A 261144-nucleotide genomic window follows, 5' to 3' on the forward strand; every position below is an offset into this window, starting at 1 on the left:
CAATTGGCCCGTAGGAAGCCCTTGCTGGTGAGGACTGGTGATTGGGTGCAGATCAAGAATCCCTGGTTTGTGGCAAAGGGACTCAGCAGGTATATGCAACCACAAGTGGTTGTCAAGTGTGGTCGTAGTTAAGTGAAGCTTGATGATGGGTCCAGATGGAGTCTCAGGTGTGTGGTGGTGGTAGATAAGGACAAAGTGGATTCTGCTGGTGGTGAGTCGGGGGAACCTAGTTGCGGCGTTAATGATGCTGGGGCGGTTGTTTTCCAGACCATAGATGTCCAGGAATCCAGGAAGGTGAGGTGCCTTCCATTCTGGGTTCTGTTGCGGTGGCTTCCATCCCGGGTTCTTTTGAGGGGCCTTCCATTCCGGGTTCTGTTGAGGTGCCTTCCATTCTGCGTTCTGTTCATTACCTCGATACTACCGAGAGTCCGGTGGGTGAATGTGATAAGAGGGTGTCCGCTACAGGGGTGGCTGATGATGTCCAGGGTGATGCCCGTTCTGTTAGGGAGAGGAAGGTTCCCTCCAAATACAAAGATTATGTCTTGGGAGCCATAGTTCATTAGCTGGTCCATTAGCATTGTTCTGCCTTTACCTTTCCATTTTTCCATGTATCTTGTGGTTGAATTTCAGGTTGGTGTGTGTGTGTGTATGCTTGTGTGTGCGTATGTGTGAGCGTGTGTGTATGTTATTGGTGTGGATGGATGGATTTATGTTTGTTGTTGGGTAAAGGGGGGAGAAGTGGTGTAATGTGTGTTTTGCTCCTTAGTGGAATTCTACCTTGTAGAATTCCACCCTTGCTCTGATGTCATGTTTACTTCTGTTCATGGTTCTACGTTCTACTCGGAGCCATTGAGGAGTTCAAGTGAAGAGGTGTTGTGTAGGCTGAGCACTCCTGGGCTCAGGCTGCTTACTAATAAATACTAATAAAGGATCTTCACTTACCTGCAGTGTATGGCTTATTACACTTTACAATATTCCAACAGGTACAAAAGTGAGCGAAGCATATTTACAAACATGAACCGGTCATTAGAACAATAAGTAGAACTATTTATAAGGGGGGAGATGGTAGGGGGAGAGTAGAGGAGGGGGTAGGTGAAGGGAGTTACAGTGTAGGATTTGAGGGAGGGGGGGTGGAGGGGAAGGGAAGGGGGAGTGATCTGGTGTCCTCATTGCCCTTAAGTAGTCTTTGTTACCAATTTAAGGTCAGAGGGGAAGGATGTTTGTAATGTATTTATAAGTTACACTCATAATAAAAAGTCTCATCTCTTGTTGCACTTTTAGGCACATGGGCGACAGGGTGACCTCCTGGCCCGTACTGCAATCTTCTTCCCACGACTTTGCAAACAACGTTTGTTGTCCTTACTTTCTCTGCTTCTTCCTTTCTCATTCTTTGCCTTCTTTCTGGGTGGGTGGGTTCTGGGAAAAGAAATGTAGTCTGCATTTGCAGGATGTCTTATGGTGCTCCGTTCTGAGTACCAAGAAGGACTGGAGTTTCCCTCCAGTTGCCTCTCCTTATATTCGTACTACGTTGCCTGAGCAATGTCATTTCTCGTTTGTTTGGGTGCTTGGATGCACGCCTGACGCTGACGGCCCTTCACACATTGGTGTAAAAGGCCTTTCTTCCTTTGTTGCTGTTGTCCTTTCCTCCCTGCCTCATCCTGCTCTTGGATGTATGTCACCTCAGTGTTATTGGCCCCCTGATGTGTTTTCCTTCCTGTCTGGGGCTGGTGACATTGGGCCATATGGGATGGCTGGAAACTATGGCAGGAAGTGCTGAGCATTGCTGCTGCTTATGGCGTTGACCATATTTCTTATATCCTATGGCCTTGCCGCTATCCCCCCTGATTATTCTACCGTGCCCTGGAGCTCCATGAGTTTGTGGCACTGGCCATAAACTGAGGAGCAGAGATGGCAACCATTTGTACTCCCCCCCCCCCCCGCAAACCCAACCCCCCACCTTTTGGGTTTGCCCTACAGATGACTGAGACATTAAAAAGGCTGAGGATTTTATTTCACATAGTTAAATCATATTTGTAATTTATTTATCAATTGCACTCCTAATAAGTCTCATCTCTTGTACTTTTTGGGCACATGGGCCAGAGGGTGTCTTCCTGGCCCGTGTCGCCACACCTAACTGGGTCACCTGCCATCCAGGCTCCCCCCAAAAGTACTTAATTATCTATCCCCTTTATCTGCTAGCCCACCCTTGGCCTTGTGCCGGGGTTCCGAGCCTGTCCACTGTCGGGCTGTGCCTGCTATGTTTGGGGTCCCTTGCTGCTGAGCAAATTCTCAATTTTTGTTCCTTTTCTCACTCTATCACATCTATAGTTTTATTGGAGGCTGCCCCCTTTATTGGCGGGAGAATTTCAGCATACCTTGCTGGTTTCATTCCGGGTAACCAGGTCCTCTGCTATTGCTGTCTAGATAATCATAGCGCTTTCAGATCCCTTACCACCTTATTCAATTTACCCTGGGTGCGTGGTGCCCCGCAATAGCAGCTTCTTACTCAGGCCGCTAGGTCAAACCTTACAAGGCTTGATCTGTGCCCCCTAGCACCATGTAATACACCCTTTCTGAAATTGCATTCCTAGAAACCCATTCAAATTCTAATAGTGGAAGCAAACTTCATGGTGTAGGGGCCCCACTGCCCAGCGTAAGATTTTGCTGCTTTTGTTTGCCTGTCTTTATTGTCGAGCTCCCTCCAAGCTCCTATGTGTGTGAAGACTGGATTCCTGTTGAATATTCTGTTTACCCCCAGCTTTTCGGCATTGAGTAAATACCGGTTTTTATTTTGAACCTCCCTCCCCCGCCCCCCGCCCTTCGGCGTTGAGTGACTTGCTCTTTTTATATTTTACACCTGGCCGTTCAGCATTGGGTAAAGGGTGACTTTTAGCTCCTCGCCAATTGAGGCCCTTGTTGGAGCCCTTTCTTTCCACCTCTCAGTCTCTTAATGGCTAATCTCGCTGGTCTTATGGGATGTCGTCCTGCCGCTTGCTGATACCCAGTCATCTGCCCTTCTTTCGCGGATTACTACCCACTCATGCTCTACTTATGCAGAATGATTGATGGTGTTCTGTTCAGAGTACCACAGAGAACTGTTTTACTCCTTCCAGTTCTCTCCTTATATTCGCTTTTTCATGCCTGCAGGCATGTCTGCTCCCATGGGTTTCCTACCCCTTTGGCCGGCGCTGGCGCCGAGTCCTACCAGACCGCAATGGTGTTTTCTGACCGGCCATTGTTCCCTTACTTTGCCGACCAAAGAGGGGTTTTCTCGGTTTGTCACCATCATTTTGCTTGTATTAAGGCAGGCCTTATGTTTTTTTTATAAACAGTCTACCCCAACACCTGCTCTGTTTTGACCTTCTGGGATTCTATGGCCCTTTTCCCTGCTGCTGTTGCTGCTCCTGTCCTGTGTGTTCGGTCTACTTCCCTCTGTGATTTCACCAAGGAGGCTGCTGTTGCCCAGACTAACCTGGACTTAACACACTTCTGTGTATAGCTCTATTCTGTCATGCCTTTGGCACCGTCGCAAATGTTTTTTAACATTTTTTTATTGTGCGGCCCAATTGCTCTATGGCGTAATTATGGGGGAGATTTCCTGCAGCTTGTTGCTTCTGCTCTACCCATATCCGTGCCACGCCTTTGGCCACCGCAGCCACTTTCCCCATTGTGTGACCCATAGTTTTAAGGCATCCTCGCGGTCCCTCTTGCACATATGTGAGGATCTTCTCTCGTTTTCTGTTCAATTGGCGTGCGCCATCCCCGTTGCTTTCTTTATATGATCTCTGAACTTTGTTTATCAACTAAGTTGTCCTATGGCGGAAAGGGCTTGTAAGTTTGTAGGTATACTCTTCTTCCCGCTATTAGGAAGCTGTAGTTTTTAACCCAACTCAAAATATCTTGCCTTAAAGCACATGCCACGCTGTGGCCTTGTTTTAATTCACTTAGTTTAAACATGTGGCCGTGCTGTGCGCCCCCTTTTAACATGGCATATGTTGCCCACCACATGGCACTTTGAGACAACTTTACTTTGAGCGGTTACGTTACTGGTGCCTTATGGCATTTGCCTAATGTACCAAATGCATCTTTAAACCTTCTCGCCAGACCTTGTGCTGGCCCCTTTCGCTGTGGTTTTAATTTTACCTACCGCCTGTGACTTATGAGTCCTAGCGCCTTATTAAACCAACTGCACTGCTGTTTAAGTGCCTAAAAGTTAGTGCAGTATGATATGATATGATATGATATGGCATTTGTAACGCGCCTATACACAAGTGTGCAGTATAATCTGCATACAAGATACCCCTATTTCCGCTGTCCGTCTTCAGCTCGCTGGTATTCCTGATGTTGAACATTTGATTAGAGACTTGGTCACTTCTTCTGCATTTAACGTGGCAACAATCCTGTATCTCTTGACTTTTGGAGGCCTTTCCGCAGCTCACCTTAACTATCAGTTATACTGTACGTATAAACATCTCTAGGCAACCTTTGTAGCCCTTTGCCTCCTTCATTCTCCGGACGCTGCTCCCCCACCCTTCATCTCCATGCTGGGGAGCCCAGCCTGCGTCTGGTAATTTGAGCTGTGCTCATTGCTACTGGCTCATTCATTAAGTGGCTGGACTAAGCAAATTTAGTTTTGCCTCCCTGTCATGAAAGATAACCTTTTCTTAACTTTGGTCATCCGAGGCAAAGAAGGCCCTCCATCTTCCATTTATTGTCCCCTGTAATCGCTGAATGAGCCCCTTGGATTGGCAAACGATCTTAGCCATGTGTTGTGTAACTTATCTCTGCGTAATAATTTCGTTATCTACTAGCCTCTCTTCACTGGCCCTGACCCAGTTTGTCACATTTGTGGTGGGTGTGCTCGCAACCACCGTTTGACCACTACTATACTTGGATACTTACCCACTTATCTTGCTAAAGCCTTGTGACTGAGATGCTTTTCGTGTGCCCATGCCGGATGTTCGCAGCACCGTGCAGCTGGGCCCCATGCTACCAAATAATCTCACCTGATCAAGCACTGGTTGAGCCTTCAGCCTAGGGACCCAGGAGCCCAGGGTCAGGACTCGGTCCTTACTATGTGCAGAGAGTCGGCCTTCAGCTGAAGCCTGGCCTGGCTTGGGCTGAGCTAGGCTTGGGGGCCTCAGCTGCTGTTCCTGGGCTTGCTTCTTTCCTGGACGTGTAGGCCACCCACCGGAGAAGGTAAGGCCCTCAACTGACATTGCCCTCTGCCTTCCCGACGCTTGTGTGAGTGCTAGTGTGGTTTGATCCGAATTTACGGGTGGCTTCTTTGCAAACATTTGCCAAACCAACTTGGAGCAGCACTGGGTTAGAGAGTCAGCCTTCAGGTGTTCCCTGCATGGGCTGGGCTGGGCTGGGGGCCTCGGTTGCTGTTACTGGGCCTGCTTCTTTCCTGCACTCGTAGACCACCAGCAGAGAAGGTAAGGAAGGGCCTTAACCCACGTCGACCTCTGCCTTCCAAAGAGTCGAGGAGACCCCAGCAGGAAAATTGTGTGTGTGTGTGTGTGTTTATTTCTTTCTTTTAGAGATTTATTTTTATTTTTGTAAGGAACTGACGCTTGGTAGAGTGAGTGCTAGTGTGGCTTGAGCTGAATTTACAGGCAGTTTCTTTGCAAACATGAATAGGCAAGCGGGTATTTCAAAAGTGGGTGCATGGAGCTGCTCGTTGCTTTTCCAAGCCGGCAGCTGTGGCTCCTGAGCTTGAGGCAAAAAAAGAGCAGCAGCACACTGCAGAGGACAGCGTTCAGCATTGCAAGAGGGGTGTGGACTTCAGAGCCGACACAGCACAAGAGGCTCGGAATCGGCTGACTCTTAGAGCAGAAACACACTGCCGAGGACAGCGTTCAGCATTGCAAGAGGGGTGTGGACGTCAGAGCCGACACAGCACAAGAGGCTCGGAATCGGCTGACTCTTAGTGCAGAAACACACTGCCGAGGACAGCGTTCAGCATTGCAAGAGGGGTGGGGACGTCAGAGCCGACACAGCACAAGAGGCTCGGAATCGGCACACTCTTAGAGCAGAAACACACTGCCGAGGACAGCGTTCAGCATTGCAAGAGGGGGGTGGATGCCGAGCTGACACAGCACAAGAGGCTCGGAATCGGCGCACTCCTCGCCTACGGCCATACCACCCTGAATGCGCCCGATCTCGTCCGATCTCGGAAGCTAAGCAGGGTCGGGCCTGGTTAGTACTTGGATGGGAGACCGCCTGGGAATACCAGGTGCTGTAGGCATTTTGCTACTCTGTCCCCGATAGGTGGCGTTCGTCTTCTCCGCCTTGAGCTATCATTTTCCTCCATTCTCCTTTTAATTTTAACAAACACAGCGCGTGAAAAAGGCAAAGGGGCAGCCAGCAGCCCTTGCTCCAATACAGACCCCCGTCAGTAGCGAACACGTTTTCGCCAAACTAACTTGGAGCAGCACACTCCAGCAGCGGGAGGCTGAATCGACGGCAGCTTGTCGGCTCGGATGGAGCAAAAAAGAGCAGCTCGTGTCCCTGCCAAAGCTCCTTCAGCGTCTTTCTGTTTTCTCTCGAGTGGGCCCTTTCCCTGCCATTGAAACGTGGACACGCAAGGCCCCCTACAGCTAGTGGAGGGAAGTGGATGGGTCTCATCTGCATATGTGGGGTCTAGAGGTAGAGTGCACCTTGGGAGACAGGGGGACACTTGGAGCGGGAACTGCTCACGGGGGGAGAGGGGCCTTCAAGAGGCAGGAAGGGAGGCCACATCATGCCTCTCGTCTCCATAGCCAGGCCTCTGGATGGGGAAGAAGTGGCGGTCACCCTAAGCTTCCTAGAAGTCCCAGCTGGGCCCCATGCTACCTAATAATCTCGCCTGATCGAGCCTGATCGAGCGCTGGTCGAGCCTTCAGCCTAGGGGCCCAGGAGCCCAGGAGCCCAGGGTCTGGCCTCGGTCCTTCCCATGTGCAGGGAGTCGGCCTTCAGCTGATGCCTGACCTGGGCAGGGCTGGGCTGGGCTGGGCTGGGCTGGGCTGGGGGCCTCAGCTGCTGTTCCTGGGCTTGCTTCTTTCCTGGACGTGTAGGCCACCCGCCGGAGAAGGTGAGGCCCTCAGCTGACATTGCCCTCCGCCTTCCCGACGCTTGGGTGAGTGCTAGTGTGGTTTGATCTGAATTTACGGGCGGCTTCTTTGCAAACGTTTGCCAAACCAACTTGGAGCACCAATGGGGTAGAGAATCAGCCTTCAGCTGATGCCTGCCTGCGCTGTGCTGGGTTGGGGGCCTCAGTTGCTGTTACTGGGCCTGCTTCTTTCCTGCACTTGTAGGCCACCAGCCGGAGAAGGTAAGGGCTGCAACCAACATCGCCCTCTGCCTTCCAAGGGGTCGAGGAGACTGGAGCAGGAAAATTGGGTGTGTGTTTATTTCTTATTTTTTAGAGGTGCTTTTTTTTCCTTTTTATAAGGAACCGACGCTTGGGTGAGTGCTAGTGTGGCTTGAGCTGAATTTACAGGCAGCTTCTTTGCAAACATTTGCCAAACCAACTTGGAGCAGCACTGGGTTAGAGAGTCAGCCTTCAGGTGTTCCCTGCATGGGCTAGGCTGGGCTGGGGGCCTCAGTTGCTGTTACTGGGCCTGCTTCTTTCCTGAACTTGTAGGCCACCAGCCGGAGAAGGTAAGGGCCTCAACCAACATCGCCCTTTGCCTTCCAAGGAGTCGAGGAGACCGGAGCAGGAAAATTGTGTGTGTGTTTATTTCTTATTTTTTAGAGGTGCTTTTTTCCCCCTTTTTATAAGGAACCGACGCTTGGGTGAGTGCTAGTGTGGTTTGATCTGAATTTACGGGCGGCTTCTTTGCAAACGTTTGCCAAACCAACTTGGAGCACCACTGGGTTAGAGAATCAGCCTTCAGCTGATGCCTGCCTGGGCTGTGCTGGGTTGGGGGCCTCAGTTGCTGTTACTGGGCCTGCTTCTTTCCTGCACTTGTAGGCCACCAGCCGGAGAAGGTAAGGGCCGCAACCAACATCGCCCTCTGCCTTCCAAGGAGTCGAGGAGACCGGAGCAGGAAAATTGTGTGTGTGTTTATTTCTTATTTTTTAGAGGTGCTTTTTTTCCTTTTTATAAGGACCCGACGCTTGGGTGAGTGCTAGTGTGGCTTGAGCTGAATTTACAGGCAGCTTCTTTGCAAACTTTTGCCAAACCAACTTGGAGCAGCACTGGGTTAGAGAGTCAGCCTTCAGGTGTTCCCTGCATGGGCTGGGCTGGGCTGGGGGCCTCGGTTGCTGTTACTGGGCCTGCTTCTTTCCTGCACTCGTAGACCACCAGCAGAGAAGGTAAGGAAGGGCCTTAACCCACGTCGACCTCTGCCTTCCAAAGAGTCGAGGAGACCCCAGCAGGAAAATTGTGTGTGTGTGTGTGTGTTTATTTCTTTCTTTTAGAGATTTATTTTTATTTTTGTAAGGAACTGACGCTTGGTAGAGTGAGTGCTAGTGTGGCTTGAGCTGAATTTACAGGCAGTTTCTTTGCAAACATGAATAGGCAAGCGGGTATTTCAAAAGTGGGTGCATGGAGCTGCTCGTTGCTTTTCCAAGCCGGCAGCTGTGGCTCCTGAGCTTGAGGCAAAAAAAGAGCAGCAGCACACTGCAGAGGACAGCGTTCAGCATTGCAAGAGGGGTGTGGACTTCAGAGCCGACACAGCACAAGAGGCTCGGAATCGGCTGACTCTTAGAGCAGAAACACACTGCCGAGGACAGCGTTCAGCATTGCAAGAGGGGTGTGGACGTCAGAGCCGACACAGCACAAGAGGCTCGGAATCGGCTGACTCTTAGTGCAGAAACACACTGCCGAGGACAGCGTTCAGCATTGCAAGAGGGGTGGGGACGTCAGAGCCGACACAGCACAAGAGGCTCGGAATCGGCACACTCTTAGAGCAGAAACACACTGCCGAGGACAGCGTTCAGCATTGCAAGAGGGGGGTGGATGCCGAGCTGACACAGCACAAGAGGCTCGGAATCGGCGCACTCCTCGCCTACGGCCATACCACCCTGAATGCGCCCGATCTCGTCCGATCTCGGAAGCTAAGCAGGGTCGGGCCTGGTTAGTACTTGGATGGGAGACCGCCTGGGAATACCAGGTGCTGTAGGCATTTTGCTACTCTGTCCCCGATAGGTGGCGTTCGTCTTCTCCGCCTTGAGCTATCATTTTCCTCCATTCTCCTTTTAATTTTAACAAACACAGCGCGTGAAAAAGGCAAAGGGGCAGCCAGCAGCCCTTGCTCCAATACAGACCCCCGTCAGTAGCGAACACGTTTTCGCCAAACTAACTTGGAGCAGCACACTCCAGCAGCGGGAGGCTGAATCGACGGCAGCTTGTCGGCTCGGATGGAGCAAAAAAGAGCAGCTCGTGTCCCTGCCAAAGCTCCTTCAGCGTCTTTCTGTTTTCTCTCGAGTGGGCCCTTTCCCTGCCATTGAAACGTGGACACGCAAGGCCCCCTACAGCTAGTGGAGGGAAGTGGATGGGTCTCATCTGCATATGTGGGGTCTAGAGGTAGAGTGCACCTTGGGAGACAGGGGGACACTTGGAGCGGGAACTGCTCACGGGGGGAGAGGGGCCTTCAAGAGGCAGGAAGGGAGGCCACATCATGCCTCTCGTCTCCATAGCCAGGCCTCTGGATGGGGAAGAAGTGGCGGTCACCCTAAGCTTCCTAGAAGTCCCAGCTGGGCCCCATGCTACCTAATAATCTCGCCTGATCGAGCCTGATCGAGCGCTGGTCGAGCCTTCAGCCTAGGGGCCCAGGAGCCCAGGAGCCCAGGGTCTGGCCTCGGTCCTTCCCATGTGCAGGGAGTCGGCCTTCAGCTGATGCCTGACCTGGGCAGGGCTGGGCTGGGCTGGGCTGGGCTGGGCTGGGGGCCTCAGCTGCTGTTCCTGGGCTTGCTTCTTTCCTGGACGTGTAGGCCACCCGCCGGAGAAGGTGAGGCCCTCAGCTGACATTGCCCTCCGCCTTCCCGACGCTTGGGTGAGTGCTAGTGTGGTTTGATCTGAATTTACGGGCGGCTTCTTTGCAAACGTTTGCCAAACCAACTTGGAGCACCAATGGGGTAGAGAATCAGCCTTCAGCTGATGCCTGCCTGCGCTGTGCTGGGTTGGGGGCCTCAGTTGCTGTTACTGGGCCTGCTTCTTTCCTGCACTTGTAGGCCACCAGCCGGAGAAGGTAAGGGCTGCAACCAACATCGCCCTCTGCCTTCCAAGGGGTCGAGGAGACTGGAGCAGGAAAATTGGGTGTGTGTTTATTTCTTATTTTTTAGAGGTGCTTTTTTTTCCTTTTTATAAGGAACCGACGCTTGGGTGAGTGCTAGTGTGGCTTGAGCTGAATTTACAGGCAGCTTCTTTGCAAACATTTGCCAAACCAACTTGGAGCAGCACTGGGTTAGAGAGTCAGCCTTCAGGTGTTCCCTGCATGGGCTAGGCTGGGCTGGGGGCCTCAGTTGCTGTTACTGGGCCTGCTTCTTTCCTGAACTTGTAGGCCACCAGCCGGAGAAGGTAAGGGCCTCAACCAACATCGCCCTTTGCCTTCCAAGGAGTCGAGGAGACCGGAGCAGGAAAATTGTGTGTGTGTTTATTTCTTATTTTTTAGAGGTGCTTTTTTCCCCCTTTTTATAAGGAACCGACGCTTGGGTGAGTGCTAGTGTGGTTTGATCTGAATTTACGGGCGGCTTCTTTGCAAACGTTTGCCAAACCAACTTGGAGCACCACTGGGTTAGAGAATCAGCCTTCAGCTGATGCCTGCCTGGGCTGTGCTGGGTTGGGGGCCTCAGTTGCTGTTACTGGGCCTGCTTCTTTCCTGCACTTGTAGGCCACCAGCCGGAGAAGGTAAGGGCCGCAACCAACATCGCCCTCTGCCTTCCAAGGAGTCGAGGAGACCGGAGCAGGAAAATTGTGTGTGTGTTTATTTCTTATTTTTTAGAGGTGCTTTTTTTCCTTTTTATAAGGACCCGACGCTTGGGTGAGTGCTAGTGTGGCTTGAGCTGAATTTACAGGCAGCTTCTTTGCAAACTTTTGCCAAACCAACTTGGAGCAGCACTGGGTTAGAGAGTCAGCCTTCAGGTGTTCCCTGCATGGGCTGGGCTGGGCTGGGGGCCTCGGTTGCTGTTACTGGGCCTGCTTCTTTCCTGCACTCGTAGACCACCAGCAGAGAAGGTAAGGAAGGGCCTTAACCCACGTCGACCTCTGCCTTCCAAAGAGTCGAGGAGACCCCAGCAGGAAAATTGTGTGTGTGTGTGTGTGTTTATTTCTTTCTTTTAGAGATTTATTTTTATTTTTGTAAGGAACTGACGCTTGGTAGAGTGAGTGCTAGTGTGGCTTGAGCTGAATTTACAGGCAGTTTCTTTGCAAACATGAATAGGCAAGCGGGTATTTCAAAAGTGGGTGCATGGAGCTGCTCGTTGCTTTTCCAAGCCGGCAGCTGTGGCTCCTGAGCTTGAGGCAAAAAAAGAGCAGCAGCACACTGCAGAGGACAGCGTTCAGCATTGCAAGAGGGGTGTGGACTTCAGAGCCGACACAGCACAAGAGGCTCGGAATCGGCTGACTCTTAGAGCAGAAACACACTGCCGAGGACAGCGTTCAGCATTGCAAGAGGGGTGTGGACGTCAGAGCCGACACAGCACAAGAGGCTCGGAATCGGCTGACTCTTAGTGCAGAAACACACTGCCGAGGACAGCGTTCAGCATTGCAAGAGGGGTGGGGACGTCAGAGCCGACACAGCACAAGAGGCTCGGAATCGGCACACTCTTAGAGCAGAAACACACTGCCGAGGACAGCGTTCAGCATTGCAAGAGGGGGGTGGATGCCGAGCTGACACAGCACAAGAGGCTCGGAATCGGCGCACTCCTCGCCTACGGCCATACCACCCTGAATGCGCCCGATCTCGTCCGATCTCGGAAGCTAAGCAGGGTCGGGCCTGGTTAGTACTTGGATGGGAGACCGCCTGGGAATACCAGGTGCTGTAGGCATTTTGCTACTCTGTCCCCGATAGGTGGCGTTCGTCTTCTCCGCCTTGAGCTATCATTTTCCTCCATTCTCCTTTTAATTTTAACAAACACAGCGCGTGAAAAAGGCAAAGGGGCAGCCAGCAGCCCTTGCTCCAATACAGACCCCCGTCAGTAGCGAACACGTTTTCGCCAAACTAACTTGGAGCAGCACACTCCAGCAGCGGGAGGCTGAATCGACGGCAGCTTGTCGGCTCGGATGGAGCAAAAAAGAGCAGCTCGTGTCCCTGCCAAAGCTCCTTCAGCGTCTTTCTGTTTTCTCTCGAGTGGGCCCTTTCCCTGCCATTGAAACGTGGACACGCAAGGCCCCCTACAGCTAGTGGAGGGAAGTGGATGGGTCTCATCTGCATATGTGGGGTCTAGAGGTAGAGTGCACCTTGGGAGACAGGGGGACACTTGGAGCGGGAACTGCTCACGGGGGGAGAGGGGCCTTCAAGAGGCAGGAAGGGAGGCCACATCATGCCTCTCGTCTCCATAGCCAGGCCTCTGGATGGGGAAGAAGTGGCGGTCACCCTAAGCTTCCTAGAAGTCCCAGCTGGGCCCCATGCTACCTAATAATCTCGCCTGATCGAGCGCTGGTCGAGCCTTCAGCCTAGGGGCCCAGGAGCCCAGGAGCCCAGGGTCTGGCCTCGGTCCTTCCCATGTGCAGGGAGTCGGCCTTCAGCTGATGCCTGACCTGGGCAGGGCTGGGCTGGGCTGGGCTGGGCTGGGCTGGGGGCCTCAGCTGCTGTTCCTGGGCTTGCTTCTTTCCTGGACGTGTAGGCCACCCGCCGGAGAAGGTGAGGCCCTCAGCTGACATTGCCCTCCGCCTTCCCGACGCTTGGGTGAGTGCTAGTGTGGTTTGATCTGAATTTACGGGCGGCTTCTTTGCAAACGTTTGCCAAACCAACTTGGAGCACCAATGGGGTAGAGAATCAGCCTTCAGCTGATGCCTGCCTGCGCTGTGCTGGGTTGGGGGCCTCAGTTGCTGTTACTGGGCCTGCTTCTTTCCTGCACTTGTAGGCCACCAGCCGGAGAAGGTAAGGGCCGCAACCAACATCGCCCTCTGCCTTCCAAGGAGTCGAGGAGACCGGAGCAGGAAAATTGTGTGTGTGTTTATTTCTTATTTTTTAGAGGTGCTTTTTTTCCTTTTTATAAGGACCCGACGCTTGGGTGAGTGCTAGTGTGGCTTGAGCTGAATTTACAGGCAGCTTCTTTGCAAACTTTTGCCAAACCAACTTGGAGCAGCACTGGGTTAGAGAGTCAGCCTTCAGGTGTTCCCTGCATGGGCTGGGCTGGGCTGGGGGCCTCGGTTGCTGTTACTGGGCCTGCTTCTTTCCTGCACTCGTAGACCACCAGCAGAGAAGGTAAGGAAGGGCCTTAACCCACGTCGACCTCTGCCTTCCAAAGAGTCGAGGAGACCCCAGCAGGAAAATTGTGTGTGTGTGTGTGTGTTTATTTCTTTCTTTTAGAGATTTATTTTTATTTTTGTAAGGAACTGACGCTTGGTAGAGTGAGTGCTAGTGTGGCTTGAGCTGAATTTACAGGCAGTTTCTTTGCAAACATGAATAGGCAAGCGGGTATTTCAAAAGTGGGTGCATGAAGCTGCTCGTTGCTTTTCCAAGCCGGCAGCTGTGGCTCCTGAGCTTGAGGCAAAAAAAGAGCAGCAGCACACTGCAGAGGACAGCGTTCAGCATTGCAAGAGGGGTGTGGACTTCAGAGCCGACACAGCACAAGAGGCTCGGAATCGGCTGACTCTTAGAGCAGAAACACACTGCCGAGGACAGCGTTCAGCATTGCAAGAGGGGTGTGGACGTCAGAGCCGACACAGCACAAGAGGCTCGGAATCGGCTGACTCTTAGTGCAGAAACACACTGCCGAGGACAGCGTTCAGCATTGCAAGAGGGGTGGGGACGTCACAGCCGACACAGCACAAGAGGCTCGGAATCGGCTGACTCTTAGTGCAGAAACACACTGCCGAGGACAGCGTTCAGCATTGCAAGAGGGGTGGGGACGTCAGAGCCGACACAGCACAAGAGGCTCGGAATCGGCACACTCTTAGAGCAGAAACACACTGCCGAGGACAGCGTTCAGCATTGCAAGAGGGGGGTGGATGCCGAGCTGACACAGCACAAGAGGCTCGGAATCGGCGCACTCCTCGCCTACGGCCATACCACCCTGAATGCGCCCGATCTCGTCCGATCTCGGAAGCTAAGCAGGGTCGGGCCTGGTTAGTACTTGGATGGGAGACCGCCTGGGAATACCAGGTGCTGTAGGCATTTTGCTATTCTGTCCCCGATAGGTGGCGTTCGTCTTCTCCGCCTTGAGCTATCATTTTCCTCCATTCTCCTTTTAATTTTAACAAACACAGCGCGTGAAAAAGGCAAAGGGGCAGCCAGCAGCCCTTGCTCCAATACAGACCCCCGTCAGTAGCGAACACGTTTTCGCCAAACTAACTTGGAGCAGCACACTCCAGCAGCGGGAGGCTGAATCGACGGCAGCTTGTCGGCTCGGATGGAGCAAAAAAGAGCAGCTCGTGTCCCTGCCAAAGCTCCTTCAGCGTCTTTCTGTTTTCTCTCGAGTGGGCCCTTTCCCTGCCATTGAAACGTGGACACGCAAGGCCCCCTACAGCTAGTGGAGGGAAGTGGATGGGTCTCATCTGCATATGTGGGGTCTAGAGGTAGAGTGCACCTTGGGAGACAGGGGGACACTTGGAGCGGGAACTGCTCACGGGGGGAGAGGGGCCTTCAAGAGGCAGGAAGGGAGGCCACATCATGCCTCTCGTCTCCATAGCCAGGCCTCTGGATGGGGAAGAAGTGGCGGTCACCCTAAGCTTCCTAGAAGTCCCAGCTGGGCCCCATGCTACCTAATAATCTCGCCTGATCGAGCCTGATCGAGCGCTGGTCGAGCCTTCAGCCTAGGGGCCCAGGAGCCCAGGAGCCCAGGGTCTGGCCTCGGTCCTTCCCATGTGCAGGGAGTCGGCCTTCAGCTGATGCCTGACCTGGGCAGGGCTGGGCTGGGCTGGGCTGGGCTGGGCTGGGGGCCTCAGCTGCTGTTCCTGGGCTTGCTTCTTTCCTGGACGTGTAGGCCACCCGCCGGAGAAGGTGAGGCCCTCAGCTGACATTGCCCTCCGCCTTCCCGACGCTTGGGTGAGTGCTAGTGTGGTTTGATCTGAATTTACGGGCGGCTTCTTTGCAAACGTTTGCCAAACCAACTTGGAGCACCAATGGGGTAGAGAATCAGCCTTCAGCTGATGCCTGCCTGCGCTGTGCTGGGTTGGGGGCCTCAGTTGCTGTTACTGGGCCTGCTTCTTTCCTGCACTTGTAGGCCACCAGCCGGAGAAGGTAAGGGCTGCAACCAACATCGCCCTCTGCCTTCCAAGGGGTCGAGGAGACTGGAGCAGGAAAATTGGGTGTGTGTTTATTTCTTATTTTTTAGAGGTGCTTTTTTTTCCTTTTTATAAGGAACCGACGCTTGGGTGAGTGCTAGTGTGGCTTGAGCTGAATTTACAGGCAGCTTCTTTGCAAACATTTGCCAAACCAACTTGGAGCAGCACTGGGTTAGAGAGTCAGCCTTCAGGTGTTCCCTGCATGGGCTAGGCTGGGCTGGGGGCCTCAGTTGCTGTTACTGGGCCTGCTTCTTTCCTGAACTTGTAGGCCACCAGCCGGAGAAGGTAAGGGCCTCAACCAACATCGCCCTTTGCCTTCCAAGGAGTCGAGGAGACCGGAGCAGGAAAATTGTGTGTGTGTTTATTTCTTATTTTTTAGAGGTGCTTTTTTCCCCCTTTTTATAAGGAACCGACGCTTGGGTGAGTGCTAGTGTGGTTTGATCTGAATTTACGGGCGGCTTCTTTGCAAACGTTTGCCAAACCAACTTGGAGCACCACTGGGTTAGAGAATCAGCCTTCAGCTGATGCCTGCCTGGGCTGTGCTGGGTTGGGGGCCTCAGTTGCTGTTACTGGGCCTGCTTCTTTCCTGCACTTGTAGGCCACCAGCCGGAGAAGGTAAGGGCCGCAACCAACATCGCCCTCTGCCTTCCAAGGAGTCGAGGAGACCGGAGCAGGAAAATTGTGTGTGTGTTTATTTCTTATTTTTTAGAGGTGCTTTTTTTCCTTTTTATAAGGACCCGACGCTTGGGTGAGTGCTAGTGTGGCTTGAGCTGAATTTACAGGCAGCTTCTTTGCAAACTTTTGCCAAACCAACTTGGAGCAGCACTGGGTTAGAGAGTCAGCCTTCAGGTGTTCCCTGCATGGGCTGGGCTGGGCTGGGGGCCTCGGTTGCTGTTACTGGGCCTGCTTCTTTCCTGCACTCGTAGACCACCAGCAGAGAAGGTAAGGAAGGGCCTTAACCCACGTCGACCTCTGCCTTCCAAAGAGTCGAGGAGACCCCAGCAGGAAAATTGTGTGTGTGTGTGTGTGTTTATTTCTTTCTTTTAGAGATTTATTTTTATTTTTGTAAGGAACTGACGCTTGGTAGAGTGAGTGCTAGTGTGGCTTGAGCTGAATTTACAGGCAGTTTCTTTGCAAACATGAATAGGCAAGCGGGTATTTCAAAAGTGGGTGCATGGAGCTGCTCGTTGCTTTTCCAAGCCGGCAGCTGTGGCTCCTGAGCTTGAGGCAAAAAAAGAGCAGCAGCACACTGCAGAGGACAGCGTTCAGCATTGCAAGAGGGGTGTGGACTTCAGAGCCGACACAGCACAAGAGGCTCGGAATCGGCTGACTCTTAGAGCAGAAACACACTGCCGAGGACAGCGTTCAGCATTGCAAGAGGGGTGTGGACGTCAGAGCCGACACAGCACAAGAGGCTCGGAATCGGCTGACTCTTAGTGCAGAAACACACTGCCGAGGACAGCGTTCAGCATTGCAAGAGGGGTGGGGACGTCAGAGCCGACACAGCACAAGAGGCTCGGAATCGGCACACTCTTAGAGCAGAAACACACTGCCGAGGACAGCGTTCAGCATTGCAAGAGGGGGGTGGATGCCGAGCTGACACAGCACAAGAGGCTCGGAATCGGCGCACTCCTCGCCTACGGCCATACCACCCTGAATGCGCCCGATCTCGTCCGATCTCGGAAGCTAAGCAGGGTCGGGCCTGGTTAGTACTTGGATGGGAGACCGCCTGGGAATACCAGGTGCTGTAGGCATTTTGCTACTCTGTCCCCGATAGGTGGCGTTCGTCTTCTCCGCCTTGAGCTATCATTTTCCTCCATTCTCCTTTTAATTTTAACAAACACAGCGCGTGAAAAAGGCAAAGGGGCAGCCAGCAGCCCTTGCTCCAATACAGACCCCCGTCAGTAGCGAACACGTTTTCGCCAAACTAACTTGGAGCAGCACACTCCAGCAGCGGGAGGCTGAATCGACGGCAGCTTGTCGGCTCGGATGGAGCAAAAAAGAGCAGCTCGTGTCCCTGCCAAAGCTCCTTCAGCGTCTTTCTGTTTTCTCTCGAGTGGGCCCTTTCCCTGCCATTGAAACGTGGACACGCAAGGCCCCCTACAGCTAGTGGAGGGAAGTGGATGGGTCTCATCTGCATATGTGGGGTCTAGAGGTAGAGTGCACCTTGGGAGACAGGGGGACACTTGGAGCGGGAACTGCTCACGGGGGGAGAGGGGCCTTCAAGAGGCAGGAAGGGAGGCCACATCATGCCTCTCGTCTCCATAGCCAGGCCTCTGGATGGGGAAGAAGTGGCGGTCACCCTAAGCTTCCTAGAAGTCCCAGCTGGGCCCCATGCTACCTAATAATCTCGCCTGATCGAGCGCTGGTCGAGCCTTCAGCCTAGGGGCCCAGGAGCCCAGGAGCCCAGGGTCTGGCCTCGGTCCTTCCCATGTGCAGGGAGTCGGCCTTCAGCTGATGCCTGACCTGGGCAGGGCTGGGCTGGGCTGGGCTGGGCTGGGCTGGGGGCCTCAGCTGCTGTTCCTGGGCTTGCTTCTTTCCTGGACGTGTAGGCCACCCGCCGGAGAAGGTGAGGCCCTCAGCTGACATTGCCCTCCGCCTTCCCGACGCTTGGGTGAGTGCTAGTGTGGTTTGATCTGAATTTACGGGCGGCTTCTTTGCAAACGTTTGCCAAACCAACTTGGAGCACCAATGGGGTAGAGAATCAGCCTTCAGCTGATGCCTGCCTGCGCTGTGCTGGGTTGGGGGCCTCAGTTGCTGTTACTGGGCCTGCTTCTTTCCTGCACTTGTAGGCCACCAGCCGGAGAAGGTAAGGGCCGCAACCAACATCGCCCTCTGCCTTCCAAGGAGTCGAGGAGACCGGAGCAGGAAAATTGTGTGTGTGTTTATTTCTTATTTTTTAGAGGTGCTTTTTTTCCTTTTTATAAGGACCCGACGCTTGGGTGAGTGCTAGTGTGGCTTGAGCTGAATTTACAGGCAGCTTCTTTGCAAACTTTTGCCAAACCAACTTGGAGCAGCACTGGGTTAGAGAGTCAGCCTTCAGGTGTTCCCTGCATGGGCTGGGCTGGGCTGGGGGCCTCGGTTGCTGTTACTGGGCCTGCTTCTTTCCTGCACTCGTAGACCACCAGCAGAGAAGGTAAGGAAGGGCCTTAACCCACGTCGACCTCTGCCTTCCAAAGAGTCGAGGAGACCCCAGCAGGAAAATTGTGTGTGTGTGTGTGTGTTTATTTCTTTCTTTTAGAGATTTATTTTTATTTTTGTAAGGAACTGACGCTTGGTAGAGTGAGTGCTAGTGTGGCTTGAGCTGAATTTACAGGCAGTTTCTTTGCAAACATGAATAGGCAAGCGGGTATTTCAAAAGTGGGTGCATGAAGCTGCTCGTTGCTTTTCCAAGCCGGCAGCTGTGGCTCCTGAGCTTGAGGCAAAAAAAGAGCAGCAGCACACTGCAGAGGACAGCGTTCAGCATTGCAAGAGGGGTGTGGACTTCAGAGCCGACACAGCACAAGAGGCTCGGAATCGGCTGACTCTTAGAGCAGAAACACACTGCCGAGGACAGCGTTCAGCATTGCAAGAGGGGTGTGGACGTCAGAGCCGACACAGCACAAGAGGCTCGGAATCGGCTGACTCTTAGTGCAGAAACACACTGCCGAGGACAGCGTTCAGCATTGCAAGAGGGGTGGGGACGTCACAGCCGACACAGCACAAGAGGCTCGGAATCGGCTGACTCTTAGTGCAGAAACACACTGCCGAGGACAGCGTTCAGCATTGCAAGAGGGGTGGGGACGTCAGAGCCGACACAGCACAAGAGGCTCGGAATCGGCACACTCTTAGAGCAGAAACACACTGCCGAGGACAGCGTTCAGCATTGCAAGAGGGGGGTGGATGCCGAGCTGACACAGCACAAGAGGCTCGGAATCGGCGCACTCCTCGCCTACGGCCATACCACCCTGAATGCGCCCGATCTCGTCCGATCTCGGAAGCTAAGCAGGGTCGGGCCTGGTTAGTACTTGGATGGGAGACCGCCTGGGAATACCAGGTGCTGTAGGCATTTTGCTACTCTGTCCCCGATAGGTGGCGTTCGTCTTCTCCGCCTTGAGCTATCATTTTCCTCCATTCTCCTTTTAATTTTAACAAACACAGCGCGTGAAAAAGGCAAAGGGGCAGCCAGCAGCCCTTGCTCCAATACAGACCCCCGTCAGTAGCGAACACGTTTTCGCCAAACTAACTTGGAGCAGCACACTCCAGCAGCGGGAGGCTGAATCGACGGCAGCTTGTCGGCTCGGATGGAGCAAAAAAGAGCAGCTCGTGTCCCTGCCAAAGCTCCTTCAGCGTCTTTCTGTTTTCTCTCGAGTGGGCCCTTTCCCTGCCATTGAAACGTGGACACGCAAGGCCCCCTACAGCTAGTGGAGGGAAGTGGATGGGTCTCATCTGCATATGTGGGGTCTAGAGGTAGAGTGCACCTTGGGAGACAGGGGGACACTTGGAGCGGGAACTGCTCACGGGGGGAGAGGGGCCTTCAAGAGGCAGGAAGGGAGGCCACATCATGCCTCTCGTCTCCATAGCCAGGCCTCTGGATGGGGAAGAAGTGGCGGTCACCCTAAGCTTCCTAGAAGTCCCAGCTGGGCCCCATGCTACCTAATAATCTCGCCTGATCGAGCCTGATCGAGCGCTGGTCGAGCCTTCAGCCTAGGGGCCCAGGAGCCCAGGAGCCCAGGGTCTGGCCTCGGTCCTTCCCATGTGCAGGGAGTCGGCCTTCAGCTGATGCCTGACCTGGGCAGGGCTGGGCTGGGCTGGGCTGGGCTGGGCTGGGGGCCTCAGCTGCTGTTCCTGGGCTTGCTTCTTTCCTGGACGTGTAGGCCACCCGCCGGAGAAGGTGAGGCCCTCAGCTGACATTGCCCTCCGCCTTCCCGACGCTTGGGTGAGTGCTAGTGTGGTTTGATCTGAATTTACGGGCGGCTTCTTTGCAAACGTTTGCCAAACCAACTTGGAGCACCAATGGGGTAGAGAATCAGCCTTCAGCTGATGCCTGCCTGCGCTGTGCTGGGTTGGGGGCCTCAGTTGCTGTTACTGGGCCTGCTTCTTTCCTGCACTTGTAGGCCACCAGCCGGAGAAGGTAAGGGCTGCAACCAACATCGCCCTCTGCCTTCCAAGGGGTCGAGGAGACTGGAGCAGGAAAATTGGGTGTGTGTTTATTTCTTATTTTTTAGAGGTGCTTTTTTTTCCTTTTTATAAGGAACCGACGCTTGGGTGAGTGCTAGTGTGGCTTGAGCTGAATTTACAGGCAGCTTCTTTGCAAACATTTGCCAAACCAACTTGGAGCAGCACTGGGTTAGAGAGTCAGCCTTCAGGTGTTCCCTGCATGGGCTAGGCTGTGCTGGGGGCCTCAGTTGCTGTTACTGGGCCTGCTTCTTTCCTGAACTTGTAGGCCACCAGCCGGAGAAGGTAAGGGCCTCAACCAACATCGCCCTTTGCCTTCCAAGGAGTCGAGGAGACCGGAGCAGGAAAATTGTGTGTGTGTTTATTTCTTATTTTTTAGAGGTGCTTTTTTCCCCCTTTTTATAAGGAACCGACGCTTGGGTGAGTGCTAGTGTGGTTTGATCTGAATTTACGGGCGGCTTCTTTGCAAACGTTTGCCAAACCAACTTGGAGCACCACTGGGTTAGAGAATCAGCCTTCAGCTGATGCCTGCCTGGGCTGTGCTGGGTTGGGGGCCTCAGTTGCTGTTACTGGGCCTGCTTCTTTCCTGCACTTGTAGGCCACCAGCCGGAGAAGGTAAGGGCCGCAACCAACATCGCCCTCTGCCTTCCAAGGAGTCGAGGAGACCGGAGCAGGAAAATTGTGTGTGTGTTTATTTCTTATTTTTTAGAGGTGCTTTTTTTCCTTTTTATAAGGACCCGACGCTTGGGTGAGTGCTAGTGTGGCTTGAGCTGAATTTACAGGCAGCTTCTTTGCAAACTTTTGCCAAACCAACTTGGAGCAGCACTGGGTTAGAGAGTCAGCCTTCAGGTGTTCCCTGCATGGGCTGGGCTGGGCTGGGGGCCTCGGTTGCTGTTACTGGGCCTGCTTCTTTCCTGCACTCGTAGACCACCAGCAGAGAAGGTAAGGAAGGGCCTTAACCCACGTCGACCTCTGCCTTCCAAAGAGTCGAGGAGACCCCAGCAGGAAAATTGTGTGTGTGTGTGTGTGTTTATTTCTTTCTTTTAGAGATTTATTTTTATTTTTGTAAGGAACTGACGCTTGGTAGAGTGAGTGCTAGTGTGGCTTGAGCTGAATTTACAGGCAGTTTCTTTGCAAACATGAATAGGCAAGCGGGTATTTCAAAAGTGGGTGCATGGAGCTGCTCGTTGCTTTTCCAAGCCGGCAGCTGTGGCTCCTGAGCTTGAGGCAAAAAAAGAGCAGCAGCACACTGCAGAGGACAGCGTTCAGCATTGCAAGAGGGGTGTGGACTTCAGAGCCGACACAGCACAAGAGGCTCGGAATCGGCTGACTCTTAGAGCAGAAACACACTGCCGAGGACAGCGTTCAGCATTGCAAGAGGGGTGTGGACGTCAGAGCCGACACAGCACAAGAGGCTCGGAATCGGCTGACTCTTAGTGCAGAAACACACTGCCGAGGACAGCGTTCAGCATTGCAAGAGGGGTGGGGACGTCAGAGCCGACACAGCACAAGAGGCTCGGAATCGGCACACTCTTAGAGCAGAAACACACTGCCGAGGACAGCGTTCAGCATTGCAAGAGGGGGGTGGATGCCGAGCTGACACAGCACAAGAGGCTCGGAATCGGCGCACTCCTCGCCTACGGCCATACCACCCTGAATGCGCCCGATCTCGTCCGATCTCGGAAGCTAAGCAGGGTCGGGCCTGGTTAGTACTTGGATGGGAGACCGCCTGGGAATACCAGGTGCTGTAGGCATTTTGCTACTCTGTCCCCGATAGGTGGCGTTCGTCTTCTCCGCCTTGAGCTATCATTTTCCTCCATTCTCCTTTTAATTTTAACAAACACAGCGCGTGAAAAAGGCAAAGGGGCAGCCAGCAGCCCTTGCTCCAATACAGACCCCCGTCAGTAGCGAACACGTTTTCGCCAAACTAACTTGGAGCAGCACACTCCAGCAGCGGGAGGCTGAATCGACGGCAGCTTGTCGGCTCGGATGGAGCAAAAAAGAGCAGCTCGTGTCCCTGCCAAAGCTCCTTCAGCGTCTTTCTGTTTTCTCTCGAGTGGGCCCTTTCCCTGCCATTGAAACGTGGACACGCAAGGCCCCCTACAGCTAGTGGAGGGAAGTGGATGGGTCTCATCTGCATATGTGGGGTCTAGAGGTAGAGTGCACCTTGGGAGACAGGGGGACACTTGGAGCGGGAACTGCTCACGGGGGGAGAGGGGCCTTCAAGAGGCAGGAAGGGAGGCCACATCATGCCTCTCGTCTCCATAGCCAGGCCTCTGGATGGGGAAGAAGTGGCGGTCACCCTAAGCTTCCTAGAAGTCCCAGCTGGGCCCCATGCTACCTAATAATCTCGCCTGATCGAGCCTGATCGAGCGCTGGTCGAGCCTTCAGCCTAGGGGCCCAGGAGCCCAGGAGCCCAGGGTCTGGCCTCGGTCCTTCCCATGTGCAGGGAGTCGGCCTTCAGCTGATGCCTGACCTGGGCAGGGCTGGGCTGGGCTGGGCTGGGCTGGGCTGGGGGCCTCAGCTGCTGTTCCTGGGCTTGCTTCTTTCCTGGACGTGTAGGCCACCCGCCGGAGAAGGTGAGGCCCTCAGCTGACATTGCCCTCCGCCTTCCCGACGCTTGGGTGAGTGCTAGTGTGGTTTGATCTGAATTTACGGGCGGCTTCTTTGCAAACGTTTGCCAAACCAACTTGGAGCACCAATGGGGTAGAGAATCAGCCTTCAGCTGATGCCTGCCTGCGCTGTGCTGGGTTGGGGGCCTCAGTTGCTGTTACTGGGCCTGCTTCTTTCCTGCACTTGTAGGCCACCAGCCGGAGAAGGTAAGGGCTGCAACCAACATCGCCCTCTGCCTTCCAAGGGGTCGAGGAGACCGGAGCAGGAAAATTGGGTGTGTGTTTATTTCTTATTTTTTAGAGGTGCTTTTTTTTCCTTTTTATAAGGAACCGACGCTTGGGTGAGTGCTAGTGTGGCTTGAGCTGAATTTACAGGCAGCTTCTTTGCAAACATTTGCCAAACCAACTTGGAGCAGCACTGGGTTAGAGAGTCAGCCTTCAGGTGTTCCCTGCATGGGCTAGGCTGGGCTGGGGGCCTCAGTTGCTGTTACTGGGCCTGCTTCTTTCCTGAACTTGTAGGCCACCAGCCGGAGAAGGTAAGGGCCTCAACCAACATCGCCCTTTGCCTTCCAAGGAGTCGAGGAGACCGGAGCAGGAAAATTGTGTGTGTGTTTATTTCTTATTTTTTAGAGGTGCTTTTTTCCCCCTTTTTATAAGGAACCGACGCTTGGGTGAGTGCTAGTGTGGTTTGATCTGAATTTACGGGCGGCTTCTTTGCAAACGTTTGCCAAACCAACTTGGAGCACCACTGGGTTAGAGAATCAGCCTTCAGCTGATGCCTGCCTGGGCTGTGCTGGGCTGGGGGCCTCGGTTGCTGTTACTGGGCCTGCTTCTTTCCTGCACTCGTAGACCACCAGCAGAGAAGGTAAGGAAGGGCCTTAACCCACGTCGACCTCTGCCTTCCAAAGAGTCGAGGAGACCCCAGCAGGAAAATTGTGTGTGTGTGTGTGTGTTTATTTCTTTCTTTTAGAGATTTATTTTTATTTTTGTAAGGAACTGACGCTTGGTAGAGTGAGTGCTAGTGTGGCTTGAGCTGAATTTACAGGCAGTTTCTTTGCAAACATGAATAGGCAAGCGGGTATTTCAAAAGTGGGTGCATGAAGCTGCTCGTTGCTTTTCCAAGCCGGCAGCTGTGGCTCCTGAGCTTGAGGCAAAAAAAGAGCAGCAGCACACTGCAGAGGACAGCGTTCAGCATTGCAAGAGGGGTGTGGACTTCAGAGCCGACACAGCACAAGAGGCTCGGAATCGGCTGACTCTTAGAGCAGAAACACACTGCCGAGGACAGCGTTCAGCATTGCAAGAGGGGTGTGGACGTCAGAGCCGACACAGCACAAGAGGCTCGGAATCGGCTGACTCTTAGTGCAGAAACACACTGCCGAGGACAGCGTTCAGCATTGCAAGAGGGGTGGGGACGTCACAGCCGACACAGCACAAGAGGCTCGGAATCGGCTGACTCTTAGTGCAGAAACACACTGTCGAGGACAGCGTTCAGCATTGCAAGAGGGGTGGGGACGTCAGAGCCGACACAGCACAAGAGGCTCGGAATCGGCACACTCTTAGAGCAGAAACACACTGCCGAGGACAGCGTTCAGCATTGCAAGAGGGGGGTGGATGCCGAGCTGACACAGCACAAGAGGCTCGGAATCGGCGCACTCCTCGCCTACGGCCATACCACCCTGAATGCGCCCGATCTCGTCCGATCTCGGAAGCTAAGCAGGGTCGGGCCTGGTTAGTACTTGGATGGGAGACCGCCTGGGAATACCAGGTGCTGTAGGCATTTTGCTACTCTGTCCCCGATAGGTGGCGTTCGTCTTCTCCGCCTTGAGCTATCATTTTCCTCCATTCTCCTTTTAATTTTAACAAACACAGCGCGTGAAAAAGGCAAAGGGGCAGCCAGCAGCCCTTGCTCCAATACAGACCCCCGTCAGTAGCGAACACGTTTTCGCCAAACTAACTTGGAGCAGCACACTCCAGCAGCGGGAGGCTGAATCGACGGCAGCTTGTCGGCTCGGATGGAGCAAAAAAGAGCAGCTCGTGTCCCTGCCAAAGCTCCTTCAGCGTCTTTCTGTTTTCTCTCGAGTGGGCCCTTTCCCTGCCATTGAAACGTGGACACGCAAGGCCCCCTACAGCTAGTGGAGGGAAGTGGATGGGTCTCATCTGCATATGTGGGGTCTAGAGGTAGAGTGCACCTTGGGAGACAGGGGGACACTTGGAGCGGGAACTGCTCACGGGGGGAGAGGGGCCTTCAAGAGGCAGGAAGGGAGGCCACATCATGCCTCTCGTCTCCATAGCCAGGCCTCTGGATGGGGAAGAAGTGGCGGTCACCCTAAGCTTCCTAGAAGTCCCAGCTGGGCCCCATGCTACCTAATAATCTCGCCTGATCGAGCCTGATCGAGCGCTGGTCGAGCCGAGGCGAGCCTTCAGCCTAGGGGCCCAGGAGCCCAGGGTCTGGCCTCGGTCCTTCCCATGTGCAGGGAGTCGGCCTTCAGCTGATGCCTGACCTGGGCAGGGCTGGGCTGGGCTGGGCTGGGCTGGGCTGGGCTGGGGGCCTCAGCTGCTGTTCCTGGGCTTGCTTCTTTCCTGGACGTGTAGGCCACCCGCCGGAGAAGGTGAGGCCCTCAGCTGACATTGCCCTCCGCCTTCCCGACGCTTGGGTGAGTGCTAGTGTGGTTTGATCTGAATTTACGGGCGGCTTCTTTGCAAACGTTTGCCAAACCAACTTGGAGCACCAATGGGGTAGAGAATCAGCCTTCAGCTGATGCCTGCCTGCGCTGTGCTGGGTTGGGGGCCTCAGTTGCTGTTACTGGGCCTGCTTCTTTCCTGCACTTGTAGGCCACCAGCCGGAGAAGGTAAGGGCTGCAACCAACATCGCCCTCTGCCTTCCAAGGGGTCGAGGAGACTGGAGCAGGAAAATTGGGTGTGTGTTTATTTCTTATTTTTTAGAGGTGCTTTTTTTTCCTTTTTATAAGGAACCGACGCTTGGGTGAGTGCTAGTGTGGCTTGAGCTGAATTTACAGGCAGCTTCTTTGCAAACATTTGCCAAACCAACTTGGAGCAGCACTGGGTTAGAGAGTCAGCCTTCAGGTGTTCCCTGCATGGGCTAGGCTGGGCTGGGGGCCTCAGTTGCTGTTACTGGGCCTGCTTCTTTCCTGAACTTGTAGGCCACCAGCCGGAGAAGGTAAGGGCCTCAACCAACATCGCCCTTTGCCTTCCAAGGAGTCGAGGAGACCGGAGCAGGAAAATTGTGTGTGTGTTTATTTCTTATTTTTTAGAGGTGCTTTTTTCCCCCTTTTTATAAGGAACCGACGCTTGGGTGAGTGCTAGTGTGGTTTGATCTGAATTTACGGGCGGCTTCTTTGCAAACGTTTGCCAAACCAACTTGGAGCACCACTGGGTTAGAGAATCAGCCTTCAGCTGATGCCTGCCTGGGCTGTGCTGGGTTGGGGGCCTCAGTTGCTGTTACTGGGCCTGCTTCTTTCCTGCACTTGTAGGCCACCAGCCGGAGAAGGTAAGGGCCGCAACCAACATCGCCCTCTGCCTTCCAAGGAGTCGAGGAGACCGGAGCAGGAAAATTGTGTGTGTGTTTATTTCTTATTTTTTAGAGGTGCTTTTTTTCCTTTTTATAAGGACCCGACGCTTGGGTGAGTGCTAGTGTGGCTTGAGCTGAATTTACAGGCAGCTTCTTTGCAAACTTTTGCCAAACCAACTTGGAGCAGCACTGGGTTAGAGAGTCAGCCTTCAGGTGTTCCCTGCATGGGCTGGGCTGGGCTGGGGGCCTCGGTTGCTGTTACTGGGCCTGCTTCTTTCCTGCACTCGTAGACCACCAGCAGAGAAGGTAAGGAAGGGCCTTAACCCACGTCGACCTCTGCCTTCCAAAGAGTCGAGGAGACCCCAGCAGGAAAATTGTGTGTGTGTGTGTGTGTTTATTTCTTTCTTTTAGAGATTTATTTTTATTTTTGTAAGGAACTGACGCTTGGTAGAGTGAGTGCTAGTGTGGCTTGAGCTGAATTTACAGGCAGTTTCTTTGCAAACATGAATAGGCAAGCGGGTATTTCAAAAGTGGGTGCATGAAGCTGCTCGTTGCTTTTCCAAGCCGGCAGCTGTGGCTCCTGAGCTTGAGGCAAAAAAAGAGCAGCAGCACACTGCAGAGGACAGCGTTCAGCATTGCAAGAGGGGTGTGGACTTCAGAGCCGACACAGCACAAGAGGCTCGGAATCGGCTGACTCTTAGAGCAGAAACACACTGCCGAGGACAGCGTTCAGCATTGCAAGAGGGGTGTGGACGTCAGAGCCGACACAGCACAAGAGGCTCGGAATCGGCTGACTCTTAGTGCAGAAACACACTGCCGAGGACAGCGTTCAGCATTGCAAGAGGGGTGGGGACGTCACAGCCGACACAGCACAAGAGGCTCGGAATCGGCTGACTCTTAGTGCAGAAACACACTGCCGAGGACAGCGTTCAGCATTGCAAGAGGGGTGGGGACGTCACAGCCGACACAGCACAAGAGGCTCGGAATCGGCTGACTCTTAGAGCAGAAACACACTGCCGAGGACAGCGTTCAGCATTGCAAGAGGGGTGTGGACGTCAGAGCCGACACAGCACAAGAGGCTCGGAATCGGCTGACTCTTAGTGCAGAAACACACTGCCGAGGACAGCGTTCAGCATTGCAAGAGGGGTGGGGACGTCAGAGCCGACACAGCACAAGAGGCTCGGAATCGGCACACTCTTAGAGCAGAAACACACTGCCGAGGACAGCGTTCAGCATTGCAAGAGGGGGGTGGATGCCGAGCTGACACAGCACAAGAGGCTCGGAATCGGCGCACTCCTCGCCTACGGCCATACCACCCTGAATGCGCCCGATCTCGTCCGATCTCGGAAGCTAAGCAGGGTCGGGCCTGGTTAGTACTTGGATGGGAGACCGCCTGGGAATACCAGGTGCTGTAGGCATTTTGCTACTCTGTCCCCGATAGGTGGCGTTCGTCTTCTCCGCCTTGAGCTATCATTTTCCTCCATTCTCCTTTTAATTTTAACAAACACAGCGCGTGAAAAAGGCAAAGGGGCAGCCAGCAGCCCTTGCTCCAATACAGACCCCCGTCAGTAGCGAACACGTTTTCGCCAAACTAACTTGGAGCAGCACACTCCAGCAGCGGGAGGCTGAATCGACGGCAGCTTGTCGGCTCGGATGGAGCAAAAAAGAGCAGCTCGTGTCCCTGCCAAAGCTCCTTCAGCGTCTTTCTGTTTTCTCTCGAGTGGGCCCTTTCCCTGCCATTGAAACGTGGACACGCAAGGCCCCCTACAGCTAGTGGAGGGAAGTGGATGGGTCTCATCTGCATATGTGGGGTCTAGAGGTAGAGTGCACCTTGGGAGACAGGGGGACACTTGGAGCGGGAACTGCTCACGGGGGGAGAGGGGCCTTCAAGAGGCAGGAAGGGAGGCCACATCATGCCTCTCGTCTCCATAGCCAGGCCTCTGGATGGGGAAGAAGTGGCGGTCACCCTAAGCTTCCTAGAAGTCCCAGCTGGGCCCCATGCTACCTAATAATCTCGCCTGATCGAGCCTGATCGAGCGCTGGTCGAGCCTTCAGCCTAGGGGCCCAGGAGCCCAGGAGCCCAGGGTCTGGCCTCGGTCCTTCCCATGTGCAGGGAGTCGGCCTTCAGCTGATGCCTGACCTGGGCAGGGCTGGGCTGGGCTGGGCTGGGCTGGGCTGGGCTGGGGGCCTCAGCTGCTGTTCCTGGGCTTGCTTCTTTCCTGGACGTGTAGGCCACCCGCCGGAGAAGGTGAGGCCCTCAGCTGACATTGCCCTCCGCCTTCCCGACGCTTGGGTGAGTGCTAGTGTGGTTTGATCTGAATTTACGGGCGGCTTCTTTGCAAACGTTTGCCAAACCAACTTGGAGCACCAATGGGGTAGAGAATCAGCCTTCAGCTGATGCCTGCCTGCGCTGTGCTGGGTTGGGGGCCTCAGTTGCTGTTACTGGGCCTGCTTCTTTCCTGCACTTGTAGGCCACCAGCCGGAGAAGGTAAGGGCTGCAACCAACATCGCCCTCTGCCTTCCAAGGGGTCGAGGAGACTGGAGCAGGAAAATTGGGTGTGTGTTTATTTCTTATTTTTTAGAGGTGCTTTTTTTTCCTTTTTATAAGGAACCGACGCTTGGGTGAGTGCTAGTGTGGCTTGAGCTGAATTTACAGGCAGCTTCTTTGCAAACATTTGCCAAACCAACTTGGAGCAGCACTGGGTTAGAGAGTCAGCCTTCAGGTGTTCCCTGCATGGGCTAGGCTGGGCTGGGGGCCTCAGTTGCTGTTACTGGGCCTGCTTCTTTCCTGAACTTGTAGGCCACCAGCCGGAGAAGGTAAGGGCCTCAACCAACATCGCCCTTTGCCTTCCAAGGAGTCGAGGAGACCGGAGCAGGAAAATTGTGTGTGTGTTTATTTCTTATTTTTTAGAGGTGCTTTTTTCCCCCTTTTTATAAGGAACCGACGCTTGGGTGAGTGCTAGTGTGGTTTGATCTGAATTTACGGGCGGCTTCTTTGCAAACGTTTGCCAAACCAACTTGGAGCACCACTGGGTTAGAGAATCAGCCTTCAGCTGATGCCTGCCTGGGCTGTGCTGGGTTGGGGGCCTCAGTTGCTGTTACTGGGCCTGCTTCTTTCCTGCACTTGTAGGCCACCAGCCGGAGAAGGTAAGGGCCGCAACCAACATCGCCCTCTGCCTTCCAAGGAGTCGAGGAGACCGGAGCAGGAAAATTGTGTGTGTGTTTATTTCTTATTTTTTAGAGGTGCTTTTTTTCCTTTTTATAAGGACCCGACGCTTGGGTGAGTGCTAGTGTGGCTTGAGCTGAATTTACAGGCAGCTTCTTTGCAAACTTTTGCCAAACCAACTTGGAGCAGCACTGGGTTAGAGAGTCAGCCTTCAGGTGTTCCCTGCATGGGCTGGGCTGGGCTGGGGGCCTCGGTTGCTGTTACTGGGCCTGCTTCTTTCCTGCACTCGTAGACCACCAGCAGAGAAGGTAAGGAAGGGCCTTAACCCACGTCGACCTCTGCCTTCCAAAGAGTCGAGGAGACCCCAGCAGGAAAATTGTGTGTGTGTGTGTGTGTTTATTTCTTTCTTTTAGAGATTTATTTTTATTTTTGTAAGGAACTGACGCTTGGTAGAGTGAGTGCTAGTGTGGCTTGAGCTGAATTTACAGGCAGTTTCTTTGCAAACATGAATAGGCAAGCGGGTATTTCAAAAGTGGGTGCATGAAGCTGCTCGTTGCTTTTCCAAGCCGGCAGCTGTGGCTCCTGAGCTTGAGGCAAAAAAAGAGCAGCAGCACACTGCAGAGGACAGCGTTCAGCATTGCAAGAGGGGTGTGGACTTCAGAGCCGACACAGCACAAGAGGCTCGGAATCGGCTGACTCTTAGAGCAGAAACACACTGCCGAGGACAGCGTTCAGCATTGCAAGAGGGGTGTGGACGTCAGAGCCGACACAGCACAAGAGGCTCGGAATCGGCTGACTCTTAGTGCAGAAACACACTGCCGAGGACAGCGTTCAGCATTGCAAGAGGGGTGGGGACGTCACAGCCGACACAGCACAAGAGGCTCGGAATCGGCTGACTCTTAGTGCAGAAACACACTGCCGAGGACAGCGTTCAGCATTGCAAGAGGGGTGGGGACGTCACAGCCGACACAGCACAAGAGGCTCGGAATCGGCTGACTCTTAGTGCAGAAACACACTGCCGAGGACAGCGTTCAGCATTGCAAGAGGGGTGGGGACGTCAGAGCCGACACAGCACAAGAGGCTCGGAATCGGCACACTCTTAGAGCAGAAACACACTGCCGAGGACAGCGTTCAGCATTGCAAGAGGGGGGTGGATGCCGAGCTGACACAGCACAAGAGGCTCGGAATCGGCGCACTCCTCGCCTACGGCCATACCACCCTGAATGCGCCCGATCTCGTCCGATCTCGGAAGCTAAGCAGGGTCGGGCCTGGTTAGTACTTGGATGGGAGACCGCCTGGGAATACCAGGTGCTGTAGGCATTTTGCTACTCTGTCCCCGATAGGTGGCGTTCGTCTTCTCCGCCTTGAGCTATCATTTTCCTCCATTCTCCTTTTAATTTTAACAAACACAGCGCGTGAAAAAGGCAAAGGGGCAGCCAGCAGCCCTTGCTCCAATACAGACCCCCGTCAGTAGCGAACACGTTTTCGCCAAACTAACTTGGAGCAGCACACTCCAGCAGCGGGAGGCTGAATCGACGGCAGCTTGTCGGCTCGGATGGAGCAAAAAAGAGCAGCTCGTGTCCCTGCCAAAGCTCCTTCAGCGTCTTTCTGTTTTCTCTCGAGTGGGCCCTTTCCCTGCCATTGAAACGTGGACACGCAAGGCCCCCTACAGCTAGTGGAGGGAAGTGGATGGGTCTCATCTGCATATGTGGGGTCTAGAGGTAGAGTGCACCTTGGGAGACAGGGGGACACTTGGAGCGGGAACTGCTCACGGGGGGAGAGGGGCCTTCAAGAGGCAGGAAGGGAGGCCACATCATGCCTCTCGTCTCCATAGCCAGGCCTCTGGATGGGGAAGAAGTGGCGGTCACCCTAAGCTTCCTAGAAGTCCCAGCTGGGCCCCATGCTACCTAATAATCTCGCCTGATCGAGCCTGATCGAGCGCTGGTCGAGCCTTCAGCCTAGGGGCCCAGGAGCCCAGGAGCCCAGGGTCTGGCCTCGGTCCTTCCCATGTGCAGGGAGTCGGCCTTCAGCTGATGCCTGACCTGGGCAGGGCTGGGCTGGGCTGGGCTGGGCTGGGCTGGGGGCCTCAGCTGCTGTTCCTGGGCTTGCTTCTTTCCTGGACGTGTAGGCCACCCGCCGGAGAAGGTGAGGCCCTCAGCTGACATTGCCCTCCGCCTTCCCGACGCTTGGGTGAGTGCTAGTGTGGTTTGATCTGAATTTACGGGCGGCTTCTTTGCAAACGTTTGCCAAACCAACTTGGAGCACCAATGGGGTAGAGAATCAGCCTTCAGCTGATGCCTGCCTGCGCTGTGCTGGGTTGGGGGCCTCAGTTGCTGTTACTGGGCCTGCTTCTTTCCTGCACTTGTAGGCCACCAGCCGGAGAAGGTAAGGGCTGCAACCAACATCGCCCTCTGCCTTCCAAGGGGTCGAGGAGACTGGAGCAGGAAAATTGGGTGTGTGTTTATTTCTTATTTTTTAGAGGTGCTTTTTTTTCCTTTTTATAAGGAACCGACGCTTGGGTGAGTGCTAGTGTGGCTTGAGCTGAATTTACAGGCAGCTTCTTTGCAAACATTTGCCAAACCAACTTGGAGCAGCACTGGGTTAGAGAGTCAGCCTTCAGGTGTTCCCTGCATGGGCTAGGCTGGGCTGGGGGCCTCAGTTGCTGTTACTGGGCCTGCTTCTTTCCTGAACTTGTAGGCCACCAGCCGGAGAAGGTAAGGGCCTCAACCAACATCGCCCTTTGCCTTCCAAGGAGTCGAGGAGACCGGAGCAGGAAAATTGTGTGTGTGTTTATTTCTTATTTTTTAGAGGTGCTTTTTTCCCCCTTTTTATAAGGAACCGACGCTTGGGTGAGTGCTAGTGTGGTTTGATCTGAATTTACGGGCGGCTTCTTTGCAAACGTTTGCCAAACCAACTTGGAGCACCACTGGGTTAGAGAATCAGCCTTCAGCTGATGCCTGCCTGGGCTGTGCTGGGTTGGGGGCCTCAGTTGCTGTTACTGGGCCTGCTTCTTTCCTGCACTTGTAGGCCACCAGCCGGAGAAGGTAAGGGCCGCAACCAACATCGCCCTCTGCCTTCCAAGGAGTCGAGGAGACCGGAGCAGGAAAATTGTGTGTGTGTTTATTTCTTATTTTTTAGAGGTGCTTTTTTTCCTTTTTATAAGGACCCGACGCTTGGGTGAGTGCTAGTGTGGCTTGAGCTGAATTTACAGGCAGCTTCTTTGCAAACTTTTGCCAAACCAACTTGGAGCAGCACTGGGTTAGAGAGTCAGCCTTCAGGTGTTCCCTGCATGGGCTGGGCTGGGCTGGGGGCCTCGGTTGCTGTTACTGGGCCTGCTTCTTTCCTGCACTCGTAGACCACCAGCAGAGAAGGTAAGGAAGGGCCTTAACCCACGTCGACCTCTGCCTTCCAAAGAGTCGAGGAGACCCCAGCAGGAAAATTGTGTGTGTGTGTGTGTGTTTATTTCTTTCTTTTAGAGATTTATTTTTATTTTTGTAAGGAACTGACGCTTGGTAGAGTGAGTGCTAGTGTGGCTTGAGCTGAATTTACAGGCAGTTTCTTTGCAAACATGAATAGGCAAGCGGGTATTTCAAAAGTGGGTGCATGGAGCTGCTCGTTGCTTTTCCAAGCCGGCAGCTGTGGCTCCTGAGCTTGAGGCAAAAAAAGAGCAGCAGCACACTGCAGAGGACAGCGTTCAGCATTGCAAGAGGGGTGTGGACTTCAGAGCCGACACAGCACAAGAGGCTCGGAATCGGCTGACTCTTAGAGCAGAAACACACTGCCGAGGACAGCGTTCAGCATTGCAAGAGGGGTGTGGACGTCAGAGCCGACACAGCACAAGAGGCTCGGAATCGGCTGACTCTTAGTGCAGAAACACACTGCCGAGGACAGCGTTCAGCATTGCAAGAGGGGTGGGGACGTCAGAGCCGACACAGCACAAGAGGCTCGGAATCGGCACACTCTTAGAGCAGAAACACACTGCCGAGGACAGCGTTCAGCATTGCAAGAGGGGGGTGGATGCCGAGCTGACACAGCACAAGAGGCTCGGAATCGGCGCACTCCTCGCCTACGGCCATACCACCCTGAATGCGCCCGATCTCGTCCGATCTCGGAAGCTAAGCAGGGTCGGGCCTGGTTAGTACTTGGATGGGAGACCGCCTGGGAATACCAGGTGCTGTAGGCATTTTGCTACTCTGTCCCCGATAGGTGGCGTTCGTCTTCTCCGCCTTGAGCTATCATTTTCCTCCATTCTCCTTTTAATTTTAACAAACACAGCGCGTGAAAAAGGCAAAGGGGCAGCCAGCAGCCCTTGCTCCAATACAGACCCCCGTCAGTAGCGAACACGTTTTCGCCAAACTAACTTGGAGCAGCACACTCCAGCAGCGGGAGGCTGAATCGACGGCAGCTTGTCGGCTCGGATGGAGCAAAAAAGAGCAGCTCGTGTCCCTGCCAAAGCTCCTTCAGCGTCTTTCTGTTTTCTCTCGAGTGGGCCCTTTCCCTGCCATTGAAACGTGGACACGCAAGGCCCCCTACAGCTAGTGGAGGGAAGTGGATGGGTCTCATCTGCATATGTGGGGTCTAGAGGTAGAGTGCACCTTGGGAGACAGGGGGACACTTGGAGCGGGAACTGCTCACGGGGGGAGAGGGGCCTTCAAGAGGCAGGAAGGGAGGCCACATCATGCCTCTCGTCTCCATAGCCAGGCCTCTGGATGGGGAAGAAGTGGCGGTCACCCTAAGCTTCCTAGAAGTCCCAGCTGGGCCCCATGCTACCTAATAATCTCGCCTGATCGAGCCTGATCGAGCGCTGGTCGAGCCTTCAGCCTAGGGGCCCAGGAGCCCAGGAGCCCAGGGTCTGGCCTCGGTCCTTCCCATGTGCAGGGAGTCGGCCTTCAGCTGATGCCTGACCTGGGCAGGGCTGGGCTGGGCTGGGCTGGGCTGGGGGCCTCAGCTGCTGTTCCTGGGCTTGCTTCTTTCCTGGACGTGTAGGCCACCCGCCGGAGAAGGTGAGGCCCTCAGCTGACATTGCCCTCCGCCTTCCCGACGCTTGGGTGAGTGCTAGTGTGGTTTGATCTGAATTTACGGGCGGCTTCTTTGCAAACGTTTGCCAAACCAACTTGGAGCACCAATGGGGTAGAGAATCAGCCTTCAGCTGATGCCTGCCTGCGCTGTGCTGGGTTGGGGGCCTCAGTTGCTGTTACTGGGCCTGCTTCTTTCCTGCACTTGTAGGCCACCAGCCGGAGAAGGTAAGGGCCGCAACCAACATCGCCCTCTGCCTTCCAAGGAGTCGAGGAGACCGGAGCAGGAAAATTGTGTGTGTGTTTATTTCTTATTTTTTAGAGGTGCTTTTTTTCCTTTTTATAAGGACCCGACGCTTGGGTGAGTGCTAGTGTGGCTTGAGCTGAATTTACAGGCAGCTTCTTTGCAAACTTTTGCCAAACCAACTTGGAGCAGCACTGGGTTAGAGAGTCAGCCTTCAGGTGTTCCCTGCATGGGCTGGGCTGGGCTGGGGGCCTCGGTTGCTGTTACTGGGCCTGCTTCTTTCCTGCACTCGTAGACCACCAGCAGAGAAGGTAAGGAAGGGCCTTAACCCACGTCGACCTCTGCCTTCCAAAGAGTCGAGGAGACCCCAGCAGGAAAATTGTGTGTGTGTGTGTGTGTTTATTTCTTTCTTTTAGAGATTTATTTTTATTTTTGTAAGGAACTGACGCTTGGTAGAGTGAGTGCTAGTGTGGCTTGAGCTGAATTTACAGGCAGTTTCTTTGCAAACATGAATAGGCAAGCGGGTATTTCAAAAGTGGGTGCATGAAGCTACTCGTTGCTTTTCCAAGCCGGCAGCTGTGGCTCCTGAGCTTGAGGCAAAAAAAGAGCAGCAGCACACTGCAGAGGACAGCGTTCAGCATTGCAAGAGGGGTGTGGACTTCAGAGCCGACACAGCACAAGAGGCTCGGAATCGGCTGACTCTTAGAGCAGAAACACACTGCCGAGGACAGCGTTCAGCATTGCAAGAGGGGTGTGGACGTCAGAGCCGACACAGCACAAGAGGCTCGGAATCGGCTGACTCTTAGTGCAGAAACACACTGCCGAGGACAGCGTTCAGCATTGCAAGAGGGGTGGGGACGTCACAGCCGACACAGCACAAGAGGCTCGGAATCGGCTGACTCTTAGTGCAGAAACACACTGCCGAGGACAGCGTTCAGCATTGCAAGAGGGGTGGGGACGTCAGAGCCGACACAGCACAAGAGGCTCGGAATCGGCACACTCTTAGAGCAGAAACACACTGCCGAGGACAGCGTTCAGCATTGCAAGAGGGGGGTGGATGCCGAGCTGACACAGCACAAGAGGCTCGGAATCGGCGCACTCCTCGCCTACGGCCATACCACCCTGAATGCGCCCGATCTCGTCCGATCTCGGAAGCTAAGCAGGGTCGGGCCTGGTTAGTACTTGGATGGGAGACCGCCTGGGAATACCAGGTGCTGTAGGCATTTTGCTACTCTGTCCCCGATAGGTGGCGTTCGTCTTCTCCGCCTTGAGCTATCATTTTCCTCCATTCTCCTTTTAATTTTAACAAACACAGCGCGTGAAAAAGGCAAAGGGGCAGCCAGCAGCCCTTGCTCCAATACAGACCCCCGTCAGTAGCGAACACGTTTTCGCCAAACTAACTTGGAGCAGCACACTCCAGCAGCGGGAGGCTGAATCGACGGCAGCTTGTCGGCTCGGATGGAGCAAAAAAGAGCAGCTCGTGTCCCTGCCAAAGCTCCTTCAGCGTCTTTCTGTTTTCTCTCGAGTGGGCCCTTTCCCTGCCATTGAAACGTGGACACGCAAGGCCCCCTACAGCTAGTGGAGGGAAGTGGATGGGTCTCATCTGCATATGTGGGGTCTAGAGGTAGAGTGCACCTTGGGAGACAGGGGGACACTTGGAGCGGGAACTGCTCACGGGGGGAGAGGGGCCTTCAAGAGGCAGGAAGGGAGGCCACATCATGCCTCTCGTCTCCATAGCCAGGCCTCTGGATGGGGAAGAAGTGGCGGTCACCCTAAGCTTCCTAGAAGTCCCAGCTGGGCCCCATGCTACCTAATAATCTCGCCTGATCGAGCCTGATCGAGCGCTGGTCGAGCCTTCAGCCTAGGGGCCCAGGAGCCCAGGAGCCCAGGGTCTGGCCTCGGTCCTTCCCATGTGCAGGGAGTCGGCCTTCAGCTGATGCCTGACCTGGGCAGGGCTGGGCTGGGCTGGGCTGGGCTGGGCTGGGGGCCTCAGCTGCTGTTCCTGGGCTTGCTTCTTTCCTGGACGTGTAGGCCACCCGCCGGAGAAGGTGAGGCCCTCAGCTGACATTGCCCTCCGCCTTCCCGACGCTTGGGTGAGTGCTAGTGTGGTTTGATCTGAATTTACGGGCGGCTTCTTTGCAAACGTTTGCCAAACCAACTTGGAGCACCAATGGGGTAGAGAATCAGCCTTCAGCTGATGCCTGCCTGCGCTGTGCTGGGTTGGGGGCCTCAGTTGCTGTTACTGGGCCTGCTTCTTTCCTGCACTTGTAGGCCACCAGCCGGAGAAGGTAAGGGCTGCAACCAACATCGCCCTCTGCCTTCCAAGGGGTCGAGGAGACTGGAGCAGGAAAATTGGGTGTGTGTTTATTTCTTATTTTTTAGAGGTGCTTTTTTTTCCTTTTTATAAGGAACCGACGCTTGGGTGAGTGCTAGTGTGGCTTGAGCTGAATTTACAGGCAGCTTCTTTGCAAACATTTGCCAAACCAACTTGGAGCAGCACTGGGTTAGAGAGTCAGCCTTCAGGTGTTCCCTGCATGGGCTAGGCTGGGCTGGGGGCCTCGGTTGCTGTTACTGGGCCTGCTTCTTTCCTGCACTCGTAGACCACCAGCAGAGAAGGTAAGGAAGGGCCTTAACCCACGTCGACCTCTGCCTTCCAAAGAGTCGAGGAGACCCCAGCAGGAAAATTGTGTGTGTGTGTGTGTGTTTATTTCTTTCTTTTAGAGATTTATTTTTATTTTTGTAAGGAACTGACGCTTGGTAGAGTGAGTGCTAGTGTGGCTTGAGCTGAATTTACAGGCAGTTTCTTTGCAAACATGAATAGGCAAGCGGGTATTTCAAAAGTGGGTGCATGGAGCTGCTCGTTGCTTTTCCAAGCCGGCAGCTGTGGCTCCTGAGCTTGAGGCAAAAAAAGAGCAGCAGCACACTGCAGAGGACAGCGTTCAGCATTGCAAGAGGGGTGTGGACTTCAGAGCCGACACAGCACAAGAGGCTCGGAATCGGCTGACTCTTAGAGCAGAAACACACTGCCGAGGACAGCGTTCAGCATTGCAAGAGGGGTGTGGACGTCAGAGCCGACACAGCACAAGAGGCTCGGAATCGGCTGACTCTTAGTGCAGAAACACACTGCCGAGGACAGCGTTCAGCATTGCAAGAGGGGTGGGGACGTCAGAGCCGACACAGCACAAGAGGCTCGGAATCGGCACACTCTTAGAGCAGAAACACACTGCCGAGGACAGCGTTCAGCATTGCAAGAGGGGGGTGGATGCCGAGCTGACACAGCACAAGAGGCTCGGAATCGGCGCACTCCTCGCCTACGGCCATACCACCCTGAATGCGCCCGATCTCGTCCGATCTCGGAAGCTAAGCAGGGTCGGGCCTGGTTAGTACTTGGATGGGAGACCGCCTGGGAATACCAGGTGCTGTAGGCATTTTGCTACTCTGTCCCCGATAGGTGGCGTTCGTCTTCTCCGCCTTGAGCTATCATTTTCCTCCATTCTCCTTTTAATTTTAACAAACACAGCGCGTGAAAAAGGCAAAGGGGCAGCCAGCAGCCCTTGCTCCAATACAGACCCCCGTCAGTAGCGAACACGTTTTCGCCAAACTAACTTGGAGCAGCACACTCCAGCAGCGGGAGGCTGAATCGACGGCAGCTTGTCGGCTCGGATGGAGCAAAAAAGAGCAGCTCGTGTCCCTGCCAAAGCTCCTTCAGCGTCTTTCTGTTTTCTCTCGAGTGGGCCCTTTCCCTGCCATTGAAACGTGGACACGCAAGGCCCCCTACAGCTAGTGGAGGGAAGTGGATGGGTCTCATCTGCATATGTGGGGTCTAGAGGTAGAGTGCACCTTGGGAGACAGGGGGACACTTGGAGCGGGAACTGCTCACGGGGGGAGAGGGGCCTTCAAGAGGCAGGAAGGGAGGCCACATCATGCCTCTCGTCTCCATAGCCAGGCCTCTGGATGGGGAAGAAGTGGCGGTCACCCTAAGCTTCCTAGAAGTCCCAGCTGGGCCCCATGCTACCTAATAATCTCGCCTGATCGAGCCTGATCGAGCGCTGGTCGAGCCTTCAGCCTAGGGGCCCAGGAGCCCAGGAGCCCAGGGTCTGGCCTCGGTCCTTCCCATGTGCAGGGAGTCGGCCTTCAGCTGATGCCTGACCTGGGCAGGGCTGGGCTGGGCTGGGCTGGGCTGGGCTGGGGGCCTCAGCTGCTGTTCCTGGGCTTGCTTCTTTCCTGGACGTGTAGGCCACCCGCCGGAGAAGGTGAGGCCCTCAGCTGACATTGCCCTCCGCCTTCCCGACGCTTGGGTGAGTGCTAGTGTGGTTTGATCTGAATTTACGGGCGGCTTCTTTGCAAACGTTTGCCAAACCAACTTGGAGCACCAATGGGGTAGAGAATCAGCCTTCAGCTGATGCCTGCCTGCGCTGTGCTGGGTTGGGGGCCTCAGTTGCTGTTACTGGGCCTGCTTCTTTCCTGCACTTGTAGGCCACCAGCCGGAGAAGGTAAGGGCTGCAACCAACATCGCCCTCTGCCTTCCAAGGGGTCGAGGAGACTGGAGCAGGAAAATTGGGTGTGTGTTTATTTCTTATTTTTTAGAGGTGCTTTTTTTTCCTTTTTATAAGGAACCGACGCTTGGGTGAGTGCTAGTGTGGCTTGAGCTGAATTTACAGGCAGCTTCTTTGCAAACATTTGCCAAACCAACTTGGAGCAGCACTGGGTTAGAGAGTCAGCCTTCAGGTGTTCCCTGCATGGGCTAGGCTGGGCTGGGGGCCTCAGTTGCTGTTACTGGGCCTGCTTCTTTCCTGAACTTGTAGGCCACCAGCCGGAGAAGGTAAGGGCCTCAACCAACATCGCCCTTTGCCTTCCAAGGAGTCGAGGAGACCGGAGCAGGAAAATTGTGTGTGTGTTTATTTCTTATTTTTTAGAGGTGCTTTTTTCCCCCTTTTTATAAGGAACCGACGCTTGGGTGAGTGCTAGTGTGGTTTGATCTGAATTTACGGGCGGCTTCTTTGCAAACGTTTGCCAAACCAACTTGGAGCACCACTGGGTTAGAGAATCAGCCTTCAGCTGATGCCTGCCTGGGCTGTGCTGGGTTGGGGGCCTCAGTTGCTGTTACTGGGCCTGCTTCTTTCCTGCACTTGTAGGCCACCAGCCGGAGAAGGTAAGGGCCGCAACCAACATCGCCCTCTGCCTTCCAAGGAGTCGAGGAGACCGGAGCAGGAAAATTGTGTGTGTGTTTATTTCTTATTTTTTAGAGGTGCTTTTTTTCCTTTTTATAAGGACCCGACGCTTGGGTGAGTGCTAGTGTGGCTTGAGCTGAATTTACAGGCAGCTTCTTTGCAAACTTTTGCCAAACCAACTTGGAGCAGCACTGGGTTAGAGAGTCAGCCTTCAGGTGTTCCCTGCATGGGCTGGGCTGGGCTGGGGGCCTCGGTTGCTGTTACTGGGCCTGCTTCTTTCCTGCACTCGTAGACCACCAGCAGAGAAGGTAAGGAAGGGCCTTAACCCACGTCGACCTCTGCCTTCCAAAGAGTCGAGGAGACCCCAGCAGGAAAATTGTGTGTGTGTGTGTGTGTTTATTTCTTTCTTTTAGAGATTTATTTTTATTTTTGTAAGGAACTGACGCTTGGTAGAGTGAGTGCTAGTGTGGCTTGAGCTGAATTTACAGGCAGTTTCTTTGCAAACATGAATAGGCAAGCGGGTATTTCAAAAGTGGGTGCATGAAGCTGCTCGTTGCTTTTCCAAGCCGGCAGCTGTGGCTCCTGAGCTTGAGGCAAAAAAAGAGCAGCAGCACACTGCAGAGGACAGCGTTCAGCATTGCAAGAGGGGTGTGGACTTCAGAGCCGACACAGCACAAGAGGCTCGGAATCGGCTGACTCTTAGAGCAGAAACACACTGCCGAGGACAGCGTTCAGCATTGCAAGAGGGGTGTGGACGTCAGAGCCGACACAGCACAAGAGGCTCGGAATCGGCTGACTCTTAGTGCAGAAACACACTGCCGAGGACAGCGTTCAGCATTGCAAGAGGGGTGGGGACGTCACAGCCGACACAGCACAAGAGGCTCGGAATCGGCTGACTCTTAGTGCAGAAACACACTGCCGAGGACAGCGTTCAGCATTGCAAGAGGGGTGGGGACGTCACAGCCGACACAGCACAAGAGGCTCGGAATCGGCTGACTCTTAGTGCAGAAACACACTGCCGAGGACAGCGTTCAGCATTGCAAGAGGGGTGGGGACGTCAGAGCCGACACAGCACAAGAGGCTCGGAATCGGCACACTCTTAGAGCAGAAACACACTGCCGAGGACAGCGTTCAGCATTGCAAGAGGGGGGTGGATGCCAAGCTGACACAGCACAAGAGGCTCGGAATCGGCGCACTCCTCGCCTACGGCCATACCACCCTGAATGCGCCCGATCTCGTCCGATCTCGGAAGCTAAGCAGGGTCGGGCCTGGTTAGTACTTGGATGGGAGACCGCCTGGGAATACCAGGTGCTGTAGGCATTTTGCTACTCTGTCCCCGATAGGTGGCGTTCGTCTTCTCCGCCTTGAGCTATCATTTTCCTCCATTCTCCTTTTAATTTTAACAAACACAGCGCGTGAAAAAGGCAAAGGGGCAGCCAGCAGCCCTTGCTCCAATACAGACCCCCGTCAGTAGCGAACACGTTTTCGCCAAACTAACTTGGAGCAGCACACTCCAGCAGCGGGAGGCTGAATCGACGGCAGCTTGTCGGCTCGGATGGAGCAAAAAAGAGCAGCTCGTGTCCCTGCCAAAGCTCCTTCAGCGTCTTTCTGTTTTCTCTCGAGTGGGCCCTTTCCCTGCCATTGAAACGTGGACACGCAAGGCCCCCTACAGCTAGTGGAGGGAAGTGGATGGGTCTCATCTGCATATGTGGGGTCTAGAGGTAGAGTGCACCTTGGGAGACAGGGGGACACTTGGAGCGGGAACTGCTCACGGGGGGAGAGGGGCCTTCAAGAGGCAGGAAGGGAGGCCACATCATGCCTCTCGTCTCCATAGCCAGGCCTCTGGATGGGGAAGAAGTGGCGGTCACCCTAAGCTTCCTAGAAGTCCCAGCTGGGCCCCATGCTACCTAATAATCTCGCCTGATCGAGCGCTGGTCGAGCCTTCAGCCTAGGGGCCCAGGAGCCCAGGAGCCCAGGGTCTGGCCTCGGTCCTTCCCATGTGCAGGGAGTCGGCCTTCAGCTGATGCCTGACCTGGGCAGGGCTGGGCTGGGCTGGGCTGGGCTGGGCTGGGGGCCTCAGCTGCTGTTCCTGGGCTTGCTTCTTTCCTGGACGTGTAGGCCACCCGCCGGAGAAGGTGAGGCCCTCAGCTGACATTGCCCTCCGCCTTCCCGACGCTTGGGTGAGTGCTAGTGTGGTTTGATCTGAATTTACGGGCGGCTTCTTTGCAAACGTTTGCCAAACCAACTTGGAGCACCAATGGGGTAGAGAATCAGCCTTCAGCTGATGCCTGCCTGCGCTGTGCTGGGTTGGGGGCCTCAGTTGCTGTTACTGGGCCTGCTTCTTTCCTGCACTTGTAGGCCACCAGCCGGAGAAGGTAAGGGCTGCAACCAACATCGCCCTCTGCCTTCCAAGGGGTCGAGGAGACTGGAGCAGGAAAATTGGGTGTGTGTTTATTTCTTATTTTTTAGAGGTGCTTTTTTTTCCTTTTTATAAGGAACCGACGCTTGGGTGAGTGCTAGTGTGGCTTGAGCTGAATTTACAGGCAGCTTCTTTGCAAACATTTGCCAAACCAACTTGGAGCAGCACTGGGTTAGAGAGTCAGCCTTCAGGTGTTCCCTGCATGGGCTAGGCTGGGCTGGGGGCCTCAGTTGCTGTTACTGGGCCTGCTTCTTTCCTGAACTTGTAGGCCACCAGCCGGAGAAGGTAAGGGCCTCAACCAACATCGCCCTTTGCCTTCCAAGGAGTCGAGGAGACCGGAGCAGGAAAATTGTGTGTGTGTTTATTTCTTATTTTTTAGAGGTGCTTTTTTCCCCCTTTTTATAAGGAACCGACGCTTGGGTGAGTGCTAGTGTGGTTTGATCTGAATTTACGGGCGGCTTCTTTGCAAACGTTTGCCAAACCAACTTGGAGCACCACTGGGTTAGAGAATCAGCCTTCAGCTGATGCCTGCCTGGGCTGTGCTGGGTTGGGGGCCTCAGTTGCTGTTACTGGGCCTGCTTCTTTCCTGCACTTGTAGGCCACCAGCCGGAGAAGGTAAGGGCCGCAACCAACATCGCCCTCTGCCTTCCAAGGAGTCGAGGAGACCGGAGCAGGAAAATTGTGTGTGTGTTTATTTCTTATTTTTTAGAGGTGCTTTTTTTCCTTTTTATAAGGACCCGACGCTTGGGTGAGTGCTAGTGTGGCTTGAGCTGAATTTACAGGCAGCTTCTTTGCAAACTTTTGCCAAACCAACTTGGAGCAGCACTGGGTTAGAGAGTCAGCCTTCAGGTGTTCCCTGCATGGGCTGGGCTGGGCTGGGGGCCTCGGTTGCTGTTACTGGGCCTGCTTCTTTCCTGCACTCGTAGACCACCAGCAGAGAAGGTAAGGAAGGGCCTTAACCCACGTCGACCTCTGCCTTCCAAAGAGTCGAGGAGACCCCAGCAGGAAAATTGTGTGTGTGTGTGTGTGTTTATTTCTTTCTTTTAGAGATTTATTTTTATTTTTGTAAGGAACTGACGCTTGGTAGAGTGAGTGCTAGTGTGGCTTGAGCTGAATTTACAGGCAGTTTCTTTGCAAACATGAATAGGCAAGCGGGTATTTCAAAAGTGGGTGCATGGAGCTGCTCGTTGCTTTTCCAAGCCGGCAGCTGTGGCTCCTGAGCTTGAGGCAAAAAAAGAGCAGCAGCACACTGCAGAGGACAGCGTTCAGCATTGCAAGAGGGGTGTGGACTTCAGAGCCGACACAGCACAAGAGGCTCGGAATCGGCTGACTCTTAGAGCAGAAACACACTGCCGAGGACAGCGTTCAGCATTGCAAGAGGGGTGTGGACGTCAGAGCCGACACAGCACAAGAGGCTCGGAATCGGCTGACTCTTAGTGCAGAAACACACTGCCGAGGACAGCGTTCAGCATTGCAAGAGGGGTGGGGACGTCAGAGCCGACACAGCACAAGAGGCTCGGAATCGGCACACTCTTAGAGCAGAAACACACTGCCGAGGACAGCGTTCAGCATTGCAAGAGGGGGGTGGATGCCGAGCTGACACAGCACAAGAGGCTCGGAATCGGCGCACTCCTCGCCTACGGCCATACCACCCTGAATGCGCCCGATCTCGTCCGATCTCGGAAGCTAAGCAGGGTCGGGCCTGGTTAGTACTTGGATGGGAGACCGCCTGGGAATACCAGGTGCTGTAGGCATTTTGCTACTCTGTCCCCGATAGGTGGCGTTCGTCTTCTCCGCCTTGAGCTATCATTTTCCTCCATTCTCCTTTTAATTTTAACAAACACAGCGCGTGAAAAAGGCAAAGGGGCAGCCAGCAGCCCTTGCTCCAATACAGACCCCCGTCAGTAGCGAACACGTTTTCGCCAAACTAACTTGGAGCAGCACACTCCAGCAGCGGGAGGCTGAATCGACGGCAGCTTGTCGGCTCGGATGGAGCAAAAAAGAGCAGCTCGTGTCCCTGCCAAAGCTCCTTCAGCGTCTTTCTGTTTTCTCTCGAGTGGGCCCTTTCCCTGCCATTGAAACGTGGACACGCAAGGCCCCCTACAGCTAGTGGAGGGAAGTGGATGGGTCTCATCTGCATATGTGGGGTCTAGAGGTAGAGTGCACCTTGGGAGACAGGGGGACACTTGGAGCGGGAACTGCTCACGGGGGGAGAGGGGCCTTCAAGAGGCAGGAAGGGAGGCCACATCATGCCTCTCGTCTCCATAGCCAGGCCTCTGGATGGGGAAGAAGTGGCGGTCACCCTAAGCTTCCTAGAAGTCCCAGCTGGGCCCCATGCTACCTAATAATCTCGCCTGATCGAGCCTGATCGAGCGCTGGTCGAGCCTTCAGCCTAGGGGCCCAGGAGCCCAGGAGCCCAGGGTCTGGCCTCGGTCCTTCCCATGTGCAGGGAGTCGGCCTTCAGCTGATGCCTGACCTGGGCAGGGCTGGGCTGGGCTGGGCTGGGCTGGGCTGGGGGCCTCAGCTGCTGTTCCTGGGCTTGCTTCTTTCCTGGACGTGTAGGCCACCCGCCGGAGAAGGTGAGGCCCTCAGCTGACATTGCCCTCCGCCTTCCCGACGCTTGGGTGAGTGCTAGTGTGGTTTGATCTGAATTTACGGGCGGCTTCTTTGCAAACGTTTGCCAAACCAACTTGGAGCACCAATGGGGTAGAGAATCAGCCTTCAGCTGATGCCTGCCTGCGCTGTGCTGGGTTGGGGGCCTCAGTTGCTGTTACTGGGCCTGCTTCTTTCCTGCACTTGTAGGCCACCAGCCGGAGAAGGTAAGGGCCGCAACCAACATCGCCCTCTGCCTTCCAAGGAGTCGAGGAGACCGGAGCAGGAAAATTGTGTGTGTGTTTATTTCTTATTTTTTAGAGGTGCTTTTTTTCCTTTTTATAAGGACCCGACGCTTGGGTGAGTGCTAGTGTGGCTTGAGCTGAATTTACAGGCAGCTTCTTTGCAAACTTTTGCCAAACCAACTTGGAGCAGCACTGGGTTAGAGAGTCAGCCTTCAGGTGTTCCCTGCATGGGCTGGGCTGGGCTGGGGGCCTCGGTTGCTGTTACTGGGCCTGCTTCTTTCCTGCACTCGTAGACCACCAGCAGAGAAGGTAAGGAAGGGCCTTAACCCACGTCGACCTCTGCCTTCCAAAGAGTCGAGGAGACCCCAGCAGGAAAATTGTGTGTGTGTGTGTGTGTTTATTTCTTTCTTTTAGAGATTTATTTTTATTTTTGTAAGGAACTGACGCTTGGTAGAGTGAGTGCTAGTGTGGCTTGAGCTGAATTTACAGGCAGTTTCTTTGCAAACATGAATAGGCAAGCGGGTATTTCAAAAGTGGGTGCATGAAGCTGCTCGTTGCTTTTCCAAGCCGGCAGCTGTGGCTCCTGAGCTTGAGGCAAAAAAAGAGCAGCAGCACACTGCAGAGGACAGCGTTCAGCATTGCAAGAGGGGTGTGGACTTCAGAGCCGACACAGCACAAGAGGCTCGGAATCGGCTGACTCTTAGAGCAGAAACACACTGCCGAGGACAGCGTTCAGCATTGCAAGAGGGGTGTGGACGTCAGAGCCGACACAGCACAAGAGGCTCGGAATCGGCTGACTCTTAGTGCAGAAACACACTGCCGAGGACAGCGTTCAGCATTGCAAGAGGGGTGGGGACGTCACAGCCGACACAGCACAAGAGGCTCGGAATCGGCTGACTCTTAGTGCAGAAACACACTGCCGAGGACAGCGTTCAGCATTGCAAGAGGGGTGGGGACGTCAGAGCCGACACAGCACAAGAGGCACGGAATCGGCACACTCTTAGAGCAGAAACACACTGCCGAGGACAGCGTTCAGCATTGCAAGAGGGGGGTGGATGCCGAGCTGACACAGCACAAGAGGCTCGGAATCGGCGCACTCCTCGCCTACGGCCATACCACCCTGAATGCGCCCGATCTCGTCCGATCTCGGAAGCTAAGCAGGGTCGGGCCTGGTTAGTACTTGGATGGGAGACCGCCTGGGAATACCAGGTGCTGTAGGCATTTTGCTACTCTGTCCCCGATAGGTGGCGTTCGTCTTCTCCGCCTTGAGCTATCATTTTCCTCCATTCTCCTTTTAATTTTAACAAACACAGCGCGTGAAAAAGGCAAAGGGGCAGCCAGCAGCCCTTGCTCCAATACAGACCCCCGTCAGTAGCGAACACGTTTTCGCCAAACTAACTTGGAGCAGCACACTCCAGCAGCGGGAGGCTGAATCGACGGCAGCTTGTCGGCTCGGATGGAGCAAAAAAGAGCAGCTCGTGTCCCTGCCAAAGCTCCTTCAGCGTCTTTCTGTTTTCTCTCGAGTGGGCCCTTTCCCTGCCATTGAAACGTGGACACGCAAGGCCCCCTACAGCTAGTGGAGGGAAGTGGATGGGTCTCATCTGCATATGTGGGGTCTAGAGGTAGAGTGCACCTTGGGAGACAGGGGGACACTTGGAGCGGGAACTGCTCACGGGGGGAGAGGGGCCTTCAAGAGGCAGGAAGGGAGGCCACATCATGCCTCTCGTCTCCATAGCCAGGCCTCTGGATGGGGAAGAAGTGGCGGTCACCCTAAGCTTCCTAGAAGTCCCAGCTGGGCCCCATGCTACCTAATAATCTCGCCTGATCGAGCCTGATCGAGCGCTGGTCGAGCCTTCAGCCTAGGGGCCCAGGAGCCCAGGAGCCCAGGGTCTGGCCTCGGTCCTTCCCATGTGCAGGGAGTCGGCCTTCAGCTGATGCCTGACCTGGGCAGGGCTGGGCTGGGCTGGGCTGGGCTGGGGGCCTCAGCTGCTGTTCCTGGGCTTGCTTCTTTCCTGGACGTGTAGGCCACCCGCCGGAGAAGGTGAGGCCCTCAGCTGACATTGCCCTCCGCCTTCCCGACGCTTGGGTGAGTGCTAGTGTGGTTTGATCTGAATTTACGGGCGGCTTCTTTGCAAACGTTTGCCAAACCAACTTGGAGCACCAATGGGGTAGAGAATCAGCCTTCAGCTGATGCCTGCCTGCGCTGTGCTGGGTTGGGGGCCTCAGTTGCTGTTACTGGGCCTGCTTCTTTCCTGCACTTGTAGGCCACCAGCCGGAGAAGGTAAGGGCCGCAACCAACATCGCCCTCTGCCTTCCAAGGAGTCGAGGAGACCGGAGCAGGAAAATTGTGTGTGTGTTTATTTCTTATTTTTTAGAGGTGCTTTTTTTCCTTTTTATAAGGACCCGACGCTTGGGTGAGTGCTAGTGTGGCTTGAGCTGAATTTACAGGCAGCTTCTTTGCAAACTTTTGCCAAACCAACTTGGAGCAGCACTGGGTTAGAGAGTCAGCCTTCAGGTGTTCCCTGCATGGGCTGGGCTGGGCTGGGGGCCTCGGTTGCTGTTACTGGGCCTGCTTCTTTCCTGCACTCGTAGACCACCAGCAGAGAAGGTAAGGAAGGGCCTTAACCCACGTCGACCTCTGCCTTCCAAAGAGTCGAGGAGACCCCAGCAGGAAAATTGTGTGTGTGTGTGTGTGTTTATTTCTTTCTTTTAGAGATTTATTTTTATTTTTGTAAGGAACTGACGCTTGGTAGAGTGAGTGCTAGTGTGGCTTGAGCTGAATTTACAGGCAGTTTCTTTGCAAACATGAATAGGCAAGCGGGTATTTCAAAAGTGGGTGCATGAAGCTGCTCGTTGCTTTTCCAAGCCGGCAGCTGTGGCTCCTGAGCTTGAGGCAAAAAAAGAGCAGCAGCACACTGCAGAGGACAGCGTTCAGCATTGCAAGAGGGGTGTGGACTTCAGAGCCGACACAGCACAAGAGGCTCGGAATCGGCTGACTCTTAGAGCAGAAACACACTGCCGAGGACAGCGTTCAGCATTGCAAGAGGGGTGTGGACGTCAGAGCCGACACAGCACAAGAGGCTCGGAATCGGCTGACTCTTAGTGCAGAAACACACTGCCGAGGACAGCGTTCAGCATTGCAAGAGGGGTGGGGACGTCACAGCCGACACAGCACAAGAGGCTCGGAATCGGCTGACTCTTAGTGCAGAAACACACTGCCGAGGACAGCGTTCAGCATTGCAAGAGGGGTGGGGACGTCAGAGCCGACACAGCACAAGAGGCACGGAATCGGCACACTCTTAGAGCAGAAACACACTGCCGAGGACAGCGTTCAGCATTGCAAGAGGGGGGTGGATGCCGAGCTGACACAGCACAAGAGGCTCGGAATCGGCGCACTCCTCGCCTACGGCCATACCACCCTGAATGCGCCCGATCTCGTCCGATCTCGGAAGCTAAGCAGGGTCGGGCCTGGTTAGTACTTGGATGGGAGACCGCCTGGGAATACCAGGTGCTGTAGGCATTTTGCTACTCTGTCCCCGATAGGTGGCGTTCGTCTTCTCCGCCTTGAGCTATCATTTTCCTCCATTCTCCTTTTAATTTTAACAAACACAGCGCGTGAAAAAGGCAAAGGGGCAGCCAGCAGCCCTTGCTCCAATACAGACCCCCGTCAGTAGCGAACACGTTTTCGCCAAACTAACTTGGAGCAGCACACTCCAGCAGCGGGAGGCTGAATCGACGGCAGCTTGTCGGCTCGGATGGAGCAAAAAAGAGCAGCTCGTGTCCCTGCCAAAGCTCCTTCAGCGTCTTTCTGTTTTCTCTCGAGTGGGCCCTTTCCCTGCCATTGAAACGTGGACACGCAAGGCCCCCTACAGCTAGTGGAGGGAAGTGGATGGGTCTCATCTGCATATGTGGGGTCTAGAGGTAGAGTGCACCTTGGGAGACAGGGGGACACTTGGAGCGGGAACTGCTCACGGGGGGAGAGGGGCCTTCAAGAGGCAGGAAGGGAGGCCACATCATGCCTCTCGTCTCCATAGCCAGGCCTCTGGATGGGGAAGAAGTGGCGGTCACCCTAAGCTTCCTAGAAGTCCCAGCTGGGCCCCATGCTACCTAATAATCTCGCCTGATCGAGCCTGATCGAGCGCTGGTCGAGCCGAGGCGAGCCTTCAGCCTAGGGGCCCAGGAGCCCAGGAGCCCAGGGTCTGGCCTCGGTCCTTCCCATGTGCAGGGAGTCGGCCTTCAGCTGATGCCTGACCTGGGCAGGGCTGGGCTGGGCTGGGCTGGGCTGGGCTGGGCTGGGGGCCTCAGCTGCTGTTCCTGGGCTTGCTTCTTTCCTGGACGTGTAGGCCACCCGCCGGAGAAGGTGAGGCCCTCAGCTGACATTGCCCTCCGCCTTCCCGACGCTTGGGTGAGTGCTAGTGTGGTTTGATCTGAATTTACGGGCGGCTTCTTTGCAAACGTTTGCCAAACCAACTTGGAGCACCAATGGGGTAGAGAATCAGCCTTCAGCTGATGCCTGCCTGCGCTGTGCTGGGTTGGGGGCCTCAGTTGCTGTTACTGGGCCTGCTTCTTTCCTGCACTTGTAGGCCACCAGCCGGAGAAGGTAAGGGCTGCAACCAACATCGCCCTCTGCCTTCCAAGGGGTCGAGGAGACTGGAGCAGGAAAATTGGGTGTGTGTTTATTTCTTATTTTTTAGAGGTGCTTTTTTTTCCTTTTTATAAGGAACCGACGCTTGGGTGAGTGCTAGTGTGGCTTGAGCTGAATTTACAGGCAGCTTCTTTGCAAACATTTGCCAAACCAACTTGGAGCAGCACTGGGTTAGAGAGTCAGCCTTCAGGTGTTCCCTGCATGGGCTAGGCTGGGCTGGGGGCCTCAGTTGCTGTTACTGGGCCTGCTTCTTTCCTGAACTTGTAGGCCACCAGCCGGAGAAGGTAAGGGCCTCAACCAACATCGCCCTTTGCCTTCCAAGGAGTCGAGGAGACCGGAGCAGGAAAATTGTGTGTGTGTTTATTTCTTATTTTTTAGAGGTGCTTTTTTCCCCCTTTTTATAAGGAACCGACGCTTGGGTGAGTGCTAGTGTGGTTTGATCTGAATTTACGGGCGGCTTCTTTGCAAACGTTTGCCAAACCAACTTGGAGCACCACTGGGTTAGAGAATCAGCCTTCAGCTGATGCCTGCCTGGGCTGTGCTGGGTTGGGGGCCTCAGTTGCTGTTACTGGGCCTGCTTCTTTCCTGCACTTGTAGGCCACCAGCCGGAGAAGGTAAGGGCCGCAACCAACATCGCCCTCTGCCTTCCAAGGAGTCGAGGAGACCGGAGCAGGAAAATTGTGTGTGTGTTTATTTCTTATTTTTTAGAGGTGCTTTTTTTCCTTTTTATAAGGACCCGACGCTTGGGTGAGTGCTAGTGTGGCTTGAGCTGAATTTACAGGCAGCTTCTTTGCAAACTTTTGCCAAACCAACTTGGAGCAGCACTGGGTTAGAGAGTCAGCCTTCAGGTGTTCCCTGCATGGGCTGGGCTGGGCTGGGGGCCTCGGTTGCTGTTACTGGGCCTGCTTCTTTCCTGCACTCGTAGACCACCAGCAGAGAAGGTAAGGAAGGGCCTTAACCCACGTCGACCTCTGCCTTCCAAAGAGTCGAGGAGACCCCAGCAGGAAAATTGTGTGTGTGTGTGTGTGTTTATTTCTTTCTTTTAGAGATTTATTTTTATTTTTGTAAGGAACTGACGCTTGGTAGAGTGAGTGCTAGTGTGGCTTGAGCTGAATTTACAGGCAGTTTCTTTGCAAACATGAATAGGCAAGCGGGTATTTCAAAAGTGGGTGCATGGAGCTGCTCGTTGCTTTTCCAAGCCGGCAGCTGTGGCTCCTGAGCTTGAGGCAAAAAAAGAGCAGCAGCACACTGCAGAGGACAGCGTTCAGCATTGCAAGAGGGGTGTGGACTTCAGAGCCGACACAGCACAAGAGGCTCGGAATCGGCTGACTCTTAGAGCAGAAACACACTGCCGAGGACAGCGTTCAGCATTGCAAGAGGGGTGTGGACGTCAGAGCCGACACAGCACAAGAGGCTCGGAATCGGCTGACTCTTAGTGCAGAAACACACTGCCGAGGACAGCGTTCAGCATTGCAAGAGGGGTGGGGACGTCAGAGCCGACACAGCACAAGAGGCTCGGAATCGGCACACTCTTAGAGCAGAAACACACTGCCGAGGACAGCGTTCAGCATTGCAAGAGGGGGGTGGATGCCGAGCTGACACAGCACAAGAGGCTCGGAATCGGCGCACTCCTCGCCTACGGCCATACCACCCTGAATGCGCCCGATCTCGTCCGATCTCGGAAGCTAAGCAGGGTCGGGCCTGGTTAGTACTTGGATGGGAGACCGCCTGGGAATACCAGGTGCTGTAGGCATTTTGCTACTCTGTCCCCGATAGGTGGCGTTCGTCTTCTCCGCCTTGAGCTATCATTTTCCTCCATTCTCCTTTTAATTTTAACAAACACAGCGCGTGAAAAAGGCAAAGGGGCAGCCAGCAGCCCTTGCTCCAATACAGACCCCCGTCAGTAGCGAACACGTTTTCGCCAAACTAACTTGGAGCAGCACACTCCAGCAGCGGGAGGCTGAATCGACGGCAGCTTGTCGGCTCGGATGGAGCAAAAAAGAGCAGCTCGTGTCCCTGCCAAAGCTCCTTCAGCGTCTTTCTGTTTTCTCTCGAGTGGGCCCTTTCCCTGCCATTGAAACGTGGACACGCAAGGCCCCCTACAGCTAGTGGAGGGAAGTGGATGGGTCTCATCTGCATATGTGGGGTCTAGAGGTAGAGTGCACCTTGGGAGACAGGGGGACACTTGGAGCGGGAACTGCTCACGGGGGGAGAGGGGCCTTCAAGAGGCAGGAAGGGAGGCCACATCATGCCTCTCGTCTCCATAGCCAGGCCTCTGGATGGGGAAGAAGTGGCGGTCACCCTAAGCTTCCTAGAAGTCCCAGCTGGGCCCCATGCTACCTAATAATCTCGCCTGATCGAGCCTGATCGAGCGCTGGTCGAGCCTTCAGCCTAGGGGCCCAGGAGCCCAGGAGCCCAGGGTCTGGCCTCGGTCCTTCCCATGTGCAGGGAGTCGGCCTTCAGCTGATGCCTGACCTGGGCAGGGCTGGGCTGGGCTGGGCTGGGGGCCTCAGCTGCTGTTCCTGGGCTTGCTTCTTTCCTGGACGTGTAGGCCACCCGCCGGAGAAGGTGAGGCCCTCAGCTGACATTGCCCTCCGCCTTCCCGACGCTTGGGTGAGTGCTAGTGTGGTTTGATCTGAATTTACGGGCGGCTTCTTTGCAAACGTTTGCCAAACCAACTTGGAGCACCAATGGGGTAGAGAATCAGCCTTCAGCTGATGCCTGCCTGCGCTGTGCTGGGTTGGGGGCCTCAGTTGCTGTTACTGGGCCTGCTTCTTTCCTGCACTTGTAGGCCACCAGCCGGAGAAGGTAAGGGCTGCAACCAACATCGCCCTCTGCCTTCCAAGGGGTCGAGGAGACTGGAGCAGGAAAATTGGGTGTGTGTTTATTTCTTATTTTTTAGAGGTGCTTTTTTTTCCTTTTTATAAGGAACCGACGCTTGGGTGAGTGCTAGTGTGGCGTGAGCTGAATTTACAGGCAGCTTCTTTGCAAACATTTGCCAAACCAACTTGGAGCAGCACTGGGTTAGAGAGTCAGCCTTCAGGTGTTCCCTGCATGGGCTAGGCTGGGCTGGGGGCCTCAGTTGCTGTTACTGGGCCTGCTTCTTTCCTGAACTTGTAGGCCACCAGCCGGAGAAGGTAAGGGCCTCAACCAACATCGCCCTTTGCCTTCCAAGGAGTCGAGGAGACCGGAGCAGGAAAATTGTGTGTGTGTTTATTTCTTATTTTTTAGAGGTGCTTTTTTCCCCCTTTTTATAAGGAACCGACGCTTGGGTGAGTGCTAGTGTGGTTTGATCTGAATTTACGGGCGGCTTCTTTGCAAACGTTTGCCAAACCAACTTGGAGCACCACTGGGTTAGAGAATCAGCCTTCAGCTGATGCCTGCCTGGGCTGTGCTGGGTTGGGGGCCTCAGTTGCTGTTACTGGGCCTGCTTCTTTCCTGCACTTGTAGGCCACCAGCCGGAGAAGGTAAGGGCCGCAACCAACATCGCCCTCTGCCTTCCAAGGAGTCGAGGAGACCGGAGCAGGAAAATTGTGTGTGTGTTTATTTCTTATTTTTTAGAGGTGCTTTTTTTCCTTTTTATAAGGACCCGACGCTTGGGTGAGTGCTAGTGTGGCTTGAGCTGAATTTACAGGCAGCTTCTTTGCAAACTTTTGCCAAACCAACTTGGAGCAGCACTGGGTTAGAGAGTCAGCCTTCAGGTGTTCCCTGCATGGGCTGGGCTGGGCTGGGGGCCTCGGTTGCTGTTACTGGGCCTGCTTCTTTCCTGCACTCGTAGACCACCAGCAGAGAAGGTAAGGAAGGGCCTTAACCCACGTCGACCTCTGCCTTCCAAAGAGTCGAGGAGACCCCAGCAGGAAAATTGTGTGTGTGTGTGTGTGTTTATTTCTTTCTTTTAGAGATTTATTTTTATTTTTGTAAGGAACTGACGCTTGGTAGAGTGAGTGCTAGTGTGGCTTGAGCTGAATTTACAGGCAGTTTCTTTGCAAACATGAATAGGCAAGCGGGTATTTCAAAAGTGGGTGCATGGAGCTGCTCGTTGCTTTTCCAAGCCGGCAGCTGTGGCTCCTGAGCTTGAGGCAAAAAAAGAGCAGCAGCACACTGCAGAGGACAGCGTTCAGCATTGCAAGAGGGGTGTGGACTTCAGAGCCGACACAGCACAAGAGGCTCGGAATCGGCTGACTCTTAGAGCAGAAACACACTGCCGAGGACAGCGTTCAGCATTGCAAGAGGGGTGTGGACGTCAGAGCCGACACAGCACAAGAGGCTCGGAATCGGCTGACTCTTAGTGCAGAAACACACTGCCGAGGACAGCGTTCAGCATTGCAAGAGGGGTGGGGACGTCAGAGCCGACACAGCACAAGAGGCTCGGAATCGGCACACTCTTAGAGCAGAAACACACTGCCGAGGACAGCGTTCAGCATTGCAAGAGGGGGGTGGATGCCGAGCTGACACAGCACAAGAGGCTCGGAATCGGCGCACTCCTCGCCTACGGCCATACCACCCTGAATGCGCCCGATCTCGTCCGATCTCGGAAGCTAAGCAGGGTCGGGCCTGGTTAGTACTTGGATGGGAGACCGCCTGGGAATACCAGGTGCTGTAGGCATTTTGCTACTCTGTCCCCGATAGGTGGCGTTCGTCTTCTCCGCCTTGAGCTATCATTTTCCTCCATTCTCCTTTTAATTTTAACAAACACAGCGCGTGAAAAAGGCAAAGGGGCAGCCAGCAGCCCTTGCTCCAATACAGACCCCCGTCAGTAGCGAACACGTTTTCGCCAAACTAACTTGGAGCAGCACACTCCAGCAGCGGGAGGCTGAATCGACGGCAGCTTGTCGGCTCGGATGGAGCAAAAAAGAGCAGCTCGTGTCCCTGCCAAAGCTCCTTCAGCGTCTTTCTGTTTTCTCTCGAGTGGGCCCTTTCCCTGCCATTGAAACGTGGACACGCAAGGCCCCCTACAGCTAGTGGAGGGAAGTGGATGGGTCTCATCTGCATATGTGGGGTCTAGAGGTAGAGTGCACCTTGGGAGACAGGGGGACACTTGGAGCGGGAACTGCTCACGGGGGGAGAGGGGCCTTCAAGAGGCAGGAAGGGAGGCCACATCATGCCTCTCGTCTCCATAGCCAGGCCTCTGGATGGGGAAGAAGTGGCGGTCACCCTAAGCTTCCTAGAAGTCCCAGCTGGGCCCCATGCTACCTAATAATCTCGCCTGATCGAGCCTGATCGAGCGCTGGTCGAGCCGAGGCGAGCCTTCAGCCTAGGGGCCCAGGAGCCCAGGAGCCCAGGGTCTGGCCTCGGTCCTTCCCATGTGCAGGGAGTCGGCCTTCAGCTGATGCCTGACCTGGGCAGGGCTGGGCTGGGCTGGGCTGGGCTGGGCTGGGCTGGGGGCCTCAGCTGCTGTTCCTGGGCTTGCTTCTTTCCTGGACGTGTAGGCCACCCGCCGGAGAAGGTGAGGCCCTCAGCTGACATTGCCCTCCGCCTTCCCGACGCTTGGGTGAGTGCTAGTGTGGTTTGATCTGAATTTACGGGCGGCTTCTTTGCAAACGTTTGCCAAACCAACTTGGAGCACCAATGGGGTAGAGAATCAGCCTTCAGCTGATGCCTGCCTGCGCTGTGCTGGGTTGGGGGCCTCAGTTGCTGTTACTGGGCCTGCTTCTTTCCTGCACTTGTAGGCCACCAGCCGGAGAAGGTAAGGGCTGCAACCAACATCGCCCTCTGCCTTCCAAGGGGTCGAGGAGACTGGAGCAGGAAAATTGGGTGTGTGTTTATTTCTTATTTTTTAGAGGTGCTTTTTTTTCCTTTTTATAAGGAACCGACGCTTGGGTGAGTGCTAGTGTGGCTTGAGCTGAATTTACAGGCAGCTTCTTTGCAAACATTTGCCAAACCAACTTGGAGCAGCACTGGGTTAGAGAGTCAGCCTTCAGGTGTTCCCTGCATGGGCTAGGCTGGGCTGGGGGCCTCAGTTGCTGTTACTGGGCCTGCTTCTTTCCTGAACTTGTAGGCCACCAGCCGGAGAAGGTAAGGGCCTCAACCAACATCGCCCTTTGCCTTCCAAGGAGTCGAGGAGACCGGAGCAGGAAAATTGTGTGTGTGTTTATTTCTTATTTTTTAGAGGTGCTTTTTTCCCCCTTTTTATAAGGAACCGACGCTTGGGTGAGTGCTAGTGTGGTTTGATCTGAATTTACGGGCGGCTTCTTTGCAAACGTTTGCCAAACCAACTTGGAGCACCACTGGGTTAGAGAATCAGCCTTCAGCTGATGCCTGCCTGGGCTGTGCTGGGTTGGGGGCCTCAGTTGCTGTTACTGGGCCTGCTTCTTTCCTGCACTTGTAGGCCACCAGCCGGAGAAGGTAAGGGCCGCAACCAACATCGCCCTCTGCCTTCCAAGGAGTCGAGGAGACCGGAGCAGGAAAATTGTGTGTGTGTTTATTTCTTATTTTTTAGAGGTGCTTTTTTTCCTTTTTATAAGGACCCGACGCTTGGGTGAGTGCTAGTGTGGCTTGAGCTGAATTTACAGGCAGCTTCTTTGCAAACTTTTGCCAAACCAACTTGGAGCAGCACTGGGTTAGAGAGTCAGCCTTCAGGTGTTCCCTGCATGGGCTGGGCTGGGCTGGGGGCCTCGGTTGCTGTTACTGGGCCTGCTTCTTTCCTGCACTCGTAGACCACCAGCAGAGAAGGTAAGGAAGGGCCTTAACCCACGTCGACCTCTGCCTTCCAAAGAGTCGAGGAGACCCCAGCAGGAAAATTGTGTGTGTGTGTGTGTGTTTATTTCTTTCTTTTAGAGATTTATTTTTATTTTTGTAAGGAACTGACGCTTGGTAGAGTGAGTGCTAGTGTGGCTTGAGCTGAATTTACAGGCAGTTTCTTTGCAAACATGAATAGGCAAGCGGGTATTTCAAAAGTGGGTGCATGGAGCTGCTCGTTGCTTTTCCAAGCCGGCAGCTGTGGCTCCTGAGCTTGAGGCAAAAAAAGAGCAGCAGCACACTGCAGAGGACAGCGTTCAGCATTGCAAGAGGGGTGTGGACTTCAGAGCCGACACAGCACAAGAGGCTCGGAATCGGCTGACTCTTAGAGCAGAAACACACTGCCGAGGACAGCGTTCAGCATTGCAAGAGGGGTGTGGACGTCAGAGCCGACACAGCACAAGAGGCTCGGAATCGGCTGACTCTTAGTGCAGAAACACACTGCCGAGGACAGCGTTCAGCATTGCAAGAGGGGTGGGGACGTCAGAGCCGACACAGCACAAGAGGCTCGGAATCGGCACACTCTTAGAGCAGAAACACACTGCCGAGGACAGCGTTCAGCATTGCAAGAGGGGGGTGGATGCCGAGCTGACACAGCACAAGAGGCTCGGAATCGGCGCACTCCTCGCCTACGGCCATACCACCCTGAATGCGCCCGATCTCGTCCGATCTCGGAAGCTAAGCAGGGTCGGGCCTGGTTAGTACTTGGATGGGAGACCGCCTGGGAATACCAGGTGCTGTAGGCATTTTGCTACTCTGTCCCCGATAGGTGGCGTTCGTCTTCTCCGCCTTGAGCTATCATTTTCCTCCATTCTCCTTTTAATTTTAACAAACACAGCGCGTGAAAAAGGCAAAGGGGCAGCCAGCAGCCCTTGCTCCAATACAGACCCCCGTCAGTAGCGAACACGTTTTCGCCAAACTAACTTGGAGCAGCACACTCCAGCAGCGGGAGGCTGAATCGACGGCAGCTTGTCGGCTCGGATGGAGCAAAAAAGAGCAGCTCGTGTCCCTGCCAAAGCTCCTTCAGCGTCTTTCTGTTTTCTCTCGAGTGGGCCCTTTCCCTGCCATTGAAACGTGGACACGCAAGGCCCCCTACAGCTAGTGGAGGGAAGTGGATGGGTCTCATCTGCATATGTGGGGTCTAGAGGTAGAGTGCACCTTGGGAGACAGGGGGACACTTGGAGCGGGAACTGCTCACGGGGGGAGAGGGGCCTTCAAGAGGCAGGAAGGGAGGCCACATCATGCCTCTCGTCTCCATAGCCAGGCCTCTGGATGGGGAAGAAGTGGCGGTCACCCTAAGCTTCCTAGAAGTCCCAGCTGGGCCCCATGCTACCTAATAATCTCGCCTGATCGAGCCTGATCGAGCGCTGGTCGAGCCTTCAGCCTAGGGGCCCAGGAGCCCAGGAGCCCAGGGTCTGGCCTCGGTCCTTCCCATGTGCAGGGAGTCGGCCTTCAGCTGATGCCTGACCTGGGCAGGGCTGGGCTGGGCTGGGCTGGGGGCCTCAGCTGCTGTTCCTGGGCTTGCTTCTTTCCTGGACGTGTAGGCCACCCGCCGGAGAAGGTGAGGCCCTCAGCTGACATTGCCCTCCGCCTTCCCGACGCTTGGGTGAGTGCTAGTGTGGTTTGATCTGAATTTACGGGCGGCTTCTTTGCAAACGTTTGCCAAACCAACTTGGAGCACCAATGGGGTAGAGAATCAGCCTTCAGCTGATGCCTGCCTGCGCTGTGCTGGGTTGGGGGCCTCAGTTGCTGTTACTGGGCCTGCTTCTTTCCTGCACTTGTAGGCCACCAGCCGGAGAAGGTAAGGGCTGCAACCAACATCGCCCTCTGCCTTCCAAGGGGTCGAGGAGACTGGAGCAGGAAAATTGGGTGTGTGTTTATTTCTTATTTTTTAGAGGTGCTTTTTTTTCCTTTTTATAAGGAACCGACGCTTGGGTGAGTGCTAGTGTGGCGTGAGCTGAATTTACAGGCAGCTTCTTTGCAAACATTTGCCAAACCAACTTGGAGCAGCACTGGGTTAGAGAGTCAGCCTTCAGGTGTTCCCTGCATGGGCTAGGCTGGGCTGGGGGCCTCAGTTGCTGTTACTGGGCCTGCTTCTTTCCTGAACTTGTAGGCCACCAGCCGGAGAAGGTAAGGGCCTCAACCAACATCGCCCTTTGCCTTCCAAGGAGTCGAGGAGACCGGAGCAGGAAAATTGTGTGTGTGTTTATTTCTTATTTTTTAGAGGTGCTTTTTTCCCCCTTTTTATAAGGAACCGACGCTTGGGTGAGTGCTAGTGTGGTTTGATCTGAATTTACGGGCGGCTTCTTTGCAAACGTTTGCCAAACCAACTTGGAGCACCACTGGGTTAGAGAATCAGCCTTCAGCTGATGCCTGCCTGGGCTGTGCTGGGTTGGGGGCCTCAGTTGCTGTTACTGGGCCTGCTTCTTTCCTGCACTTGTAGGCCACCAGCCGGAGAAGGTAAGGGCCGCAACCAACATCGCCCTCTGCCTTCCAAGGAGTCGAGGAGACCGGAGCAGGAAAATTGTGTGTGTGTTTATTTCTTATTTTTTAGAGGTGCTTTTTTTCCTTTTTATAAGGACCCGACGCTTGGGTGAGTGCTAGTGTGGCTTGAGCTGAATTTACAGGCAGCTTCTTTGCAAACTTTTGCCAAACCAACTTGGAGCAGCACTGGGTTAGAGAGTCAGCCTTCAGGTGTTCCCTGCATGGGCTGGGCTGGGCTGGGGGCCTCGGTTGCTGTTACTGGGCCTGCTTCTTTCCTGCACTCGTAGACCACCAGCAGAGAAGGTAAGGAAGGGCCTTAACCCACGTCGACCTCTGCCTTCCAAAGAGTCGAGGAGACCCCAGCAGGAAAATTGTGTGTGTGTGTGTGTGTTTATTTCTTTCTTTTAGAGATTTATTTTTATTTTTGTAAGGAACTGACGCTTGGTAGAGTGAGTGCTAGTGTGGCTTGAGCTGAATTTACAGGCAGTTTCTTTGCAAACATGAATAGGCAAGCGGGTATTTCAAAAGTGGGTGCATGGAGCTGCTCGTTGCTTTTCCAAGCCGGCAGCTGTGGCTCCTGAGCTTGAGGCAAAAAAAGAGCAGCAGCACACTGCAGAGGACAGCGTTCAGCATTGCAAGAGGGGTGTGGACTTCAGAGCCGACACAGCACAAGAGGCTCGGAATCGGCTGACTCTTAGAGCAGAAACACACTGCCGAGGACAGCGTTCAGCATTGCAAGAGGGGTGTGGACGTCAGAGCCGACACAGCACAAGAGGCTCGGAATCGGCTGACTCTTAGTGCAGAAACACACTGCCGAGGACAGCGTTCAGCATTGCAAGAGGGGTGGGGACGTCAGAGCCGACACAGCACAAGAGGCTCGGAATCGGCACACTCTTAGAGCAGAAACACACTGCCGAGGACAGCGTTCAGCATTGCAAGAGGGGGGTGGATGCCGAGCTGACACAGCACAAGAGGCTCGGAATCGGCGCACTCCTCGCCTACGGCCATACCACCCTGAATGCGCCCGATCTCGTCCGATCTCGGAAGCTAAGCAGGGTCGGGCCTGGTTAGTACTTGGATGGGAGACCGCCTGGGAATACCAGGTGCTGTAGGCATTTTGCTACTCTGTCCCCGATAGGTGGCGTTCGTCTTCTCCGCCTTGAGCTATCATTTTCCTCCATTCTCCTTTTAATTTTAACAAACACAGCGCGTGAAAAAGGCAAAGGGGCAGCCAGCAGCCCTTGCTCCAATACAGACCCCCGTCAGTAGCGAACACGTTTTCGCCAAACTAACTTGGAGCAGCACACTCCAGCAGCGGGAGGCTGAATCGACGGCAGCTTGTCGGCTCGGATGGAGCAAAAAAGAGCAGCTCGTGTCCCTGCCAAAGCTCCTTCAGCGTCTTTCTGTTTTCTCTCGAGTGGGCCCTTTCCCTGCCATTGAAACGTGGACACGCAAGGCCCCCTACAGCTAGTGGAGGGAAGTGGATGGGTCTCATCTGCATATGTGGGGTCTAGAGGTAGAGTGCACCTTGGGAGACAGGGGGACACTTGGAGCGGGAACTGCTCACGGGGGGAGAGGGGCCTTCAAGAGGCAGGAAGGGAGGCCACATCATGCCTCTCGTCTCCATAGCCAGGCCTCTGGATGGGGAAGAAGTGGCGGTCACCCTAAGCTTCCTAGAAGTCCCAGCTGGGCCCCATGCTACCTAATAATCTCGCCTGATCGAGCCTGATCGAGCGCTGGTCGAGCCTTCAGCCTAGGGGCCCAGGAGCCCAGGAGCCCAGGGTCTGGCCTCGGTCCTTCCCATGTGCAGGGAGTCGGCCTTCAGCTGATGCCTGACCTGGGCAGGGCTGGGCTGGGCTGGGCTGGGCTGGGCTGGGGGCCTCAGCTGCTGTTCCTGGGCTTGCTTCTTTCCTGGACGTGTAGGCCACCCGCCGGAGAAGGTGAGGCCCTCAGCTGACATTGCCCTCCGCCTTCCCGACGCTTGGGTGAGTGCTAGTGTGGTTTGATCTGAATTTACGGGCGGCTTCTTTGCAAACGTTTGCCAAACCAACTTGGAGCACCAATGGGGTAGAGAATCAGCCTTCAGCTGATGCCTGCCTGCGCTGTGCTGGGTTGGGGGCCTCAGTTGCTGTTACTGGGCCTGCTTCTTTCCTGCACTTGTAGGCCACCAGCCGGAGAAGGTAAGGGCCGCAACCAACATCGCCCTCTGCCTTCCAAGGAGTCGAGGAGACCGGAGCAGGAAAATTGTGTGTGTGTTTATTTCTTATTTTTTAGAGGTGCTTTTTTTCCTTTTTATAAGGACCCGACGCTTGGGTGAGTGCTAGTGTGGCTTGAGCTGAATTTACAGGCAGCTTCTTTGCAAACTTTTGCCAAACCAACTTGGAGCAGCACTGGGTTAGAGAGTCAGCCTTCAGGTGTTCCCTGCATGGGCTGGGCTGGGCTGGGGGCCTCGGTTGCTGTTACTGGGCCTGCTTCTTTCCTGCACTCGTAGACCACCAGCAGAGAAGGTAAGGAAGGGCCTTAACCCACGTCGACCTCTGCCTTCCAAAGAGTCGAGGAGACCCCAGCAGGAAAATTGTGTGTGTGTGTGTGTGTTTATTTCTTTCTTTTAGAGATTTATTTTTATTTTTGTAAGGAACTGACGCTTGGTAGAGTGAGTGCTAGTGTGGCTTGAGCTGAATTTACAGGCAGTTTCTTTGCAAACATGAATAGGCAAGCGGGTATTTCAAAAGTGGGTGCATGAAGCTGCTCGTTGCTTTTCCAAGCCGGCAGCTGTGGCTCCTGAGCTTGAGGCAAAAAAAGAGCAGCAGCACACTGCAGAGGACAGCGTTCAGCATTGCAAGAGGGGTGTGGACTTCAGAGCCGACACAGCACAAGAGGCTCGGAATCGGCTGACTCTTAGAGCAGAAACACACTGCCGAGGACAGCGTTCAGCATTGCAAGAGGGGTGTGGACGTCAGAGCCGACACAGCACAAGAGGCTCGGAATCGGCTGACTCTTAGTGCAGAAACACACTGCCGAGGACAGCGTTCAGCATTGCAAGAGGGGTGGGGACGTCACAGCCGACACAGCACAAGAGGCTCGGAATCGGCTGACTCTTAGTGCAGAAACACACTGCCGAGGACAGCGTTCAGCATTGCAAGAGGGGTGGGGACGTCAGAGCCGACACAGCACAAGAGGCTCGGAATCGGCACACTCTTAGAGCAGAAACACACTGCCGAGGACAGCGTTCAGCATTGCAAGAGGGGGGTGGATGCCGAGCTGACACAGCACAAGAGGCTCGGAATCGGCGCACTCCTCGCCTACGGCCATACCACCCTGAATGCGCCCGATCTCGTCCGATCTCGGAAGCTAAGCAGGGTCGGGCCTGGTTAGTACTTGGATGGGAGACCGCCTGGGAATACCAGGTGCTGTAGGCATTTTGCTACTCTGTCCCCGATAGGTGGCGTTCGTCTTCTCCGCCTTGAGCTATCATTTTCCTCCATTCTCCTTTTAATTTTAACAAACACAGCGCGTGAAAAAGGCAAAGGGGCAGCCAGCAGCCCTTGCTCCAATACAGACCCCCGTCAGTAGCGAACACGTTTTCGCCAAACTAACTTGGAGCAGCACACTCCAGCAGCGGGAGGCTGAATCGACGGCAGCTTGTCGGCTCGGATGGAGCAAAAAAGAGCAGCTCGTGTCCCTGCCAAAGCTCCTTCAGCGTCTTTCTGTTTTCTCTCGAGTGGGCCCTTTCCCTGCCATTGAAACGTGGACACGCAAGGCCCCCTACAGCTAGTGGAGGGAAGTGGATGGGTCTCATCTGCATATGTGGGGTCTAGAGGTAGAGTGCACCTTGGGAGACAGGGGGACACTTGGAGCGGGAACTGCTCACGGGGGGAGAGGGGCCTTCAAGAGGCAGGAAGGGAGGCCACATCATGCCTCTCGTCTCCATAGCCAGGCCTCTGGATGGGGAAGAAGTGGCGGTCACCCTAAGCTTCCTAGAAGTCCCAGCTGGGCCCCATGCTACCTAATAATCTCGCCTGATCGAGCCTGATCGAGCGCTGGTCGAGCCTTCAGCCTAGGGGCCCAGGAGCCCAGGAGCCCAGGGTCTGGCCTCGGTCCTTCCCATGTGCAGGGAGTCGGCCTTCAGCTGATGCCTGACCTGGGCAGGGCTGGGCTGGGCTGGGCTGGGCTGGGCTGGGGGCCTCAGCTGCTGTTCCTGGGCTTGCTTCTTTCCTGGACGTGTAGGCCACCCGCCGGAGAAGGTGAGGCCCTCAGCTGACATTGCCCTCCGCCTTCCCGACGCTTGGGTGAGTGCTAGTGTGGTTTGATCTGAATTTACGGGCGGCTTCTTTGCAAACGTTTGCCAAACCAACTTGGAGCACCAATGGGGTAGAGAATCAGCCTTCAGCTGATGCCTGCCTGCGCTGTGCTGGGTTGGGGGCCTCAGTTGCTGTTACTGGGCCTGCTTCTTTCCTGCACTTGTAGGCCACCAGCCGGAGAAGGTAAGGGCCGCAACCAACATCGCCCTCTGCCTTCCAAGGAGTCGAGGAGACCGGAGCAGGAAAATTGTGTGTGTGTTTATTTCTTATTTTTTAGAGGTGCTTTTTTTCCTTTTTATAAGGACCCGACGCTTGGGTGAGTGCTAGTGTGGCTTGAGCTGAATTTACAGGCAGCTTCTTTGCAAACTTTTGCCAAACCAACTTGGAGCAGCACTGGGTTAGAGAGTCAGCCTTCAGGTGTTCCCTGCATGGGCTGGGCTGGGCTGGGGGCCTCGGTTGCTGTTACTGGGCCTGCTTCTTTCCTGCACTCGTAGACCACCAGCAGAGAAGGTAAGGAAGGGCCTTAACCCACGTCGACCTCTGCCTTCCAAAGAGTCGAGGAGACCCCAGCAGGAAAATTGTGTGTGTGTGTGTGTGTTTATTTCTTTCTTTTAGAGATTTATTTTTATTTTTGTAAGGAACTGACGCTTGGTAGAGTGAGTGCTAGTGTGGCTTGAGCTGAATTTACAGGCAGTTTCTTTGCAAACATGAATAGGCAAGCGGGTATTTCAAAAGTGGGTGCATGAAGCTGCTCGTTGCTTTTCCAAGCCGGCAGCTGTGGCTCCTGAGCTTGAGGCAAAAAAAGAGCAGCAGCACACTGCAGAGGACAGCGTTCAGCATTGCAAGAGGGGTGTGGACTTCAGAGCCGACACAGCACAAGAGGCTCGGAATCGGCTGACTCTTAGAGCAGAAACACACTGCCGAGGACAGCGTTCAGCATTGCAAGAGGGGTGTGGACGTCAGAGCCGACACAGCACAAGAGGCTCGGAATCGGCTGACTCTTAGTGCAGAAACACACTGCCGAGGACAGCGTTCAGCATTGCAAGAGGGGTGGGGACGTCACAGCCGACACAGCACAAGAGGCTCGGAATCGGCTGACTCTTAGTGCAGAAACACACTGCCGAGGACAGCGTTCAGCATTGCAAGAGGGGTGGGGACGTCAGAGCCGACACAGCACAAGAGGCTCGGAATCGGCACACTCTTAGAGCAGAAACACACTGCCGAGGACAGCGTTCAGCATTGCAAGAGGGGGGTGGATGCCGAGCTGACACAGCACAAGAGGCTCGGAATCGGCGCACTCCTCGCCTACGGCCATACCACCCTGAATGCGCCCGATCTCGTCCGATCTCGGAAGCTAAGCAGGGTCGGGCCTGGTTAGTACTTGGATGGGAGACCGCCTGGGAATACCAGGTGCTGTAGGCATTTTGCTACTCTGTCCCCGATAGGTGGCGTTCGTCTTCTCCGCCTTGAGCTATCATTTTCCTCCATTCTCCTTTTAATTTTAACAAACACAGCGCGTGAAAAAGGCAAAGGGGCAGCCAGCAGCCCTTGCTCCAATACAGACCCCCGTCAGTAGCGAACACGTTTTCGCCAAACTAACTTGGAGCAGCACACTCCAGCAGCGGGAGGCTGAATCGACGGCAGCTTGTCGGCTCGGATGGAGCAAAAAAGAGCAGCTCGTGTCCCTGCCAAAGCTCCTTCAGCGTCTTTCTGTTTTCTCTCGAGTGGGCCCTTTCCCTGCCATTGAAACGTGGACACGCAAGGCCCCCTACAGCTAGTGGAGGGAAGTGGATGGGTCTCATCTGCATATGTGGGGTCTAGAGGTAGAGTGCACCTTGGGAGACAGGGGGACACTTGGAGCGGGAACTGCTCACGGGGGGAGAGGGGCCTTCAAGAGGCAGGAAGGGAGGCCACATCATGCCTCTCGTCTCCATAGCCAGGCCTCTGGATGGGGAAGAAGTGGCGGTCACCCTAAGCTTCCTAGAAGTCCCAGCTGGGCCCCATGCTACCTAATAATCTCGCCTGATCGAGCCTGATCGAGCGCTGGTCGAGCCGAGGCGAGCCTTCAGCCTAGGGGCCCAGGAGCCCAGGAGCCCAGGGTCTGGCCTCGGTCCTTCCCATGTGCAGGGAGTCGGCCTTCAGCTGATGCCTGACCTGGGCAGGGCTGGGCTGGGCTGGGCTGGGCTGGGCTGGGGGCCTCAGCTGCTGTTCCTGGGCTTGCTTCTTTCCTGGACGTGTAGGCCACCCGCCGGAGAAGGTGAGGCCCTCAGCTGACATTGCCCTCCGCCTTCCCGACGCTTGGGTGAGTGCTAGTGTGGTTTGATCTGAATTTACGGGCGGCTTCTTTGCAAACGTTTGCCAAACCAACTTGGAGCACCAATGGGGTAGAGAATCAGCCTTCAGCTGATGCCTGCCTGCGCTGTGCTGGGTTGGGGGCCTCAGTTGCTGTTACTGGGCCTGCTTCTTTCCTGCACTTGTAGGCCACCAGCCGGAGAAGGTAAGGGCTGCAACCAACATCGCCCTCTGCCTTCCAAGGGGTCGAGGAGACTGGAGCAGGAAAATTGGGTGTGTGTTTATTTCTTATTTTTTAGAGGTGCTTTTTTTTCCTTTTTATAAGGAACCGACGCTTGGGTGAGTGCTAGTGTGGCTTGAGCTGAATTTACAGGCAGCTTCTTTGCAAACATTTGCCAAACCAACTTGGAGCAGCACTGGGTTAGAGAGTCAGCCTTCAGGTGTTCCCTGCATGGGCTAGGCTGGGCTGGGGGCCTCAGTTGCTGTTACTGGGCCTGCTTCTTTCCTGAACTTGTAGGCCACCAGCCGGAGAAGGTAAGGGCCTCAACCAACATCGCCCTTTGCCTTCCAAGGAGTCGAGGAGACCGGAGCAGGAAAATTGTGTGTGTGTTTATTTCTTATTTTTTAGAGGTGCTTTTTTCCCCCTTTTTATAAGGAACCGACGCTTGGGTGAGTGCTAGTGTGGTTTGATCTGAATTTACGGGCGGCTTCTTTGCAAACGTTTGCCAAACCAACTTGGAGCACCACTGGGTTAGAGAATCAGCCTTCAGCTGATGCCTGCCTGGGCTGTGCTGGGTTGGGGGCCTCAGTTGCTGTTACTGGGCCTGCTTCTTTCCTGCACTTGTAGGCCACCAGCCGGAGAAGGTAAGGGCCGCAACCAACATCGCCCTCTGCCTTCCAAGGAGTCGAGGAGACCGGAGCAGGAAAATTGTGTGTGTGTTTATTTCTTATTTTTTAGAGGTGCTTTTTTTCCTTTTTATAAGGACCCGACGCTTGGGTGAGTGCTAGTGTGGCTTGAGCTGAATTTACAGGCAGCTTCTTTGCAAACTTTTGCCAAACCAACTTGGAGCAGCACTGGGTTAGAGAGTCAGCCTTCAGGTGTTCCCTGCATGGGCTGGGCTGGGCTGGGGGCCTCGGTTGCTGTTACTGGGCCTGCTTCTTTCCTGCACTCGTAGACCACCAGCAGAGAAGGTAAGGAAGGGCCTTAACCCACGTCGACCTCTGCCTTCCAAAGAGTCGAGGAGACCCCAGCAGGAAAATTGTGTGTGTGTGTGTGTGTTTATTTCTTTCTTTTAGAGATTTATTTTTATTTTTGTAAGGAACTGACGCTTGGTAGAGTGAGTGCTAGTGTGGCTTGAGCTGAATTTACAGGCAGTTTCTTTGCAAACATGAATAGGCAAGCGGGTATTTCAAAAGTGGGTGCATGAAGCTGCTCGTTGCTTTTCCAAGCCGGCAGCTGTGGCTCCTGAGCTTGAGGCAAAAAAAGAGCAGCAGCACACTGCAGAGGACAGCGTTCAGCATTGCAAGAGGGGTGTGGACTTCAGAGCCGACACAGCACAAGAGGCTCGGAATCGGCTGACTCTTAGAGCAGAAACACACTGCCGAGGACAGCGTTCAGCATTGCAAGAGGGGTGTGGACGTCAGAGCCGACACAGCACAAGAGGCTCGGAATCGGCTGACTCTTAGTGCAGAAACACACTGCCGAGGACAGCGTTCAGCATTGCAAGAGGGGTGGGGACGTCACAGCCGACACAGCACAAGAGGCTCGGAATCGGCTGACTCTTAGTGCAGAAACACACTGCCGAGGACAGCGTTCAGCATTGCAAGAGGGGTGGGGACGTCACAGCCGACACAGCACAAGAGGCTCGGAATCGGCTGACTCTTAGTGCAGAAACACACTGCCGAGGACAGCGTTCAGCATTGCAAGAGGGGTGGGGACGTCAGAGCCGACACAGCACAAGAGGCTCGGAATCGGCACACTCTTAGAGCAGAAACACACTGCCGAGGACAGCGTTCAGCATTGCAAGAGGGGGGTGGATGCCGAGCTGACACAGCACAAGAGGCGCGGAATCGGCGCACTCCTCGCCTACGGCCATACCACCCTGAATGCGCCCGATCTCGTCCGATCTCGGAAGCTAAGCAGGGTCGGGCCTGGTTAGTACTTGGATGGGAGACCGCCTGGGAATACCAGGTGCTGTAGGCATTTTGCTACTCTGTCCCCGATAGGTGGCGTTCGTCTTCTCCGCCTTGAGCTATCATTTTCCTCCATTCTCCTTTTAATTTTAACAAACACAGCGCGTGAAAAAGGCAAAGGGGCAGCCAGCAGCCCTTGCTCCAATACAGACCCCCGTCAGTAGCGAACACGTTTTCGCCAAACTAACTTGGAGCAGCACACTCCAGCAGCGGGAGGCTGAATCGACGGCAGCTTGTCGGCTCGGATGGAGCAAAAAAGAGCAGCTCGTGTCCCTGCCAAAGCTCCTTCAGCGTCTTTCTGTTTTCTCTCGAGTGGGCCCTTTCCCTGCCATTGAAACGTGGACACGCAAGGCCCCCTACAGCTAGTGGAGGGAAGTGGATGGGTCTCATCTGCATATGTGGGGTCTAGAGGTAGAGTGCACCTTGGGAGACAGGGGGACACTTGGAGCGGGAACTGCTCACGGGGGGAGAGGGGCCTTCAAGAGGCAGGAAGGGAGGCCACATCATGCCTCTCGTCTCCATAGCCAGGCCTCTGGATGGGGAAGAAGTGGCGGTCACCCTAAGCTTCCTAGAAGTCCCAGCTGGGCCCCATGCTACCTAATAATCTCGCCTGATCGAGCCTGATCGAGCGCTGGTCGAGCCTTCAGCCTAGGGGCCCAGGAGCCCAGGAGCCCAGGGTCTGGCCTCGGTCCTTCCCATGTGCAGGGAGTCGGCCTTCAGCTGATGCCTGACCTGGGCAGGGCTGGGCTGGGCTGGGCTGGGCTGGGCTGGGGGCCTCAGCTGCTGTTCCTGGGCTTGCTTCTTTCCTGGACGTGTAGGCCACCCGCCGGAGAAGGTGAGGCCCTCAGCTGACATTGCCCTCCGCCTTCCCGACGCTTGGGTGAGTGCTAGTGTGGTTTGATCTGAATTTACGGGCGGCTTCTTTGCAAACGTTTGCCAAACCAACTTGGAGCACCAATGGGGTAGAGAATCAGCCTTCAGCTGATGCCTGCCTGCGCTGTGCTGGGTTGGGGGCCTCAGTTGCTGTTACTGGGCCTGCTTCTTTCCTGCACTTGTAGGCCACCAGCCGGAGAAGGTAAGGGCCGCAACCAACATCGCCCTCTGCCTTCCAAGGAGTCGAGGAGACCGGAGCAGGAAAATTGTGTGTGTGTTTATTTCTTATTTTTTAGAGGTGCTTTTTTTCCTTTTTATAAGGACCCGACGCTTGGGTGAGTGCTAGTGTGGCTTGAGCTGAATTTACAGGCAGCTTCTTTGCAAACTTTTGCCAAACCAACTTGGAGCAGCACTGGGTTAGAGAGTCAGCCTTCAGGTGTTCCCTGCATGGGCTGGGCTGGGCTGGGGGCCTCGGTTGCTGTTACTGGGCCTGCTTCTTTCCTGCACTCGTAGACCACCAGCAGAGAAGGTAAGGAAGGGCCTTAACCCACGTCGACCTCTGCCTTCCAAAGAGTCGAGGAGACCCCAGCAGGAAAATTGTGTGTGTGTGTGTGTGTTTATTTCTTTCTTTTAGAGATTTATTTTTATTTTTGTAAGGAACTGACGCTTGGTAGAGTGAGTGCTAGTGTGGCTTGAGCTGAATTTACAGGCAGTTTCTTTGCAAACATGAATAGGCAAGCGGGTATTTCAAAAGTGGGTGCATGAAGCTGCTCGTTGCTTTTCCAAGCCGGCAGCTGTGGCTCCTGAGCTTGAGGCAAAAAAAGAGCAGCAGCACACTGCAGAGGACAGCGTTCAGCATTGCAAGAGGGGTGTGGACTTCAGAGCCGACACAGCACAAGAGGCTCGGAATCGGCTGACTCTTAGAGCAGAAACACACTGCCGAGGACAGCGTTCAGCATTGCAAGAGGGGTGTGGACGTCAGAGCCGACACAGCACAAGAGGCTCGGAATCGGCTGACTCTTAGTGCAGAAACACACTGCCGAGGACAGCGTTCAGCATTGCAAGAGGGGTGGGGACGTCACAGCCGACACAGCACAAGAGACTCGGAATCGGCTGACTCTTAGTGCAGAAACACACTGCCGAGGACAGCGTTCAGCATTGCAAGAGGGGTGGGGACGTCAGAGCCGACACAGCACAAGAGGCTCGGAATCGGCACACTCTTAGAGCAGAAACACACTGCCGAGGACAGCGTTCAGCATTGCAAGAGGGGGGTGGATGCCGAGCTGACACAGCACAAGAGGCTCGGAATCGGCGCACTCCTCGCCTACGGCCATACCACCCTGAATGCGCCCGATCTCGTCCGATCTCGGAAGCTAAGCAGGGTCGGGCCTGGTTAGTACTTGGATGGGAGACCGCCTGGGAATACCAGGTGCTGTAGGCATTTTGCTACTCTGTCCCCGATAGGTGGCGTTCGTCTTCTCCGCCTTGAGCTATCATTTTCCTCCATTCTCCTTTTAATTTTAACAAACACAGCGCGTGAAAAAGGCAAAGGGGCAGCCAGCAGCCCTTGCTCCAATACAGACCCCCGTCAGTAGCGAACACGTTTTCGCCAAACTAACTTGGAGCAGCACACTCCAGCAGCGGGAGGCTGAATCGACGGCAGCTTGTCGGCTCGGATGGAGCAAAAAAGAGCAGCTCGTGTCCCTGCCAAAGCTCCTTCAGCGTCTTTCTGTTTTCTCTCGAGTGGGCCCTTTCCCTGCCATTGAAACGTGGACACGCAAGGCCCCCTACAGCTAGTGGAGGGAAGTGGATGGGTCTCATCTGCATATGTGGGGTCTAGAGGTAGAGTGCACCTTGGGAGACAGGGGGACACTTGGAGCGGGAACTGCTCACGGGGGGAGAGGGGCCTTCAAGAGGCAGGAAGGGAGGCCACATCATGCCTCTCGTCTCCATAGCCAGGCCTCTGGATGGGGAAGAAGTGGCGGTCACCCTAAGCTTCCTAGAAGTCCCAGCTGGGCCCCATGCTACCTAATAATCTCGCCTGATCGAGCCTGATCGAGCGCTGGTCGAGCCGAGGCGAGCCTTCAGCCTAGGGGCCCAGGAGCCCAGGAGCCCAGGGTCTGGCCTCGGTCCTTCCCATGTGCAGGGAGTCGGCCTTCAGCTGATGCCTGACCTGGGCAGGGCTGGGCTGGGCTGGGCTGGGCTGGGCTGGGCTGGGGGCCTCAGCTGCTGTTCCTGGGCTTGCTTCTTTCCTGGACGTGTAGGCCACCCGCCGGAGAAGGTGAGGCCCTCAGCTGACATTGCCCTCCGCCTTCCCGACGCTTGGGTGAGTGCTAGTGTGGTTTGATCTGAATTTACGGGCGGCTTCTTTGCAAACGTTTGCCAAACCAACTTGGAGCACCAATGGGGTAGAGAATCAGCCTTCAGCTGATGCCTGCCTGCGCTGTGCTGGGTTGGGGGCCTCAGTTGCTGTTACTGGGCCTGCTTCTTTCCTGCACTTGTAGGCCACCAGCCGGAGAAGGTAAGGGCTGCAACCAACATCGCCCTCTGCCTTCCAAGGGGTCGAGGAGACTGGAGCAGGAAAATTGGGTGTGTGTTTATTTCTTATTTTTTAGAGGTGCTTTTTTTTCCTTTTTATAAGGAACCGACGCTTGGGTGAGTGCTAGTGTGGCTTGAGCTGAATTTACAGGCAGCTTCTTTGCAAACATTTGCCAAACCAACTTGGAGCAGCACTGGGTTAGAGAGTCAGCCTTCAGGTGTTCCCTGCATGGGCTAGGCTGGGCTGGGGGCCTCAGTTGCTGTTACTGGGCCTGCTTCTTTCCTGAACTTGTAGGCCACCAGCCGGAGAAGGTAAGGGCCTCAACCAACATCGCCCTTTGCCTTCCAAGGAGTCGAGGAGACCGGAGCAGGAAAATTGTGTGTGTGTTTATTTCTTATTTTTTAGAGGTGCTTTTTTCCCCCTTTTTATAAGGAACCGACGCTTGGGTGAGTGCTAGTGTGGTTTGATCTGAATTTACGGGCGGCTTCTTTGCAAACGTTTGCCAAACCAACTTGGAGCACCACTGGGTTAGAGAATCAGCCTTCAGCTGATGCCTGCCTGGGCTGTGCTGGGTTGGGGGCCTCAGTTGCTGTTACTGGGCCTGCTTCTTTCCTGCACTTGTAGGCCACCAGCCGGAGAAGGTAAGGGCCGCAACCAACATCGCCCTCTGCCTTCCAAGGAGTCGAGGAGACCGGAGCAGGAAAATTGTGTGTGTGTTTATTTCTTATTTTTTAGAGGTGCTTTTTTTCCTTTTTATAAGGACCCGACGCTTGGGTGAGTGCTAGTGTGGCTTGAGCTGAATTTACAGGCAGCTTCTTTGCAAACTTTTGCCAAACCAACTTGGAGCAGCACTGGGTTAGAGAGTCAGCCTTCAGGTGTTCCCTGCATGGGCTGGGCTGGGCTGGGGGCCTCGGTTGCTGTTACTGGGCCTGCTTCTTTCCTGCACTCGTAGACCACCAGCAGAGAAGGTAAGGAAGGGCCTTAACCCACGTCGACCTCTGCCTTCCAAAGAGTCGAGGAGACCCCAGCAGGAAAATTGTGTGTGTGTGTGTGTGTTTATTTCTTTCTTTTAGAGATTTATTTTTATTTTTGTAAGGAACTGACGCTTGGTAGAGTGAGTGCTAGTGTGGCTTGAGCTGAATTTACAGGCAGTTTCTTTGCAAACATGAATAGGCAAGCGGGTATTTCAAAAGTGGGTGCATGAAGCTGCTCGTTGCTTTTCCAAGCCGGCAGCTGTGGCTCCTGAGCTTGAGGCAAAAAAAGAGCAGCAGCACACTGCAGAGGACAGCGTTCAGCATTGCAAGAGGGGTGTGGACTTCAGAGCCGACACAGCACAAGAGGCTCGGAATCGGCTGACTCTTAGAGCAGAAACACACTGCCGAGGACAGCGTTCAGCATTGCAAGAGGGGTGTGGACGTCAGAGCCGACACAGCACAAGAGGCTCGGAATCGGCTGACTCTTAGTGCAGAAACACACTGCCGAGGACAGCGTTCAGCATTGCAAGAGGGGTGGGGACGTCAGAGCCGACACAGCACAAGAGGCTCGGAATCGGCACACTCTTAGAGCAGAAACACACTGCCGAGGACAGCGTTCAGCATTGCAAGAGGGGGGTGGATGCCGAGCTGACACAGCACAAGAGGCTCGGAATCGGCGCACTCCTCGCCTACGGCCATACCACCCTGAATGCGCCCGATCTCGTCCGATCTCGGAAGCTAAGCAGGGTCGGGCCTGGTTAGTACTTGGATGGGAGACCGCCTGGGAATACCAGGTGCTGTAGGCATTTTGCTACTCTGTCCCCGATAGGTGGCGTTCGTCTTCTCCGCCTTGAGCTATCATTTTCCTCCATTCTCCTTTTAATTTTAACAAACACAGCGCGTGAAAAAGGCAAAGGGGCAGCCAGCAGCCCTTGCTCCAATACAGACCCCCGTCAGTAGCGAACACGTTTTCGCCAAACTAACTTGGAGCAGCACACTCCAGCAGCGGGAGGCTGAATCGACGGCAGCTTGTCGGCTCGGATGGAGCAAAAAAGAGCAGCTCGTGTCCCTGCCAAAGCTCCTTCAGCGTCTTTCTGTTTTCTCTCGAGTGGGCCCTTTCCCTGCCATTGAAACGTGGACACGCAAGGCCCCCTACAGCTAGTGGAGGGAAGTGGATGGGTCTCATCTGCATATGTGGGGTCTAGAGGTAGAGTGCACCTTGGGAGACAGGGGGACACTTGGAGCGGGAACTGCTCACGGGGGGAGAGGGGCCTTCAAGAGGCAGGAAGGGAGGCCACATCATGCCTCTCGTCTCCATAGCCAGGCCTCTGGATGGGGAAGAAGTGGCGGTCACCCTAAGCTTCCTAGAAGTCCCAGCTGGGCCCCATGCTACCTAATAATCTCGCCTGATCGAGCCTGATCGAGCGCTGGTCGAGCCTTCAGCCTAGGGGCCCAGGAGCCCAGGAGCCCAGGGTCTGGCCTCGGTCCTTCCCATGTGCAGGGAGTCGGCCTTCAGCTGATGCCTGACCTGGGCAGGGCTGGGCTGGGCTGGGCTGGGCTGGGCTGGGGGCCTCAGCTGCTGTTCCTGGGCTTGCTTCTTTCCTGGACGTGTAGGCCACCCGCCGGAGAAGGTGAGGCCCTCAGCTGACATTGCCCTCCGCCTTCCCGACGCTTGGGTGAGTGCTAGTGTGGTTTGATCTGAATTTACGGGCGGCTTCTTTGCAAACGTTTGCCAAACCAACTTGGAGCACCAATGGGGTAGAGAATCAGCCTTCAGCTGATGCCTGCCTGCGCTGTGCTGGGTTGGGGGCCTCAGTTGCTGTTACTGGGCCTGCTTCTTTCCTGCACTTGTAGGCCACCAGCCGGAGAAGGTAAGGGCCGCAACCAACATCGCCCTCTGCCTTCCAAGGAGTCGAGGAGACCGGAGCAGGAAAATTGTGTGTGTGTTTATTTCTTATTTTTTAGAGGTGCTTTTTTTCCTTTTTATAAGGACCCGACGCTTGGGTGAGTGCTAGTGTGGCTTGAGCTGAATTTACAGGCAGCTTCTTTGCAAACTTTTGCCAAACCAACTTGGAGCAGCACTGGGTTAGAGAGTCAGCCTTCAGGTGTTCCCTGCATGGGCTGGGCTGGGCTGGGGGCCTCGGTTGCTGTTACTGGGCCTGCTTCTTTCCTGCACTCGTAGACCACCAGCAGAGAAGGTAAGGAAGGGCCTTAACCCACGTCGACCTCTGCCTTCCAAAGAGTCGAGGAGACCCCAGCAGGAAAATTGTGTGTGTGTGTGTGTGTTTATTTCTTTCTTTTAGAGATTTATTTTTATTTTTGTAAGGAACTGACGCTTGGTAGAGTGAGTGCTAGTGTGGCTTGAGCTGAATTTACAGGCAGTTTCTTTGCAAACATGAATAGGCAAGCGGGTATTTCAAAAGTGGGTGCATGAAGCTGCTCGTTGCTTTTCCAAGCCGGCAGCTGTGGCTCCTGAGCTTGAGGCAAAAAAAGAGCAGCAGCACACTGCAGAGGACAGCGTTCAGCATTGCAAGAGGGGTGTGGACTTCAGAGCCGACACAGCACAAGAGGCTCGGAATCGGCTGACTCTTAGAGCAGAAACACACTGCCGAGGACAGCGTTCAGCATTGCAAGAGGGGTGTGGACGTCAGAGCCGACACAGCACAAGAGGCTCGGAATCGGCTGACTCTTAGTGCAGAAACACACTGCCGAGGACAGCGTTCAGCATTGCAAGAGGGGTGGGGACGTCACAGCCGACACAGCACAAGAGGCTCGGAATCGGCTGACTCTTAGTGCAGAAACACACTGCCGAGGACAGCGTTCAGCATTGCAAGAGGGGTGGGGACGTCAGAGCCGACACAGCACAAGAGGCTCGGAATCGGCACACTCTTAGAGCAGAAACACACTGCCGAGGACAGCGTTCAGCATTGCAAGAGGGGGGTGGATGCCGAGCTGACACAGCACAAGAGGCTCGGAATCGGCGCACTCCTCGCCTACGGCCATACCACCCTGAATGCGCCCGATCTCGTCCGATCTCGGAAGCTAAGCAGGGTCGGGCCTGGTTAGTACTTGGATGGGAGACCGCCTGGGAATACCAGGTGCTGTAGGCATTTTGCTACTCTGTCCCCGATAGGTGGCGTTCGTCTTCTCCGCCTTGAGCTATCATTTTCCTCCATTCTCCTTTTAATTTTAACAAACACAGCGCGTGAAAAAGGCAAAGGGGCAGCCAGCAGCCCTTGCTCCAATACAGACCCCCGTCAGTAGCGAACACGTTTTCGCCAAACTAACTTGGAGCAGCACACTCCAGCAGCGGGAGGCTGAATCGACGGCAGCTTGTCGGCTCGGATGGAGCAAAAAAGAGCAGCTCGTGTCCCTGCCAAAGCTCCTTCAGCGTCTTTCTGTTTTCTCTCGAGTGGGCCCTTTCCCTGCCATTGAAACGTGGACACGCAAGGCCCCCTACAGCTAGTGGAGGGAAGTGGATGGGTCTCATCTGCATATGTGGGGTCTAGAGGTAGAGTGCACCTTGGGAGACAGGGGGACACTTGGAGCGGGAACTGCTCACGGGGGGAGAGGGGCCTTCAAGAGGCAGGAAGGGAGGCCACATCATGCCTCTCGTCTCCATAGCCAGGCCTCTGGATGGGGAAGAAGTGGCGGTCACCCTAAGCTTCCTAGAAGTCCCAGCTGGGCCCCATGCTACCTAATAATCTCGCCTGATCGAGCCTGATCGAGCGCTGGTCGAGCCTTCAGCCTAGGGGCCCAGGAGCCCAGGAGCCCAGGGTCTGGCCTCGGTCCTTCCCATGTGCAGGGAGTCGGCCTTCAGCTGATGCCTGACCTGGGCAGGGCTGGGCTGGGCTGGGCTGGGCTGGGGGCCTCAGCTGCTGTTCCTGGGCTTGCTTCTTTCCTGGACGTGTAGGCCACCCGCCGGAGAAGGTGAGGCCCTCAGCTGACATTGCCCTCCGCCTTCCCGACGCTTGGGTGAGTGCTAGTGTGGTTTGATCTGAATTTACGGGCGGCTTCTTTGCAAACGTTTGCCAAACCAACTTGGAGCACCAATGGGGTAGAGAATCAGCCTTCAGCTGATGCCTGCCTGCGCTGTGCTGGGTTGGGGGCCTCAGTTGCTGTTACTGGGCCTGCTTCTTTCCTGCACTTGTAGGCCACCAGCCGGAGAAGGTAAGGGCCGCAACCAACATCGCCCTCTGCCTTCCAAGGAGTCGAGGAGACCGGAGCAGGAAAATTGTGTGTGTGTTTATTTCTTATTTTTTAGAGGTGCTTTTTTTCCTTTTTATAAGGACCCGACGCTTGGGTGAGTGCTAGTGTGGCTTGAGCTGAATTTACAGGCAGCTTCTTTGCAAACTTTTGCCAAACCAACTTGGAGCAGCACTGGGTTAGAGAGTCAGCCTTCAGGTGTTCCCTGCATGGGCTGGGCTGGGCTGGGGGCCTCGGTTGCTGTTACTGGGCCTGCTTCTTTCCTGCACTCGTAGACCACCAGCAGAGAAGGTAAGGAAGGGCCTTAACCCACGTCGACCTCTGCCTTCCAAAGAGTCGAGGAGACCCCAGCAGGAAAATTGTGTGTGTGTGTGTGTGTTTATTTCTTTCTTTTAGAGATTTATTTTTATTTTTGTAAGGAACTGACGCTTGGTAGAGTGAGTGCTAGTGTGGCTTGAGCTGAATTTACAGGCAGTTTCTTTGCAAACATGAATAGGCAAGCGGGTATTTCAAAAGTGGGTGCATGAAGCTGCTCGTTGCTTTTCCAAGCCGGCAGCTGTGGCTCCTGAGCTTGAGGCAAAAAAAGAGCAGCAGCACACTGCAGAGGACAGCGTTCAGCATTGCAAGAGGGGTGTGGACTTCAGAGCCGACACAGCACAAGAGGCTCGGAATCGGCTGACTCTTAGAGCAGAAACACACTGCCGAGGACAGCGTTCAGCATTGCAAGAGGGGTGTGGACGTCAGAGCCGACACAGCACAAGAGGCTCGGAATCGGCTGACTCTTAGTGCAGAAACACACTGCCGAGGACAGCGTTCAGCATTGCAAGAGGGGTGGGGACGTCACAGCCGACACAGCACAAGAGGCTCGGAATCGGCTGACTCTTAGTGCAGAAACACACTGCCGAGGACAGCGTTCAGCATTGCAAGAGGGGTGGGGACGTCAGAGCCGACACAGCACAAGAGGCTCGGAATCGGCACACTCTTAGAGCAGAAACACACTGCCGAGGACAGCGTTCAGCATTGCAAGAGGGGGGTGGATGCCGAGCTGACACAGCACAAGAGGCTCGGAATCGGCGCACTCCTCGCCTACGGCCATACCACCCTGAATGCGCCCGATCTCGTCCGATCTCGGAAGCTAAGCAGGGTCGGGCCTGGTTAGTACTTGGATGGGAGACCGCCTGGGAATACCAGGTGCTGTAGGCATTTTGCTACTCTGTCCCCGATAGGTGGCGTTCGTCTTCTCCGCCTTGAGCTATCATTTTCCTCCATTCTCCTTTTAATTTTAACAAACACAGCGCGTGAAAAAGGCAAAGGGGCAGCCAGCAGCCCTTGCTCCAATACAGACCCCCGTCAGTAGCGAACACGTTTTCGCCAAACTAACTTGGAGCAGCACACTCCAGCAGCGGGAGGCTGAATCGACGGCAGCTTGTCGGCTCGGATGGAGCAAAAAAGAGCAGCTCGTGTCCCTGCCAAAGCTCCTTCAGCGTCTTTCTGTTTTCTCTCGAGTGGGCCCTTTCCCTGCCATTGAAACGTGGACACGCAAGGCCCCCTACAGCTAGTGGAGGGAAGTGGATGGGTCTCATCTGCATATGTGGGGTCTAGAGGTAGAGTGCACCTTGGGAGACAGGGGGACACTTGGAGCGGGAACTGCTCACGGGGGGAGAGGGGCCTTCAAGAGGCAGGAAGGGAGGCCACATCATGCCTCTCGTCTCCATAGCCAGGCCTCTGGATGGGGAAGAAGTGGCGGTCACCCTAAGCTTCCTAGAAGTCCCAGCTGGGCCCCATGCTACCTAATAATCTCGCCTGATCGAGCCTGATCGAGCGCTGGTCGAGCCTTCAGCCTAGGGGCCCAGGAGCCCAGGAGCCCAGGGTCTGGCCTCGGTCCTTCCCATGTGCAGGGAGTCGGCCTTCAGCTGATGCCTGACCTGGGCAGGGCTGGGCTGGGCTGGGCTGGGCTGGGCTGGGGGCCTCAGCTGCTGTTCCTGGGCTTGCTTCTTTCCTGGACGTGTAGGCCACCCGCCGGAGAAGGTGAGGCCCTCAGCTGACATTGCCCTCCGCCTTCCCGACGCTTGGGTGAGTGCTAGTGTGGTTTGATCTGAATTTACGGGCGGCTTCTTTGCAAACGTTTGCCAAACCAACTTGGAGCACCAATGGGGTAGAGAATCAGCCTTCAGCTGATGCCTGCCTGCGCTGTGCTGGGTTGGGGGCCTCAGTTGCTGTTACTGGGCCTGCTTCTTTCCTGCACTTGTAGGCCACCAGCCGGAGAAGGTAAGGGCCGCAACCAACATCGCCCTCTGCCTTCCAAGGAGTCGAGGAGACCGGAGCAGGAAAATTGTGTGTGTGTTTATTTCTTATTTTTTAGAGGTGCTTTTTTTCCTTTTTATAAGGACCCGACGCTTGGGTGAGTGCTAGTGTGGCTTGAGCTGAATTTACAGGCAGCTTCTTTGCAAACTTTTGCCAAACCAACTTGGAGCAGCACTGGGTTAGAGAGTCAGCCTTCAGGTGTTCCCTGCATGGGCTGGGCTGGGCTGGGGGCCTCGGTTGCTGTTACTGGGCCTGCTTCTTTCCTGCACTCGTAGACCACCAGCAGAGAAGGTAAGGAAGGGCCTTAACCCACGTCGACCTCTGCCTTCCAAAGAGTCGAGGAGACCCCAGCAGGAAAATTGTGTGTGTGTGTGTGTGTTTATTTCTTTCTTTTAGAGATTTATTTTTATTTTTGTAAGGAACTGACGCTTGGTAGAGTGAGTGCTAGTGTGGCTTGAGCTGAATTTACAGGCAGTTTCTTTGCAAACATGAATAGGCAAGCGGGTATTTCAAAAGTGGGTGCATGAAGCTGCTCGTTGCTTTTCCAAGCCGGCAGCTGTGGCTCCTGAGCTTGAGGCAAAAAAAGAGCAGCAGCACACTGCAGAGGACAGCGTTCAGCATTGCAAGAGGGGTGTGGACTTCAGAGCCGACACAGCACAAGAGGCTCGGAATCGGCTGACTCTTAGAGCAGAAACACACTGCCGAGGACAGCGTTCAGCATTGCAAGAGGGGTGTGGACGTCAGAGCCGACACAGCACAAGAGGCTCGGAATCGGCTGACTCTTAGTGCAGAAACACACTGCCGAGGACAGCGTTCAGCATTGCAAGAGGGGTGGGGACGTCACAGCCGACACAGCACAAGAGGCTCGGAATCGGCTGACTCTTAGTGCAGAAACACACTGCCGAGGACAGCGTTCAGCATTGCAAGAGGGGTGGGGACGTCAGAGCCGACACAGCACAAGAGGCTCGGAATCGGCACACTCTTAGAGCAGAAACACACTGCCGAGGACAGCGTTCAGCATTGCAAGAGGGGGGTGGATGCCGAGCTGACACAGCACAAGAGGCTCGGAATCGGCGCACTCCTCGCCTACGGCCATACCACCCTGAATGCGCCCGATCTCGTCCGATCTCGGAAGCTAAGCAGGGTCGGGCCTGGTTAGTACTTGGATGGGAGACCGCCTGGGAATACCAGGTGCTGTAGGCATTTTGCTACTCTGTCCCCGATAGGTGGCGTTCGTCTTCTCCGCCTTGAGCTATCATTTTCCTCCATTCTCCTTTTAATTTTAACAAACACAGCGCGTGAAAAAGGCAAAGGGGCAGCCAGCAGCCCTTGCTCCAATACAGACCCCCGTCAGTAGCGAACACGTTTTCGCCAAACTAACTTGGAGCAGCACACTCCAGCAGCGGGAGGCTGAATCGACGGCAGCTTGTCGGCTCGGATGGAGCAAAAAAGAGCAGCTCGTGTCCCTGCCAAAGCTCCTTCAGCGTCTTTCTGTTTTCTCTCGAGTGGGCCCTTTCCCTGCCATTGAAACGTGGACACGCAAGGCCCCCTACAGCTAGTGGAGGGAAGTGGATGGGTCTCATCTGCATATGTGGGGTCTAGAGGTAGAGTGCACCTTGGGAGACAGGGGGACACTTGGAGCGGGAACTGCTCACGGGGGGAGAGGGGCCTTCAAGAGGCAGGAAGGGAGGCCACATCATGCCTCTCGTCTCCATAGCCAGGCCTCTGGATGGGGAAGAAGTGGCGGTCACCCTAAGCTTCCTAGAAGTCCCAGCTGGGCCCCATGCTACCTAATAATCTCGCCTGATCGAGCCTGATCGAGCGCTGGTCGAGCCTTCAGCCTAGGGGCCCAGGAGCCCAGGAGCCCAGGGTCTGGCCTCGGTCCTTCCCATGTGCAGGGAGTCGGCCTTCAGCTGATGCCTGACCTGGGCAGGGCTGGGCTGGGCTGGGCTGGGCTGGGCTGGGGGCCTCAGCTGCTGTTCCTGGGCTTGCTTCTTTCCTGGACGTGTAGGCCACCCGCCGGAGAAGGTGAGGCCCTCAGCTGACATTGCCCTCCGCCTTCCCGACGCTTGGGTGAGTGCTAGTGTGGTTTGATCTGAATTTACGGGCGGCTTCTTTGCAAACGTTTGCCAAACCAACTTGGAGCACCAATGGGGTAGAGAATCAGCCTTCAGCTGATGCCTGCCTGCGCTGTGCTGGGTTGGGGGCCTCAGTTGCTGTTACTGGGCCTGCTTCTTTCCTGCACTTGTAGGCCACCAGCCGGAGAAGGTAAGGGCCGCAACCAACATCGCCCTCTGCCTTCCAAGGAGTCGAGGAGACCGGAGCAGGAAAATTGTGTGTGTGTTTATTTCTTATTTTTTAGAGGTGCTTTTTTTCCTTTTTATAAGGACCCGACGCTTGGGTGAGTGCTAGTGTGGCTTGAGCTGAATTTACAGGCAGCTTCTTTGCAAACTTTTGCCAAACCAACTTGGAGCAGCACTGGGTTAGAGAGTCAGCCTTCAGGTGTTCCCTGCATGGGCTGGGCTGGGCTGGGGGCCTCGGTTGCTGTTACTGGGCCTGCTTCTTTCCTGCACTCGTAGACCACCAGCAGAGAAGGTAAGGAAGGGCCTTAACCCACGTCGACCTCTGCCTTCCAAAGAGTCGAGGAGACCCCAGCAGGAAAATTGTGTGTGTGTGTGTGTGTTTATTTCTTTCTTTTAGAGATTTATTTTTATTTTTGTAAGGAACTGACGCTTGGTAGAGTGAGTGCTAGTGTGGCTTGAGCTGAATTTACAGGCAGTTTCTTTGCAAACATGAATAGGCAAGCGGGTATTTCAAAAGTGGGTGCATGAAGCTGCTCGTTGCTTTTCCAAGCCGGCAGCTGTGGCTCCTGAGCTTGAGGCAAAAAAAGAGCAGCAGCACACTGCAGAGGACAGCGTTCAGCATTGCAAGAGGGGTGTGGACTTCAGAGCCGACACAGCACAAGAGGCTCGGAATCGGCTGACTCTTAGAGCAGAAACACACTGCCGAGGACAGCGTTCAGCATTGCAAGAGGGGTGTGGACGTCAGAGCCGACACAGCACAAGAGGCTCGGAATCGGCTGACTCTTAGTGCAGAAACACACTGCCGAGGACAGCGTTCAGCATTGCAAGAGGGGTGGGGACGTCACAGCCGACACAGCACAAGAGGCTCGGAATCGGCTGACTCTTAGTGCAGAAACACACTGCCGAGGACAGCGTTCAGCATTGCAAGAGGGGTGGGGACGTCAGAGCCGACACAGCACAAGAGGCTCGGAATCGGCACACTCTTAGAGCAGAAACACACTGCCGAGGACAGCGTTCAGCATTGCAAGAGGGGGGTGGATGCCGAGCTGACACAGCACAAGAGGCTCGGAATCGGCGCACTCCTCGCCTACGGCCATACCACCCTGAATGCGCCCGATCTCGTCCGATCTCGGAAGCTAAGCAGGGTCGGGCCTGGTTAGTACTTGGATGGGAGACCGCCTGGGAATACCAGGTGCTGTAGGCATTTTGCTACTCTGTCCCCGATAGGTGGCGTTCGTCTTCTCCGCCTTGAGCTATCATTTTCCTCCATTCTCCTTTTAATTTTAACAAACACAGCGCGTGAAAAAGGCAAAGGGGCAGCCAGCAGCCCTTGCTCCAATACAGACCCCCGTCAGTAGCGAACACGTTTTCGCCAAACTAACTTGGAGCAGCACACTCCAGCAGCGGGAGGCTGAATCGACGGCAGCTTGTCGGCTCGGATGGAGCAAAAAAGAGCAGCTCGTGTCCCTGCCAAAGCTCCTTCAGCGTCTTTCTGTTTTCTCTCGAGTGGGCCCTTTCCCTGCCATTGAAACGTGGACACGCAAGGCCCCCTACAGCTAGTGGAGGGAAGTGGATGGGTCTCATCTGCATATGTGGGGTCTAGAGGTAGAGTGCACCTTGGGAGACAGGGGGACACTTGGAGCGGGAACTGCTCACGGGGGGAGAGGGGCCTTCAAGAGGCAGGAAGGGAGGCCACATCATGCCTCTCGTCTCCATAGCCAGGCCTCTGGATGGGGAAGAAGTGGCGGTCACCCTAAGCTTCCTAGAAGTCCCAGCTGGGCCCCATGCTACCTAATAATCTCGCCTGATCGAGCCTGATCGAGCGCTGGTCGAGCCGAGGCGAGCCTTCAGCCTAGGGGCCCAGGAGCCCAGGAGCCCAGGGTCTGGCCTCGGTCCTTCCCATGTGCAGGGAGTCGGCCTTCAGCTGATGCCTGACCTGGGCAGGGCTGGGCTGGGCTGGGCTGGGCTGGGCTGGGGGCCTCAGCTGCTGTTCCTGGGCTTGCTTCTTTCCTGGACGTGTAGGCCACCCGCCGGAGAAGGTGAGGCCCTCAGCTGACATTGCCCTCCGCCTTCCCGACGCTTGGGTGAGTGCTAGTGTGGTTTGATCTGAATTTACGGGCGGCTTCTTTGCAAACGTTTGCCAAACCAACTTGGAGCACCAATGGGGTAGAGAATCAGCCTTCAGCTGATGCCTGCCTGCGCTGTGCTGGGTTGGGGGCCTCAGTTGCTGTTACTGGGCCTGCTTCTTTCCTGCACTTGTAGGCCACCAGCCGGAGAAGGTAAGGGCTGCAACCAACATCGCCCTCTGCCTTCCAAGGGGTCGAGGAGACTGGAGCAGGAAAATTGGGTGTGTGTTTATTTCTTATTTTTTAGAGGTGCTTTTTTTTCCTTTTTATAAGGAACCGACGCTTGGGTGAGTGCTAGTGTGGCTTGAGCTGAATTTACAGGCAGCTTCTTTGCAAACATTTGCCAAACCAACTTGGAGCAGCACTGGGTTAGAGAGTCAGCCTTCAGGTGTTCCCTGCATGGGCTAGGCTGGGCTGGGGGCCTCAGTTGCTGTTACTGGGCCTGCTTCTTTCCTGAACTTGTAGGCCACCAGCCGGAGAAGGTAAGGGCCTCAACCAACATCGCCCTTTGCCTTCCAAGGAGTCGAGGAGACCGGAGCAGGAAAATTGTGTGTGTGTTTATTTCTTATTTTTTAGAGGTGCTTTTTTCCCCCTTTTTATAAGGAACCGACGCTTGGGTGAGTGCTAGTGTGGTTTGATCTGAATTTACGGGCGGCTTCTTTGCAAACGTTTGCCAAACCAACTTGGAGCACCACTGGGTTAGAGAATCAGCCTTCAGCTGATGCCTGCCTGGGCTGTGCTGGGTTGGGGGCCTCAGTTGCTGTTACTGGGCCTGCTTCTTTCCTGCACTTGTAGGCCACCAGCCGGAGAAGGTAAGGGCCGCAACCAACATCGCCCTCTGCCTTCCAAGGAGTCGAGGAGACCGGAGCAGGAAAATTGTGTGTGTGTTTATTTCTTATTTTTTAGAGGTGCTTTTTTTCCTTTTTATAAGGACCCGACGCTTGGGTGAGTGCTAGTGTGGCTTGAGCTGAATTTACAGGCAGCTTCTTTGCAAACTTTTGCCAAACCAACTTGGAGCAGCACTGGGTTAGAGAGTCAGCCTTCAGGTGTTCCCTGCATGGGCTGGGCTGGGCTGGGGGCCTCGGTTGCTGTTACTGGGCCTGCTTCTTTCCTGCACTCGTAGACCACCAGCAGAGAAGGTAAGGAAGGGCCTTAACCCACGTCGACCTCTGCCTTCCAAAGAGTCGAGGAGACCCCAGCAGGAAAATTGTGTGTGTGTGTGTGTGTTTATTTCTTTCTTTTAGAGATTTATTTTTATTTTTGTAAGGAACTGACGCTTGGTAGAGTGAGTGCTAGTGTGGCTTGAGCTGAATTTACAGGCAGTTTCTTTGCAAACATGAATAGGCAAGCGGGTATTTCAAAAGTGGGTGCATGAAGCTGCTCGTTGCTTTTCCAAGCCGGCAGCTGTGGCTCCTGAGCTTGAGGCAAAAAAAGAGCAGCAGCACACTGCAGAGGACAGCGTTCAGCATTGCAAGAGGGGTGTGGACTTCAGAGCCGACACAGCACAAGAGGCTCGGAATCGGCTGACTCTTAGAGCAGAAACACACTGCCGAGGACAGCGTTCAGCATTGCAAGAGGGGTGTGGACGTCAGAGCCGACACAGCACAAGAGGCTCGGAATCGGCTGACTCTTAGTGCAGAAACACACTGCCGAGGACAGCGTTCAGCATTGCAAGAGGGGTGGGGACGTCACAGCCGACACAGCACAAGAGGCTCGGAATCGGCTGACTCTTAGTGCAGAAACACACTGCCGAGGACAGCGTTCAGCATTGCAAGAGGGGTGGGGACGTCAGAGCCGACACAGCACAAGAGGCTCGGAATCGGCACACTCTTAGAGCAGAAACACACTGCCGAGGACAGCGTTCAGCATTGCAAGAGGGGGGTGGATGCCGAGCTGACACAGCACAAGAGGCTCGGAATCGGCGCACTCCTCGCCTACGGCCATACCACCCTGAATGCGCCCGATCTCGTCCGATCTCGGAAGCTAAGCAGGGTCGGGCCTGGTTAGTACTTGGATGGGAGACCGCCTGGGAATACCAGGTGCTGTAGGCATTTTGCTACTCTGTCCCCGATAGGTGGCGTTCGTCTTCTCCGCCTTGAGCTATCATTTTCCTCCATTCTCCTTTTAATTTTAACAAACACAGCGCGTGAAAAAGGCAAAGGGGCAGCCAGCAGCCCTTGCTCCAATACAGACCCCCGTCAGTAGCGAACACGTTTTCGCCAAACTAACTTGGAGCAGCACACTCCAGCAGCGGGAGGCTGAATCGACGGCAGCTTGTCGGCTCGGATGGAGCAAAAAAGAGCAGCTCGTGTCCCTGCCAAAGCTCCTTCAGCGTCTTTCTGTTTTCTCTCGAGTGGGCCCTTTCCCTGCCATTGAAACGTGGACACGCAAGGCCCCCTACAGCTAGTGGAGGGAAGTGGATGGGTCTCATCTGCATATGTGGGGTCTAGAGGTAGAGTGCACCTTGGGAGACAGGGGGACACTTGGAGCGGGAACTGCTCACGGGGGGAGAGGGGCCTTCAAGAGGCAGGAAGGGAGGCCACATCATGCCTCTCGTCTCCATAGCCAGGCCTCTGGATGGGGAAGAAGTGGCGGTCACCCTAAGCTTCCTAGAAGTCCCAGCTGGGCCCCATGCTACCTAATAATCTCGCCTGATCGAGCCTGATCGAGCGCTGGTCGAGCCTTCAGCCTAGGGGCCCAGGAGCCCAGGAGCCCAGGGTCTGGCCTCGGTCCTTCCCATGTGCAGGGAGTCGGCCTTCAGCTGATGCCTGACCTGGGCAGGGCTGGGCTGGGCTGGGCTGGGCTGGGCTGGGGGCCTCAGCTGCTGTTCCTGGGCTTGCTTCTTTCCTGGACGTGTAGGCCACCCGCCGGAGAAGGTGAGGCCCTCAGCTGACATTGCCCTCCGCCTTCCCGACGCTTGGGTGAGTGCTAGTGTGGTTTGATCTGAATTTACGGGCGGCTTCTTTGCAAACGTTTGCCAAACCAACTTGGAGCACCAATGGGGTAGAGAATCAGCCTTCAGCTGATGCCTGCCTGCGCTGTGCTGGGTTGGGGGCCTCAGTTGCTGTTACTGGGCCTGCTTCTTTCCTGCACTTGTAGGCCACCAGCCGGAGAAGGTAAGGGCCGCAACCAACATCGCCCTCTGCCTTCCAAGGAGTCGAGGAGACCGGAGCAGGAAAATTGTGTGTGTGTTTATTTCTTATTTTTTAGAGGTGCTTTTTTTCCTTTTTATAAGGACCCGACGCTTGGGTGAGTGCTAGTGTGGCTTGAGCTGAATTTACAGGCAGCTTCTTTGCAAACTTTTGCCAAACCAACTTGGAGCAGCACTGGGTTAGAGAGTCAGCCTTCAGGTGTTCCCTGCATGGGCTGGGCTGGGCTGGGGGCCTCGGTTGCTGTTACTGGGCCTGCTTCTTTCCTGCACTCGTAGACCACCAGCAGAGAAGGTAAGGAAGGGCCTTAACCCACGTCGACCTCTGCCTTCCAAAGAGTCGAGGAGACCCCAGCAGGAAAATTGTGTGTGTGTGTGTGTGTTTATTTCTTTCTTTTAGAGATTTATTTTTATTTTTGTAAGGAACTGACGCTTGGTAGAGTGAGTGCTAGTGTGGCTTGAGCTGAATTTACAGGCAGTTTCTTTGCAAACATGAATAGGCAAGCGGGTATTTCAAAAGTGGGTGCATGAAGCTGCTCGTTGCTTTTCCAAGCCGGCAGCTGTGGCTCCTGAGCTTGAGGCAAAAAAAGAGCAGCAGCACACTGCAGAGGACAGCGTTCAGCATTGCAAGAGGGGTGTGGACTTCAGAGCCGACACAGCACAAGAGGCTCGGAATCGGCTGACTCTTAGAGCAGAAACACACTGCCGAGGACAGCGTTCAGCATTGCAAGAGGGGTGTGGACGTCAGAGCCGACACAGCACAAGAGGCTCGGAATCGGCTGACTCTTAGTGCAGAAACACACTGCCGAGGACAGCGTTCAGCATTGCAAGAGGGGTGGGGACGTCACAGCCGACACAGCACAAGAGGCTCGGAATCGGCTGACTCTTAGTGCAGAAACACACTGCCGAGGACAGCGTTCAGCATTGCAAGAGGGGTGGGGACGTCAGAGCCGACACAGCACAAGAGGCTCGGAATCGGCACACTCTTAGAGCAGAAACACACTGCCGAGGACAGCGTTCAGCATTGCAAGAGGGGGGTGGATGCCGAGCTGACACAGCACAAGAGGCTCGGAATCGGCGCACTCCTCGCCTACGGCCATACCACCCTGAATGCGCCCGATCTCGTCCGATCTCGGAAGCTAAGCAGGGTCGGGCCTGGTTAGTACTTGGATGGGAGACCGCCTGGGAATACCAGGTGCTGTAGGCATTTTGCTACTCTGTCCCCGATAGGTGGCGTTCGTCTTCTCCGCCTTGAGCTATCATTTTCCTCCATTCTCCTTTTAATTTTAACAAACACAGCGCGTGAAAAAGGCAAAGGGGCAGCCAGCAGCCCTTGCTCCAATACAGACCCCCGTCAGTAGCGAACACGTTTTCGCCAAACTAACTTGGAGCAGCACACTCCAGCAGCGGGAGGCTGAATCGACGGCAGCTTGTCGGCTCGGATGGAGCAAAAAAGAGCAGCTCGTGTCCCTGCCAAAGCTCCTTCAGCGTCTTTCTGTTTTCTCTCGAGTGGGCCCTTTCCCTGCCATTGAAACGTGGACACGCAAGGCCCCCTACAGCTAGTGGAGGGAAGTGGATGGGTCTCATCTGCATATGTGGGGTCTAGAGGTAGAGTGCACCTTGGGAGACAGGGGGACACTTGGAGCGGGAACTGCTCACGGGGGGAGAGGGGCCTTCAAGAGGCAGGAAGGGAGGCCACATCATGCCTCTCGTCTCCATAGCCAGGCCTCTGGATGGGGAAGAAGTGGCGGTCACCCTAAGCTTCCTAGAAGTCCCAGCTGGGCCCCATGCTACCTAATAATCTCGCCTGATCGAGCCTGATCGAGCGCTGGTCGAGCCGAGGCGAGCCTTCAGCCTAGGGGCCCAGGAGCCCAGGAGCCCAGGGTCTGGCCTCGGTCCTTCCCATGTGCAGGGAGTCGGCCTTCAGCTGATGCCTGACCTGGGCAGGGCTGGGCTGGGCTGGGCTGGGCTGGGCTGGGGGCCTCAGCTGCTGTTCCTGGGCTTGCTTCTTTCCTGGACGTGTAGGCCACCCGCCGGAGAAGGTGAGGCCCTCAGCTGACATTGCCCTCCGCCTTCCCGACGCTTGGGTGAGTGCTAGTGTGGTTTGATCTGAATTTACGGGCGGCTTCTTTGCAAACGTTTGCCAAACCAACTTGGAGCACCAATGGGGTAGAGAATCAGCCTTCAGCTGATGCCTGCCTGCGCTGTGCTGGGTTGGGGGCCTCAGTTGCTGTTACTGGGCCTGCTTCTTTCCTGCACTTGTAGGCCACCAGCCGGAGAAGGTAAGGGCTGCAACCAACATCGCCCTCTGCCTTCCAAGGGGTCGAGGAGACTGGAGCAGGAAAATTGGGTGTGTGTTTATTTCTTATTTTTTAGAGGTGCTTTTTTTTCCTTTTTATAAGGAACCGACGCTTGGGTGAGTGCTAGTGTGGCTTGAGCTGAATTTACAGGCAGCTTCTTTGCAAACATTTGCCAAACCAACTTGGAGCAGCACTGGGTTAGAGAGTCAGCCTTCAGGTGTTCCCTGCATGGGCTAGGCTGGGCTGGGGGCCTCAGTTGCTGTTACTGGGCCTGCTTCTTTCCTGAACTTGTAGGCCACCAGCCGGAGAAGGTAAGGGCCTCAACCAACATCGCCCTTTGCCTTCCAAGGAGTCGAGGAGACCGGAGCAGGAAAATTGTGTGTGTGTTTATTTCTTATTTTTTAGAGGTGCTTTTTTCCCCCTTTTTATAAGGAACCGACGCTTGGGTGAGTGCTAGTGTGGTTTGATCTGAATTTACGGGCGGCTTCTTTGCAAACGTTTGCCAAACCAACTTGGAGCACCACTGGGTTAGAGAATCAGCCTTCAGCTGATGCCTGCCTGGGCTGTGCTGGGTTGGGGGCCTCAGTTGCTGTTACTGGGCCTGCTTCTTTCCTGCACTTGTAGGCCACCAGCCGGAGAAGGTAAGGGCCGCAACCAACATCGCCCTCTGCCTTCCAAGGAGTCGAGGAGACCGGAGCAGGAAAATTGTGTGTGTGTTTATTTCTTATTTTTTAGAGGTGCTTTTTTTCCTTTTTATAAGGACCCGACGCTTGGGTGAGTGCTAGTGTGGCTTGAGCTGAATTTACAGGCAGCTTCTTTGCAAACTTTTGCCAAACCAACTTGGAGCAGCACTGGGTTAGAGAGTCAGCCTTCAGGTGTTCCCTGCATGGGCTGGGCTGGGCTGGGGGCCTCGGTTGCTGTTACTGGGCCTGCTTCTTTCCTGCACTCGTAGACCACCAGCAGAGAAGGTAAGGAAGGGCCTTAACCCACGTCGACCTCTGCCTTCCAAAGAGTCGAGGAGACCCCAGCAGGAAAATTGTGTGTGTGTGTGTGTGTTTATTTCTTTCTTTTAGAGATTTATTTTTATTTTTGTAAGGAACTGACGCTTGGTAGAGTGAGTGCTAGTGTGGCTTGAGCTGAATTTACAGGCAGTTTCTTTGCAAACATGAATAGGCAAGCGGGTATTTCAAAAGTGGGTGCATGAAGCTGCTCGTTGCTTTTCCAAGCCGGCAGCTGTGGCTCCTGAGCTTGAGGCAAAAAAAGAGCAGCAGCACACTGCAGAGGACAGCGTTCAGCATTGCAAGAGGGGTGTGGACTTCAGAGCCGACACAGCACAAGAGGCTCGGAATCGGCTGACTCTTAGAGCAGAAACACACTGCCGAGGACAGCGTTCAGCATTGCAAGAGGGGTGTGGACGTCAGAGCCGACACAGCACAAGAGGCTCGGAATCGGCTGACTCTTAGTGCAGAAACACACTGCCGAGGACAGCGTTCAGCATTGCAAGAGGGGTGGGGACGTCACAGCCGACACAGCACAAGAGGCTCGGAATCGGCTGACTCTTAGTGCAGAAACACACTGCCGAGGACAGCGTTCAGCATTGCAAGAGGGGTGGGGACGTCACAGCCGACACAGCACAAGAGGCTCGGAATCGGCTGACTCTTAGTGCAGAAACACACTGCCGAGGACAGCGTTCAGCATTGCAAGAGGGGTGGGGACGTCAGAGCCGACACAGCACAAGAGGCTCGGAATCGGCGCACTCCTCGCCTACGGCCATACCACCCTGAATGCGCCCGATCTCGTCCGATCTCGGAAGCTAAGCAGGGTCGGGCCTGGTTAGTACTTGGATGGGAGACCGCCTGGGAATACCAGGTGCTGTAGGCATTTTGCTACTCTGTCCCCGATAGGTGGCGTTCGTCTTCTCCGCCTTGAGCTATCATTTTCCTCCATTCTCCTTTTAATTTTAACAAACACAGCGCGTGAAAAAGGCAAAGGGGCAGCCAGCAGCCCTTGCTCCAATACAGACCCCCGTCAGTAGCGAACACGTTTTCGCCAAACTAACTTGGAGCAGCACACTCCAGCAGCGGGAGGCTGAATCGACGGCAGCTTGTCGGCTCGGATGGAGCAAAAAAGAGCAGCTCGTGTCCCTGCCAAAGCTCCTTCAGCGTCTTTCTGTTTTCTCTCGAGTGGGCCCTTTCCCTGCCATTGAAACGTGGACACGCAAGGCCCCCTACAGCTAGTGGAGGGAAGTGGATGGGTCTCATCTGCATATGTGGGGTCTAGAGGTAGAGTGCACCTTGGGAGACAGGGGGACACTTGGAGCGGGAACTGCTCACGGGGGGAGAGGGGCCTTCAAGAGGCAGGAAGGGAGGCCACATCATGCCTCTCGTCTCCATAGCCAGGCCTCTGGATGGGGAAGAAGTGGCGGTCACCCTAAGCTTCCTAGAAGTCCCAGCTGGGCCCCATGCTACCTAATAATCTCGCCTGATCGAGCCTGATCGAGCGCTGGTCGAGCCTTCAGCCTAGGGGCCCAGGAGCCCAGGAGCCCAGGGTCTGGCCTCGGTCCTTCCCATGTGCAGGGAGTCGGCCTTCAGCTGATGCCTGACCTGGGCAGGGCTGGGCTGGGCTGGGCTGGGCTGGGCTGGGGGCCTCAGCTGCTGTTCCTGGGCTTGCTTCTTTCCTGGACGTGTAGGCCACCCGCCGGAGAAGGTGAGGCCCTCAGCTGACATTGCCCTCCGCCTTCCCGACGCTTGGGTGAGTGCTAGTGTGGTTTGATCTGAATTTACGGGCGGCTTCTTTGCAAACGTTTGCCAAACCAACTTGGAGCACCAATGGGGTAGAGAATCAGCCTTCAGCTGATGCCTGCCTGCGCTGTGCTGGGTTGGGGGCCTCAGTTGCTGTTACTGGGCCTGCTTCTTTCCTGCACTTGTAGGCCACCAGCCGGAGAAGGTAAGGGCCGCAACCAACATCGCCCTCTGCCTTCCAAGGAGTCGAGGAGACCGGAGCAGGAAAATTGTGTGTGTGTTTATTTCTTATTTTTTAGAGGTGCTTTTTTTCCTTTTTATAAGGACCCGACGCTTGGGTGAGTGCTAGTGTGGCTTGAGCTGAATTTACAGGCAGCTTCTTTGCAAACTTTTGCCAAACCAACTTGGAGCAGCACTGGGTTAGAGAGTCAGCCTTCAGGTGTTCCCTGCATGGGCTGGGCTGGGCTGGGGGCCTCGGTTGCTGTTACTGGGCCTGCTTCTTTCCTGCACTCGTAGACCACCAGCAGAGAAGGTAAGGAAGGGCCTTAACCCACGTCGACCTCTGCCTTCCAAAGAGTCGAGGAGACCCCAGCAGGAAAATTGTGTGTGTGTGTGTGTGTTTATTTCTTTCTTTTAGAGATTTATTTTTATTTTTGTAAGGAACTGACGCTTGGTAGAGTGAGTGCTAGTGTGGCTTGAGCTGAATTTACAGGCAGTTTCTTTGCAAACATGAATAGGCAAGCGGGTATTTCAAAAGTGGGTGCATGAAGCTGCTCGTTGCTTTTCCAAGCCGGCAGCTGTGGCTCCTGAGCTTGAGGCAAAAAAAGAGCAGCAGCACACTGCAGAGGACAGCGTTCAGCATTGCAAGAGGGGTGTGGACTTCAGAGCCGACACAGCACAAGAGGCTCGGAATCGGCTGACTCTTAGAGCAGAAACACACTGCCGAGGACAGCGTTCAGCATTGCAAGAGGGGTGTGGACGTCAGAGCCGACACAGCACAAGAGGCTCGGAATCGGCTGACTCTTAGTGCAGAAACACACTGCCGAGGACAGCGTTCAGCATTGCAAGAGGGGTGGGGACGTCACAGCCGACACAGCACAAGAGGCTCGGAATCGGCTGACTCTTAGTGCAGAAACACACTGCCGAGGACAGCGTTCAGCATTGCAAGAGGGGTGGGGACGTCAGAGCCGACACAGCACAAGAGGCTCGGAATCGGCACACTCTTAGAGCAGAAACACACTGCCGAGGACAGCGTTCAGCATTGCAAGAGGGGGGTGGATGCCGAGCTGACACAGCACAAGAGGCTCGGAATCGGCGCACTCCTCGCCTACGGCCATACCACCCTGAATGCGCCCGATCTCGTCCGATCTCGGAAGCTAAGCAGGGTCGGGCCTGGTTAGTACTTGGATGGGAGACCGCCTGGGAATACCAGGTGCTGTAGGCATTTTGCTACTCTGTCCCCGATAGGTGGCGTTCGTCTTCTCCGCCTTGAGCTATCATTTTCCTCCATTCTCCTTTTAATTTTAACAAACACAGCGCGTGAAAAAGGCAAAGGGGCAGCCAGCAGCCCTTGCTCCAATACAGACCCCCGTCAGTAGCGAACACGTTTTCGCCAAACTAACTTGGAGCAGCACACTCCAGCAGCGGGAGGCTGAATCGACGGCAGCTTGTCGGCTCGGATGGAGCAAAAAAGAGCAGCTCGTGTCCCTGCCAAAGCTCCTTCAGCGTCTTTCTGTTTTCTCTCGAGTGGGCCCTTTCCCTGCCATTGAAACGTGGACACGCAAGGCCCCCTACAGCTAGTGGAGGGAAGTGGATGGGTCTCATCTGCATATGTGGGGTCTAGAGGTAGAGTGCACCTTGGGAGACAGGGGGACACTTGGAGCGGGAACTGCTCACGGGGGGAGAGGGGCCTTCAAGAGGCAGGAAGGGAGGCCACATCATGCCTCTCGTCTCCATAGCCAGGCCTCTGGATGGGGAAGAAGTGGCGGTCACCCTAAGCTTCCTAGAAGTCCCAGCTGGGCCCCATGCTACCTAATAATCTCGCCTGATCGAGCCTGATCGAGCGCTGGTCGAGCCGAGGCGAGCCTTCAGCCTAGGGGCCCAGGAGCCCAGGAGCCCAGGGTCTGGCCTCGGTCCTTCCCATGTGCAGGGAGTCGGCCTTCAGCTGATGCCTGACCTGGGCAGGGCTGGGCTGGGCTGGGCTGGGCTGGGCTGGGCTGGGGGCCTCAGCTGCTGTTCCTGGGCTTGCTTCTTTCCTGGACGTGTAGGCCACCCGCCGGAGAAGGTGAGGCCCTCAGCTGACATTGCCCTCCGCCTTCCCGACGCTTGGGTGAGTGCTAGTGTGGTTTGATCTGAATTTACGGGCGGCTTCTTTGCAAACGTTTGCCAAACCAACTTGGAGCACCAATGGGGTAGAGAATCAGCCTTCAGCTGATGCCTGCCTGCGCTGTGCTGGGTTGGGGGCCTCAGTTGCTGTTACTGGGCCTGCTTCTTTCCTGCACTTGTAGGCCACCAGCCGGAGAAGGTAAGGGCTGCAACCAACATCGCCCTCTGCCTTCCAAGGGGTCGAGGAGACTGGAGCAGGAAAATTGGGTGTGTGTTTATTTCTTATTTTTTAGAGGTGCTTTTTTTTCCTTTTTATAAGGAACCGACGCTTGGGTGAGTGCTAGTGTGGCTTGAGCTGAATTTACAGGCAGCTTCTTTGCAAACATTTGCCAAACCAACTTGGAGCAGCACTGGGTTAGAGAGTCAGCCTTCAGGTGTTCCCTGCATGGGCTAGGCTGGGCTGGGGGCCTCAGTTGCTGTTACTGGGCCTGCTTCTTTCCTGAACTTGTAGGCCACCAGCCGGAGAAGGTAAGGGCCTCAACCAACATCGCCCTTTGCCTTCCAAGGAGTCGAGGAGACCGGAGCAGGAAAATTGTGTGTGTGTTTATTTCTTATTTTTTAGAGGTGCTTTTTTCCCCCTTTTTATAAGGAACCGACGCTTGGGTGAGTGCTAGTGTGGTTTGATCTGAATTTACGGGCGGCTTCTTTGCAAACGTTTGCCAAACCAACTTGGAGCACCACTGGGTTAGAGAATCAGCCTTCAGCTGATGCCTGCCTGGGCTGTGCTGGGTTGGGGGCCTCAGTTGCTGTTACTGGGCCTGCTTCTTTCCTGCACTTGTAGGCCACCAGCCGGAGAAGGTAAGGGCCGCAACCAACATCGCCCTCTGCCTTCCAAGGAGTCGAGGAGACCGGAGCAGGAAAATTGTGTGTGTGTTTATTTCTTATTTTTTAGAGGTGCTTTTTTTCCTTTTTATAAGGACCCGACGCTTGGGTGAGTGCTAGTGTGGCTTGAGCTGAATTTACAGGCAGCTTCTTTGCAAACTTTTGCCAAACCAACTTGGAGCAGCACTGGGTTAGAGAGTCAGCCTTCAGGTGTTCCCTGCATGGGCTGGGCTGGGCTGGGGGCCTCGGTTGCTGTTACTGGGCCTGCTTCTTTCCTGCACTCGTAGACCACCAGCAGAGAAGGTAAGGAAGGGCCTTAACCCACGTCGACCTCTGCCTTCCAAAGAGTCGAGGAGACCCCAGCAGGAAAATTGTGTGTGTGTGTGTGTGTTTATTTCTTTCTTTTAGAGATTTATTTTTATTTTTGTAAGGAACTGACGCTTGGTAGAGTGAGTGCTAGTGTGGCTTGAGCTGAATTTACAGGCAGTTTCTTTGCAAACATGAATAGGCAAGCGGGTATTTCAAAAGTGGGTGCATGAAGCTGCTCGTTGCTTTTCCAAGCCGGCAGCTGTGGCTCCTGAGCTTGAGGCAAAAAAAGAGCAGCAGCACACTGCAGAGGACAGCGTTCAGCATTGCAAGAGGGGTGTGGACTTCAGAGCCGACACAGCACAAGAGGCTCGGAATCGGCTGACTCTTAGAGCAGAAACACACTGCCGAGGACAGCGTTCAGCATTGCAAGAGGGGTGTGGACGTCAGAGCCGACACAGCACAAGAGGCTCGGAATCGGCTGACTCTTAGTGCAGAAACACACTGCCGAGGACAGCGTTCAGCATTGCAAGAGGGGTGGGGACGTCACAGCCGACACAGCACAAGAGGCTCGGAATCGGCTGACTCTTAGTGCAGAAACACACTGCCGAGGACAGCGTTCAGCATTGCAAGAGGGGTGGGGACGTCACAGCCGACACAGCACAAGAGGCTCGGAATCGGCTGACTCTTAGTGCAGAAACACACTGCCGAGGACAGCGTTCAGCATTGCAAGAGGGGTGGGGACGTCAGAGCCGACACAGCACAAGAGGCTCGGAATCGGCACACTCTTAGAGCAGAAACACACTGCCGAGGACAGCGTTCAGCATTGCAAGAGGGGGGTGGATGCCGAGCTGACACAGCACAAGAGGCGCGGAATCGGCGCACTCCTCGCCTACGGCCATACCACCCTGAATGCGCCCGATCTCGTCCGATCTCGGAAGCTAAGCAGGGTCGGGCCTGGTTAGTACTTGGATGGGAGACCGCCTGGGAATACCAGGTGCTGTAGGCATTTTGCTACTCTGTCCCCGATAGGTGGCGTTCGTCTTCTCCGCCTTGAGCTATCATTTTCCTCCATTCTCCTTTTAATTTTAACAAACACAGCGCGTGAAAAAGGCAAAGGGGCAGCCAGCAGCCCTTGCTCCAATACAGACCCCCGTCAGTAGCGAACACGTTTTCGCCAAACTAACTTGGAGCAGCACACTCCAGCAGCGGGAGGCTGAATCGACGGCAGCTTGTCGGCTCGGATGGAGCAAAAAAGAGCAGCTCGTGTCCCTGCCAAAGCTCCTTCAGCGTCTTTCTGTTTTCTCTCGAGTGGGCCCTTTCCCTGCCATTGAAACGTGGACACGCAAGGCCCCCTACAGCTAGTGGAGGGAAGTGGATGGGTCTCATCTGCATATGTGGGGTCTAGAGGTAGAGTGCACCTTGGGAGACAGGGGGACACTTGGAGCGGGAACTGCTCACGGGGGGAGAGGGGCCTTCAAGAGGCAGGAAGGGAGGCCACATCATGCCTCTCGTCTCCATAGCCAGGCCTCTGGATGGGGAAGAAGTGGCGGTCACCCTAAGCTTCCTAGAAGTCCCAGCTGGGCCCCATGCTACCTAATAATCTCGCCTGATCGAGCCTGATCGAGCGCTGGTCGAGCCTTCAGCCTAGGGGCCCAGGAGCCCAGGAGCCCAGGGTCTGGCCTCGGTCCTTCCCATGTGCAGGGAGTCGGCCTTCAGCTGATGCCTGACCTGGGCAGGGCTGGGCTGGGCTGGGCTGGGCTGGGCTGGGGGCCTCAGCTGCTGTTCCTGGGCTTGCTTCTTTCCTGGACGTGTAGGCCACCCGCCGGAGAAGGTGAGGCCCTCAGCTGACATTGCCCTCCGCCTTCCCGACGCTTGGGTGAGTGCTAGTGTGGTTTGATCTGAATTTACGGGCGGCTTCTTTGCAAACGTTTGCCAAACCAACTTGGAGCACCAATGGGGTAGAGAATCAGCCTTCAGCTGATGCCTGCCTGCGCTGTGCTGGGTTGGGGGCCTCAGTTGCTGTTACTGGGCCTGCTTCTTTCCTGCACTTGTAGGCCACCAGCCGGAGAAGGTAAGGGCCGCAACCAACATCGCCCTCTGCCTTCCAAGGAGTCGAGGAGACCGGAGCAGGAAAATTGTGTGTGTGTTTATTTCTTATTTTTTAGAGGTGCTTTTTTTCCTTTTTATAAGGACCCGACGCTTGGGTGAGTGCTAGTGTGGCTTGAGCTGAATTTACAGGCAGCTTCTTTGCAAACTTTTGCCAAACCAACTTGGAGCAGCACTGGGTTAGAGAGTCAGCCTTCAGGTGTTCCCTGCATGGGCTGGGCTGGGCTGGGGGCCTCGGTTGCTGTTACTGGGCCTGCTTCTTTCCTGCACTCGTAGACCACCAGCAGAGAAGGTAAGGAAGGGCCTTAACCCACGTCGACCTCTGCCTTCCAAAGAGTCGAGGAGACCCCAGCAGGAAAATTGTGTGTGTGTGTGTGTGTTTATTTCTTTCTTTTAGAGATTTATTTTTATTTTTGTAAGGAACTGACGCTTGGTAGAGTGAGTGCTAGTGTGGCTTGAGCTGAATTTACAGGCAGTTTCTTTGCAAACATGAATAGGCAAGCGGGTATTTCAAAAGTGGGTGCATGAAGCTGCTCGTTGCTTTTCCAAGCCGGCAGCTGTGGCTCCTGAGCTTGAGGCAAAAAAAGAGCAGCAGCACACTGCAGAGGACAGCGTTCAGCATTGCAAGAGGGGTGTGGACTTCAGAGCCGACACAGCACAAGAGGCTCGGAATCGGCTGACTCTTAGAGCAGAAACACACTGCCGAGGACAGCGTTCAGCATTGCAAGAGGGGTGTGGACGTCAGAGCCGACACAGCACAAGAGGCTCGGAATCGGCTGACTCTTAGTGCAGAAACACACTGCCGAGGACAGCGTTCAGCATTGCAAGAGGGGTGGGGACGTCACAGCCGACACAGCACAAGAGGCTCGGAATCGGCTGACTCTTAGTGCAGAAACACACTGCCGAGGACAGCGTTCAGCATTGCAAGAGGGGTGGGGACGTCAGAGCCGACACAGCACAAGAGGCTCGGAATCGGCACACTCTTAGAGCAGAAACACACTGCCGAGGACAGCGTTCAGCATTGCAAGAGGGGGGTGGATGCCGAGCTGACACAGCACAAGAGGCTCGGAATCGGCGCACTCCTCGCCTACGGCCATACCACCCTGAATGCGCCCGATCTCGTCCGATCTCGGAAGCTAAGCAGGGTCGGGCCTGGTTAGTACTTGGATGGGAGACCGCCTGGGAATACCAGGTGCTGTAGGCATTTTGCTACTCTGTCCCCGATAGGTGGCGTTCGTCTTCTCCGCCTTGAGCTATCATTTTCCTCCATTCTCCTTTTAATTTTAACAAACACAGCGCGTGAAAAAGGCAAAGGGGCAGCCAGCAGCCCTTGCTCCAATACAGACCCCCGTCAGTAGCGAACACGTTTTCGCCAAACTAACTTGGAGCAGCACACTCCAGCAGCGGGAGGCTGAATCGACGGCAGCTTGTCGGCTCGGATGGAGCAAAAAAGAGCAGCTCGTGTCCCTGCCAAAGCTCCTTCAGCGTCTTTCTGTTTTCTCTCGAGTGGGCCCTTTCCCTGCCATTGAAACGTGGACACGCAAGGCCCCCTACAGCTAGTGGAGGGAAGTGGATGGGTCTCATCTGCATATGTGGGGTCTAGAGGTAGAGTGCACCTTGGGAGACAGGGGGACACTTGGAGCGGGAACTGCTCACGGGGGGAGAGGGGCCTTCAAGAGGCAGGAAGGGAGGCCACATCATGCCTCTCGTCTCCATAGCCAGGCCTCTGGATGGGGAAGAAGTGGCGGTCACCCTAAGCTTCCTAGAAGTCCCAGCTGGGCCCCATGCTACCTAATAATCTCGCCTGATCGAGCCTGATCGAGCGCTGGTCGAGCCGAGGCGAGCCTTCAGCCTAGGGGCCCAGGAGCCCAGGAGCCCAGGGTCTGGCCTCGGTCCTTCCCATGTGCAGGGAGTCGGCCTTCAGCTGATGCCTGACCTGGGCAGGGCTGGGCTGGGCTGGGCTGGGCTGGGCTGGGCTGGGGGCCTCAGCTGCTGTTCCTGGGCTTGCTTCTTTCCTGGACGTGTAGGCCACCCGCCGGAGAAGGTGAGGCCCTCAGCTGACATTGCCCTCCGCCTTCCCGACGCTTGGGTGAGTGCTAGTGTGGTTTGATCTGAATTTACGGGCGGCTTCTTTGCAAACGTTTGCCAAACCAACTTGGAGCACCAATGGGGTAGAGAATCAGCCTTCAGCTGATGCCTGCCTGCGCTGTGCTGGGTTGGGGGCCTCAGTTGCTGTTACTGGGCCTGCTTCTTTCCTGCACTTGTAGGCCACCAGCCGGAGAAGGTAAGGGCTGCAACCAACATCGCCCTCTGCCTTCCAAGGGGTCGAGGAGACTGGAGCAGGAAAATTGGGTGTGTGTTTATTTCTTATTTTTTAGAGGTGCTTTTTTTTCCTTTTTATAAGGAACCGACGCTTGGGTGAGTGCTAGTGTGGCTTGAGCTGAATTTACAGGCAGCTTCTTTGCAAACATTTGCCAAACCAACTTGGAGCAGCACTGGGTTAGAGAGTCAGCCTTCAGGTGTTCCCTGCATGGGCTAGGCTGGGCTGGGGGCCTCAGTTGCTGTTACTGGGCCTGCTTCTTTCCTGAACTTGTAGGCCACCAGCCGGAGAAGGTAAGGGCCTCAACCAACATCGCCCTTTGCCTTCCAAGGAGTCGAGGAGACCGGAGCAGGAAAATTGTGTGTGTGTTTATTTCTTATTTTTTAGAGGTGCTTTTTTCCCCCTTTTTATAAGGAACCGACGCTTGGGTGAGTGCTAGTGTGGTTTGATCTGAATTTACGGGCGGCTTCTTTGCAAACGTTTGCCAAACCAACTTGGAGCACCACTGGGTTAGAGAATCAGCCTTCAGCTGATGCCTGCCTGGGCTGTGCTGGGTTGGGGGCCTCAGTTGCTGTTACTGGGCCTGCTTCTTTCCTGCACTTGTAGGCCACCAGCCGGAGAAGGTAAGGGCCGCAACCAACATCGCCCTCTGCCTTCCAAGGAGTCGAGGAGACCGGAGCAGGAAAATTGTGTGTGTGTTTATTTCTTATTTTTTAGAGGTGCTTTTTTTCCTTTTTATAAGGACCCGACGCTTGGGTGAGTGCTAGTGTGGCTTGAGCTGAATTTACAGGCAGCTTCTTTGCAAACTTTTGCCAAACCAACTTGGAGCAGCACTGGGTTAGAGAGTCAGCCTTCAGGTGTTCCCTGCATGGGCTGGGCTGGGCTGGGGGCCTCGGTTGCTGTTACTGGGCCTGCTTCTTTCCTGCACTCGTAGACCACCAGCAGAGAAGGTAAGGAAGGGCCTTAACCCACGTCGACCTCTGCCTTCCAAAGAGTCGAGGAGACCCCAGCAGGAAAATTGTGTGTGTGTGTGTGTGTTTATTTCTTTCTTTTAGAGATTTATTTTTATTTTTGTAAGGAACTGACGCTTGGTAGAGTGAGTGCTAGTGTGGCTTGAGCTGAATTTACAGGCAGTTTCTTTGCAAACATGAATAGGCAAGCGGGTATTTCAAAAGTGGGTGCATGAAGCTGCTCGTTGCTTTTCCAAGCCGGCAGCTGTGGCTCCTGAGCTTGAGGCAAAAAAAGAGCAGCAGCACACTGCAGAGGACAGCGTTCAGCATTGCAAGAGGGGTGTGGACTTCAGAGCCGACACAGCACAAGAGGCTCGGAATCGGCTGACTCTTAGAGCAGAAACACACTGCCGAGGACAGCGTTCAGCATTGCAAGAGGGGTGTGGACGTCAGAGCCGACACAGCACAAGAGGCTCGGAATCGGCTGACTCTTAGTGCAGAAACACACTGCCGAGGACAGCGTTCAGCATTGCAAGAGGGGTGGGGACGTCAGAGCCGACACAGCACAAGAGGCTCGGAATCGGCACACTCTTAGAGCAGAAACACACTGCCGAGGACAGCGTTCAGCATTGCAAGAGGGGGGTGGATGCCGAGCTGACACAGCACAAGAGGCTCGGAATCGGCGCACTCCTCGCCTACGGCCATACCACCCTGAATGCGCCCGATCTCGGAAGCTAAGCAGGGTCGGGCCTGGTTAGTACTTGGATGGGAGACCGCCTGGGAATACCAGGTGCTGTAGGCATTTTGCTACTCTGTCCCCGATAGGTGGCGTTCGTCTTCTCCGCCTTGAGCTATCATTTTCCTCCATTCTCCTTTTAATTTTAACAAACACAGCGCGTGAAAAAGGCAAAGGGGCAGCCAGCAGCCCTTGCTCCAATACAGACCCCCGTCAGTAGCGAACACGTTTTCGCCAAACTAACTTGGAGCAGCACACTCCAGCAGCGGGAGGCTGAATCGACGGCAGCTTGTCGGCTCGGATGGAGCAAAAAAGAGCAGCTCGTGTCCCTGCCAAAGCTCCTTCAGCGTCTTTCTGTTTTCTCTCGAGTGGGCCCTTTCCCTGCCATTGAAACGTGGACACGCAAGGCCCCCTACAGCTAGTGGAGGGAAGTGGATGGGTCTCATCTGCATATGTGGGGTCTAGAGGTAGAGTGCACCTTGGGAGACAGGGGGACACTTGGAGCGGGAACTGCTCACGGGGGGAGAGGGGCCTTCAAGAGGCAGGAAGGGAGGCCACATCATGCCTCTCGTCTCCATAGCCAGGCCTCTGGATGGGGAAGAAGTGGCGGTCACCCTAAGCTTCCTAGAAGTCCCAGCTGGGCCCCATGCTACCTAATAATCTCGCCTGATCGAGCCTGATCGAGCGCTGGTCGAGCCTTCAGCCTAGGGGCCCAGGAGCCCAGGAGCCCAGGGTCTGGCCTCGGTCCTTCCCATGTGCAGGGAGTCGGCCTTCAGCTGATGCCTGACCTGGGCAGGGCTGGGCTGGGCTGGGCTGGGCTGGGCTGGGGGCCTCAGCTGCTGTTCCTGGGCTTGCTTCTTTCCTGGACGTGTAGGCCACCCGCCGGAGAAGGTGAGGCCCTCAGCTGACATTGCCCTCCGCCTTCCCGACGCTTGGGTGAGTGCTAGTGTGGTTTGATCTGAATTTACGGGCGGCTTCTTTGCAAACGTTTGCCAAACCAACTTGGAGCACCAATGGGGTAGAGAATCAGCCTTCAGCTGATGCCTGCCTGCGCTGTGCTGGGTTGGGGGCCTCAGTTGCTGTTACTGGGCCTGCTTCTTTCCTGCACTTGTAGGCCACCAGCCGGAGAAGGTAAGGGCCGCAACCAACATCGCCCTCTGCCTTCCAAGGAGTCGAGGAGACCGGAGCAGGAAAATTGTGTGTGTGTTTATTTCTTATTTTTTAGAGGTGCTTTTTTTCCTTTTTATAAGGACCCGACGCTTGGGTGAGTGCTAGTGTGGCTTGAGCTGAATTTACAGGCAGCTTCTTTGCAAACTTTTGCCAAACCAACTTGGAGCAGCACTGGGTTAGAGAGTCAGCCTTCAGGTGTTCCCTGCATGGGCTGGGCTGGGCTGGGGGCCTCGGTTGCTGTTACTGGGCCTGCTTCTTTCCTGCACTCGTAGACCACCAGCAGAGAAGGTAAGGAAGGGCCTTAACCCACGTCGACCTCTGCCTTCCAAAGAGTCGAGGAGACCCCAGCAGGAAAATTGTGTGTGTGTGTGTGTGTTTATTTCTTTCTTTTAGAGATTTATTTTTATTTTTGTAAGGAACTGACGCTTGGTAGAGTGAGTGCTAGTGTGGCTTGAGCTGAATTTACAGGCAGTTTCTTTGCAAACATGAATAGGCAAGCGGGTATTTCAAAAGTGGGTGCATGAAGCTGCTCGTTGCTTTTCCAAGCCGGCAGCTGTGGCTCCTGAGCTTGAGGCAAAAAAAGAGCAGCAGCACACTGCAGAGGACAGCGTTCAGCATTGCAAGAGGGGTGTGGACTTCAGAGCCGACACAGCACAAGAGGCTCGGAATCGGCTGACTCTTAGAGCAGAAACACACTGCCGAGGACAGCGTTCAGCATTGCAAGAGGGGTGTGGACGTCAGAGCCGACACAGCACAAGAGGCTCGGAATCGGCTGACTCTTAGTGCAGAAACACACTGCCGAGGACAGCGTTCAGCATTGCAAGAGGGGTGGGGACGTCACAGCCGACACAGCACAAGAGGCTCGGAATCGGCTGACTCTTAGTGCAGAAACACACTGCCGAGGACAGCGTTCAGCATTGCAAGAGGGGTGGGGACGTCAGAGCCGACACAGCACAAGAGGCTCGGAATCGGCACACTCTTAGAGCAGAAACACACTGCCGAGGACAGCGTTCAGCATTGCAAGAGGGGGGTGGATGCCGAGCTGACACAGCACAAGAGGCTCGGAATCGGCGCACTCCTCGCCTACGGCCATACCACCCTGAATGCGCCCGATCTCGTCCGATCTCGGAAGCTAAGCAGGGTCGGGCCTGGTTAGTACTTGGATGGGAGACCGCCTGGGAATACCAGGTGCTGTAGGCATTTTGCTACTCTGTCCCCGATAGGTGGCGTTCGTCTTCTCCGCCTTGAGCTATCATTTTCCTCCATTCTCCTTTTAATTTTAACAAACACAGCGCGTGAAAAAGGCAAAGGGGCAGCCAGCAGCCCTTGCTCCAATACAGACCCCCGTCAGTAGCGAACACGTTTTCGCCAAACTAACTTGGAGCAGCACACTCCAGCAGCGGGAGGCTGAATCGACGGCAGCTTGTCGGCTCGGATGGAGCAAAAAAGAGCAGCTCGTGTCCCTGCCAAAGCTCCTTCAGCGTCTTTCTGTTTTCTCTCGAGTGGGCCCTTTCCCTGCCATTGAAACGTGGACACGCAAGGCCCCCTACAGCTAGTGGAGGGAAGTGGATGGGTCTCATCTGCATATGTGGGGTCTAGAGGTAGAGTGCACCTTGGGAGACAGGGGGACACTTGGAGCGGGAACTGCTCACGGGGGGAGAGGGGCCTTCAAGAGGCAGGAAGGGAGGCCACATCATGCCTCTCGTCTCCATAGCCAGGCCTCTGGATGGGGAAGAAGTGGCGGTCACCCTAAGCTTCCTAGAAGTCCCAGCTGGGCCCCATGCTACCTAATAATCTCGCCTGATCGAGCCTGATCGAGCGCTGGTCGAGCCGAGGCGAGCCTTCAGCCTAGGGGCCCAGGAGCCCAGGAGCCCAGGGTCTGGCCTCGGTCCTTCCCATGTGCAGGGAGTCGGCCTTCAGCTGATGCCTGACCTGGGCAGGGCTGGGCTGGGCTGGGCTGGGCTGGGCTGGGGGCCTCAGCTGCTGTTCCTGGGCTTGCTTCTTTCCTGGACGTGTAGGCCACCCGCCGGAGAAGGTGAGGCCCTCAGCTGACATTGCCCTCCGCCTTCCCGACGCTTGGGTGAGTGCTAGTGTGGTTTGATCTGAATTTACGGGCGGCTTCTTTGCAAACGTTTGCCAAACCAACTTGGAGCACCAATGGGGTAGAGAATCAGCCTTCAGCTGATGCCTGCCTGCGCTGTGCTGGGTTGGGGGCCTCAGTTGCTGTTACTGGGCCTGCTTCTTTCCTGCACTTGTAGGCCACCAGCCGGAGAAGGTAAGGGCTGCAACCAACATCGCCCTCTGCCTTCCAAGGGGTCGAGGAGACTGGAGCAGGAAAATTGGGTGTGTGTTTATTTCTTATTTTTTAGAGGTGCTTTTTTTTCCTTTTTATAAGGAACCGACGCTTGGGTGAGTGCTAGTGTGGCTTGAGCTGAATTTACAGGCAGCTTCTTTGCAAACATTTGCCAAACCAACTTGGAGCAGCACTGGGTTAGAGAGTCAGCCTTCAGGTGTTCCCTGCATGGGCTAGGCTGGGCTGGGGGCCTCAGTTGCTGTTACTGGGCCTGCTTCTTTCCTGAACTTGTAGGCCACCAGCCGGAGAAGGTAAGGGCCTCAACCAACATCGCCCTTTGCCTTCCAAGGAGTCGAGGAGACCGGAGCAGGAAAATTGTGTGTGTGTTTATTTCTTATTTTTTAGAGGTGCTTTTTTCCCCCTTTTTATAAGGAACCGACGCTTGGGTGAGTGCTAGTGTGGTTTGATCTGAATTTACGGGCGGCTTCTTTGCAAACGTTTGCCAAACCAACTTGGAGCACCACTGGGTTAGAGAATCAGCCTTCAGCTGATGCCTGCCTGGGCTGTGCTGGGTTGGGGGCCTCAGTTGCTGTTACTGGGCCTGCTTCTTTCCTGCACTTGTAGGCCACCAGCCGGAGAAGGTAAGGGCCGCAACCAACATCGCCCTCTGCCTTCCAAGGAGTCGAGGAGACCGGAGCAGGAAAATTGTGTGTGTGTTTATTTCTTATTTTTTAGAGGTGCTTTTTTTCCTTTTTATAAGGACCCGACGCTTGGGTGAGTGCTAGTGTGGCTTGAGCTGAATTTACAGGCAGCTTCTTTGCAAACTTTTGCCAAACCAACTTGGAGCAGCACTGGGTTAGAGAGTCAGCCTTCAGGTGTTCCCTGCATGGGCTGGGCTGGGCTGGGGGCCTCGGTTGCTGTTACTGGGCCTGCTTCTTTCCTGCACTCGTAGACCACCAGCAGAGAAGGTAAGGAAGGGCCTTAACCCACGTCGACCTCTGCCTTCCAAAGAGTCGAGGAGACCCCAGCAGGAAAATTGTGTGTGTGTGTGTGTGTTTATTTCTTTCTTTTAGAGATTTATTTTTATTTTTGTAAGGAACTGACGCTTGGTAGAGTGAGTGCTAGTGTGGCTTGAGCTGAATTTACAGGCAGTTTCTTTGCAAACATGAATAGGCAAGCGGGTATTTCAAAAGTGGGTGCATGAAGCTGCTCGTTGCTTTTCCAAGCCGGCAGCTGTGGCTCCTGAGCTTGAGGCAAAAAAAGAGCAGCAGCACACTGCAGAGGACAGCGTTCAGCATTGCAAGAGGGGTGTGGACTTCAGAGCCGACACAGCACAAGAGGCTCGGAATCGGCTGACTCTTAGAGCAGAAACACACTGCCGAGGACAGCGTTCAGCATTGCAAGAGGGGTGTGGACGTCAGAGCCGACACAGCACAAGAGGCTCGGAATCGGCTGACTCTTAGTGCAGAAACACACTGCCGAGGACAGCGTTCAGCATTGCAAGAGGGGTGGGGACGTCACAGCCGACACAGCACAAGAGGCTCGGAATCGGCTGACTCTTAGTGCAGAAACACACTGCCGAGGACAGCGTTCAGCATTGCAAGAGGGGTGGGGACGTCACAGCCGACACAGCACAAGAGGCTCGGAATCGGCTGACTCTTAGTGCAGAAACACACTGCCGAGGACAGCGTTCAGCATTGCAAGAGGGGTGGGGACGTCAGAGCCGACACAGCACAAGAGGCTCGGAATCGGCACACTCTTAGAGCAGAAACACACTGCCGAGGACAGCGTTCAGCATTGCAAGAGGGGGGTGGATGCCGAGCTGACACAGCACAAGAGGCGCGGAATCGGCGCACTCCTCGCCTACGGCCATACCACCCTGAATGCGCCCGATCTCGTCCGATCTCGGAAGCTAAGCAGGGTCGGGCCTGGTTAGTACTTGGATGGGAGACCGCCTGGGAATACCAGGTGCTGTAGGCATTTTGCTACTCTGTCCCCGATAGGTGGCGTTCGTCTTCTCCGCCTTGAGCTATCATTTTCCTCCATTCTCCTTTTAATTTTAACAAACACAGCGCGTGAAAAAGGCAAAGGGGCAGCCAGCAGCCCTTGCTCCAATACAGACCCCCGTCAGTAGCGAACACGTTTTCGCCAAACTAACTTGGAGCAGCACACTCCAGCAGCGGGAGGCTGAATCGACGGCAGCTTGTCGGCTCGGATGGAGCAAAAAAGAGCAGCTCGTGTCCCTGCCAAAGCTCCTTCAGCGTCTTTCTGTTTTCTCTCGAGTGGGCCCTTTCCCTGCCATTGAAACGTGGACACGCAAGGCCCCCTACAGCTAGTGGAGGGAAGTGGATGGGTCTCATCTGCATATGTGGGGTCTAGAGGTAGAGTGCACCTTGGGAGACAGGGGGACACTTGGAGCGGGAACTGCTCACGGGGGGAGAGGGGCCTTCAAGAGGCAGGAAGGGAGGCCACATCATGCCTCTCGTCTCCATAGCCAGGCCTCTGGATGGGGAAGAAGTGGCGGTCACCCTAAGCTTCCTAGAAGTCCCAGCTGGGCCCCATGCTACCTAATAATCTCGCCTGATCGAGCCTGATCGAGCGCTGGTCGAGCCTTCAGCCTAGGGGCCCAGGAGCCCAGGAGCCCAGGGTCTGGCCTCGGTCCTTCCCATGTGCAGGGAGTCGGCCTTCAGCTGATGCCTGACCTGGGCAGGGCTGGGCTGGGCTGGGCTGGGCTGGGCTGGGGGCCTCAGCTGCTGTTCCTGGGCTTGCTTCTTTCCTGGACGTGTAGGCCACCCGCCGGAGAAGGTGAGGCCCTCAGCTGACATTGCCCTCCGCCTTCCCGACGCTTGGGTGAGTGCTAGTGTGGTTTGATCTGAATTTACGGGCGGCTTCTTTGCAAACGTTTGCCAAACCAACTTGGAGCACCAATGGGGTAGAGAATCAGCCTTCAGCTGATGCCTGCCTGCGCTGTGCTGGGTTGGGGGCCTCAGTTGCTGTTACTGGGCCTGCTTCTTTCCTGCACTTGTAGGCCACCAGCCGGAGAAGGTAAGGGCCGCAACCAACATCGCCCTCTGCCTTCCAAGGAGTCGAGGAGACCGGAGCAGGAAAATTGTGTGTGTGTTTATTTCTTATTTTTTAGAGGTGCTTTTTTTCCTTTTTATAAGGACCCGACGCTTGGGTGAGTGCTAGTGTGGCTTGAGCTGAATTTACAGGCAGCTTCTTTGCAAACTTTTGCCAAACCAACTTGGAGCAGCACTGGGTTAGAGAGTCAGCCTTCAGGTGTTCCCTGCATGGGCTGGGCTGGGCTGGGGGCCTCGGTTGCTGTTACTGGGCCTGCTTCTTTCCTGCACTCGTAGACCACCAGCAGAGAAGGTAAGGAAGGGCCTTAACCCACGTCGACCTCTGCCTTCCAAAGAGTCGAGGAGACCCCAGCAGGAAAATTGTGTGTGTGTGTGTGTGTTTATTTCTTTCTTTTAGAGATTTATTTTTATTTTTGTAAGGAACTGACGCTTGGTAGAGTGAGTGCTAGTGTGGCTTGAGCTGAATTTACAGGCAGTTTCTTTGCAAACATGAATAGGCAAGCGGGTATTTCAAAAGTGGGTGCATGAAGCTGCTCGTTGCTTTTCCAAGCCGGCAGCTGTGGCTCCTGAGCTTGAGGCAAAAAAAGAGCAGCAGCACACTGCAGAGGACAGCGTTCAGCATTGCAAGAGGGGTGTGGACTTCAGAGCCGACACAGCACAAGAGGCTCGGAATCGGCTGACTCTTAGAGCAGAAACACACTGCCGAGGACAGCGTTCAGCATTGCAAGAGGGGTGTGGACGTCAGAGCCGACACAGCACAAGAGGCTCGGAATCGGCTGACTCTTAGTGCAGAAACACACTGCCGAGGACAGCGTTCAGCATTGCAAGAGGGGTGGGGACGTCACAGCCGACACAGCACAAGAGGCTCGGAATCGGCTGACTCTTAGTGCAGAAACACACTGCCGAGGACAGCGTTCAGCATTGCAAGAGGGGTGGGGACGTCAGAGCCGACACAGCACAAGAGGCTCGGAATCGGCACACTCTTAGAGCAGAAACACACTGCCGAGGACAGCGTTCAGCATTGCAAGAGGGGGGTGGATGCCGAGCTGACACAGCACAAGAGGCTCGGAATCGGCGCACTCCTCGCCTACGGCCATACCACCCTGAATGCGCCCGATCTCGTCCGATCTCGGAAGCTAAGCAGGGTCGGGCCTGGTTAGTACTTGGATGGGAGACCGCCTGGGAATACCAGGTGCTGTAGGCATTTTGCTACTCTGTCCCCGATAGGTGGCGTTCGTCTTCTCCGCCTTGAGCTATCATTTTCCTCCATTCTCCTTTTAATTTTAACAAACACAGCGCGTGAAAAAGGCAAAGGGGCAGCCAGCAGCCCTTGCTCCAATACAGACCCCCGTCAGTAGCGAACACGTTTTCGCCAAACTAACTTGGAGCAGCACACTCCAGCAGCGGGAGGCTGAATCGACGGCAGCTTGTCGGCTCGGATGGAGCAAAAAAGAGCAGCTTGTGTCCCTGCCAAAGCTCCTTCAGCGTCTTTCTGTTTTCTCTCGAGTGGGCCCTTTCCCTGCCATTGAAACGTGGACACGCAAGGCCCCCTACAGCTAGTGGAGGGAAGTGGATGGGTCTCATCTGCATATGTGGGGTCTAGAGGTAGAGTGCACCTTGGGAGACAGGGGGACACTTGGAGCGGGAACTGCTCACGGGGGGAGAGGGGCCTTCAAGAGGCAGGAAGGGAGGCCACATCATGCCTCTCGTCTCCATAGCCAGGCCTCTGGATGGGGAAGAAGTGGCGGTCACCCTAAGCTTCCTAGAAGTCCCAGCTGGGCCCCATGCTACCTAATAATCTCGCCTGATCGAGCCTGATCGAGCGCTGGTCGAGCCGAGGCGAGCCTTCAGCCTAGGGGCCCAGGAGCCCAGGAGCCCAGGGTCTGGCCTCGGTCCTTCCCATGTGCAGGGAGTCGGCCTTCAGCTGATGCCTGACCTGGGCAGGGCTGGGCTGGGCTGGGCTGGGCTGGGGGCCTCAGCTGCTGTTCCTGGGCTTGCTTCTTTCCTGGACGTGTAGGCCACCCGCCGGAGAAGGTGAGGCCCTCAGCTGACATTGCCCTCCGCCTTCCCGACGCTTGGGTGAGTGCTAGTGTGGTTTGATCTGAATTTACGGGCGGCTTCTTTGCAAACGTTTGCCAAACCAACTTGGAGCACCAATGGGGTAGAGAATCAGCCTTCAGCTGATGCCTGCCTGCGCTGTGCTGGGTTGGGGGCCTCAGTTGCTGTTACTGGGCCTGCTTCTTTCCTGCACTTGTAGGCCACCAGCCGGAGAAGGTAAGGGCTGCAACCAACATCGCCCTCTGCCTTCCAAGGGGTCGAGGAGACTGGAGCAGGAAAATTGGGTGTGTGTTTATTTCTTATTTTTTAGAGGTGCTTTTTTTTCCTTTTTATAAGGAACCGACGCTTGGGTGAGTGCTAGTGTGGCTTGAGCTGAATTTACAGGCAGCTTCTTTGCAAACATTTGCCAAACCAACTTGGAGCAGCACTGGGTTAGAGAGTCAGCCTTCAGGTGTTCCCTGCATGGGCTAGGCTGGGCTGGGGGCCTCAGTTGCTGTTACTGGGCCTGCTTCTTTCCTGAACTTGTAGGCCACCAGCCGGAGAAGGTAAGGGCCTCAACCAACATCGCCCTTTGCCTTCCAAGGAGTCGAGGAGACCGGAGCAGGAAAATTGTGTGTGTGTTTATTTCTTATTTTTTAGAGGTGCTTTTTTCCCCCTTTTTATAAGGAACCGACGCTTGGGTGAGTGCTAGTGTGGTTTGATCTGAATTTACGGGCGGCTTCTTTGCAAACGTTTGCCAAACCAACTTGGAGCACCACTGGGTTAGAGAATCAGCCTTCAGCTGATGCCTGCCTGGGCTGTGCTGGGTTGGGGGCCTCAGTTGCTGTTACTGGGCCTGCTTCTTTCCTGCACTTGTAGGCCACCAGCCGGAGAAGGTAAGGGCCGCAACCAACATCGCCCTCTGCCTTCCAAGGAGTCGAGGAGACCGGAGCAGGAAAATTGTGTGTGTGTTTATTTCTTATTTTTTAGAGGTGCTTTTTTTCCTTTTTATAAGGACCCGACGCTTGGGTGAGTGCTAGTGTGGCTTGAGCTGAATTTACAGGCAGCTTCTTTGCAAACTTTTGCCAAACCAACTTGGAGCAGCACTGGGTTAGAGAGTCAGCCTTCAGGTGTTCCCTGCATGGGCTGGGCTGGGCTGGGGGCCTCGGTTGCTGTTACTGGGCCTGCTTCTTTCCTGCACTCGTAGACCACCAGCAGAGAAGGTAAGGAAGGGCCTTAACCCACGTCGACCTCTGCCTTCCAAAGAGTCGAGGAGACCCCAGCAGGAAAATTGTGTGTGTGTGTGTGTGTTTATTTCTTTCTTTTAGAGATTTATTTTTATTTTTGTAAGGAACTGACGCTTGGTAGAGTGAGTGCTAGTGTGGCTTGAGCTGAATTTACAGGCAGTTTCTTTGCAAACATGAATAGGCAAGCGGGTATTTCAAAAGTGGGTGCATGAAGCTGCTCGTTGCTTTTCCAAGCCGGCAGCTGTGGCTCCTGAGCTTGAGGCAAAAAAAGAGCAGCAGCACACTGCAGAGGACAGCGTTCAGCATTGCAAGAGGGGTGTGGACTTCAGAGCCGACACAGCACAAGAGGCTCGGAATCGGCTGACTCTTAGAGCAGAAACACACTGCCGAGGACAGCGTTCAGCATTGCAAGAGGGGTGTGGACGTCAGAGCCGACACAGCACAAGAGGCTCGGAATCGGCTGACTCTTAGTGCAGAAACACACTGCCGAGGACAGCGTTCAGCATTGCAAGAGGGGTGGGGACGTCACAGCCGACACAGCACAAGAGGCTCGGAATCGGCTGACTCTTAGTGCAGAAACACACTGCCGAGGACAGCGTTCAGCATTGCAAGAGGGGTGGGGACGTCACAGCCGACACAGCACAAGAGGCTCGGAATCGGCTGACTCTTAGTGCAGAAACACACTGCCGAGGACAGCGTTCAGCATTGCAAGAGGGGTGGGGACGTCAGAGCCGACACAGCACAAGAGGCTCGGAATCGGCACACTCTTAGAGCAGAAACACACTGCCGAGGACAGCGTTCAGCATTGCAAGAGGGGGGTGGATGCCGAGCTGACACAGCACAAGAGGCGCGGAATCGGCGCACTCCTCGCCTACGGCCATACCACCCTGAATGCGCCCGATCTCGTCCGATCTCGGAAGCTAAGCAGGGTCGGGCCTGGTTAGTACTTGGATGGGAGACCGCCTGGGAATACCAGGTGCTGTAGGCATTTTGCTACTCTGTCCCCGATAGGTGGCGTTCGTCTTCTCCGCCTTGAGCTATCATTTTCCTCCATTCTCCTTTTAATTTTAACAAACACAGCGCGTGAAAAAGGCAAAGGGGCAGCCAGCAGCCCTTGCTCCAATACAGACCCCCGTCAGTAGCGAACACGTTTTCGCCAAACTAACTTGGAGCAGCACACTCCAGCAGCGGGAGGCTGAATCGACGGCAGCTTGTCGGCTCGGATGGAGCAAAAAAGAGCAGCTCGTGTCCCTGCCAAAGCTCCTTCAGCGTCTTTCTGTTTTCTCTCGAGTGGGCCCTTTCCCTGCCATTGAAACGTGGACACGCAAGGCCCCCTACAGCTAGTGGAGGGAAGTGGATGGGTCTCATCTGCATATGTGGGGTCTAGAGGTAGAGTGCACCTTGGGAGACAGGGGGACACTTGGAGCGGGAACTGCTCACGGGGGGAGAGGGGCCTTCAAGAGGCAGGAAGGGAGGCCACATCATGCCTCTCGTCTCCATAGCCAGGCCTCTGGATGGGGAAGAAGTGGCGGTCACCCTAAGCTTCCTAGAAGTCCCAGCTGGGCCCCATGCTACCTAATAATCTCGCCTGATCGAGCCTGATCGAGCGCTGGTCGAGCCGAGGCGAGCCTTCAGCCTAGGGGCCCAGGAGCCCAGGAGCCCAGGGTCTGGCCTCGGTCCTTCCCATGTGCAGGGAGTCGGCCTTCAGCTGATGCCTGACCTGGGCAGGGCTGGGCTGGGCTGGGCTGGGCTGGGCTGGGCTGGGGGCCTCAGCTGCTGTTCCTGGGCTTGCTTCTTTCCTGGACGTGTAGGCCACCCGCCGGAGAAGGTGAGGCCCTCAGCTGACATTGCCCTCCGCCTTCCCGACGCTTGGGTGAGTGCTAGTGTGGTTTGATCTGAATTTACGGGCGGCTTCTTTGCAAACGTTTGCCAAACCAACTTGGAGCACCAATGGGGTAGAGAATCAGCCTTCAGCTGATGCCTGCCTGCGCTGTGCTGGGTTGGGGGCCTCAGTTGCTGTTACTGGGCCTGCTTCTTTCCTGCACTTGTAGGCCACCAGCCGGAGAAGGTAAGGGCCGCAACCAACATCGCCCTCTGCCTTCCAAGGAGTCGAGGAGACCGGAGCAGGAAAATTGTGTGTGTGTTTATTTCTTATTTTTTAGAGGTGCTTTTTTTCCTTTTTATAAGGACCCGACGCTTGGGTGAGTGCTAGTGTGGCTTGAGCTGAATTTACAGGCAGCTTCTTTGCAAACTTTTGCCAAACCAACTTGGAGCAGCACTGGGTTAGAGAGTCAGCCTTCAGGTGTTCCCTGCATGGGCTGGGCTGGGCTGGGGGCCTCGGTTGCTGTTACTGGGCCTGCTTCTTTCCTGCACTCGTAGACCACCAGCAGAGAAGGTAAGGAAGGGCCTTAACCCACGTCGACCTCTGCCTTCCAAAGAGTCGAGGAGACCCCAGCAGGAAAATTGTGTGTGTGTGTGTGTGTTTATTTCTTTCTTTTAGAGATTTATTTTTATTTTTGTAAGGAACTGACGCTTGGTAGAGTGAGTGCTAGTGTGGCTTGAGCTGAATTTACAGGCAGTTTCTTTGCAAACATGAATAGGCAAGCGGGTATTTCAAAAGTGGGTGCATGAAGCTGCTCGTTGCTTTTCCAAGCCGGCAGCTGTGGCTCCTGAGCTTGAGGCAAAAAAAGAGCAGCAGCACACTGCAGAGGACAGCGTTCAGCATTGCAAGAGGGGTGTGGACTTCAGAGCCGACACAGCACAAGAGGCTCGGAATCGGCTGACTCTTAGAGCAGAAACACACTGCCGAGGACAGCGTTCAGCATTGCAAGAGGGGTGTGGACGTCAGAGCCGACACAGCACAAGAGGCTCGGAATCGGCTGACTCTTAGTGCAGAAACACACTGCCGAGGACAGCGTTCAGCATTGCAAGAGGGGTGGGGACGTCACAGCCGACACAGCACAAGAGGCTCGGAATCGGCTGACTCTTAGTGCAGAAACACACTGCCGAGGACAGCGTTCAGCATTGCAAGAGGGGTGGGGACGTCAGAGCCGACACAGCACAAGAGGCTCGGAATCGGCACACTCTTAGAGCAGAAACACACTGCCGAGGACAGCGTTCAGCATTGCAAGAGGGGGGTGGATGCCGAGCTGACACAGCACAAGAGGCTCGGAATCGGCGCACTCCTCGCCTACGGCCATACCACCCTGAATGCGCCCGATCTCGTCCGATCTCGGAAGCTAAGCAGGGTCGGGCCTGGTTAGTACTTGGATGGGAGACCGCCTGGGAATACCAGGTGCTGTAGGCATTTTGCTACTCTGTCCCCGATAGGTGGCGTTCGTCTTCTCCGCCTTGAGCTATCATTTTCCTCCATTCTCCTTTTAATTTTAACAAACACAGCGCGTGAAAAAGGCAAAGGGGCAGCCAGCAGCCCTTGCTCCAATACAGACCCCCGTCAGTAGCGAACACGTTTTCGCCAAACTAACTTGGAGCAGCACACTCCAGCAGCGGGAGGCTGAATCGACGGCAGCTTGTCGGCTCGGATGGAGCAAAAAAGAGCAGCTCGTGTCCCTGCCAAAGCTCCTTCAGCGTCTTTCTGTTTTCTCTCGAGTGGGCCCTTTCCCTGCCATTGAAACGTGGACACGCAAGGCCCCCTACAGCTAGTGGAGGGAAGTGGATGGGTCTCATCTGCATATGTGGGGTCTAGAGGTAGAGTGCACCTTGGGAGACAGGGGGACACTTGGAGCGGGAACTGCTCACGGGGGGAGAGGGGCCTTCAAGAGGCAGGAAGGGAGGCCACATCATGCCTCTCGTCTCCATAGCCAGGCCTCTGGATGGGGAAGAAGTGGCGGTCACCCTAAGCTTCCTAGAAGTCCCAGCTGGGCCCCATGCTACCTAATAATCTCGCCTGATCGAGCCTGATCGAGCGCTGGTCGAGCCGAGGCGAGCCTTCAGCCTAGGGGCCCAGGAGCCCAGGAGCCCAGGGTCTGGCCTCGGTCCTTCCCATGTGCAGGGAGTCGGCCTTCAGCTGATGCCTGACCTGGGCAGGGCTGGGCTGGGCTGGGCTGGGCTGGGGGCCTCAGCTGCTGTTCCTGGGCTTGCTTCTTTCCTGGACGTGTAGGCCACCCGCCGGAGAAGGTGAGGCCCTCAGCTGACATTGCCCTCCGCCTTCCCGACGCTTGGGTGAGTGCTAGTGTGGTTTGATCTGAATTTACGGGCGGCTTCTTTGCAAACGTTTGCCAAACCAACTTGGAGCACCAATGGGGTAGAGAATCAGCCTTCAGCTGATGCCTGCCTGCGCTGTGCTGGGTTGGGGGCCTCAGTTGCTGTTACTGGGCCTGCTTCTTTCCTGCACTTGTAGGCCACCAGCCGGAGAAGGTAAGGGCTGCAACCAACATCGCCCTCTGCCTTCCAAGGGGTCGAGGAGACTGGAGCAGGAAAATTGGGTGTGTGTTTATTTCTTATTTTTTAGAGGTGCTTTTTTTTCCTTTTTATAAGGAACCGACGCTTGGGTGAGTGCTAGTGTGGCTTGAGCTGAATTTACAGGCAGCTTCTTTGCAAACATTTGCCAAACCAACTTGGAGCAGCACTGGGTTAGAGAGTCAGCCTTCAGGTGTTCCCTGCATGGGCTAGGCTGGGCTGGGGGCCTCAGTTGCTGTTACTGGGCCTGCTTCTTTCCTGAACTTGTAGGCCACCAGCCGGAGAAGGTAAGGGCCTCAACCAACATCGCCCTTTGCCTTCCAAGGAGTCGAGGAGACCGGAGCAGGAAAATTGTGTGTGTGTTTATTTCTTATTTTTTAGAGGTGCTTTTTTCCCCCTTTTTATAAGGAACCGACGCTTGGGTGAGTGCTAGTGTGGTTTGATCTGAATTTACGGGCGGCTTCTTTGCAAACGTTTGCCAAACCAACTTGGAGCACCACTGGGTTAGAGAATCAGCCTTCAGCTGATGCCTGCCTGGGCTGTGCTGGGTTGGGGGCCTCAGTTGCTGTTACTGGGCCTGCTTCTTTCCTGCACTTGTAGGCCACCAGCCGGAGAAGGTAAGGGCCGCAACCAACATCGCCCTCTGCCTTCCAAGGAGTCGAGGAGACCGGAGCAGGAAAATTGTGTGTGTGTTTATTTCTTATTTTTTAGAGGTGCTTTTTTTCCTTTTTATAAGGACCCGACGCTTGGGTGAGTGCTAGTGTGGCTTGAGCTGAATTTACAGGCAGCTTCTTTGCAAACTTTTGCCAAACCAACTTGGAGCAGCACTGGGTTAGAGAGTCAGCCTTCAGGTGTTCCCTGCATGGGCTGGGCTGGGCTGGGGGCCTCGGTTGCTGTTACTGGGCCTGCTTCTTTCCTGCACTCGTAGACCACCAGCAGAGAAGGTAAGGAAGGGCCTTAACCCACGTCGACCTCTGCCTTCCAAAGAGTCGAGGAGACCCCAGCAGGAAAATTGTGTGTGTGTGTGTGTGTTTATTTCTTTCTTTTAGAGATTTATTTTTATTTTTGTAAGGAACTGACGCTTGGTAGAGTGAGTGCTAGTGTGGCTTGAGCTGAATTTACAGGCAGTTTCTTTGCAAACATGAATAGGCAAGCGGGTATTTCAAAAGTGGGTGCATGAAGCTGCTCGTTGCTTTTCCAAGCCGGCAGCTGTGGCTCCTGAGCTTGAGGCAAAAAAAGAGCAGCAGCACACTGCAGAGGACAGCGTTCAGCATTGCAAGAGGGGTGTGGACTTCAGAGCCGACACAGCACAAGAGGCTCGGAATCGGCTGACTCTTAGAGCAGAAACACACTGCCGAGGACAGCGTTCAGCATTGCAAGAGGGGTGTGGACGTCAGAGCCGACACAGCACAAGAGGCTCGGAATCGGCTGACTCTTAGTGCAGAAACACACTGCCGAGGACAGCGTTCAGCATTGCAAGAGGGGTGGGGACGTCACAGCCGACACAGCACAAGAGGCTCGGAATCGGCTGACTCTTAGTGCAGAAACACACTGCCGAGGACAGCGTTCAGCATTGCAAGAGGGGTGGGGACGTCACAGCCGACACAGCACAAGAGGCTCGGAATCGGCTGACTCTTAGTGCAGAAACACACTGCCGAGGACAGCGTTCAGCATTGCAAGAGGGGTGGGGACGTCAGAGCCGACACAGCACAAGAGGCTCGGAATCGGCACACTCTTAGAGCAGAAACACACTGCCGAGGACAGCGTTCAGCATTGCAAGAGGGGGGTGGATGCCGAGCTGACACAGCACAAGAGGCGCGGAATCGGCGCACTCCTCGCCTACGGCCATACCACCCTGAATGCGCCCGATCTCGTCCGATCTCGGAAGCTAAGCAGGGTCGGGCCTGGTTAGTACTTGGATGGGAGACCGCCTGGGAATACCAGGTGCTGTAGGCATTTTGCTACTCTGTCCCCGATAGGTGGCGTTCGTCTTCTCCGCCTTGAGCTATCATTTTCCTCCATTCTCCTTTTAATTTTAACAAACACAGCGCGTGAAAAAGGCAAAGGGGCAGCCAGCAGCCCTTGCTCCAATACAGACCCCCGTCAGTAGCGAACACGTTTTCGCCAAACTAACTTGGAGCAGCACACTCCAGCAGCGGGAGGCTGAATCGACGGCAGCTTGTCGGCTCGGATGGAGCAAAAAAGAGCAGCTCGTGTCCCTGCCAAAGCTCCTTCAGCGTCTTTCTGTTTTCTCTCGAGTGGGCCCTTTCCCTGCCATTGAAACGTGGACACGCAAGGCCCCCTACAGCTAGTGGAGGGAAGTGGATGGGTCTCATCTGCATATGTGGGGTCTAGAGGTAGAGTGCACCTTGGGAGACAGGGGGACACTTGGAGCGGGAACTGCTCACGGGGGGAGAGGGGCCTTCAAGAGGCAGGAAGGGAGGCCACATCATGCCTCTCGTCTCCATAGCCAGGCCTCTGGATGGGGAAGAAGTGGCGGTCACCCTAAGCTTCCTAGAAGTCCCAGCTGGGCCCCATGCTACCTAATAATCTCGCCTGATCGAGCCTGATCGAGCGCTGGTCGAGCCGAGGCGAGCCTTCAGCCTAGGGGCCCAGGAGCCCAGGAGCCCAGGGTCTGGCCTCGGTCCTTCCCATGTGCAGGGAGTCGGCCTTCAGCTGATGCCTGACCTGGGCAGGGCTGGGCTGGGCTGGGCTGGGCTGGGCTGGGGGCCTCAGCTGCTGTTCCTGGGCTTGCTTCTTTCCTGGACGTGTAGGCCACCCGCCGGAGAAGGTGAGGCCCTCAGCTGACATTGCCCTCCGCCTTCCCGACGCTTGGGTGAGTGCTAGTGTGGTTTGATCTGAATTTACGGGCGGCTTCTTTGCAAACGTTTGCCAAACCAACTTGGAGCACCAATGGGGTAGAGAATCAGCCTTCAGCTGATGCCTGCCTGCGCTGTGCTGGGTTGGGGGCCTCAGTTGCTGTTACTGGGCCTGCTTCTTTCCTGCACTTGTAGGCCACCAGCCGGAGAAGGTAAGGGCTGCAACCAACATCGCCCTCTGCCTTCCAAGGGGTCGAGGAGACTGGAGCAGGAAAATTGGGTGTGTGTTTATTTCTTATTTTTTAGAGGTGCTTTTTTTTCCTTTTTATAAGGAACCGACGCTTGGGTGAGTGCTAGTGTGGCTTGAGCTGAATTTACAGGCAGCTTCTTTGCAAACATTTGCCAAACCAACTTGGAGCAGCACTGGGTTAGAGAGTCAGCCTTCAGGTGTTCCCTGCATGGGCTAGGCTGGGCTGGGGGCCTCAGTTGCTGTTACTGGGCCTGCTTCTTTCCTGAACTTGTAGGCCACCAGCCGGAGAAGGTAAGGGCCTCAACCAACATCGCCCTTTGCCTTCCAAGGAGTCGAGGAGACCGGAGCAGGAAAATTGTGTGTGTGTTTATTTCTTATTTTTTAGAGGTGCTTTTTTCCCCCTTTTTATAAGGAACCGACGCTTGGGTGAGTGCTAGTGTGGTTTGATCTGAATTTACGGGCGGCTTCTTTGCAAACGTTTGCCAAACCAACTTGGAGCACCACTGGGTTAGAGAATCAGCCTTCAGCTGATGCCTGCCTGGGCTGTGCTGGGTTGGGGGCCTCAGTTGCTGTTACTGGGCCTGCTTCTTTCCTGCACTTGTAGGCCACCAGCCGGAGAAGGTAAGGGCCGCAACCAACATCGCCCTCTGCCTTCCAAGGAGTCGAGGAGACCGGAGCAGGAAAATTGTGTGTGTGTTTATTTCTTATTTTTTAGAGGTGCTTTTTTTCCTTTTTATAAGGACCCGACGCTTGGGTGAGTGCTAGTGTGGCTTGAGCTGAATTTACAGGCAGCTTCTTTGCAAACTTTTGCCAAACCAACTTGGAGCAGCACTGGGTTAGAGAGTCAGCCTTCAGGTGTTCCCTGCATGGGCTGGGCTGGGCTGGGGGCCTCGGTTGCTGTTACTGGGCCTGCTTCTTTCCTGCACTCGTAGACCACCAGCAGAGAAGGTAAGGAAGGGCCTTAACCCACGTCGACCTCTGCCTTCCAAAGAGTCGAGGAGACCCCAGCAGGAAAATTGTGTGTGTGTGTGTGTGTTTATTTCTTTCTTTTAGAGATTTATTTTTATTTTTGTAAGGAACTGACGCTTGGTAGAGTGAGTGCTAGTGTGGCTTGAGCTGAATTTACAGGCAGTTTCTTTGCAAACATGAATAGGCAAGCGGGTATTTCAAAAGTGGGTGCATGAAGCTGCTCGTTGCTTTTCCAAGCCGGCAGCTGTGGCTCCTGAGCTTGAGGCAAAAAAAGAGCAGCAGCACACTGCAGAGGACAGCGTTCAGCATTGCAAGAGGGGTGTGGACTTCAGAGCCGACACAGCACAAGAGGCTCGGAATCGGCTGACTCTTAGAGCAGAAACACACTGCCGAGGACAGCGTTCAGCATTGCAAGAGGGGTGTGGACGTCAGAGCCGACACAGCACAAGAGGCTCGGAATCGGCTGACTCTTAGTGCAGAAACACACTGCCGAGGACAGCGTTCAGCATTGCAAGAGGGGTGGGGACGTCACAGCCGACACAGCACAAGAGGCTCGGAATCGGCTGACTCTTAGTGCAGAAACACACTGCCGAGGACAGCGTTCAGCATTGCAAGAGGGGTGGGGACGTCACAGCCGACACAGCACAAGAGGCTCGGAATCGGCTGACTCTTAGTGCAGAAACACACTGCCGAGGACAGCGTTCAGCATTGCAAGAGGGGTGGGGACGTCAGAGCCGACACAGCACAAGAGGCTCGGAATCGGCACACTCTTAGAGCAGAAACACACTGCCGAGGACAGCGTTCAGCATTGCAAGAGGGGGGTGGATGCCGAGCTGACACAGCACAAGAGGCGCGGAATCGGCGCACTCCTCGCCTACGGCCATACCACCCTGAATGCGCCCGATCTCGTCCGATCTCGGAAGCTAAGCAGGGTCGGGCCTGGTTAGTACTTGGATGGGAGACCGCCTGGGAATACCAGGTGCTGTAGGCATTTTGCTACTCTGTCCCCGATAGGTGGCGTTCGTCTTCTCCGCCTTGAGCTATCATTTTCCTCCATTCTCCTTTTAATTTTAACAAACACAGCGCGTGAAAAAGGCAAAGGGGCAGCCAGCAGCCCTTGCTCCAATACAGACCCCCGTCAGTAGCGAACACGTTTTCGCCAAACTAACTTGGAGCAGCACACTCCAGCAGCGGGAGGCTGAATCGACGGCAGCTTGTCGGCTCGGATGGAGCAAAAAAGAGCAGCTCGTGTCCCTGCCAAAGCTCCTTCAGCGTCTTTCTGTTTTCTCTCGAGTGGGCCCTTTCCCTGCCATTGAAACGTGGACACGCAAGGCCCCCTACAGCTAGTGGAGGGAAGTGGATGGGTCTCATCTGCATATGTGGGGTCTAGAGGTAGAGTGCACCTTGGGAGACAGGGGGACACTTGGAGCGGGAACTGCTCACGGGGGGAGAGGGGCCTTCAAGAGGCAGGAAGGGAGGCCACATCATGCCTCTCGTCTCCATAGCCAGGCCTCTGGATGGGGAAGAAGTGGCGGTCACCCTAAGCTTCCTAGAAGTCCCAGCTGGGCCCCATGCTACCTAATAATCTCGCCTGATCGAGCCTGATCGAGCGCTGGTCGAGCCTTCAGCCTAGGGGCCCAGGAGCCCAGGAGCCCAGGGTCTGGCCTCGGTCCTTCCCATGTGCAGGGAGTCGGCCTTCAGCTGATGCCTGACCTGGGCAGGGCTGGGCTGGGCTGGGCTGGGCTGGGCTGGGGGCCTCAGCTGCTGTTCCTGGGCTTGCTTCTTTCCTGGACGTGTAGGCCACCCGCCGGAGAAGGTGAGGCCCTCAGCTGACATTGCCCTCCGCCTTCCCGACGCTTGGGTGAGTGCTAGTGTGGTTTGATCTGAATTTACGGGCGGCTTCTTTGCAAACGTTTGCCAAACCAACTTGGAGCACCAATGGGGTAGAGAATCAGCCTTCAGCTGATGCCTGCCTGCGCTGTGCTGGGTTGGGGGCCTCAGTTGCTGTTACTGGGCCTGCTTCTTTCCTGCACTTGTAGGCCACCAGCCGGAGAAGGTAAGGGCCGCAACCAACATCGCCCTCTGCCTTCCAAGGAGTCGAGGAGACCGGAGCAGGAAAATTGTGTGTGTGTTTATTTCTTATTTTTTAGAGGTGCTTTTTTTCCTTTTTATAAGGACCCGACGCTTGGGTGAGTGCTAGTGTGGCTTGAGCTGAATTTACAGGCAGCTTCTTTGCAAACTTTTGCCAAACCAACTTGGAGCAGCACTGGGTTAGAGAGTCAGCCTTCAGGTGTTCCCTGCATGGGCTGGGCTGGGCTGGGGGCCTCGGTTGCTGTTACTGGGCCTGCTTCTTTCCTGCACTCGTAGACCACCAGCAGAGAAGGTAAGGAAGGGCCTTAACCCACGTCGACCTCTGCCTTCCAAAGAGTCGAGGAGACCCCAGCAGGAAAATTGTGTGTGTGTGTGTGTGTTTATTTCTTTCTTTTAGAGATTTATTTTTATTTTTGTAAGGAACTGACGCTTGGTAGAGTGAGTGCTAGTGTGGCTTGAGCTGAATTTACAGGCAGTTTCTTTGCAAACATGAATAGGCAAGCGGGTATTTCAAAAGTGGGTGCATGAAGCTGCTCGTTGCTTTTCCAAGCCGGCAGCTGTGGCTCCTGAGCTTGAGGCAAAAAAAGAGCAGCAGCACACTGCAGAGGACAGCGTTCAGCATTGCAAGAGGGGTGTGGACTTCAGAGCCGACACAGCACAAGAGGCTCGGAATCGGCTGACTCTTAGAGCAGAAACACACTGCCGAGGACAGCGTTCAGCATTGCAAGAGGGGTGTGGACGTCAGAGCCGACACAGCACAAGAGGCTCGGAATCGGCTGACTCTTAGTGCAGAAACACACTGCCGAGGACAGCGTTCAGCATTGCAAGAGGGGTGGGGACGTCACAGCCGACACAGCACAAGAGGCTCGGAATCGGCTGACTCTTAGTGCAGAAACACACTGCCGAGGACAGCGTTCAGCATTGCAAGAGGGGTGGGGACGTCAGAGCCGACACAGCACAAGAGGCTCGGAATCGGCACACTCTTAGAGCAGAAACACACTGCCGAGGACAGCGTTCAGCATTGCAAGAGGGGGGTGGATGCCGAGCTGACACAGCACAAGAGGCTCGGAATCGGCGCACTCCTCGCCTACGGCCATACCACCCTGAATGCGCCCGATCTCGTCCGATCTCGGAAGCTAAGCAGGGTCGGGCCTGGTTAGTACTTGGATGGGAGACCGCCTGGGAATACCAGGTGCTGTAGGCATTTTGCTACTCTGTCCCCGATAGGTGGCGTTCGTCTTCTCCGCCTTGAGCTATCATTTTCCTCCATTCTCCTTTTAATTTTAACAAACACAGCGCGTGAAAAAGGCAAAGGGGCAGCCAGCAGCCCTTGCTCCAATACAGACCCCCGTCAGTAGCGAACACGTTTTCGCCAAACTAACTTGGAGCAGCACACTCCAGCAGCGGGAGGCTGAATCGACGGCAGCTTGTCGGCTCGGATGGAGCAAAAAAGAGCAGCTCGTGTCCCTGCCAAAGCTCCTTCAGCGTCTTTCTGTTTTCTCTCGAGTGGGCCCTTTCCCTGCCATTGAAACGTGGACACGCAAGGCCCCCTACAGCTAGTGGAGGGAAGTGGATGGGTCTCATCTGCATATGTGGGGTCTAGAGGTAGAGTGCACCTTGGGAGACAGGGGGACACTTGGAGCGGGAACTGCTCACGGGGGGAGAGGGGCCTTCAAGAGGCAGGAAGGGAGGCCACATCATGCCTCTCGTCTCCATAGCCAGGCCTCTGGATGGGGAAGAAGTGGCGGTCACCCTAAGCTTCCTAGAAGTCCCAGCTGGGCCCCATGCTACCTAATAATCTCGCCTGATCGAGCCTGATCGAGCGCTGGTCGAGCCGAGGCGAGCCTTCAGCCTAGGGGCCCAGGAGCCCAGGAGCCCAGGGTCTGGCCTCGGTCCTTCCCATGTGCAGGGAGTCGGCCTTCAGCTGATGCCTGACCTGGGCAGGGCTGGGCTGGGCTGGGCTGGGCTGGGCTGGGCTGGGGGCCTCAGCTGCTGTTCCTGGGCTTGCTTCTTTCCTGGACGTGTAGGCCACCCGCCGGAGAAGGTGAGGCCCTCAGCTGACATTGCCCTCCGCCTTCCCGACGCTTGGGTGAGTGCTAGTGTGGTTTGATCTGAATTTACGGGCGGCTTCTTTGCAAACGTTTGCCAAACCAACTTGGAGCACCAATGGGGTAGAGAATCAGCCTTCAGCTGATGCCTGCCTGCGCTGTGCTGGGTTGGGGGCCTCAGTTGCTGTTACTGGGCCTGCTTCTTTCCTGCACTTGTAGGCCACCAGCCGGAGAAGGTAAGGGCTGCAACCAACATCGCCCTCTGCCTTCCAAGGGGTCGAGGAGACTGGAGCAGGAAAATTGGGTGTGTGTTTATTTCTTATTTTTTAGAGGTGCTTTTTTTTCCTTTTTATAAGGAACCGACGCTTGGGTGAGTGCTAGTGTGGCTTGAGCTGAATTTACAGGCAGCTTCTTTGCAAACATTTGCCAAACCAACTTGGAGCAGCACTGGGTTAGAGAGTCAGCCTTCAGGTGTTCCCTGCATGGGCTAGGCTGGGCTGGGGGCCTCAGTTGCTGTTACTGGGCCTGCTTCTTTCCTGAACTTGTAGGCCACCAGCCGGAGAAGGTAAGGGCCTCAACCAACATCGCCCTTTGCCTTCCAAGGAGTCGAGGAGACCGGAGCAGGAAAATTGTGTGTGTGTTTATTTCTTATTTTTTAGAGGTGCTTTTTTCCCCCTTTTTATAAGGAACCGACGCTTGGGTGAGTGCTAGTGTGGTTTGATCTGAATTTACGGGCGGCTTCTTTGCAAACGTTTGCCAAACCAACTTGGAGCACCACTGGGTTAGAGAATCAGCCTTCAGCTGATGCCTGCCTGGGCTGTGCTGGGTTGGGGGCCTCAGTTGCTGTTACTGGGCCTGCTTCTTTCCTGCACTTGTAGGCCACCAGCCGGAGAAGGTAAGGGCCGCAACCAACATCGCCCTCTGCCTTCCAAGGAGTCGAGGAGACCGGAGCAGGAAAATTGTGTGTGTGTTTATTTCTTATTTTTTAGAGGTGCTTTTTTTCCTTTTTATAAGGACCCGACGCTTGGGTGAGTGCTAGTGTGGCTTGAGCTGAATTTACAGGCAGCTTCTTTGCAAACTTTTGCCAAACCAACTTGGAGCAGCACTGGGTTAGAGAGTCAGCCTTCAGGTGTTCCCTGCATGGGCTGGGCTGGGCTGGGGGCCTCGGTTGCTGTTACTGGGCCTGCTTCTTTCCTGCACTCGTAGACCACCAGCAGAGAAGGTAAGGAAGGGCCTTAACCCACGTCGACCTCTGCCTTCCAAAGAGTCGAGGAGACCCCAGCAGGAAAATTGTGTGTGTGTGTGTGTGTTTATTTCTTTCTTTTAGAGATTTATTTTTATTTTTGTAAGGAACTGACGCTTGGTAGAGTGAGTGCTAGTGTGGCTTGAGCTGAATTTACAGGCAGTTTCTTTGCAAACATGAATAGGCAAGCGGGTATTTCAAAAGTGGGTGCATGAAGCTGCTCGTTGCTTTTCCAAGCCGGCAGCTGTGGCTCCTGAGCTTGAGGCAAAAAAAGAGCAGCAGCACACTGCAGAGGACAGCGTTCAGCATTGCAAGAGGGGTGTGGACTTCAGAGCCGACACAGCACAAGAGGCTCGGAATCGGCTGACTCTTAGAGCAGAAACACACTGCCGAGGACAGCGTTCAGCATTGCAAGAGGGGTGTGGACGTCAGAGCCGACACAGCACAAGAGGCTCGGAATCGGCTGACTCTTAGTGCAGAAACACACTGCCGAGGACAGCGTTCAGCATTGCAAGAGGGGTGGGGACGTCAGAGCCGACACAGCACAAGAGGCTCGGAATCGGCACACTCTTAGAGCAGAAACACACTGCCGAGGACAGCGTTCAGCATTGCAAGAGGGGGGTGGATGCCGAGCTGACACAGCACAAGAGGCTCGGAATCGGCGCACTCCTCGCCTACGGCCATACCACCCTGAATGCGCCCGATCTCGTCCGATCTCGGAAGCTAAGCAGGGTCGGGCCTGGTTAGTACTTGGATGGGAGACCGCCTGGGAATACCAGGTGCTGTAGGCATTTTGCTACTCTGTCCCCGATAGGTGGCGTTCGTCTTCTCCGCCTTGAGCTATCATTTTCCTCCATTCTCCTTTTAATTTTAACAAACACAGCGCGTGAAAAAGGCAAAGGGGCAGCCAGCAGCCCTTGCTCCAATACAGACCCCCGTCAGTAGCGAACACGTTTTCGCCAAACTAACTTGGAGCAGCACACTCCAGCAGCGGGAGGCTGAATCGACGGCAGCTTGTCGGCTCGGATGGAGCAAAAAAGAGCAGCTCGTGTCCCTGCCAAAGCTCCTTCAGCGTCTTTCTGTTTTCTCTCGAGTGGGCCCTTTCCCTGCCATTGAAACGTGGACACGCAAGGCCCCCTACAGCTAGTGGAGGGAAGTGGATGGGTCTCATCTGCATATGTGGGGTCTAGAGGTAGAGTGCACCTTGGGAGACAGGGGGACACTTGGAGCGGGAACTGCTCACGGGGGGAGAGGGGCCTTCAAGAGGCAGGAAGGGAGGCCACATCATGCCTCTCGTCTCCATAGCCAGGCCTCTGGATGGGGAAGAAGTGGCGGTCACCCTAAGCTTCCTAGAAGTCCCAGCTGGGCCCCATGCTACCTAATAATCTCGCCTGATCGAGCCTGATCGAGCGCTGGTCGAGCCGAGGCGAGCCTTCAGCCTAGGGGCCCAGGAGCCCAGGAGCCCAGGGTCTGGCCTCGGTCCTTCCCATGTGCAGGGAGTCGGCCTTCAGCTGATGCCTGACCTGGGCAGGGCTGGGCTGGGCTGGGCTGGGCTGGGCTGGGCTGGGGGCCTCAGCTGCTGTTCCTGGGCTTGCTTCTTTCCTGGACGTGTAGGCCACCCGCCGGAGAAGGTGAGGCCCTCAGCTGACATTGCCCTCCGCCTTCCCGACGCTTGGGTGAGTGCTAGTGTGGTTTGATCTGAATTTACGGGCGGCTTCTTTGCAAACGTTTGCCAAACCAACTTGGAGCACCAATGGGGTAGAGAATCAGCCTTCAGCTGATGCCTGCCTGCGCTGTGCTGGGTTGGGGGCCTCAGTTGCTGTTACTGGGCCTGCTTCTTTCCTGCACTTGTAGGCCACCAGCCGGAGAAGGTAAGGGCTGCAACCAACATCGCCCTCTGCCTTCCAAGGGGTCGAGGAGACTGGAGCAGGAAAATTGGGTGTGTGTTTATTTCTTATTTTTTAGAGGTGCTTTTTTTTCCTTTTTATAAGGAACCGACGCTTGGGTGAGTGCTAGTGTGGCTTGAGCTGAATTTACAGGCAGCTTCTTTGCAAACATTTGCCAAACCAACTTGGAGCAGCACTGGGTTAGAGAGTCAGCCTTCAGGTGTTCCCTGCATGGGCTAGGCTGGGCTGGGGGCCTCAGTTGCTGTTACTGGGCCTGCTTCTTTCCTGAACTTGTAGGCCACCAGCCGGAGAAGGTAAGGGCCTCAACCAACATCGCCCTTTGCCTTCCAAGGAGTCGAGGAGACCGGAGCAGGAAAATTGTGTGTGTGTTTATTTCTTATTTTTTAGAGGTGCTTTTTTCCCCCTTTTTATAAGGAACCGACGCTTGGGTGAGTGCTAGTGTGGTTTGATCTGAATTTACGGGCGGCTTCTTTGCAAACGTTTGCCAAACCAACTTGGAGCACCACTGGGTTAGAGAATCAGCCTTCAGCTGATGCCTGCCTGGGCTGTGCTGGGTTGGGGGCCTCAGTTGCTGTTACTGGGCCTGCTTCTTTCCTGCACTTGTAGGCCACCAGCCGGAGAAGGTAAGGGCCGCAACCAACATCGCCCTCTGCCTTCCAAGGAGTCGAGGAGACCGGAGCAGGAAAATTGTGTGTGTGTTTATTTCTTATTTTTTAGAGGTGCTTTTTTTCCTTTTTATAAGGACCCGACGCTTGGGTGAGTGCTAGTGTGGCTTGAGCTGAATTTACAGGCAGCTTCTTTGCAAACTTTTGCCAAACCAACTTGGAGCAGCACTGGGTTAGAGAGTCAGCCTTCAGGTGTTCCCTGCATGGGCTGGGCTGGGCTGGGGGCCTCGGTTGCTGTTACTGGGCCTGCTTCTTTCCTGCACTCGTAGACCACCAGCAGAGAAGGTAAGGAAGGGCCTTAACCCACGTCGACCTCTGCCTTCCAAAGAGTCGAGGAGACCCCAGCAGGAAAATTGTGTGTGTGTGTGTGTGTTTATTTCTTTCTTTTAGAGATTTATTTTTATTTTTGTAAGGAACTGACGCTTGGTAGAGTGAGTGCTAGTGTGGCTTGAGCTGAATTTACAGGCAGTTTCTTTGCAAACATGAATAGGCAAGCGGGTATTTCAAAAGTGGGTGCATGAAGCTGCTCGTTGCTTTTCCAAGCCGGCAGCTGTGGCTCCTGAGCTTGAGGCAAAAAAAGAGCAGCAGCACACTGCAGAGGACAGCGTTCAGCATTGCAAGAGGGGTGTGGACTTCAGAGCCGACACAGCACAAGAGGCTCGGAATCGGCTGACTCTTAGAGCAGAAACACACTGCCGAGGACAGCGTTCAGCATTGCAAGAGGGGTGTGGACGTCAGAGCCGACACAGCACAAGAGGCTCGGAATCGGCTGACTCTTAGTGCAGAAACACACTGCCGAGGACAGCGTTCAGCATTGCAAGAGGGGTGGGGACGTCAGAGCCGACACAGCACAAGAGGCTCGGAATCGGCACACTCTTAGAGCAGAAACACACTGCCGAGGACAGCGTTCAGCATTGCAAGAGGGGGGTGGATGCCGAGCTGACACAGCACAAGAGGCTCGGAATCGGCGCACTCCTCGCCTACGGCCATACCACCCTGAATGCGCCCGATCTCGTCCGATCTCGGAAGCTAAGCAGGGTCGGGCCTGGTTAGTACTTGGATGGGAGACCGCCTGGGAATACCAGGTGCTGTAGGCATTTTGCTACTCTGTCCCCGATAGGTGGCGTTCGTCTTCTCCGCCTTGAGCTATCATTTTCCTCCATTCTCCTTTTAATTTTAACAAACACAGCGCGTGAAAAAGGCAAAGGGGCAGCCAGCAGCCCTTGCTCCAATACAGACCCCCGTCAGTAGCGAACACGTTTTCGCCAAACTAACTTGGAGCAGCACACTCCAGCAGCGGGAGGCTGAATCGACGGCAGCTTGTCGGCTCGGATGGAGCAAAAAAGAGCAGCTCGTGTCCCTGCCAAAGCTCCTTCAGCGTCTTTCTGTTTTCTCTCGAGTGGGCCCTTTCCCTGCCATTGAAACGTGGACACGCAAGGCCCCCTACAGCTAGTGGAGGGAAGTGGATGGGTCTCATCTGCATATGTGGGGTCTAGAGGTAGAGTGCACCTTGGGAGACAGGGGGACACTTGGAGCGGGAACTGCTCACGGGGGGAGAGGGGCCTTCAAGAGGCAGGAAGGGAGGCCACATCATGCCTCTCGTCTCCATAGCCAGGCCTCTGGATGGGGAAGAAGTGGCGGTCACCCTAAGCTTCCTAGAAGTCCCAGCTGGGCCCCATGCTACCTAATAATCTCGCCTGATCGAGCCTGATCGAGCGCTGGTCGAGCCTTCAGCCTAGGGGCCCAGGAGCCCAGGAGCCCAGGGTCTGGCCTCGGTCCTTCCCATGTGCAGGGAGTCGGCCTTCAGCTGATGCCTGACCTGGGCAGGGCTGGGCTGGGCTGGGCTGGGCTGGGCTGGGGGCCTCAGCTGCTGTTCCTGGGCTTGCTTCTTTCCTGGACGTGTAGGCCACCCGCCGGAGAAGGTGAGGCCCTCAGCTGACATTGCCCTCCGCCTTCCCGACGCTTGGGTGAGTGCTAGTGTGGTTTGATCTGAATTTACGGGCGGCTTCTTTGCAAACGTTTGCCAAACCAACTTGGAGCACCAATGGGGTAGAGAATCAGCCTTCAGCTGATGCCTGCCTGCGCTGTGCTGGGTTGGGGGCCTCAGTTGCTGTTACTGGGCCTGCTTCTTTCCTGCACTTGTAGGCCACCAGCCGGAGAAGGTAAGGGCCGCAACCAACATCGCCCTCTGCCTTCCAAGGAGTCGAGGAGACCGGAGCAGGAAAATTGTGTGTGTGTTTATTTCTTATTTTTTAGAGGTGCTTTTTTTCCTTTTTATAAGGACCCGACGCTTGGGTGAGTGCTAGTGTGGCTTGAGCTGAATTTACAGGCAGCTTCTTTGCAAACTTTTGCCAAACCAACTTGGAGCAGCACTGGGTTAGAGAGTCAGCCTTCAGGTGTTCCCTGCATGGGCTGGGCTGGGCTGGGGGCCTCGGTTGCTGTTACTGGGCCTGCTTCTTTCCTGCACTCGTAGACCACCAGCAGAGAAGGTAAGGAAGGGCCTTAACCCACGTCGACCTCTGCCTTCCAAAGAGTCGAGGAGACCCCAGCAGGAAAATTGTGTGTGTGTGTGTGTGTTTATTTCTTTCTTTTAGAGATTTATTTTTATTTTTGTAAGGAACTGACGCTTGGTAGAGTGAGTGCTAGTGTGGCTTGAGCTGAATTTACAGGCAGTTTCTTTGCAAACATGAATAGGCAAGCGGGTATTTCAAAAGTGGGTGCATGAAGCTGCTCGTTGCTTTTCCAAGCCGGCAGCTGTGGCTCCTGAGCTTGAGGCAAAAAAAGAGCAGCAGCACACTGCAGAGGACAGCGTTCAGCATTGCAAGAGGGGTGTGGACTTCAGAGCCGACACAGCACAAGAGGCTCGGAATCGGCTGACTCTTAGAGCAGAAACACACTGCCGAGGACAGCGTTCAGCATTGCAAGAGGGGTGTGGACGTCAGAGCCGACACAGCACAAGAGGCTCGGAATCGGCTGACTCTTAGTGCAGAAACACACTGCCGAGGACAGCGTTCAGCATTGCAAGAGGGGTGGGGACGTCACAGCCGACACAGCACAAGAGGCTCGGAATCGGCTGACTCTTAGTGCAGAAACACACTGCCGAGGACAGCGTTCAGCATTGCAAGAGGGGTGGGGACGTCAGAGCCGACACAGCACAAGAGGCTCGGAATCGGCACACTCTTAGAGCAGAAACACACTGCCGAGGACAGCGTTCAGCATTGCAAGAGGGGGGTGGATGCCGAGCTGACACAGCACAAGAGGCTCGGAATCGGCGCACTCCTCGCCTACGGCCATACCACCCTGAATGCGCCCGATCTCGTCCGATCTCGGAAGCTAAGCAGGGTCGGGCCTGGTTAGTACTTGGATGGGAGACCGCCTGGGAATACCAGGTGCTGTAGGCATTTTGCTACTCTGTCCCCGATAGGTGGCGTTCGTCTTCTCCGCCTTGAGCTATCATTTTCCTCCATTCTCCTTTTAATTTTAACAAACACAGCGCGTGAAAAAGGCAAAGGGGCAGCCAGCAGCCCTTGCTCCAATACAGACCCCCGTCAGTAGCGAACACGTTTTCGCCAAACTAACTTGGAGCAGCACACTCCAGCAGCGGGAGGCTGAATCGACGGCAGCTTGTCGGCTCGGATGGAGCAAAAAAGAGCAGCTCGTGTCCCTGCCAAAGCTCCTTCAGCGTCTTTCTGTTTTCTCTCGAGTGGGCCCTTTCCCTGCCATTGAAACGTGGACACGCAAGGCCCCCTACAGCTAGTGGAGGGAAGTGGATGGGTCTCATCTGCATATGTGGGGTCTAGAGGTAGAGTGCACCTTGGGAGACAGGGGGACACTTGGAGCGGGAACTGCTCACGGGGGGAGAGGGGCCTTCAAGAGGCAGGAAGGGAGGCCACATCATGCCTCTCGTCTCCATAGCCAGGCCTCTGGATGGGGAAGAAGTGGCGGTCACCCTAAGCTTCCTAGAAGTCCCAGCTGGGCCCCATGCTACCTAATAATCTCGCCTGATCGAGCCTGATCGAGCGCTGGTCGAGCCGAGGCGAGCCTTCAGCCTAGGGGCCCAGGAGCCCAGGAGCCCAGGGTCTGGCCTCGGTCCTTCCCATGTGCAGGGAGTCGGCCTTCAGCTGATGCCTGACCTGGGCAGGGCTGGGCTGGGCTGGGCTGGGCTGGGCTGGGCTGGGGGCCTCAGCTGCTGTTCCTGGGCTTGCTTCTTTCCTGGACGTGTAGGCCACCCGCCGGAGAAGGTGAGGCCCTCAGCTGACATTGCCCTCCGCCTTCCCGACGCTTGGGTGAGTGCTAGTGTGGTTTGATCTGAATTTACGGGCGGCTTCTTTGCAAACGTTTGCCAAACCAACTTGGAGCACCAATGGGGTAGAGAATCAGCCTTCAGCTGATGCCTGCCTGCGCTGTGCTGGGTTGGGGGCCTCAGTTGCTGTTACTGGGCCTGCTTCTTTCCTGCACTTGTAGGCCACCAGCCGGAGAAGGTAAGGGCTGCAACCAACATCGCCCTCTGCCTTCCAAGGGGTCGAGGAGACTGGAGCAGGAAAATTGGGTGTGTGTTTATTTCTTATTTTTTAGAGGTGCTTTTTTTTCCTTTTTATAAGGAACCGACGCTTGGGTGAGTGCTAGTGTGGCTTGAGCTGAATTTACAGGCAGCTTCTTTGCAAACATTTGCCAAACCAACTTGGAGCAGCACTGGGTTAGAGAGTCAGCCTTCAGGTGTTCCCTGCATGGGCTAGGCTGGGCTGGGGGCCTCAGTTGCTGTTACTGGGCCTGCTTCTTTCCTGAACTTGTAGGCCACCAGCCGGAGAAGGTAAGGGCCTCAACCAACATCGCCCTTTGCCTTCCAAGGAGTCGAGGAGACCGGAGCAGGAAAATTGTGTGTGTGTTTATTTCTTATTTTTTAGAGGTGCTTTTTTCCCCCTTTTTATAAGGAACCGACGCTTGGGTGAGTGCTAGTGTGGTTTGATCTGAATTTACGGGCGGCTTCTTTGCAAACGTTTGCCAAACCAACTTGGAGCACCACTGGGTTAGAGAATCAGCCTTCAGCTGATGCCTGCCTGGGCTGTGCTGGGTTGGGGGCCTCAGTTGCTGTTACTGGGCCTGCTTCTTTCCTGCACTTGTAGGCCACCAGCCGGAGAAGGTAAGGGCCGCAACCAACATCGCCCTCTGCCTTCCAAGGAGTCGAGGAGACCGGAGCAGGAAAATTGTGTGTGTGTTTATTTCTTATTTTTTAGAGGTGCTTTTTTTCCTTTTTATAAGGACCCGACGCTTGGGTGAGTGCTAGTGTGGCTTGAGCTGAATTTACAGGCAGCTTCTTTGCAAACTTTTGCCAAACCAACTTGGAGCAGCACTGGGTTAGAGAGTCAGCCTTCAGGTGTTCCCTGCATGGGCTGGGCTGGGCTGGGGGCCTCGGTTGCTGTTACTGGGCCTGCTTCTTTCCTGCACTCGTAGACCACCAGCAGAGAAGGTAAGGAAGGGCCTTAACCCACGTCGACCTCTGCCTTCCAAAGAGTCGAGGAGACCCCAGCAGGAAAATTGTGTGTGTGTGTGTGTGTTTATTTCTTTCTTTTAGAGATTTATTTTTATTTTTGTAAGGAACTGACGCTTGGTAGAGTGAGTGCTAGTGTGGCTTGAGCTGAATTTACAGGCAGTTTCTTTGCAAACATGAATAGGCAAGCGGGTATTTCAAAAGTGGGTGCATGAAGCTGCTCGTTGCTTTTCCAAGCCGGCAGCTGTGGCTCCTGAGCTTGAGGCAAAAAAAGAGCAGCAGCACACTGCAGAGGACAGCGTTCAGCATTGCAAGAGGGGTGTGGACTTCAGAGCCGACACAGCACAAGAGGCTCGGAATCGGCTGACTCTTAGAGCAGAAACACACTGCCGAGGACAGCGTTCAGCATTGCAAGAGGGGTGTGGACGTCAGAGCCGACACAGCACAAGAGGCTCGGAATCGGCTGACTCTTAGTGCAGAAACACACTGCCGAGGACAGCGTTCAGCATTGCAAGAGGGGTGGGGACGTCACAGCCGACACAGCACAAGAGGCTCGGAATCGGCTGACTCTTAGTGCAGAAACACACTGCCGAGGACAGCGTTCAGCATTGCAAGAGGGGTGGGGACGTCACAGCCGACACAGCACAAGAGGCTCGGAATCGGCTGACTCTTAGTGCAGAAACACACTGCCGAGGACAGCGTTCAGCATTGCAAGAGGGGTGGGGACGTCAGAGCCGACACAGCACAAGAGGCTCGGAATCGGCACACTCTTAGAGCAGAAACACACTGCCGAGGACAGCGTTCAGCATTGCAAGAGGGGGGTGGATGCCGAGCTGACACAGCACAAGAGGCGCGGAATCGGCGCACTCCTCGCCTACGGCCATACCACCCTGAATGCGCCCGATCTCGTCCGATCTCGGAAGCTAAGCAGGGTCGGGCCTGGTTAGTACTTGGATGGGAGACCGCCTGGGAATACCAGGTGCTGTAGGCATTTTGCTACTCTGTCCCCGATAGGTGGCGTTCGTCTTCTCCGCCTTGAGCTATCATTTTCCTCCATTCTCCTTTTAATTTTAACAAACACAGCGCGTGAAAAAGGCAAAGGGGCAGCCAGCAGCCCTTGCTCCAATACAGACCCCCGTCAGTAGCGAACACGTTTTCGCCAAACTAACTTGGAGCAGCACACTCCAGCAGCGGGAGGCTGAATCGACGGCAGCTTGTCGGCTCGGATGGAGCAAAAAAGAGCAGCTCGTGTCCCTGCCAAAGCTCCTTCAGCGTCTTTCTGTTTTCTCTCGAGTGGGCCCTTTCCCTGCCATTGAAACGTGGACACGCAAGGCCCCCTACAGCTAGTGGAGGGAAGTGGATGGGTCTCATCTGCATATGTGGGGTCTAGAGGTAGAGTGCACCTTGGGAGACAGGGGGACACTTGGAGCGGGAACTGCTCACGGGGGGAGAGGGGCCTTCAAGAGGCAGGAAGGGAGGCCACATCATGCCTCTCGTCTCCATAGCCAGGCCTCTGGATGGGGAAGAAGTGGCGGTCACCCTAAGCTTCCTAGAAGTCCCAGCTGGGCCCCATGCTACCTAATAATCTCGCCTGATCGAGCCTGATCGAGCGCTGGTCGAGCCTTCAGCCTAGGGGCCCAGGAGCCCAGGAGCCCAGGGTCTGGCCTCGGTCCTTCCCATGTGCAGGGAGTCGGCCTTCAGCTGATGCCTGACCTGGGCAGGGCTGGGCTGGGCTGGGCTGGGCTGGGCTGGGGGCCTCAGCTGCTGTTCCTGGGCTTGCTTCTTTCCTGGACGTGTAGGCCACCCGCCGGAGAAGGTGAGGCCCTCAGCTGACATTGCCCTCCGCCTTCCCGACGCTTGGGTGAGTGCTAGTGTGGTTTGATCTGAATTTACGGGCGGCTTCTTTGCAAACGTTTGCCAAACCAACTTGGAGCACCAATGGGGTAGAGAATCAGCCTTCAGCTGATGCCTGCCTGCGCTGTGCTGGGTTGGGGGCCTCAGTTGCTGTTACTGGGCCTGCTTCTTTCCTGCACTTGTAGGCCACCAGCCGGAGAAGGTAAGGGCCGCAACCAACATCGCCCTCTGCCTTCCAAGGAGTCGAGGAGACCGGAGCAGGAAAATTGTGTGTGTGTTTATTTCTTATTTTTTAGAGGTGCTTTTTTTCCTTTTTATAAGGACCCGACGCTTGGGTGAGTGCTAGTGTGGCTTGAGCTGAATTTACAGGCAGCTTCTTTGCAAACTTTTGCCAAACCAACTTGGAGCAGCACTGGGTTAGAGAGTCAGCCTTCAGGTGTTCCCTGCATGGGCTGGGCTGGGCTGGGGGCCTCGGTTGCTGTTACTGGGCCTGCTTCTTTCCTGCACTCGTAGACCACCAGCAGAGAAGGTAAGGAAGGGCCTTAACCCACGTCGACCTCTGCCTTCCAAAGAGTCGAGGAGACCCCAGCAGGAAAATTGTGTGTGTGTGTGTGTGTTTATTTCTTTCTTTTAGAGATTTATTTTTATTTTTGTAAGGAACTGACGCTTGGTAGAGTGAGTGCTAGTGTGGCTTGAGCTGAATTTACAGGCAGTTTCTTTGCAAACATGAATAGGCAAGCGGGTATTTCAAAAGTGGGTGCATGAAGCTGCTCGTTGCTTTTCCAAGCCGGCAGCTGTGGCTCCTGAGCTTGAGGCAAAAAAAGAGCAGCAGCACACTGCAGAGGACAGCGTTCAGCATTGCAAGAGGGGTGTGGACTTCAGAGCCGACACAGCACAAGAGGCTCGGAATCGGCTGACTCTTAGAGCAGAAACACACTGCCGAGGACAGCGTTCAGCATTGCAAGAGGGGTGTGGACGTCAGAGCCGACACAGCACAAGAGGCTCGGAATCGGCTGACTCTTAGTGCAGAAACACACTGCCGAGGACAGCGTTCAGCATTGCAAGAGGGGTGGGGACGTCACAGCCGACACAGCACAAGAGGCTCGGAATCGGCTGACTCTTAGTGCAGAAACACACTGCCGAGGACAGCGTTCAGCATTGCAAGAGGGGTGGGGACGTCAGAGCCGACACAGCACAAGAGGCTCGGAATCGGCACACTCTTAGAGCAGAAACACACTGCCGAGGACAGCGTTCAGCATTGCAAGAGGGGGGTGGATGCCGAGCTGACACAGCACAAGAGGCTCGGAATCGGCGCACTCCTCGCCTACGGCCATACCACCCTGAATGCGCCCGATCTCGTCCGATCTCGGAAGCTAAGCAGGGTCGGGCCTGGTTAGTACTTGGATGGGAGACCGCCTGGGAATACCAGGTGCTGTAGGCATTTTGCTACTCTGTCCCCGATAGGTGGCGTTCGTCTTCTCCGCCTTGAGCTATCATTTTCCTCCATTCTCCTTTTAATTTTAACAAACACAGCGCGTGAAAAAGGCAAAGGGGCAGCCAGCAGCCCTTGCTCCAATACAGACCCCCGTCAGTAGCGAACACGTTTTCGCCAAACTAACTTGGAGCAGCACACTCCAGCAGCGGGAGGCTGAATCGACGGCAGCTTGTCGGCTCGGATGGAGCAAAAAAGAGCAGCTCGTGTCCCTGCCAAAGCTCCTTCAGCGTCTTTCTGTTTTCTCTCGAGTGGGCCCTTTCCCTGCCATTGAAACGTGGACACGCAAGGCCCCCTACAGCTAGTGGAGGGAAGTGGATGGGTCTCATCTGCATATGTGGGGTCTAGAGGTAGAGTGCACCTTGGGAGACAGGGGGACACTTGGAGCGGGAACTGCTCACGGGGGGAGAGGGGCCTTCAAGAGGCAGGAAGGGAGGCCACATCATGCCTCTCGTCTCCATAGCCAGGCCTCTGGATGGGGAAGAAGTGGCGGTCACCCTAAGCTTCCTAGAAGTCCCAGCTGGGCCCCATGCTACCTAATAATCTCGCCTGATCGAGCCTGATCGAGCGCTGGTCGAGCCGAGGCGAGCCTTCAGCCTAGGGGCCCAGGAGCCCAGGAGCCCAGGGTCTGGCCTCGGTCCTTCCCATGTGCAGGGAGTCGGCCTTCAGCTGATGCCTGACCTGGGCAGGGCTGGGCTGGGCTGGGCTGGGCTGGGCTGGGCTGGGGGCCTCAGCTGCTGTTCCTGGGCTTGCTTCTTTCCTGGACGTGTAGGCCACCCGCCGGAGAAGGTGAGGCCCTCAGCTGACATTGCCCTCCGCCTTCCCGACGCTTGGGTGAGTGCTAGTGTGGTTTGATCTGAATTTACGGGCGGCTTCTTTGCAAACGTTTGCCAAACCAACTTGGAGCACCAATGGGGTAGAGAATCAGCCTTCAGCTGATGCCTGCCTGCGCTGTGCTGGGTTGGGGGCCTCAGTTGCTGTTACTGGGCCTGCTTCTTTCCTGCACTTGTAGGCCACCAGCCGGAGAAGGTAAGGGCTGCAACCAACATCGCCCTCTGCCTTCCAAGGGGTCGAGGAGACTGGAGCAGGAAAATTGGGTGTGTGTTTATTTCTTATTTTTTAGAGGTGCTTTTTTTTCCTTTTTATAAGGAACCGACGCTTGGGTGAGTGCTAGTGTGGCTTGAGCTGAATTTACAGGCAGCTTCTTTGCAAACATTTGCCAAACCAACTTGGAGCAGCACTGGGTTAGAGAGTCAGCCTTCAGGTGTTCCCTGCATGGGCTAGGCTGGGCTGGGGGCCTCAGTTGCTGTTACTGGGCCTGCTTCTTTCCTGAACTTGTAGGCCACCAGCCGGAGAAGGTAAGGGCCTCAACCAACATCGCCCTTTGCCTTCCAAGGAGTCGAGGAGACCGGAGCAGGAAAATTGTGTGTGTGTTTATTTCTTATTTTTTAGAGGTGCTTTTTTCCCCCTTTTTATAAGGAACCGACGCTTGGGTGAGTGCTAGTGTGGTTTGATCTGAATTTACGGGCGGCTTCTTTGCAAACGTTTGCCAAACCAACTTGGAGCACCACTGGGTTAGAGAATCAGCCTTCAGCTGATGCCTGCCTGGGCTGTGCTGGGTTGGGGGCCTCAGTTGCTGTTACTGGGCCTGCTTCTTTCCTGCACTTGTAGGCCACCAGCCGGAGAAGGTAAGGGCCGCAACCAACATCGCCCTCTGCCTTCCAAGGAGTCGAGGAGACCGGAGCAGGAAAATTGTGTGTGTGTTTATTTCTTATTTTTTAGAGGTGCTTTTTTTCCTTTTTATAAGGACCCGACGCTTGGGTGAGTGCTAGTGTGGCTTGAGCTGAATTTACAGGCAGCTTCTTTGCAAACTTTTGCCAAACCAACTTGGAGCAGCACTGGGTTAGAGAGTCAGCCTTCAGGTGTTCCCTGCATGGGCTGGGCTGGGCTGGGGGCCTCGGTTGCTGTTACTGGGCCTGCTTCTTTCCTGCACTCGTAGACCACCAGCAGAGAAGGTAAGGAAGGGCCTTAACCCACGTCGACCTCTGCCTTCCAAAGAGTCGAGGAGACCCCAGCAGGAAAATTGTGTGTGTGTGTGTGTGTTTATTTCTTTCTTTTAGAGATTTATTTTTATTTTTGTAAGGAACTGACGCTTGGTAGAGTGAGTGCTAGTGTGGCTTGAGCTGAATTTACAGGCAGTTTCTTTGCAAACATGAATAGGCAAGCGGGTATTTCAAAAGTGGGTGCATGAAGCTGCTCGTTGCTTTTCCAAGCCGGCAGCTGTGGCTCCTGAGCTTGAGGCAAAAAAAGAGCAGCAGCACACTGCAGAGGACAGCGTTCAGCATTGCAAGAGGGGTGTGGACTTCAGAGCCGACACAGCACAAGAGGCTCGGAATCGGCTGACTCTTAGAGCAGAAACACACTGCCGAGGACAGCGTTCAGCATTGCAAGAGGGGTGTGGACGTCAGAGCCGACACAGCACAAGAGGCTCGGAATCGGCTGACTCTTAGTGCAGAAACACACTGCCGAGGACAGCGTTCAGCATTGCAAGAGGGGTGGGGACGTCACAGCCGACACAGCACAAGAGGCTCGGAATCGGCTGACTCTTAGTGCAGAAACACACTGCCGAGGACAGCGTTCAGCATTGCAAGAGGGGTGGGGACGTCACAGCCGACACAGCACAAGAGGCTCGGAATCGGCTGACTCTTAGTGCAGAAACACACTGCCGAGGACAGCGTTCAGCATTGCAAGAGGGGTGGGGACGTCAGAGCCGACACAGCACAAGAGGCTCGGAATCGGCACACTCTTAGAGCAGAAACACACTGCCGAGGACAGCGTTCAGCATTGCAAGAGGGGGGTGGATGCCGAGCTGACACAGCACAAGAGGCTCGGAATCGGCGCACTCCTCGCCTACGGCCATACCACCCTGAATGCGCCCGATCTCGTCCGATCTCGGAAGCTAAGCAGGGTTGGGCCTGGTTAGTACTTGGATGGGAGACCGCCTGGGAATACCAGGTGCTGTAGGCATTTTGCTACTCTGTCCCCGATAGGTGGCGTTCGTCTTCTCCGCCTTGAGCTATCATTTTCCTCCATTCTCCTTTTAATTTTAACAAACACAGCGCGTGAAAAAGGCAAAGGGGCAGCCAGCAGCCCTTGCTCCAATACAGACCCCCGTCAGTAGCGAACACGTTTTCGCCAAACTAACTTGGAGCAGCACACTCCAGCAGCGGGAGGCTGAATCGACGGCAGCTTGTCGGCTCGGATGGAGCAAAAAAGAGCAGCTCGTGTCCCTGCCAAAGCTCCTTCAGCGTCTTTCTGTTTTCTCTCGAGTGGGCCCTTTCCCTGCCATTGAAACGTGGACACGCAAGGCCCCCTACAGCTAGTGGAGGGAAGTGGATGGGTCTCATCTGCATATGTGGGGTCTAGAGGTAGAGTGCACCTTGGGAGACAGGGGGACACTTGGAGCGGGAACTGCTCACGGGGGGAGAGGGGCCTTCAAGAGGCAGGAAGGGAGGCCACATCATGCCTCTCGTCTCCATAGCCAGGCCTCTGGATGGGGAAGAAGTGGCGGTCACCCTAAGCTTCCTAGAAGTCCCAGCTGGGCCCCATGCTACCTAATAATCTCGCCTGATCGAGCCTGATCGAGCGCTGGTCGAGCCGAGGCGAGCCTTCAGCCTAGGGGCCCAGGAGCCCAGGAGCCCAGGGTCTGGCCTCGGTCCTTCCCATGTGCAGGGAGTCGGCCTTCAGCTGATGCCTGACCTGGGCAGGGCTGGGCTGGGCTGGGCTGGGCTGGGCTGGGCTGGGGGCCTCAGCTGCTGTTCCTGGGCTTGCTTCTTTCCTGGACGTGTAGGCCACCCGCCGGAGAAGGTGAGGCCCTCAGCTGACATTGCCCTCCGCCTTCCCGACGCTTGGGTGAGTGCTAGTGTGGTTTGATCTGAATTTACGGGCGGCTTCTTTGCAAACGTTTGCCAAACCAACTTGGAGCACCAATGGGGTAGAGAATCAGCCTTCAGCTGATGCCTGCCTGCGCTGTGCTGGGTTGGGGGCCTCAGTTGCTGTTACTGGGCCTGCTTCTTTCCTGCACTTGTAGGCCACCAGCCGGAGAAGGTAAGGGCTGCAACCAACATCGCCCTCTGCCTTCCAAGGGGTCGAGGAGACTGGAGCAGGAAAATTGGGTGTGTGTTTATTTCTTATTTTTTAGAGGTGCTTTTTTTTCCTTTTTATAAGGAACCGACGCTTGGGTGAGTGCTAGTGTGGCTTGAGCTGAATTTACAGGCAGCTTCTTTGCAAACATTTGCCAAACCAACTTGGAGCAGCACTGGGTTAGAGAGTCAGCCTTCAGGTGTTCCCTGCATGGGCTAGGCTGGGCTGGGGGCCTCAGTTGCTGTTACTGGGCCTGCTTCTTTCCTGAACTTGTAGGCCACCAGCCGGAGAAGGTAAGGGCCTCAACCAACATCGCCCTTTGCCTTCCAAGGAGTCGAGGAGACCGGAGCAGGAAAATTGTGTGTGTGTTTATTTCTTATTTTTTAGAGGTGCTTTTTTCCCCCTTTTTATAAGGAACCGACGCTTGGGTGAGTGCTAGTGTGGTTTGATCTGAATTTACGGGCGGCTTCTTTGCAAACGTTTGCCAAACCAACTTGGAGCACCACTGGGTTAGAGAATCAGCCTTCAGCTGATGCCTGCCTGGGCTGTGCTGGGTTGGGGGCCTCAGTTGCTGTTACTGGGCCTGCTTCTTTCCTGCACTTGTAGGCCACCAGCCGGAGAAGGTAAGGGCCGCAACCAACATCGCCCTCTGCCTTCCAAGGAGTCGAGGAGACCGGAGCAGGAAAATTGTGTGTGTGTTTATTTCTTATTTTTTAGAGGTGCTTTTTTTCCTTTTTATAAGGACCCGACGCTTGGGTGAGTGCTAGTGTGGCTTGAGCTGAATTTACAGGCAGCTTCTTTGCAAACTTTTGCCAAACCAACTTGGAGCAGCACTGGGTTAGAGAGTCAGCCTTCAGGTGTTCCCTGCATGGGCTGGGCTGGGCTGGGGGCCTCGGTTGCTGTTACTGGGCCTGCTTCTTTCCTGCACTCGTAGACCACCAGCAGAGAAGGTAAGGAAGGGCCTTAACCCACGTCGACCTCTGCCTTCCAAAGAGTCGAGGAGACCCCAGCAGGAAAATTGTGTGTGTGTGTGTGTGTTTATTTCTTTCTTTTAGAGATTTATTTTTATTTTTGTAAGGAACTGACGCTTGGTAGAGTGAGTGCTAGTGTGGCTTGAGCTGAATTTACAGGCAGTTTCTTTGCAAACATGAATAGGCAAGCGGGTATTTCAAAAGTGGGTGCATGAAGCTGCTCGTTGCTTTTCCAAGCCGGCAGCTGTGGCTCCTGAGCTTGAGGCAAAAAAAGAGCAGCAGCACACTGCAGAGGACAGCGTTCAGCATTGCAAGAGGGGTGTGGACTTCAGAGCCGACACAGCACAAGAGGCTCGGAATCGGCTGACTCTTAGAGCAGAAACACACTGCCGAGGACAGCGTTCAGCATTGCAAGAGGGGTGTGGACGTCAGAGCCGACACAGCACAAGAGGCTCGGAATCGGCTGACTCTTAGTGCAGAAACACACTGCCGAGGACAGCGTTCAGCATTGCAAGAGGGGTGGGGACGTCACAGCCGACACAGCACAAGAGGCTCGGAATCGGCTGACTCTTAGTGCAGAAACACACTGCCGAGGACAGCGTTCAGCATTGCAAGAGGGGTGGGGACGTCACAGCCGACACAGCACAAGAGGCTCGGAATCGGCTGACTCTTAGTGCAGAAACACACTGCCGAGGACAGCGTTCAGCATTGCAAGAGGGGTGGGGACGTCAGAGCCGACACAGCACAAGAGGCTCGGAATCGGCACACTCTTAGAGCAGAAACACACTGCCGAGGACAGCGTTCAGCATTGCAAGAGGGGGGTGGATGCCGAGCTGACACAGCACAAGAGGCTCGGAATCGGCGCACTCCTCGCCTACGGCCATACCACCCTGAATGCGCCCGATCTCGTCCGATCTCGGAAGCTAAGCAGGGTTGGGCCTGGTTAGTACTTGGATGGGAGACCGCCTGGGAATACCAGGTGCTGTAGGCATTTTGCTACTCTGTCCCCGATAGGTGGCGTTCGTCTTCTCCGCCTTGAGCTATCATTTTCCTCCATTCTCCTTTTAATTTTAACAAACACAGCGCGTGAAAAAGGCAAAGGGGCAGCCAGCAGCCCTTGCTCCAATACAGACCCCCGTCAGTAGCGAACACGTTTTCGCCAAACTAACTTGGAGCAGCACACTCCAGCAGCGGGAGGCTGAATCGACGGCAGCTTGTCGGCTCGGATGGAGCAAAAAAGAGCAGCTCGTGTCCCTGCCAAAGCTCCTTCAGCGTCTTTCTGTTTTCTCTCGAGTGGGCCCTTTCCCTGCCATTGAAACGTGGACACGCAAGGCCCCCTACAGCTAGTGGAGGGAAGTGGATGGGTCTCATCTGCATATGTGGGGTCTAGAGGTAGAGTGCACCTTGGGAGACAGGGGGACACTTGGAGCGGGAACTGCTCACGGGGGGAGAGGGGCCTTCAAGAGGCAGGAAGGGAGGCCACATCATGCCTCTCGTCTCCATAGCCAGGCCTCTGGATGGGGAAGAAGTGGCGGTCACCCTAAGCTTCCTAGAAGTCCCAGCTGGGCCCCATGCTACCTAATAATCTCGCCTGATCGAGCCTGATCGAGCGCTGGTCGAGCCTTCAGCCTAGGGGCCCAGGAGCCCAGGAGCCCAGGGTCTGGCCTCGGTCCTTCCCATGTGCAGGGAGTCGGCCTTCAGCTGATGCCTGACCTGGGCAGGGCTGGGCTGGGCTGGGCTGGGCTGGGCTGGGGGCCTCAGCTGCTGTTCCTGGGCTTGCTTCTTTCCTGGACGTGTAGGCCACCCGCCGGAGAAGGTGAGGCCCTCAGCTGACATTGCCCTCCGCCTTCCCGACGCTTGGGTGAGTGCTAGTGTGGTTTGATCTGAATTTACGGGCGGCTTCTTTGCAAACGTTTGCCAAACCAACTTGGAGCACCAATGGGGTAGAGAATCAGCCTTCAGCTGATGCCTGCCTGCGCTGTGCTGGGTTGGGGGCCTCAGTTGCTGTTACTGGGCCTGCTTCTTTCCTGCACTTGTAGGCCACCAGCCGGAGAAGGTAAGGGCTGCAACCAACATCGCCCTCTGCCTTCCAAGGGGTCGAGGAGACTGGAGCAGGAAAATTGGGTGTGTGTTTATTTCTTATTTTTTAGAGGTGCTTTTTTTTCCTTTTTATAAGGAACCGACGCTTGGGTGAGTGCTAGTGTGGCTTGAGCTGAATTTACAGGCAGCTTCTTTGCAAACATTTGCCAAACCAACTTGGAGCAGCACTGGGTTAGAGAGTCAGCCTTCAGGTGTTCCCTGCATGGGCTAGGCTGGGCTGGGGGCCTCAGTTGCTGTTACTGGGCCTGCTTCTTTCCTGAACTTGTAGGCCACCAGCCGGAGAAGGTAAGGGCCTCAACCAACATCGCCCTTTGCCTTCCAAGGAGTCGAGGAGACCGGAGCAGGAAAATTGTGTGTGTGTTTATTTCTTATTTTTTAGAGGTGCTTTTTTCCCCCTTTTTATAAGGAACCGACGCTTGGGTGAGTGCTAGTGTGGTTTGATCTGAATTTACGGGCGGCTTCTTTGCAAACGTTTGCCAAACCAACTTGGAGCACCACTGGGTTAGAGAATCAGCCTTCAGCTGATGCCTGCCTGGGCTGTGCTGGGTTGGGGGCCTCAGTTGCTGTTACTGGGCCTGCTTCTTTCCTGCACTTGTAGGCCACCAGCCGGAGAAGGTAAGGGCCGCAACCAACATCGCCCTCTGCCTTCCAAGGAGTCGAGGAGACCGGAGCAGGAAAATTGTGTGTGTGTTTATTTCTTATTTTTTAGAGGTGCTTTTTTTCCTTTTTATAAGGACCCGACGCTTGGGTGAGTGCTAGTGTGGCTTGAGCTGAATTTACAGGCAGCTTCTTTGCAAACTTTTGCCAAACCAACTTGGAGCAGCACTGGGTTAGAGAGTCAGCCTTCAGGTGTTCCCTGCATGGGCTGGGCTGGGCTGGGGGCCTCGGTTGCTGTTACTGGGCCTGCTTCTTTCCTGCACTCGTAGACCACCAGCAGAGAAGGTAAGGAAGGGCCTTAACCCACGTCGACCTCTGCCTTCCAAAGAGTCGAGGAGACCCCAGCAGGAAAATTGTGTGTGTGTGTGTGTGTTTATTTCTTTCTTTTAGAGATTTATTTTTATTTTTGTAAGGAACTGACGCTTGGTAGAGTGAGTGCTAGTGTGGCTTGAGCTGAATTTACAGGCAGTTTCTTTGCAAACATGAATAGGCAAGCGGGTATTTCAAAAGTGGGTGCATGGAGCTGCTCGTTGCTTTTCCAAGCCGGCAGCTGTGGCTCCTGAGCTTGAGGCAAAAAAAGAGCAGCAGCACACTGCAGAGGACAGCGTTCAGCATTGCAAGAGGGGTGTGGACTTCAGAGCCGACACAGCACAAGAGGCTCGGAATCGGCTGACTCTTAGAGCAGAAACACACTGCCGAGGACAGCGTTCAGCATTGCAAGAGGGGTGTGGACGTCAGAGCCGACACAGCACAAGAGGCTCGGAATCGGCTGACTCTTAGTGCAGAAACACACTGCCGAGGACAGCGTTCAGCATTGCAAGAGGGGTGGGGACGTCAGAGCCGACACAGCACAAGAGGCTCGGAATCGGCACACTCTTAGAGCAGAAACACACTGCCGAGGACAGCGTTCAGCATTGCAAGAGGGGGGTGGATGCCGAGCTGACACAGCACAAGAGGCTCGGAATCGGCGCACTCCTCGCCTACGGCCATACCACCCTGAATGCGCCCGATCTCGTCCGATCTCGGAAGCTAAGCAGGGTCGGGCCTGGTTAGTACTTGGATGGGAGACCGCCTGGGAATACCAGGTGCTGTAGGCATTTTGCTACTCTGTCCCCGATAGGTGGCGTTCGTCTTCTCCGCCTTGAGCTATCATTTTCCTCCATTCTCCTTTTAATTTTAACAAACACAGCGCGTGAAAAAGGCAAAGGGGCAGCCAGCAGCCCTTGCTCCAATACAGACCCCCGTCAGTAGCGAACACGTTTTCGCCAAACTAACTTGGAGCAGCACACTCCAGCAGCGGGAGGCTGAATCGACGGCAGCTTGTCGGCTCGGATGGAGCAAAAAAGAGCAGCTCGTGTCCCTGCCAAAGCTCCTTCAGCGTCTTTCTGTTTTCTCTCGAGTGGGCCCTTTCCCTGCCATTGAAACGTGGACACGCAAGGCCCCCTACAGCTAGTGGAGGGAAGTGGATGGGTCTCATCTGCATATGTGGGGTCTAGAGGTAGAGTGCACCTTGGGAGACAGGGGGACACTTGGAGCGGGAACTGCTCACGGGGGGAGAGGGGCCTTCAAGAGGCAGGAAGGGAGGCCACATCATGCCTCTCGTCTCCATAGCCAGGCCTCTGGATGGGGAAGAAGTGGCGGTCACCCTAAGCTTCCTAGAAGTCCCAGCTGGGCCCCATGCTACCTAATAATCTCGCCTGATCGAGCCTGATCGAGCGCTGGTCGAGCCGAGGCGAGCCTTCAGCCTAGGGGCCCAGGAGCCCAGGAGCCCAGGGTCTGGCCTCGGTCCTTCCCATGTGCAGGGAGTCGGCCTTCAGCTGATGCCTGACCTGGGCAGGGCTGGGCTGGGCTGGGCTGGGCTGGGCTGGGCTGGGGGCCTCAGCTGCTGTTCCTGGGCTTGCTTCTTTCCTGGACGTGTAGGCCACCCGCCGGAGAAGGTGAGGCCCTCAGCTGACATTGCCCTCCGCCTTCCCGACGCTTGGGTGAGTGCTAGTGTGGTTTGATCTGAATTTACGGGCGGCTTCTTTGCAAACGTTTGCCAAACCAACTTGGAGCACCAATGGGGTAGAGAATCAGCCTTCAGCTGATGCCTGCCTGCGCTGTGCTGGGTTGGGGGCCTCAGTTGCTGTTACTGGGCCTGCTTCTTTCCTGCACTTGTAGGCCACCAGCCGGAGAAGGTAAGGGCTGCAACCAACATCGCCCTCTGCCTTCCAAGGGGTCGAGGAGACTGGAGCAGGAAAATTGGGTGTGTGTTTATTTCTTATTTTTTAGAGGTGCTTTTTTTTCCTTTTTATAAGGAACCGACGCTTGGGTGAGTGCTAGTGTGGCTTGAGCTGAATTTACAGGCAGCTTCTTTGCAAACATTTGCCAAACCAACTTGGAGCAGCACTGGGTTAGAGAGTCAGCCTTCAGGTGTTCCCTGCATGGGCTAGGCTGGGCTGGGGGCCTCGGTTGCTGTTACTGGGCCTGCTTCTTTCCTGCACTCGTAGACCACCAGCAGAGAAGGTAAGGAAGGGCCTTAACCCACGTCGACCTCTGCCTTCCAAAGAGTCGAGGAGACCCCAGCAGGAAAATTGTGTGTGTGTGTGTGTGTTTATTTCTTTCTTTTAGAGATTTATTTTTATTTTTGTAAGGAACTGACGCTTGGTAGAGTGAGTGCTAGTGTGGCTTGAGCTGAATTTACAGGCAGTTTCTTTGCAAACATGAATAGGCAAGCGGGTATTTCAAAAGTGGGTGCATGAAGCTGCTCGTTGCTTTTCCAAGCCGGCAGCTGTGGCTCCTGAGCTTGAGGCAAAAAAAGAGCAGCAGCACACTGCAGAGGACAGCGTTCAGCATTGCAAGAGGGGTGTGGACTTCAGAGCCGACACAGCACAAGAGGCTCGGAATCGGCTGACTCTTAGAGCAGAAACACACTGCCGAGGACAGCGTTCAGCATTGCAAGAGGGGTGTGGACGTCAGAGCCGACACAGCACAAGAGGCTCGGAATCGGCTGACTCTTAGTGCAGAAACACACTGCCGAGGACAGCGTTCAGCATTGCAAGAGGGGTGGGGACGTCACAGCCGACACAGCACAAGAGGCTCGGAATCGGCTGACTCTTAGTGCAGAAACACACTGCCGAGGACAGCGTTCAGCATTGCAAGAGGGGTGGGGACGTCACAGCCGACACAGCACAAGAGGCTCGGAATCGGCTGACTCTTAGTGCAGAAACACACTGCCGAGGACAGCGTTCAGCATTGCAAGAGGGGTGGGGACGTCAGAGCCGACACAGCACAAGAGGCTCGGAATCGGCACACTCTTAGAGCAGAAACACACTGCCGAGGACAGCGTTCAGCATTGCAAGAGGGGGGTGGATGCCGAGCTGACACAGCACAAGAGGCTCGGAATCGGCGCACTCCTCGCCTACGGCCATACCACCCTGAATGCGCCCGATCTCGTCCGATCTCGGAAGCTAAGCAGGGTCGGGCCTGGTTAGTACTTGGATGGGAGACCGCCTGGGAATACCAGGTGCTGTAGGCATTTTGCTACTCTGTCCCCGATAGGTGGCGTTCGTCTTCTCCGCCTTGAGCTATCATTTTCCTCCATTCTCCTTTTAATTTTAACAAACACAGCGCGTGAAAAAGGCAAAGGGGCAGCCAGCAGCCCTTGCTCCAATACAGACCCCCGTCAGTAGCGAACACGTTTTCGCCAAACTAACTTGGAGCAGCACACTCCAGCAGCGGGAGGCTGAATCGACGGCAGCTTGTCGGCTCGGATGGAGCAAAAAAGAGCAGCTCGTGTCCCTGCCAAAGCTCCTTCAGCGTCTTTCTGTTTTCTCTCGAGTGGGCCCTTTCCCTGCCATTGAAACGTGGACACGCAAGGCCCCCTACAGCTAGTGGAGGGAAGTGGATGGGTCTCATCTGCATATGTGGGGTCTAGAGGTAGAGTGCACCTTGGGAGACAGGGGGACACTTGGAGCGGGAACTGCTCACGGGGGGAGAGGGGCCTTCAAGAGGCAGGAAGGGAGGCCACATCATGCCTCTCGTCTCCATAGCCAGGCCTCTGGATGGGGAAGAAGTGGCGGTCACCCTAAGCTTCCTAGAAGTCCCAGCTGGGCCCCATGCTACCTAATAATCTCGCCTGATCGAGCCTGATCGAGCGCTGGTCGAGCCGAGGCGAGCCTTCAGCCTAGGGGCCCAGGAGCCCAGGAGCCCAGGGTCTGGCCTCGGTCCTTCCCATGTGCAGGGAGTCGGCCTTCAGCTGATGCCTGACCTGGGCAGGGCTGGGCTGGGCTGGGCTGGGCTGGGCTGGGCTGGGGGCCTCAGCTGCTGTTCCTGGGCTTGCTTCTTTCCTGGACGTGTAGGCCACCCGCCGGAGAAGGTGAGGCCCTCAGCTGACATTGCCCTCCGCCTTCCCGACGCTTGGGTGAGTGCTAGTGTGGTTTGATCTGAATTTACGGGCGGCTTCTTTGCAAACGTTTGCCAAACCAACTTGGAGCACCAATGGGGTAGAGAATCAGCCTTCAGCTGATGCCTGCCTGCGCTGTGCTGGGTTGGGGGCCTCAGTTGCTGTTACTGGGCCTGCTTCTTTCCTGCACTTGTAGGCCACCAGCCGGAGAAGGTAAGGGCTGCAACCAACATCGCCCTCTGCCTTCCAAGGGGTCGAGGAGACTGGAGCAGGAAAATTGGGTGTGTGTTTATTTCTTATTTTTTAGAGGTGCTTTTTTTTCCTTTTTATAAGGAACCGACGCTTGGGTGAGTGCTAGTGTGGCTTGAGCTGAATTTACAGGCAGCTTCTTTGCAAACATTTGCCAAACCAACTTGGAGCAGCACTGGGTTAGAGAGTCAGCCTTCAGGTGTTCCCTGCATGGGCTAGGCTGGGCTGGGGGCCTCAGTTGCTGTTACTGGGCCTGCTTCTTTCCTGAACTTGTAGGCCACCAGCCGGAGAAGGTAAGGGCCTCAACCAACATCGCCCTTTGCCTTCCAAGGAGTCGAGGAGACCGGAGCAGGAAAATTGTGTGTGTGTTTATTTCTTATTTTTTAGAGGTGCTTTTTTCCCCCTTTTTATAAGGAACCGACGCTTGGGTGAGTGCTAGTGTGGTTTGATCTGAATTTACGGGCGGCTTCTTTGCAAACGTTTGCCAAACCAACTTGGAGCACCACTGGGTTAGAGAATCAGCCTTCAGCTGATGCCTGCCTGGGCTGTGCTGGGCTGGGGGCCTCAGTTGCTGTTACTGGGCCTGCTTCTTTCCTGCACTTGTAGGCCACCAGCCGGAGAAGGTAAGGGCCGCAACCAACATCGCCCTCTGCCTTCCAAGGAGTCGAGGAGACCGGAGCAGGAAAATTGTGTGTGTGTTTATTTCTTATTTTTTAGAGGTGCTTTTTTTCCTTTTTATAAGGACCCGACGCTTGGGTGAGTGCTAGTGTGGCTTGAGCTGAATTTACAGGCAGCTTCTTTGCAAACTTTTGCCAAACCAACTTGGAGCAGCACTGGGTTAGAGAGTCAGCCTTCAGGTGTTCCCTGCATGGGCTGGGCTGGGCTGGGGGCCTCGGTTGCTGTTACTGGGCCTGCTTCTTTCCTGCACTCGTAGACCACCAGCAGAGAAGGTAAGGAAGGGCCTTAACCCACGTCGACCTCTGCCTTCCAAAGAGTCGAGGAGACCCCAGCAGGAAAATTGTGTGTGTGTGTGTGTGTTTATTTCTTTCTTTTAGAGATTTATTTTTATTTTTGTAAGGAACTGACGCTTGGTAGAGTGAGTGCTAGTGTGGCTTGAGCTGAATTTACAGGCAGTTTCTTTGCAAACATGAATAGGCAAGCGGGTATTTCAAAAGTGGGTGCATGAAGCTGCTCGTTGCTTTTCCAAGCCGGCAGCTGTGGCTCCTGAGCTTGAGGCAAAAAAAGAGCAGCAGCACACTGCAGAGGACAGCGTTCAGCATTGCAAGAGGGGTGTGGACTTCAGAGCCGACACAGCACAAGAGGCTCGGAATCGGCTGACTCTTAGAGCAGAAACACACTGCCGAGGACAGCGTTCAGCATTGCAAGAGGGGTGTGGACGTCAGAGCCGACACAGCACAAGAGGCTCGGAATCGGCTGACTCTTAGTGCAGAAACACACTGCCGAGGACAGCGTTCAGCATTGCAAGAGGGGTGGGGACGTCACAGCCGACACAGCACAAGAGGCTCGGAATCGGCTGACTCTTAGTGCAGAAACACACTGCCGAGGACAGCGTTCAGCATTGCAAGAGGGGTGGGGACGTCACAGCCGACACAGCACAAGAGGCTCGGAATCGGCTGACTCTTAGTGCAGAAACACACTGCCGAGGACAGCGTTCAGCATTGCAAGAGGGGTGGGGACGTCAGAGCCGACACAGCACAAGAGGCTCGGAATCGGCACACTCTTAGAGCAGAAACACACTGCCGAGGACAGCGTTCAGCATTGCAAGAGGGGGGTGGATGCCGAGCTGACACAGCACAAGAGGCTCGGAATCGGCGCACTCCTCGCCTACGGCCATACCACCCTGAATGCGCCCGATCTCGTCCGATCTCGGAAGCTAAGCAGGGTCGGGCCTGGTTAGTTCTTGGATGGGAGACCGCCTGGGAATACCAGGTGCTGTAGGCATTTTGCTACTCTGTCCCCGATAGGTGGCGTTCGTCTTCTCCGCCTTGAGCTATCATTTTCCTCCATTCTCCTTTTAATTTTAACAAACACAGCGCGTGAAAAAGGCAAAGGGGCAGCCAGCAGCCCTTGCTCCAATACAGACCCCCGTCAGTAGCGAACACGTTTTCGCCAAACTAACTTGGAGCAGCACACTCCAGCAGCGGGAGGCTGAATCGACGGCAGCTTGTCGGCTCGGATGGAGCAAAAAAGAGCAGCTCGTGTCCCTGCCAAAGCTCCTTCAGCGTCTTTCTGTTTTCTCTCGAGTGGGCCCTTTCCCTGCCATTGAAACGTGGACACGCAAGGCCCCCTACAGCTAGTGGAGGGAAGTGGATGGGTCTCATCTGCATATGTGGGGTCTAGAGGTAGAGTGCACCTTGGGAGACAGGGGGACACTTGGAGCGGGAACTGCTCACGGGGGGAGAGGGGCCTTCAAGAGGCAGGAAGGGAGGCCACATCATGCCTCTCGTCTCCATAGCCAGGCCTCTGGATGGGGAAGAAGTGGCGGTCACCCTAAGCTTCCTAGAAGTCCCAGCTGGGCCCCATGCTACCTAATAATCTCGCCTGATCGAGCCTGATCGAGCGCTGGTCGAGCCTTCAGCCTAGGGGCCCAGGAGCCCAGGAGCCCAGGGTCTGGCCTCGGTCCTTCCCATGTGCAGGGAGTCGGCCTTCAGCTGATGCCTGACCTGGGCAGGGCTGGGCTGGGCTGGGCTGGGCTGGGGGCCTCAGCTGCTGTTCCTGGGCTTGCTTCTTTCCTGGACGTGTAGGCCACCCGCCGGAGAAGGTGAGGCCCTCAGCTGACATTGCCCTCCGCCTTCCCGACGCTTGGGTGAGTGCTAGTGTGGTTTGATCTGAATTTACGGGCGGCTTCTTTGCAAACGTTTGCCAAACCAACTTGGAGCACCAATGGGGTAGAGAATCAGCCTTCAGCTGATGCCTGCCTGCGCTGTGCTGGGTTGGGGGCCTCAGTTGCTGTTACTGGGCCTGCTTCTTTCCTGCACTTGTAGGCCACCAGCCGGAGAAGGTAAGGGCTGCAACCAACATCGCCCTCTGCCTTCCAAGGGGTCGAGGAGACTGGAGCAGGAAAATTGGGTGTGTGTTTATTTCTTATTTTTTAGAGGTGCTTTTTTTTCCTTTTTATAAGGAACCGACGCTTGGGTGAGTGCTAGTGTGGCTTGAGCTGAATTTACAGGCAGCTTCTTTGCAAACATTTGCCAAACCAACTTGGAGCAGCACTGGGTTAGAGAGTCAGCCTTCAGGTGTTCCCTGCATGGGCTAGGCTGGGCTGGGGGCCTCAGTTGCTGTTACTGGGCCTGCTTCTTTCCTGAACTTGTAGGCCACCAGCCGGAGAAGGTAAGGGCCTCAACCAACATCGCCCTTTGCCTTCCAAGGAGTCGAGGAGACCGGAGCAGGAAAATTGTGTGTGTGTTTATTTCTTATTTTTTAGAGGTGCTTTTTTCCCCCTTTTTATAAGGAACCGACGCTTGGGTGAGTGCTAGTGTGGTTTGATCTGAATTTACGGGCGGCTTCTTTGCAAACGTTTGCCAAACCAACTTGGAGCACCACTGGGTTAGAGAATCAGCCTTCAGCTGATGCCTGCCTGGGCTGTGCTGGGTTGGGGGCCTCAGTTGCTGTTACTGGGCCTGCTTCTTTCCTGCACTTGTAGGCCACCAGCCGGAGAAGGTAAGGGCCGCAACCAACATCGCCCTCTGCCTTCCAAGGAGTCGAGGAGACCGGAGCAGGAAAATTGTGTGTGTGTTTATTTCTTATTTTTTAGAGGTGCTTTTTTTCCTTTTTATAAGGACCCGACGCTTGGGTGAGTGCTAGTGTGGCTTGAGCTGAATTTACAGGCAGCTTCTTTGCAAACTTTTGCCAAACCAACTTGGAGCAGCACTGGGTTAGAGAGTCAGCCTTCAGGTGTTCCCTGCATGGGCTGGGCTGGGCTGGGGGCCTCGGTTGCTGTTACTGGGCCTGCTTCTTTCCTGCACTCGTAGACCACCAGCAGAGAAGGTAAGGAAGGGCCTTAACCCACGTCGACCTCTGCCTTCCAAAGAGTCGAGGAGACCCCAGCAGGAAAATTGTGTGTGTGTGTGTGTGTTTATTTCTTTCTTTTAGAGATTTATTTTTATTTTTGTAAGGAACTGACGCTTGGTAGAGTGAGTGCTAGTGTGGCTTGAGCTGAATTTACAGGCAGTTTCTTTGCAAACATGAATAGGCAAGCGGGTATTTCAAAAGTGGGTGCATGGAGCTGCTCGTTGCTTTTCCAAGCCGGCAGCTGTGGCTCCTGAGCTTGAGGCAAAAAAAGAGCAGCAGCACACTGCAGAGGACAGCGTTCAGCATTGCAAGAGGGGTGTGGACTTCAGAGCCGACACAGCACAAGAGGCTCGGAATCGGCTGACTCTTAGAGCAGAAACACACTGCCGAGGACAGCGTTCAGCATTGCAAGAGGGGTGTGGACGTCAGAGCCGACACAGCACAAGAGGCTCGGAATCGGCTGACTCTTAGTGCAGAAACACACTGCCGAGGACAGCGTTCAGCATTGCAAGAGGGGTGGGGACGTCAGAGCCGACACAGCACAAGAGGCTCGGAATCGGCACACTCTTAGAGCAGAAACACACTGCCGAGGACAGCGTTCAGCATTGCAAGAGGGGGGTGGATGCCGAGCTGACACAGCACAAGAGGCTCGGAATCGGCGCACTCCTCGCCTACGGCCATACCACCCTGAATGCGCCCGATCTCGTCCGATCTCGGAAGCTAAGCAGGGTCGGGCCTGGTTAGTACTTGGATGGGAGACCGCCTGGGAATACCAGGTGCTGTAGGCATTTTGCTACTCTGTCCCCGATAGGTGGCGTTCGTCTTCTCCGCCTTGAGCTATCATTTTCCTCCATTCTCCTTTTAATTTTAACAAACACAGCGCGTGAAAAAGGCAAAGGGGCAGCCAGCAGCCCTTGCTCCAATACAGACCCCCGTCAGTAGCGAACACGTTTTCGCCAAACTAACTTGGAGCAGCACACTCCAGCAGCGGGAGGCTGAATCGACGGCAGCTTGTCGGCTCGGATGGAGCAAAAAAGAGCAGCTCGTGTCCCTGCCAAAGCTCCTTCAGCGTCTTTCTGTTTTCTCTCGAGTGGGCCCTTTCCCTGCCATTGAAACGTGGACACGCAAGGCCCCCTACAGCTAGTGGAGGGAAGTGGATGGGTCTCATCTGCATATGTGGGGTCTAGAGGTAGAGTGCACCTTGGGAGACAGGGGGACACTTGGAGCGGGAACTGCTCACGGGGGGAGAGGGGCCTTCAAGAGGCAGGAAGGGAGGCCACATCATGCCTCTCGTCTCCATAGCCAGGCCTCTGGATGGGGAAGAAGTGGCGGTCACCCTAAGCTTCCTAGAAGTCCCAGCTGGGCCCCATGCTACCTAATAATCTCGCCTGATCGAGCCTGATCGAGCGCTGGTCGAGCCGAGGCGAGCCTTCAGCCTAGGGGCCCAGGAGCCCAGGAGCCCAGGGTCTGGCCTCGGTCCTTCCCATGTGCAGGGAGTCGGCCTTCAGCTGATGCCTGACCTGGGCAGGGCTGGGCTGGGCTGGGCTGGGCTGGGCTGGGCTGGGGGCCTCAGCTGCTGTTCCTGGGCTTGCTTCTTTCCTGGACGTGTAGGCCACCCGCCGGAGAAGGTGAGGCCCTCAGCTGACATTGCCCTCCGCCTTCCCGACGCTTGGGTGAGTGCTAGTGTGGTTTGATCTGAATTTACGGGCGGCTTCTTTGCAAACGTTTGCCAAACCAACTTGGAGCACCAATGGGGTAGAGAATCAGCCTTCAGCTGATGCCTGCCTGCGCTGTGCTGGGTTGGGGGCCTCAGTTGCTGTTACTGGGCCTGCTTCTTTCCTGCACTTGTAGGCCACCAGCCGGAGAAGGTAAGGGCTGCAACCAACATCGCCCTCTGCCTTCCAAGGGGTCGAGGAGACTGGAGCAGGAAAATTGGGTGTGTGTTTATTTCTTATTTTTTAGAGGTGCTTTTTTTTCCTTTTTATAAGGAACCGACGCTTGGGTGAGTGCTAGTGTGGCTTGAGCTGAATTTACAGGCAGCTTCTTTGCAAACATTTGCCAAACCAACTTGGAGCAGCACTGGGTTAGAGAGTCAGCCTTCAGGTGTTCCCTGCATGGGCTAGGCTGGGCTGGGGGCCTCGGTTGCTGTTACTGGGCCTGCTTCTTTCCTGCACTCGTAGACCACCAGCAGAGAAGGTAAGGAAGGGCCTTAACCCACGTCGACCTCTGCCTTCCAAAGAGTCGAGGAGACCCCAGCAGGAAAATTGTGTGTGTGTGTGTGTGTTTATTTCTTTCTTTTAGAGATTTATTTTTATTTTTGTAAGGAACTGACGCTTGGTAGAGTGAGTGCTAGTGTGGCTTGAGCTGAATTTACAGGCAGTTTCTTTGCAAACATGAATAGGCAAGCGGGTATTTCAAAAGTGGGTGCATGGAGCTGCTCGTTGCTTTTCCAAGCCGGCAGCTGTGGCTCCTGAGCTTGAGGCAAAAAAAGAGCAGCAGCACACTGCAGAGGACAGCGTTCAGCATTGCAAGAGGGGTGTGGACTTCAGAGCCGACACAGCACAAGAGGCTCGGAATCGGCTGACTCTTAGAGCAGAAACACACTGCCGAGGACAGCGTTCAGCATTGCAAGAGGGGTGTGGACGTCAGAGCCGACACAGCACAAGAGGCTCGGAATCGGCTGACTCTTAGAGCAGAAACACACTGCCGAGGACAGCGTTCAGCATTGCAAGAGGGGTGTGGACGTCAGAGCCGACACAGCACAAGAGGCTCGGAATCGGCTGACTCTTAGTGCAGAAACACACTGCCGAGGACAGCGTTCAGCATTGCAAGAGGGGTGGGGACGTCAGAGCCGACACAGCACAAGAGGCTCGGAATCGGCACACTCTTAGAGCAGAAACACACTGCCGAGGACAGCGTTCAGCATTGCAAGAGGGGGGTGGATGCCGAGCTGACACAGCACAAGAGGCTCGGAATCGGCGCACTCCTCGCCTACGGCCATACCACCCTGAATGCGCCCGATCTCGTCCGATCTCGGAAGCTAAGCAGGGTCGGGCCTGGTTAGTACTTGGATGGGAGACCGCCTGGGAATACCAGGTGCTGTAGGCATTTTGCTACTCTGTCCCCGATAGGTGGCGTTCGTCTTCTCCGCCTTGAGCTATCATTTTCCTCCATTCTCCTTTTAATTTTAACAAACACAGCGCGTGAAAAAGGCAAAGGGGCAGCCAGCAGCCCTTGCTCCAATACAGACCCCCGTCAGTAGCGAACACGTTTTCGCCAAACTAACTTGGAGCAGCACACTCCAGCAGCGGGAGGCTGAATCGACGGCAGCTTGTCGGCTCGGATGGAGCAAAAAAGAGCAGCTCGTGTCCCTGCCAAAGCTCCTTCAGCGTCTTTCTGTTTTCTCTCGAGTGGGCCCTTTCCCTGCCATTGAAACGTGGACACGCAAGGCCCCCTACAGCTAGTGGAGGGAAGTGGATGGGTCTCATCTGCATATGTGGGGTCTAGAGGTAGAGTGCACCTTGGGAGACAGGGGGACACTTGGAGCGGGAACTGCTCACGGGGGGAGAGGGGCCTTCAAGAGGCAGGAAGGGAGGCCACATCATGCCTCTCGTCTCCATAGCCAGGCCTCTGGATGGGGAAGAAGTGGCGGTCACCCTAAGCTTCCTAGAAGTCCCAGCTGGGCCCCATGCTACCTAATAATCTCGCCTGATCGAGCCTGATCGAGCGCTGGTCGAGCCTTCAGCCTAGGGGCCCAGGAGCCCAGGAGCCCAGGGTCTGGCCTCGGTCCTTCCCATGTGCAGGGAGTCGGCCTTCAGCTGATGCCTGACCTGGGCAGGGCTGGGCTGGGCTGGGCTGGGCTGGGGGCCTCAGCTGCTGTTCCTGGGCTTGCTTCTTTCCTGGACGTGTAGGCCACCCGCCGGAGAAGGTGAGGCCCTCAGCTGACATTGCCCTCCGCCTTCCCGACGCTTGGGTGAGTGCTAGTGTGGTTTGATCTGAATTTACGGGCGGCTTCTTTGCAAACGTTTGCCAAACCAACTTGGAGCACCAATGGGGTAGAGAATCAGCCTTCAGCTGATGCCTGCCTGCGCTGTGCTGGGTTGGGGGCCTCAGTTGCTGTTACTGGGCCTGCTTCTTTCCTGCACTTGTAGGCCACCAGCCGGAGAAGGTAAGGGCTGCAACCAACATCGCCCTCTGCCTTCCAAGGGGTCGAGGAGACTGGAGCAGGAAAATTGGGTGTGTGTTTATTTCTTATTTTTTAGAGGTGCTTTTTTTTCCTTTTTATAAGGAACCGACGCTTGGGTGAGTGCTAGTGTGGCTTGAGCTGAATTTACAGGCAGCTTCTTTGCAAACATTTGCCAAACCAACTTGGAGCAGCACTGGGTTAGAGAGTCAGCCTTCAGGTGTTCCCTGCATGGGCTAGGCTGGGCTGGGGGCCTCAGTTGCTGTTACTGGGCCTGCTTCTTTCCTGAACTTGTAGGCCACCAGCCGGAGAAGGTAAGGGCCTCAACCAACATCGCCCTTTGCCTTCCAAGGAGTCGAGGAGACCGGAGCAGGAAAATTGTGTGTGTGTTTATTTCTTATTTTTTAGAGGTGCTTTTTTCCCCCTTTTTATAAGGAACCGACGCTTGGGTGAGTGCTAGTGTGGTTTGATCTGAATTTACGGGCGGCTTCTTTGCAAACGTTTGCCAAACCAACTTGGAGCACCACTGGGTTAGAGAATCAGCCTTCAGCTGATGCCTGCCTGGGCTGTGCTGGGTTGGGGGCCTCAGTTGCTGTTACTGGGCCTGCTTCTTTCCTGCACTTGTAGGCCACCAGCCGGAGAAGGTAAGGGCCGCAACCAACATCGCCCTCTGCCTTCCAAGGAGTCGAGGAGACCGGAGCAGGAAAATTGTGTGTGTGTTTATTTCTTATTTTTTAGAGGTGCTTTTTTTCCTTTTTATAAGGACCCGACGCTTGGGTGAGTGCTAGTGTGGCTTGAGCTGAATTTACAGGCAGCTTCTTTGCAAACTTTTGCCAAACCAACTTGGAGCAGCACTGGGTTAGAGAGTCAGCCTTCAGGTGTTCCCTGCATGGGCTGGGCTGGGCTGGGGGCCTCGGTTGCTGTTACTGGGCCTGCTTCTTTCCTGCACTCGTAGACCACCAGCAGAGAAGGTAAGGAAGGGCCTTAACCCACGTCGACCTCTGCCTTCCAAAGAGTCGAGGAGACCCCAGCAGGAAAATTGTGTGTGTGTGTGTGTGTTTATTTCTTTCTTTTAGAGATTTATTTTTATTTTTGTAAGGAACTGACGCTTGGTAGAGTGAGTGCTAGTGTGGCTTGAGCTGAATTTACAGGCAGTTTCTTTGCAAACATGAATAGGCAAGCGGGTATTTCAAAAGTGGGTGCATGGAGCTGCTCGTTGCTTTTCCAAGCCGGCAGCTGTGGCTCCTGAGCTTGAGGCAAAAAAAGAGCAGCAGCACACTGCAGAGGACAGCGTTCAGCATTGCAAGAGGGGTGTGGACTTCAGAGCCGACACAGCACAAGAGGCTCGGAATCGGCTGACTCTTAGAGCAGAAACACACTGCCGAGGACAGCGTTCAGCATTGCAAGAGGGGTGTGGACGTCAGAGCCGACACAGCACAAGAGGCTCGGAATCGGCTGACTCTTAGTGCAGAAACACACTGCCGAGGACAGCGTTCAGCATTGCAAGAGGGGTGGGGACGTCAGAGCCGACACAGCACAAGAGGCTCGGAATCGGCACACTCTTAGAGCAGAAACACACTGCCGAGGACAGCGTTCAGCATTGCAAGAGGGGGGTGGATGCCGAGCTGACACAGCACAAGAGGCTCGGAATCGGCGCACTCCTCGCCTACGGCCATACCACCCTGAATGCGCCCGATCTCGTCCGATCTCGGAAGCTAAGCAGGGTCGGGCCTGGTTAGTACTTGGATGGGAGACCGCCTGGGAATACCAGGTGCTGTAGGCATTTTGCTACTCTGTCCCCGATAGGTGGCGTTCGTCTTCTCCGCCTTGAGCTATCATTTTCCTCCATTCTCCTTTTAATTTTAACAAACACAGCGCGTGAAAAAGGCAAAGGGGCAGCCAGCAGCCCTTGCTCCAATACAGACCCCCGTCAGTAGCGAACACGTTTTCGCCAAACTAACTTGGAGCAGCACACTCCAGCAGCGGGAGGCTGAATCGACGGCAGCTTGTCGGCTCGGATGGAGCAAAAAAGAGCAGCTCGTGTCCCTGCCAAAGCTCCTTCAGCGTCTTTCTGTTTTCTCTCGAGTGGGCCCTTTCCCTGCCATTGAAACGTGGACACGCAAGGCCCCCTACAGCTAGTGGAGGGAAGTGGATGGGTCTCATCTGCATATGTGGGGTCTAGAGGTAGAGTGCACCTTGGGAGACAGGGGGACACTTGGAGCGGGAACTGCTCACGGGGGGAGAGGGGCCTTCAAGAGGCAGGAAGGGAGGCCACATCATGCCTCTCGTCTCCATAGCCAGGCCTCTGGATGGGGAAGAAGTGGCGGTCACCCTAAGCTTCCTAGAAGTCCCAGCTGGGCCCCATGCTACCTAATAATCTCGCCTGATCGAGCCTGATCGAGCGCTGGTCGAGCCGAGGCGAGCCTTCAGCCTAGGGGCCCAGGAGCCCAGGAGCCCAGGGTCTGGCCTCGGTCCTTCCCATGTGCAGGGAGTCGGCCTTCAGCTGATGCCTGACCTGGGCAGGGCTGGGCTGGGCTGGGCTGGGCTGGGCTGGGCTGGGCTGGGGGCCTCAGCTGCTGTTCCTGGGCTTGCTTCTTTCCTGGACGTGTAGGCCACCCGCCGGAGAAGGTGAGGCCCTCAGCTGACATTGCCCTCCGCCTTCCCGACGCTTGGGTGAGTGCTAGTGTGGTTTGATCTGAATTTACGGGCGGCTTCTTTGCAAACGTTTGCCAAACCAACTTGGAGCACCAATGGGGTAGAGAATCAGCCTTCAGCTGATGCCTGCCTGCGCTGTGCTGGGTTGGGGGCCTCAGTTGCTGTTACTGGGCCTGCTTCTTTCCTGCACTTGTAGGCCACCAGCCGGAGAAGGTAAGGGCTGCAACCAACATCGCCCTCTGCCTTCCAAGGGGTCGAGGAGACTGGAGCAGGAAAATTGGGTGTGTGTTTATTTCTTATTTTTTAGAGGTGCTTTTTTTTCCTTTTTATAAGGAACCGACGCTTGGGTGAGTGCTAGTGTGGCTTGAGCTGAATTTACAGGCAGCTTCTTTGCAAACATTTGCCAAACCAACTTGGAGCAGCACTGGGTTAGAGAGTCAGCCTTCAGGTGTTCCCTGCATGGGCTAGGCTGGGCTGGGGGCCTCGGTTGCTGTTACTGGGCCTGCTTCTTTCCTGCACTCGTAGACCACCAGCAGAGAAGGTAAGGAAGGGCCTTAACCCACGTCGACCTCTGCCTTCCAAAGAGTCGAGGAGACCCCAGCAGGAAAATTGTGTGTGTGTGTGTGTGTTTATTTCTTTCTTTTAGAGATTTATTTTTATTTTTGTAAGGAACTGACGCTTGGTAGAGTGAGTGCTAGTGTGGCTTGAGCTGAATTTACAGGCAGTTTCTTTGCAAACATGAATAGGCAAGCGGGTATTTCAAAAGTGGGTGCATGGAGCTGCTCGTTGCTTTTCCAAGCCGGCAGCTGTGGCTCCTGAGCTTGAGGCAAAAAAAGAGCAGCAGCACACTGCAGAGGACAGCGTTCAGCATTGCAAGAGGGGTGTGGACTTCAGAGCCGACACAGCACAAGAGGCTCGGAATCGGCTGACTCTTAGAGCAGAAACACACTGCCGAGGACAGCGTTCAGCATTGCAAGAGGGGTGTGGACGTCAGAGCCGACACAGCACAAGAGGCTCGGAATCGGCTGACTCTTAGAGCAGAAACACACTGCCGAGGACAGCGTTCAGCATTGCAAGAGGGGTGTGGACGTCAGAGCCGACACAGCACAAGAGGCTCGGAATCGGCTGACTCTTAGTGCAGAAACACACTGCCGAGGACAGCGTTCAGCATTGCAAGAGGGGTGGGGACGTCAGAGCCGACACAGCACAAGAGGCTCGGAATCGGCACACTCTTAGAGCAGAAACACACTGCCGAGGACAGCGTTCAGCATTGCAAGAGGGGGGTGGATGCCGAGCTGACACAGCACAAGAGGCTCGGAATCGGCGCACTCCTCGCCTACGGCCATACCACCCTGAATGCGCCCGATCTCGTCCGATCTCGGAAGCTAAGCAGGGTCGGGCCTGGTTAGTACTTGGATGGGAGACCGCCTGGGAATACCAGGTGCTGTAGGCATTTTGCTACTCTGTCCCCGATAGGTGGCGTTCGTCTTCTCCGCCTTGAGCTATCATTTTCCTCCATTCTCCTTTTAATTTTAACAAACACAGCGCGTGAAAAAGGCAAAGGGGCAGCCAGCAGCCCTTGCTCCAATACAGACCCCCGTCAGTAGCGAACACGTTTTCGCCAAACTAACTTGGAGCAGCACACTCCAGCAGCGGGAGGCTGAATCGACGGCAGCTTGTCGGCTCGGATGGAGCAAAAAAGAGCAGCTCGTGTCCCTGCCAAAGCTCCTTCAGCGTCTTTCTGTTTTCTCTCGAGTGGGCCCTTTCCCTGCCATTGAAACGTGGACACGCAAGGCCCCCTACAGCTAGTGGAGGGAAGTGGATGGGTCTCATCTGCATATGTGGGGTCTAGAGGTAGAGTGCACCTTGGGAGACAGGGGGACACTTGGAGCGGGAACTGCTCACGGGGGGAGAGGGGCCTTCAAGAGGCAGGAAGGGAGGCCACATCATGCCTCTCGTCTCCATAGCCAGGCCTCTGGATGGGGAAGAAGTGGCGGTCACCCTAAGCTTCCTAGAAGTCCCAGCTGGGCCCCATGCTACCTAATAATCTCGCCTGATCGAGCCTGATCGAGCGCTGGTCGAGCCGAGGCGAGCCTTCAGCCTAGGGGCCCAGGAGCCCAGGAGCCCAGGGTCTGGCCTCGGTCCTTCCCATGTGCAGGGAGTCGGCCTTCAGCTGATGCCTGACCTGGGCAGGGCTGGGCTGGGCTGGGCTGGGCTGGGCTGGGGGCCTCAGCTGCTGTTCCTGGGCTTGCTTCTTTCCTGGACGTGTAGGCCACCCGCCGGAGAAGGTGAGGCCCTCAGCTGACATTGCCCTCCGCCTTCCCGACGCTTGGGTGAGTGCTAGTGTGGTTTGATCTGAATTTACGGGCGGCTTCTTTGCAAACGTTTGCCAAACCAACTTGGAGCACCAATGGGGTAGAGAATCAGCCTTCAGCTGATGCCTGCCTGCGCTGTGCTGGGTTGGGGGCCTCAGTTGCTGTTACTGGGCCTGCTTCTTTCCTGCACTTGTAGGCCACCAGCCGGAGAAGGTAAGGGCTGCAACCAACATCGCCCTCTGCCTTCCAAGGGGTCGAGGAGACTGGAGCAGGAAAATTGGGTGTGTGTTTATTTCTTATTTTTTAGAGGTGCTTTTTTTTCCTTTTTATAAGGAACCGACGCTTGGGTGAGTGCTAGTGTGGCTTGAGCTGAATTTACAGGCAGCTTCTTTGCAAACATTTGCCAAACCAACTTGGAGCAGCACTGGGTTAGAGAGTCAGCCTTCAGGTGTTCCCTGCATGGGCTAGGCTGGGCTGGGGGCCTCGGTTGCTGTTACTGGGCCTGCTTCTTTCCTGCACTCGTAGACCACCAGCAGAGAAGGTAAGGAAGGGCCTTAACCCACGTCGACCTCTGCCTTCCAAAGAGTCGAGGAGACCCCAGCAGGAAAATTGTGTGTGTGTGTGTGTGTTTATTTCTTTCTTTTAGAGATTTATTTTTATTTTTGTAAGGAACTGACGCTTGGTAGAGTGAGTGCTAGTGTGGCTTGAGCTGAATTTACAGGCAGTTTCTTTGCAAACATGAATAGGCAAGCGGGTATTTCAAAAGTGGGTGCATGGAGCTGCTCGTTGCTTTTCCAAGCCGGCAGCTGTGGCTCCTGAGCTTGAGGCAAAAAAAGAGCAGCAGCACACTGCAGAGGACAGCGTTCAGCATTGCAAGAGGGGTGTGGACTTCAGAGCCGACACAGCACAAGAGGCTCGGAATCGGCTGACTCTTAGAGCAGAAACACACTGCCGAGGACAGCGTTCAGCATTGCAAGAGGGGTGTGGACGTCAGAGCCGACACAGCACAAGAGGCTCGGAATCGGCTGACTCTTAGTGCAGAAACACACTGCCGAGGACAGCGTTCAGCATTGCAAGAGGGGTGGGGACGTCAGAGCCGACACAGCACAAGAGGCTCGGAATCGGCACACTCTTAGAGCAGAAACACACTGCCGAGGACAGCGTTCAGCATTGCAAGAGGGGGGTGGATGCCGAGCTGACACAGCACAAGAGGCTCGGAATCGGCGCACTCCTCGCCTACGGCCATACCACCCTGAATGCGCCCGATCTCGTCCGATCTCGGAAGCTAAGCAGGGTCGGGCCTGGTTAGTACTTGGATGGGAGACCGCCTGGGAATACCAGGTGCTGTAGGCATTTTGCTACTCTGTCCCCGATAGGTGGCGTTCGTCTTCTCCGCCTTGAGCTATCATTTTCCTCCATTCTCCTTTTAATTTTAACAAACACAGCGCGTGAAAAAGGCAAAGGGGCAGCCAGCAGCCCTTGCTCCAATACAGACCCCCGTCAGTAGCGAACACGTTTTCGCCAAACTAACTTGGAGCAGCACACTCCAGCAGCGGGAGGCTGAATCGACGGCAGCTTGTCGGCTCGGATGGAGCAAAAAAGAGCAGCTCGTGTCCCTGCCAAAGCTCCTTCAGCGTCTTTCTGTTTTCTCTCGAGTGGGCCCTTTCCCTGCCATTGAAACGTGGACACGCAAGGCCCCCTACAGCTAGTGGAGGGAAGTGGATGGGTCTCATCTGCATATGTGGGGTCTAGAGGTAGAGTGCACCTTGGGAGACAGGGGGACACTTGGAGCGGGAACTGCTCACGGGGGGAGAGGGGCCTTCAAGAGGCAGGAAGGGAGGCCACATCATGCCTCTCGTCTCCATAGCCAGGCCTCTGGATGGGGAAGAAGTGGCGGTCACCCTAAGCTTCCTAGAAGTCCCAGCTGGGCCCCATGCTACCTAATAATCTCGCCTGATCGAGCCTGATCGAGCGCTGGTCGAGCCTTCAGCCTAGGGGCCCAGGAGCCCAGGAGCCCAGGGTCTGGCCTCGGTCCTTCCCATGTGCAGGGAGTCGGCCTTCAGCTGATGCCTGACCTGGGCAGGGCTGGGCTGGGCTGGGCTGGGCTGGGCTGGGGGCCTCAGCTGCTGTTCCTGGGCTTGCTTCTTTCCTGGACGTGTAGGCCACCCGCCGGAGAAGGTGAGGCCCTCAGCTGACATTGCCCTCCGCCTTCCCGACGCTTGGGTGAGTGCTAGTGTGGTTTGATCTGAATTTACGGGCGGCTTCTTTGCAAACGTTTGCCAAACCAACTTGGAGCACCAATGGGGTAGAGAATCAGCCTTCAGCTGATGCCTGCCTGCGCTGTGCTGGGTTGGGGGCCTCAGTTGCTGTTACTGGGCCTGCTTCTTTCCTGCACTTGTAGGCCACCAGCCGGAGAAGGTAAGGGCTGCAACCAACATCGCCCTCTGCCTTCCAAGGGGTCGAGGAGACTGGAGCAGGAAAATTGGGTGTGTGTTTATTTCTTATTTTTTAGAGGTGCTTTTTTTTCCTTTTTATAAGGAACCGACGCTTGGGTGAGTGCTAGTGTGGCTTGAGCTGAATTTACAGGCAGCTTCTTTGCAAACATTTGCCAAACCAACTTGGAGCAGCACTGGGTTAGAGAGTCAGCCTTCAGGTGTTCCCTGCATGGGCTAGGCTGGGCTGGGGGCCTCAGTTGCTGTTACTGGGCCTGCTTCTTTCCTGAACTTGTAGGCCACCAGCCGGAGAAGGTAAGGGCCTCAACCAACATCACCCTTTGCCTTCCAAGGAGTCGAGGAGACCGGAGCAGGAAAATTGTGTGTGTGTTTATTTCTTATTTTTTAGAGGTGCTTTTTTCCCCCTTTTTATAAGGAACCGACGCTTGGGTGAGTGCTAGTGTGGTTTGATCTGAATTTACGGGCGGCTTCTTTGCAAACGTTTGCCAAACCAACTTGGAGCACCACTGGGTTAGAGAATCAGCCTTCAGCTGATGCCTGCCTGGGCTGTGCTGGGTTGGGGGCCTCAGTTGCTGTTACTGGGCCTGCTTCTTTCCTGCACTTGTAGGCCACCAGCCGGAGAAGGTAAGGGCCGCAACCAACATCGCCCTCTGCCTTCCAAGGAGTCGAGGAGACCGGAGCAGGAAAATTGTGTGTGTGTTTATTTCTTATTTTTTAGAGGTGCTTTTTTTCCTTTTTATAAGGACCCGACGCTTGGGTGAGTGCTAGTGTGGCTTGAGCTGAATTTACAGGCAGCTTCTTTGCAAACTTTTGCCAAACCAACTTGGAGCAGCACTGGGTTAGAGAGTCAGCCTTCAGGTGTTCCCTGCATGGGCTGGGCTGGGGGCCTCGGTTGCTGTTACTGGGCCTGCTTCTTTCCTGCACTCGTAGACCACCAGCAGAGAAGGTAAGGAAGGGCCTTAACCCACGTCGACCTCTGCCTTCCAAAGAGTCGAGGAGACCCCAGCAGGAAAATTGTGTGTGTGTGTGTGTGTTTATTTCTTTCTTTTAGAGATTTATTTTTATTTTTGTAAGGAACTGACGCTTGGTAGAGTGAGTGCTAGTGTGGCTTGAGCTGAATTTACAGGCAGTTTCTTTGCAAACATGAATAGGCAAGCGGGTATTTCAAAAGTGGGTGCATGGAGCTGCTCGTTGCTTTTCCAAGCCGGCAGCTGTGGCTCCTGAGCTTGAGGCAAAAAAAGAGCAGCAGCACACTGCAGAGGACAGCGTTCAGCATTGCAAGAGGGGTGTGGACTTCAGAGCCGACACAGCACAAGAGGCTCGGAATCGGCTGACTCTTAGAGCAGAAACACACTGCCGAGGACAGCGTTCAGCATTGCAAGAGGGGTGTGGACGTCAGAGCCGACACAGCACAAGAGGCTCGGAATCGGCTGACTCTTAGTGCAGAAACACACTGCCGAGGACAGCGTTCAGCATTGCAAGAGGGGTGGGGACGTCAGAGCCGACACAGCACAAGAGGCTCGGAATCGGCACACTCTTAGAGCAGAAACACACTGCCGAGGACAGCGTTCAGCATTGCAAGAGGGGGGTGGATGCCGAGCTGACACAGCACAAGAGGCTCGGAATCGGCGCACTCCTCGCCTACGGCCATACCACCCTGAATGCGCCCGATCTCGTCCGATCTCGGAAGCTAAGCAGGGTCGGGCCTGGTTAGTACTTGGATGGGAGACCGCCTGGGAATACCAGGTGCTGTAGGCATTTTGCTACTCTGTCCCCGATAGGTGGCGTTCGTCTTCTCCGCCTTGAGCTATCATTTTCCTCCATTCTCCTTTTAATTTTAACAAACACAGCGCGTGAAAAAGGCAAAGGGGCAGCCAGCAGCCCTTGCTCCAATACAGACCCCCGTCAGTAGCGAACACGTTTTCGCCAAACTAACTTGGAGCAGCACACTCCAGCAGCGGGAGGCTGAATCGACGGCAGCTTGTCGGCTCGGATGGAGCAAAAAAGAGCAGCTCGTGTCCCTGCCAAAGCTCCTTCAGCGTCTTTCTGTTTTCTCTCGAGTGGGCCCTTTCCCTGCCATTGAAACGTGGACACGCAAGGCCCCCTACAGCTAGTGGAGGGAAGTGGATGGGTCTCATCTGCATATGTGGGGTCTAGAGGTAGAGTGCACCTTGGGAGACAGGGGGACACTTGGAGCGGGAACTGCTCACGGGGGGAGAGGGGCCTTCAAGAGGCAGGAAGGGAGGCCACATCATGCCTCTCGTCTCCATAGCCAGGCCTCTGGATGGGGAAGAAGTGGCGGTCACCCTAAGCTTCCTAGAAGTCCCAGCTGGGCCCCATGCTACCTAATAATCTCGCCTGATCGAGCCTGATCGAGCGCTGGTCGAGCCGAGGCGAGCCTTCAGCCTAGGGGCCCAGGAGCCCAGGAGCCCAGGGTCTGGCCTCGGTCCTTCCCATGTGCAGGGAGTCGGCCTTCAGCTGATGCCTGACCTGGGCAGGGCTGGGCTGGGCTGGGCTGGGCTGGGCTGGGCTGGGGGCCTCAGCTGCTGTTCCTGGGCTTGCTTCTTTCCTGGACGTGTAGGCCACCCGCCGGAGAAGGTGAGGCCCTCAGCTGACATTGCCCTCCGCCTTCCCGACGCTTGGGTGAGTGCTAGTGTGGTTTGATCTGAATTTACGGGCGGCTTCTTTGCAAACGTTTGCCAAACCAACTTGGAGCACCAATGGGGTAGAGAATCAGCCTTCAGCTGATGCCTGCCTGCGCTGTGCTGGGTTGGGGGCCTCAGTTGCTGTTACTGGGCCTGCTTCTTTCCTGCACTTGTAGGCCACCAGCCGGAGAAGGTAAGGGCTGCAACCAACATCGCCCTCTGCCTTCCAAGGGGTCGAGGAGACTGGAGCAGGAAAATTGGGTGTGTGTTTATTTCTTATTTTTTAGAGGTGCTTTTTTTTCCTTTTTATAAGGAACCGACGCTTGGGTGAGTGCTAGTGTGGCTTGAGCTGAATTTACAGGCAGCTTCTTTGCAAACATTTGCCAAACCAACTTGGAGCAGCACTGGGTTAGAGAGTCAGCCTTCAGGTGTTCCCTGCATGGGCTAGGCTGGGCTGGGGGCCTCAGTTGCTGTTACTGGGCCTGCTTCTTTCCTGAACTTGTAGGCCACCAGCCGGAGAAGGTAAGGGCCTCAACCAACATCGCCCTTTGCCTTCCAAGGAGTCGAGGAGACCGGAGCAGGAAAATTGTGTGTGTGTTTATTTCTTATTTTTTAGAGGTGCTTTTTTCCCCCTTTTTATAAGGAACCGACGCTTGGGTGAGTGCTAGTGTGGTTTGATCTGAATTTACGGGCGGCTTCTTTGCAAACGTTTGCCAAACCAACTTGGAGCACCACTGGGTTAGAGAATCAGCCTTCAGCTGATGCCTGCCTGGGCTGTGCTGGGTTGGGGGCCTCAGTTGCTGTTACTGGGCCTGCTTCTTTCCTGCACTTGTAGGCCACCAGCCGGAGAAGGTAAGGGCCGCAACCAACATCGCCCTCTGCCTTCCAAGGAGTCGAGGAGACCGGAGCAGGAAAATTGTGTGTGTGTTTATTTCTTATTTTTTAGAGGTGCTTTTTTTCCTTTTTATAAGGACCCGACGCTTGGGTGAGTGCTAGTGTGGCTTGAGCTGAATTTACAGGCAGCTTCTTTGCAAACTTTTGCCAAACCAACTTGGAGCAGCACTGGGTTAGAGAGTCAGCCTTCAGGTGTTCCCTGCATGGGCTGGGCTGGGCTGGGGGCCTCGGTTGCTGTTACTGGGCCTGCTTCTTTCCTGCACTCGTAGACCACCAGCAGAGAAGGTAAGGAAGGGCCTTAACCCACGTCGACCTCTGCCTTCCAAAGAGTCGAGGAGACCCCAGCAGGAAAATTGTGTGTGTGTGTGTGTGTTTATTTCTTTCTTTTAGAGATTTATTTTTATTTTTGTAAGGAACTGACGCTTGGTAGAGTGAGTGCTAGTGTGGCTTGAGCTGAATTTACAGGCAGTTTCTTTGCAAACATGAATAGGCAAGCGGGTATTTCAAAAGTGGGTGCATGAAGCTGCTCGTTGCTTTTCCAAGCCGGCAGCTGTGGCTCCTGAGCTTGAGGCAAAAAAAGAGCAGCAGCACACTGCAGAGGACAGCGTTCAGCATTGCAAGAGGGGTGTGGACTTCAGAGCCGACACAGCACAAGAGGCTCGGAATCGGCTGACTCTTAGAGCAGAAACACACTGCCGAGGACAGCGTTCAGCATTGCAAGAGGGGTGTGGACGTCAGAGCCGACACAGCACAAGAGGCTCGGAATCGGCTGACTCTTAGTGCAGAAACACACTGCCGAGGACAGCGTTCAGCATTGCAAGAGGGGTGGGGACGTCACAGCCGACACAGCACAAGAGGCTCGGAATCGGCTGACTCTTAGTGCAGAAACACACTGCCGAGGACAGCGTTCAGCATTGCAAGAGGGGTGGGGACGTCACAGCCGACACAGCACAAGAGGCTCGGAATCGGCTGACTCTTAGTGCAGAAACACACTGCCGAGGACAGCGTTCAGCATTGCAAGAGGGGTGGGGACGTCAGAGCCGACACAGCACAAGAGGCTCGGAATCGGCACACTCTTAGAGCAGAAACACACTGCCGAGGACAGCGTTCAGCATTGCAAGAGGGGGGTGGATGCCGAGCTGACACAGCACAAGAGGCTCGGAATCGGCGCACTCCTCGCCTACGGCCATACCACCCTGAATGCGCCCGATCTCGTCCGATCTCGGAAGCTAAGCAGGGTCGGGCCTGGTTAGTACTTGGATGGGAGACCGCCTGGGAATACCAGGTGCTGTAGGCATTTTGCTACTCTGTCCCCGATAGGTGGCGTTCGTCTTCTCCGCCTTGAGCTATCATTTTCCTCCATTCTCCTTTTAATTTTAACAAACACAGCGCGTGAAAAAGGCAAAGGGGCAGCCAGCAGCCCTTGCTCCAATACAGACCCCCGTCAGTAGCGAACACGTTTTCGCCAAACTAACTTGGAGCAGCACACTCCAGCAGCGGGAGGCTGAATCGACGGCAGCTTGTCGGCTCGGATGGAGCAAAAAAGAGCAGCTCGTGTCCCTGCCAAAGCTCCTTCAGCGTCTTTCTGTTTTCTCTCGAGTGGGCCCTTTCCCTGCCATTGAAACGTGGACACGCAAGGCCCCCTACAGCTAGTGGAGGGAAGTGGATGGGTCTCATCTGCATATGTGGGGTCTAGAGGTAGAGTGCACCTTGGGAGACAGGGGGACACTTGGAGCGGGAACTGCTCACGGGGGGAGAGGGGCCTTCAAGAGGCAGGAAGGGAGGCCACATCATGCCTCTCGTCTCCATAGCCAGGCCTCTGGATGGGGAAGAAGTGGCGGTCACCCTAAGCTTCCTAGAAGTCCCAGCTGGGCCCCATGCTACCTAATAATCTCGCCTGATCGAGCCTGATCGAGCGCTGGTCGAGCCTTCAGCCTAGGGGCCCAGGAGCCCAGGAGCCCAGGGTCTGGCCTCGGTCCTTCCCATGTGCAGGGAGTCGGCCTTCAGCTGATGCCTGACCTGGGCAGGGCTGGGCTGGGCTGGGCTGGGCTGGGCTGGGGGCCTCAGCTGCTGTTCCTGGGCTTGCTTCTTTCCTGGACGTGTAGGCCACCCGCCGGAGAAGGTGAGGCCCTCAGCTGACATTGCCCTCCGCCTTCCCGACGCTTGGGTGAGTGCTAGTGTGGTTTGATCTGAATTTACGGGCGGCTTCTTTGCAAACGTTTGCCAAACCAACTTGGAGCACCAATGGGGTAGAGAATCAGCCTTCAGCTGATGCCTGCCTGCGCTGTGCTGGGTTGGGGGCCTCAGTTGCTGTTACTGGGCCTGCTTCTTTCCTGCACTTGTAGGCCACCAGCCGGAGAAGGTAAGGGCTGCAACCAACATCGCCCTCTGCCTTCCAAGGGGTCGAGGAGACTGGAGCAGGAAAATTGGGTGTGTGTTTATTTCTTATTTTTTAGAGGTGCTTTTTTTTCCTTTTTATAAGGAACCGACGCTTGGGTGAGTGCTAGTGTGGCTTGAGCTGAATTTACAGGCAGCTTCTTTGCAAACATTTGCCAAACCAACTTGGAGCAGCACTGGGTTAGAGAGTCAGCCTTCAGGTGTTCCCTGCATGGGCTAGGCTGGGCTGGGGGCCTCAGTTGCTGTTACTGGGCCTGCTTCTTTCCTGAACTTGTAGGCCACCAGCCGGAGAAGGTAAGGGCCTCAACCAACATCGCCCTTTGCCTTCCAAGGAGTCGAGGAGACCGGAGCAGGAAAATTGTGTGTGTGTTTATTTCTTATTTTTTAGAGGTGCTTTTTTCCCCCTTTTTATAAGGAACCGACGCTTGGGTGAGTGCTAGTGTGGTTTGATCTGAATTTACGGGCGGCTTCTTTGCAAACGTTTGCCAAACCAACTTGGAGCACCACTGGGTTAGAGAATCAGCCTTCAGCTGATGCCTGCCTGGGCTGTGCTGGGTTGGGGGCCTCAGTTGCTGTTACTGGGCCTGCTTCTTTCCTGCACTTGTAGGCCACCAGCCGGAGAAGGTAAGGGCCGCAACCAACATCGCCCTCTGCCTTCCAAGGAGTCGAGGAGACCGGAGCAGGAAAATTGTGTGTGTGTTTATTTCTTATTTTTTAGAGGTGCTTTTTTTCCTTTTTATAAGGACCCGACGCTTGGGTGAGTGCTAGTGTGGCTTGAGCTGAATTTACAGGCAGCTTCTTTGCAAACTTTTGCCAAACCAACTTGGAGCAGCACTGGGTTAGAGAGTCAGCCTTCAGGTGTTCCCTGCATGGGCTGGGCTGGGCTGGGGGCCTCGGTTGCTGTTACTGGGCCTGCTTCTTTCCTGCACTCGTAGACCACCAGCAGAGAAGGTAAGGAAGGGCCTTAACCCACGTCGACCTCTGCCTTCCAAAGAGTCGAGGAGACCCCAGCAGGAAAATTGTGTGTGTGTGTGTGTGTTTATTTCTTTCTTTTAGAGATTTATTTTTATTTTTGTAAGGAACTGACGCTTGGTAGAGTGAGTGCTAGTGTGGCTTGAGCTGAATTTACAGGCAGTTTCTTTGCAAACATGAATAGGCAAGCGGGTATTTCAAAAGTGGGTGCATGAAGCTGCTCGTTGCTTTTCCAAGCCGGCAGCTGTGGCTCCTGAGCTTGAGGCAAAAAAAGAGCAGCAGCACACTGCAGAGGACAGCGTTCAGCATTGCAAGAGGGGTGTGGACTTCAGAGCCGACACAGCACAAGAGGCTCGGAATCGGCTGACTCTTAGAGCAGAAACACACTGCCGAGGACAGCGTTCAGCATTGCAAGAGGGGTGTGGACGTCAGAGCCGACACAGCACAAGAGGCTCGGAATCGGCTGACTCTTAGTGCAGAAACACACTGCCGAGGACAGCGTTCAGCATTGCAAGAGGGGTGGGGACGTCACAGCCGACACAGCACAAGAGGCTCGGAATCGGCTGACTCTTAGTGCAGAAACACACTGCCGAGGACAGCGTTCAGCATTGCAAGAGGGGTGGGGACGTCACAGCCGACACACCACAAGAGGCTCGGAATCGGCTGACTCTTAGTGCAGAAACACACTGCCGAGGACAGCGTTCAGCATTGCAAGAGGGGTGGGGACGTCAGAGCCGACACAGCACAAGAGGCTCGGAATCGGCACACTCTTAGAGCAGAAACACACTGCCGAGGACAGCGTTCAGCATTGCAAGAGGGGGGTGGATGCCGAGCTGACACAGCACAAGAGGCTCGGAATCGGCGCACTCCTCGCCTACGGCCATACCACCCTGAATGCGCCCGATCTCGTCCGATCTCGGAAGCTAAGCAGGGTCGGGCCTGGTTAGTACTTGGATGGGAGACCGCCTGGGAATACCAGGTGCTGTAGGCATTTTGCTACTCTGTCCCCGATAGGTGGCGTTCGTCTTCTCCGCCTTGAGCTATCATTTTCCTCCATTCTCCTTTTAATTTTAACAAACACAGCGCGTGAAAAAGGCAAAGGGGCAGCCAGCAGCCCTTGCTCCAATACAGACCCCCGTCAGTAGCGAACACGTTTTCGCCAAACTAACTTGGAGCAGCACACTCCAGCAGCGGGAGGCTGAATCGACGGCAGCTTGTCGGCTCGGATGGAGCAAAAAAGAGCAGCTCGTGTCCCTGCCAAAGCTCCTTCAGCGTCTTTCTGTTTTCTCTCGAGTGGGCCCTTTCCCTGCCATTGAAACGTGGACACGCAAGGCCCCCTACAGCTAGTGGAGGGAAGTGGATGGGTCTCATCTGCATATGTGGGGTCTAGAGGTAGAGTGCACCTTGGGAGACAGGGGGACACTTGGAGCGGGAACTGCTCACGGGGGGAGAGGGGCCTTCAAGAGGCAGGAAGGGAGGCCACATCATGCCTCTCGTCTCCATAGCCAGGCCTCTGGATGGGGAAGAAGTGGCGGTCACCCTAAGCTTCCTAGAAGTCCCAGCTGGGCCCCATGCTACCTAATAATCTCGCCTGATCGAGCCTGATCGAGCGCTGGTCGAGCCTTCAGCCTAGGGGCCCAGGAGCCCAGGAGCCCAGGGTCTGGCCTCGGTCCTTCCCATGTGCAGGGAGTCGGCCTTCAGCTGATGCCTGACCTGGGCAGGGCTGGGCTGGGCTGGGCTGGGCTGGGCTGGGGGCCTCAGCTGCTGTTCCTGGGCTTGCTTCTTTCCTGGACGTGTAGGCCACCCGCCGGAGAAGGTGAGGCCCTCAGCTGACATTGCCCTCCGCCTTCCCGACGCTTGGGTGAGTGCTAGTGTGGTTTGATCTGAATTTACGGGCGGCTTCTTTGCAAACGTTTGCCAAACCAACTTGGAGCACCAATGGGGTAGAGAATCAGCCTTCAGCTGATGCCTGCCTGCGCTGTGCTGGGTTGGGGGCCTCAGTTGCTGTTACTGGGCCTGCTTCTTTCCTGCACTTGTAGGCCACCAGCCGGAGAAGGTAAGGGCTGCAACCAACATCGCCCTCTGCCTTCCAAGGGGTCGAGGAGACTGGAGCAGGAAAATTGGGTGTGTGTTTATTTCTTATTTTTTAGAGGTGCTTTTTTTTCCTTTTTATAAGGAACCGACGCTTGGGTGAGTGCTAGTGTGGCTTGAGCTGAATTTACAGGCAGCTTCTTTGCAAACATTTGCCAAACCAACTTGGAGCAGCACTGGGTTAGAGAGTCAGCCTTCAGGTGTTCCCTGCATGGGCTAGGCTGGGCTGGGGGCCTCAGTTGCTGTTACTGGGCCTGCTTCTTTCCTGAACTTGTAGGCCACCAGCCGGAGAAGGTAAGGGCCTCAACCAACATCGCCCTTTGCCTTCCAAGGAGTCGAGGAGACCGGAGCAGGAAAATTGTGTGTGTGTTTATTTCTTATTTTTTAGAGGTGCTTTTTTCCCCCTTTTTATAAGGAACCGACGCTTGGGTGAGTGCTAGTGTGGTTTGATCTGAATTTACGGGCGGCTTCTTTGCAAACGTTTGCCAAACCAACTTGGAGCACCACTGGGTTAGAGAATCAGCCTTCAGCTGATGCCTGCCTGGGCTGTGCTGGGTTGGGGGCCTCAGTTGCTGTTACTGGGCCTGCTTCTTTCCTGCACTTGTAGGCCACCAGCCGGAGAAGGTAAGGGCCGCAACCAACATCGCCCTCTGCCTTCCAAGGAGTCGAGGAGACCGGAGCAGGAAAATTGTGTGTGTGTTTATTTCTTATTTTTTAGAGGTGCTTTTTTTCCTTTTTATAAGGACCCGACGCTTGGGTGAGTGCTAGTGTGGCTTGAGCTGAATTTACAGGCAGCTTCTTTGCAAACTTTTGCCAAACCAACTTGGAGCAGCACTGGGTTAGAGAGTCAGCCTTCAGGTGTTCCCTGCATGGGCTGGGCTGGGCTGGGGGCCTCGGTTGCTGTTACTGGGCCTGCTTCTTTCCTGCACTCGTAGACCACCAGCAGAGAAGGTAAGGAAGGGCCTTAACCCACGTCGACCTCTGCCTTCCAAAGAGTCGAGGAGACCCCAGCAGGAAAATTGTGTGTGTGTGTGTGTGTTTATTTCTTTCTTTTAGAGATTTATTTTTATTTTTGTAAGGAACTGACGCTTGGTAGAGTGAGTGCTAGTGTGGCTTGAGCTGAATTTACAGGCAGTTTCTTTGCAAACATGAATAGGCAAGCGGGTATTTCAAAAGTGGGTGCATGGAGCTGCTCGTTGCTTTTCCAAGCCGGCAGCTGTGGCTCCTGAGCTTGAGGCAAAAAAAGAGCAGCAGCACACTGCAGAGGACAGCGTTCAGCATTGCAAGAGGGGTGTGGACTTCAGAGCCGACACAGCACAAGAGGCTCGGAATCGGCTGACTCTTAGAGCAGAAACACACTGCCGAGGACAGCGTTCAGCATTGCAAGAGGGGTGTGGACGTCAGAGCCGACACAGCACAAGAGGCTCGGAATCGGCTGACTCTTAGTGCAGAAACACACTGCCGAGGACAGCGTTCAGCATTGCAAGAGGGGTGGGGACGTCAGAGCCGACACAGCACAAGAGGCTCGGAATCGGCACACTCTTAGAGCAGAAACACACTGCCGAGGACAGCGTTCAGCATTGCAAGAGGGGGGTGGATGCCGAGCTGACACAGCACAAGAGGCTCGGAATCGGCGCACTCCTCGCCTACGGCCATACCACCCTGAATGCGCCCGATCTCGTCCGATCTCGGAAGCTAAGCAGGGTCGGGCCTGGTTAGTACTTGGATGGGAGACCGCCTGGGAATACCAGGTGCTGTAGGCATTTTGCTACTCTGTCCCCGATAGGTGGCGTTCGTCTTCTCCGCCTTGAGCTATCATTTTCCTCCATTCTCCTTTTAATTTTAACAAACACAGCGCGTGAAAAAGGCAAAGGGGCAGCCAGCAGCCCTTGCTCCAATACAGACCCCCGTCAGTAGCGAACACGTTTTCGCCAAACTAACTTGGAGCAGCACACTCCAGCAGCGGGAGGCTGAATCGACGGCAGCTTGTCGGCTCGGATGGAGCAAAAAAGAGCAGCTCGTGTCCCTGCCAAAGCTCCTTCAGCGTCTTTCTGTTTTCTCTCGAGTGGGCCCTTTCCCTGCCATTGAAACGTGGACACGCAAGGCCCCCTACAGCTAGTGGAGGGAAGTGGATGGGTCTCATCTGCATATGTGGGGTCTAGAGGTAGAGTGCACCTTGGGAGACAGGGGGACACTTGGAGCGGGAACTGCTCACGGGGGGAGAGGGGCCTTCAAGAGGCAGGAAGGGAGGCCACATCATGCCTCTCGTCTCCATAGCCAGGCCTCTGGATGGGGAAGAAGTGGCGGTCACCCTAAGCTTCCTAGAAGTCCCAGCTGGGCCCCATGCTACCTAATAATCTCGCCTGATCGAGCCTGATCGAGCGCTGGTCGAGCCGAGGCGAGCCTTCAGCCTAGGGGCCCAGGAGCCCAGGGTCTGGCCTCGGTCCTTCCCATGTGCAGGGAGTCGGCCTTCAGCTGATGCCTGACCTGGGCAGGGCTGGGCTGCGCTGGGCTGGGCTGGGCTGGGGGCCTCAGCTGCTGTTCCTGGGCTTGCTTCTTTCCTGGACGTGTAGGCCACCCGCCGGAGAAGGTGAGGCCCTCAGCTGACATTGCCCTCCGCCTTCCCGACGCTTGGGTGAGTGCTAGTGTGGTTTGATCTGAATTTACGGGCGGCTTCTTTGCAAACGTTTGCCAAACCAACTTGGAGCACCAATGGGGTAGAGAATCAGCCTTCAGCTGATGCCTGCCTGCGCTGTGCTGGGTTGGGGGCCTCAGTTGCTGTTACTGGGCCTGCTTCTTTCCTGCACTTGTAGGCCACCAGCCGGAGAAGGTAAGGGCTGCAACCAACATCGCCCTCTGCCTTCCAAGGGGTCGAGGAGACTGGAGCAGGAAAATTGGGTGTGTGTTTATTTCTTATTTTTTAGAGGTGCTTTTTTTTCCTTTTTATAAGGAACCGACGCTTGGGTGAGTGCTAGTGTGGCTTGAGCTGAATTTACAGGCAGCTTCTTTGCAAACATTTGCCAAACCAACTTGGAGCAGCACTGGGTTAGAGAGTCAGCCTTCAGGTGTTCCCTGCATGGGCTAGGCTGGGCTGGGGGCCTCGGTTGCTGTTACTGGGCCTGCTTCTTTCCTGCACTCGTAGACCACCAGCAGAGAAGGTAAGGAAGGGCCTTAACCCACGTCGACCTCTGCCTTCCAAAGAGTCGAGGAGACCCCAGCAGGAAAATTGTGTGTGTGTGTGTGTGTTTATTTCTTTCTTTTAGAGATTTATTTTTATTTTTGTAAGGAACTGACGCTTGGTAGAGTGAGTGCTAGTGTGGCTTGAGCTGAATTTACAGGCAGTTTCTTTGCAAACATGAATAGGCAAGCGGGTATTTCAAAAGTGGGTGCATGGAGCTGCTCGTTGCTTTTCCAAGCCGGCAGCTGTGGCTCCTGAGCTTGAGGCAAAAAAAGAGCAGCAGCACACTGCAGAGGACAGCGTTCAGCATTGCAAGAGGGGTGTGGACTTCAGAGCCGACACAGCACAAGAGGCTCGGAATCGGCTGACTCTTAGAGCAGAAACACACTGCCGAGGACAGCGTTCAGCATTGCAAGAGGGGTGTGGACGTCAGAGCCGACACAGCACAAGAGGCTCGGAATCGGCTGACTCTTAGTGCAGAAACACACTGCCGAGGACAGCGTTCAGCATTGCAAGAGGGGTGGGGACGTCAGAGCCGACACAGCACAAGAGGCTCGGAATCGGCACACTCTTAGAGCAGAAACACACTGCCGAGGACAGCGTTCAGCATTGCAAGAGGGGGGTGGATGCCGAGCTGACACAGCACAAGAGGCTCGGAATCGGCGCACTCCTCGCCTACGGCCATACCACCCTGAATGCGCCCGATCTCGTCCGATCTCGGAAGCTAAGCAGGGTCGGGCCTGGTTAGTACTTGGATGGGAGACCGCCTGGGAATACCAGGTGCTGTAGGCATTTTGCTACTCTGTCCCCGATAGGTGGCGTTCGTCTTCTCCGCCTTGAGCTATCATTTTCCTCCATTCTCCTTTTAATTTTAACAAACACAGCGCGTGAAAAAGGCAAAGGGGCAGCCAGCAGCCCTTGCTCCAATACAGACCCCCGTCAGTAGCGAACACGTTTTCGCCAAACTAACTTGGAGCAGCACACTCCAGCAGCGGGAGGCTGAATCGACGGCAGCTTGTCGGCTCGGATGGAGCAAAAAAGAGCAGCTCGTGTCCCTGCCAAAGCTCCTTCAGCGTCTTTCTGTTTTCTCTCGAGTGGGCCCTTTCCCTGCCATTGAAACGTGGACACGCAAGGCCCCCTACAGCTAGTGGAGGGAAGTGGATGGGTCTCATCTGCATATGTGGGGTCTAGAGGTAGAGTGCACCTTGGGAGACAGGGGGACACTTGGAGCGGGAACTGCTCACGGGGGGAGAGGGGCCTTCAAGAGGCAGGAAGGGAGGCCACATCATGCCTCTCGTCTCCATAGCCAGGCCTCTGGATGGGGAAGAAGTGGCGGTCACCCTAAGCTTCCTAGAAGTCCCAGCTGGGCCCCATGCTACCTAATAATCTCGCCTGATCGAGCCTGATCGAGCGCTGGTCGAGCCGAGGCGAGCCTTCAGCCTAGGGGCCCAGGAGCCCAGGAGCCCAGGGTCTGGCCTCGGTCCTTCCCATGTGCAGGGAGTCGGCCTTCAGCTGATGCCTGACCTGGGCAGGGCTGGGCTGGGCTGGGCTGGGCTGGGCTGGGGGCCTCAGCTGCTGTTCCTGGGCTTGCTTCTTTCCTGGACGTGTAGGCCACCCGCCGGAGAAGGTGAGGCCCTCAGCTGACATTGCCCTCCGCCTTCCCGACGCTTGGGTGAGTGCTAGTGTGGTTTGATCTGAATTTACGGGCGGCTTCTTTGCAAACGTTTGCCAAACCAACTTGGAGCACCAATGGGGTAGAGAATCAGCCTTCAGCTGATGCCTGCCTGCGCTGTGCTGGGTTGGGGGCCTCAGTTGCTGTTACTGGGCCTGCTTCTTTCCTGCACTTGTAGGCCACCAGCCGGAGAAGGTAAGGGCTGCAACCAACATCGCCCTCTGCCTTCCAAGGGGTCGAGGAGACTGGAGCAGGAAAATTGGGTGTGTGTTTATTTCTTATTTTTTAGAGGTGCTTTTTTTTCCTTTTTATAAGGAACCGACGCTTGGGTGAGTGCTAGTGTGGCTTGAGCTGAATTTACAGGCAGCTTCTTTGCAAACATTTGCCAAACCAACTTGGAGCAGCACTGGGTTAGAGAGTCAGCCTTCAGGTGTTCCCTGCATGGGCTAGGCTGGGCTGGGGGCCTCAGTTGCTGTTACTGGGCCTGCTTCTTTCCTGAACTTGTAGGCCACCAGCCGGAGAAGGTAAGGGCCTCAACCAACATCGCCCTTTGCCTTCCAAGGAGTCGAGGAGACCGGAGCAGGAAAATTGTGTGTGTGTTTATTTCTTATTTTTTAGAGGTGCTTTTTTCCCCCTTTTTATAAGGAACCGACGCTTGGGTGAGTGCTAGTGTGGTTTGATCTGAATTTACGGGCGGCTTCTTTGCAAACGTTTGCCAAACCAACTTGGAGCACCACTGGGTTAGAGAATCAGCCTTCAGCTGATGCCTGCCTGGGCTGTGCTGGGTTGGGGGCCTCAGTTGCTGTTACTGGGCCTGCTTCTTTCCTGCACTTGTAGGCCACCAGCCGGAGAAGGTAAGGGCCGCAACCAACATCGCCCTCTGCCTTCCAAGGAGTCGAGGAGACCGGAGCAGGAAAATTGTGTGTGTGTTTATTTCTTATTTTTTAGAGGTGCTTTTTTTCCTTTTTATAAGGACCCGACGCTTGGGTGAGTGCTAGTGTGGCTTGAGCTGAATTTACAGGCAGCTTCTTTGCAAACTTTTGCCAAACCAACTTGGAGCAGCACTGGGTTAGAGAGTCAGCCTTCAGGTGTTCCCTGCATGGGCTGGGCTGGGCTGGGGGCCTCGGTTGCTGTTACTGGGCCTGCTTCTTTCCTGCACTCGTAGACCACCAGCAGAGAAGGTAAGGAAGGGCCTTAACCCACGTCGACCTCTGCCTTCCAAAGAGTCGAGGAGACCCCAGCAGGAAAATTGTGTGTGTGTGTGTGTGTTTATTTCTTTCTTTTAGAGATTTATTTTTATTTTTGTAAGGAACTGACGCTTGGTAGAGTGAGTGCTAGTGTGGCTTGAGCTGAATTTACAGGCAGTTTCTTTGCAAACATGAATAGGCAAGCGGGTATTTCAAAAGTGGGTGCATGGAGCTGCTCGTTGCTTTTCCAAGCCGGCAGCTGTGGCTCCTGAGCTTGAGGCAAAAAAAGAGCAGCAGCACACTGCAGAGGACAGCGTTCAGCATTGCAAGAGGGGTGTGGACTTCAGAGCCGACACAGCACAAGAGGCTCGGAATCGGCTGACTCTTAGAGCAGAAACACACTGCCGAGGACAGCGTTCAGCATTGCAAGAGGGGTGTGGACGTCAGAGCCGACACAGCACAAGAGGCTCGGAATCGGCTGACTCTTAGTGCAGAAACACACTGCCGAGGACAGCGTTCAGCATTGCAAGAGGGGTGGGGACGTCAGAGCCGACACAGCACAAGAGGCTCGGAATCGGCACACTCTTAGAGCAGAAACACACTGCCGAGGACAGCATTCAGCATTGCAAGAGGGGGGTGGATGCCGAGCTGACACAGCACAAGAGGCTCGGAATCGGCGCACTCCTCGCCTACGGCCATACCACCCTGAATGCGCCCGATCTCGTCCGATCTCGGAAGCTAAGCAGGGTCGGGCCTGGTTAGTACTTGGATGGGAGACCGCCTGGGAATACCAGGTGCTGTAGGCATTTTGCTACTCTGTCCCCGATAGGTGGCGTTCGTCTTCTCCGCCTTGAGCTATCATTTTCCTCCATTCTCCTTTTAATTTTAACAAACACAGCGCGTGAAAAAGGCAAAGGGGCAGCCAGCAGCCCTTGCTCCAATACAGACCCCCGTCAGTAGCGAACACGTTTTCGCCAAACTAACTTGGAGCAGCACACTCCAGCAGCGGGAGGCTGAATCGACGGCAGCTTGTCGGCTCGGATGGAGCAAAAAAGAGCAGCTCGTGTCCCTGCCAAAGCTCCTTCAGCGTCTTTCTGTTTTCTCTCGAGTGGGCCCTTTCCCTGCCATTGAAACGTGGACACGCAAGGCCCCCTACAGCTAGTGGAGGGAAGTGGATGGGTCTCATCTGCATATGTGGGGTCTAGAGGTAGAGTGCACCTTGGGAGACAGGGGGACACTTGGAGCGGGAACTGCTCACGGGGGGAGAGGGGCCTTCAAGAGGCAGGAAGGGAGGCCACATCATGCCTCTCGTCTCCATAGCCAGGCCTCTGGATGGGGAAGAAGTGGCGGTCACCCTAAGCTTCCTAGAAGTCCCAGCTGGGCCCCATGCTACCTAATAATCTCGCCTGATCGAGCCTGATCGAGCGCTGGTCGAGCCTTCAGCCTAGGGGCCCAGGAGCCCAGGAGCCCAGGGTCTGGCCTCGGTCCTTCCCATGTGCAGGGAGTCGGCCTTCAGCTGATGCCTGACCTGGGCAGGGCTGGGCTGGGCTGGGCTGGGCTGGGCTGGGGGCCTCAGCTGCTGTTCCTGGGCTTGCTTCTTTCCTGGACGTGTAGGCCACCCGCCGGAGAAGGTGAGGCCCTCAGCTGACATTGCCCTCCGCCTTCCCGACGCTTGGGTGAGTGCTAGTGTGGTTTGATCTGAATTTACGGGCGGCTTCTTTGCAAACGTTTGCCAAACCAACTTGGAGCACCAATGGGGTAGAGAATCAGCCTTCAGCTGATGCCTGCCTGCGCTGTGCTGGGTTGGGGGCCTCAGTTGCTGTTACTGGGCCTGCTTCTTTCCTGCACTTGTAGGCCACCAGCCGGAGAAGGTAAGGGCTGCAACCAACATCGCCCTCTGCCTTCCAAGGGGTCGAGGAGACTGGAGCAGGAAAATTGGGTGTGTGTTTATTTCTTATTTTTTAGAGGTGCTTTTTTTTCCTTTTTATAAGGAACCGACGCTTGGGTGAGTGCTAGTGTGGCTTGAGCTGAATTTACAGGCAGCTTCTTTGCAAACATTTGCCAAACCAACTTGGAGCAGCACTGGGTTAGAGAGTCAGCCTTCAGGTGTTCCCTGCATGGGCTAGGCTGGGCTGGGGGCCTCAGTTGCTGTTACTGGGCCTGCTTCTTTCCTGAACTTGTAGGCCACCAGCCGGAGAAGGTAAGGGCCTCAACCAACATCGCCCTTTGCCTTCCAAGGAGTCGAGGAGACCGGAGCAGGAAAATTGTGTGTGTGTTTATTTCTTATTTTTTAGAGGTGCTTTTTTCCCCCTTTTTATAAGGAACCGACGCTTGGGTGAGTGCTAGTGTGGTTTGATCTGAATTTACGGGCGGCTTCTTTGCAAACGTTTGCCAAACCAACTTGGAGCACCACTGGGTTAGAGAATCAGCCTTCAGCTGATGCCTGCCTGGGCTGTGCTGGGTTGGGGGCCTCAGTTGCTGTTACTGGGCCTGCTTCTTTCCTGCACTTGTAGGCCACCAGCCGGAGAAGGTAAGGGCCGCAACCAACATCGCCCTCTGCCTTCCAAGGAGTCGAGGAGACCGGAGCAGGAAAATTGTGTGTGTGTTTATTTCTTATTTTTTAGAGGTGCTTTTTTTCCTTTTTATAAGGACCCGACGCTTGGGTGAGTGCTAGTGTGGCTTGAGCTGAATTTACAGGCAGCTTCTTTGCAAACTTTTGCCAAACCAACTTGGAGCAGCACTGGGTTAGAGAGTCAGCCTTCAGGTGTTCCCTGCATGGGCTGGGCTGGGCTGGGGGCCTCGGTTGCTGTTACTGGGCCTGCTTCTTTCCTGCACTCGTAGACCACCAGCAGAGAAGGTAAGGAAGGGCCTTAACCCACGTCGACCTCTGCCTTCCAAAGAGTCGAGGAGACCCCAGCAGGAAAATTGTGTGTGTGTGTGTGTGTTTATTTCTTTCTTTTAGAGATTTATTTTTATTTTTGTAAGGAACTGACGCTTGGTAGAGTGAGTGCTAGTGTGGCTTGAGCTGAATTTACAGGCAGTTTCTTTGCAAACATGAATAGGCAAGCGGGTATTTCAAAAGTGGGTGCATGAAGCTGCTCGTTGCTTTTCCAAGCCGGCAGCTGTGGCTCCTGAGCTTGAGGCAAAAAAAGAGCAGCAGCACACTGCAGAGGACAGCGTTCAGCATTGCAAGAGGGGTGTGGACTTCAGAGCCGACACAGCACAAGAGGCTCGGAATCGGCTGACTCTTAGAGCAGAAACACACTGCCGAGGACAGCGTTCAGCATTGCAAGAGGGGTGTGGACGTCAGAGCCGACACAGCACAAGAGGCTCGGAATCGGCTGACTCTTAGTGCAGAAACACACTGCCGAGGACAGCGTTCAGCATTGCAAGAGGGGTGGGGACGTCACAGCCGACACAGCACAAGAGGCTCGGAATCGGCTGACTCTTAGTGCAGAAACACACTGCCGAGGACAGCGTTCAGCATTGCAAGAGGGGTGGGGACGTCACAGCCGACACAGCACAAGAGGCTCGGAATCGGCTGACTCTTAGTGCAGAAACACACTGCCGAGGACAGCGTTCAGCATTGCAAGAGGGGTGGGGACGTCAGAGCCGACACAGCACAAGAGGCTCGGAATCGGCACACTCTTAGAGCAGAAACACACTGCCGAGGACAGCGTTCAGCATTGCAAGAGGGGGGTGGATGCCGAGCTGACACAGCACAAGAGGCTCGGAATCGGCGCACTCCTCGCCTACGGCCATACCACCCTGAATGCGCCCGATCTCGTCCGATCTCGGAAGCTAAGCAGGGTCGGGCCTGGTTAGTACTTGGATGGGAGACCGCCTGGGAATACCAGGTGCTGTAGGCATTTTGCTACTCTGTCCCCGATAGGTGGCGTTCGTCTTCTCCGCCTTGAGCTATCATTTTCCTCCATTCTCCTTTTAATTTTAACAAACACAGCGCGTGAAAAAGGCAAAGGGGCAGCCAGCAGCCCTTGCTCCAATACAGACCCCCGTCAGTAGCGAACACGTTTTCGCCAAACTAACTTGGAGCAGCACACTCCAGCAGCGGGAGGCTGAATCGACGGCAGCTTGTCGGCTCGGATGGAGCAAAAAAGAGCAGCTCGTGTCCCTGCCAAAGCTCCTTCAGCGTCTTTCTGTTTTCTCTCGAGTGGGCCCTTTCCCTGCCATTGAAACGTGGACACGCAAGGCCCCCTACAGCTAGTGGAGGGAAGTGGATGGGTCTCATCTGCATATGTGGGGTCTAGAGGTAGAGTGCACCTTGGGAGACAGGGGGACACTTGGAGCGGGAACTGCTCACGGGGGGAGAGGGGCCTTCAAGAGGCAGGAAGGGAGGCCACATCATGCCTCTCGTCTCCATAGCCAGGCCTCTGGATGGGGAAGAAGTGGCGGTCACCCTAAGCTTCCTAGAAGTCCCAGCTGGGCCCCATGCTACCTAATAATCTCGCCTGATCGAGCCTGATCGAGCGCTGGTCGAGCCTTCAGCCTAGGGGCCCAGGAGCCCAGGAGCCCAGGGTCTGGCCTCGGTCCTTCCCATGTGCAGGGAGTCGGCCTTCAGCTGATGCCTGACCTGGGCAGGGCTGGGCTGGGCTGGGCTGGGCTGGGCTGGGGGCCTCAGCTGCTGTTCCTGGGCTTGCTTCTTTCCTGGACGTGTAGGCCACCCGCCGGAGAAGGTGAGGCCCTCAGCTGACATTGCCCTCCGCCTTCCCGACGCTTGGGTGAGTGCTAGTGTGGTTTGATCTGAATTTACGGGCGGCTTCTTTGCAAACGTTTGCCAAACCAACTTGGAGCACCAATGGGGTAGAGAATCAGCCTTCAGCTGATGCCTGCCTGCGCTGTGCTGGGTTGGGGGCCTCAGTTGCTGTTACTGGGCCTGCTTCTTTCCTGCACTTGTAGGCCACCAGCCGGAGAAGGTAAGGGCTGCAACCAACATCGCCCTCTGCCTTCCAAGGGGTCGAGGAGACTGGAGCAGGAAAATTGGGTGTGTGTTTATTTCTTATTTTTTAGAGGTGCTTTTTTTTCCTTTTTATAAGGAACCGACGCTTGGGTGAGTGCTAGTGTGGCTTGAGCTGAATTTACAGGCAGCTTCTTTGCAAACATTTGCCAAACCAACTTGGAGCAGCACTGGGTTAGAGAGTCAGCCTTCAGGTGTTCCCTGCATGGGCTAGGCTGGGCTGGGGGCCTCAGTTGCTGTTACTGGGCCTGCTTCTTTCCTGAACTTGTAGGCCACCAGCCGGAGAAGGTAAGGGCCTCAACCAACATCGCCCTTTGCCTTCCAAGGAGTCGAGGAGACCGGAGCAGGAAAATTGTGTGTGTGTTTATTTCTTATTTTTTAGAGGTGCTTTTTTCCCCCTTTTTATAAGGAACCGACGCTTGGGTGAGTGCTAGTGTGGTTTGATCTGAATTTACGGGCGGCTTCTTTGCAAACGTTTGCCAAACCAACTTGGAGCACCACTGGGTTAGAGAATCAGCCTTCAGCTGATGCCTGCCTGGGCTGTGCTGGGTTGGGGGCCTCAGTTGCTGTTACTGGGCCTGCTTCTTTCCTGCACTTGTAGGCCACCAGCCGGAGAAGGTAAGGGCCGCAACCAACATCGCCCTCTGCCTTCCAAGGAGTCGAGGAGACCGGAGCAGGAAAATTGTGTGTGTGTTTATTTCTTATTTTTTAGAGGTGCTTTTTTTCCTTTTTATAAGGACCCGACGCTTGGGTGAGTGCTAGTGTGGCTTGAGCTGAATTTACAGGCAGCTTCTTTGCAAACTTTTGCCAAACCAACTTGGAGCAGCACTGGGTTAGAGAGTCAGCCTTCAGGTGTTCCCTGCATGGGCTGGGCTGGGCTGGGGGCCTCGGTTGCTGTTACTGGGCCTGCTTCTTTCCTGCACTCGTAGACCACCAGCAGAGAAGGTAAGGAAGGGCCTTAACCCACGTCGACCTCTGCCTTCCAAAGAGTCGAGGAGACCCCAGCAGGAAAATTGTGTGTGTGTGTGTGTGTTTATTTCTTTCTTTTAGAGATTTATTTTTATTTTTGTAAGGAACTGACGCTTGGTAGAGTGAGTGCTAGTGTGGCTTGAGCTGAATTTACAGGCAGTTTCTTTGCAAACATGAATAGGCAAGCGGGTATTTCAAAAGTGGGTGCATGAAGCTGCTCGTTGCTTTTCCAAGCCGGCAGCTGTGGCTCCTGAGCTTGAGGCAAAAAAAGAGCAGCAGCACACTGCAGAGGACAGCGTTCAGCATTGCAAGAGGGGTGTGGACTTCAGAGCCGACACAGCACAAGAGGCTCGGAATCGGCTGACTCTTAGAGCAGAAACACACTGCCGAGGACAGCGTTCAGCATTGCAAGAGGGGTGTGGACGTCAGAGCCGACACAGCACAAGAGGCTCGGAATCGGCTGACTCTTAGTGCAGAAACACACTGCCGAGGACAGCGTTCAGCATTGCAAGAGGGGTGGGGACGTCACAGCCGACACAGCACAAGAGGCTCGGAATCGGCTGACTCTTAGTGCAGAAACACACTGCCGAGGACAGCGTTCAGCATTGCAAGAGGGGTGGGGACGTCACAGCCGACACAGCACAAGAGGCTCGGAATCGGCTGACTCTTAGTGCAGAAACACACTGCCGAGGACAGCGTTCAGCATTGCAAGAGGGGTGGGGACGTCAGAGCCGACACAGCACAAGAGGCTCGGAATCGGCACACTCTTAGAGCAGAAACACACTGCCGAGGACAGCGTTCAGCATTGCAAGAGGGGGGTGGATGCCGAGCTGACACAGCACAAGAGGCTCGGAATCGGCGCACTCCTCGCCTACGGCCATACCACCCTGAATGCGCCCGATCTCGTCCGATCTCGGAAGCTAAGCAGGGTCGGGCCTGGTTAGTACTTGGATGGGAGACCGCCTGGGAATACCAGGTGCTGTAGGCATTTTGCTACTCTGTCCCCGATAGGTGGCGTTCGTCTTCTCCGCCTTGAGCTATCATTTTCCTCCATTCTCCTTTTAATTTTAACAAACACAGCGCGTGAAAAAGGCAAAGGGGCAGCCAGCAGCCCTTGCTCCAATACAGACCCCCGTCAGTAGCGAACACGTTTTCGCCAAACTAACTTGGAGCAGCACACTCCAGCAGCGGGAGGCTGAATCGACGGCAGCTTGTCGGCTCGGATGGAGCAAAAAAGAGCAGCTCGTGTCCCTGCCAAAGCTCCTTCAGCGTCTTTCTGTTTTCTCTCGAGTGGGCCCTTTCCCTGCCATTGAAACGTGGACACGCAAGGCCCCCTACAGCTAGTGGAGGGAAGTGGATGGGTCTCATCTGCATATGTGGGGTCTAGAGGTAGAGTGCACCTTGGGAGACAGGGGGACACTTGGAGCGGGAACTGCTCACGGGGGGAGAGGGGCCTTCAAGAGGCAGGAAGGGAGGCCACATCATGCCTCTCGTCTCCATAGCCAGGCCTCTGGATGGGGAAGAAGTGGCGGTCACCCTAAGCTTCCTAGAAGTCCCAGCTGGGCCCCATGCTACCTAATAATCTCGCCTGATCGAGCCTGATCGAGCGCTGGTCGAGCCTTCAGCCTAGGGGCCCAGGAGCCCAGGAGCCCAGGGTCTGGCCTCGGTCCTTCCCATGTGCAGGGAGTCGGCCTTCAGCTGATGCCTGACCTGGGCAGGGCTGGGCTGGGCTGGGCTGGGCTGGGCTGGGGGCCTCAGCTGCTGTTCCTGGGCTTGCTTCTTTCCTGGACGTGTAGGCCACCCGCCGGAGAAGGTGAGGCCCTCAGCTGACATTGCCCTCCGCCTTCCCGACGCTTGGGTGAGTGCTAGTGTGGTTTGATCTGAATTTACGGGCGGCTTCTTTGCAAACGTTTGCCAAACCAACTTGGAGCACCAATGGGGTAGAGAATCAGCCTTCAGCTGATGCCTGCCTGCGCTGTGCTGGGTTGGGGGCCTCAGTTGCTGTTACTGGGCCTGCTTCTTTCCTGCACTTGTAGGCCACCAGCCGGAGAAGGTAAGGGCTGCAACCAACATCGCCCTCTGCCTTCCAAGGGGTCGAGGAGACTGGAGCAGGAAAATTGGGTGTGTGTTTATTTCTTATTTTTTAGAGGTGCTTTTTTTTCCTTTTTATAAGGAACCGACGCTTGGGTGAGTGCTAGTGTGGCTTGAGCTGAATTTACAGGCAGCTTCTTTGCAAACATTTGCCAAACCAACTTGGAGCAGCACTGGGTTAGAGAGTCAGCCTTCAGGTGTTCCCTGCATGGGCTAGGCTGGGCTGGGGGCCTCAGTTGCTGTTACTGGGCCTGCTTCTTTCCTGAACTTGTAGGCCACCAGCCGGAGAAGGTAAGGGCCTCAACCAACATCGCCCTTTGCCTTCCAAGGAGTCGAGGAGACCGGAGCAGGAAAATTGTGTGTGTGTTTATTTCTTATTTTTTAGAGGTGCTTTTTTCCCCCTTTTTATAAGGAACCGACGCTTGGGTGAGTGCTAGTGTGGTTTGATCTGAATTTACGGGCGGCTTCTTTGCAAACGTTTGCCAAACCAACTTGGAGCACCACTGGGTTAGAGAATCAGCCTTCAGCTGATGCCTGCCTGGGCTGTGCTGGGTTGGGGGCCTCAGTTGCTGTTACTGGGCCTGCTTCTTTCCTGCACTTGTAGGCCACCAGCCGGAGAAGGTAAGGGCCGCAACCAACATCGCCCTCTGCCTTCCAAGGAGTCGAGGAGACCGGAGCAGGAAAATTGTGTGTGTGTTTATTTCTTATTTTTTAGAGGTGCTTTTTTTCCTTTTTATAAGGACCCGACGCTTGGGTGAGTGCTAGTGTGGCTTGAGCTGAATTTACAGGCAGCTTCTTTGCAAACTTTTGCCAAACCAACTTGGAGCAGCACTGGGTTAGAGAGTCAGCCTTCAGGTGTTCCCTGCATGGGCTGGGCTGGGCTGGGGGCCTCGGTTGCTGTTACTGGGCCTGCTTCTTTCCTGCACTCGTAGACCACCAGCAGAGAAGGTAAGGAAGGGCCTTAACCCACGTCGACCTCTGCCTTCCAAAGAGTCGAGGAGACCCCAGCAGGAAAATTGTGTGTGTGTGTGTGTGTTTATTTCTTTCTTTTAGAGATTTATTTTTATTTTTGTAAGGAACTGACGCTTGGTAGAGTGAGTGCTAGTGTGGCTTGAGCTGAATTTACAGGCAGTTTCTTTGCAAACATGAATAGGCAAGCGGGTATTTCAAAAGTGGGTGCATGGAGCTGCTCGTTGCTTTTCCAAGCCGGCAGCTGTGGCTCCTGAGCTTGAGGCAAAAAAAGAGCAGCAGCACACTGCAGAGGACAGCGTTCAGCATTGCAAGAGGGGTGTGGACTTCAGAGCCGACACAGCACAAGAGGCTCGGAATCGGCTGACTCTTAGAGCAGAAACACACTGCCGAGGACAGCGTTCAGCATTGCAAGAGGGGTGTGGACGTCAGAGCCGACACAGCACAAGAGGCTCGGAATCGGCTGACTCTTAGTGCAGAAACACACTGCCGAGGACAGCGTTCAGCATTGCAAGAGGGGTGGGGACGTCAGAGCCGACACAGCACAAGAGGCTCGGAATCGGCACACTCTTAGAGCAGAAACACACTGCCGAGGACAGCGTTCAGCATTGCAAGAGGGGGGTGGATGCCGAGCTGACACAGCACAAGAGGCTCGGAATCGGCGCACTCCTCGCCTACGGCCATACCACCCTGAATGCGCCCGATCTCGTCCGATCTCGGAAGCTAAGCAGGGTCGGGCCTGGTTAGTACTTGGATGGGAGACCGCCTGGGAATACCAGGTGCTGTAGGCATTTTGCTACTCTGTCCCCGATAGGTGGCGTTCGTCTTCTCCGCCTTGAGCTATCATTTTCCTCCATTCTCCTTTTAATTTTAACAAACACAGCGCGTGAAAAAGGCAAAGGGGCAGCCAGCAGCCCTTGCTCCAATACAGACCCCCGTCAGTAGCGAACACGTTTTCGCCAAACTAACTTGGAGCAGCACACTCCAGCAGCGGGAGGCTGAATCGACGGCAGCTTGTCGGCTCGGATGGAGCAAAAAAGAGCAGCTCGTGTCCCTGCCAAAGCTCCTTCAGCGTCTTTCTGTTTTCTCTCGAGTGGGCCCTTTCCCTGCCATTGAAACGTGGACACGCAAGGCCCCCTACAGCTAGTGGAGGGAAGTGGATGGGTCTCATCTGCATATGTGGGGTCTAGAGGTAGAGTGCACCTTGGGAGACAGGGGGACACTTGGAGCGGGAACTGCTCACGGGGGGAGAGGGGCCTTCAAGAGGCAGGAAGGGAGGCCACATCATGCCTCTCGTCTCCATAGCCAGGCCTCTGGATGGGGAAGAAGTGGCGGTCACCCTAAGCTTCCTAGAAGTCCCAGCTGGGCCCCATGCTACCTAATAATCTCGCCTGATCGAGCCTGATCGAGCGCTGGTCGAGCCTTCAGCCTAGGGGCCCAGGAGCCCAGGAGCCCAGGGTCTGGCCTCGGTCCTTCCCATGTGCAGGGAGTCGGCCTTCAGCTGATGCCTGACCTGGGCAGGGCTGGGCTGGGCTGGGCTGGGCTGGGCTGGGGGCCTCAGCTGCTGTTCCTGGGCTTGCTTCTTTCCTGGACGTGTAGGCCACCCGCCGGAGAAGGTGAGGCCCTCAGCTGACATTGCCCTCCGCCTTCCCGACGCTTGGGTGAGTGCTAGTGTGGTTTGATCTGAATTTACGGGCGGCTTCTTTGCAAACGTTTGCCAAACCAACTTGGAGCACCAATGGGGTAGAGAATCAGCCTTCAGCTGATGCCTGCCTGCGCTGTGCTGGGTTGGGGGCCTCAGTTGCTGTTACTGGGCCTGCTTCTTTCCTGCACTTGTAGGCCACCAGCCGGAGAAGGTAAGGGCTGCAACCAACATCGCCCTCTGCCTTCCAAGGGGTCGAGGAGACTGGAGCAGGAAAATTGGGTGTGTGTTTATTTCTTATTTTTTAGAGGTGCTTTTTTTTCCTTTTTATAAGGAACCGACGCTTGGGTGAGTGCTAGTGTGGCTTGAGCTGAATTTACAGGCAGCTTCTTTGCAAACATTTGCCAAACCAACTTGGAGCAGCACTGGGTTAGAGAGTCAGCCTTCAGGTGTTCCCTGCATGGGCTAGGCTGGGCTGGGGGCCTCAGTTGCTGTTACTGGGCCTGCTTCTTTCCTGAACTTGTAGGCCACCAGCCGGAGAAGGTAAGGGCCTCAACCAACATCGCCCTTTGCCTTCCAAGGAGTCGAGGAGACCGGAGCAGGAAAATTGTGTGTGTGTTTATTTCTTATTTTTTAGAGGTGCTTTTTTCCCCCTTTTTATAAGGAACCGACGCTTGGGTGAGTGCTAGTGTGGTTTGATCTGAATTTACGGGCGGCTTCTTTGCAAACGTTTGCCAAACCAACTTGGAGCACCACTGGGTTAGAGAATCAGCCTTCAGCTGATGCCTGCCTGGGCTGTGCTGGGTTGGGGGCCTCAGTTGCTGTTACTGGGCCTGCTTCTTTCCTGCACTTGTAGGCCACCAGCCGGAGAAGGTAAGGGCCGCAACCAACATCGCCCTCTGCCTTCCAAGGAGTCGAGGAGACCGGAGCAGGAAAATTGTGTGTGTGTTTATTTCTTATTTTTTAGAGGTGCTTTTTTTCCTTTTTATAAGGACCCGACGCTTGGGTGAGTGCTAGTGTGGCTTGAGCTGAATTTACAGGCAGCTTCTTTGCAAACTTTTGCCAAACCAACTTGGAGCAGCACTGGGTTAGAGAGTCAGCCTTCAGGTGTTCCCTGCATGGGCTGGGCTGGGCTGGGGGCCTCGGTTGCTGTTACTGGGCCTGCTTCTTTCCTGCACTCGTAGACCACCAGCAGAGAAGGTAAGGAAGGGCCTTAACCCACGTCGACCTCTGCCTTCCAAAGAGTCGAGGAGACCCCAGCAGGAAAATTGTGTGTGTGTGTGTGTGTTTATTTCTTTCTTTTAGAGATTTATTTTTATTTTTGTAAGGAACTGACGCTTGGTAGAGTGAGTGCTAGTGTGGCTTGAGCTGAATTTACAGGCAGTTTCTTTGCAAACATGAATAGGCAAGCGGGTATTTCAAAAGTGGGTGCATGAAGCTGCTCGTTGCTTTTCCAAGCCGGCAGCTGTGGCTCCTGAGCTTGAGGCAAAAAAAGAGCAGCAGCACACTGCAGAGGACAGCGTTCAGCATTGCAAGAGGGGTGTGGACTTCAGAGCCGACACAGCACAAGAGGCTCGGAATCGGCTGACTCTTAGAGCAGAAACACACTGCCGAGGACAGCGTTCAGCATTGCAAGAGGGGTGTGGACGTCAGAGCCGACACAGCACAAGAGGCTCGGAATCGGCTGACTCTTAGTGCAGAAACACACTGCCGAGGACAGCGTTCAGCATTGCAAGAGGGGTGGGGACGTCACAGCCGACACAGCACAAGAGGCTCGGAATCGGCTGACTCTTAGTGCAGAAACACACTGCCGAGGACAGCGTTCAGCATTGCAAGAGGGGTGGGGACGTCACAGCCGACACAGCACAAGAGGCTCGGAATCGGCTGACTCTTAGTGCAGAAACACACTGCCGAGGACAGCGTTCAGCATTGCAAGAGGGGTGGGGACGTCAGAGCCGACACAGCACAAGAGGCTCGGAATCGGCACACTCTTAGAGCAGAAACACACTGCCGAGGACAGCGTTCAGCATTGCAAGAGGGGGGTGGATGCCGAGCTGACACAGCACAAGAGGCTCGGAATCGGCGCACTCCTCGCCTACGGCCATACCACCCTGAATGCGCCCGATCTCGTCCGATCTCGGAAGCTAAGCAGGGTCGGGCCTGGTTAGTACTTGGATGGGAGACCGCCTGGGAATACCAGGTGCTGTAGGCATTTTGCTACTCTGTCCCCGATAGGTGGCGTTCGTCTTCTCCGCCTTGAGCTATCATTTTCCTCCATTCTCCTTTTAATTTTAACAAACACAGCGCGTGAAAAAGGCAAAGGGGCAGCCAGCAGCCCTTGCTCCAATACAGACCCCCGTCAGTAGCGAACACGTTTTCGCCAAACTAACTTGGAGCAGCACACTCCAGCAGCGGGAGGCTGAATCGACGGCAGCTTGTCGGCTCGGATGGAGCAAAAAAGAGCAGCTCGTGTCCCTGCCAAAGCTCCTTCAGCGTCTTTCTGTTTTCTCTCGAGTGGGCCCTTTCCCTGCCATTGAAACGTGGACACGCAAGGCCCCCTACAGCTAGTGGAGGGAAGTGGATGGGTCTCATCTGCATATGTGGGGTCTAGAGGTAGAGTGCACCTTGGGAGACAGGGGGACACTTGGAGCGGGAACTGCTCACGGGGGGAGAGGGGCCTTCAAGAGGCAGGAAGGGAGGCCACATCATGCCTCTCGTCTCCATAGCCAGGCCTCTGGATGGGGAAGAAGTGGCGGTCACCCTAAGCTTCCTAGAAGTCCCAGCTGGGCCCCATGCTACCTAATAATCTCGCCTGATCGAGCCTGATCGAGCGCTGGTCGAGCCTTCAGCCTAGGGGCCCAGGAGCCCAGGAGCCCAGGGTCTGGCCTCGGTCCTTCCCATGTGCAGGGAGTCGGCCTTCAGCTGATGCCTGACCTGGGCAGGGCTGGGCTGGGCTGGGCTGGGCTGGGCTGGGGGCCTCAGCTGCTGTTCCTGGGCTTGCTTCTTTCCTGGACGTGTAGGCCACCCGCCGGAGAAGGTGAGGCCCTCAGCTGACATTGCCCTCCGCCTTCCCGACGCTTGGGTGAGTGCTAGTGTGGTTTGATCTGAATTTACGGGCGGCTTCTTTGCAAACGTTTGCCAAACCAACTTGGAGCACCAATGGGGTAGAGAATCAGCCTTCAGCTGATGCCTGCCTGCGCTGTGCTGGGTTGGGGGCCTCAGTTGCTGTTACTGGGCCTGCTTCTTTCCTGCACTTGTAGGCCACCAGCCGGAGAAGGTAAGGGCTGCAACCAACATCGCCCTCTGCCTTCCAAGGGGTCGAGGAGACTGGAGCAGGAAAATTGGGTGTGTGTTTATTTCTTATTTTTTAGAGGTGCTTTTTTTTCCTTTTTATAAGGAACCGACGCTTGGGTGAGTGCTAGTGTGGCTTGAGCTGAATTTACAGGCAGCTTCTTTGCAAACATTTGCCAAACCAACTTGGAGCAGCACTGGGTTAGAGAGTCAGCCTTCAGGTGTTCCCTGCATGGGCTAGGCTGGGCTGGGGGCCTCAGTTGCTGTTACTGGGCCTGCTTCTTTCCTGAACTTGTAGGCCACCAGCCGGAGAAGGTAAGGGCCTCAACCAACATCGCCCTTTGCCTTCCAAGGAGTCGAGGAGACCGGAGCAGGAAAATTGTGTGTGTGTTTATTTCTTATTTTTTAGAGGTGCTTTTTTCCCCCTTTTTATAAGGAACCGACGCTTGGGTGAGTGCTAGTGTGGTTTGATCTGAATTTACGGGCGGCTTCTTTGCAAACGTTTGCCAAACCAACTTGGAGCACCACTGGGTTAGAGAATCAGCCTTCAGCTGATGCCTGCCTGGGCTGTGCTGGGTTGGGGGCCTCAGTTGCTGTTACTGGGCCTGCTTCTTTCCTGCACTTGTAGGCCACCAGCCGGAGAAGGTAAGGGCCGCAACCAACATCGCCCTCTGCCTTCCAAGGAGTCGAGGAGACCGGAGCAGGAAAATTGTGTGTGTGTTTATTTCTTATTTTTTAGAGGTGCTTTTTTTCCTTTTTATAAGGACCCGACGCTTGGGTGAGTGCTAGTGTGGCTTGAGCTGAATTTACAGGCAGCTTCTTTGCAAACTTTTGCCAAACCAACTTGGAGCAGCACTGGGTTAGAGAGTCAGCCTTCAGGTGTTCCCTGCATGGGCTGGGCTGGGCTGGGGGCCTCGGTTGCTGTTACTGGGCCTGCTTCTTTCCTGCACTCGTAGACCACCAGCAGAGAAGGTAAGGAAGGGCCTTAACCCACGTCGACCTCTGCCTTCCAAAGAGTCGAGGAGACCCCAGCAGGAAAATTGTGTGTGTGTGTGTGTGTTTATTTCTTTCTTTTAGAGATTTATTTTTATTTTTGTAAGGAACTGACGCTTGGTAGAGTGAGTGCTAGTGTGGCTTGAGCTGAATTTACAGGCAGTTTCTTTGCAAACATGAATAGGCAAGCGGGTATTTCAAAAGTGGGTGCATGGAGCTGCTCGTTGCTTTTCCAAGCCGGCAGCTGTGGCTCCTGAGCTTGAGGCAAAAAAAGAGCAGCAGCACACTGCAGAGGACAGCGTTCAGCATTGCAAGAGGGGTGTGGACTTCAGAGCCGACACAGCACAAGAGGCTCGGAATCGGCTGACTCTTAGAGCAGAAACACACTGCCGAGGACAGCGTTCAGCATTGCAAGAGGGGTGTGGACGTCAGAGCCGACACAGCACAAGAGGCTCGGAATCGGCTGACTCTTAGTGCAGAAACACACTGCCGAGGACAGCGTTCAGCATTGCAAGAGGGGTGGGGACGTCAGAGCCGACACAGCACAAGAGGCTCGGAATCGGCACACTCTTAGAGCAGAAACACACTGCCGAGGACAGCGTTCAGCATTGCAAGAGGGGGGTGGATGCCGAGCTGACACAGCACAAGAGGCTCGGAATCGGCGCACTCCTCGCCTACGGCCATACCACCCTGAATGCGCCCGATCTCGTCCGATCTCGGAAGCTAAGCAGGGTCGGGCCTGGTTAGTACTTGGATGGGAGACCGCCTGGGAATACCAGGTGCTGTAGGCATTTTGCTACTCTGTCCCCGATAGGTGGCGTTCGTCTTCTCCGCCTTGAGCTATCATTTTCCTCCATTCTCCTTTTAATTTTAACAAACACAGCGCGTGAAAAAGGCAAAGGGGCAGCCAGCAGCCCTTGCTCCAATACAGACCCCCGTCAGTAGCGAACACGTTTTCGCCAAACTAACTTGGAGCAGCACACTCCAGCAGCGGGAGGCTGAATCGACGGCAGCTTGTCGGCTCGGATGGAGCAAAAAAGAGCAGCTCGTGTCCCTGCCAAAGCTCCTTCAGCGTCTTTCTGTTTTCTCTCGAGTGGGCCCTTTCCCTGCCATTGAAACGTGGACACGCAAGGCCCCCTACAGCTAGTGGAGGGAAGTGGATGGGTCTCATCTGCATATGTGGGGTCTAGAGGTAGAGTGCACCTTGGGAGACAGGGGGACACTTGGAGCGGGAACTGCTCACGGGGGGAGAGGGGCCTTCAAGAGGCAGGAAGGGAGGCCACATCATGCCTCTCGTCTCCATAGCCAGGCCTCTGGATGGGGAAGAAGTGGCGGTCACCCTAAGCTTCCTAGAAGTCCCAGCTGGGCCCCATGCTACCTAATAATCTCGCCTGATCGAGCCTGATCGAGCGCTGGTCGAGCCGAGGCGAGCCTTCAGCCTAGGGGCCCAGGAGCCCAGGAGCCCAGGGTCTGGCCTCGGTCCTTCCCATGTGCAGGGAGTCGGCCTTCAGCTGATGCCTGACCTGGGCAGGGCTGGGCTGGGCTGGGCTGGGCTGGGCTGGGGGCCTCAGCTGCTGTTCCTGGGCTTGCTTCTTTCCTGGACGTGTAGGCCACCCGCCGGAGAAGGTGAGGCCCTCAGCTGACATTGCCCTCCGCCTTCCCGACGCTTGGGTGAGTGCTAGTGTGGTTTGATCTGAATTTACGGGCGGCTTCTTTGCAAACGTTTGCCAAACCAACTTGGAGCACCAATGGGGTAGAGAATCAGCCTTCAGCTGATGCCTGCCTGCGCTGTGCTGGGTTGGGGGCCTCAGTTGCTGTTACTGGGCCTGCTTCTTTCCTGCACTTGTAGGCCACCAGCCGGAGAAGGTAAGGGCTGCAACCAACATCGCCCTCTGCCTTCCAAGGGGTCGAGGAGACTGGAGCAGGAAAATTGGGTGTGTGTTTATTTCTTATTTTTTAGAGGTGCTTTTTTTTCCTTTTTATAAGGAACCGACGCTTGGGTGAGTGCTAGTGTGGCTTGAGCTGAATTTACAGGCAGCTTCTTTGCAAACATTTGCCAAACCAACTTGGAGCAGCACTGGGTTAGAGAGTCAGCCTTCAGGTGTTCCCTGCATGGGCTAGGCTGGGCTGGGGGCCTCGGTTGCTGTTACTGGGCCTGCTTCTTTCCTGCACTCGTAGACCACCAGCAGAGAAGGTAAGGAAGGGCCTTAACCCACGTCGACCTCTGCCTTCCAAAGAGTCGAGGAGACCCCAGCAGGAAAATTGTGTGTGTGTGTGTGTGTTTATTTCTTTCTTTTAGAGATTTATTTTTATTTTTGTAAGGAACTGACGCTTGGTAGAGTGAGTGCTAGTGTGGCTTGAGCTGAATTTACAGGCAGTTTCTTTGCAAACATGAATAGGCAAGCGGGTATTTCAAAAGTGGGTGCATGGAGCTGCTCGTTGCTTTTCCAAGCCGGCAGCTGTGGCTCCTGAGCTTGAGGCAAAAAAAGAGCAGCAGCACACTGCAGAGGACAGCGTTCAGCATTGCAAGAGGGGTGTGGACTTCAGAGCCGACACAGCACAAGAGGCTCGGAATCGGCTGACTCTTAGAGCAGAAACACACTGCCGAGGACAGCGTTCAGCATTGCAAGAGGGGTGTGGACGTCAGAGCCGACACAGCACAAGAGGCTCGGAATCGGCTGACTCTTAGTGCAGAAACACACTGCCGAGGACAGCGTTCAGCATTGCAAGAGGGGTGGGGACGTCAGAGCCGACACAGCACAAGAGGCTCGGAATCGGCACACTCTTAGAGCAGAAACACACTGCCGAGGACAGCGTTCAGCATTGCAAGAGGGGGGTGGATGCCGAGCTGACACAGCACAAGAGGCTCGGAATCGGCGCACTCCTCGCCTACGGCCATACCACCCTGAATGCGCCCGATCTCGTCCGATCTCGGAAGCTAAGCAGGGTCGGGCCTGGTTAGTACTTGGATGGGAGACCGCCTGGGAATACCAGGTGCTGTAGGCATTTTGCTACTCTGTCCCCGATAGGTGGCGTTCGTCTTCTCCGCCTTGAGCTATCATTTTCCTCCATTCTCCTTTTAATTTTAACAAACACAGCGCGTGAAAAAGGCAAAGGGGCAGCCAGCAGCCCTTGCTCCAATACAGACCCCCGTCAGTAGCGAACACGTTTTCGCCAAACTAACTTGGAGCAGCACACTCCAGCAGCGGGAGGCTGAATCGACGGCAGCTTGTCGGCTCGGATGGAGCAAAAAAGAGCAGCTCATGTCCCTGCCAAAGCTCCTTCAGCGTCTTTCTGTTTTCTCTCGAGTGGGCCCTTTCCCTGCCATTGAAACGTGGACACGCAAGGCCCCCTACAGCTAGTGGAGGGAAGTGGATGGGTCTCATCTGCATATGTGGGGTCTAGAGGTAGAGTGCACCTTGGGAGACAGGGGGACACTTGGAGCGGGAACTGCTCACGGGGGGAGAGGGGCCTTCAAGAGGCAGGAAGGGAGGCCACATCATGCCTCTCGTCTCCATAGCCAGGCCTCTGGATGGGGAAGAAGTGGCGGTCACCCTAAGCTTCCTAGAAGTCCCAGCTGGGCCCCATGCTACCTAATAATCTCGCCTGATCGAGCCTGATCGAGCGCTGGTCGAGCCGAGGCGAGCCTTCAGCCTAGGGGCCCAGGAGCCCAGGAGCCCAGGGTCTGGCCTCGGTCCTTCCCATGTGCAGGGAGTCGGCCTTCAGCTGATGCCTGACCTGGGCAGGGCTGGGCTGGGCTGGGCTGGGCTGGGCTGGGCTGGGGGCCTCAGCTGCTGTTCCTGGGCTTGCTTCTTTCCTGGACGTGTAGGCCACCCGCCGGAGAAGGTGAGGCCCTCAGCTGACATTGCCCTCCGCCTTCCCGACGCTTGGGTGAGTGCTAGTGTGGTTTGATCTGAATTTACGGGCGGCTTCTTTGCAAACGTTTGCCAAACCAACTTGGAGCACCAATGGGGTAGAGAATCAGCCTTCAGCTGATGCCTGCCTGCGCTGTGCTGGGTTGGGGGCCTCAGTTGCTGTTACTGGGCCTGCTTCTTTCCTGCACTTGTAGGCCACCAGCCGGAGAAGGTAAGGGCTGCAACCAACATCGCCCTCTGCCTTCCAAGGGGTCGAGGAGACTGGAGCAGGAAAATTGGGTGTGTGTTTATTTCTTATTTTTTAGAGGTGCTTTTTTTTCCTTTTTATAAGGAACCGACGCTTGGGTGAGTGCTAGTGTGGCTTGAGCTGAATTTACAGGCAGCTTCTTTGCAAACATTTGCCAAACCAACTTGGAGCAGCACTGGGTTAGAGAGTCAGCCTTCAGGTGTTCCCTGCATGGGCTAGGCTGGGCTGGGGGCCTCAGTTGCTGTTACTGGGCCTGCTTCTTTCCTGAACTTGTAGGCCACCAGCCGGAGAAGGTAAGGGCCTCAACCAACATCGCCCTTTGCCTTCCAAGGAGTCGAGGAGACCGGAGCAGGAAAATTGTGTGTGTGTTTATTTCTTATTTTTTAGAGGTGCTTTTTTCCCCCTTTTTATAAGGAACCGACGCTTGGGTGAGTGCTAGTGTGGTTTGATCTGAATTTACGGGCGGCTTCTTTGCAAACGTTTGCCAAACCAACTTGGAGCACCACTGGGTTAGAGAATCAGCCTTCAGCTGATGCCTGCCTGGGCTGTGCTGGGTTGGGGGCCTCAGTTGCTGTTACTGGGCCTGCTTCTTTCCTGCACTTGTAGGCCACCAGCCGGAGAAGGTAAGGGCCGCAACCAACATCGCCCTCTGCCTTCCAAGGAGTCGAGGAGACCGGAGCAGGAAAATTGTGTGTGTGTTTATTTCTTATTTTTTAGAGGTGCTTTTTTTCCTTTTTATAAGGACCCGACGCTTGGGTGAGTGCTAGTGTGGCTTGAGCTGAATTTACAGGCAGCTTCTTTGCAAACTTTTGCCAAACCAACTTGGAGCAGCACTGGGTTAGAGAGTCAGCCTTCAGGTGTTCCCTGCATGGGCTGGGCTGGGCTGGGGGCCTCGGTTGCTGTTACTGGGCCTGCTTCTTTCCTGCACTCGTAGACCACCAGCAGAGAAGGTAAGGAAGGGCCTTAACCCACGTCGACCTCTGCCTTCCAAAGAGTCGAGGAGACCCCAGCAGGAAAATTGTGTGTGTGTGTGTGTGTTTATTTCTTTCTTTTAGAGATTTATTTTTATTTTTGTAAGGAACTGACGCTTGGTAGAGTGAGTGCTAGTGTGGCTTGAGCTGAATTTACAGGCAGTTTCTTTGCAAACATGAATAGGCAAGCGGGTATTTCAAAAGTGGGTGCATGGAGCTGCTCGTTGCTTTTCCAAGCCGGCAGCTGTGGCTCCTGAGCTTGAGGCAAAAAAAGAGCAGCAGCACACTGCAGAGGACAGCGTTCAGCATTGCAAGAGGGGTGTGGACTTCAGAGCCGACACAGCACAAGAGGCTCGGAATCGGCTGACTCTTAGAGCAGAAACACACTGCCGAGGACAGCGTTCAGCATTGCAAGAGGGGTGTGGACGTCAGAGCCGACACAGCACAAGAGGCTCGGAATCGGCTGACTCTTAGTGCAGAAACACACTGCCGAGGACAGCGTTCAGCATTGCAAGAGGGGTGGGGACGTCAGAGCCGACACAGCACAAGAGGCTCGGAATCGGCACACTCTTAGAGCAGAAACACACTGCCGAGGACAGCGTTCAGCATTGCAAGAGGGGGGTGGATGCCGAGCTGACACAGCACAAGAGGCTCGGAATCGGCGCACTCCTCGCCTACGGCCATACCACCCTGAATGCGCCCGATCTCGTCCGATCTCGGAAGCTAAGCAGGGTCGGGCCTGGTTAGTACTTGGATGGGAGACCGCCTGGGAATACCAGGTGCTGTAGGCATTTTGCTACTCTGTCCCCGATAGGTGGCGTTCGTCTTCTCCGCCTTGAGCTATCATTTTCCTCCATTCTCCTTTTAATTTTAACAAACACAGCGCGTGAAAAAGGCAAAGGGGCAGCCAGCAGCCCTTGCTCCAATACAGACCCCCGTCAGTAGCGAACACGTTTTCGCCAAACTAACTTGGAGCAGCACACTCCAGCAGCGGGAGGCTGAATCGACGGCAGCTTGTCGGCTCGGATGGAGCAAAAAAGAGCAGCTCGTGTCCCTGCCAAAGCTCCTTCAGCGTCTTTCTGTTTTCTCTCGAGTGGGCCCTTTCCCTGCCATTGAAACGTGGACACGCAAGGCCCCCTACAGCTAGTGGAGGGAAGTGGATGGGTCTCATCTGCATATGTGGGGTCTAGAGGTAGAGTGCACCTTGGGAGACAGGGGGACACTTGGAGCGGGAACTGCTCACGGGGGGAGAGGGGCCTTCAAGAGGCAGGAAGGGAGGCCACATCATGCCTCTCGTCTCCATAGCCAGGCCTCTGGATGGGGAAGAAGTGGCGGTCACCCTAAGCTTCCTAGAAGTCCCAGCTGGGCCCCATGCTACCTAATAATCTCGCCTGATCGAGCCTGATCGAGCGCTGGTCGAGCCTTCAGCCTAGGGGCCCAGGAGCCCAGGAGCCCAGGGTCTGGCCTCGGTCCTTCCCATGTGCAGGGAGTCGGCCTTCAGCTGATGCCTGACCTGGGCAGGGCTGGGCTGGGCTGGGCTGGGCTGGGGGCCTCAGCTGCTGTTCCTGGGCTTGCTTCTTTCCTGGACGTGTAGGCCACCCGCCGGAGAAGGTGAGGCCCTCAGCTGACATTGCCCTCCGCCTTCCCGACGCTTGGGTGAGTGCTAGTGTGGTTTGATCTGAATTTACGGGCGGCTTCTTTGCAAACGTTTGCCAAACCAACTTGGAGCACCAATGGGGTAGAGAATCAGCCTTCAGCTGATGCCTGCCTGCGCTGTGCTGGGTTGGGGGCCTCAGTTGCTGTTACTGGGCCTGCTTCTTTCCTGCACTTGTAGGCCACCAGCCGGAGAAGGTAAGGGCTGCAACCAACATCGCCCTCTGCCTTCCAAGGGGTCGAGGAGACTGGAGCAGGAAAATTGGGTGTGTGTTTATTTCTTATTTTTTAGAGGTGCTTTTTTTTCCTTTTTATAAGGAACCGACGCTTGGGTGAGTGCTAGTGTGGCTTGAGCTGAATTTACAGGCAGCTTCTTTGCAAACATTTGCCAAACCAACTTGGAGCAGCACTGGGTTAGAGAGTCAGCCTTCAGGTGTTCCCTGCATGGGCTAGGCTGGGCTGGGGGCCTCAGTTGCTGTTACTGGGCCTGCTTCTTTCCTGAACTTGTAGGCCACCAGCCGGAGAAGGTAAGGGCCTCAACCAACATCGCCCTTTGCCTTCCAAGGAGTCGAGGAGACCGGAGCAGGAAAATTGTGTGTGTGTTTATTTCTTATTTTTTAGAGGTGCTTTTTTCCCCCTTTTTATAAGGAACCGACGCTTGGGTGAGTGCTAGTGTGGTTTGATCTGAATTTACGGGCGGCTTCTTTGCAAACGTTTGCCAAACCAACTTGGAGCACCACTGGGTTAGAGAATCAGCCTTCAGCTGATGCCTGCCTGGGCTGTGCTGGGTTGGGGGCCTCAGTTGCTGTTACTGGGCCTGCTTCTTTCCTGCACTTGTAGGCCACCAGCCGGAGAAGGTAAGGGCCGCAACCAACATCGCCCTCTGCCTTCCAAGGAGTCGAGGAGACCGGAGCAGGAAAATTGTGTGTGTGTTTATTTCTTATTTTTTAGAGGTGCTTTTTTTCCTTTTTATAAGGACCCGACGCTTGGGTGAGTGCTAGTGTGGCTTGAGCTGAATTTACAGGCAGCTTCTTTGCAAACTTTTGCCAAACCAACTTGGAGCAGCACTGGGTTAGAGAGTCAGCCTTCAGGTGTTCCCTGCATGGGCTGGGCTGGGCTGGGGGCCTCGGTTGCTGTTACTGGGCCTGCTTCTTTCCTGCACTCGTAGACCACCAGCAGAGAAGGTAAGGAAGGGCCTTAACCCACGTCGACCTCTGCCTTCCAAAGAGTCGAGGAGACCCCAGCAGGAAAATTGTGTGTGTGTGTGTGTGTTTATTTCTTTCTTTTAGAGATTTATTTTTATTTTTGTAAGGAACTGACGCTTGGTAGAGTGAGTGCTAGTGTGGCTTGAGCTGAATTTACAGGCAGTTTCTTTGCAAACATGAATAGGCAAGCGGGTATTTCAAAAGTGGGTGCATGGAGCTGCTCGTTGCTTTTCCAAGCCGGCAGCTGTGGCTCCTGAGCTTGAGGCAAAAAAAGAGCAGCAGCACACTGCAGAGGACAGCGTTCAGCATTGCAAGAGGGGTGTGGACTTCAGAGCCGACACAGCACAAGAGGCTCGGAATCGGCTGACTCTTAGAGCAGAAACACACTGCCGAGGACAGCGTTCAGCATTGCAAGAGGGGTGTGGACGTCAGAGCCGACACAGCACAAGAGGCTCGGAATCGGCTGACTCTTAGTGCAGAAACACACTGCCGAGGACAGCGTTCAGCATTGCAAGAGGGGTGGGGACGTCAGAGCCGACACAGCACAAGAGGCTCGGAATCGGCACACTCTTAGAGCAGAAACACACTGCCGAGGACAGCGTTCAGCATTGCAAGAGGGGGGTGGATGCCGAGCTGACACAGCACAAGAGGCTCGGAATCGGCGCACTCCTCGCCTACGGCCATACCACCCTGAATGCGCCCGATCTCGTCCGATCTCGGAAGCTAAGCAGGGTCGGGCCTGGTTAGTACTTGGATGGGAGACCGCCTGGGAATACCAGGTGCTGTAGGCATTTTGCTACTCTGTCCCCGATAGGTGGCGTTCGTCTTCTCCGCCTTGAGCTATCATTTTCCTCCATTCTCCTTTTAATTTTAACAAACACAGCGCGTGAAAAAGGCAAAGGGGCAGCCAGCAGCCCTTGCTCCAATACAGACCCCCGTCAGTAGCGAACACGTTTTCGCCAAACTAACTTGGAGCAGCACACTCCAGCAGCGGGAGGCTGAATCGACGGCAGCTTGTCGGCTCGGATGGAGCAAAAAAGAGCAGCTCGTGTCCCTGCCAAAGCTCCTTCAGCGTCTTTCTGTTTTCTCTCGAGTGGGCCCTTTCCCTGCCATTGAAACGTGGACACGCAAGGCCCCCTACAGCTAGTGGAGGGAAGTGGATGGGTCTCATCTGCATATGTGGGGTCTAGAGGTAGAGTGCACCTTGGGAGACAGGGGGACACTTGGAGCGGGAACTGCTCACGGGGGGAGAGGGGCCTTCAAGAGGCAGGAAGGGAGGCCACATCATGCCTCTCGTCTCCATAGCCAGGCCTCTGGATGGGGAAGAAGTGGCGGTCACCCTAAGCTTCCTAGAAGTCCCAGCTGGGCCCCATGCTACCTAATAATCTCGCCTGATCGAGCCTGATCGAGCGCTGGTCGAGCCTTCAGCCTAGGGGCCCAGGAGCCCAGGAGCCCAGGGTCTGGCCTCGGTCCTTCCCATGTGCAGGGAGTCGGCCTTCAGCTGATGCCTGACCTGGGCAGGGCTGGGCTGGGCTGGGCTGGGCTGGGGGCCTCAGCTGCTGTTCCTGGGCTTGCTTCTTTCCTGGACGTGTAGGCCACCCGCCGGAGAAGGTGAGGCCCTCAGCTGACATTGCCCTCCGCCTTCCCGACGCTTGGGTGAGTGCTAGTGTGGTTTGATCTGAATTTACGGGCGGCTTCTTTGCAAACGTTTGCCAAACCAACTTGGAGCACCAATGGGGTAGAGAATCAGCCTTCAGCTGATGCCTGCCTGCGCTGTGCTGGGTTGGGGGCCTCAGTTGCTGTTACTGGGCCTGCTTCTTTCCTGCACTTGTAGGCCACCAGCCGGAGAAGGTAAGGGCTGCAACCAACATCGCCCTCTGCCTTCCAAGGGGTCGAGGAGACTGGAGCAGGAAAATTGGGTGTGTGTTTATTTCTTATTTTTTAGAGGTGCTTTTTTTTCCTTTTTATAAGGAACCGACGCTTGGGTGAGTGCTAGTGTGGCTTGAGCTGAATTTACAGGCAGCTTCTTTGCAAACATTTGCCAAACCAACTTGGAGCAGCACTGGGTTAGAGAGTCAGCCTTCAGGTGTTCCCTGCATGGGCTAGGCTGGGCTGGGGGCCTCAGTTGCTGTTACTGGGCCTGCTTCTTTCCTGAACTTGTAGGCCACCAGCCGGAGAAGGTAAGGGCCTCAACCAACATCGCCCTTTGCCTTCCAAGGAGTCGAGGAGACCGGAGCAGGAAAATTGTGTGTGTGTTTATTTCTTATTTTTTAGAGGTGCTTTTTTCCCCCTTTTTATAAGGAACCGACGCTTGGGTGAGTGCTAGTGTGGTTTGATCTGAATTTACGGGCGGCTTCTTTGCAAACGTTTGCCAAACCAACTTGGAGCACCACTGGGTTAGAGAATCAGCCTTCAGCTGATGCCTGCCTGGGCTGTGCTGGGTTGGGGGCCTCAGTTGCTGTTACTGGGCCTGCTTCTTTCCTGCACTTGTAGGCCACCAGCCGGAGAAGGTAAGGGCCGCAACCAACATCGCCCTCTGCCTTCCAAGGAGTCGAGGAGACCGGAGCAGGAAAATTGTGTGTGTGTTTATTTCTTATTTTTTAGAGGTGCTTTTTTTCCTTTTTATAAGGACCCGACGCTTGGGTGAGTGCTAGTGTGGCTTGAGCTGAATTTACAGGCAGCTTCTTTGCAAACTTTTGCCAAACCAACTTGGAGCAGCACTGGGTTAGAGAGTCAGCCTTCAGGTGTTCCCTGCATGGGCTGGGCTGGGCTGGGGGCCTCGGTTGCTGTTACTGGGCCTGCTTCTTTCCTGCACTCGTAGACCACCAGCAGAGAAGGTAAGGAAGGGCCTTAACCCACGTCGACCTCTGCCTTCCAAAGAGTCGAGGAGACCCCAGCAGGAAAATTGTGTGTGTGTGTGTGTGTTTATTTCTTTCTTTTAGAGATTTATTTTTATTTTTGTAAGGAACTGACGCTTGGTAGAGTGAGTGCTAGTGTGGCTTGAGCTGAATTTACAGGCAGTTTCTTTGCAAACATGAATAGGCAAGCGGGTATTTCAAAAGTGGGTGCATGGAGCTGCTCGTTGCTTTTCCAAGCCGGCAGCTGTGGCTCCTGAGCTTGAGGCAAAAAAAGAGCAGCAGCACACTGCAGAGGACAGCGTTCAGCATTGCAAGAGGGGTGTGGACTTCAGAGCCGACACAGCACAAGAGGCTCGGAATCGGCTGACTCTTAGAGCAGAAACACACTGCCGAGGACAGCGTTCAGCATTGCAAGAGGGGTGTGGACGTCAGAGCCGACACAGCACAAGAGGCTCGGAATCGGCTGACTCTTAGTGCAGAAACACACTGCCGAGGACAGCGTTCAGCATTGCAAGAGGGGTGGGGACGTCAGAGCCGACACAGCACAAGAGGCTCGGAATCGGCACACTCTTAGAGCAGAAACACACTGCCGAGGACAGCGTTCAGCATTGCAAGAGGGGGGTGGATGCCGAGCTGACACAGCACAAGAGGCTCGGAATCGGCGCACTCCTCGCCTACGGCCATACCACCCTGAATGCGCCCGATCTCGTCCGATCTCGGAAGCTAAGCAGGGTCGGGCCTGGTTAGTACTTGGATGGGAGACCGCCTGGGAATACCAGGTGCTGTAGGCATTTTGCTACTCTGTCCCCGATAGGTGGCGTTCGTCTTCTCCGCCTTGAGCTATCATTTTCCTCCATTCTCCTTTTAATTTTAACAAACACAGCGCGTGAAAAAGGCAAAGGGGCAGCCAGCAGCCCTTGCTCCAATACAGACCCCCGTCAGTAGCGAACACGTTTTCGCCAAACTAACTTGGAGCAGCACACTCCAGCAGCGGGAGGCTGAATCGACGGCAGCTTGTCGGCTCGGATGGAGCAAAAAAGAGCAGCTCGTGTCCCTGCCAAAGCTCCTTCAGCGTCTTTCTGTTTTCTCTCGAGTGGGCCCTTTCCCTGCCATTGAAACGTGGACACGCAAGGCCCCCTACAGCTAGTGGAGGGAAGTGGATGGGTCTCATCTGCATATGTGGGGTCTAGAGGTAGAGTGCACCTTGGGAGACAGGGGGACACTTGGAGCGGGAACTGCTCACGGGGGGAGAGGGGCCTTCAAGAGGCAGGAAGGGAGGCCACATCATGCCTCTCGTCTCCATAGCCAGGCCTCTGGATGGGGAAGAAGTGGCGGTCACCCTAAGCTTCCTAGAAGTCCCAGCTGGGCCCCATGCTACCTAATAATCTCGCCTGATCGAGCCTGATCGAGCGCTGGTCGAGCCGAGGCGAGCCTTCAGCCTAGGGGCCCAGGAGCCCAGGGTCTGGCCTCGGTCCTTCCCATGTGCAGGGAGTCGGCCTTCAGCTGATGCCTGACCTGGGCAGGGCTGGGCTGGGCTGGGCTGGGCTGGGCTGGGGGCCTCAGCTGCTGTTCCTGGGCTTGCTTCTTTCCTGGACGTGTAGGCCACCCGCCGGAGAAGGTGAGGCCCTCAGCTGACATTGCCCTCCGCCTTCCCGACGCTTGGGTGAGTGCTAGTGTGGTTTGATCTGAATTTACGGGCGGCTTCTTTGCAAACGTTTGCCAAACCAACTTGGAGCACCAATGGGGTAGAGAATCAGCCTTCAGCTGATGCCTGCCTGCGCTGTGCTGGGTTGGGGGCCTCAGTTGCTGTTACTGGGCCTGCTTCTTTCCTGCACTTGTAGGCCACCAGCCGGAGAAGGTAAGGGCTGCAACCAACATCGCCCTCTGCCTTCCAAGGGGTCGAGGAGACTGGAGCAGGAAAATTGGGTGTGTGTTTATTTCTTATTTTTTAGAGGTGCTTTTTTTTCCTTTTTATAAGGAACCGACGCTTGGGTGAGTGCTAGTGTGGCTTGAGCTGAATTTACAGGCAGCTTCTTTGCAAACATTTGCCAAACCAACTTGGAGCAGCACTGGGTTAGAGAGTCAGCCTTCAGGTGTTCCCTGCATGGGCTAGGCTGGGCTGGGGGCCTCAGTTGCTGTTACTGGGCCTGCTTCTTTCCTGAACTTGTAGGCCACCAGCCGGAGAAGGTAAGGGCCTCAACCAACATCGCCCTTTGCCTTCCAAGGAGTCGAGGAGACCGGAGCAGGAAAATTGTGTGTGTGTTTATTTCTTATTTTTTAGAGGTGCTTTTTTCCCCCTTTTTATAAGGAACCGACGCTTGGGTGAGTGCTAGTGTGGTTTGATCTGAATTTACGGGCGGCTTCTTTGCAAACGTTTGCCAAACCAACTTGGAGCACCACTGGGTTAGAGAATCAGCCTTCAGCTGATGCCTGCCTGGGCTGTGCTGGGTTGGGGGCCTCAGTTGCTGTTACTGGGCCTGCTTCTTTCCTGCACTTGTAGGCCACCAGCCGGAGAAGGTAAGGGCCGCAACCAACATCGCCCTCTGCCTTCCAAGGAGTCGAGGAGACCGGAGCAGGAAAATTGTGTGTGTGTTTATTTCTTATTTTTTAGAGGTGCTTTTTTTCCTTTTTATAAGGACCCGACGCTTGGGTGAGTGCTAGTGTGGCTTGAGCTGAATTTACAGGCAGCTTCTTTGCAAACTTTTGCCAAACCAACTTGGAGCAGCACTGGGTTAGAGAGTCAGCCTTCAGGTGTTCCCTGCATGGGCTGGGCTGGGCTGGGGGCCTCGGTTGCTGTTACTGGGCCTGCTTCTTTCCTGCACTCGTAGACCACCAGCAGAGAAGGTAAGGAAGGGCCTTAACCCACGTCGACCTCTGCCTTCCAAAGAGTCGAGGAGACCCCAGCAGGAAAATTGTGTGTGTGTGTGTGTGTTTATTTCTTTCTTTTAGAGATTTATTTTTATTTTTGTAAGGAACTGACGCTTGGTAGAGTGAGTGCTAGTGTGGCTTGAGCTGAATTTACAGGCAGTTTCTTTGCAAACATGAATAGGCAAGCGGGTATTTCAAAAGTGGGTGCATGGAGCTGCTTGTTGCTTTTCCAAGCCGGCAGCTGTGGCTCCTGAGCTTGAGGCAAAAAAAGAGCAGCAGCACACTGCAGAGGACAGCGTTCAGCATTGCAAGAGGGGTGTGGACTTCAGAGCCGACACAGCACAAGAGGCTCGGAATCGGCTGACTCTTAGAGCAGAAACACACTGCCGAGGACAGCGTTCAGCATTGCAAGAGGGGTGTGGACGTCAGAGCCGACACAGCACAAGAGGCTCGGAATCGGCACACTCTTAGAGCAGAAACACACTGCCGAGGACAGCGTTCAGCATTGCAAGAGGGGGGTGGATGCCGAGCTGACACAGCACAAGAGGCTCGGAATCGGCGCAGTCCTCGCCTACGGCCATACCACCCTGAATGCGCCCGATCTCGTCCGATCTCGGAAGCTAAGCAGGGTCGGGCCTGGTTAGTACTTGGATGGGAGACCGCCTGGGAATACCAGGTGCTGTAGGCATTTTGCTACTCTGTCCCCGATAGGTGGCGTTCGTCTTCTCCGCCTTGAGCTATCATTTTCCTCCATTCTCCTTTTAATTTTAACAAACACAGCGCGTGAAAAAGGCAAAGGGGCAGCCAGCAGCCCTTGCTCCAATACAGACCCCCGTCAGTAGCGAACACGTTTTCGCCAAACTAACTTGGAGCAGCACACTCCAGCAGCGGGAGGCTGAATCGACGGCAGCTTGTCGGCTCGGATGGAGCAAAAAAGAGCAGCTCGTGTCCCTGCCAAAGCTCCTTCAGCGTCTTTCTGTTTTCTCTCGAGTGGGCCCTTTCCCTGCCATTGAAACGTGGACACGCAAGGCCCCCTACAGCTAGTGGAGGGAAGTGGATGGGTCTCATCTGCATATGTGGGGTCTAGAGGTAGAGTGCACCTTGGGAGACAGGGGGACACTTGGAGCGGGAACTGCTCACGGGGGGAGAGGGGCCTTCAAGAGGCAGGAAGGGAGGCCACATCATGCCTCTCGTCTCCATAGCCAGGCCTCTGGATGGGGAAGAAGTGGCGGTCACCCTAAGCTTCCTAGAAGTCCCAGCTGGGCCCCATGCTACCTAATAATCTCGCCTGATCGAGCCTGATCGAGCGCTGGTCGAGCCTTCAGCCTAGGGGCCCAGGAGCCCAGGAGCCCAGGGTCTGGCCTCGGTCCTTCCCATGTGCAGGGAGTCGGCCTTCAGCTGATGCCTGACCTGGGCAGGGCTGGGCTGGGCTGGGCTGGGCTGGGCTGGGGGCCTCAGCTGCTGTTCCTGGGCTTGCTTCTTTCCTGGACGTGTAGGCCACCCGCCGGAGAAGGTGAGGCCCTCAGCTGACATTGCCCTCCGCCTTCCCGACGCTTGGGTGAGTGCTAGTGTGGTTTGATCTGAATTTACGGGCGGCTTCTTTGCAAACGTTTGCCAAACCAACTTGGAGCACCAATGGGGTAGAGAATCAGCCTTCAGCTGATGCCTGCCTGCGCTGTGCTGGGTTGGGGGCCTCAGTTGCTGTTACTGGGCCTGCTTCTTTCCTGCACTTGTAGGCCACCAGCCGGAGAAGGTAAGGGCTGCAACCAACATCGCCCTCTGCCTTCCAAGGGGTCGAGGAGACTGGAGCAGGAAAATTGGGTGTGTGTTTATTTCTTATTTTTTAGAGGTGCTTTTTTTTCCTTTTTATAAGGAACCGACGCTTGGGTGAGTGCTAGTGTGGCTTGAGCTGAATTTACAGGCAGCTTCTTTGCAAACATTTGCCAAACCAACTTGGAGCAGCACTGGGTTAGAGAGTCAGCCTTCAGGTGTTCCCTGCATGGGCTAGGCTGGGCTGGGGGCCTCAGTTGCTGTTACTGGGCCTGCTTCTTTCCTGAACTTGTAGGCCACCAGCCGGAGAAGGTAAGGGCCTCAACCAACATCGCCCTTTGCCTTCCAAGGAGTCGAGGAGACCGGAGCAGGAAAATTGTGTGTGTGTTTATTTCTTATTTTTTAGAGGTGCTTTTTTCCCCCTTTTTATAAGGAACCGACGCTTGGGTGAGTGCTAGTGTGGTTTGATCTGAATTTACGGGCGGCTTCTTTGCAAACGTTTGCCAAACCAACTTGGAGCACCACTGGGTTAGAGAATCAGCCTTCAGCTGATGCCTGCCTGGGCTGTGCTGGGTTGGGGGCCTCAGTTGCTGTTACTGGGCCTGCTTCTTTCCTGCACTTGTAGGCCACCAGCCGGAGAAGGTAAGGGCCGCAACCAACATCGCCCTCTGCCTTCCAAGGAGTCGAGGAGACCGGAGCAGGAAAATTGTGTGTGTGTTTATTTCTTATTTTTTAGAGGTGCTTTTTTTCCTTTTTATAAGGACCCGACGCTTGGGTGAGTGCTAGTGTGGCTTGAGCTGAATTTACAGGCAGCTTCTTTGCAAACTTTTGCCAAACCAACTTGGAGCAGCACTGGGTTAGAGAGTCAGCCTTCAGGTGTTCCCTGCATGGGCTGGGCTGGGCTGGGGGCCTCGGTTGCTGTTACTGGGCCTGCTTCTTTCCTGCACTCGTAGACCACCAGCAGAGAAGGTAAGGAAGGGCCTTAACCCACGTCGACCTCTGCCTTCCAAAGAGTCGAGGAGACCCCAGCAGGAAAATTGTGTGTGTGTGTGTGTGTTTATTTCTTTCTTTTAGAGATTTATTTTTATTTTTGTAAGGAACTGACGCTTGGTAGAGTGAGTGCTAGTGTGGCTTGAGCTGAATTTACAGGCAGTTTCTTTGCAAACATGAATAGGCAAGCGGGTATTTCAAAAGTGGGTGCATGAAGCTGCTCGTTGCTTTTCCAAGCCGGCAGCTGTGGCTCCTGAGCTTGAGGCAAAAAAAGAGCAGCAGCACACTGCAGAGGACAGCGTTCAGCATTGCAAGAGGGGTGTGGACGTCAGAGCCGACACAGCACAAGAGGCTCGGAATCGGCTGACTCTTAGTGCAGAAACACACTGCCGAGGACAGCGTTCAGCATTGCAAGAGGGGTGGGGACGTCAGAGCCGACACAGCACAAGAGGCTCGGAATCGGCACACTCTTAGAGCAGAAACACACTGCCGAGGACAGCGTTCAGCATTGCAAGAGGGGGGTGGATGCCGAGCTGACACAGCACAAGAGGCTCGGAATCGGCGCACTCCTCGCCTACGGCCATACCACCCTGAATGCGCCCGATCTCGTCCGATCTCGGAAGCTAAGCAGGGTCGGGCCTGGTTAGTACTTGGATGGGAGACCGCCTGGGAATACCAGGTGCTGTAGGCATTTTGCTACTCTGTCCCCGATAGGTGGCGTTCGTCTTCTCCGCCTTGAGCTATCATTTTCCTCCATTCTCCTTTTAATTTTAACAAACACAGCGCGTGAAAAAGGCAAAGGGGCAGCCAGCAGCCCTTGCTCCAATACAGACCCCCGTCAGTAGCGAACACGTTTTCGCCAAACTAACTTGGAGCAGCACACTCCAGCAGCGGGAGGCTGAATCGACGGCAGCTTGTCGGCTCGGATGGAGCAAAAAAGAGCAGCTCGTGTCCCTGCCAAAGCTCCTTCAGCGTCTTTCTGTTTTCTCTCGAGTGGGCCCTTTCCCTGCCATTGAAACGTGGACACGCAAGGCCCCCTACAGCTAGTGGAGGGAAGTGGATGGGTCTCATCTGCATATGTGGGGTCTAGAGGTAGAGTGCACCTTGGGAGACAGGGGGACACTTGGAGCGGGAACTGCTCACGGGGGGAGAGGGGCCTTCAAGAGGCAGGAAGGGAGGCCACATCATGCCTCTCGTCTCCATAGCCAGGCCTCTGGATGGGGAAGAAGTGGCGGTCACCCTAAGCTTCCTAGAAGTCCCAGCTGGGCCCCATGCTACCTAATAATCTCGCCTGATCGAGCCTAATCGAGCGCTGGTCGAGCCGAGGCGAGCCTTCAGCCTAGGGGCCCAGGAGCCCAGGAGCCCAGGGTCTGGCCTCGGTCCTTCCCATGTGCAGGGAGTCGGCCTTCAGCTGATGCCTGACCTGGGCAGGGCTGGGCTGGGCTGGGCTGGGCTGGGCTGGGGGCCTCAGCTGCTGTTCCTGGGCTTGCTTCTTTCCTGGACGTGTAGGCCACCCGCCGGAGAAGGTGAGGCCCTCAGCTGACATTGCCCTCCGCCTTCCCGACGCTTGGGTGAGTGCTAGTGTGGTTTGATCTGAATTTACGGGCGGCTTCTTTGCAAACGTTTGCCAAACCAACTTGGAGCACCAATGGGGTAGAGAATCAGCCTTCAGCTGATGCCTGCCTGCGCTGTGCTGGGTTGGGGGCCTCAGTTGCTGTTACTGGGCCTGCTTCTTTCCTGCACTTGTAGGCCACCAGCCGGAGAAGGTAAGGGCTGCAACCAACATCGCCCTCTGCCTTCCAAGGGGTCGAGGAGACTGGAGCAGGAAAATTGGGTGTGTGTTTATTTCTTATTTTTTAGAGGTGCTTTTTTTTCCTTTTTATAAGGAACCGACGCTTGGGTGAGTGCTAGTGTGGCTTGAGCTGAATTTACAGGCAGCTTCTTTGCAAACATTTGCCAAACCAACTTGGAGCAGCACTGGGTTAGAGAGTCAGCCTTCAGGTGTTCCCTGCATGGGCTAGGCTGGGCTGGGGGCCTCAGTTGCTGTTACTGGGCCTGCTTCTTTCCTGAACTTGTAGGCCACCAGCCGGAGAAGGTAAGGGCCTCAACCAACATCGCCCTTTGCCTTCCAAGGAGTCGAGGAGACCGGAGCAGGAAAATTGTGTGTGTGTTTATTTCTTATTTTTTAGAGGTGCTTTTTTCCCCCTTTTTATAAGGAACCGACGCTTGGGTGAGTGCTAGTGTGGTTTGATCTGAATTTACGGGCGGCTTCTTTGCAAACGTTTGCCAAACCAACTTGGAGCACCACTGGGTTAGAGAATCAGCCTTCAGCTGATGCCTGCCTGGGCTGTGCTGGGTTGGGGGCCTCAGTTGCTGTTACTGGGCCTGCTTCTTTCCTGCACTTGTAGGCCACCAGCCGGAGAAGGTAAGGGCCGCAACCAACATCGCCCTCTGCCTTCCAAGGAGTCGAGGAGACCGGAGCAGGAAAATTGTGTGTGTGTTTATTTCTTATTTTTTAGAGGTGCTTTTTTTCCTTTTTATAAGGACCCGACGCTTGGGTGAGTGCTAGTGTGGCTTGAGCTGAATTTACAGGCAGCTTCTTTGCAAACTTTTGCCAAACCAACTTGGAGCAGCACTGGGTTAGAGAGTCAGCCTTCAGGTGTTCCCTGCATGGGCTGGGCTGGGCTGGGGGCCTCGGTTGCTGTTACTGGGCCTGCTTCTTTCCTGCACTCGTAGACCACCAGCAGAGAAGGTAAGGAAGGGCCTTAACCCACGTCGACCTCTGCCTTCCAAAGAGTCGAGGAGACCCCAGCAGGAAAATTGTGTGTGTGTGTGTGTGTTTATTTCTTTCTTTTAGAGATTTATTTTTATTTTTGTAAGGAACTGACGCTTGGTAGAGTGAGTGCTAGTGTGGCTTGAGCTGAATTTACAGGCAGTTTCTTTGCAAACATGAATAGGCAAGCGGGTATTTCAAAAGTGGGTGCATGGAGCTGCTCGTTGCTTTTCCAAGCCGGCAGCTGTGGCTCCTGAGCTTGAGGCAAAAAAAGAGCAGCAGCACACTGCAGAGGACAGCGTTCAGCATTGCAAGAGGGGTGTGGACTTCAGAGCCGACACAGCACAAGAGGCTCGGAATCGGCTGACTCTTAGAGCAGAAACACACTGCCGAGGACAGCGTTCAGCATTGCAAGAGGGGTGTGGACGTCAGAGCCGACACAGCACAAGAGGCTCGGAATCGGCTGACTCTTAGTGCAGAAACACACTGCCGAGGACAGCGTTCAGCATTGCAAGAGGGGTGGGGACGTCAGAGCCGACACAGCACAAGAGGCTCGGAATCGGCACACTCTTAGAGCAGAAACACACTGCCGAGGACAGCGTTCAGCATTGCAAGAGGGGGGTGGATGCCGAGCTGACACAGCACAAGAGGCTCGGAATCGGCGCACTCCTCGCCTACGGCCATACCACCCTGAATGCGCCCGATCTCGTCCGATCTCGGAAGCTAAGCAGGGTCGGGCCTGGTTAGTACTTGGATGGGAGACCGCCTGGGAATACCAGGTGCTGTAGGCATTTTGCTACTCTGTCCCCGATAGGTGGCGTTCGTCTTCTCCGCCTTGAGCTATCATTTTCCTCCATTCTCCTTTTAATTTTAACAAACACAGCGCGTGAAAAAGGCAAAGGGGCAGCCAGCAGCCCTTGCTCCAATACAGACCCCCGTCAGTAGCGAACACGTTTTCGCCAAACTAACTTGGAGCAGCACACTCCAGCAGCGGGAGGCTGAATCGACGGCAGCTTGTCGGCTCGGATGGAGCAAAAAAGAGCAGCTCGTGTCCCTGCCAAAGCTCCTTCAGCGTCTTTCTGTTTTCTCTCGAGTGGGCCCTTTCCCTGCCATTGAAACGTGGACACGCAAGGCCCCCTACAGCTAGTGGAGGGAAGTGGATGGGTCTCATCTGCATATGTGGGGTCTAGAGGTAGAGTGCACCTTGGGAGACAGGGGGACACTTGGAGCGGGAACTGCTCACGGGGGGAGAGGGGCCTTCAAGAGGCAGGAAGGGAGGCCACATCATGCCTCTCGTCTCCATAGCCAGGCCTCTGGATGGGGAAGAAGTGGCGGTCACCCTAAGCTTCCTAGAAGTCCCAGCTGGGCCCCATGCTACCTAATAATCTCGCCTGATCGAGCCTGATCGAGCGCTGGTCGAGCCGAGGCGAGCCTTCAGCCTAGGGGCCCAGGAGCCCAGGGTCTGGCCTCGGTCCTTCCCATGTGCAGGGAGTCGGCCTTCAGCTGATGCCTGACCTGGGCAGGGCTGGGCTGGGCTGGGCTGGGCTGGGCTGGGGGCCTCAGCTGCTGTTCCTGGGCTTGCTTCTTTCCTGGACGTGTAGGCCACCCGCCGGAGAAGGTGAGGCCCTCAGCTGACATTGCCCTCCGCCTTCCCGACGCTTGGGTGAGTGCTAGTGTGGTTTGATCTGAATTTACGGGCGGCTTCTTTGCAAACGTTTGCCAAACCAACTTGGAGCACCAATGGGGTAGAGAATCAGCCTTCAGCTGATGCCTGCCTGCGCTGTGCTGGGTTGGGGGCCTCAGTTGCTGTTACTGGGCCTGCTTCTTTCCTGCACTTGTAGGCCACCAGCCGGAGAAGGTAAGGGCTGCAACCAACATCGCCCTCTGCCTTCCAAGGGGTCGAGGAGACTGGAGCAGGAAAATTGGGTGTGTGTTTATTTCTTATTTTTTAGAGGTGCTTTTTTTTCCTTTTTATAAGGAACCGACGCTTGGGTGAGTGCTAGTGTGGCTTGAGCTGAATTTACAGGCAGCTTCTTTGCAAACATTTGCCAAACCAACTTGGAGCAGCACTGGGTTAGAGAGTCAGCCTTCAGGTGTTCCCTGCATGGGCTAGGCTGGGCTGGGGGCCTCAGTTGCTGTTACTGGGCCTGCTTCTTTCCTGAACTTGTAGGCCACCAGCCGGAGAAGGTAAGGGCCTCAACCAACATCGCCCTTTGCCTTCCAAGGAGTCGAGGAGACCGGAGCAGGAAAATTGTGTGTGTGTTTATTTCTTATTTTTTAGAGGTGCTTTTTTCCCCCTTTTTATAAGGAACCGACGCTTGGGTGAGTGCTAGTGTGGTTTGATCTGAATTTACGGGCGGCTTCTTTGCAAACGTTTGCCAAACCAACTTGGAGCACCACTGGGTTAGAGAATCAGCCTTCAGCTGATGCCTGCCTGGGCTGTGCTGGGTTGGGGGCCTCAGTTGCTGTTACTGGGCCTGCTTCTTTCCTGCACTTGTAGGCCACCAGCCGGAGAAGGTAAGGGCCGCAACCAACATCGCCCTCTGCCTTCCAAGGAGTCGAGGAGACCGGAGCAGGAAAATTGTGTGTGTGTTTATTTCTTATTTTTTAGAGGTGCTTTTTTTCCTTTTTATAAGGACCCGACGCTTGGGTGAGTGCTAGTGTGGCTTGAGCTGAATTTACAGGCAGCTTCTTTGCAAACTTTTGCCAAACCAACTTGGAGCAGCACTGGGTTAGAGAGTCAGCCTTCAGGTGTTCCCTGCATGGGCTGGGCTGGGCTGGGGGCCTCGGTTGCTGTTACTGGGCCTGCTTCTTTCCTGCACTCGTAGACCACCAGCAGAGAAGGTAAGGAAGGGCCTTAACCCACGTCGACCTCTGCCTTCCAAAGAGTCGAGGAGACCCCAGCAGGAAAATTGTGTGTGTGTGTGTGTGTTTATTTCTTTCTTTTAGAGATTTATTTTTATTTTTGTAAGGAACTGACGCTTGGTAGAGTGAGTGCTAGTGTGGCTTGAGCTGAATTTACAGGCAGTTTCTTTGCAAACATGAATAGGCAAGCGGGTATTTCAAAAGTGGGTGCATGGAGCTGCTTGTTGCTTTTCCAAGCCGGCAGCTGTGGCTCCTGAGCTTGAGGCAAAAAAAGAGCAGCAGCACACTGCAGAGGACAGCGTTCAGCATTGCAAGAGGGGTGTGGACTTCAGAGCCGACACAGCACAAGAGGCTCGGAATCGGCTGACTCTTAGAGCAGAAACACACTGCCGAGGACAGCGTTCAGCATTGCAAGAGGGGTGTGGACGTCAGAGCCGACACAGCACAAGAGGCTCGGAATCGGCACACTCTTAGAGCAGAAACACACTGCCGAGGACAGCGTTCAGCATTGCAAGAGGGGGGTGGATGCCGAGCTGACACAGCACAAGAGGCTCGGAATCGGCGCAGTCCTCGCCTACGGCCATACCACCCTGAATGCGCCCGATCTCGTCCGATCTCGGAAGCTAAGCAGGGTCGGGCCTGGTTAGTACTTGGATGGGAGACCGCCTGGGAATACCAGGTGCTGTAGGCATTTTGCTACTCTGTCCCCGATAGGTGGCGTTCGTCTTCTCCGCCTTGAGCTATCATTTTCCTCCATTCTCCTTTTAATTTTAACAAACACAGCGCGTGAAAAAGGCAAAGGGGCAGCCAGCAGCCCTTGCTCCAATACAGACCCCCGTCAGTAGCGAACACGTTTTCGCCAAACTAACTTGGAGCAGCACACTCCAGCAGCGGGAGGCTGAATCGACGGCAGCTTGTCGGCTCGGATGGAGCAAAAAAGAGCAGCTCGTGTCCCTGCCAAAGCTCCTTCAGCGTCTTTCTGTTTTCTCTCGAGTGGGCCCTTTCCCTGCCATTGAAACGTGGACACGCAAGGCCCCCTACAGCTAGTGGAGGGAAGTGGATGGGTCTCATCTGCATATGTGGGGTCTAGAGGTAGAGTGCACCTTGGGAGACAGGGGGACACTTGGAGCGGGAACTGCTCACGGGGGGAGAGGGGCCTTCAAGAGGCAGGAAGGGAGGCCACATCATGCCTCTCGTCTCCATAGCCAGGCCTCTGGATGGGGAAGAAGTGGCGGTCACCCTAAGCTTCCTAGAAGTCCCAGCTGGGCCCCATGCTACCTAATAATCTCGCCTGATCGAGCCTGATCGAGCGCTGGTCGAGCCTTCAGCCTAGGGGCCCAGGAGCCCAGGAGCCCAGGGTCTGGCCTCGGTCCTTCCCATGTGCAGGGAGTCGGCCTTCAGCTGATGCCTGACCTGGGCAGGGCTGGGCTGGGCTGGGCTGGGCTGGGCTGGGGGCCTCAGCTGCTGTTCCTGGGCTTGCTTCTTTCCTGGACGTGTAGGCCACCCGCCGGAGAAGGTGAGGCCCTCAGCTGACATTGCCCTCCGCCTTCCCGACGCTTGGGTGAGTGCTAGTGTGGTTTGATCTGAATTTACGGGCGGCTTCTTTGCAAACGTTTGCCAAACCAACTTGGAGCACCAATGGGGTAGAGAATCAGCCTTCAGCTGATGCCTGCCTGCGCTGTGCTGGGTTGGGGGCCTCAGTTGCTGTTACTGGGCCTGCTTCTTTCCTGCACTTGTAGGCCACCAGCCGGAGAAGGTAAGGGCTGCAACCAACATCGCCCTCTGCCTTCCAAGGGGTCGAGGAGACTGGAGCAGGAAAATTGGGTGTGTGTTTATTTCTTATTTTTTAGAGGTGCTTTTTTTTCCTTTTTATAAGGAACCGACGCTTGGGTGAGTGCTAGTGTGGCTTGAGCTGAATTTACAGGCAGCTTCTTTGCAAACATTTGCCAAACCAACTTGGAGCAGCACTGGGTTAGAGAGTCAGCCTTCAGGTGTTCCCTGCATGGGCTAGGCTGGGCTGGGGGCCTCAGTTGCTGTTACTGGGCCTGCTTCTTTCCTGAACTTGTAGGCCACCAGCCGGAGAAGGTAAGGGCCTCAACCAACATCGCCCTTTGCCTTCCAAGGAGTCGAGGAGACCGGAGCAGGAAAATTGTGTGTGTGTTTATTTCTTATTTTTTAGAGGTGCTTTTTTCCCCCTTTTTATAAGGAACCGACGCTTGGGTGAGTGCTAGTGTGGTTTGATCTGAATTTACGGGCGGCTTCTTTGCAAACGTTTGCCAAACCAACTTGGAGCACCACTGGGTTAGAGAATCAGCCTTCAGCTGATGCCTGCCTGGGCTGTGCTGGGTTGGGGGCCTCAGTTGCTGTTACTGGGCCTGCTTCTTTCCTGCACTTGTAGGCCACCAGCCGGAGAAGGTAAGGGCCGCAACCAACATCGCCCTCTGCCTTCCAAGGAGTCGAGGAGACCGGAGCAGGAAAATTGTGTGTGTGTTTATTTCTTATTTTTTAGAGGTGCTTTTTTTCCTTTTTATAAGGACCCGACGCTTGGGTGAGTGCTAGTGTGGCTTGAGCTGAATTTACAGGCAGCTTCTTTGCAAACTTTTGCCAAACCAACTTGGAGCAGCACTGGGTTAGAGAGTCAGCCTTCAGGTGTTCCCTGCATGGGCTGGGCTGGGCTGGGGGCCTCGGTTGCTGTTACTGGGCCTGCTTCTTTCCTGCACTCGTAGACCACCAGCAGAGAAGGTAAGGAAGGGCCTTAACCCACGTCGACCTCTGCCTTCCAAAGAGTCGAGGAGACCCCAGCAGGAAAATTGTGTGTGTGTGTGTGTGTTTATTTCTTTCTTTTAGAGATTTATTTTTATTTTTGTAAGGAACTGACGCTTGGTAGAGTGAGTGCTAGTGTGGCTTGAGCTGAATTTACAGGCAGTTTCTTTGCAAACATGAATAGGCAAGCGGGTATTTCAAAAGTGGGTGCATGAAGCTGCTCGTTGCTTTTCCAAGCCGGCAGCTGTGGCTCCTGAGCTTGAGGCAAAAAAAGAGCAGCAGCACACTGCAGAGGACAGCGTTCAGCATTGCAAGAGGGGTGTGGACTTCAGAGCCGACACAGCACAAGAGGCTCGGAATCGGCTGACTCTTAGAGCAGAAACACACTGCCGAGGACAGCGTTCAGCATTGCAAGAGGGGTGTGGACGTCAGAGCCGACACAGCACAAGAGGCTCGGAATCGGCTGACTCTTAGTGCAGAAACACACTGCCGAGGACAGCGTTCAGCATTGCAAGAGGGGTGGGGACGTCACAGCCGACACAGCACAAGAGGCTCGGAATCGGCTGACTCTTAGTGCAGAAACACACTGCCGAGGACAGCGTTCAGCATTGCAAGAGGGGTGGGGACGTCACAGCCGACACAGCACAAGAGGCTCGGAATCGGCTGACTCTTAGTGCAGAAACACACTGCCGAGGACAGCGTTCAGCATTGCAAGAGGGGTGGGGACGTCAGAGCCGACACAGCACAAGAGGCTCGGAATCGGCACACTCTTAGAGCAGAAACACACTGCCGAGGACAGCGTTCAGCATTGCAAGAGGGGGGTGGATGCCGAGCTGACACAGCACAAGAGGCTCGGAATCGGCGCACTCCTCGCCTACGGCCATACCACCCTGAATGCGCCCGATCTCGTCCGATCTCGGAAGCTAAGCAGGGTCGGGCCTGGTTAGTACTTGGATGGGAGACCGCCTGGGAATACCAGGTGCTGTAGGCATTTTGCTACTCTGTCCCCGATAGGTGGCGTTCGTCTTCTCCGCCTTGAGCTATCATTTTCCTCCATTCTCCTTTTAATTTTAACAAACACAGCGCGTGAAAAAGGCAAAGGGGCAGCCAGCAGCCCTTGCTCCAATACAGACCCCCGTCAGTAGCGAACACGTTTTCGCCAAACTAACTTGGAGCAGCACACTCCAGCAGCGGGAGGCTGAATCGACGGCAGCTTGTCGGCTCGGATGGAGCAAAAAAGAGCAGCTCGTGTCCCTGCCAAAGCTCCTTCAGCGTCTTTCTGTTTTCTCTCGAGTGGGCCCTTTCCCTGCCATTGAAACGTGGACACGCAAGGCCCCCTACAGCTAGTGGAGGGAAGTGGATGGGTCTCATCTGCATATGTGGGGTCTAGAGGTAGAGTGCACCTTGGGAGACAGGGGGACACTTGGAGCGGGAACTGCTCACGGGGGGAGAGGGGCCTTCAAGAGGCAGGAAGGGAGGCCACATCATGCCTCTCGTCTCCATAGCCAGGCCTCTGGATGGGGAAGAAGTGGCGGTCACCCTAAGCTTCCTAGAAGTCCCAGCTGGGCCCCATGCTACCTAATAATCTCGCCTGATCGAGCCTGATCGAGCGCTGGTCGAGCCTTCAGCCTAGGGGCCCAGGAGCCCAGGAGCCCAGGGTCTGGCCTCGGTCCTTCCCATGTGCAGGGAGTCGGCCTTCAGCTGATGCCTGACCTGGGCAGGGCTGGGCTGGGCTGGGCTGGGCTGGGGGCCTCAGCTGCTGTTCCTGGGCTTGCTTCTTTCCTGGACGTGTAGGCCACCCGCCGGAGAAGGTGAGGCCCTCAGCTGACATTGCCCTCCGCCTTCCCGACGCTTGGGTGAGTGCTAGTGTGGTTTGATCTGAATTTACGGGCGGCTTCTTTGCAAACGTTTGCCAAACCAACTTGGAGCACCAATGGGGTAGAGAATCAGCCTTCAGCTGATGCCTGCCTGCGCTGTGCTGGGTTGGGGGCCTCAGTTGCTGTTACTGGGCCTGCTTCTTTCCTGCACTTGTAGGCCACCAGCCGGAGAAGGTAAGGGCTGCAACCAACATCGCCCTCTGCCTTCCAAGGGGTCGAGGAGACTGGAGCAGGAAAATTGGGTGTGTGTTTATTTCTTATTTTTTAGAGGTGCTTTTTTTTCCTTTTTATAAGGAACCGACGCTTGGGTGAGTGCTAGTGTGGCTTGAGCTGAATTTACAGGCAGCTTCTTTGCAAACATTTGCCAAACCAACTTGGAGCAGCACTGGGTTAGAGAGTCAGCCTTCAGGTGTTCCCTGCATGGGCTAGGCTGGGCTGGGGGCCTCAGTTGCTGTTACTGGGCCTGCTTCTTTCCTGAACTTGTAGGCCACCAGCCGGAGAAGGTAAGGGCCTCAACCAACATCGCCCTTTGCCTTCCAAGGAGTCGAGGAGACCGGAGCAGGAAAATTGTGTGTGTGTTTATTTCTTATTTTTTAGAGGTGCTTTTTTCCCCCTTTTTATAAGGAACCGACGCTTGGGTGAGTGCTAGTGTGGTTTGATCTGAATTTACGGGCGGCTTCTTTGCAAACGTTTGCCAAACCAACTTGGAGCACCACTGGGTTAGAGAATCAGCCTTCAGCTGATGCCTGCCTGGGCTGTGCTGGGTTGGGGGCCTCAGTTGCTGTTACTGGGCCTGCTTCTTTCCTGCACTTGTAGGCCACCAGCCGGAGAAGGTAAGGGCCGCAACCAACATCGCCCTCTGCCTTCCAAGGAGTCGAGGAGACCGGAGCAGGAAAATTGTGTGTGTGTTTATTTCTTATTTTTTAGAGGTGCTTTTTTTCCTTTTTATAAGGACCCGACGCTTGGGTGAGTGCTAGTGTGGCTTGAGCTGAATTTACAGGCAGCTTCTTTGCAAACTTTTGCCAAACCAACTTGGAGCAGCACTGGGTTAGAGAGTCAGCCTTCAGGTGTTCCCTGCATGGGCTGGGCTGGGCTGGGGGCCTCGGTTGCTGTTACTGGGCCTGCTTCTTTCCTGCACTCGTAGACCACCAGCAGAGAAGGTAAGGAAGGGCCTTAACCCACGTCGACCTCTGCCTTCCAAAGAGTCGAGGAGACCCCAGCAGGAAAATTGTGTGTGTGTGTGTGTGTTTATTTCTTTCTTTTAGAGATTTATTTTTATTTTTGTAAGGAACTGACGCTTGGTAGAGTGAGTGCTAGTGTGGCTTGAGCTGAATTTACAGGCAGTTTCTTTGCAAACATGAATAGGCAAGCGGGTATTTCAAAAGTGGGTGCATGGAGCTGCTCGTTGCTTTTCCAAGCCGGCAGCTGTGGCTCCTGAGCTTGAGGCAAAAAAAGAGCAGCAGCACACTGCAGAGGACAGCGTTCAGCATTGCAAGAGGGGTGTGGACTTCAGAGCCGACACAGCACAAGAGGCTCGGAATCGGCTGACTCTTAGAGCAGAAACACACTGCCGAGGACAGCGTTCAGCATTGCAAGAGGGGTGTGGACGTCAGAGCCGACACAGCACAAGAGGCTCGGAATCGGCTGACTCTTAGTGCAGAAACACACTGCCGAGGACAGCGTTCAGCATTGCAAGAGGGGTGGGGACGTCAGAGCCGACACAGCACAAGAGGCTCGGAATCGGCACACTCTTAGAGCAGAAACACACTGCCGAGGACAGCGTTCAGCATTGCAAGAGGGGGGTGGATGCCGAGCTGACACAGCACAAGAGGCTCGGAATCGGCGCACTCCTCGCCTACGGCCATACCACCCTGAATGCGCCCGATCTCGTCCGATCTCGGAAGCTAAGCAGGGTCGGGCCTGGTTAGTACTTGGATGGGAGACCGCCTGGGAATACCAGGTGCTGTAGGCATTTTGCTACTCTGTCCCCGATAGGTGGCGTTCGTCTTCTCCGCCTTGAGCTATCATTTTCCTCCATTCTCCTTTTAATTTTAACAAACACAGCGCGTGAAAAAGGCAAAGGGGCAGCCAGCAGCCCTTGCTCCAATACAGACCCCCGTCAGTAGCGAACACGTTTTCGCCAAACTAACTTGGAGCAGCACACTCCAGCAGCGGGAGGCTGAATCGACGGCAGCTTGTCGGCTCGGATGGAGCAAAAAAGAGCAGCTCGTGTCCCTGCCAAAGCTCCTTCAGCGTCTTTCTGTTTTCTCTCGAGTGGGCCCTTTCCCTGCCATTGAAACGTGGACACGCAAGGCCCCCTACAGCTAGTGGAGGGAAGTGGATGGGTCTCATCTGCATATGTGGGGTCTAGAGGTAGAGTGCACCTTGGGAGACAGGGGGACACTTGGAGCGGGAACTGCTCACGGGGGGAGAGGGGCCTTCAAGAGGCAGGAAGGGAGGCCACATCATGCCTCTCGTCTCCATAGCCAGGCCTCTGGATGGGGAAGAAGTGGCGGTCACCCTAAGCTTCCTAGAAGTCCCAGCTGGGCCCCATGCTACCTAATAATCTCGCCTGATCGAGCCTGATCGAGCGCTGGTCGAGCCTTCAGCCTAGGGGCCCAGGAGCCCAGGAGCCCAGGGTCTGGCCTCGGTCCTTCCCATGTGCAGGGAGTCGGCCTTCAGCTGATGCCTGACCTGGGCAGGGCTGGGCTGGGCTGGGCTGGGCTGGGCTGGGGGCCTCAGCTGCTGTTCCTGGGCTTGCTTCTTTCCTGGACGTGTAGGCCACCCGCCGGAGAAGGTGAGGCCCTCAGCTGACATTGCCCTCCGCCTTCCCGACGCTTGGGTGAGTGCTAGTGTGGTTTGATCTGAATTTACGGGCGGCTTCTTTGCAAACGTTTGCCAAACCAACTTGGAGCACCAATGGGGTAGAGAATCAGCCTTCAGCTGATGCCTGCCTGCGCTGTGCTGGGTTGGGGGCCTCAGTTGCTGTTACTGGGCCTGCTTCTTTCCTGCACTTGTAGGCCACCAGCCGGAGAAGGTAAGGGCTGCAACCAACATCGCCCTCTGCCTTCCAAGGGGTCGAGGAGACTGGAGCAGGAAAATTGGGTGTGTGTTTATTTCTTATTTTTTAGAGGTGCTTTTTTTTCCTTTTTATAAGGAACCGACGCTTGGGTGAGTGCTAGTGTGGCTTGAGCTGAATTTACAGGCAGCTTCTTTGCAAACATTTGCCAAACCAACTTGGAGCAGCACTGGGTTAGAGAGTCAGCCTTCAGGTGTTCCCTGCATGGGCTAGGCTGGGCTGGGGGCCTCAGTTGCTGTTACTGGGCCTGCTTCTTTCCTGAACTTGTAGGCCACCAGCCGGAGAAGGTAAGGGCCTCAACCAACATCGCCCTTTGCCTTCCAAGGAGTCGAGGAGACCGGAGCAGGAAAATTGTGTGTGTGTTTATTTCTTATTTTTTAGAGGTGCTTTTTTCCCCCTTTTTATAAGGAACCGACGCTTGGGTGAGTGCTAGTGTGGTTTGATCTGAATTTACGGGCGGCTTCTTTGCAAACGTTTGCCAAACCAACTTGGAGCACCACTGGGTTAGAGAATCAGCCTTCAGCTGATGCCTGCCTGGGCTGTGCTGGGTTGGGGGCCTCAGTTGCTGTTACTGGGCCTGCTTCTTTCCTGCACTTGTAGGCCACCAGCCGGAGAAGGTAAGGGCCGCAACCAACATCGCCCTCTGCCTTCCAAGGAGTCGAGGAGACCGGAGCAGGAAAATTGTGTGTGTGTTTATTTCTTATTTTTTAGAGGTGCTTTTTTTCCTTTTTATAAGGACCCGACGCTTGGGTGAGTGCTAGTGTGGCTTGAGCTGAATTTACAGGCAGCTTCTTTGCAAACTTTTGCCAAACCAACTTGGAGCAGCACTGGGTTAGAGAGTCAGCCTTCAGGTGTTCCCTGCATGGGCTGGGCTGGGCTGGGGGCCTCGGTTGCTGTTACTGGGCCTGCTTCTTTCCTGCACTCGTAGACCACCAGCAGAGAAGGTAAGGAAGGGCCTTAACCCACGTCGACCTCTGCCTTCCAAAGAGTCGAGGAGACCCCAGCAGGAAAATTGTGTGTGTGTGTGTGTGTTTATTTCTTTCTTTTAGAGATTTATTTTTATTTTTGTAAGGAACTGACGCTTGGTAGAGTGAGTGCTAGTGTGGCTTGAGCTGAATTTACAGGCAGTTTCTTTGCAAACATGAATAGGCAAGCGGGTATTTCAAAAGTGGGTGCATGAAGCTGCTCGTTGCTTTTCCAAGCCGGCAGCTGTGGCTCCTGAGCTTGAGGCAAAAAAAGAGCAGCAGCACACTGCAGAGGACAGCGTTCAGCATTGCAAGAGGGGTGTGGACTTCAGAGCCGACACAGCACAAGAGGCTCGGAATCGGCTGACTCTTAGAGCAGAAACACACTGCCGAGGACAGCGTTCAGCATTGCAAGAGGGGTGTGGACGTCAGAGCCGACACAGCACAAGAGGCTCGGAATCGGCTGACTCTTAGTGCAGAAACACACTGCCGAGGACAGCGTTCAGCATTGCAAGAGGGGTGGGGACGTCACAGCCGACACAGCACAAGAGGCTCGGAATCGGCTGACTCTTAGTGCAGAAACACACTGCCGAGGACAGCGTTCAGCATTGCAAGAGGGGTGGGGACGTCACAGCCGACACAGCACAAGAGGCTCGGAATCGGCTGACTCTTAGTGCAGAAACACACTGCCGAGGACAGCGTTCAGCATTGCAAGAGGGGTGGGGACGTCAGAGCCGACACAGCACAAGAGGCTCGGAATCGGCACACTCTTAGAGCAGAAACACACTGCCGAGGACAGCGTTCAGCATTGCAAGAGGGGGGTGGATGCCGAGCTGACACAGCACAAGAGGCTCGGAATCGGCGCACTCCTCGCCTACGGCCATACCACCCTGAATGCGCCCGATCTCGTCCGATCTCGGAAGCTAAGCAGGGTCGGGCCTGGTTAGTACTTGGATGGGAGACCGCCTGGGAATACCAGGTGCTGTAGGCATTTTGCTACTCTGTCCCCGATAGGTGGCGTTCGTCTTCTCCGCCTTGAGCTATCATTTTCCTCCATTCTCCTTTTAATTTTAACAAACACAGCGCGTGAAAAAGGCAAAGGGGCAGCCAGCAGCCCTTGCTCCAATACAGACCCCCGTCAGTAGCGAACACGTTTTCGCCAAACTAACTTGGAGCAGCACACTCCAGCAGCGGGAGGCTGAATCGACGGCAGCTTGTCGGCTCGGATGGAGCAAAAAAGAGCAGCTCGTGTCCCTGCCAAAGCTCCTTCAGCGTCTTTCTGTTTTCTCTCGAGTGGGCCCTTTCCCTGCCATTGAAACGTGGACACGCAAGGCCCCCTACAGCTAGTGGAGGGAAGTGGATGGGTCTCATCTGCATATGTGGGGTCTAGAGGTAGAGTGCACCTTGGGAGACAGGGGGACACTTGGAGCGGGAACTGCTCACGGGGGGAGAGGGGCCTTCAAGAGGCAGGAAGGGAGGCCACATCATGCCTCTCGTCTCCATAGCCAGGCCTCTGGATGGGGAAGAAGTGGCGGTCACCCTAAGCTTCCTAGAAGTCCCAGCTGGGCCCCATGCTACCTAATAATCTCGCCTGATCGAGCCTGATCGAGCGCTGGTCGAGCCTTCAGCCTAGGGGCCCAGGAGCCCAGGAGCCCAGGGTCTGGCCTCGGTCCTTCCCATGTGCAGGGAGTCGGCCTTCAGCTGATGCCTGACCTGGGCAGGGCTGGGCTGGGCTGGGCTGGGCTGGGCTGGGGGCCTCAGCTGCTGTTCCTGGGCTTGCTTCTTTCCTGGACGTGTAGGCCACCCGCCGGAGAAGGTGAGGCCCTCAGCTGACATTGCCCTCCGCCTTCCCGACGCTTGGGTGAGTGCTAGTGTGGTTTGATCTGAATTTACGGGCGGCTTCTTTGCAAACGTTTGCCAAACCAACTTGGAGCACCAATGGGGTAGAGAATCAGCCTTCAGCTGATGCCTGCCTGCGCTGTGCTGGGTTGGGGGCCTCAGTTGCTGTTACTGGGCCTGCTTCTTTCCTGCACTTGTAGGCCACCAGCCGGAGAAGGTAAGGGCTGCAACCAACATCGCCCTCTGCCTTCCAAGGGGTCGAGGAGACTGGAGCAGGAAAATTGGGTGTGTGTTTATTTCTTATTTTTTAGAGGTGCTTTTTTTTCCTTTTTATAAGGAACCGCCGCTTGGGTGAGTGCTAGTGTGGCTTGAGCTGAATTTACAGGCAGCTTCTTTGCAAACATTTGCCAAACCAACTTGGAGCAGCACTGGGTTAGAGAGTCAGCCTTCAGGTGTTCCCTGCATGGGCTAGGCTGGGCTGGGGGCCTCAGTTGCTGTTACTGGGCCTGCTTCTTTCCTGAACTTGTAGGCCACCAGCCGGAGAAGGTAAGGGCCTCAACCAACATCGCCCTTTGCCTTCCAAGGAGTCGAGGAGACCGGAGCAGGAAAATTGTGTGTGTGTTTATTTCTTATTTTTTAGAGGTGCTTTTTTCCCCCTTTTTATAAGGAACCGACGCTTGGGTGAGTGCTAGTGTGGTTTGATCTGAATTTACGGGCGGCTTCTTTGCAAACGTTTGCCAAACCAACTTGGAGCACCACTGGGTTAGAGAATCAGCCTTCAGCTGATGCCTGCCTGGGCTGTGCTGGGTTGGGGGCCTCAGTTGCTGTTACTGGGCCTGCTTCTTTCCTGCACTTGTAGGCCACCAGCCGGAGAAGGTAAGGGCCGCAACCAACATCGCCCTCTGCCTTCCAAGGAGTCGAGGAGACCGGAGCAGGAAAATTGTGTGTGTGTTTATTTCTTATTTTTTAGAGGTGCTTTTTTTCCTTTTTATAAGGACCCGACGCTTGGGTGAGTGCTAGTGTGGCTTGAGCTGAATTTACAGGCAGCTTCTTTGCAAACTTTTGCCAAACCAACTTGGAGCAGCACTGGGTTAGAGAGTCAGCCTTCAGGTGTTCCCTGCATGGGCTGGGCTGGGCTGGGGGCCTCGGTTGCTGTTACTGGGCCTGCTTCTTTCCTGCACTCGTAGACCACCAGCAGAGAAGGTAAGGAAGGGCCTTAACCCACGTCGACCTCTGCCTTCCAAAGAGTCGAGGAGACCCCAGCAGGAAAATTGTGTGTGTGTGTGTGTGTTTATTTCTTTCTTTTAGAGATTTATTTTTATTTTTGTAAGGAACTGACGCTTGGTAGAGTGAGTGCTAGTGTGGCTTGAGCTGAATTTACAGGCAGTTTCTTTGCAAACATGAATAGGCAAGCGGGTATTTCAAAAGTGGGTGCATGAAGCTGCTCGTTGCTTTTCCAAGCCGGCAGCTGTGGCTCCTGAGCTTGAGGCAAAAAAAGAGCAGCAGCACACTGCAGAGGACAGCGTTCAGCATTGCAAGAGGGGTGTGGACTTCAGAGCCGACACAGCACAAGAGGCTCGGAATCGGCTGACTCTTAGAGCAGAAACACACTGCCGAGGACAGCGTTCAGCATTGCAAGAGGGGTGTGGACGTCAGAGCCGACACAGCACAAGAGGCTCGGAATCGGCTGACTCTTAGTGCAGAAACACACTGCCGAGGACAGCGTTCAGCATTGCAAGAGGGGTGGGGACGTCACAGCCGACACAGCACAAGAGGCTCGGAATCGGCTGACTCTTAGTGCAGAAACACACTGCCGAGGACAGCGTTCAGCATTGCAAGAGGGGTGGGGACGTCACAGCCGACACAGCACAAGAGGCTCGGAATCGGCTGACTCTTAGTGCAGAAACACACTGCCGAGGACAGCGTTCAGCATTGCAAGAGGGGTGGGGACGTCAGAGCCGACACAGCACAAGAGGCTCGGAATCGGCACACTCTTAGAGCAGAAACACACTGCCGAGGACAGCGTTCAGCATTGCAAGAGGGGGGTGGATGCCGAGCTGACACAGCACAAGAGGCTCGGAATCGGCGCACTCCTCGCCTACGGCCATACCACCCTGAATGCGCCCGATCTCGTCCGATCTCGGAAGCTAAGCAGGGTCGGGCCTGGTTAGTACTTGGATGGGAGACCGCCTGGGAATACCAGGTGCTGTAGGCATTTTGCTACTCTGTCCCCGATAGGTGGCGTTCGTCTTCTCCGCCTTGAGCTATCATTTTCCTCCATTCTCCTTTTAATTTTAACAAACACAGCGCGTGAAAAAGGCAAAGGGGCAGCCAGCAGCCCTTGCTCCAATACAGACCCCCGTCAGTAGCGAACACGTTTTCGCCAAACTAACTTGGAGCAGCACACTCCAGCAGCGGGAGGCTGAATCGACGGCAGCTTGTCGGCTCGGATGGAGCAAAAAAGAGCAGCTCGTGTCCCTGCCAAAGCTCCTTCAGCGTCTTTCTGTTTTCTCTCGAGTGGGCCCTTTCCCTGCCATTGAAACGTGGACACGCAAGGCCCCCTACAGCTAGTGGAGGGAAGTGGATGGGTCTCATCTGCATATGTGGGGTCTAGAGGTAGAGTGCACCTTGGGAGACAGGGGGACACTTGGAGCGGGAACTGCTCACGGGGGGAGAGGGGCCTTCAAGAGGCAGGAAGGGAGGCCACATCATGCCTCTCGTCTCCATAGCCAGGCCTCTGGATGGGGAAGAAGTGGCGGTCACCCTAAGCTTCCTAGAAGTCCCAGCTGGGCCCCATGCTACCTAATAATCTCGCCTGATCGAGCCTGATCGAGCGCTGGTCGAGCCTTCAGCCTAGGGGCCCAGGAGCCCAGGAGCCCAGGGTCTGGCCTCGGTCCTTCCCATGTGCAGGGAGTCGGCCTTCAGCTGATGCCTGACCTGGGCAGGGCTGGGCTGGGCTGGGCTGGGCTGGGCTGGGGGCCTCAGCTGCTGTTCCTGGGCTTGCTTCTTTCCTGGACGTGTAGGCCACCCGCCGGAGAAGGTGAGGCCCTCAGCTGACATTGCCCTCCGCCTTCCCGACGCTTGGGTGAGTGCTAGTGTGGTTTGATCTGAATTTACGGGCGGCTTCTTTGCAAACGTTTGCCAAACCAACTTGGAGCACCAATGGGGTAGAGAATCAGCCTTCAGCTGATGCCTGCCTGCGCTGTGCTGGGTTGGGGGCCTCAGTTGCTGTTACTGGGCCTGCTTCTTTCCTGCACTTGTAGGCCACCAGCCGGAGAAGGTAAGGGCTGCAACCAACATCGCCCTCTGCCTTCCAAGGGGTCGAGGAGACTGGAGCAGGAAAATTGGGTGTGTGTTTATTTCTTATTTTTTAGAGGTGCTTTTTTTTCCTTTTTATAAGGAACCGACGCTTGGGTGAGTGCTAGTGTGGCTTGAGCTGAATTTACAGGCAGCTTCTTTGCAAACATTTGCCAAACCAACTTGGAGCAGCACTGGGTTAGAGAGTCAGCCTTCAGGTGTTCCCTGCATGGGCTAGGCTGGGCTGGGGGCCTCAGTTGCTGTTACTGGGCCTGCTTCTTTCCTGAACTTGTAGGCCACCAGCCGGAGAAGGTAAGGGCCTCAACCAACATCGCCCTTTGCCTTCCAAGGAGTCGAGGAGACCGGAGCAGGAAAATTGTGTGTGTGTTTATTTCTTATTTTTTAGAGGTGCTTTTTTCCCCCTTTTTATAAGGAACCGACGCTTGGGTGAGTGCTAGTGTGGTTTGATCTGAATTTACGGGCGGCTTCTTTGCAAACGTTTGCCAAACCAACTTGGAGCACCACTGGGTTAGAGAATCAGCCTTCAGCTGATGCCTGCCTGGGCTGTGCTGGGTTGGGGGCCTCAGTTGCTGTTACTGGGCCTGCTTCTTTCCTGCACTTGTAGGCCACCAGCCGGAGAAGGTAAGGGCCGCAACCAACATCGCCCTCTGCCTTCCAAGGAGTCGAGGAGACCGGAGCAGGAAAATTGTGTGTGTGTTTATTTCTTATTTTTTAGAGGTGCTTTTTTTCCTTTTTATAAGGACCCGACGCTTGGGTGAGTGCTAGTGTGGCTTGAGCTGAATTTACAGGCAGCTTCTTTGCAAACTTTTGCCAAACCAACTTGGAGCAGCACTGGGTTAGAGAGTCAGCCTTCAGGTGTTCCCTGCATGGGCTGGGCTGGGCTGGGGGCCTCGGTTGCTGTTACTGGGCCTGCTTCTTTCCTGCACTCGTAGACCACCAGCAGAGAAGGTAAGGAAGGGCCTTAACCCACGTCGACCTCTGCCTTCCAAAGAGTCGAGGAGACCCCAGCAGGAAAATTGTGTGTGTGTGTGTGTGTTTATTTCTTTCTTTTAGAGATTTATTTTTATTTTTGTAAGGAACTGACGCTTGGTAGAGTGAGTGCTAGTGTGGCTTGAGCTGAATTTACAGGCAGTTTCTTTGCAAACATGAATAGGCAAGCGGGTATTTCAAAAGTGGGTGCATGAAGCTGCTCGTTGCTTTTCCAAGCCGGCAGCTGTGGCTCCTGAGCTTGAGGCAAAAAAAGAGCAGCAGCACACTGCAGAGGACAGCGTTCAGCATTGCAAGAGGGGTGTGGACTTCAGAGCCGACACAGCACAAGAGGCTCGGAATCGGCTGACTCTTAGAGCAGAAACACACTGCCGAGGACAGCGTTCAGCATTGCAAGAGGGGTGTGGACGTCAGAGCCGACACAGCACAAGAGGCTCGGAATCGGCTGACTCTTAGTGCAGAAACACACTGCCGAGGACAGCGTTCAGCATTGCAAGAGGGGTGGGGACGTCACAGCCGACACAGCACAAGAGGCTCGGAATCGGCTGACTCTTAGTGCAGAAACACACTGCCGAGGACAGCGTTCAGCATTGCAAGAGGGGTGGGGACGTCACAGCCGACACAGCACAAGAGGCTCGGAATCGGCTGACTCTTAGTGCAGAAACACACTGCCGAGGACAGCGTTCAGCATTGCAAGAGGGGTGGGGACGTCAGAGCCGACACAGCACAAGAGGCTCGGAATCGGCACACTCTTAGAGCAGAAACACACTGCCGAGGACAGCGTTCAGCATTGCAAGAGGGGGGTGGATGCCGAGCTGACACAGCACAAGAGGCTCGGAATCGGCGCACTCCTCGCCTACGGCCATACCACCCTGAATGCGCCCGATCTCGTCCGATCTCGGAAGCTAAGCAGGGTCGGGCCTGGTTAGTACTTGGATGGGAGACCGCCTGGGAATACCAGGTGCTGTAGGCATTTTGCTACTCTGTCCCCGATAGGTGGCGTTCGTCTTCTCCGCCTTGAGCTATCATTTTCCTCCATTCTCCTTTTAATTTTAACAAACACAGCGCGTGAAAAAGGCAAAGGGGCAGCCAGCAGCCCTTGCTCCAATACAGACCCCCGTCAGTAGCGAACACGTTTTCGCCAAACTAACTTGGAGCAGCACACTCCAGCAGCGGGAGGCTGAATCGACGGCAGCTTGTCGGCTCGGATGGAGCAAAAAAGAGCAGCTCGTGTCCCTGCCAAAGCTCCTTCAGCGTCTTTCTGTTTTCTCTCGAGTGGGCCCTTTCCCTGCCATTGAAACGTGGACACGCAAGGCCCCCTACAGCTAGTGGAGGGAAGTGGATGGGTCTCATCTGCATATGTGGGGTCTAGAGGTAGAGTGCACCTTGGGAGACAGGGGGACACTTGGAGCGGGAACTGCTCACGGGGGGAGAGGGGCCTTCAAGAGGCAGGAAGGGAGGCCACATCATGCCTCTCGTCTCCATAGCCAGGCCTCTGGATGGGGAAGAAGTGGCGGTCACCCTAAGCTTCCTAGAAGTCCCAGCTGGGCCCCATGCTACCTAATAATCTCGCCTGATCGAGCCTGATCGAGCGCTGGTCGAGCCTTCAGCCTAGGGGCCCAGGAGCCCAGGAGCCCAGGGTCTGGCCTCGGTCCTTCCCATGTGCAGGGAGTCGGCCTTCAGCTGATGCCTGACCTGGGCAGGGCTGGGCTGGGCTGGGCTGGGCTGGGGGCCTCAGCTGCTGTTCCTGGGCTTGCTTCTTTCCTGGACGTGTAGGCCACCCGCCGGAGAAGGTGAGGCCCTCAGCTGACATTGCCCTCCGCCTTCCCGACGCTTGGGTGAGTGCTAGTGTGGTTTGATCTGAATTTACGGGCGGCTTCTTTGCAAACGTTTGCCAAACCAACTTGGAGCACCAATGGGGTAGAGAATCAGCCTTCAGCTGATGCCTGCCTGCGCTGTGCTGGGTTGGGGGCCTCAGTTGCTGTTACTGGGCCTGCTTCTTTCCTGCACTTGTAGGCCACCAGCCGGAGAAGGTAAGGGCTGCAACCAACATCGCCCTCTGCCTTCCAAGGGGTCGAGGAGACTGGAGCAGGAAAATTGGGTGTGTGTTTATTTCTTATTTTTTAGAGGTGCTTTTTTTTCCTTTTTATAAGGAACCGACGCTTGGGTGAGTGCTAGTGTGGCTTGAGCTGAATTTACAGGCAGCTTCTTTGCAAACATTTGCCAAACCAACTTGGAGCAGCACTGGGTTAGAGAGTCAGCCTTCAGGTGTTCCCTGCATGGGCTAGGCTGGGCTGGGGGCCTCAGTTGCTGTTACTGGGCCTGCTTCTTTCCTGAACTTGTAGGCCACCAGCCGGAGAAGGTAAGGGCCTCAACCAACATCGCCCTTTGCCTTCCAAGGAGTCGAGGAGACCGGAGCAGGAAAATTGTGTGTGTGTTTATTTCTTATTTTTTAGAGGTGCTTTTTTCCCCCTTTTTATAAGGAACCGACGCTTGGGTGAGTGCTAGTGTGGTTTGATCTGAATTTACGGGCGGCTTCTTTGCAAACGTTTGCCAAACCAACTTGGAGCACCACTGGGTTAGAGAATCAGCCTTCAGCTGATGCCTGCCTGGGCTGTGCTGGGTTGGGGGCCTCAGTTGCTGTTACTGGGCCTGCTTCTTTCCTGCACTTGTAGGCCACCAGCCGGAGAAGGTAAGGGCCGCAACCAACATCGCCCTCTGCCTTCCAAGGAGTCGAGGAGACCGGAGCAGGAAAATTGTGTGTGTGTTTATTTCTTATTTTTTAGAGGTGCTTTTTTTCCTTTTTATAAGGACCCGACGCTTGGGTGAGTGCTAGTGTGGCTTGAGCTGAATTTACAGGCAGCTTCTTTGCAAACTTTTGCCAAACCAACTTGGAGCAGCACTGGGTTAGAGAGTCAGCCTTCAGGTGTTCCCTGCATGGGCTGGGCTGGGCTGGGGGCCTCGGTTGCTGTTACTGGGCCTGCTTCTTTCCTGCACTCGTAGACCACCAGCAGAGAAGGTAAGGAAGGGCCTTAACCCACGTCGACCTCTGCCTTCCAAAGAGTCGAGGAGACCCCAGCAGGAAAATTGTGTGTGTGTGTGTGTGTTTATTTCTTTCTTTTAGAGATTTATTTTTATTTTTGTAAGGAACTGACGCTTGGTAGAGTGAGTGCTAGTGTGGCTTGAGCTGAATTTACAGGCAGTTTCTTTGCAAACATGAATAGGCAAGCGGGTATTTCAAAAGTGGGTGCATGGAGCTGCTCGTTGCTTTTCCAAGCCGGCAGCTGTGGCTCCTGAGCTTGAGGCAAAAAAAGAGCAGCAGCACACTGCAGAGGACAGCGTTCAGCATTGCAAGAGGGGTGTGGACTTCAGAGCCGACACAGCACAAGAGGCTCGGAATCGGCTGACTCTTAGAGCAGAAACACACTGCCGAGGACAGCGTTCAGCATTGCAAGAGGGGTGTGGACGTCAGAGCCGACACAGCACAAGAGGCTCGGAATCGGCTGACTCTTAGTGCAGAAACACACTGCCGAGGACAGCGTTCAGCATTGCAAGAGGGGTGGGGACGTCAGAGCCGACACAGCACAAGAGGCTCGGAATCGGCACACTCTTAGAGCAGAAACACACTGCCGAGGACAGCGTTCAGCATTGCAAGAGGGGGGTGGATGCCGAGCTGACACAGCACAAGAGGCTCGGAATCGGCGCAGTCCTCGCCTACGGCCATACCACCCTGAATGCGCCCGATCTCGTCCGATCTCGGAAGCTAAGCAGGGTCGGGCCTGGTTAGTACTTGGATGGGAGACCGCCTGGGAATACCAGGTGCTGTAGGCATTTTGCTACTCTGTCCCCGATAGGTGGCGTTCGTCTTCTCCGCCTTGAGCTATCATTTTCCTCCATTCTCCTTTTAATTTTAACAAACACAGCGCGTGAAAAAGGCAAAGGGGCAGCCAGCAGCCCTTGCTCCAATACAGACCCCCGTCAGTAGCGAACACGTTTTCGCCAAACTAACTTGGAGCAGCACACTCCAGCAGCGGGAGGCTGAATCGACGGCAGCTTGTCGGCTCGGATGGAGCAAAAAAGAGCAGCTCGTGTCCCTGCCAAAGCTCCTTCAGCGTCTTTCTGTTTTCTCTCGAGTGGGCCCTTTCCCTGCCATTGAAACGTGGACACGCAAGGCCCCCTACAGCTAGTGGAGGGAAGTGGATGGGTCTCATCTGCATATGTGGGGTCTAGAGGTAGAGTGCACCTTGGGAGACAGGGGGACACTTGGAGCGGGAACTGCTCACGGGGGGAGAGGGGCCTTCAAGAGGCAGGAAGGGAGGCCACATCATGCCTCTCGTCTCCATAGCCAGGCCTCTGGATGGGGAAGAAGTGGCGGTCACCCTAAGCTTCCTAGAAGTCCCAGCTGGGCCCCATGCTACCTAATAATCTCGCCTGATCGAGCCTGATCGAGCGCTGGTCGAGCCGAGGCGAGCCTTCAGCCTAGGGGCCCAGGAGCCCAGGAGCCCAGGGTCTGGCCTCGGTCCTTCCCATGTGCAGGGAGTCGGCCTTCAGCTGATGCCTGACCTGGGCAGGGCTGGGCTGGGCTGGGCTGGGCTGGGCTGGGGGCCTCAGCTGCTGTTCCTGGGCTTGCTTCTTTCCTGGACGTGTAGGCCACCCGCCGGAGAAGGTGAGGCCCTCAGCTGACATTGCCCTCCGCCTTCCCGACGCTTGGGTGAGTGCTAGTGTGGTTTGATCTGAATTTACGGGCGGCTTCTTTGCAAACGTTTGCCAAACCAACTTGGAGCACCAATGGGGTAGAGAATCAGCCTTCAGCTGATGCCTGCCTGCGCTGTGCTGGGTTGGGGGCCTCAGTTGCTGTTACTGGGCCTGCTTCTTTCCTGCACTTGTAGGCCACCAGCCGGAGAAGGTAAGGGCTGCAACCAACATCGCCCTCTGCCTTCCAAGGGGTCGAGGAGACTGGAGCAGGAAAATTGGGTGTGTGTTTATTTCTTATTTTTTAGAGGTGCTTTTTTTTCCTTTTTATAAGGAACCGACGCTTGGGTGAGTGCTAGTGTGGCTTGAGCTGAATTTACAGGCAGCTTCTTTGCAAACATTTGCCAAACCAACTTGGAGCAGCACTGGGTTAGAGAGTCAGCCTTCAGGTGTTCCCTGCATGGGCTAGGCTGGGCTGGGGGCCTCAGTTGCTGTTACTGGGCCTGCTTCTTTCCTGAACTTGTAGGCCACCAGCCGGAGAAGGTAAGGGCCTCAACCAACATCGCCCTTTGCCTTCCAAGGAGTCGAGGAGACCGGAGCAGGAAAATTGTGTGTGTGTTTATTTCTTATTTTTTAGAGGTGCTTTTTTCCCCCTTTTTATAAGGAACCGACGCTTGGGTGAGTGCTAGTGTGGTTTGATCTGAATTTACGGGCGGCTTCTTTGCAAACGTTTGCCAAACCAACTTGGAGCACCACTGGGTTAGAGAATCAGCCTTCAGCTGATGCCTGCCTGGGCTGTGCTGGGTTGGGGGCCTCAGTTGCTGTTACTGGGCCTGCTTCTTTCCTGCACTTGTAGGCCACCAGCCGGAGAAGGTAAGGGCCGCAACCAACATCGCCCTCTGCCTTCCAAGGAGTCGAGGAGACCGGAGCAGGAAAATTGTGTGTGTGTTTATTTCTTATTTTTTAGAGGTGCTTTTTTTCCTTTTTATAAGGACCCGACGCTTGGGTGAGTGCTAGTGTGGCTTGAGCTGAATTTACAGGCAGCTTCTTTGCAAACTTTTGCCAAACCAACTTGGAGCAGCACTGGGTTAGAGAGTCAGCCTTCAGGTGTTCCCTGCATGGGCTGGGCTGGGCTGGGGGCCTCGGTTGCTGTTACTGGGCCTGCTTCTTTCCTGCACTCGTAGACCACCAGCAGAGAAGGTAAGGAAGGGCCTTAACCCACGTCGACCTCTGCCTTCCAAAGAGTCGAGGAGACCCCAGCAGGAAAATTGTGTGTGTGTGTGTGTGTTTATTTCTTTCTTTTAGAGATTTATTTTTATTTTTGTAAGGAACTGACGCTTGGTAGAGTGAGTGCTAGTGTGGCTTGAGCTGAATTTACAGGCAGTTTCTTTGCAAACATGAATAGGCAAGCGGGTATTTCAAAAGTGGGTGCATGGAGCTGCTCGTTGCTTTTCCAAGCCGGCAGCTGTGGCTCCTGAGCTTGAGGCAAAAAAAGAGCAGCAGCACACTGCAGAGGACAGCGTTCAGCATTGCAAGAGGGGTGTGGACTTCAGAGCCGACACAGCACAAGAGGCTCGGAATCGGCTGACTCTTAGAGCAGAAACACACTGCCGAGGACAGCGTTCAGCATTGCAAGAGGGGTGTGGACGTCAGAGCCGACACAGCACAAGAGGCTCGGAATCGGCTGACTCTTAGTGCAGAAACACACTGCCGAGGACAGCGTTCAGCATTGCAAGAGGGGTGGGGACGTCAGAGCCGACACAGCACAAGAGGCTCGGAATCGGCACACTCTTAGAGCAGAAACACACTGCCGAGGACAGCGTTCAGCATTGCAAGAGGGGGGTGGATGCCGAGCTGACACAGCACAAGAGGCTCGGAATCGGCGCAGTCCTCGCCTACGGCCATACCACCCTGAATGCGCCCGATCTCGTCCGATCTCGGAAGCTAAGCAGGGTCGGGCCTGGTTAGTACTTGGATGGGAGACCGCCTGGGAATACCAGGTGCTGTAGGCATTTTGCTACTCTGTCCCCGATAGGTGGCGTTCGTCTTCTCCGCCTTGAGCTATCATTTTCCTCCATTCTCCTTTTAATTTTAACAAACACAGCGCGTGAAAAAGGCAAAGGGGCAGCCAGCAGCCCTTGCTCCAATACAGACCCCCGTCAGTAGCGAACACGTTTTCGCCAAACTAACTTGGAGCAGCACACTCCAGCAGCGGGAGGCTGAATCGACGGCAGCTTGTCGGCTCGGATGGAGCAAAAAAGAGCAGCTCGTGTCCCTGCCAAAGCTCCTTCAGCGTCTTTCTGTTTTCTCTCGAGTGGGCCCTTTCCCTGCCATTGAAACGTGGACACGCAAGGCCCCCTACAGCTAGTGGAGGGAAGTGGATGGGTCTCATCTGCATATGTGGGGTCTAGAGGTAGAGTGCACCTTGGGAGACAGGGGGACACTTGGAGCGGGAACTGCTCACGGGGGGAGAGGGGCCTTCAAGAGGCAGGAAGGGAGGCCACATCATGCCTCTCGTCTCCATAGCCAGGCCTCTGGATGGGGAAGAAGTGGCGGTCACCCTAAGCTTCCTAGAAGTCCCAGCTGGGCCCCATGCTACCTAATAATCTCGCCTGATCGAGCCTGATCGAGCGCTGGTCGAGCCTTCAGCCTAGGGGCCCAGGAGCCCAGGAGCCCAGGGTCTGGCCTCGGTCCTTCCCATGTGCAGGGAGTCGGCCTTCAGCTGATGCCTGACCTGGGCAGGGCTGGGCTGGGCTGGGCTGGGCTGGGGGCCTCAGCTGCTGTTCCTGGGCTTGCTTCTTTCCTGGACGTGTAGGCCACCCGCCGGAGAAGGTGAGGCCCTCAGCTGACATTGCCCTCCGCCTTCCCGACGCTTGGGTGAGTGCTAGTGTGGTTTGATCTGAATTTACGGGCGGCTTCTTTGCAAACGTTTGCCAAACCAACTTGGAGCACCAATGGGGTAGAGAATCAGCCTTCAGCTGATGCCTGCCTGCGCTGTGCTGGGTTGGGGGCCTCAGTTGCTGTTACTGGGCCTGCTTCTTTCCTGCACTTGTAGGCCACCAGCCGGAGAAGGTAAGGGCTGCAACCAACATCGCCCTCTGCCTTCCAAGGGGTCGAGGAGACTGGAGCAGGAAAATTGGGTGTGTGTTTATTTCTTATTTTTTAGAGGTGCTTTTTTTTCCTTTTTATAAGGAACCGACGCTTGGGTGAGTGCTAGTGTGGCTTGAGCTGAATTTACAGGCAGCTTCTTTGCAAACATTTGCCAAACCAACTTGGAGCAGCACTGGGTTAGAGAGTCAGCCTTCAGGTGTTCCCTGCATGGGCTAGGCTGGGCTGGGGGCCTCAGTTGCTGTTACTGGGCCTGCTTCTTTCCTGAACTTGTAGGCCACCAGCCGGAGAAGGTAAGGGCCTCAACCAACATCGCCCTTTGCCTTCCAAGGAGTCGAGGAGACCGGAGCAGGAAAATTGTGTGTGTGTTTATTTCTTATTTTTTAGAGGTGCTTTTTTCCCCCTTTTTATAAGGAACCGACGCTTGGGTGAGTGCTAGTGTGGTTTGATCTGAATTTACGGGCGGCTTCTTTGCAAACGTTTGCCAAACCAACTTGGAGCACCACTGGGTTAGAGAATCAGCCTTCAGCTGATGCCTGCCTGGGCTGTGCTGGGTTGGGGGCCTCAGTTGCTGTTACTGGGCCTGCTTCTTTCCTGCACTTGTAGGCCACCAGCCGGAGAAGGTAAGGGCCGCAACCAACATCGCCCTCTGCCTTCCAAGGAGTCGAGGAGACCGGAGCAGGAAAATTGTGTGTGTGTTTATTTCTTATTTTTTAGAGGTGCTTTTTTTCCTTTTTATAAGGACCCGACGCTTGGGTGAGTGCTAGTGTGGCTTGAGCTGAATTTACAGGCAGCTTCTTTGCAAACTTTTGCCAAACCAACTTGGAGCAGCACTGGGTTAGAGAGTCAGCCTTCAGGTGTTCCCTGCATGGGCTGGGCTGGGCTGGGGGCCTCGGTTGCTGTTACTGGGCCTGCTTCTTTCCTGCACTCGTAGACCACCAGCAGAGAAGGTAAGGAAGGGCCTTAACCCACGTCGACCTCTGCCTTCCAAAGAGTCGAGGAGACCCCAGCAGGAAAATTGTGTGTGTGTGTGTGTGTTTATTTCTTTCTTTTAGAGATTTATTTTTATTTTTGTAAGGAACTGACGCTTGGTAGAGTGAGTGCTAGTGTGGCTTGAGCTGAATTTACAGGCAGTTTCTTTGCAAACATGAATAGGCAAGCGGGTATTTCAAAAGTGGGTGCATGGAGCTGCTCGTTGCTTTTCCAAGCCGGCAGCTGTGGCTCCTGAGCTTGAGGCAAAAAAAGAGCAGCAGCACAGTGCAGAGGACAGCGTTCAGCATTGCAAGAGGGGTGTGGACTTCAGAGCCGACACAGCACAAGAGGCTCGGAATCGGCTGACTCTTAGAGCAGAAACACACTGCCGAGGACAGCGTTCAGCATTGCAAGAGGGGTGTGGACGTCAGAGCCGACACAGCACAAGAGGCTCGGAATCGGCTGACTCTTAGTGCAGAAACACTGCCGAGGACAGCGTTCAGCATTGCAAGAGGGGTGTGGACTTCAGAGCCGACACAGCACAAGAGGCTCGGAATCGGCTGACTCTTAGAGCAGAAACACACTGCCGAGGACAGCGTTCAGCATTGCAAGAGGGGTGTGGACGTCAGAGCCGACACAGCACAAGAGGCTCGGAATCGGCTGACTCTTAGTGCAGAAACACACTGCCGAGGACAGCGTTCAGCATTGCAAGAGGGGTGGGGACGTCAGAGCCGACACAGCACAAGAGGCTCGGAATCGGCACACTCTTAGAGCAGAAACACACTGCCGAGGACAGCGTTCAGCATTGCAAGAGGGGGGTGGATGCCGAGCTGACACAGCACAAGAGGCTCGGAATCGGCGCAGTCCTCGCCTACGGCCATACCACCCTGAATGCGCCCGATCTCGTCCGATCTCGGAAGCTAAGCAGGGTCGGGCCTGGTTAGTACTTGGATGGGAGACCGCCTGGGAATACCAGGTGCTGTAGGCATTTTGCTACTCTGTCCCCGATAGGTGGCGTTCGTCTTCTCCGCCTTGAGCTATCATTTTCCTCCATTCTCCTTTTAATTTTAACAAACACAGCGCGTGAAAAAGGCAAAGGGGCAGCCAGCAGCCCTTGCTCCAATACAGACCCCCGTCAGTAGCGAACACGTTTTCGCCAAACTAACTTGGAGCAGCACACTCCAGCAGCGGGAGGCTGAATCGACGGCAGCTTGTCGGCTCGGATGGAGCAAAAAAGAGCAGCTCGTGTCCCTGCCAAAGCTCCTTCAGCGTCTTTCTGTTTTCTCTCGAGTGGGCCCTTTCCCTGCCATTGAAACGTGGACACGCAAGGCCCCCTACAGCTAGTGGAGGGAAGTGGATGGGTCTCATCTGCATATGTGGGGTCTAGAGGTAGAGTGCACCTTGGGAGACAGGGGGACACTTGGAGCGGGAACTGCTCACGGGGGGAGAGGGGCCTTCAAGAGGCAGGAAGGGAGGCCACATCATGCCTCTCGTCTCCATAGCCAGGCCTCTGGATGGGGAAGAAGTGGCGGTCACCCTAAGCTTCCTAGAAGTCCCAGCTGGGCCCCATGCTACCTAATAATCTCGCCTGATCGAGCCTGATCGAGCGCTGGTCGAGCCTTCAGCCTAGGGGCCCAGGAGCCCAGGAGCCCAGGGTCTGGCCTCGGTCCTTCCCATGTGCAGGGAGTCGGCCTTCAGCTGATGCCTGACCTGGGCAGGGCTGGGCTGGGCTGGGCTGGGCTGGGGGCCTCAGCTGCTGTTCCTGGGCTTGCTTCTTTCCTGGACGTGTAGGCCACCCGCCGGAGAAGGTGAGGCCCTCAGCTGACATTGCCCTCCGCCTTCCCGACGCTTGGGTGAGTGCTAGTGTGGTTTGATCTGAATTTACGGGCGGCTTCTTTGCAAACGTTTGCCAAACCAACTTGGAGCACCAATGGGGTAGAGAATCAGCCTTCAGCTGATGCCTGCCTGCGCTGTGCTGGGTTGGGGGCCTCAGTTGCTGTTACTGGGCCTGCTTCTTTCCTGCACTTGTAGGCCACCAGCCGGAGAAGGTAAGGGCTGCAACCAACATCGCCCTCTGCCTTCCAAGGGGTCGAGGAGACTGGAGCAGGAAAATTGGGTGTGTGTTTATTTCTTATTTTTTAGAGGTGCTTTTTTTTCCTTTTTATAAGGAACCGACGCTTGGGTGAGTGCTAGTGTGGCTTGAGCTGAATTTACAGGCAGCTTCTTTGCAAACATTTGCCAAACCAACTTGGAGCAGCACTGGGTTAGAGAGTCAGCCTTCAGGTGTTCCCTGCATGGGCTAGGCTGGGCTGGGGGCCTCAGTTGCTGTTACTGGGCCTGCTTCTTTCCTGAACTTGTAGGCCACCAGCCGGAGAAGGTAAGGGCCTCAACCAACATCGCCCTTTGCCTTCCAAGGAGTCGAGGAGACCGGAGCAGGAAAATTGTGTGTGTGTTTATTTCTTATTTTTTAGAGGTGCTTTTTTCCCCCTTTTTATAAGGAACCGACGCTTGGGTGAGTGCTAGTGTGGTTTGATCTGAATTTACGGGCGGCTTCTTTGCAAACGTTTGCCAAACCAACTTGGAGCACCACTGGGTTAGAGAATCAGCCTTCAGCTGATGCCTGCCTGGGCTGTGCTGGGTTGGGGGCCTCAGTTGCTGTTACTGGGCCTGCTTCTTTCCTGCACTTGTAGGCCACCAGCCGGAGAAGGTAAGGGCCGCAACCAACATCGCCCTCTGCCTTCCAAGGAGTCGAGGAGACCGGAGCAGGAAAATTGTGTGTGTGTTTATTTCTTATTTTTTAGAGGTGCTTTTTTTCCTTTTTATAAGGACCCGACGCTTGGGTGAGTGCTAGTGTGGCTTGAGCTGAATTTACAGGCAGCTTCTTTGCAAACTTTTGCCAAACCAACTTGGAGCAGCACTGGGTTAGAGAGTCAGCCTTCAGGTGTTCCCTGCATGGGCTGGGCTGGGCTGGGGGCCTCGGTTGCTGTTACTGGGCCTGCTTCTTTCCTGCACTCGTAGACCACCAGCAGAGAAGGTAAGGAAGGGCCTTAACCCACGTCGACCTCTGCCTTCCAAAGAGTCGAGGAGACCCCAGCAGGAAAATTGTGTGTGTGTGTGTGTGTTTATTTCTTTCTTTTAGAGATTTATTTTTATTTTTGTAAGGAACTGACGCTTGGTAGAGTGAGTGCTAGTGTGGCTTGAGCTGAATTTACAGGCAGTTTCTTTGCAAACATGAATAGGCAAGCGGGTATTTCAAAAGTGGGTGCATGGAGCTGCTCGTTGCTTTTCCAAGCCGGCAGCTGTGGCTCCTGAGCTTGAGGCAAAAAAAGAGCAGCAGCACACTGCAGAGGACAGCGTTCAGCATTGCAAGAGGGGTGTGGACTTCAGAGCCGACACAGCACAAGAGGCTCGGAATCGGCTGACTCTTAGAGCAGAAACACACTGCCGAGGACAGCGTTCAGCATTGCAAGAGGGGTGTGGACGTCAGAGCCGACACAGCACAAGAGGCTCGGAATCGGCTGACTCTTAGTGCAGAAACACACTGCCGAGGACAGCGTTCAGCATTGCAAGAGGGGTGGGGACGTCAGAGCCGACACAGCACAAGAGGCTCGGAATCGGCACACTCTTAGAGCAGAAACACACTGCCGAGGACAGCGTTCAGCATTGCAAGAGGGGGGTGGATGCCGAGCTGACACAGCACAAGAGGCTCGGAATCGGCGCAGTCCTCGCCTACGGCCATACCACCCTGAATGCGCCCGATCTCGTCCGATCTCGGAAGCTAAGCAGGGTCGGGCCTGGTTAGTACTTGGATGGGAGACCGCCTGGGAATACCAGGTGCTGTAGGCATTTTGCTACTCTGTCCCCGATAGGTGGCGTTCGTCTTCTCCGCCTTGAGCTATCATTTTCCTCCATTCTCCTTTTAATTTTAACAAACACAGCGCGTGAAAAAGGCAAAGGGGCAGCCAGCAGCCCTTGCTCCAATACAGACCCCCGTCAGTAGCGAACACGTTTTCGCCAAACTAACTTGGAGCAGCACACTCCAGCAGCGGGAGGCTGAATCGACGGCAGCTTGTCGGCTCGGATGGAGCAAAAAAGAGCAGCTCGTGTCCCTGCCAAAGCTCCTTCAGCGTCTTTCTGTTTTCTCTCGAGTGGGCCCTTTCCCTGCCATTGAAACGTGGACACGCAAGGCCCCCTACAGCTAGTGGAGGGAAGTGGATGGGTCTCATCTGCATATGTGGGGTCTAGAGGTAGAGTGCACCTTGGGAGACAGGGGGACACTTGGAGCGGGAACTGCTCACGGGGGGAGAGGGGCCTTCAAGAGGCAGGAAGGGAGGCCACATCATGCCTCTCGTCTCCATAGCCAGGCCTCTGGATGGGGAAGAAGTGGCGGTCACCCTAAGCTTCCTAGAAGTCCCAGCTGGGCCCCATGCTACCTAATAATCTCGCCTGATCGAGCCTGATCGAGCGCTGGTCGAGCCGAGGCGAGCCTTCAGCCTAGGGGCCCAGGAGCCCAGGAGCCCAGGGTCTGGCCTCGGTCCTTCCCATGTGCAGGGAGTCGGCCTTCAGCTGATGCCTGACCTGGGCAGGGCTGGGCTGGGCTGGGCTGGGCTGGGCTGGGCTGGGCTGGGGGCCTCAGCTGCTGTTCCTGGGCTTGCTTCTTTCCTGGACGTGTAGGCCACCCGCCGGAGAAGGTGAGGCCCTCAGCTGACATTGCCCTCCGCCTTCCCGACGCTTGGGTGAGTGCTAGTGTGGTTTGATCTGAATTTACGGGCGGCTTCTTTGCAAACGTTTGCCAAACCAACTTGGAGCACCAATGGGGTAGAGAATCAGCCTTCAGCTGATGCCTGCCTGCGCTGTGCTGGGTTGGGGGCCTCAGTTGCTGTTACTGGGCCTGCTTCTTTCCTGCACTTGTAGGCCACCAGCCGGAGAAGGTAAGGGCTGCAACCAACATCGCCCTCTGCCTTCCAAGGGGTCGAGGAGACTGGAGCAGGAAAATTGGGTGTGTGTTTATTTCTTATTTTTTAGAGGTGCTTTTTTTTCCTTTTTATAAGGAACCGACGCTTGGGTGAGTGCTAGTGTGGCTTGAGCTGAATTTACAGGCAGCTTCTTTGCAAACATTTGCCAAACCAACTTGGAGCAGCACTGGGTTAGAGAGTCAGCCTTCAGGTGTTCCCTGCATGGGCTAGGCTGGGCTGGGGGCCTCAGTTGCTGTTACTGGGCCTGCTTCTTTCCTGAACTTGTAGGCCACCAGCCGGAGAAGGTAAGGGCCTCAACCAACATCGCCCTTTGCCTTCCAAGGAGTCGAGGAGACCGGAGCAGGAAAATTGTGTGTGTGTTTATTTCTTATTTTTTAGAGGTGCTTTTTTCCCCCTTTTTATAAGGAACCGACGCTTGGGTGAGTGCTAGTGTGGTTTGATCTGAATTTACGGGCGGCTTCTTTGCAAACGTTTGCCAAACCAACTTGGAGCACCACTGGGTTAGAGAATCAGCCTTCAGCTGATGCCTGCCTGGGCTGTGCTGGGTTGGGGGCCTCAGTTGCTGTTACTGGGCCTGCTTCTTTCCTGCACTTGTAGGCCACCAGCCGGAGAAGGTAAGGGCCGCAACCAACATCGCCCTCTGCCTTCCAAGGAGTCGAGGAGACCGGAGCAGGAAAATTGTGTGTGTGTTTATTTCTTATTTTTTAGAGGTGCTTTTTTTCCTTTTTATAAGGACCCGACGCTTGGGTGAGTGCTAGTGTGGCTTGAGCTGAATTTACAGGCAGCTTCTTTGCAAACTTTTGCCAAACCAACTTGGAGCAGCACTGGGTTAGAGAGTCAGCCTTCAGGTGTTCCCTGCATGGGCTGGGCTGGGCTGGGGGCCTCGGTTGCTGTTACTGGGCCTGCTTCTTTCCTGCACTCGTAGACCACCAGCAGAGAAGGTAAGGAAGGGCCTTAACCCACGTCGACCTCTGCCTTCCAAAGAGTCGAGGAGACCCCAGCAGGAAAATTGTGTGTGTGTGTGTGTGTTTATTTCTTTCTTTTAGAGATTTATTTTTATTTTTGTAAGGAACTGACGCTTGGTAGAGTGAGTGCTAGTGTGGCTTGAGCTGAATTTACAGGCAGTTTCTTTGCAAACATGAATAGGCAAGCGGGTATTTCAAAAGTGGGTGCATGGAGCTGCTCGTTGCTTTTCCAAGCCGGCAGCTGTGGCTCCTGAGCTTGAGGCAAAAAAAGAGCAGCAGCACACTGCAGAGGACAGCGTTCAGCATTGCAAGAGGGGTGTGGACTTCAGAGCCGACACAGCACAAGAGGCTCGGAATCGGCTGACTCTTAGAGCAGAAACACACTGCCGAGGACAGCGTTCAGCATTGCAAGAGGGGTGTGGACGTCAGAGCCGACACAGCACAAGAGGCTCGGAATCGGCTGACTCTTAGTGCAGAAACACACTGCCGAGGACAGCGTTCAGCATTGCAAGAGGGGTGGGGACGTCAGAGCCGACACAGCACAAGAGGCTCGGAATCGGCACACTCTTAGAGCAGAAACACACTGCCGAGGACAGCGTTCAGCATTGCAAGAGGGGGGTGGATGCCGAGCTGACACAGCACAAGAGGCTCGGAATCGGCGCACTCCTCGCCTACGGCCATACCACCCTGAATGCGCCCGATCTCGTCCGATCTCGGAAGCTAAGCAGGGTCGGGCCTGGTTAGTACTTGGATGGGAGACCGCCTGGGAATACCAGGTGCTGTAGGCATTTTGCTACTCTGTCCCCGATAGGTGGCGTTCGTCTTCTCCGCCTTGAGCTATCATTTTCCTCCATTCTCCTTTTAATTTTAACAAACACAGCGCGTGAAAAAGGCAAAGGGGCAGCCAGCAGCCCTTGCTCCAATACAGACCCCCGTCAGTAGCGAACACGTTTTCGCCAAACTAACTTGGAGCAGCACACTCCAGCAGCGGGAGGCTGAATCGACGGCAGCTTGTCGGCTCGGATGGAGCAAAAAAGAGCAGCTCGTGTCCCTGCCAAAGCTCCTTCAGCGTCTTTCTGTTTTCTCTCGAGTGGGCCCTTTCCCTGCCATTGAAACGTGGACACGCAAGGCCCCCTACAGCTAGTGGAGGGAAGTGGATGGGTCTCATCTGCATATGTGGGGTCTAGAGGTAGAGTGCACCTTGGGAGACAGGGGGACACTTGGAGCGGGAACTGCTCACGGGGGGAGAGGGGCCTTCAAGAGGCAGGAAGGGAGGCCACATCATGCCTCTCGTCTCCATAGCCAGGCCTCTGGATGGGGAAGAAGTGGCGGTCACCCTAAGCTTCCTAGAAGTCCCAGCTGGGCCCCATGCTACCTAATAATCTCGCCTGATCGAGCCTGATCGAGCGCTGGTCGAGCCGAGGCGAGCCTTCAGCCTAGGGGCCCAGGAGCCCAGGAGCCCAGGGTCTGGCCTCGGTCCTTCCCATGTGCAGGGAGTCGGCCTTCAGCTGATGCCTGACCTGGGCAGGGCTGGGCTGGGCTGGGCTGGGCTGGGCTGGGGGCCTCAGCTGCTGTTCCTGGGCTTGCTTCTTTCCTGGACGTGTAGGCCACCCGCCGGAGAAGGTGAGGCCCTCAGCTGACATTGCCCTCCGCCTTCCCGACGCTTGGGTGAGTGCTAGTGTGGTTTGATCTGAATTTACGGGCGGCTTCTTTGCAAACGTTTGCCAAACCAACTTGGAGCACCAATGGGGTAGAGAATCAGCCTTCAGCTGATGCCTGCCTGCGCTGTGCTGGGTTGGGGGCCTCAGTTGCTGTTACTGGGCCTGCTTCTTTCCTGCACTTGTAGGCCACCAGCCGGAGAAGGTAAGGGCTGCAACCAACATCGCCCTCTGCCTTCCAAGGGGTCGAGGAGACTGGAGCAGGAAAATTGGGTGTGTGTTTATTTCTTATTTTTTAGAGGTGCTTTTTTTTCCTTTTTATAAGGAACCGACGCTTGGGTGAGTGCTAGTGTGGCTTGAGCTGAATTTACAGGCAGCTTCTTTGCAAACATTTGCCAAACCAACTTGGAGCAGCACTGGGTTAGAGAGTCAGCCTTCAGGTGTTCCCTGCATGGGCTAGGCTGGGCTGGGGGCCTCAGTTGCTGTTACTGGGCCTGCTTCTTTCCTGAACTTGTAGGCCACCAGCCGGAGAAGGTAAGGGCCTCAACCAACATCGCCCTTTGCCTTCCAAGGAGTCGAGGAGACCGGAGCAGGAAAATTGTGTGTGTGTTTATTTCTTATTTTTTAGAGGTGCTTTTTTCCCCCTTTTTATAAGGAACCGACGCTTGGGTGAGTGCTAGTGTGGTTTGATCTGAATTTACGGGCGGCTTCTTTGCAAACGTTTGCCAAACCAACTTGGAGCACCACTGGGTTAGAGAATCAGCCTTCAGCTGATGCCTGCCTGGGCTGTGCTGGGTTGGGGGCCTCAGTTGCTGTTACTGGGCCTGCTTCTTTCCTGCACTTGTAGGCCACCAGCCGGAGAAGGTAAGGGCCGCAACCAACATCGCCCTCTGCCTTCCAAGGAGTCGAGGAGACCGGAGCAGGAAAATTGTGTGTGTGTTTATTTCTTATTTTTTAGAGGTGCTTTTTTTCCTTTTTATAAGGACCCGACGCTTGGGTGAGTGCTAGTGTGGCTTGAGCTGAATTTACAGGCAGCTTCTTTGCAAACTTTTGCCAAACCAACTTGGAGCAGCACTGGGTTAGAGAGTCAGCCTTCAGGTGTTCCCTGCATGGGCTGGGCTGGGCTGGGGGCCTCGGTTGCTGTTACTGGGCCTGCTTCTTTCCTGCACTCGTAGACCACCAGCAGAGAAGGTAAGGAAGGGCCTTAACCCACGTCGACCTCTGCCTTCCAAAGAGTCGAGGAGACCCCAGCAGGAAAATTGTGTGTGTGTGTGTGTGTTTATTTCTTTCTTTTAGAGATTTATTTTTATTTTTGTAAGGAACTGACGCTTGGTAGAGTGAGTGCTAGTGTGGCTTGAGCTGAATTTACAGGCAGTTTCTTTGCAAACATGAATAGGCAAGCGGGTATTTCAAAAGTGGGTGCATGGAGCTGCTCGTTGCTTTTCCAAGCCGGCAGCTGTGGCTCCTGAGCTTGAGGCAAAAAAAGAGCAGCAGCACACTGCAGAGGACAGCGTTCAGCATTGCAAGAGGGGTGTGGACTTCAGAGCCGACACAGCACAAGAGGCTCGGAATCGGCTGACTCTTAGAGCAGAAACACACTGCCGAGGACAGCGTTCAGCATTGCAAGAGGGGTGTGGACGTCAGAGCCGACACAGCACAAGAGGCTCGGAATCGGCTGACTCTTAGTGCAGAAACACACTGCCGAGGACAGCGTTCAGCATTGCAAGAGGGGTGGGGACGTCAGAGCCGACACAGCACAAGAGGCTCGGAATCGGCACACTCTTAGAGCAGAAACACACTGCCGAGGACAGCGTTCAGCATTGCAAGAGGGGGGTGGATGCCGAGCTGACACAGCACAAGAGGCTCGGAATCGGCGCAGTCCTCGCCTACGGCCATACCACCCTGAATGCGCCCGATCTCGTCCGATCTCGGAAGCTAAGCAGGGTCGGGCCTGGTTAGTACTTGGATGGGAGACCGCCTGGGAATACCAGGTGCTGTAGGCATTTTGCTACTCTGTCCCCGATAGGTGGCGTTCGTCTTCTCCGCCTTGAGCTATCATTTTCCTCCATTCTCCTTTTAATTTTAACAAACACAGCGCGTGAAAAAGGCAAAGGGGCAGCCAGCAGCCCTTGCTCCAATACAGACCCCCGTCAGTAGCGAACACGTTTTCGCCAAACTAACTTGGAGCAGCACACTCCAGCAGCGGGAGGCTGAATCGACGGCAGCTTGTCGGCTCGGATGGAGCAAAAAAGAGCAGCTCGTGTCCCTGCCAAAGCTCCTTCAGCGTCTTTCTGTTTTCTCTCGAGTGGGCCCTTTCCCTGCCATTGAAACGTGGACACGCAAGGCCCCCTACAGCTAGTGGAGGGAAGTGGATGGGTCTCATCTGCATATGTGGGGTCTAGAGGTAGAGTGCACCTTGGGAGACAGGGGGACACTTGGAGCGGGAACTGCTCACGGGGGGAGAGGGGCCTTCAAGAGGCAGGAAGGGAGGCCACATCATGCCTCTCGTCTCCATAGCCAGGCCTCTGGATGGGGAAGAAGTGGCGGTCACCCTAAGCTTCCTAGAAGTCCCAGCTGGGCCCCATGCTACCTAATAATCTCGCCTGATCGAGCCTGATCGAGCGCTGGTCGAGCCGAGGCGAGCCTTCAGCCTAGGGGCCCAGGAGCCCAGGAGCCCAGGGTCTGGCCTCGGTCCTTCCCATGTGCAGGGAGTCGGCCTTCAGCTGATGCCTGACCTGGGCAGGGCTGGGCTGGGCTGGGCTGGGCTGGGCTGGGGGCCTCAGCTGCTGTTCCTGGGCTTGCTTCTTTCCTGGACGTGTAGGCCACCCGCCGGAGAAGGTGAGGCCCTCAGCTGACATTGCCCTCCGCCTTCCCGACGCTTGGGTGAGTGCTAGTGTGGTTTGATCTGAATTTACGGGAGGCTTCTTTGCAAACGTTTGCCAAACCAACTTGGAGCACCAATGGGGTAGAGAATCAGCCTTCAGCTGATGCCTGCCTGCGCTGTGCTGGGTTGGGGGCCTCAGTTGCTGTTACTGGGCCTGCTTCTTTCCTGCACTTGTAGGCCACCAGCCGGAGAAGGTAAGGGCTGCAACCAACATCGCCCTCTGCCTTCCAAGGGGTCGAGGAGACTGGAGCAGGAAAATTGGGTGTGTGTTTATTTCTTATTTTTTAGAGGTGCTTTTTTTTCCTTTTTATAAGGAACCGACGCTTGGGTGAGTGCTAGTGTGGCTTGAGCTGAATTTACAGGCAGCTTCTTTGCAAACATTTGCCAAACCAACTTGGAGCAGCACTGGGTTAGAGAGTCAGCCTTCAGGTGTTCCCTGCATGGGCTAGGCTGGGCTGGGGGCCTCAGTTGCTGTTACTGGGCCTGCTTCTTTCCTGAACTTGTAGGCCACCAGCCGGAGAAGGTAAGGGCCTCAACCAACATCGCCCTTTGCCTTCCAAGGAGTCGAGGAGACCGGAGCAGGAAAATTGTGTGTGTGTTTATTTCTTATTTTTTAGAGGTGCTTTTTTCCCCCTTTTTATAAGGAACCGACGCTTGGGTGAGTGCTAGTGTGGTTTGATCTGAATTTACGGGCGGCTTCTTTGCAAACGTTTGCCAAACCAACTTGGAGCACCACTGGGTTAGAGAATCAGCCTTCAGCTGATGCCTGCCTGGGCTGTGCTGGGTTGGGGGCCTCAGTTGCTGTTACTGGGCCTGCTTCTTTCCTGCACTTGTAGGCCACCAGCCGGAGAAGGTAAGGGCCGCAACCAACATCGCCCTCTGCCTTCCAAGGAGTCGAGGAGACCGGAGCAGGAAAATTGTGTGTGTGTTTATTTCTTATTTTTTAGAGGTGCTTTTTTTCCTTTTTATAAGGACCCGACGCTTGGGTGAGTGCTAGTGTGGCTTGAGCTGAATTTACAGGCAGCTTCTTTGCAAACTTTTGCCAAACCAACTTGGAGCAGCACTGGGTTAGAGAGTCAGCCTTCAGGTGTTCCCTGCATGGGCTGGGCTGGGCTGGGGGCCTCGGTTGCTGTTACTGGGCCTGCTTCTTTCCTGCACTCGTAGACCACCAGCAGAGAAGGTAAGGAAGGGCCTTAACCCACGTCGACCTCTGCCTTCCAAAGAGTCGAGGAGACCCCAGCAGGAAAATTGTGTGTGTGTGTGTGTGTTTATTTCTTTCTTTTAGAGATTTATTTTTATTTTTGTAAGGAACTGACGCTTGGTAGAGTGAGTGCTAGTGTGGCTTGAGCTGAATTTACAGGCAGTTTCTTTGCAAACATGAATAGGCAAGCGGGTATTTCAAAAGTGGGTGCATGGAGCTGCTCGTTGCTTTTCCAAGCCGGCAGCTGTGGCTCCTGAGCTTGAGGCAAAAAAAGAGCAGCAGCACACTGCAGAGGACAGCGTTCAGCATTGCAAGAGGGGTGTGGACTTCAGAGCCGACACAGCACAAGAGGCTCGGAATCGGCTGACTCTTAGAGCAGAAACACACTGCCGAGGACAGCGTTCAGCATTGCAAGAGGGGTGTGGACGTCAGAGCCGACACAGCACAAGAGGCTCGGAATCGGCTGACTCTTAGTGCAGAAACACTGCCGAGGACAGCGTTCAGCATTGCAAGAGGGGTGGGGACGTCAGAGCCGACACAGCACAAGAGGCTCGGAATCGGCACACTCTTAGAGCAGAAACACACTGCCGAGGACAGCGTTCAGCATTGCAAGAGGGGGGTGGATGCCGAGCTGACACAGCACAAGAGGCTCGGAATCGGCGCACTCCTCGCCTACGGCCATACCACCCTGAATGCGCCCGATCTCGTCCGATCTCGGAAGCTAAGCAGGGTCGGGCCTGGTTAGTACTTGGATGGGAGACCGCCTGGGAATACCAGGTGCTGTAGGCATTTTGCTACTCTGTCCCCGATAGGTGGCGTTCGTCTTCTCCGCCTTGAGCTATCATTTTCCTCCATTCTCCTTTTAATTTTAACAAACACAGCGCGTGAAAAAGGCAAAGGGGCAGCCAGCAGCCCTTGCTCCAATACAGACCCCCGTCAGTAGCGAACACGTTTTCGCCAAACTAACTTGGAGCAGCACACTCCAGCAGCGGGAGGCTGAATCGACGGCAGCTTGTCGGCTCGGATGGAGCAAAAAAGAGCAGCTCGTGTCCCTGCCAAAGCTCCTTCAGCGTCTTTCTGTTTTCTCTCGAGTGGGCCCTTTCCCTGCCATTGAAACGTGGACACGCAAGGCCCCCTACAGCTAGTGGAGGGAAGTGGATGGGTCTCATCTGCATATGTGGGGTCTAGAGGTAGAGTGCACCTTGGGAGACAGGGGGACACTTGGAGCGGGAACTGCTCACGGGGGGAGAGGGGCCTTCAAGAGGCAGGAAGGGAGGCCACATCATGCCTCTCGTCTCCATAGCCAGGCCTCTGGATGGGGAAGAAGTGGCGGTCACCCTAAGCTTCCTAGAAGTCCCAGCTGGGCCCCATGCTACCTAATAATCTCGCCTGATCGAGCCTGATCGAGCGCTGGTCGAGCCGAGGCGAGCCTTCAGCCTAGGGGCCCAGGAGCCCAGGAGCCCAGGGTCTGGCCTCGGTCCTTCCCATGTGCAGGGAGTCGGCCTTCAGCTGATGCCTGACCTGGGCAGGGCTGGGCTGGGCTGGGCTGGGCTGGGCTGGGGGCCTCAGCTGCTGTTCCTGGGCTTGCTTCTTTCTTGGACGTGTAGGCCACCCGCCGGAGAAGGTGAGGCCCTCAGCTGACATTGCCCTCCGCCTTCCCGACGCTTGGGTGAGTGCTAGTGTGGTTTGATCTGAATTTACGGGCGGCTTCTTTGCAAACGTTTGCCAAACCAACTTGGAGCACCAATGGGGTAGAGAATCAGCCTTCAGCTGATGCCTGCCTGCGCTGTGCTGGGTTGGGGGCCTCAGTTGCTGTTACTGGGCCTGCTTCTTTCCTGCACTTGTAGGCCACCAGCCGGAGAAGGTAAGGGCTGCAACCAACATCGCCCTCTGCCTTCCAAGGGGTCGAGGAGACTGGAGCAGGAAAATTGGGTGTGTGTTTATTTCTTATTTTTTAGAGGTGCTTTTTTTTCCTTTTTATAAGGAACCGACGCTTGGGTGAGTGCTAGTGTGGCTTGAGCTGAATTTACAGGCAGCTTCTTTGCAAACATTTGCCAAACCAACTTGGAGCAGCACTGGGTTAGAGAGTCAGCCTTCAGGTGTTCCCTGCATGGGCTAGGCTGGGCTGGGGGCCTCAGTTGCTGTTACTGGGCCTGCTTCTTTCCTGAACTTGTAGGCCACCAGCCGGAGAAGGTAAGGGCCTCAACCAACATCGCCCTTTGCCTTCCAAGGAGTCGAGGAGACCGGAGCAGGAAAATTGTGTGTGTGTTTATTTCTTATTTTTTAGAGGTGCTTTTTTCCCCCTTTTTATAAGGAACCGACGCTTGGGTGAGTGCTAGTGTGGTTTGATCTGAATTTACGGGCGGCTTCTTTGCAAACGTTTGCCAAACCAACTTGGAGCACCACTGGGTTAGAGAATCAGCCTTCAGCTGATGCCTGCCTGGGCTGTGCTGGGTTGGGGGCCTCAGTTGCTGTTACTGGGCCTGCTTCTTTCCTGCACTTGTAGGCCACCAGCCGGAGAAGGTAAGGGCCGCAACCAACATCGCCCTCTGCCTTCCAAGGAGTCGAGGAGACCGGAGCAGGAAAATTGTGTGTGTGTTTATTTCTTATTTTTTAGAGGTGCTTTTTTTCCTTTTTATAAGGACCCGACGCTTGGGTGAGTGCTAGTGTGGCTTGAGCTGAATTTACAGGCAGCTTCTTTGCAAACTTTTGCCAAACCAACTTGGAGCAGCACTGGGTTAGAGAGTCAGCCTTCAGGTGTTCCCTGCATGGGCTGGGCTGGGCTGGGGGCCTCGGTTGCTGTTACTGGGCCTGCTTCTTTCCTGCACTCGTAGACCACCAGCAGAGAAGGTAAGGAAGGGCCTTAACCCACGTCGACCTCTGCCTTCCAAAGAGTCGAGGAGACCCCAGCAGGAAAATTGTGTGTGTGTGTGTGTGTTTATTTCTTTCTTTTAGAGATTTATTTTTATTTTTGTAAGGAACTGACGCTTGGTAGAGTGAGTGCTAGTGTGGCTTGAGCTGAATTTACAGGCAGTTTCTTTGCAAACATGAATAGGCAAGCGGGTATTTCAAAAGTGGGTGCATGAAGCTGCTCGTTGCTTTTCCAAGCCGGCAGCTGTGGCTCCTGAGCTTGAGGCAAAAAAAGAGCAGCAGCACACTGCAGAGGACAGCGTTCAGCATTGCAAGAGGGGTGTGGACTTCAGAGCCGACACAGCACAAGAGGCTCGGAATCGGCTGACTCTTAGAGCAGAAACACACTGCCGAGGACAGCGTTCAGCATTGCAAGAGGGGTGTGGACGTCAGAGCCGACACAGCACAAGAGGCTCGGAATCGGCTGACTCTTAGTGCAGAAACACACTGCCGAGGACAGCGTTCAGCATTGCAAGAGGGGTGGGGACGTCACAGCCGACACAGCACAAGAGGCTCGGAATCGGCTGACTCTTAGTGCAGAAACACACTGCCGAGGACAGCGTTCAGCATTGCAAGAGGGGTGGGGACGTCAGAGCCGACACAGCACAAGAGGCTCGGAATCGGCACACTCTTAGAGCAGAAACACACTGCCGAGGACAGCGTTCAGCATTGCAAGAGGGGGGTGGATGCCGAGCTGACACAGCACAAGAGGCTCGGAATCGGCGCACTCCTCGCCTACGGCCATACCACCCTGAATGCGCCCGATCTCGTCCGATCTCGGAAGCTAAGCAGGGTCGGGCCTGGTTAGTACTTGGATGGGAGACCGCCTGGGAATACCAGGTGCTGTAGGCATTTTGCTACTCTGTCCCCGATAGGTGGCGTTCGTCTTCTCCGCCTTGAGCTATCATTTTCCTCCATTCTCCTTTTAATTTTAACAAACACAGCGCGTGAAAAAGGCAAAGGGGCAGCCAGCAGCCCTTGCTCCAATACAGACCCCCGTCAGTAGCGAACACGTTTTCGCCAAACTAACTTGGAGCAGCACACTCCAGCAGCGGGAGGCTGAATCGACGGCAGCTTGTCGGCTCGGATGGAGCAAAAAAGAGCAGCTCGTGTCCCTGCCAAAGCTCCTTCAGCGTCTTTCTGTTTTCTCTCGAGTGGGCCCTTTCCCTGCCATTGAAACGTGGACACGCAAGGCCCCCTACAGCTAGTGGAGGGAAGTGGATGGGTCTCATCTGCATATGTGGGGTCTAGAGGTAGAGTGCACCTTGGGAGACAGGGGGACACTTGGAGCGGGAACTGCTCACGGGGGGAGAGGGGCCTTCAAGAGGCAGGAAGGGAGGCCACATCATGCCTCTCGTCTCCATAGCCAGGCCTCTGGATGGGGAAGAAGTGGCGGTCACCCTAAGCTTCCTAGAAGTCCCAGCTGGGCCCCATGCTACCTAATAATCTCGCCTGATCGAGCCTGATCGAGCGCTGGTCGAGCCGAGGCGAGCCTTCAGCCTAGGGGCCCAGGAGCCCAGGAGCCCAGGGTCTGGCCTCGGTCCTTCCCATGTGCAGGGAGTCGGCCTTCAGCTGATGCCTGACCTGGGCAGGGCTGGGCTGGGCTGGGCTGGGCTGGGCTGGGGGCCTCAGCTGCTGTTCCTGGGCTTGCTTCTTTCTTGGACGTGTAGGCCACCCGCCGGAGAAGGTGAGGCCCTCAGCTGACATTGCCCTCCGCCTTCCCGACGCTTGGGTGAGTGCTAGTGTGGTTTGATCTGAATTTACGGGCGGCTTCTTTGCAAACGTTTGCCAAACCAACTTGGAGCACCAATGGGGTAGAGAATCAGCCTTCAGCTGATGCCTGCCTGCGCTGTGCTGGGTTGGGGGCCTCAGTTGCTGTTACTGGGCCTGCTTCTTTCCTGCACTTGTAGGCCACCAGCCGGAGAAGGTAAGGGCTGCAACCAACATCGCCCTCTGCCTTCCAAGGGGTCGAGGAGACTGGAGCAGGAAAATTGGGTGTGTGTTTATTTCTTATTTTTTAGAGGTGCTTTTTTTTCCTTTTTATAAGGAACCGACGCTTGGGTGAGTGCTAGTGTGGCTTGAGCTGAATTTACAGGCAGCTTCTTTGCAAACATTTGCCAAACCAACTTGGAGCAGCACTGGGTTAGAGAGTCAGCCTTCAGGTGTTCCCTGCATGGGCTAGGCTGGGCTGGGGGCCTCAGTTGCTGTTACTGGGCCTGCTTCTTTCCTGAACTTGTAGGCCACCAGCCGGAGAAGGTAAGGGCCTCAACCAACATCGCCCTTTGCCTTCCAAGGAGTCGAGGAGACCGGAGCAGGAAAATTGTGTGTGTGTTTATTTCTTATTTTTTAGAGGTGCTTTTTTCCCCCTTTTTATAAGGAACCGACGCTTGGGTGAGTGCTAGTGTGGTTTGATCTGAATTTACGGGCGGCTTCTTTGCAAACGTTTGCCAAACCAACTTGGAGCACCACTGGGTTAGAGAATCAGCCTTCAGCTGATGCCTGCCTGGGCTGTGCTGGGTTGGGGGCCTCAGTTGCTGTTACTGGGCCTGCTTCTTTCCTGCACTTGTAGGCCACCAGCCGGAGAAGGTAAGGGCCGCAACCAACATCGCCCTCTGCCTTCCAAGGAGTCGAGGAGACCGGAGCAGGAAAATTGTGTGTGTGTTTATTTCTTATTTTTTAGAGGTGCTTTTTTTCCTTTTTATAAGGACCCGACGCTTGGGTGAGTGCTAGTGTGGCTTGAGCTGAATTTACAGGCAGCTTCTTTGCAAACTTTTGCCAAACCAACTTGGAGCAGCACTGGGTTAGAGAGTCAGCCTTCAGGTGTTCCCTGCATGGGCTGGGCTGGGCTGGGGGCCTCGGTTGCTGTTACTGGGCCTGCTTCTTTCCTGCACTCGTAGACCACCAGCAGAGAAGGTAAGGAAGGGCCTTAACCCACGTCGACCTCTGCCTTCCAAAGAGTCGAGGAGACCCCAGCAGGAAAATTGTGTGTGTGTGTGTGTGTTTATTTCTTTCTTTTAGAGATTTATTTTTATTTTTGTAAGGAACTGACGCTTGGTAGAGTGAGTGCTAGTGTGGCTTGAGCTGAATTTACAGGCAGTTTCTTTGCAAACATGAATAGGCAAGCGGGTATTTCAAAAGTGGGTGCATGAAGCTGCTCGTTGCTTTTCCAAGCCGGCAGCTGTGGCTCCTGAGCTTGAGGCAAAAAAAGAGCAGCAGCACACTGCAGAGGACAGCGTTCAGCATTGCAAGAGGGGTGTGGACTTCAGAGCCGACACAGCACAAGAGGCTCGGAATCGGCTGACTCTTAGAGCAGAAACACACTGCCGAGGACAGCGTTCAGCATTGCAAGAGGGGTGTGGACGTCAGAGCCGACACAGCACAAGAGGCTCGGAATCGGCTGACTCTTAGTGCAGAAACACACTGCCGAGGACAGCGTTCAGCATTGCAAGAGGGGTGGGGACGTCACAGCCGACACAGCACAAGAGGCTCGGAATCGGCTGACTCTTAGTGCAGAAACACACTGCCGAGGACAGCGTTCAGCATTGCAAGAGGGGTGGGGACGTCAGAGCCGACACAGCACAAGAGGCTCGGAATCGGCACACTCTTAGAGCAGAAACACACTGCCGAGGACAGCGTTCAGCATTGCAAGAGGGGGGTGGATGCCGAGCTGACACAGCACAAGAGGCTCGGAATCGGCGCACTCCTCGCCTACGGCCATACCACCCTGAATGCGCCCGATCTCGTCCGATCTCGGAAGCTAAGCAGGGTCGGGCCTGGTTAGTACTTGGATGGGAGACCGCCTGGGAATACCAGGTGCTGTAGGCATTTTGCTACTCTGTCCCCGATAGGTGGCGTTCGTCTTCTCCGCCTTGAGCTATCATTTTCCTCCATTCTCCTTTTAATTTTAACAAACACAGCGCGTGAAAAAGGCAAAGGGGCAGCCAGCAGCCCTTGCTCCAATACAGACCCCCGTCAGTAGCGAACACGTTTTCGCCAAACTAACTTGGAGCAGCACACTCCAGCAGCGGGAGGCTGAATCGACGGCAGCTTGTCGGCTCGGATGGAGCAAAAAAGAGCAGCTCGTGTCCCTGCCAAAGCTCCTTCAGCGTCTTTCTGTTTTCTCTCGAGTGGGCCCTTTCCCTGCCATTGAAACGTGGACACGCAAGGCCCCCTACAGCTAGTGGAGGGAAGTGGATGGGTCTCATCTGCATATGTGGGGTCTAGAGGTAGAGTGCACCTTGGGAGACAGGGGGACACTTGGAGCGGGAACTGCTCACGGGGGGAGAGGGGCCTTCAAGAGGCAGGAAGGGAGGCCACATCATGCCTCTCGTCTCCATAGCCAGGCCTCTGGATGGGGAAGAAGTGGCGGTCACCCTAAGCTTCCTAGAAGTCCCAGCTGGGCCCCATGCTACCTAATAATCTCGCCTGATCGAGCCTGATCGAGCGCTGGTCGAGCCGAGGCGAGCCTTCAGCCTAGGGGCCCAGGAGCCCAGGAGCCCAGGGTCTGGCCTCGGTCCTTCCCATGTGCAGGGAGTCGGCCTTCAGCTGATGCCTGACCTGGGCAGGGCTGGGCTGGGCTGGGCTGGGCTGGGCTGGGCTGGGGGCCTCAGCTGCTGTTCCTGGGCTTGCTTCTTTCCTGGACGTGTAGGCCACCCGCCGGAGAAGGTGAGGCCCTCAGCTGACATTGCCCTCCGCCTTCCCGACGCTTGGGTGAGTGCTAGTGTGGTTTGATCTGAATTTACGGGCGGCTTCTTTGCAAACGTTTGCCAAACCAACTTGGAGCACCAATGGGGTAGAGAATCAGCCTTCAGCTGATGCCTGCCTGCGCTGTGCTGGGTTGGGGGCCTCAGTTGCTGTTACTGGGCCTGCTTCTTTCCTGCACTTGTAGGCCACCAGCCGGAGAAGGTAAGGGCTGCAACCAACATCGCCCTCTGCCTTCCAAGGGGTCGAGGAGACTGGAGCAGGAAAATTGGGTGTGTGTTTATTTCTTATTTTTTAGAGGTGCTTTTTTTTCCTTTTTATAAGGAACCGACGCTTGGGTGAGTGCTAGTGTGGCTTGAGCTGAATTTACAGGCAGCTTCTTTGCAAACATTTGCCAAACCAACTTGGAGCAGCACTGGGTTAGAGAGTCAGCCTTCAGGTGTTCCCTGCATGGGCTAGGCTGGGCTGGGGGCCTCAGTTGCTGTTACTGGGCCTGCTTCTTTCCTGAACTTGTAGGCCACCAGCCGGAGAAGGTAAGGGCCTCAACCAACATCGCCCTTTGCCTTCCAAGGAGTCGAGGAGACCGGAGCAGGAAAATTGTGTGTGTGTTTATTTCTTATTTTTTAGAGGTGCTTTTTTCCCCCTTTTTATAAGGAACCGACGCTTGGGTGAGTGCTAGTGTGGTTTGATCTGAATTTACGGGCGGCTTCTTTGCAAACGTTTGCCAAACCAACTTGGAGCACCACTGGGTTAGAGAATCAGCCTTCAGCTGATGCCTGCCTGGGCTGTGCTGGGTTGGGGGCCTCAGTTGCTGTTACTGGGCCTGCTTCTTTCCTGCACTTGTAGGCCACCAGCCGGAGAAGGTAAGGGCCGCAACCAACATCGCCCTCTGCCTTCCAAGGAGTCGAGGAGACCGGAGCAGGAAAATTGTGTGTGTGTTTATTTCTTATTTTTTAGAGGTGCTTTTTTTCCTTTTTATAAGGACCCGACGCTTGGGTGAGTGCTAGTGTGGCTTGAGCTGAATTTACAGGCAGCTTCTTTGCAAACTTTTGCCAAACCAACTTGGAGCAGCACTGGGTTAGAGAGTCAGCCTTCAGGTGTTCCCTGCATGGGCTGGGCTGGGCTGGGGGCCTCGGTTGCTGTTACTGGGCCTGCTTCTTTCCTGCACTCGTAGACCACCAGCAGAGAAGGTAAGGAAGGGCCTTAACCCACGTCGACCTCTGCCTTCCAAAGAGTCGAGGAGACCCCAGCAGGAAAATTGTGTGTGTGTGTGTGTGTTTATTTCTTTCTTTTAGAGATTTATTTTTATTTTTGTAAGGAACTGACGCTTGGTAGAGTGAGTGCTAGTGTGGCTTGAGCTGAATTTACAGGCAGTTTCTTTGCAAACATGAATAGGCAAGCGGGTATTTCAAAAGTGGGTGCATGGAGCTGCTCGTTGCTTTTCCAAGCCGGCAGCTGTGGCTCCTGAGCTTGAGGCAAAAAAAGAGCAGCAGCACACTGCAGAGGACAGCGTTCAGCATTGCAAGAGGGGTGTGGACTTCAGAGCCGACACAGCACAAGAGGCTCGGAATCGGCTGACTCTTAGAGCAGAAACACACTGCCGAGGACAGCGTTCAGCATTGCAAGAGGGGTGTGGACGTCAGAGCCGACACAGCACAAGAGGCTCGGAA

At 55.0% G+C, this 261144-nt stretch overlaps 92 non-coding genes and 1 pseudogene across 92 annotated transcripts; all 93 read left to right on the forward strand.

Annotated features, from left to right (window-relative positions):
* The first annotated feature begins 6131 nt into the window (after positions 1-6131).
* Positions 6132-6250, forward strand: LOC138565501 (5S ribosomal RNA). The gene has a single exon (XR_011301366.1). It is a non-coding gene; the product is annotated as a 5S ribosomal RNA (ribosomal RNA).
* Positions 6251-8994: 2744 nt separating this feature from the next.
* On the forward strand, positions 8995-9113 carry LOC138565632 (5S ribosomal RNA). Its single transcript, XR_011301464.1, has one exon. It is a non-coding gene; the product is annotated as a 5S ribosomal RNA (ribosomal RNA).
* A 2744-nt stretch (positions 9114-11857) lies between these two features.
* LOC138565749 (5S ribosomal RNA) lies at positions 11858-11976 on the forward strand. Its single transcript, XR_011301575.1, has one exon. It is a non-coding gene; the product is annotated as a 5S ribosomal RNA (ribosomal RNA).
* A 2175-nt stretch (positions 11977-14151) lies between these two features.
* Positions 14152-14270, forward strand: LOC138563437 (5S ribosomal RNA). The gene has a single exon (XR_011299415.1). It is a non-coding gene; the product is annotated as a 5S ribosomal RNA (ribosomal RNA).
* A 2744-nt stretch (positions 14271-17014) lies between these two features.
* On the forward strand, positions 17015-17133 carry LOC138563549 (5S ribosomal RNA). Its single transcript, XR_011299527.1, has one exon. It is a non-coding gene; the product is annotated as a 5S ribosomal RNA (ribosomal RNA).
* A 2175-nt stretch (positions 17134-19308) lies between these two features.
* Positions 19309-19427, forward strand: LOC138563667 (5S ribosomal RNA). The gene has a single exon (XR_011299640.1). It is a non-coding gene; the product is annotated as a 5S ribosomal RNA (ribosomal RNA).
* Positions 19428-22171: 2744 nt separating this feature from the next.
* LOC138563786 (5S ribosomal RNA) lies at positions 22172-22290 on the forward strand. The gene has a single exon (XR_011299762.1). It is a non-coding gene; the product is annotated as a 5S ribosomal RNA (ribosomal RNA).
* A 2516-nt stretch (positions 22291-24806) lies between these two features.
* On the forward strand, positions 24807-24925 carry LOC138563901 (5S ribosomal RNA). Its single transcript, XR_011299874.1, has one exon. It is a non-coding gene; the product is annotated as a 5S ribosomal RNA (ribosomal RNA).
* Positions 24926-27976: 3051 nt separating this feature from the next.
* LOC138564018 (5S ribosomal RNA) lies at positions 27977-28095 on the forward strand. Its single transcript, XR_011299986.1, has one exon. It is a non-coding gene; the product is annotated as a 5S ribosomal RNA (ribosomal RNA).
* Positions 28096-31044: 2949 nt separating this feature from the next.
* Positions 31045-31163, forward strand: LOC138564136 (5S ribosomal RNA). The gene has a single exon (XR_011300097.1). It is a non-coding gene; the product is annotated as a 5S ribosomal RNA (ribosomal RNA).
* A 2744-nt stretch (positions 31164-33907) lies between these two features.
* LOC138564255 (5S ribosomal RNA) lies at positions 33908-34026 on the forward strand. Its single transcript, XR_011300210.1, has one exon. It is a non-coding gene; the product is annotated as a 5S ribosomal RNA (ribosomal RNA).
* Positions 34027-36206: 2180 nt separating this feature from the next.
* On the forward strand, positions 36207-36325 carry LOC138564372 (5S ribosomal RNA). Its single transcript, XR_011300322.1, has one exon. It is a non-coding gene; the product is annotated as a 5S ribosomal RNA (ribosomal RNA).
* Positions 36326-38411: 2086 nt separating this feature from the next.
* On the forward strand, positions 38412-38530 carry LOC138564488 (5S ribosomal RNA). The gene has a single exon (XR_011300435.1). It is a non-coding gene; the product is annotated as a 5S ribosomal RNA (ribosomal RNA).
* Positions 38531-41474: 2944 nt separating this feature from the next.
* Positions 41475-41593, forward strand: LOC138564603 (5S ribosomal RNA). The gene has a single exon (XR_011300547.1). It is a non-coding gene; the product is annotated as a 5S ribosomal RNA (ribosomal RNA).
* A 2734-nt stretch (positions 41594-44327) lies between these two features.
* Positions 44328-44446, forward strand: LOC138564719 (5S ribosomal RNA). The gene has a single exon (XR_011300652.1). It is a non-coding gene; the product is annotated as a 5S ribosomal RNA (ribosomal RNA).
* A 2185-nt stretch (positions 44447-46631) lies between these two features.
* LOC138564833 (5S ribosomal RNA) lies at positions 46632-46750 on the forward strand. The gene has a single exon (XR_011300764.1). It is a non-coding gene; the product is annotated as a 5S ribosomal RNA (ribosomal RNA).
* Positions 46751-48930: 2180 nt separating this feature from the next.
* LOC138564951 (5S ribosomal RNA) lies at positions 48931-49049 on the forward strand. The gene has a single exon (XR_011300876.1). It is a non-coding gene; the product is annotated as a 5S ribosomal RNA (ribosomal RNA).
* Positions 49050-51808: 2759 nt separating this feature from the next.
* On the forward strand, positions 51809-51927 carry LOC138565068 (5S ribosomal RNA). Its single transcript, XR_011300987.1, has one exon. It is a non-coding gene; the product is annotated as a 5S ribosomal RNA (ribosomal RNA).
* Positions 51928-54661: 2734 nt separating this feature from the next.
* LOC138565186 (5S ribosomal RNA) lies at positions 54662-54780 on the forward strand. Its single transcript, XR_011301092.1, has one exon. It is a non-coding gene; the product is annotated as a 5S ribosomal RNA (ribosomal RNA).
* Positions 54781-57539: 2759 nt separating this feature from the next.
* LOC138565298 (5S ribosomal RNA) lies at positions 57540-57658 on the forward strand. Its single transcript, XR_011301190.1, has one exon. It is a non-coding gene; the product is annotated as a 5S ribosomal RNA (ribosomal RNA).
* A 2734-nt stretch (positions 57659-60392) lies between these two features.
* On the forward strand, positions 60393-60511 carry LOC138565407 (5S ribosomal RNA). The gene has a single exon (XR_011301290.1). It is a non-coding gene; the product is annotated as a 5S ribosomal RNA (ribosomal RNA).
* A 2185-nt stretch (positions 60512-62696) lies between these two features.
* On the forward strand, positions 62697-62815 carry LOC138565499 (5S ribosomal RNA). The gene has a single exon (XR_011301364.1). It is a non-coding gene; the product is annotated as a 5S ribosomal RNA (ribosomal RNA).
* A 2185-nt stretch (positions 62816-65000) lies between these two features.
* On the forward strand, positions 65001-65119 carry LOC138565500 (5S ribosomal RNA). Its single transcript, XR_011301365.1, has one exon. It is a non-coding gene; the product is annotated as a 5S ribosomal RNA (ribosomal RNA).
* Positions 65120-68073: 2954 nt separating this feature from the next.
* On the forward strand, positions 68074-68192 carry LOC138565524 (5S ribosomal RNA). The gene has a single exon (XR_011301368.1). It is a non-coding gene; the product is annotated as a 5S ribosomal RNA (ribosomal RNA).
* Positions 68193-70377: 2185 nt separating this feature from the next.
* On the forward strand, positions 70378-70496 carry LOC138565533 (5S ribosomal RNA). Its single transcript, XR_011301377.1, has one exon. It is a non-coding gene; the product is annotated as a 5S ribosomal RNA (ribosomal RNA).
* A 2759-nt stretch (positions 70497-73255) lies between these two features.
* On the forward strand, positions 73256-73374 carry LOC138565545 (5S ribosomal RNA). Its single transcript, XR_011301388.1, has one exon. It is a non-coding gene; the product is annotated as a 5S ribosomal RNA (ribosomal RNA).
* Positions 73375-75559: 2185 nt separating this feature from the next.
* LOC138565556 (5S ribosomal RNA) lies at positions 75560-75678 on the forward strand. Its single transcript, XR_011301398.1, has one exon. It is a non-coding gene; the product is annotated as a 5S ribosomal RNA (ribosomal RNA).
* Positions 75679-77858: 2180 nt separating this feature from the next.
* LOC138565567 (5S ribosomal RNA) lies at positions 77859-77977 on the forward strand. Its single transcript, XR_011301408.1, has one exon. It is a non-coding gene; the product is annotated as a 5S ribosomal RNA (ribosomal RNA).
* Positions 77978-80162: 2185 nt separating this feature from the next.
* On the forward strand, positions 80163-80281 carry LOC138565578 (5S ribosomal RNA). The gene has a single exon (XR_011301414.1). It is a non-coding gene; the product is annotated as a 5S ribosomal RNA (ribosomal RNA).
* A 2185-nt stretch (positions 80282-82466) lies between these two features.
* Positions 82467-82585, forward strand: LOC138565590 (5S ribosomal RNA). The gene has a single exon (XR_011301425.1). It is a non-coding gene; the product is annotated as a 5S ribosomal RNA (ribosomal RNA).
* Positions 82586-85439: 2854 nt separating this feature from the next.
* Positions 85440-85558, forward strand: LOC138565602 (5S ribosomal RNA). The gene has a single exon (XR_011301436.1). It is a non-coding gene; the product is annotated as a 5S ribosomal RNA (ribosomal RNA).
* A 2185-nt stretch (positions 85559-87743) lies between these two features.
* LOC138565614 (5S ribosomal RNA) lies at positions 87744-87862 on the forward strand. Its single transcript, XR_011301447.1, has one exon. It is a non-coding gene; the product is annotated as a 5S ribosomal RNA (ribosomal RNA).
* Positions 87863-90717: 2855 nt separating this feature from the next.
* On the forward strand, positions 90718-90836 carry LOC138565625 (5S ribosomal RNA). The gene has a single exon (XR_011301458.1). It is a non-coding gene; the product is annotated as a 5S ribosomal RNA (ribosomal RNA).
* A 2185-nt stretch (positions 90837-93021) lies between these two features.
* LOC138565638 (5S ribosomal RNA) lies at positions 93022-93140 on the forward strand. The gene has a single exon (XR_011301470.1). It is a non-coding gene; the product is annotated as a 5S ribosomal RNA (ribosomal RNA).
* A 2959-nt stretch (positions 93141-96099) lies between these two features.
* LOC138565650 (5S ribosomal RNA) lies at positions 96100-96218 on the forward strand. The gene has a single exon (XR_011301481.1). It is a non-coding gene; the product is annotated as a 5S ribosomal RNA (ribosomal RNA).
* A 2185-nt stretch (positions 96219-98403) lies between these two features.
* Positions 98404-98522, forward strand: LOC138565661 (5S ribosomal RNA). The gene has a single exon (XR_011301492.1). It is a non-coding gene; the product is annotated as a 5S ribosomal RNA (ribosomal RNA).
* A 2759-nt stretch (positions 98523-101281) lies between these two features.
* Positions 101282-101390, forward strand: LOC138564622 (5S ribosomal RNA; annotated as a pseudogene).
* Positions 101391-103575: 2185 nt separating this feature from the next.
* LOC138565673 (5S ribosomal RNA) lies at positions 103576-103694 on the forward strand. Its single transcript, XR_011301503.1, has one exon. It is a non-coding gene; the product is annotated as a 5S ribosomal RNA (ribosomal RNA).
* Positions 103695-106648: 2954 nt separating this feature from the next.
* On the forward strand, positions 106649-106767 carry LOC138565684 (5S ribosomal RNA). The gene has a single exon (XR_011301514.1). It is a non-coding gene; the product is annotated as a 5S ribosomal RNA (ribosomal RNA).
* Positions 106768-108952: 2185 nt separating this feature from the next.
* On the forward strand, positions 108953-109071 carry LOC138565695 (5S ribosomal RNA). The gene has a single exon (XR_011301525.1). It is a non-coding gene; the product is annotated as a 5S ribosomal RNA (ribosomal RNA).
* Positions 109072-112020: 2949 nt separating this feature from the next.
* LOC138565707 (5S ribosomal RNA) lies at positions 112021-112139 on the forward strand. The gene has a single exon (XR_011301536.1). It is a non-coding gene; the product is annotated as a 5S ribosomal RNA (ribosomal RNA).
* A 2200-nt stretch (positions 112140-114339) lies between these two features.
* On the forward strand, positions 114340-114458 carry LOC138565720 (5S ribosomal RNA). Its single transcript, XR_011301547.1, has one exon. It is a non-coding gene; the product is annotated as a 5S ribosomal RNA (ribosomal RNA).
* A 2949-nt stretch (positions 114459-117407) lies between these two features.
* LOC138565732 (5S ribosomal RNA) lies at positions 117408-117526 on the forward strand. The gene has a single exon (XR_011301558.1). It is a non-coding gene; the product is annotated as a 5S ribosomal RNA (ribosomal RNA).
* Positions 117527-120480: 2954 nt separating this feature from the next.
* Positions 120481-120599, forward strand: LOC138565743 (5S ribosomal RNA). Its single transcript, XR_011301569.1, has one exon. It is a non-coding gene; the product is annotated as a 5S ribosomal RNA (ribosomal RNA).
* Positions 120600-122784: 2185 nt separating this feature from the next.
* On the forward strand, positions 122785-122903 carry LOC138565755 (5S ribosomal RNA). Its single transcript, XR_011301581.1, has one exon. It is a non-coding gene; the product is annotated as a 5S ribosomal RNA (ribosomal RNA).
* Positions 122904-125662: 2759 nt separating this feature from the next.
* Positions 125663-125781, forward strand: LOC138565766 (5S ribosomal RNA). Its single transcript, XR_011301592.1, has one exon. It is a non-coding gene; the product is annotated as a 5S ribosomal RNA (ribosomal RNA).
* Positions 125782-128540: 2759 nt separating this feature from the next.
* Positions 128541-128659, forward strand: LOC138565778 (5S ribosomal RNA). Its single transcript, XR_011301603.1, has one exon. It is a non-coding gene; the product is annotated as a 5S ribosomal RNA (ribosomal RNA).
* A 2185-nt stretch (positions 128660-130844) lies between these two features.
* Positions 130845-130963, forward strand: LOC138565790 (5S ribosomal RNA). The gene has a single exon (XR_011301615.1). It is a non-coding gene; the product is annotated as a 5S ribosomal RNA (ribosomal RNA).
* Positions 130964-133922: 2959 nt separating this feature from the next.
* On the forward strand, positions 133923-134041 carry LOC138565801 (5S ribosomal RNA). The gene has a single exon (XR_011301626.1). It is a non-coding gene; the product is annotated as a 5S ribosomal RNA (ribosomal RNA).
* A 2185-nt stretch (positions 134042-136226) lies between these two features.
* Positions 136227-136345, forward strand: LOC138563387 (5S ribosomal RNA). Its single transcript, XR_011299364.1, has one exon. It is a non-coding gene; the product is annotated as a 5S ribosomal RNA (ribosomal RNA).
* Positions 136346-139304: 2959 nt separating this feature from the next.
* Positions 139305-139423, forward strand: LOC138563381 (5S ribosomal RNA). Its single transcript, XR_011299358.1, has one exon. It is a non-coding gene; the product is annotated as a 5S ribosomal RNA (ribosomal RNA).
* A 2959-nt stretch (positions 139424-142382) lies between these two features.
* LOC138564546 (5S ribosomal RNA) lies at positions 142383-142501 on the forward strand. Its single transcript, XR_011300491.1, has one exon. It is a non-coding gene; the product is annotated as a 5S ribosomal RNA (ribosomal RNA).
* Positions 142502-145245: 2744 nt separating this feature from the next.
* On the forward strand, positions 145246-145364 carry LOC138563398 (5S ribosomal RNA). The gene has a single exon (XR_011299375.1). It is a non-coding gene; the product is annotated as a 5S ribosomal RNA (ribosomal RNA).
* Positions 145365-147665: 2301 nt separating this feature from the next.
* Positions 147666-147784, forward strand: LOC138563409 (5S ribosomal RNA). The gene has a single exon (XR_011299387.1). It is a non-coding gene; the product is annotated as a 5S ribosomal RNA (ribosomal RNA).
* A 2959-nt stretch (positions 147785-150743) lies between these two features.
* Positions 150744-150862, forward strand: LOC138564552 (5S ribosomal RNA). The gene has a single exon (XR_011300497.1). It is a non-coding gene; the product is annotated as a 5S ribosomal RNA (ribosomal RNA).
* Positions 150863-153601: 2739 nt separating this feature from the next.
* On the forward strand, positions 153602-153720 carry LOC138563420 (5S ribosomal RNA). The gene has a single exon (XR_011299398.1). It is a non-coding gene; the product is annotated as a 5S ribosomal RNA (ribosomal RNA).
* Positions 153721-155921: 2201 nt separating this feature from the next.
* Positions 155922-156040, forward strand: LOC138563431 (5S ribosomal RNA). Its single transcript, XR_011299409.1, has one exon. It is a non-coding gene; the product is annotated as a 5S ribosomal RNA (ribosomal RNA).
* A 2739-nt stretch (positions 156041-158779) lies between these two features.
* On the forward strand, positions 158780-158898 carry LOC138563443 (5S ribosomal RNA). Its single transcript, XR_011299421.1, has one exon. It is a non-coding gene; the product is annotated as a 5S ribosomal RNA (ribosomal RNA).
* Positions 158899-161104: 2206 nt separating this feature from the next.
* Positions 161105-161223, forward strand: LOC138563454 (5S ribosomal RNA). The gene has a single exon (XR_011299432.1). It is a non-coding gene; the product is annotated as a 5S ribosomal RNA (ribosomal RNA).
* Positions 161224-163319: 2096 nt separating this feature from the next.
* Positions 163320-163438, forward strand: LOC138563466 (5S ribosomal RNA). The gene has a single exon (XR_011299443.1). It is a non-coding gene; the product is annotated as a 5S ribosomal RNA (ribosomal RNA).
* A 2739-nt stretch (positions 163439-166177) lies between these two features.
* Positions 166178-166296, forward strand: LOC138563477 (5S ribosomal RNA). Its single transcript, XR_011299454.1, has one exon. It is a non-coding gene; the product is annotated as a 5S ribosomal RNA (ribosomal RNA).
* Positions 166297-169255: 2959 nt separating this feature from the next.
* LOC138563488 (5S ribosomal RNA) lies at positions 169256-169374 on the forward strand. The gene has a single exon (XR_011299465.1). It is a non-coding gene; the product is annotated as a 5S ribosomal RNA (ribosomal RNA).
* A 2944-nt stretch (positions 169375-172318) lies between these two features.
* On the forward strand, positions 172319-172437 carry LOC138563499 (5S ribosomal RNA). Its single transcript, XR_011299476.1, has one exon. It is a non-coding gene; the product is annotated as a 5S ribosomal RNA (ribosomal RNA).
* Positions 172438-175181: 2744 nt separating this feature from the next.
* LOC138563510 (5S ribosomal RNA) lies at positions 175182-175300 on the forward strand. Its single transcript, XR_011299488.1, has one exon. It is a non-coding gene; the product is annotated as a 5S ribosomal RNA (ribosomal RNA).
* Positions 175301-177388: 2088 nt separating this feature from the next.
* LOC138563521 (5S ribosomal RNA) lies at positions 177389-177507 on the forward strand. The gene has a single exon (XR_011299499.1). It is a non-coding gene; the product is annotated as a 5S ribosomal RNA (ribosomal RNA).
* A 2754-nt stretch (positions 177508-180261) lies between these two features.
* Positions 180262-180380, forward strand: LOC138563532 (5S ribosomal RNA). The gene has a single exon (XR_011299510.1). It is a non-coding gene; the product is annotated as a 5S ribosomal RNA (ribosomal RNA).
* A 2944-nt stretch (positions 180381-183324) lies between these two features.
* LOC138563543 (5S ribosomal RNA) lies at positions 183325-183443 on the forward strand. The gene has a single exon (XR_011299521.1). It is a non-coding gene; the product is annotated as a 5S ribosomal RNA (ribosomal RNA).
* A 2944-nt stretch (positions 183444-186387) lies between these two features.
* Positions 186388-186506, forward strand: LOC138563555 (5S ribosomal RNA). Its single transcript, XR_011299533.1, has one exon. It is a non-coding gene; the product is annotated as a 5S ribosomal RNA (ribosomal RNA).
* A 2744-nt stretch (positions 186507-189250) lies between these two features.
* Positions 189251-189369, forward strand: LOC138563568 (5S ribosomal RNA). Its single transcript, XR_011299544.1, has one exon. It is a non-coding gene; the product is annotated as a 5S ribosomal RNA (ribosomal RNA).
* Positions 189370-192313: 2944 nt separating this feature from the next.
* LOC138563579 (5S ribosomal RNA) lies at positions 192314-192432 on the forward strand. The gene has a single exon (XR_011299555.1). It is a non-coding gene; the product is annotated as a 5S ribosomal RNA (ribosomal RNA).
* A 2744-nt stretch (positions 192433-195176) lies between these two features.
* Positions 195177-195295, forward strand: LOC138563590 (5S ribosomal RNA). Its single transcript, XR_011299566.1, has one exon. It is a non-coding gene; the product is annotated as a 5S ribosomal RNA (ribosomal RNA).
* Positions 195296-197391: 2096 nt separating this feature from the next.
* Positions 197392-197510, forward strand: LOC138563601 (5S ribosomal RNA). The gene has a single exon (XR_011299577.1). It is a non-coding gene; the product is annotated as a 5S ribosomal RNA (ribosomal RNA).
* Positions 197511-200269: 2759 nt separating this feature from the next.
* LOC138563612 (5S ribosomal RNA) lies at positions 200270-200388 on the forward strand. Its single transcript, XR_011299589.1, has one exon. It is a non-coding gene; the product is annotated as a 5S ribosomal RNA (ribosomal RNA).
* A 2739-nt stretch (positions 200389-203127) lies between these two features.
* LOC138563624 (5S ribosomal RNA) lies at positions 203128-203246 on the forward strand. The gene has a single exon (XR_011299600.1). It is a non-coding gene; the product is annotated as a 5S ribosomal RNA (ribosomal RNA).
* A 2739-nt stretch (positions 203247-205985) lies between these two features.
* On the forward strand, positions 205986-206104 carry LOC138563635 (5S ribosomal RNA). Its single transcript, XR_011299611.1, has one exon. It is a non-coding gene; the product is annotated as a 5S ribosomal RNA (ribosomal RNA).
* Positions 206105-208750: 2646 nt separating this feature from the next.
* LOC138563646 (5S ribosomal RNA) lies at positions 208751-208869 on the forward strand. The gene has a single exon (XR_011299622.1). It is a non-coding gene; the product is annotated as a 5S ribosomal RNA (ribosomal RNA).
* Positions 208870-211513: 2644 nt separating this feature from the next.
* LOC138563658 (5S ribosomal RNA) lies at positions 211514-211632 on the forward strand. The gene has a single exon (XR_011299633.1). It is a non-coding gene; the product is annotated as a 5S ribosomal RNA (ribosomal RNA).
* A 2754-nt stretch (positions 211633-214386) lies between these two features.
* On the forward strand, positions 214387-214505 carry LOC138563673 (5S ribosomal RNA). The gene has a single exon (XR_011299648.1). It is a non-coding gene; the product is annotated as a 5S ribosomal RNA (ribosomal RNA).
* A 2646-nt stretch (positions 214506-217151) lies between these two features.
* On the forward strand, positions 217152-217270 carry LOC138563685 (5S ribosomal RNA). Its single transcript, XR_011299660.1, has one exon. It is a non-coding gene; the product is annotated as a 5S ribosomal RNA (ribosomal RNA).
* Positions 217271-220214: 2944 nt separating this feature from the next.
* LOC138563697 (5S ribosomal RNA) lies at positions 220215-220333 on the forward strand. Its single transcript, XR_011299672.1, has one exon. It is a non-coding gene; the product is annotated as a 5S ribosomal RNA (ribosomal RNA).
* A 2739-nt stretch (positions 220334-223072) lies between these two features.
* Positions 223073-223191, forward strand: LOC138563709 (5S ribosomal RNA). The gene has a single exon (XR_011299684.1). It is a non-coding gene; the product is annotated as a 5S ribosomal RNA (ribosomal RNA).
* Positions 223192-226135: 2944 nt separating this feature from the next.
* Positions 226136-226254, forward strand: LOC138563721 (5S ribosomal RNA). The gene has a single exon (XR_011299697.1). It is a non-coding gene; the product is annotated as a 5S ribosomal RNA (ribosomal RNA).
* A 2944-nt stretch (positions 226255-229198) lies between these two features.
* Positions 229199-229317, forward strand: LOC138563733 (5S ribosomal RNA). Its single transcript, XR_011299710.1, has one exon. It is a non-coding gene; the product is annotated as a 5S ribosomal RNA (ribosomal RNA).
* A 2944-nt stretch (positions 229318-232261) lies between these two features.
* Positions 232262-232380, forward strand: LOC138563745 (5S ribosomal RNA). Its single transcript, XR_011299722.1, has one exon. It is a non-coding gene; the product is annotated as a 5S ribosomal RNA (ribosomal RNA).
* Positions 232381-235119: 2739 nt separating this feature from the next.
* LOC138563757 (5S ribosomal RNA) lies at positions 235120-235238 on the forward strand. Its single transcript, XR_011299734.1, has one exon. It is a non-coding gene; the product is annotated as a 5S ribosomal RNA (ribosomal RNA).
* Positions 235239-237992: 2754 nt separating this feature from the next.
* On the forward strand, positions 237993-238111 carry LOC138563768 (5S ribosomal RNA). The gene has a single exon (XR_011299745.1). It is a non-coding gene; the product is annotated as a 5S ribosomal RNA (ribosomal RNA).
* A 2937-nt stretch (positions 238112-241048) lies between these two features.
* LOC138563780 (5S ribosomal RNA) lies at positions 241049-241167 on the forward strand. The gene has a single exon (XR_011299756.1). It is a non-coding gene; the product is annotated as a 5S ribosomal RNA (ribosomal RNA).
* Positions 241168-243906: 2739 nt separating this feature from the next.
* LOC138563793 (5S ribosomal RNA) lies at positions 243907-244025 on the forward strand. The gene has a single exon (XR_011299768.1). It is a non-coding gene; the product is annotated as a 5S ribosomal RNA (ribosomal RNA).
* Positions 244026-246789: 2764 nt separating this feature from the next.
* On the forward strand, positions 246790-246908 carry LOC138563804 (5S ribosomal RNA). Its single transcript, XR_011299779.1, has one exon. It is a non-coding gene; the product is annotated as a 5S ribosomal RNA (ribosomal RNA).
* A 2754-nt stretch (positions 246909-249662) lies between these two features.
* Positions 249663-249781, forward strand: LOC138563816 (5S ribosomal RNA). Its single transcript, XR_011299790.1, has one exon. It is a non-coding gene; the product is annotated as a 5S ribosomal RNA (ribosomal RNA).
* A 2752-nt stretch (positions 249782-252533) lies between these two features.
* LOC138563827 (5S ribosomal RNA) lies at positions 252534-252652 on the forward strand. The gene has a single exon (XR_011299801.1). It is a non-coding gene; the product is annotated as a 5S ribosomal RNA (ribosomal RNA).
* A 2854-nt stretch (positions 252653-255506) lies between these two features.
* LOC138563838 (5S ribosomal RNA) lies at positions 255507-255625 on the forward strand. The gene has a single exon (XR_011299812.1). It is a non-coding gene; the product is annotated as a 5S ribosomal RNA (ribosomal RNA).
* A 2854-nt stretch (positions 255626-258479) lies between these two features.
* Positions 258480-258598, forward strand: LOC138563849 (5S ribosomal RNA). The gene has a single exon (XR_011299823.1). It is a non-coding gene; the product is annotated as a 5S ribosomal RNA (ribosomal RNA).
* The last annotated feature ends 2546 nt before the right edge of the window (positions 258599-261144 follow it).

Source organism: Ambystoma mexicanum, chromosome 1q (genome assembly GCF_040938575.1).
Source record: "Ambystoma mexicanum isolate Mex_15411 chromosome 1q, UKY_AmexF1_1, whole genome shotgun sequence".
In the NCBI taxonomy this organism is placed as follows: Eukaryota; Metazoa; Chordata; class Amphibia; order Caudata; family Ambystomatidae; genus Ambystoma; species Ambystoma mexicanum.